Source organism: Elephas maximus, chromosome 21 (genome assembly GCF_024166365.1).
Source record: "Elephas maximus indicus isolate mEleMax1 chromosome 21, mEleMax1 primary haplotype, whole genome shotgun sequence".
Lineage (NCBI taxonomy): Eukaryota > Metazoa > Chordata > Mammalia > Proboscidea > Elephantidae > Elephas > Elephas maximus.
In genome coordinates, this window is record NC_064839.1 from 71,138,269 (window position 1) to 71,426,626 (window position 288,358).

At 37.3% G+C, this 288,358-nt stretch overlaps 1 protein-coding gene across 2 annotated transcripts; it reads right to left on the reverse strand.

The window, feature by feature from the left end:
* Positions 1–3,136: 3,136 nt before the first annotated feature.
* Positions 3,137–236,866, reverse strand: GLRA3 (glycine receptor alpha 3). Of its 2 annotated transcripts, XM_049864199.1 has the most exons (10): positions 236,781–236,866; positions 175,357–175,484; positions 166,670–166,737; positions 128,237–128,460; positions 115,084–115,166; positions 74,047–74,184; positions 46,131–46,345; positions 28,195–28,338; positions 25,661–25,705; positions 3,137–3,415 (listed from the first exon to the last, which is right to left on the reverse strand). In XM_049864199.1, the coding sequence occupies exons 1-10, from the start codon at positions 236,849–236,851 to the stop codon at positions 3,137–3,139; spliced, it is 1,395 nt and encodes a 464-aa protein (XP_049720156.1). In that variant the 5' UTR covers positions 236,852–236,866. The 2 variants fall into 2 exon arrangements, with proteins under 2 accessions (XP_049720156.1, XP_049720157.1); XM_049864200.1 differs by lacking the exon at positions 25,661–25,705 and having other exon boundaries at positions 236,781–236,851.
* Between the last annotated feature and the right edge of the window lie 51,492 nt (positions 236,867–288,358).

Below are 288,358 nucleotides of genomic sequence, written 5' to 3' on the forward strand. Positions count from 1 at the left end.
TACAGGTGCTGGGAGCTGGATGGGCTCTTCCAGGTGACTGTCACAGGGAAACATCTGGAAAGACTGGGGAAATTTTAAAGATCCTTGGTTTTCTTGATTTTAGAGTAATTCTGTAATCTATTTTAAGTAGTAAAGGAAGCTCTAGGTTGTCATTATAGTTGAAATCTATCTCAAATGGTCAGGAAGGAAAGACAGGCCCATACATGTTAAAGTAAAAGATTTCCTAGAAATTTGTATGCCATAGAACTATGTATTTCAATGGTTGAGACATAAACTGCATGTACAAAAATCACATACTCTCTAAGGAGGCTATTTCAAAATTCTTCAGAATATTCATATTAGAATTTCCATTTACCCGTATGGTAAAAAGTAGATCACATAAATGCATACATTTTTATTTTCTCTCCAGAATAGTTTTTTGGTTGGTTTAATTCTAAAAATTCTGAGTTGACACAGGGCTTACTGAGGCAAATAATAGCTCTGGAAGCTAATTACAATGTAGTTTTCCAGTTTATAAGTGTTCCCTAGGGAAGACATAAACATTTTGATTCGGCCATATTTGCTTTGCCGCTGTTGTTAATTGAGTGAAGGCTGTCAGAATATTTTACTGTAGTAAGACAATAATAAATATAATTATAGGTATAATGTGAGCACAGATTTATGCCTAAGCAAAGTAGAATACATTTGCGTCAGAGGGATTTCTATCATACCAACACCCCTGCTTGAAGTTCTGTCATGGCTACTGCTTTTACATTCCAAGTTGCTGGTTTAAAAATGGAGACTTTTTTTTCATATTCTCAAATATGAAAACAAGTGATGTTTGTGAATTGCTTTGGGGAGTTAATATGTACGCACATTTGTGCTCATTATATTTCTATTTGTTTCTGGCAGAATTCACTTAAGGAATGATGGAAAACTTTTGAAATAAGATGTCTAAAGTACAGAAAAAAATGTATCCAAGTATTTCAGAGACATATTGAGACAATATAGTTTATCATTACTTCCAAGCCTCTAGCTCATCCTCAGAGAACACAAACAACATGACTTTCTATAATCTTTAGTACAAGAATATGTTTCCATGATTTGGTTCATACACACCAAAGAAAAAAGCATACATGTTGGTCTGCAAAAGCACTTAGGTTTTGGTAAATACTGTTTGGTGCACAATACTCAAAATAAGTCCACAGAAACAACTGCTTTTTGCTGTGGTATTTACATATAACACCAAATACGATGGTATTTTTACTTATAGTACTCAGTTTTAAATGACAGTAAAACCTGCAAAAGCTAGAACCTATGTAAGGTGGAAACCTGTCAGAGAAGGAAAATGCAAATATTTTCCACTAATAGCGATAGGAAAGTGGTAAGACTGCATCCTGTCGAAGGCAGAAAACTTGCAAGACACAGCAAAACAAGGCAGTCCCTTCAAGTTCCAGCTCTCACAGGTTTCACTGTACTTACAACTGCTGGGAATTTGGTCTTTTAGCAGCAAAATTGTTGAACATACAAATCTTTTAAAAGTTATTTTTAAAAACTACAATCACACAGTGTAATAACATTGAGGTTTTAGTTTGAAATGGCAGTTTTGGCTTTTAGTTTGGGAGTGGTTGAAGGTCGAAAAATAATACCATCTGCTTCAAGAACTGGCTTATTTCTCCTTCTTAAATTTGAGTTGATTTTTTTTTAGTGTTTAAACTTTTCTCTGTGAATAATTTGGACAACTGAATATTTGAAAGTCATCTGAAACACATTTTAGAGTTTTCTTAGGTACAAGATTGATAGTAAAAATAATACACAAAATAGCGAGACTGAACAAGAATCTGGCAATTTAACCAAGAACCCGATCATGAAACCAGTTGATGCCCCCATTGTACTTGGAATAATCCCATGGGATCATTGATAAATTTGAAGTAAAAAATTCATTTAAAACTATTCACAGCTAGTGAATGGCTTATGTATGGAAATCATTATTTCACATACATGAAAACAATCAATCCTACTATATAGAAATGACTTATATAATTAAGAATTAAAATGCTTTCTTATATTTGCAGCGAGAAGTTTGAACCCATATAACTTTCAGGGGGAAAAGGTTCTTGCTAAAAAATCTTTCAGGAATCCATTGTTTTGTTTTCATTGAATTCATTTTCATCAAAATGTAAATTCCTTTGAACTTTAAAGTCTCATTTTTAACTAAAATACAAAGTCTTACCTCACTTTGTTTCAATTATATTAAAAGATTAAAACATAATCATGTACAGACCATTGAGAAGCTAGCTATTAACAACTTAGCAAAAATAAAGATGGTGACTTGAATTTTTCAGTGTTTGTCGATAATTTAAGGTACATAGTTATAACATTTATTTAAAAGCAATTATGTCACTTTCAATATTTCTTCCATCCTTCACTGAGATACAAAATTTAAGAAAAGTGGATTTTGTATACCACATGATCTCTTAAGCCATTTGTTTTAAATTTCCACAGAGGGACTATCTTTAGTATATTAAACGAAGTTTCACTTTTTTTTTTTTAACCTTCTTATTGAAATGTCTTATTATTATATAAGTTGGTTCTGTGGTGATTGTATGTACAGTGCCCCAGTAATAGAGTGACTTTTTCACTGAACTGATTCTTTTCCTATTTTATAACTACAGTATAAGAAAATATTTTTAAGGTTCAAGCTATTGATTTTTATTATCTTCAACATGTTTTCCCTTTCCCTTAATAATGTTTAGTGTGCAAATTCAGCTTTTATAAGATTTAATATCATTGAATTAAGAATCAAGGAATTTCAAAGTAGTTTTCACATCTACTGTTATGTGATGCTGTATAACATACAAACACAATGGCAGTAAAGCTATCGCTTATATCATTTACTGTGAATCAACAAAGAAAACACTATATTAATATGAAATAGAATCCTCATAATATATATTTCGTATCCATTAAAAGAATCTTAATTTGCTTCATTGCTTTGCATAGCAAATCAAAATACAACTCTTCTTTATGCTGTTTCAACACAGTGGTCATCATTTGTACATCACACACGCACACACACATGCACACACACACAACAATGGCAAAGAAGCTTTCTTCTGAATTGATCATTTCAGCTTGCTTGCATGCCTTCAGGGACTTAATCTTGTTGTTGATGAATATCCTCGTGCCTAAGAATTTTGTAGATAACCCAGTAGAAAATATTGAAAATCAAAAAGGCTAATGGAAAGCAGGCTCGGGAGATAGTGTCAATCTTCTTGGCCCGGTCGACAAAGACCTTTCTCATTTCATCTGGGCTTTTCGGCATTACCTGGACGGGATGGTTGGGGCCCTTTGGGGTCAAACCATCTTTTGCTTGCAGACATGGCCCCATTCCATAGGCTGTGAAGCTGAATCGGCTTTCCCTTACCTCATCATCCTGTCACAAGAAAAACATAAGAACACGCCTTAGAATTGGGATGGAATAGGTCTAACAGGCATTTCAGAATCGCAAACGTAAACTTTATTGTGATAAATTCCTATGTTAAAATAATGAAAAGATAATTGAAGCGTGTAAAGATAAATTGTGACTTTTCCCACTGAAGTTTTATTTACATCCTGCTGTACCATATAGATGTGCCCATTAATAAATACGAAACTCTCAAATTACATACTTTATGGGAAAACTAAAAATTCTGGTATTGTCTACATAATGCTAGAATATCTAAGTAAAAAGAACAAGAAAAGTATACATTCGGATACTGGGTCATATATACTCATATACTTATTTGTTTTTTTATATTATGAGTCTAAATGAATAAACATGTGAGTTCAAAGGGAGAAAATACCGGCATTATTGACTGAATTTTTATTTCTCATGGAGGAAAAGTTTTTAATGGTTGTTTACTGTAATTTTAAGTTACTTCCTTGGCAGCTGCAGTCTGGCTCAGCAAAATTGCCTGGTTTTTTAATTCTCATTTTATACTACTTCTCTGTTTTACGCTAACCCTTCTACAAGATCTATAAGATATTCACATAGTCTAGATTATATAGAGGTGCATTGGTTTGGTTGAAATTATGAATGAAATTTATAAGAAGTTTATTTCATGTTTTAAAATAAATTTTAATGTCTTTAAAAATTACAATTACATGCTTCTAAAAAGTATTGTTACTTTTAAATGTTGCAAATTGAGAAGAATTTTCCACGTATGTAAAAGAAAAGCAAATCAACATTTTAAGGTAAAATTATTACTAAACATGATAAATGAGATGTGCTCATGATAGAAAAATATGGCACTTAATAATGTATAATGAAATTTATTAATGAATAATTTAATGCATTTATTTAGAATAACAGTAGATGGCTACGTATGAATTAAATAGTTTCTTGTTACTAAAATTGAAAGTTTAAAAGATAACAGTTCTAACATTTGTAAAGTTATATTTCTCTTTCTGATAGCAATTTTTGATAGTAACATAAAAATTAATTGGTTCAAACTCTTGAAAAATTATTTGGGGACTATGAACATAATTACACAATGAAAAGTATATTACAAAATATGAAAGTAAAAAAGAGAAGTTATAATGGATGCTAAAAATGAGAAGATTGCCAAAGTCGATGCAGTAATACACAAAATAATTTTTCAGGAACTATGAAAGGAAGGTCATTCCAGCTGAATAACCAAAACATATAATTATTAGGAAATTGCTCAACTGTAAATGTATAAACAATTGAATAATGAGAATGCAATTATGAAATAAAAGCTGATGATCCAAATTACATGTGATTACTTTCAAGAATTGGAAATTGATTTCCCTGTACTCTTTAATAAGCATTTTCATTTACTCTGGTGATTTTTTTGGTTTCCATGGAAATTTTAAGACTAAATTATGCTTTGCTTTGATATTTTCTATAAATATAGTTTGAAAAAAGTGGATAAACTAGGGATTATACAGTTCACATGTAAGAGCTGAAATAGCACCCTTACAATTTAGTAAATCATCGTGGTGTTTGGATTCCAGAAGAAAACGTAGGTCACCCAGGTAAGTCAATCAGCTGAATATTGAAGCATAAAATAGCATGTTAAATTACATCAACACATGTGTTTAAAAATATCCATCTCAAAATAGGATAACATATACAGTTCTCAAAGCATGTTTATAATTTTGATGTTGATGTACTATTCAACCAATTGGGAAATTAATTATTAAGATGCTAAGATTTCATGATATTAGTTAATGCATTTAGTAAAGCAGGATACATTGACTAATTTTTTAATTATCTCTTCTGGAGAACGTATTGTTTTCAGAATCCAGCCATTCATCTTAAAACAGAGACGATCCATTTAATTAACGTATTTAGTGAACAACGATATTCACCTTAACTGTGTGTTTCCACACAACTAACTGCGAATAAAGGTTTAACATCGGGCATGGGCTGTTGCAAGAGTGCTGAGAAGGACCTCGGATTCCTACAGGATCATTTCCTTGGAAACAGTGTAATTAAGCTAGATAGGGAGGGTGGGTCCTCATTTACTGCACCTGCCTCGGGGTAGCTCTGCGCTGGCATGAAGACATTGACCCTACCTGACTTGACGGTACACAGATTTGGTGGGAAATAAAGGCTGTGGCTTCTCCGGGTCAAGGCGATCATAGCACCTTGACTTTTGTCCTTGGCAGCTATATGCCACGAGGACAAAAGAAACAATGTTCTTGAATAGCTACCCTGCATTTTGATGAGACAAAGATGCTGTACTTGTTGTATCTCCTGCCTCATATCCTCCTATAGAGCTAAGCAAATATAATATTAGGTCAAAGCTTGTTTCTGCCTGGCGAGTCTGCTTGCCAATTTGAAAAAATCTCGGTGGTGGTAACAGGAGCTGACTTGGCTTTCAGATCTGTTCAACATGACCAAAAATTGTAGGAGGGAGCTCTGATGAGAGTGATGCCTGGGTGCCTGTGATCCAGCTGGGGTTTGAAGTTGCTCTGCAGCAAATAACTGGGGGGTCAGTCTTACCACTGGGATCTGGATAACACAGATTTGTCCCCTGATGAATTGGCAAATGAGTGCTCAGTGAGATAAACTGAGGAGACACAGGGTGATAAACTGAGGGGTAAGTGGCTCAAGATACAATTAATTCCTTGTTTTCTGTTAATGAATTATCCTTGTGAAATTGAAACCACTTAGGGAAAAGAAAAACCAGAGCATGTAGAGCAAGCAGCTCTCTGGCTTGTGCTCAAGGTGAAAACAGATCCATTGTGTAAAACAAAACAGAAGCTTAGTTGGACTTGGAAGGACCTTGCACTTAATCTTGATGTCAACTCTGCAATCCCAGGCAAATTACACTGGAAACTAGCAACTATATAGTGCATCCCTGTCCTATAGAAATAGAATACGAATTGTAAAGGAGAGCCATATGTATAATTTAAATTCTACATTAGCTGTGTTTTAACAAGTTAAAATAGACAGTAAAATTAATAATGTATTTTATTTAATCCAATAGGTTAAAAATATTATTGCAAAATTTATTTGGTGTAAAATTTATTAATGACATATGTTACATTTTTTTTATTTTATACCAAGTCCTTGAACTCTGGTGTTATTTTACATTTACAACACATCTCCATCTAGACTATTCACATTTCTAGTGCTCAACAGTCATATGTGTCTGGTAGCTATCATATTGGACAAAGAAATTCTACTATAAAACATCTGGGTCACTTCACTGAGAAGCGCTGGCAAATGTCTGGACACTCTATATTTTTCTATATTTTTAGGTTAATTGACTGAAGAACTAACAACATGTTTTCAGGTGCTGCAGCACGAAATAGAATGTTTGGTATGAATGCTAACCTGAACTTACTGCAGTGTTGCCATTCAGGAATTACTGGCTCTTTTGAAGCGGGTGAAGGCTGGGGAGTGAATATGTGCTAAGAAGGTAAATTGCCTGGTCTTCTCATTGTTGTGAAATAGAACACCATTTTAGAAGAAGTAGTTATATTAAATGCAGTAGCAAACCAGGGTTGGTCATATGATAATCATAGATAAGCCTCCCTAAATGATATTATCTTACCTGAACTGTAATAGACACTGTGTGATTAGAACTATCCCTCAGCCATGGGTTCCCATGTAAGCCTCCTTTTGGAGGCAGGAGGGTATACAAGATTTACAGACACATGTATTCTTCCCTCTGCCATGCTGAGTTTCACTGATGGAAAGAAAATCTGGACTCTTTGGAGGAAAGATGATGGTTAGAGGTTAATCTAGTGGCTTTCTTTAGGTAGCTGTTAAAACATGGAATGAACAGGGTGAAAATTGACAGGATTGCTATGAAAGATTTACATTTTGCCAGGTGGGATGAGTGAAATCTGTTCAAGTTCCAGCAGTTGCTTCCCCCAAAGAACCCTATTAGTTCTGCTCCTTTCATCTCAGAAATTAAATTCAACGGAAACAAAAGCTGCTGACAAGAGTTGCTGAATTTACAGACCAATATCTCTCATGAATGCAGATGCAAAAATTCTCAACAAAATTCTAGGCAATAGAATTCAGTATCACATCAAAAAATAATACATCACAACCAAGTGAGATTCATACCAGATATGCAAGGGTGGTTCAACATTAGAAAATCAATCAATACAAACCACCATATAAGCAAAAGAAAAAAAATCACATGATCATCTCAATCAATGCAGAGAATGCACTAGACAGAGTCCAACACCCATTCTTGATAAAAACTCTCAATAAAATGGGTATAGAGGGGAAATTCCTCAACATAATAAAGGGTATCTATACAAAACCTTGGAAACCCTGGTGACGTAGTGGTTAAGTACTACAGCTGCTAACCAAGAGGTCGGCAGTTCAAACTGGCCAGGCACTCCTTGGAAACTCTATGGGGCAGTTCTGCTCTGTCCTATAGGGTCGCTATGAGTCAGAATCGACTTGACAGCAGCGGGTTTTTTTTTTTTTTTTTTGGTACACAAAACCAACAGCCAACATCATTCTTAATGGAGAGAGGCTGAAAACATTCCCCTTGAGAACAGGAAGAAGACAAGGATGCCCTTTATCACCATTCCTATTTAACATTGTGCTGGAAGTCCTAGCTACAGCAATAAGACAAGAAAAGGAAACGAAAGGCATCCAAATTGGTAATGAAGAAGTAACACTGTCCCTATTTGCAGGTGATATGATACTACATGTAGAAAACCCAAAAGACTCCACGAGGAAGCTACTGGAACTAATAGAAAGATTCAGCAGAATTGCAGGATACAAGATAAACATACAAAAAATCAGTTGGATTTCTATACACCAATAAAGAGAATGAGGAAAAGGAAATCAGGAAAACAATACCATTTATAATGCCCCCCCCAATAAAATACTTAGGAATAAATCAAACCAGCAATGTACAAGACCTATACAAAGAAAACTACAAAACTCTACCACAAAAAACCAAAAGAGATCTTCATAAATGGACAAACATGCCATGCTCATGGATAGATAGACTCAACGTTGTTAAAATGTCAGTTCTACCCAAAGCGATCTGCAAATACAATGCAATCCCTATCCAAACACCAACAACATTCTTTAAAAAGATGGAAAAACTAATCATTAACTTTATATGGAGTAACTAAAGTACTATTGAAGAAGAAGAATAAAGTAGGAGGACTCACACTACCTGACCTCAGAACCTACTATACAGTTACCGTAGTCAAAACAGCCTGGTACTAGCAGAATGACAGATCCATTGACTGATGAAACAGTATTGATAACCCAGAAGTAAATCCATCCACCTATGGTCACCTGATCTTCAACAAGGCCCCAAAGTCCATCAAATGGGGAAAAGGCAGTCTTTTTAGCAAATGGTTCTGCCAAAACTGGATGTCCATCTACAAAAACATGAAACAGGACCCATACCTCACACCATACATAAAAACTAATTCAAAATGGATCAAAGACTTAAATATAAAACCAAAAGCTATAAAGATCATGGAAGAAAAAAATACGATCAATGTTAGAGGCCCTAGAACATGGCATTAACAGGATACAAACCATAACTAACAACACACAAACTCAAGATAAGCTGAATAACTGGGATCTTCCAAAAATTAAACACTTACTGTCATCAAAAGACTTCACCGAAAGAGTAAAAAGAGAACTTACGGACTGTGAAAAAATTTATGGCTCTGGCAAATCAGACGAAGGTCTAATCTCTAAAATCTACAGGAAAATCCAGCACCTCTACAACAAAATGACAATAACCCAATTAAAAAGTGGGTGAAGCAAATGAACAGACAGTTCACGAAAGACACTCAAGCAGCTAACAGACACATGAGGAAATGCGATCACTGGCCATTAGAGAAATGCAAGTCAAAACCACAGTGAGTTACCATCTCACCCTGACATTCCTGGCATGAATAAAAAAAGCAGAAAATAAAAAATGTTGGAGAGGCTGCTGGAAGATTGAAACTCTTGTATACCTCTGGTAGGAATGCAAAAATGGTACAACTATTTTGGGAAATGATATGATGCTTCCTTAGAAAGCTAGAATTAGAAATATTATGTGGTCAAGCAATCCCACTCCTAGGAATATATCCTAGAGAAATAAGAGCCATCACAGGAATAGACATATACACACCCATGCTCTTTGAAGCATTGATCACAATAGCAAAAAGATGGAAACAACCTAGATGACTGGATAAACAAACTATGGTACATACACACAATGGAGTACTATGCAATAATAAAGAACAGTGATGAATCTGTGAAGCATCTCACAACATGGATGTATCTGGAAGACATTGTGCTGAGTGAAAAAAGTCAATAACAAAAGGGTAAATACTGTATGAGACCACTACTATAAAAACTCATGAAAATGTTTACATACAAAAAGAAACAATCCTTGATGGTTACAAGGGAGTGGAGGGACAGGGATGAAAAAACACTAAATAGACAGTAGTCAAGTGGTAACTTTAGTGAAGGGTAAGACAGTAGTATGTAATACTAGGAAAGCCAGCAAAACTTGTCCAAGGTGAGGTCATGAAAGCTCCATAAACATACCCAAACTCCCTGAGGGGGCAAATTACTGGGCTTGAGGGCTGTGGGGACCATGGTCTCGAAGAATATCTAGCTCAATTGGCGTAACATAGTTTATAAAGAAAATGTTCTACATTTTACTTTGGTGAGTACCTTCTGGGGTCTTAAAAGCTTGTAAGCAGCCATCTAAGACACTCCACTAGTTTCATCCCTTCGAGAGCAAGGGAGAATGAAGAAAACCAAAGACACAGAAAGATTAGTCCAAAGGACTAATGGGCCACAACTACCATGGCCTTCACCAGACTGAGTCTAGCACAGTTAGATGGTGCCCAGCTACCACCACTGACCTTTCTGATAAGGATCACAATAGAGGGTGTAGACAGAGCTAGAGAAAAATGTAGAACAAAGTTCTAACCCACAGGAAAAGACCAGACTTACTTGGCCTGACAGAGACTGGAGAAACCCCAAGAGCATGGCCACTGGACACTCTTAGCTCAGTAATGCAGTCACTCCTGAGGTTCACCCTTCAGCCAAAGATTAGACAGGCCATAAAACAAAATGAGATTAAAGGGCACACCAAGCCAGGGGCAAGGACTAGAAGGAAGGAGGGGACTGGAAAGCTGGTAATAAGGAACCCAAGGTTGAAAAGGGAGAGTGTAACCAATATCAGAAAACAATATATATAAAAAATGAGAAGCTAGCTTGTTCTGTAAACCTTCATCTAAAGTATGATAATAATAATAAAAAACAAATTCTAAAAAAAAAAAAAAGAGTTGCTGTATTTGTTCCATCAGTTAAGTCAGTTACAGCCAAAGATGGTTCCACTGAAAGCCAGGAACTCCTTGCCCAGTTCTGAGTGGGGTTCCAAGCCTATGCTATGGCTAAAATGGAATGGTTCGGGGGGTGGTGAACACAGCTTTTTGGGACTGCCATATACTTACTGGAGAATGAAGAAGACAATATTAAGGCAACATTAAGAGCAAAAGAGAAGCTGGGTGGAGGAAAGAAGAAAGAGAGTAAAGGTCAGAGTAAAACTCTCCATAGAGAAATGAGAGAGTAAGAGACATTCAGAAGGTGGTATCACCTTTGGCTAACTGTATAGTTGGAAAGAATGTGATGTTTAAATGGAGGGCCTTGCCATTTGTGGCTTGAGCCTAATCTTGGGCAAGTCTTTCCTTGACAGGGTTTTAATTGGATGTACCAAAATTGGAGCCCTTCGATTACCTTGGTTTCCTCCATAGTAAATATTAATCAATACGGAATACCAGGAAGATAATGCTAACTCTCAGCTTTGATTAAGAGAATGGTGGAAAAGAGATGGTAGTCTCCATTAATTCTCTCTAGATAAAACCAGATGGGTCCTGCATGCTGGCTGTTGACTACTGTGGGTTCAATAAAGAAGTTCTATAGCAGTCTCCATGGTGAAAACTATTCAGAGCTTCAGAAGGCCAGAGGAAACTAGGGGATAGCCTTGCTTAATGCTTTCTTTTTATTCACAACCTAAGAACAATCAAACACAATACGCCTTCATGTGGGGTGTACTCAATTATAAACTTATTGTTCTTCTCTAAGAGATCTGCATGGTTTAAAATCAAGAAAGATGTGTGTGTCAGGGTTGTATCTTTTCACCATACCTATTCAATCTGTATGCTGAGCAAATAATCCTAGAAGCTGGGCTGTATGAAGAGGACCTCTGCATCAGGATTGGAGAAAGACTCATTAACAATCTGCATTATGCAGATGACACAACCTTGCTTGATGAAAGTGAAGAGGACTTGAAGCACTTACTGTTGAAGATCAAAGACTATAGCCTTCAGTATGGATTACACCTCAACATAAAGAAAACGAAAATCTTCACAACTGGACCAATACTCAGCTTCATGATAATTGGGGAAAAGATTGAAGTTGTCAAGGATTTTATTTGACTTGGATCCACAATCAACACCCATGGAAGCAGCAGTCAAGAAATCAAAAGATGCATTGCATTGGGCAAATCTGCTACAAATGACCCCTTTAATGTGTTGAAAACCAAAGATGTCACCTTGAAGACTAAGGTGCTCCTGACCTAAGCCATGGTATTTTCAGTGGCATCATATGCATGCAAAATCTGGACAATGAATAAGGAAGACTAAAGAAGAATAGATACCTTTGAATTGTGATATTGGCAAAGAATACTGAATATAGCATGGACTGCCAAAAGAACAAATAAATCTGTCTTGGAAGTACAACCAGAATGTTCCTTAGAAGCAAGGATGGTGAGACTGTGTCTTATGTACTTTGGACATGTTACCAGGAAGGATCAGTCCCTGGAGAAGTACATCATGCTTGGTAAAGTACAGGGTCAGTGGAAAAGGGAAAGACCTTCAACAAGATGGATTGACACAGTGGCTGCAACGATGAGTTCAAATACAACTACGATTGTGAAGATGGTACAGGACTGGACAGTGTTTCATTCTGTGGTACATAGAGTAGCTATCAGTCGGAACTGACTTGACAGCACCTAACAACAACAACAACAGGAGAACCTGAATTCTTCAGCATATTGTTACAACCTGGTAAGAAAAGATTTAGTCTACATCACGGTCAACAGTAAGTTGATCAATGATGAATGATATTTCCCTGTCAACGAAGAAAGTCAGGGAGGGTTTGAAAATCGCAGTGGCTCAAGTGACTAGGCGAAAGTGGCTGATTAATCCAACTAAGATCCAGAGTACTGCATGAACAGTCCAAGTATCTGGACTGGGGCCACTGGAGATAATTCACAAGCAAGAACAAATTGCTGTCAGCTCTGGACCCTGCTCTGAGAAAAACAGCTCATAAGTATACTTGAAATCTGGCAGGTACATTGGATGTCCCGTTGGCCCCAATGTGTGAAGTGACACAAAGACAGGCAATTCGAAAGAGAAGCAAAGATGAACTATAAGAGAAAGGAGGCACATGATAGCCCAAGCCACCCCTCTGTGGACTTAAACTTCATCAACGATTGTGGCAATAAGTGTCTACTACTAAACACTCATAGATCGGAGTTTCTGGATAAAGCTTAATAGCGTCACCCTAAGTGGCCACTAGGACTCTGGACTAGAAAATTTCCTGATGCCATAAGCAGGTATAACCTATTTAAATGAGAGCTACTGGCATTCTCTTGAGCTCTAGTAGAAACGGCCCCCACAACTGATGGAATGTGAAGGGAATCAGACCATATTTATGCCTGAGATATCTGTCATGTTATGAGTGATGCAAAAAGGCACTCCAATCACGAGTAGTAGTACAACCAAGTTCCCTGGCAAAAAGAAAATGGTATATTCAAAAACAAACTAAAGGAAGTAACTCTGGGAGTATGTCGGATCCATGAGACGGTGGTCTCTCTGACTCTGACTCAATGATAGAATCTCTTGTTGACCTATTCAGAGTTGTCTAAATCTTGTGATTCTCTTTCCACTGAGGCAAAACAAGCCATCTGGTTTACCAATGGAAAGTCCCATATGGACGGAAAAAAGCCCAGCCATTCTTGGCACTTTTCGCCCAGTGGAATGAATAACCCTAATTGAAAAAAGTTATGGTAAGTCGTCAGAATGGGCTAACTTGAGAACAGTGTACTCGGGCAATACCAGAACAACTTGGCTCTTACCGTCAGACCAATATCTTAATATTCAAAGCCTCTTGGGTCCAGGCCAGTGGCCTTGCCTCATGATTAGGCCAATGGATCCTGATAAGTGGGCAGTTAAGAATATTGTATGTGGGGATGAAATTCCTTACGGAAATTTCAGGGAAGATTAGATTGGGTCATGTAATCCTCACCAAATTGTTGGCTCAGAAAGAGACTAGAGTGCCAAAGCAGATGCCTTAAAGGCAGCCGCTGTGGTGGCCAGCCCATGAAACAATGGGCAGAATTGTGATATATTCTGTAGTCACCCAACGAAGCCAATGGTATGACGAGAGTTTATCCTCAATATCAACAAGAGAACAACTGCCCGAAAATTGCCTTCAGGATGAATCCCCAGAGTACAAAGGTTGACACATAGCTTGCAATTAGAATACTTAGGGTCTTTGTCCATGGCTCCTGGAAAATTCAAGTGGGATATTGGCAGAAAATTGGGCTTTGTTTAATAAAAAAGCCACAATAACAAAAGTCACAGGTGAAAATACTACCACAGCCTTGGAACAAGGCATTTTTTTACATCAGTTTGGGCCCCTGGAATATATCTCATTGGACAAATGGAAACATTTTAACATGACCAATGTACAAAATGACCCAAGGGCACAACATAGTAAGGACACATCATATCCCATTCACCTACAGAGCAGTGGTTTAAATAGATGTTGGAACGGGCAATTAAAACATGTATTATTAGAGACGGGAGATGCCAAGGGCATGGAGGGCTGGGTAGTTCACTGGCTGAGTATGTAGACCACCTGGATATGAGTGATAGTAAGGGGGCTACCTTTAGAAAGGTTTATGCTTCTGGAGGTTGAAATGTGAGGGCTGGGGAGCAACATGGTGACACATACCTTTGTCTTTCCCACATAACAAGATTCTTCTTCTATTTCTTTAAATTTACAAGCCATCATCCCTGTGCAGGCAAGGGGGCAGGAAGTTTTGTGTACTTGAGAGTAGCTGCTACGCCTCCTACTTAGATGAAGATACTACATCTGCTGTCGCTCCTACCTTTTATACTTGTAGAAAGCTAAGTAAATGGTATATAACATTAAAGCTTTTTTCTGTTTTGTAGGTCTGATTGTCTCCTCAAACCTGTAACCTGTGCTGTATTGGCCAAAGCTCCTTTTCATTTGGATATTTCTTTAATAGAAAATGACACATTTGAACAGTTTAAGCTTAATCATCTTCATATAGTACTGGTCCATCATAAGAAGAGGCAGCAACTTGTAAGATTACCGTCAATCCATGTGTATGCAGTAATGATAGTCTCAGCAAGGGCAATGTTTCTCAAAGGCTGGTTCATGTAACCCTTGTCCCAGAATTACTGACAAGGACCGATGAAATGCAGTTTCCTACCTCTCATCACAGAGATTCTGACTGAGCATTTTCGTGGACCCAGGAATCTGCATTTCCAACACGCTCTCTAGGTGATGATAATGAACAATGACGCTTTAGAACCAAAGGTTTCCAAGAGCCTCACTGCAGCCATTCTGACCAGCTTGAATTTATAGTCATGTAACAGTATTTGAAGTCATACAGTACTTTCCAATTTACATTTTAAATACTAGTTTATGAAAAAAATACTCTATAATGACTTTTGTATTAGTATTGAACTCTTATTACTTAATAATTCCTGTTTCTAAGTCTCATTCCCATAACTATATGCAAGGCTATCTGGGATATAAACCTTTACCCATTTTTAAATCGACACAGAATCTAACCAAGTCTCAGGAACTAGACCTTGAATAATTATAAATTGTTATATTATAGCAACTTTTAATAGTATTTAGTTCTGTTGTATATAGGGTCGCTATGAGTTTTTTTATGAGTCGGAGCCAACTCAACGGCACCTAACAACAACAATTTTAAGTTATATAATTTCATTTAGTGCAATACCACTTTCAAAAGCAATGTTTCACTTACAAATATATTGCCAATGGCTTTCCTGTTAATTTTGAAGCTGAAGAAACAGAAATTTTTAGTTTCAGTAAAAGCATCTCTCTCATCAAAATGTCTTCTTCAAATGATTATTTGCTGGCCACGGTAATAGAAAAGAAGGAGTTAAAGAGCACAGTTATGTTCTAAAAAAGTGAAAATAAATTGGGTATTTACATTATAAAAATATCTGTGTGTTATAGAATAGAGTTTTCAAATATTTTATATAGTCACGAACATAAAAGTGGTCCAAATTTAAAATATGACCTTGGCTGAACTCAAAATTAAAATTCAAAACTGCAAAAGTTTTATTATATATAACAAATTACATGGTGTCTGGACAGCCTTAATGGAGCTACTTAACTCTGAATCTTGGTTTCTTATTCCATGGAAAGAAGATCATAACACCTGTCTGGCAGGGTTTTTTTCTTTTAGGATGAGAGGAAAAAAATTATAAAACTCCTGACAAAGTATTCAAACCGTTGCTATTGCATTATTAGTATTTTGATTGTAATCATTATGTTATTACAGAAATTGCCTAAAGTATAATATGAAAGAGAAACATTAATAACATGACTCATTTTACTATCAGATATTTTAAACCCTGAGTCCCCCAAATAGCACTCAAGTACTACGTAAAATAGGCCTACCCAGTTGCCTATCTCTCTGGTGGTTTTAGCCTTCTGCTTTTTTTCACTAAAAGGTTAATGAATAGCACAAAACTAAAATGATCACTACAACCTTCAAGGCCTCACTGTCTTAGCGTGGCAATAGTGGGATTTTGCTATATTGACTGCTGGGAATCCTTGCAAATCTAAGTTTTATAGCCAAGGAACCCTAAGTATTTTAAATATGTTCCATGAAACACCATATATTTTTAAGCGTATCTGTGCTCAGCCATGCTCATCTATCTCATGGCTCCTTCCGAAATAAGATTTCAATTTTGTGAGGAGGCAACAGCCAGACTGCTGACCAGGGCTACATCTGCACTCCAGGCAGCCAGGGACAAGGGAGAGCAAGGACCCTAGATCTCAGGGTCAGTGATTTTTTTTTTTTTAATTTTAGATGATTGGCTTCTTGGGATTTTTTTTGAAAGATGAAATGAAATAATTTTAGACATGACTTAAGATTTTCTAGCAGCTTATCAGGAATATCGCTGTTGTCGTTGACAGGTGCCATGGAGTCAATTCCGACTCACAGTGACCCTATAACAACAAAAGGAAACTGCCCAGCCCTGCACCATCCTCACAGTCATTGCTGTGTTTGAGCCCGTTGTTGCGGCCACTGTGTCAATCCATCTCACTGAGGGTCTTCTTCTTTTTTACTGACCCTCAACCTTACCAAGTATGATGACCTTCTCCAGGGTCTGGTCCCTCCTGATAACATATCCAAAGTACGTGAGATGAAGTCTTGTCATCCTTGTATTCAAGGGGCACTCTGGCTGAATTTCTTCCAGGGCATCTTGTTCGTTCTTTTGGCAGTCCACGGTATATTCAATATTCTTTGCCAACAACATAATTCTAAGGAATCAATTCTTCTTTGGTCTTTCTTATTCATTGTCCAGCTTTCAAAGGCCCATGAGGTGATTTAATACTATGGCTTGGGTCAGATGCACCTTTAGTCCTCAAAGTGACATCTTTACTTTTTAACACTTTAAAGAGATCTTTTGCAGCAGATTTGGCCAATGCAATACATCTTTTGATTTCTTGACTGCTGCTTCCCTGGACGTTGATTGTGGATCCAAGTAAAATGAAGTCCTTGACAACTTCAATCTTTTCTCCCTTTATCATGATGTTGTTTATTAGGCCAGTTGTGAGGATTTTTGTTTCCTTTATGTTGAGGCATAATCTATACTAAATTTTCGTCAATAAGTTCTTCAAGTCTTTTTCACTTAGAGCAAGCAACATTGTGTCATCTGCATAATACAGGTTGTTAATGAGCCTTCCTCCAATCCTGATTCCTGTTCTTCTTCATATAGTCCAGCTTCTCAGATAATTTGCTCAGCATACAGCTTGAGTAAGTATGGTAAAAGGATATAACTCTGACACACACCCTTCTTGATTTTAAACCACTCAGTATCCCCTTGTTCTGTTCGAGAGACTGCCTCTCGGTCTATGTACAAGTTCCATATATGCAAAATTAAGTGTTCTGAAATTCCTATCTTTCTCAATGTTATCCATAATTTGTTATGATCCACACAGTTGAATGTCTTTGCATAGTCAATAAAACACAGTAAATAACAATGTCTCTATGATATTTGCTTTCAGCCATGATCCATCTGACATCACCAATAATATCCCTCATTCCACATCCTCTTCTGAATCCAGCTTGAGTTTCTGCCAGTTCCTTGTTGATGTACTGCTGCAACTGTTTTTGAATTATTTTCAGCAAAATTTTACTTGCGTGTGATATTAAAGATATTTTCAAACAATTTCTGCATCCTGTTGGATCATCTTTCTTTGGAATGGGCACAAATATAGATCTCTTTCAATCTGTTTGCCAGGTCACTGTCTTCCAAATGTCTTGGTGTAGATGAATGAGAGCTCCCAGCATTTCATCTGTTTGTTGAAACGCCTCCAATGGTATTCTGTCAGTTCTTGGAGACTTATTTTTCTCCAATGCCTTCAGTGCAGCTTGGACTTCTTCCTTGAGTACCATCTGTTCTTGATCATATGCTTGAAATGGTTGAATACCAACCAGTTTTTTTTGTGCAGTGATTTTGTGTATTCCTTCCATCTTCATTTGATGCTTCATTTGCTCATAGAATCCTTGAATATTACAACTCAAGGTTTGAAATTTCAGTTTTTTCTGCTTGAGAAATGCCAAACTTGCTCTTTCTTTTTGGTTTTCTAACTCCAGGTCAGCGCACATTTCATTATAATACTTTGTCTTCTCGAGGCGCCGTTTGACATCTATCTTTCAGCTCTTTTCATCATTTCTTCCTTCTCTTTAGCTATATTACATTCAAGAGCAAGTTTCAGAGTCTCTCCTGATATCCATTTTGGTCTTTTCTTTCTTTCCTGTCTTTTAAATGACCTTTTGCTTTTTTCATATATGATGTCCTTGATGTCATCCCACAACTCGTCTGGTCTTCAGTCAATAGTGTTCAATGTGTTAAATCTATTCTTGAGATAGTCTCTAAATTCAGGTGGGATATACTCAAGTTCATATTTTGGCTCTCGAGGACTCGGTCTAATTTTCTTCAGCTTCACCTTGAACTTGCGTATGAGCAATTGATGGTCTATTCTGCAGTCTGCCCCTCGCCTTGTTCTGACTGATGATATTGAACTTCTTCATCATCTCTTTCCACAGATATGGTCAATTTGATTTCTGTATATTCTATCTGGTGAAGTCTACATGTATAGTTACTGTTTATGTTGTTGAAAACAAGTTTTTACAATAAGTCATTGGTCTTGCAAAATTCTATCATTTGATCTCCAGCATTATTTCTATCACCAAGGCCATATTTTCCAACTATCAATCCTTCTTCTTTGCTTCCATCTTTTGTGTTCCAATCATCAGTAATTACTAATGAATTTTTATGGCATGTTTGATCAATTTCAGATTCAGAAGTAGGTAAAAATCTTCATTTTCTTCATCTTTGGCATTAGTAGTTGGTGGGTACATTTGAATAACAGTAATATTAACTTGTCTTCCTTGTAGGTGTATGTGTATCATCTTATCACTGACAGCCTTGTACTTCAGGATAGATCTTGAAATGTTATTTTTGATGATAAATGTAATATCATTTGCCTTCAATTTGTCACTCCCAGCACAGTGTGCGTGTGTGTGTGTTAGGCGCTGTTGAGTGGGTTCCTATTCATAGCAACCCTACGTACAACAGAATGAAACACTGCCTGGTCCTACACCATCCTCACAATCATTGCTATATTTGAGCCCATTGTTGCAACCATTGTGTCAATCTATCCTGTCCAGGGTCTTCTGCTTTGTCCCTTACCCTCTACCTTATTAAGGTTGATGTCCTTCTCCAGGGATTGGTCCCTCCTGATAACACGTCCAAAGTACGTTAGACAAAGTCTTGCCATCCTCGCTTCTAAGAAACATTCAGACAGTGCTTCCTCTAAGACAGATGTGTTCATTCTCCTGGGTCAGGCGCACCTTAGTCCTCGAAGTGACATAGTTGCTTTTTAACACTTTAAAGAGGTCTTTTGCTGCAGATTTCCCCAATACACTATATAATTTGATTTCTGACTGCAGCTTCCATAGGTGTTGATTGTGGATCCAAATAAATTGAAATCCTTGATAACTTCAATCTTCTCTCCACTTATGATGTTACTTATTGGTCCAGTTGTGAAGATTTTTGTTTTCTTTAGGTTGAAGTGCAATCCACACTGAAGGCTGTAGTCTTTGATCTACATCAGTAAGTGTTTCAAGTTTTCTTCAGTTTCAGAAAGCAAGATTGTGTTATCTGTATATCTCAGGTTGTTAATGAATCTTCCTCCAATCCTGATGCCATGCTCTTCTTCACATAGTACAGTTTCTCAGATTACTTTCTCAGCATGTAGCTTGAATAAGTACGGCGAAAGCGTACAACCCTGACACACACCTTTCTGGATTTTAAACCATTCAGTATCCCTTTGTTCTCAATTGACTGCCTCTTGGTCTATGTACAGGTTCCTCATGAGCACAATTAAGTGTTCTGGAATTTCCATTCTTCACAATATTATCCATAATTTGTTATGATCCACACAGTTGAATGCCTTTGCATAGTCAATAAAACACAAGTAAACATCTTTCTGGTATTCTCTGCTTTCAGCCAAGATCCATCTGACATCAGCAACGATATACCTCATTCTACATCATTTGCTGATGTGGCACGGCTCACAATGGGAAGAAACATCTATTAATAACCAGAACACAAAATGTAGAAAACATGATTCTGAAAATATTGGAAGCTGTCAAAAATGAAATGAAACACTTAAAAATCGATATCCTAGGCATTAGCAGGTTGAAATGGACTGGTATTGGATATTCTGAATTGGACAATCATATGGTCTACTATGACGGGTCCAGAATGCCTTACTCCATCCACATCTTTAAGGTTGACTTTATTTTGAGGAAGCAGCTCTTCTCTAGTAATATTTTGAGTGCTTTCCAACTGAGGGGCTCATCTTCTGGTACTATACCAGACAATGTTCCACTGCTATTCATAAGGTTTCACAGAACGCCTTTTTCAGAAGTAGATCTCCAGGTACTTCTTCCTAGTCTGTCTTAGTCCAGTAGCTGTGTTGAAACCTGTCCACCATGGTGACCCTGCTGGTACTTGAAATATTGGTGGCATAGCTTCCAGCATCACAGCAACACACAAGCTCCCACAGTAAGACAAACTGACTGATGAGTGGTGGTAGGGTACTTTACCACTCAAAATATATGTAATAATGAAAGTTAAGCAGAATCAGATAAAAACAGGCTATAGAACATAGCTGATTAACTAACTAAAATTGGAGAAGTAATTTAACTTACCCACAAGTAAATGCTCCTAATCTGCTTTGAGCAATTTTGAGCACTGAAGAATGTAAAAATCCATTTAGTTACTGTACAATTCTTTCTAAAGGAAGACCTATTTTCACTAAATTTGGAAATGAGAAAAATGTTTCAGTAGCTGAGCATCAATACCATATTGTGGCACATTCTAAGTGTCTTGGCATTTTATTTAGAGAATTATGCTAAAGACTGATTTATGTAAAATGCATATTAGAACAAGAAATATTAGAGTTAGAAAATATAAAGGTAGATATATTTCATCTCTATCGTCAAACATATTAACATACCGTACATGAGATATGAGTTTCCTATCCTCAAAAATGACAAAAAAAAAAAAAATTACTTGGATTGAAGAGTGGTGAAGGCATGAAGATTTCCACTGAGTGGGAATGAAACAATAACCCGAATGTGAAGTGATGACTTCCTGTAAGATATAGCTACATTAAACAAATTATTTTAGTTCTGAAGTTTTTCCACCCCTTTGGGGTGCTCTTTACAGGATCAAGGTATTAAATAGATTATCCCAAAAGTCTGTCTGTTTAAATAATTTTTTTGTAACTTTTAATTGTCAAAAGGGAAAGTGAAAGAGGGAAGAGATTGAATTACTAATAATCCGTGTATATGATTTCAAAGTGTATGGATTAACTTAAAAACTTGCTAATAAATGTAACAATAACATATTCTTTGAGGAAAATCACCACTATTTAGAAAATTGTAAGTTAAGATAAAAAATGTGAGAGAACTGAAAGTTGTTCTGCTAAAATAAACATTAACTTAAAATGAAATATTGTTTCACACAGCTATATACATTTCTATGTAATATATATAACGTTTATAATACAAATTTAAAAACGGAGAGCTAAAAAGAATGCAATTATAGGTTATAATATACTTTATAGTTGCAAGTCAATTGTTAATATACAATTCTTTAAAATCTAGTTCCCAGGAGAACTTTGCACTTATTGTAGACGGCATATGAATTAGGCACACGAAACTTAGATTCAGACACAGTTTGGAGATGATTGAATGGTAAAATGTAAGCTTAAAGGATGACTACTTTAGATGAAAAATTATGAAGATGGAATATAAATATTTTAGAGGAGAGATGAAAATAAATGAGACAATTTATTTTAAATATATCTATTTCTAGCATAATATACAAGATTCCTTCAGTGTCAACTTGTAATTATGGAGTGGCACAAAACAAGGTATTATAAGAAATTATATGTGAAAAAACCAGTATTTCTATATTAGCTATTTTTGAGATGGAAGTAACCATAATTCATGTGAATTTAGATTTAAGTGGAAATTATATTACCTTATTGGATATCATTTCTCTGCACAGATATTTCTGAAGGGAGGTAGGTCCAAGGATTAACTGTGTTTAACACAAACTCTAAATATCTATTTACAGGAAATAATTAAGTTCATACAATTTTGTTTTCCCTGAAAGGACAAAATTTCAGCCCCTGTATATTACAGCCATTCAAATACAATTTTGTTTGAATCTAAATTATAGGAAACTACTTTTCCTCAAGTTAACGTGATAGAAGTTCCCGGGGAACAGTTTATCTATTGAAAAAATATGGCATAAATTAATTTAGAATAGAAGGATGATTACATAATATTGTGTGTGTGCTGCCATATTGTTTTCAACTGTGGAGCTTCATCACTTACACCAAAATATGTATTTATGTGCATTTTGTCCTAAGACTACAGTGTTGACAAAATACACTGGCAGAAAAATCAATTATTTGTTGTCTTTGAAAGTTAGCTTTAGTTATTTTTAAGGTAAGACAAGGTAAGGTAAACCTGTAAATGAAATAATCTTCAATTTGTATATAGATAGTCAATGATATGTTTATCTGAAAAGATAATTATTGTACCTAGCAAATCATAAACTTGTTCATGATTTCTTAAGTCCTTCTTTAACTAATGGTTCTTTCCTACTTTATTTGTGTGTATAAATAAATGATACCCGTTGTCGTGAAGTCGATTCTGAGTCATAGCGACCCTGTACAGCAGCACAGAACTGCCCCATAGGGTTTCTGGAGCTGTAATATTTATGCAAGCAGACTGCCCTATCTTTCTCCCACCAAGCAGCTGTTGGGTTTGAACCGCTGACCTTTCAGTTAGCAGCTGAGCGCTTAACCACTGCACCATCAGGTCTCCTTACAAATAAATGATAAACATGCAATAATAATTAGGAAGACATCGGTACTAGGACATTGGGAGAATGTGTTTTCTTTCAGCAAAAATCAAAGCAACGCCAAAGAAGCTACATGAAATGCATTAAAGCAGTCCCATTTCATCCCTATCCCTCAGCAAATAACGTGTAGAGAAATATTTTGGTATGTCTTTTTTTTTTTTTATATATACATAGGACTTCAGTAATATCATAAATGGGCAGACCAACTTCTAACCAAAGTACTTTTATGGCATGCATACACCCCCACATAGACAGCACTGGGGATAAGCATCCAAACGGCGCAGCAGATAATCAGCACACAGCAGGCTGTGACAGTGTGGGGTGGGGAAATCTGGATACAAGGGCGAACTTGTATTCTTTCACAATAGGCAATTTACTGGTACCTTAATAAAGGACCTAAACAGAGGAGAAACGCATAAAGAGTGCATACAATCCCTCAGCTGATGGTGAACCAAGTTAAAAATTCCCTGGGAGTAATGCTTAGGTAACATAAGGTGCCCGTTTTGATAAACTTTCTATAATGAGGCAGTTTTATTTACTTTGCCTATGCTGTCAGATCAGAGCACTGAGGAAAATTCATGTAAACCAGTACTCACAGTAATAAAGGGCATAGAACTGAACTTTAGACTCGTTTTGATTTAAAGATTTAGATTGCTCAGACTGTTTCTAAGCAGAAATCTATAGTTTTTTTTTTTTTTTTTTAAATAACAAATCCAATCCGCCTAAGGGGTTGTTAGGTTAAGAGAATAATTTCCAAACAGTGAAAATAACCAATTCAAAAATTTGCTTAATTCTTAGAATATTATAAAAATAAGTGGGATGTGTATATTATTTTCTAATGAATATATTTGCATTATCATGTTATTTCCTTTTTTAAAAACAAGTGTTTATTGATCACCTATGAGGTGAATAAGCCTGATTTTTCATTAGAGCTTTTCTGGCATTGTGTTCTAAAGCAATTTTTAATTGAAGACATAGCTTTCATTTTAAGGCTCCTATAAATATTGCCTTTCAGTTGTAAACACTTTGCCACTGAGGACAGGGTAGCACTGCCCCATAGGGTTTCCAAGGTGGTAACCTTTGCAGAAGCAGACTGCCACGACTCTCTCCCTGAAAGCAGCTGAGCCACGGATCTATGGACTTGCCCCTGGGTGCTTTAACCGCTGTGCCATCAGGGCTCCTTTGTTTAGTTAGAGAAGAGTTAATTATTTTGCTCCTCCAAAGAGACAGTCTGTCTGCCTGTCTATCTTTCTTTCTACCTACCTACCTATCTATCCACCTATCTAGCTATTTATCTATCTTGCAAACACTATATCTGATTATGCAAATTCCATGCAATTTAAAAATTCACAATTAAGATAACGAAGTTTAAAAAATGGATCATGCACAATCATTTTTTCAGGATTGAAAACCAAAGGAAAAGTGGCTATGCTGGGAAACATGCAATTTTAGTAGCAAAGAAAATAGCTGAGTGATTGTGTATTATAATATAAAAAAGCATAATAAGTACCTTCAAATAATACTGGGTCTAGATATCAGCTCTGAAATTAAGATACTGCAATACCTATCTAACATTATGTCTCTTGCAGTGATTCTTAACCAGAAATGTACAGTAAAATCATCTACGGAGTTATATTTAAACCTACTTTACCAAAGAAATTTCAGCTTAGTAGATTGCATTATTTGTGTATGACTCCCTAGGCTAAATTCTTGGCTTTGGCACAGTTCTATTTAATCACTGAGTGATATATTATGGGTCCACAAGCCTAGCCGCCTACGGACCGGTATTCTCGCCCTAGATTACCTTTCTAAACATTTAGCTATTATATGTGAACACGTGTCTTTGTGATCTCTTTTTATTCGACAGTTTCAAAGGATGTTACTACCAAAACGAAAATCACTCCTCTGTTATGAAGAATCTCACAATATTTTAACATCAAGAATGAATTCTAGGGATATATAGACTGCACAAAGCATTTTATTGCCTTAGATCTTATTTTCTGGCAAGTGGGGCTGCTTTTGAGCTAATTTTATCAAAGTTTACTATTATTCTGTCAATAGAGATTATTATAAGATACATATGATATTTCTCTTTAATATGTACTTCAAATCATCTTGACACATGAAAGAGCTCTATTAATAAGCTGAAGGGTCATATTTAAATAGCCTTTCACCCAGTGAGGAAGACAAGTGAAGTTCTTAGAAAAAGAAAGCATCCTTTGCTAAACAGGGACAACGCTCGTTTGGCTTTAAATACAGAAGGGGCTGTGTTTCCCCACCAAACACTGCTGTCTGGTTTGTACTGACAACCACATTCTTCTACTTAGAGTTAAGAAAGTGAATTTACCGTGTCTGAGAAACGGTAAAACTTCTCCAGTGCAAAAGCTTCTGTCTGTGGGAAGGTAAAGTGGACCAAGAGGGATTGAGAAACCAGAGAATCAAGTCATATCTAATCAAAATATATATAGCATTGTAACAGACATATGTATCAATTAATAGATTTTTCACATATGCAAGATATCCACCCACAAACTATGAATTAAACTTTTTAAAAAAGAAAACTTGATTTTTTTCTACACTAAATATTAATCACAATATTTGCTCCCTGAATATTTCAACTACTAATTAAAAAAAATAATAAAATATTACTCTTTTTGCATTTCAACATTTTACCAGACTTCCAATCACTGATAAAATTAATCTTGTCATCTCTTTGTAAGTTAAAGAGGAAAGAATGTAAAATATTTTATCCTAGTATTTTTGCATGTGGCAAAACTGAATAAAGGGCTGCTTTAGTAAAAAAAAAAAAAAAAATTTTTTTTTTTTTTTTTTTAGCAAGGCTAATTTTTTAGAAAGGAAGAACAAGAACTGAGGGTATGTGCTTATAGTCTATGACTTTATCCATTAGATGCTGTGACTGTTAGGTGTGTTGTGGGTATAGAATGTGTTTGATCTCCCAGACTTCCTCCATTTAGACACCACATCAGAACCTTCATTTCTACCATTTGTAACACAAGGTTCATACATTCTAAATTGTATAGGCAGTAGGAGGAAGGTAGAGAAATGAAAAATAAAAAAGTCAAAAAGCAAACCAAAATGATGGGGAACTTGAGTATTACTTTATTTCTCAGTAATACTGTCGGAGGGGAAAATCATCTTTATCAGCCACTAATGGGAAATAAAGACAAGAAGTTCGCTCCTGTGACAGAGCACCTTGTCCTGATGTTTCAGGCCATGCCAGGCACCATGAGAGACAGGTGGAGCCAGTAGGTGGTAGACAGGGAGAAAGAGGAGGAATGAGAGAGAAAGGGAGAGTGAAGAAGAATAAGAAAAGTGTAAGTAGGCTGCGGGATGGGGGTGCAGGGAAGGGGATAAAAAAAGGTTAATCTCCCCATCACAATCACTTTGCAATGAACAAATTACACACTTTCATTTTCATGAAAATTTAACCAAATGTAAGCTCTAGCTTTGCTTTCTGTCCAGTGTATTTACCCAGCAATCTCTCAATCCTCCTGTTCCTTCCCTTCTGTAAAGAATTCAGTATTTATTGGAGCAGTGCTGATTTTTTTTTTTTTTTTTTGCAGGGGGGCTAATTAGACACAATTCAATAAGTTCTTCCTTTAGAATACATTTAATACTGAATATACCCAAGCACCAAGAGATTGTGGCTTAGTGCTTCCAAAAAAAAAAAAAAAAATTAATTAATATATAAGTTGCAGTCAATAATTCAGAAATCATTATGAATCCTTAAAAAGTTTAAAAATTAAACCCTTTAAAACTTCCTTTGAAATGCACACTGTATACATTAGACTATTACTTCTAACGTTTGAGTTATGTTTTGACTTAAATATTTAAGGATCCTGGATCTTGGCCACAATTTCTCCCGTTATATATGACTTTGACATTTCTCTACAGCTTCAAGAGTCCATTTGCTTTTACAATGGTGGTTGGTACATTCATGTTAGAAGTAAACTCAGAAATTTGCTGGTCAACAGAAACTCCCGCTTGCAGAAAAGAAAAGGAAGTTGGTCAAAATGGCTTGCGTGTAACATGAGACGCCATTATAGGTCTTAATACAGAAGAGCAACCCCATTCTGGACATCCAAATTCAATTAGGAGATTACTTCCACAAGCTCCTATGGTCTCTGAATGATGTTCTAAATAAATGTGCTTTTGGGTACAGCTTTTATTTTTTATCAGATGATAGCAAGGCAAGAAAGTGTTTCAGAAGAAATGTCTTAAGAATATAAAAAAAGTATGCATAAAAAAGAGACCACATGGTTTTACACGATAAAAAAAAATTTTTTTTTTATCATCACAGTGTTAATAAATATTATTTGATGTAAACAAAGGAATTAGTTCAAGAAAAGGAGAAATTTAAAAACTATATTTGATGACTTACATCAAGTAAAACCCTTAGAGACATTCTTACATGGCAAGCAAGAAATGATAAACAAACCAAACCCAGTGCCGTTGAGTCCATTCTGACTCATATAGCCTCATAGCGACCCTATAGGATAGAGTAGAACTGCCCCATAGAGTTTCCAAGGAGCACCTGGTGGATTTGAACTGCCAACGCTTTGGTTAGCAGCCGTAGCACTTAACCACTACACCACCAGGGTTTCCCAAGAAATGATATACTTTGTTAATTGAAACAAAAAACAGTGGTATTCCAGGTAGTACATACGGTATATGGAGGTGTCACCATTTTCTCCCTGAAGCTATTTTTGGCATATTTGTTTCAAATTTGAGAAGAACAAAGCAATATTATATTTAGGTCCTAGTCTCTATTTTCTCTCTGTACCTCTCTATTAAATAGAACAAATTCATTTTCCAGTGAAAAATGGTATCCTAACAACCCCAATACATTTTGTTGCTGACCTTATTCTTTCTCTTTCGTTGGAATCTCAGAAGTTCTTTGTGTTGTCTTGATACAAAGTTCACAGCTGCATACTCTAGAAGGGCTGAAAACACAAAAAGGAGGCATACTGCCATCCATATGTCAATGGCTTTGACATATGAAACCTAGGCAGGAGAGAAAGAGAGAGTAAGCAAAATGACTTCTGTTGTTACTTCCACTGAGAAAAAAAGGGAATATATGTCAATTCTGAATCATATTTACATTCCAGTCTGAAAAAATAAAGGGGATGATACCCATTTTTTACTAGTAAGAATTCTTCAGAAATTAATTTTGCAATGTTCATACTCTACTTACACTTTAAAAATTGTGTATACTTTATTAGGTTTTTTTTAATGAGGTGCTAGCATGAAAGTATAATAAAAGAAAAAGTAAGATAATATGTAATTTCACCTTCAAGGTAGTATAATACTTGAAAAGTACGAAGCAGTGTTGAAATATAGATAATGATGTTGACCTTATAGTACCATATTTTCATCATTTAAAAACTTTTACTTTGAAATAATTTTAACCTTACAGAGGAGCTCAAAGAGTAGTACAAAGAACTCAGTTCCTCATTTAACATGTGACCACATTTATTGCTATATATATATGTATATATTATTTCCCTGAACTATAGTTATCTTAAGGATCAAAACTTTACACTTTTTTTTTTCTGTTTATATCGTCTGTTTTTTTTGTTTGTTTGTTTTATTTTCATTTTTCCCTCTTTCTCTTCACTTTAATGTGTAGTGAAGTTATTTCTATGAAATGTCTGCCTGTGGGAATTTTGATCAATTTTAGGTTGTGCTTTTAAAGGGGAAGCAGGGGTAAGGTATGGTGGAAAAAAATGGTGGAGGGAGCAGTAAATAAAGTGAGAGAAAACCTTCCTCCCACCTTTCCCAGCTGACCTTCAAGTCTCTGGCTAGACTTTGCCCAAGACTGGTTCAGAATTCTTCCTGTTTGATTTTATGGCGCCTGTGCTTATTTTAGGAAACCCTGGTGGTATAGTGGTTAAGTGCTTTGTCTGCTAACCAAGAGGTCAGCAGTTCAAATCCAGCAGGTGCTCCTTGGAAACTCTATGGGGCAGTTCTACTTTGTGCTATAGAGTTGCTGTGAGTCGGAATCGACTCAAAGGCAGGGGGTTTTGGTTTTGGGTGCTTATTTCAACACGTTATATTGTAATTGCTTATGTCTTTGTCTCTCTTTCTGTTAGACTTGAAACTCTGAGGGAAGATGGCATGTCTGTCTTGCTTACCACCACAATAGTGTTCTCCGTATATGTACATTTTTGTTATTGTTGCTGTTGTTGAGTGCACGGACAGATGAAAGAAGGTCTAAAAGGTTAAAATACAGGGGGAATCATAGATGGTTCACTTAGGGATTCACTTTCTTGAGTTATGTTCCGTTAATACTTCAGTTTGATTTATTTTATTTGAAAAAGAAGGTATTTCCTGACACGTCCAGTGGTGTCAACTTAAATACGAATTATTCCAACAAAGGAGCCCTCTGTAATTTCTCTTATATCTTAAATGTGACTTCTGCCGATCAGAATGACCTCTAGTGTTGTGCTAATTGTCAACCTATTTGGAAAGCACAGATTTTAATCTCATAAAATCTGCCAGAAGTTTGACTGCCCTCAAATATACACAGTCCTGGAAGACATAACACAGCTTTCAAAGGAACTGTTTGAAGCTGCATCATTCCTGAAAGAAAATGACTCATAAAGTATGTGTGTATTCTTTAACAACCTGAATCTATCACAACGTGAAACAAAGAGATTAAATCAAAGCTATAATTTGTGAATTAATCCAATGGATGTTTTCAGTCACAATAGACAATAGACATATGCAAGACTCATTTATGCCTGACAGGGTTTGGCTAATCGTGAATAATACATTAACTTTAAAGACCTACTTCACTCATCCTCTCCTACCACGCTTTCACCAATTTTAACTCCTTTCTCCTCCACCCTAACTGCACCAAGTACAGAAAACCCAGGACATGGGAAGTTGGGAGCTCTAGGGCTAGTGACTTTAAAACAAAACAGTACTTTTTACTCCAATACACTCGCAATCTTTGTCTCCTCCCTCTGTGATTCAGAATTATTGCCTTCTTCATACTCCCTACTTGCCTGCAGTAAATGGCACTCGTTTCAGTCTTGCTCATCCCTATGACCGTGTCATCTTTCATTTCCAAGTTTTTGTTTGCTTTCCATTAAGTCAAAGTCCCAAATCTGTTTGCGGTATATAAAGCCCTTCATGACTAAGGTCCAGCTTACCTCTCTAACAACATGCATTTATTTACCATTTTTTTTAGTCAACATTTACTTAACACCAATGATATGCCAAGTTCCGTTCTCAGTGTTGTAGGTACAGAGAGGAGTAAGGCACACAGCTCTCCAATAGACCTTTTATTTCAGTTGGGGAGACCATACAATAAAAAATAAATACATAAATAAATATTTTAAGAGAAATGCAATAAAGAAAATAAGAAAATGGATAGAGAGTGAGTAAGCACATGGGGCTATGTTAGACGTGGTAGTCAGTGAAGGATGTGATAATTGCCATCTCATGCCACTTTCTTACTTGCTTATTTAGCTCCAGCTACACTTTCCTTCTTTTAGGTCTTGAAACCCGAAAGCCCTTGATGAGCTCCACTGCCTCAGCCATTTTATACTCGCTGTCACATCTGTCTGAAACACTCCTCCTTTTGGTACCTGTTGTTTATCCTCCAGGTCTCAGCTTAAAAGCCAAATGCCAAGACCTGTATAGCCCTTCTCCCTCCCTCACCCCTGATTTCTTATATAATCCTTTTGTCAAAACACTCATTACAATTGAAATTGCATTTATTTGTGAGCCATTCCAATAAGGTGACTGTTGGATAGCAACACTTGAATATCCCACCTTCAGTTAATTCCTCTATCCTACAATGTCTAAGTGCTTTCCATTTTCAACACTTGGTTAGAGAGATGCAAAAATGAGTATATCCTTGAGGATTTCAAAGTGAAGTACTTATATTGATATGTTAGCAGAGAATTATGTTTTGATTGAAAACACAATTAATTTTATTATTGATCTTCTCCCACTACACTGAAATTACCCATTTATGTCTCTTTCTCTTTTTATGCTATCATTAAAAAAAAAAAAAAAAAAAAATTTTTTTTTTTTTTAATCCTATGAGCCAAGACAAGGGTCAGGTCTTCCTCATTTTTGTATTTCTAGGACCTAGCATACCGCTTGTTATACTAAAGGCCTTTGGTTAACATTGAACCATTCTGATTAACTTGTTATTGTTGACCATTCACTGTTGGAGAAATAACTGTAACAACTAACATGCTGGGCATCGTTCTTAGTGGTGTCCATCTATTAACACTTTTAATCCTCGCAATCACCAAGGCAGCACTCCAGTTTTAAAGATGAGGAAACTGAGGCACAGTGAGTTTAAGTCAATTGCTTAAGTTACATAACTACCGAGAGGCAAAGTTAGGATTTGAATACAACTAATCTCACTCAGATCCTATAAATTTAACTACCATTCTATATAATCCAGTTACTAGGCTTCTTTTACTTAAACTACCAACACCAATTGACAGGGGTCACCAGGTGGCATAAAGATTAACACAATCAGCTGCTAACCCAAGGGCTGGGGGTTCAAATCTACCCAGACACAGCTCAGCAGAAAAGCATAACGCTCTCCTTCCAAAACTTCAGTCACTGAAAGCCCTGTAGAGCACAGTTCTGCTCTGACACACATGGCGTCACCACGGCTTGGAATTGACTTGATGGCAACTGGTTTTGGGTACCAGTTAACAACTGTGAACACTCTAAGTAGGAATAACTTTACATATCCTAAAATTCTAGCCTCTATAATTTTTATTTGAGAGTAAAGAGTGACGTCAATACACAAAGTAGATGCTGTAATGTCCTCCATACATGCTTCTGAAACATGGTAATCCTAGCAGACGATGTAGAAAAGGACACATGATCACTGTATGTATTTGTCGGAGACAAACTAGTCACTTAGGAGAGCAAACTAGAACTGGAGTTAAGATCAGAGAAACATTTTATTCTTTGAAACACAATTGCAGTCCTCTCAACAGCATTCTTACATTAAATATAGCAATTATTTTTGGGTACCAGGAGACCACTACCCACCTGCCATGTGATAATCTAGGAAGATATCAGCTTGGTAAATTATTGAGTGCCAGAGCTAGGTTTCTGCAAGGCCTTGTCTTTTTCATTCTAAAGAATAAATTTTATAATTTAGGGAAAAGGATAAAAAGGGTGATACATGATCTATAGATCTGTTAAATCATGTTTTTTTCCCCCCAGAAAACTGATACATTCTTTCTACTTTACAACATTATCATTAAAAATAGAGAAGTCCTGCCTCTTTTGTCCCAAAGAAGAACAGATATAATTGGATTTTGTCACTATCAATCATCCTGGTAAGAAAGATAGAATTCAGTTCCTTTGCCCCTGGAAGGCAGTTACATTCAGGCAGCTTGTGTAAGCATAAGTTTCCTGCATCTAACCCTCTTTTTTTTTTTTTTTTTAACCCTCTAATGGAGCCCTGGTGGCATAATGGTTAAGAGCTTGGCTACTAACCAAAAGGTCGGCAGTTCAAATCCACCAGCAGCTCCTTGGAAACCCTATGGGGAATTCTCTGTTGTATAGGGTCACTATGAGTCGAAACCAACTCTACGGTGCCTAGTAACAACAAAAACCCTCTAATAAGGAGCCCTGGTGGTGCAAGAATAAGAGGTCGCCTGCTAACTGAAAGGTTGGCTGTTCAAACCCACCAACAGGCTCCACAGGAGAAAGACCTGATGATCTTCTCCCATAAAGATTGTATCCTAGAAACCCCTATGGGACAGTTCTACTCTGTCACATGGGTCACTATGAGTTAGAGTCAACTCAGTGGTATCCAACAACATCCTTCCAGCCATGGCGGGATGGGCATGGGGAGGAGTCGAACTCGGATCTGGTGCTAGTAACAAACAAACAACCCCCAAATCTCACGGGCTTGAAAAGACAAAGGTTTGTTTTTCGCTTACAGTTCATGTCTACTTGGGTCAAATGGGCACCCTGAAGTTGTGCTGTCATTGTCATTCTCCCTTATGATCAGAGGCTGATGGAGCAGCCACTCTCTGGAACATTGCCAGTGACCACGGTAAGACAGAGGTCCTCAGGCTGTGGAAAATTTCACTGCCTCAAGCAGCTTGCTTGGCATGCGCTGTAGCTTTACATTAAAATCCTGGTTCCTTTGCTTGATGTGCCCCATACTTTTACGTTAAAATCCTGGTTCCCCTCCCCTTAACTGCTGTCCAAAACTAAAGGAAATCAGCAGAAACTGGCTTAGGTGTCATGTTTATATTCAGAATAATCTTTTAGCTCATTAAATACCTCATACATAGTAACTTCACCTCCTCTGTGTGGAGTTTAACTGCCATTTTCTGAACATGTGCTGCATGAAGCTATATGTAAGCCCCATCGTGCCTTCATAGTATGATTAGGAGTGTTGTTGATGTAACTTGTATGAACTTCCTATTTGTAAATCCCTTAAAAGTATAACCTTCTCCCTTGCCCTCACTGAGCAGTCTTGGAGGCAGCAGCCCTGACTGTTTCCTTTCCTTACACAATGAAATAAAGTTGTCTTTCCTCTCTCCCACTTTGGCCTCTCATTTATTGGCTGAGATGAGCCACACTGAGCAGGACCTAGGTTTTCTAGCTGGCAACAAAAGCAGAGAAAAACAAGGGCACTGGTGGGTCTCAGGTTGGTAGTAAATGCTCCAAGCTGGGAGTGGCACAGGTTAAAATTCTTTAGCCAGTACTACTCACAGTCTACCCCAACTACAAGAGAACTAGGAGGTAAGCCCTATTATGTGCCTGGACGAAGAGAGGAAGGCAGCATGTGTGCAAAGAGCACTATGACCACCTCAGAAGGTGTGGGGTGAGTAGGTTTTTACTATTTGTACTTCTGAAACAAAAACAAGAATTCCTACAAGCACAGGATCAAAAACAAGTAGGGATTATGAACTGACTATTGTTTAATGATATCTTGACTAGAAAATAAAATAGCTTTGTTAAAGAGCAAAATTCACTGCTTCGTATGAAAAAGCTCTTAATTAATTGTTGTTGTTATCAGTGTCAAACAATAGGCTCCAACTCCTGGCAACCCCATAAACAATAGAATGAAAATTTTGCCAGTCCTGATCCATCTTCATCATAGTTGGTATGCTTGAATCCATGGTCATGGCCATTGTGTATTTTGAGTGCCTTCCAATGTACGGGGGCTCATTTTCCAGCACTATATAGGACAATATTCTGTTGTGATCCACAGGGTTTTTACTGGCTAATTTTCTGAAGTAGATCATTAGGCATTTCTTCCTAGGTTGTCTTAGTCTGGAATCTCTGCTGAAACTTGTCCCCTATGGCTGACCCTGCTGGTATTTGAAATACTGGTGGAATAGCTTCCAGAATCATAACATGCAAGCCAACACAGTATCACAAACTGACAGACTAGTGGTGGCTCAATTAATTGGGCTGTGACAAGGGGAAAAAAAAAAAACCTCCCATAAACTTCAGCTAAAAATTTCCTAAAACCATGGCATCAGGACAAAATTTAGTAAGATCAATTGTAAGATAGTACAGAAAACAAAGAATAGAATTCGGGTAGCTCGGGAAGCACTAACATAATCTAGGCTAGATCATAGATTATCTAGATGCAGAGGCTAAAGACAGGTAGGCTCCCAGCCAAATTTGGGCATGGCACTGAGTTTCTTTGGACCATACAGAGGCTCAAAAAAGAAAAAAAAAAAAAGAGTATGTTTCTAAGCATGGGATGCACCTCGCTGGTAACCATCGCTCTCACTTCTTTCTATTAGATATTTTGGGGTACTTTATTCATTTGTCTGTGCCTTTGACCCTTGAAGTCATTTGAATTTGTGCTCTCGGATATAGAGGAAGAGAAGAGCTGCAGATATCTCAAACAACCCTTCATAGATAACTTTAAGGTAGCTCGTGATAAAATTATTGAGCAGCAACAATTTTAGATTATAGCCCTTGACAAATACTTTTCATGAAGTATACTACAAATGAAATATGGCACCATATTCTGTAGTTGAGAGGCCTGCCAAGATACCTTACTCCATACGGAGGGGGTTAGAAGATGGCTCCAGGATCAGCACTCTCCTATCCTGCAGCTCATGGATAACAATGTATTAGTAGAATAAATATTTGTTAGATGTATCCACACTAGATTATAACCTAGATCACTATTTAATCAACAGCTTCTAAAAATAGAAATTTATGATACATGTACAACCCAAACCAGAAAACCAAACCCATTGCTGTTGAGTTGATTCCAACTCATAGCAATCCTACAAGACAGAGAAGAATTGCTCCCCAAGATTTCCAAAGCTGTAAATCTTTATGGAAGCAGACTGCCACATCTTTCTCACTAGAAGCTAGCTGGTGGGTTGACCTCAGACCTTTAGACTAGCAACTGAGCATTCTAACCACTGTGCAACCAGGGCTTCTTCTGCATGTACAAACAGTATAGCTTAAATTTAAGAATAAGAAATTAAATTAACCAAAATCTGGAGTTGGAATGACAAAATCTCATCTAACTCATTTATCATATAGGCACTGTACCAGGTAAATTTCCAGAGACTACTTGATAGCGAATATTTTGTCAATACCTTTTTCTGTTATAGAGCCCTGGTGGTGCAGTGGTTAAGAGCTATGGCTGCTACCCAAAAGGTTGGCAGTTCAAATCCACCAGCTGCTCCTTCGAAATCCCATGACGAGTTCTACTTTGTCCTATAGGGTTGTTATGAGTTGGAATAGACTGATGGCAATGTGCTTTGTTTTGTTTTTTTTTCTCTTATAACTCAATTTGCTTTTTGTTTGAAAAGGAAACATGATAAAACATTACAGTGTGTTGATTTTAATTAGCTGGAATAGCCTTTGAATAGGATGGTTTACTCACTCTTTAATGACGATCAATCCTGAGGAATTCCCCAGTTATTCAGAATTGTCATGTAAACTGTGATGAGTAATTATGGTTGTGGAATGGCCAGGTAACTCAAACAGAGATAAGTGCTTTTCCTGGGAGATATGCTGAAAAATTTCCTGCTTGTATTATGCCTTTTTTTGCCTCTGAGGATTTTATTTCATATAGCATTGACTATTAATTTACCCTTTCATTTTAGAAATCCAAATTATGATACACTTAATCTTAAATTTTTCCCTAGTACAAAAACCTGCATAAGAAAGTTTACATTTTGTAATGTTCATAGAAAATATGGAGTCCTGGTGGTGCAATGGTAAAGCACTCACTGCTAAACAAAAGATAGGTGATTCGAACCCACCTAGCGGCTCCTCGGGAGAGAGACCTGGAGATCTGCTCTCATAAGGATTACAGTCAAGAGACCCTATGGGGCAGCTCTACTTTGTCACAAGGGGTGCTAGAAAGAGAAAGGAATTGGGACAAAGGAAAAGAATGAAGAATTTTAAAAACAGGTTTTGAGATAGAATGAAGCTAATATTGAAAAGGCAAAAGGAATTGTCTTGAGGACTGTTTTCTGGGAGCAGTAGGCAGCGAGTCATATAGCACAGGCTACGGTAAGCTTTGACAGTCGTCATCCTGCGGGGTGACTCGCAACAGCAGGGTCCAAAAGATGTCGTATTCATACCGCCTTTGAAACTCATGTCCTTCTGCAGATGATCAATGCCTCTAACACAGCATCTTCTACCTAAAGATTTTCAATTTAAGAGATGAACTTGACCAATCCCTCCAGTCATTGGACAAGGAAAGTAGAAAAAACCAAGGGATTTTGAAAGCTCTGACAGTTAGTTATCCCTGACTCCCACTTCAGTTATTGGGGTATTCGTATTGTCTCTTCTACAGGACGTAACTCTTTTTCTCACGTTTAGGTCTTAGATGAATCTGTAAATAAATCTAGATGTCATTGGAAATGCTTCCTGTCTTAGGTTCATGTTATTCCTAGGGGGCATTTCTCAATCTATAATCCTATTTGACTTAGTTAAAATTAAATTATATTTGTGGTCTCTCTCCTCCACCTTTTTGTATTGAAAGTTTTGTATTTCTATAACATCATCCTTATTGCAATCGTAGACTTTCTTATTCCCTCTTTCTCAGGGGTCTATGGCCCTCACTTATAACTTCGAGCTGGGGTTGTGAAGACGGGTAAAGCCTGCCGGTGTTTCAACACTGGTCATGGGGCCACTTATTTCTTACACTGGCCAAGTGGCAAATTTCAGATCCATTTGGTCCTTTCGGAGGAGTTTGTAGTATGATTAGGGGATATACCTGGTAAAAGAAGTTTAAGACGTTATTTATGTTAGTCTCAAATTGCATACACATCTTTTATTTGTTTTTAAATTCAGTTTGATGCCAAGCCATTGTATTATGCCATTTAGAGACCGCTAAAGTTGATATTTAATTGTATACATTTCCCTGATTGTCCATCACATTTAGAAATTTATGCAGAAGCTCTGTCTCCATGTCAACTGCAGAGGGAATGTTTGGTAATAGTTAATTTTTCAGATTAATACGATCTAGTGAACCTGGTAAATGTAGGCTCTAAAATAAAATGTAGAACAGAGATAGTCATCAAAATTTCCATTCTTTTATTATAGGACCCACTTACATTTATGAATTATCTGTCTCCCAAACAGTAGTAAAATTTGATGATTTTCGTATGTGTTACACCTTGTGATTTGAACAAAAAGGGGATGAAGAAATGATTATTTCATTTTTTTTCTGCCTTTTTTCTTTTACATTTTCTTTTCTTTTTCTCTCTTGTATTTAACTTATGGAGTCAGATTGTTACTATGATTCATGGAAATTTTAAAAAATAAATTTACTACACTGTTCACATTAAATATTGTACTGCAATGTCCCATGAAGTTAATTTTATGTATTACAATTTTTGTGACAATACATTAAATATGAATCCACTTGCATCACACTTAGGCTGAATTTGATCAAAAGAAATTTTAGTTAACTGTATTTTGAATAGGAGGAAGGCAGTAGTAGTTCAGTGGTAGAATTCTTGCCTTCCATGTGGGAGACCTCGTTTCAGTTCCTCGCCAATGTACCTCAAGCACAGCCACCAACCATCTGTCAGTGGAAGCTTGCGTGTGTTGATGTGATGCTGAACTTCAGTGAAGCTTCCAGATTAGGATAGTCTAGGAAGGAAGGCCTCGTGATCTACTTCTAAAAAATCAGCCAGTGAAAACCCTGTGGATCACAATGATCTGATCCCATTGTGCGTGGGCAATGCCATGAGTTGGGGGCAGCTTGACAGCAGCTAACAATAACAACATTTTGAATAAATATTAGAACATTGCTTTTAAATGATGAGGACTAACATATTACTAACATTAGTAGTGATCTATCTTGTCATCGGATCCTATATTAGTAAGAAAGCCTGATTACCAAGTTTACATACCACTGATATTTACAACTTACTGCAAATGGAGGAATGAGGTCATTTATTTGCCAAAGAGATAAGAACACAATGAATACAATTCCTTCATTTTTCTTCCCTTGCTGTCTTTTCACTCTAATCTTACACATAAGTCCTGTATGCCACCAAGATAATGGAATCAAAATATCATATAATATTCCAATTTATATTTTCTAACTACTGCAATGATTTCTGTAGTTGATGTCTTCATAATGAATAAAAATATGAAAACTGTATTATATTTCCTATGAATCAATGCTTTCTTTATACTGTAAGGCAGAGGTCTGTGATCTCTTCATTCTTTTTCACTAATTTGGTGATCCTCAGGGGGGGAAATATAGTTCAGCACAAGAAGAGAAGGATTCAATTAGTTTTTACACTCTCTTCAGAGAGATTAAAAAAAGATGATATTCCCTCTAATTTTTCAAGTTAAGTCTAAGTGTTACATGAATATTGTAAAAAGTTCACATTTTCCTAAATATCTGCATGGTATTCCTTCAATGCACACACATCGGGTTCTGAGTCAGGCTCTGAGGACAGATGTATATAAAGGATATTTTGTCCCTTCAAGAAGCTACTCCTGGTGGGTTTCACGGATATACTCAACAGGAAAAAGTTGAAAGGAATTGAGGTCAAAGGTTCTAAGTGATTATGAAGGATATATAGCTTTTGGCACAGAATTTGCAAAAGTTATGGGTTTCTGAACTATTTTTGAAATTTCAAGTGCTTTTTATTTTTAGTATCTCTGTTCTGAAAGGAATATAACCATAATGACTAGGGACAAGGTGGGAGACATCCACATAGAAACTCCAAGAATTCCTCCCTCTTTCCTCTTTCTGTCTCTCCTTCCCCTTTCCTGGAAACCCTGGTGGTGTAGTGGGTAAGTGCTATGGCTACTAACCAGAAGGTCGGCAGTTTGAATTCACCAGGCGCTCCTTGGAAACCCTATGGGGCAACTCTACTTTGTCCTATAGGGTCGTTATGAGTTGGAATTGACTCAATGGCAATGGCTTTGGGTTTTTTTGGTTTTTCTGCTTTCTCACTATGTTTTTTTGAGTATTCACTACGGTGCCAGACTCTGGTTTGAGCCAGGAGAGGAAAGTTTAACAAAGCATTGTTCCTGAGTAAATAAAGGTATATGTTTACAATCCTTTTTTTCCCCCTCCCTCGCTCTCCAAGGCTTTGGGTGCAGCACACTCCCCACCCCACTGACTTTGGGTTTGGCCCTGGCTGGAGCCTAGGGATGACTTATGAAAGCATACAGAAGTTCCTGTGTGCCAATTCTGGGCAAAAGCATTGCACATTTCTGCTTGCCTTCTTGCTTTCTTGCACTCCTCCATGGAAAGAACATACTACAGTATACCTGTGGTTCCAGAATGAGGAGACGTGGGGAGCAGACCTGACCCTACTCCATGGCCTACATCCGAGCCTGCCCTTACTCAGCCAATCCCAGACACACCCAGAGGAGGCACAGCTGATTCACAGGCCTTTGAGCAAGAATAAATGTTATTGTAAGCCCCTGAGATTTGGGGATCCTTATTACACAGAATAATTGCAACAAAACTGAACTAAAGCTGTCCCTAGCACCAAGACTTTCATAATGTATTGTGCTAAGAGCTAGGATTTAGATGACCGTGGAATTTAGTGATTCTCCACCCCCCACTAAGTTTGCGGACAAGCATGTGAATGTGCGTGTGTGCATCTGACTGCTTATCATGGTATGCTCAAAGGTCTCTGCAATAATAGGTTTGAAGTTCATTTTTAAAAGAATGAACTAGTATATGCATGATAATACTTGCGTACTTGAGCTGATGATACAACACAGAAGACATGCGCTAAAGCTAGTCCTTAACTGGTACCTAAAAAGCAGGAGGAGAAAAGGGGTGGGAGTAGGTCTCCAACAGGAATTAATTGCTCTCCGAGAGTAGAAAAGAAAGGCTAAACATGTACAAAATATTCCTGAATAGCCGAGTTGTCCAGGGTTTTCTAATCTGGGTTCTTTCTGAAATGCTAGCTTTCAAATTAAAATCATATTTTGTCTCTTCTACTGATTTTCTCTATTCGTACCCCTACCCACACTTAATAAAAAAATACATATTCCTAGTGCTGAGATATTAAGTAGGTATTAGCATACATCAAATTTATACTAAAAAATTGTTGAATGATTGTTACTATTCTCTATTTTACCCCTGATTAAAAACTAGTCCTCCCGGGATAATTGCTTTTTCACATCTAAAAAACACAAATAGTTAGGATCTCAGAGAGTTTGGGAGAAGTGGTTCTGGCTGATAATTAACCAAACTTCCCTGCCTATTTCATGTGTGGGCTCAAGATGTCTATGGGGGAGGAAGGGAGAGAGGAGAGGAGACTTAGGGTACTCAGGTGTATTGCTGACAGGAAGAGGAGGGACAACCACAAATACACCTACTTTTGCCCTCTTTTTGGACTTTCTTCCATTTGAAAAATCATCTCTGGTCTGCTTCCCTGTCCATCCACAAGTTTAATCCTGAATTCTGAGGCCCAAGTATCTCTCATCAGAACTTTGAGAGTTAAGATGTTCGAAGAGAACTCTGGATATCGATCGCCCCCCACCTTCACCACCAGTAACTATAATCACCACCTGCCCAGCTACTCATTGGAATGCCACGCCTAACTCTATTCTTTCCCTTGTTCCCCAGTGTCCAATCCACAGGTAAATCAGGTCTGCTTTATTTCCAAACACATTTTCTCAAAAACATCTACCTCCTAAGTCCATCTGCTTCACTCCATCTCTGTTGCTCCCAATCTAGCCAGACTGTTATCTAATACCTCACTTGGTGGACTCTTTGTTCTACTTCTGCCCCTTCTATCTGGTCTTCACATAAAAATCAGTGTAATCACTTCCCATATTAAAATTCTCCAGTGGTCTACACTGCTCTCAAAACAAGCTTAAAATTCTTACCAAGGTCTATAAAGCTTTTTTATGATATGGCCCCACGATCACTCTGTCCAAAGCAGTGGGGTTAGGAGGTGCGTCTTAAGCTGTACAACCTCGAGTAATTGATAGCGATGGTGTACATATGTCACCTTCTTCTGGCCTCCTGATGCAGGCACTGCAGAAATATCAAATAGCTCCTAGTTACAAGAAATAAATTACAGGAGTCTTACTGCTTGGAGCTATTACATGCTTGACTTACCATGGCATGATAGAGGCCAATGTAACAGGAAATATTTGAGAGGAGCCTCAGCTCTGTATTCTCAAGGCGCCGTCTAAAGTATATTCTTTGAGCTTTCCTTCTCTGTGTTTGACCTGACTGATTTCTAAGCTGTCTCTTATCCTCCAGGAAACGTGTTGGCACAGAGTGTGGACAAAACACCAAGCGGCTATCATAAATTAATGACCAGTTGTCTTTTTCTTCCTGTATCTACCAATCCTCAGTTATTTTGCTACATTTCATTTTGCTTCTCTACTTCCTAGAATTTGTCAGATGTTTAGGTAGGCAGACTTTCAGGGATCTGAATTTTTTTTTTTTTTAAATGGGTTTGAAAACAGCAGATCTTGAAGTCTCTGGTTTTAGATTTTCGTTCTTAAATATAATTATGAACCATCACCTTCTGCCTTTCTAGCCCCCAAAATCCTAGAATCAGAATTGCATTTTCAGGCTATTTTCTACTCTTTGAAGGGGTTCCATTCTGTAGTTTAATTCTTGTTCTCCTGGATCTTCAGAGTCTGTCTTCCTAAATTCTAACATACGTAACTAAATGTGCTCAACCACCCATTCCTTAACTGTCCCGAAGTCTAAGATCATGCAGTCACCTTCTCTTAAGGTATCACTTTTCCAACCAATTCCTTATTGTTGGCCAGAATTAAATCTCTTGTCACACTTCCAGAAGTCACTATCTCTATGATGTGAGAGATGGGAAGGCTTTGTATAAATGTATGTGTGTCAATGAACTCATGGTTGAAAATGTATTTCTTCCCTAAGAGCTCAGTGAAATTAATGACATTTTTAATCTCTACTATTTCTAGAGAAAAAGTATGAAGCCATCCCATATCTCTCTTTCCTTTTTTTAAACTTTTGTTTCCACTCTGTCTTTTTAATTGCTTTTTTATTCCTGCTACCCCCATTTCTTTGTGTTGGTGAAGAATATTGAGTATACCATGGACTTCCAGAAGAACGAACAAATCTGTCCTGGAAGAAGTACAACCAGAATGCTCCTTATAAGCAAAGATGGCGAAACTTCTTCTCACATACTTTAGACATGTTATCAGGAAGGAACAGACCCTGGAGAAGGACATGATGTTTGGTAAAGTAGAGGGTCAATGAAAAAGAGGAAAACCCTCAAGGAGATGGATTGACACAGTGGCTGCAACAATGGGCTGAAGCATAGCAATGATTGTGGGGATGGTGCAGGATCAGGCAGAGTTTCCTTCTGCTGTATATAGGGTCGCTATAAGTCAGAGCCAACACGAAGGCACCCAACAACAACACCACCATTTCAACCTCCGTGTTCTCCCAATTCTGCTTTACTGTGTGTTTCTAAGCGCCTTTCTGCTATGCGTCACAGAGACCACATATGAAGAACTACTTATTCTATTAAAAAAGCAAAAAACTGGTCTGTTACTGTTTTTTTGCTATGTAGATTTTTAATTTCCTGATGCATTGCAATACAGATTCTCTACTTCCTCATATCTCCCCCACCGAAATGAGTGGAAGGAATAGGGTGGTATGCTTTTATTAATTTTCATTTTCCTTGTTAAATCTTCTTTGCAATTTTTATTATGTAAAAATCATATAATGCACTCACCTCTCCACCACTATCGTGATTATACATCATTCTCATGAACCAGTTACCGGTTTTTCCACACAATTTTAGAACCAGCTCATACACTCTCTCTGCTCTCCTACTTTTCCTGACATTCATGCAAGGGAATAACCAGGCTCCTTAAGACATAACTTATCTACCTTTATATCTGTCATCTTAAACTACACAGAGTCGGTGTAATAAATCCATTTTAGGGCAAATGTAACAGGTATTGTGCAGAACAAATACTGAAGGAGGCCAATTCAAAAGTTTAGGAATTTGGCAATTTGCTTGATAACAACTCTGGGACAGCAATGAATAGAGACACGGATGATGAAATTGTGTCTTTGAAGAAGCACAGAATGAGAGAATGTGGAGTTTCTGAAATTACTTAAAAAAAAAAAGAAAAAAGGCCGACATGATTTATGGAAGTGCCCTTTCAAACGTGAAATATGGAACAAAGTAAGACTCAAATGTCAGAATACAACTAGAAATACCAATACATCAGGATGATGCATGGGAAGGATCTAGAAAGGAATATGGTAAGGGATCAGGATTCACCGGTTCCTCCGTTAAGAGAGATAAGAACTACAGTACTTTCACTTGCAATTTGTTTTATATGCTTAAGTAAGCGAACTATTTATATTCGATAGCATGGGTTTATTAATTCTCAACTAATCCATTTTGTTGCCATTTTAAAATACCAAAATAAAAAATTCTTTTTTTTTTTTTTTAGGTTAATATACAAAGACATTTCCAAATTGTTTTCTATCATCTATTGACATATATTATTCTTGAAATCAGAAATGTGTGTGTCAGTAAAATATTACGTAGTATTAAAATATTTATCTGAATCAGTTAGATTTTATAAATGTAATGGGGATTCTGATCTCAAAGTTAGCAGGTGGCGGTACTTGTAGACAGTGGTTAAATAAAGCTTATTTCTCCACATGTTACAAGGGCAGAGAGGCAGGGATTTGTTGGCTGGTTTTCTCATCAGTTTAGATAAAGAGAGAGAGAGAAATAAAGCAGGATCTGAGCTAGTTAATGTAACTTCCTTAAAGAGAGCATTTTGCTCTTTTCTATCCAGTTGACAGCTTACAGAACAAATAAGCTTTCATTTATATTTAACTCATGAAGGAGACCAGTGAGTAGACTGGTGATTTCATTTACAAATGAACTGTGGAATTTCAACTATTACTTAGAGCACTTGAGAGAGTTAGACATGATAAGTAAACATTGAGACTTATTAGTTGAAAAATTATGAGCAGATTTATAATTTTCACATGGACAATACTGTATAAAATACTAGTTGATGTTGACCATTTTGATAATACCATTAAATGTCAAAAAACATAGATACAGCTTATTTTGAAAGGCAACCATTAAATTTTAGAGAGGGAGGGTGAGCACTGGCAGTTATCAATTCTTCGTATATTGCGTATCATTTTTTAATGATTAAGCGTCCTGCTGTTAACCTTTGTTTATTTAAACATTTTAATCTACATAAATTAAATGTAAATTTAACCTACAAATTCCACATAGAAAGCAATTCACTGTAAGGGCTAAGGGGTGGGTGGGCACGAGAGTAGATTTATTTATTTTTTTTAAGTAAAAAAAAAAAAGTAGATAGCATTAAATGTATCAACAAAATAAATAAAATTTTATTACATTGAAGAACATAATTGCAATGAAAACTATAAAACTTGTTGGCAGCTAGGCAAGATTACTAAATTTAGAGAGTAGAAACTCCTTTTAGAAAGTCATTTGCAGAAGAAAATAATTTTTTATTCCTATGTTGCTCATTGGGTAAAAACAGCTTCCTATGTTTTATTGTAGCATATCTCGCGAAAAATTTGGGTTTTTACAAACCTCAAGGAGAGAATGGTATTATTTTATAATTCTGGCAGCTCAGCATGAACTAAAATCCTGGAATTACGTAAGTTCTCCTATCTATTGACCTCTGGCTACTTAAAAGCAGAGAAAAGCACAAATACCAAAATTATAAATACCATATTTATCCCTGTAGACACTGCTGTAGACACTCTCATACAATACTTGTGGGAGGTCATTGCTATAATTTCTTTAAGGAGGAAAATTTGGCAATGCATGCTAATGCATACAGCCATCAATGCAGCAATCCCTATTCTAAGAATCTACACTAAGGAAATAATACAAAACATGTGCAGTGATATACATATAGATAGATGTTCATAATATAGATATTCATAGTAGTGCCATTTCTAGTAGTAAGTAAAGGATGACAGTTTATACAATGGAATACTGTGTAGCCATTTAAAATGACCTTTTTTTTTATGTTCAACTTACATATATGTTTGATATATTTTTTAAATGTTTAAATATGGGTACAAAAAAATCCTACAGTGTATAAAATATTATGGAAGTTTAAAGAATAAGTGGTCATAACACAAAATGTGAATAGCAAATATCACTGGTTTGTAGAATTTTTTCTTCATCTATTACTATATTTTACAAATTTTCTGCCTTGATTATATATTACTTAAAAAATAAGTAATTAATAAGTGCTGTTAAAAAGGATCTGGCAAAAGCTGAGAATGGTCTCCATGTAAGTATATATGCGAATGTATGTGTACGTCCATTTAGCTCACTTACCTTTGGTAGGGAGGCTCGGGACCCTGAACTCTGTGTGGTCATAGTCAGTACGGTGGTTATTCCCAAAGCCACCCTGGCTGGAGCTGCATCCATATTAATCCAGAAAGACACCCAGGACAGAATAACAATCAGGAGACTGGGAATATACATCTGGATCAGATAGTATCCCATCTGTCGTTCAAGATGGAATCGTACTTCTATGCATGTGAACTTTCCTAAATGGTAGGAAAATAAATGCAGGGATTGTTAAAAACAGGTGTTTGTTATGACATCAAATATTCCAATTTCGTTTCCACAATAATTCTGTCCTAAATTTTTCCATTACAATAAAGAGACCTTAAATCACATATTCCAAGTGGTTCCTGGAAAATTTTTTTTTTTTTTTTTTTTTTAATGCTAGTATCTAGAAGCAATGTATTATGCATGTACTTTTCAGGAATAGTATATAATCTCATTTATTTCACATTTGAATAGCACTTCCTACTTGTAAAAGTACTGAAAGAGCCCATTATATCACTTGATTGTAACAATTGCCTCTGAGGTAGAAGGAAGAAATTTACATATACACCTTCTTCACTCATTGCCCATTCCTGGTACTTTTAAATGTTTATTTAGATCCACGTGCAATTTGTTCCAGAGGATTGACTTTACATTTATTTTAAAGTAAGTTCTAGGAGATAAATCAAATTCAAGATGAATAGTTCTTTAAATTATAATTGAAACCAATAGGAAAATGTGTGTTATTTTCCATTAATGATTTTGAACATAAATTAAAAACACTTTAAAAAAAGTGAGAAACTTTTGTTCTAGATATGTATGTCTCTGTGAATGTATTATGGTAAGTAATTAATACAGGAGTAAAATATGTTTCAGATAAACACTATGTTTCTACTTCTACTTATTCCCTGCTTTCATTCCCTGTTACCGTGTTATTTCTCCTTAGAGTTAACGTTCTTCTGAACCATCTGATTCTAGGTTTTATCCTTTCCTTACTCCAACTATTTTAAAAAGGATGAGGACGGTGTGTTAGCATCCTTTAAGTGACATTCTCTGATTGATCCAACAATGAAAAAAAAACGACAGAGAATTCTTTCAGAAAAATTGCTAGCATGTTTTACTAGATAGGGGTCAGTGCAAAGCTTCTATTAATGTGACTTGGACCGCATGTTACTGTGATGCAAGGACACAACCATTGCATGAAGGGATGAACGCAAGATTGCAGGGCTTAAAGGTCTCAACAGTTTCGTGAGCTCTGAGAAAGTCAAATTCCAATCTTAAATGTCTAGTAATCAGAAACAAATGTTCAAGCTATACGTGATTCCTGTATCGATTTGTCAAATACATACAGAATGCCTAAGGATTCCTAAAGTATATGAAAATACTTTAGATTATTAAAGCTGTCTTAAAATACAATGTTTTCTAACTTTTTATTAAAAAACAAAATAAATTGAGGCAAGAATAACCAAAATATTTTATATCACTGTTCAATAGCCCACGAAAATAGCAAACAGATATTATCTGTAACAATTATTGATCACATGGAAACTTTGTATAAATCCTCTAAGGTTCATATGATTCTCAAGGGGGAAAAAAAAACCTCTCATTGTGCTTTAATCCTTTAAAAAGTGTTTTATAGGTATCACTGCAATGGGGAAAATTATAGATACATACATAAATACATACATACATATATATGTATAACGGACACACACATTATTTATATATAAATATTATTAACATAATTTTATACTGTCCCCAATTTCATACAGCAAATCAAACCAAGGAACACAGATAAAATCAATAGTAGGAGGATAATAACTGCATGAATAATAAGGTGAAATAAAAAAAAAAAACAGAGAGAGAGAAAAACCAGTTCAATCATTTGCCAGTACATTATACTTGGAGACAAAATGTGGTAATTTTAAGGAAATAAAATGATTTCTTATAGTGAAGTAAATGTGACATTATGAAATTGCATGACAAATATTCTTACATGATATCTTAGGCTGGGTTACCTAGAGAAGCAAAACCAGTGAAGCATATAGGGAGAGAGAGAGAGAGGAAGGATCAGTAGTTGGAAAATATGGTCTTGGTGATAGAAAGGACCCTGGAGATTGCATGATAGAATTTTCCAAGATCAACGACTTATTCATTGAAAATACCTTGTTTCAAAAATACAAATGGAATCTGTACACATGGAATTTACCAGATGGAATACACAAGAATCAAATCGGCTACATCTGTGGAAAAAGAAGATGGAGAAGCTCAATGTCATCAGTCAGAACAAGGCTGGGGGCCGAGTGCTGAACAGACATCTATTGCTCATAGGAAGTTCAAGTTGAAGCTGAAGAAAACCAAATGAGCCCACGATAGCCAAAGTGTGACCTTGAATTTAGACACAATCTCAAGAATAGATACGACGCATTGAAAACTGATGACCAAGGATCAGACAGAGTTGTGGGATGACATCAAGCATATCATGCATTAGGAAAACAAAAGAAAACCATAACCAAGTCAGTGCCATCGAGTTGAATCCAACTCATAGGGACCCTATAGGGCAGAGTAGAACTGCCCCATAGAGTTTCCAAGGAGCACCTGCTGGATTTGAACTGCCAACCCTTTGGTTAGCAGCCATAGCACTTAACCACTACACCACCAGGGTTTGTTCATATATGTACAAATACCTAGAAATAGGTAACCACTACACCACCAGGGTTTGTTCATAAATGTACAAATACCTAGAGATAGAAACCAAAAAGGAAGAGCATGCTTGACATTTCTCAAGCTGAAAGAACTGAAGAAAAAATTCAAGCCTTGAGTTGCAATATTGAAGGATTCTATGGCACGTGTCTGTCAGTTTGTTGTACTGTGGGGGTTTGTGTGTTGCTGTGATGCTAGAAGCTATGCCACTGGTATTCAGACACCAGCAGGGTCACCCATGAAGGACAGGTTTCAGCTGAGCTTCCAGACTAAGACAATCTAGGAAGAAGGACCTGGCAGTCTACTTCTGAAAGCATTAGCCAGTGAAAACCTTATGAATAGCAGCAGAACATTGTCTGATATAGTGCTGGAAGGTGAGCCTCCCAGGTTGGAAGGCACTCAAAAGATGACTGGGGAAGAGCTGCCTCCTCAAAGTAGAGTTGACCTTAATGATGTGGATGGATTAAAGCTTCTGGGACCTTCATTTGCTGATGTGGCATGACTCAAAATGAGAAAAACAGCTGCAAACCTCCATTAAGGATCGGAACCTAGAATGTATGAAGTATGAATCTAGGAAAATTGGAAATCGTCAAAAATGAAATGGAACACATAAATATCGATATCCTAGGCGTTAGTGAGCTGAAATGGACTGGTATTGGCCATTTCGAATCGGACAATCATATAGTCTACTATGCTGGGAATGACAACTTGAAGAGCAATGGTGTTGCATTCATCGTCAAAAAGAACATTTCAAAATCTATCCTGAAGTACAACACTGTCAGTGATAGGATAAGATCCATATGCTTACAAGGAAGACCAGTTAATATGACTATTATTCAAATTTATGCACCAATCACTAGGGCCAAAGATGAAGAAATAGAAGATTTTTATCAGCTGCTACAGATCAAACATGCAATCAAGATGCATTGATAATTACTGGTGATTGGAATGCGAAAGTTGGAAACAAAGAAGAAAGATCAGTAGTTGGAAAATACGGCCTTGGTGACAGAAACAATGGTGGAGATAGAATGATAGAATTTTGCAAGACCAACGACTTCCTCATTGCAAACACATTTTTTCACCAACATAAATGGCAACTATACACATGGACCTCACCAGATGGAACACACAGAAATCAAATTGACTACATCTGTGGAAAGAGATGATGGAAAAGCTCAATATCATCAGTCAGAACAAGGCCAGGGGCCGACTGGAAAAGACCATCAATTGCTCATAAGCAAGTTCAAGCTGAAACTGAAGAAAATTAGAGCAAATGCACGAGAGCCAAAATATGACCTTGAGTATATCCCACCTGAATTTAGAGACCATCTGAAGAATAGACTTGACGCTTTGAACACTAGTGACCAGACAAGCTGTGGAATGATATCAATGATATCATCCATGAAGAAAGCAAGAGGTCACTGAGAAGACAGGAAAGAAAGAAAAGACCAAGATGGATGTCAGAGGAGACTCTGAAACTTGCTCTTGAGCGTCGAGCAGCTAAAGCAAAAGGAAGAATTGATGAAGTAAAAGAACTGAACAGAAGATTTTACAGGGCCTCTTGAGAAGACAAAGTAAAGTATTATAATGACATGTGCAAACAGCTGGAGATGGAAAACCAAAATGGAAGAACAAACTCGGCATTTCTCAAGCTGAAAGAACTGAAGAAAAAATTCAAGCATCGAGTTGCAACAGTGAAGGATTCTATGGGGAAAATATTAAACAATGCAGGGAGCATCAAAAAAGATGGAAGGAATACACAGAGTCATTATACCAAAAAGAATTAATCGATATTCAACCATTTCAAGAGGTGTCATATGATCAGGAACCAATGGTACTGAAGGAAGAAGTCCAAGCTGCTCTGAAGGCATTGGCGAAAACAAGGCTTCAGGAATTGATGGAATATCAATTGAGATGTTTCAACAAACAGATGCAGTGCTGGAAGTGCTCACTCGTCTATGCCCAGAAATATGGAAGACAGGTTCCTGGCCAACTGACTGGAAGAGATCCATATTTATGCCTATTCCCAGGAAAGGTGATCCGACCGAATGTGGAAATTATAGAACAATATCGTTAATATCACACGCAAGCAAAATTTTGCTGAAGATCATTCAAAAATGGCTGCAGCAGTATATCGACAGGGAACTGCCAGAAATTCACGCTAGTTTCAGAAGAGGACGTGGAACCAGAGATAGCATTGCTGATGTCAGATGGATCCTGGCTGAAAGCAGAGAATACCAGAAGGATGTTTACCTGTGTTTTATTGATTATGCAAAGGCATTCGACTATGTGGATCATAACAAACTATGGATAACACTGGGAAGAATGGGAATTCCAGAACACTTAATTGTGCCCATGAGGAACCTTTATATAGATCAAGAGGCAGTTGTTCGGACAGAACAAGGGGATACTGATTGGTTTAAAGTCGGGAAAGCTGTGCATCAGGGTTGTATTCTTTCACCATACCTATTTCATCTGTATGCTGAACAAATAATCCGAGAAGCTGGACTATATGAAGAAGAACGGGGCATCAGAATTGGAGGAAGACTCATTAACAACCCACGTTATGCAAATGACACAACCTTGCTTGCTGAAAGTGAAGAAGACTTGAAGCACTTACTAATGAAGATCATGGACCACAGCCTTCAGTATGGATTACACCTCGACATAAAACAAAAATCCTCACAACTGGACCAATGAGCAATATCATGATAAATGGAGATAAGATAGAAGTTGTCAAGGATTTTGTTTTACTTGGATCCACAATCAACAGCCATGGAAGCAGCAGACAAGAAATCAAAAGATGCATTGCATTGGGCAAATCTGCTGCAAAGGACCTCTTCAAAGTGTTGAAGAGCAAAGATGTCACCTTGAAGACTAAGGTGCGCCTGACTCAAGCCATCGTATTTTCAATCACATCATATGCATGTGAAAGCTGGACAATGAATAAGGAAGATCGAAGAAGAGTTGATGCCTTTGAATTGTGGTGTTGGCGAAGAATATTGAATATAGCATGGACTGCCAAAAGAACAAACAAATCTGTCTTGGAAGAAGTGTGGCTAGAAGCCACACTTAGAGGCAAGGATGGCGAGACTGTGTCTTACATACTTTGGACATGTTTTCAGGAGGGATGAGTCCCTGGAGAAGGACATCATGCTTGGCAGAGTACAGGGTCAGTGGAAAAGAGGAAGACCCTCAACAAGCTGGATTGACAGAGTGGCTGCAACAAGGAGCTCAAGTATAACAACAATTGTAAGGATGGCGCAGGACCGGGCACTGTTTCGTTCTGTTGTGCATAGGGTCGCTATGAGTCAGAGCTGACTCGACGGCACCTAACAACAACAATATGGGCAAAATATTGAACGACACAGGAAACATCAAAAGAAGATGGAAGGAATACACAGAGTCACTGTACCAAAAACAATTGGTTGAAGTTCAACCATTTCAGAAGGTAGCATATGATCAGGAACTGAAAGTACTGAAGAGAGTTTAAGCTGCACTGAAGGCATTGGTAAAAGTCAAGGATCCAGGAATTGACGGAATATCAATTGAGATGTTTCAACAAATGGATGCAGTGCTGGAGATGCTCGCTCATCTATGCCAAGAAATTTGGAAGAGAGCTTCCTGGCCAACTGGCTGGAAGAGATCCGTATTTGTACCCATTCCAAAAAAAAGTGATCCAAAACAGTGTGGAAATTATTGAACAATATCATTAATACCACACACAAGTAAAATTTTGATGACGATAATTCAAAAATGTTTGCGGCAATACATCAACAGGGAACTACCAGAAATTCAAACCTGATTCAGAAGAGGACATGGAATGAGGGATATCACTGGTGATGTCAGATGGATCTTGACTGAAAGCAGAGACTACCATAAAGATATTCCATGTATTTTGTTAACTATGCAAAGGCATTCAACTGTGTGGATCATAAGAAATAACTGATAACATTGTAAAGAATAAGAATTCCGGAACTCTTAATTGTGCTCATGAGGTACGTGTACATAGATGAAGAGGCAGTCATTTGAACAGAGGAAGGAGATACTGTGTAGTTTAAACTCAGAAAAGGCTTGCATCCTTTCACCATACTTATTCAATTTGTATGTTGAACAAATTATCTGGACTATATAAAGAAGAATATACCTCCAGGATTGGAGGTAGGCTCATTAACAACCTGCGATATGCAGATGACACAACCCTGTTTGCTGAAATCTAGGAGGACTTGAAGCACTTACTTATGAAGATCAAAGACCACTGGCTTCAGTATGGATTACACCTCAACATAAAGAAAACAAAAATCCTCACAATTAACCAATAAGCAACATCATGATAAGCAGAGAAATATTGAAGTTGTCAAGGATCCATTTTACTTGGATCCACAATCAATGCCCACGGAACCAGCAATCAAGAAATCAAATGATGTATTGCAATGGGCCAATCTGCTCAAAGACCTCTTTGAAGTGTTAAAAAGTAAAGATGTCACCTTGAGGACCAGGTGCACCTGATCCAAGCCATGGTATTTTCAATCACCTCATATGCATGCTGAACAATAAATAGGAAGACAGAAAAACTGGTGCCTTTGAATTATGGTGTTGCAAAGAATACTGAACCACCAGAAGGACAAACAAATCTGTCTTGGAAGAAGCACAGCCAGAATATCCCTTAGAAGTGAAGATGGCGAGACTTCATCTCATGTACTTTGAACATGTTATCAGGAGGTACCAGTCCCTGGAAAATGACAGCATGCTTGGTAAAGTAGAAGGTCAGCAAAAGAGAAGAAAATACTCAACGAAAGATGAATTGATATAGTGGTTGCAACAATGGGCTCAAGCATAGCAACGATTGTGAGAATGGAGCAGGATTGGACAGTGTTTCATTCTATTGTAGATATGGTCACTAGGAGTTGGAACTGACTTAATGGCACCTAACAAGAACAACAGATAGAATCATCTCAAGGAAATGGCTCGTTCAGTTATAGAGGTTGGCCAGTGCCAAGACCATAGGTCAGGTGTCAGGCTTGAGGCTTCTCCTGACTTATATAGCTGCAGGGGCTGATAAACCCAAGATTGGCTGGACAGATGATGGGCTGCTGGGTAACAGTGTTTGGAGGCTGAGGAATCAAAGAATGATAGGTAATGGGGAGGGCTTCTGGTTTACATGCTGCCGAAGACAAGCAGACAATATGGTATGCCACTGGCTCAAGTCCCAAGAACCAAAGGTCAGATGACAATTTTCCAGATGCAAGGTCTAGAGTGAAAAATAGCCATCGAATTTTGCCAGAAAATCCATATATATTGGTTGAAGGCCACACCCCTGAGGAAACTCTGCTTATAACTGATTGGCTGATCACATCAGATTACATCATGGAGGTGATTATATTATAACACAAAATGGAGGGTAACTATATCATTATACAACGTCAAAACACTGAGAATCATGGCCCAGACAAGTTGATACACAATCTTAACCTTCGCAGTCCACCCCTTGTCGACTTGTCGCAATCTTGAAATAAAATTACAAAGTCATACTTCTGCCTAATATGATGCAACTAACACACATAAAACAAAACACACTAGCCCCATTTACATCTTATATTTCATAAGTGAAAATAACAAAAATATTTGATGCACACATACTAGGAAGGAATACTCATAACAATTACAGTCCTCACTCACTTCTGCAACAGATCACGTGGTCATAACTGATATTTAGAATTACCTTCTTCCACCACTCATTCTGTATTTCAGCAGGTTGTAGTTCTTTTCTTGGTTGGGTAACTCAAACCTTTATTCCTGAGGGACTGCAACATTAGTAGTCTTGTTGGAATTGGGTCGCTATGGTTTCCCACTGAATTTAATCACGAGACATGGTAGTACTAACAGATTTCCTAAGGGATCTCCTGTATTCCAGACATAATCTTCTTCACCTCCATTATGTAATACCAATGTGATTTCTCCTTAGTAATCAGGATCAGTCACATCACCCTGTATGACTTCTTTATTTGCCTGTTGATCCAGAGACATAAAACGCTCAAAGTGACCAGGTGGCATTCTTAACTACCAGTTCAGTGGAATCAGTGTTGTGTCTCCAGGCAGGAGCAATTATCCCTTTGGATCTAAGACCTCTAGACCCACATAGCATAGGATCGTGGGGACAGGAAGAAAAATTTCATGAGTGGGTCTCTAGGAGTGGTGCCACTCCTGTTTCCACCACTTGATTTCTGGGCCCCTTGAATCCTGGCTATAGGAGAAACAGCACTATATGTTGGATGCTGGTTTAGATCATATATAGCCTCTTGGTGAATATTGCCTCCACCCTGCAAGTTAATGCCACCTAGCTGTAATTGTGTCTTTAGAAGGCAATTCCATCATTCTATCAAGCCAGCTGCTTCAGAATGATGGGGACTATGATAAGACCCGTAAATTACTTGAACATGGGTCCATTGCTGCACTTCGTTTGCCTTGAAGTGAGCCCCTTGATCTGAGGTGATGCTGTGTGGGATACCATGATGCAGCATAAGGCATTCTGTAAGTCCACGGATGGTAGTTTTCTCAGAAGCATTGCATGCAGGGAAGGCAAATCCATATCCACAGCAAGTATCTATCCCAGTAAGAACAAAATGCTGCTCTTTCCATGGTGGAAAGAGGTCCAATATAATTAATCTGTCACCAGGTTGCTGGCTGATTACCTCGAGAAATGATGCCATATTGGGCACTCAATGTTGGTCTCTGCTGGTGTTAGATTGGGCATTCCGCAATGTCTGTAGTCAAGTCATCTTTGGTGAGTGGAACTCCATTTTGCTGAACCCACGCACAACCTCTATCCCTGCCACCATAGCCACTTTGTTCCTGAGCCCCTTGGGCAATAACAGAAGTGGCTGGGGATAGAGGATGACTGGTTTGCACAGAACACATTTTCTCATCCACTTGATTGCTAAAATCCTCCTCTGCTGAGGTTATCCTTTGGTGAGCATTCACATGAGACACAAATATCTTCACTTCTTTGATCCATTCCGAGAGGTCTATCCACATACCTCTTCCTCATATCTCCTTGTCTCCAATTTTTCAATCAAGTTCCTTTGAAACCACAATCAAGAAAAAGGCATTGGCCAAATCAATAGCTGCGTGCCAGGTACCAGGAAATGTATTAATTTTCTCAAGCAATGAAACCACATCTGGAACAGCTGCTGCATCTGGAGTCTCCACCTGGTTAAGTTTGTGATAATCCACTGTCGTTCTTCAAGATCCATCTCTTTTTCGCACAGGCTAAATAGGCAGTTGAATGGGGATGTAGTAAAAACAACCTCCCTTGCATCCTTCAAGTCCTTGATGGTGGCAGTAATCTCTGAAATTCCTCCAGGAATGCAGTATTGTTTTGGTTTACTATTTTCCTAGGTTGGAACAGTTCTAATGGCTTCCACTTGTCTCTTCCTACCAAAATAGCCCTTAGTCAACTTCTCATGGATCCAATACAGCACCTGCCAGTTCATTTATGTATTCTGGAACTGGGAAAATGACTGCAGGGTGGTTTTGGGGACCCACTGGTCCTACTGTGAAATGAATCAGAGCTAAGGCTCTATTAATAACCTGATTTCCATACGCCCCCACTCTGACTGGTGGGCCACAGTGATGTTTTGAGTCCCCTGGAATTAGTGTCAGTTCAGAGCCAGTATTCAGTAATTCCCCAAAAGTCTGATTATTTCCTCTTCCCCAATGAGCAGTCTTCCTTATAAAAGACCATACATCTCTTAGGAGAAGACTGGAAGAAAGATCAAAGATACAAATTTTTTGCAGTGTAGTGGGGCCATACTCAATGAACCCAGCTTCCCCTTCTTTCAGTGGGGAAGAAAGATCAAAGATACAAAATTTTTGCAGTGTAGTGGGGTCCATACTCAATGAACCCAGCTTCCCCTTCTTTCAGTGGGGAAGAAAGATCAAAGATACAAATTTTTTGCAGTGTAATGGGGTCCATACTCAATGAACCCAGCTTCCCCTTCATTCAGTGGGTTGTGGGTCTGTAAACTGGCTCAATCTTGGAATTGATTGAGAAGCTGTGACTCTCTGTTCAGGCAATTCCAGTTAAACTGCAGTTCACATGGCCTAGAATTCTTCTGCTTATACAGATCAAGTAAATATTTACTGGATTTCCTATCTATTTCACCTCTAGGGACATCATGACTAAGTAGCCAACACTATAAATCCATATGAATCAGACTACTCTGATTACTGCTTTGACTCTGCTGTCCATTAGGGTGACCACATGGATCTTGTCTTTGTCAACTGAGTGTCACCACTTGACCCCTACTACCATGGGGTCCAATCAGCCCATTGCAGTTAGGTGTCTTAATTCAGTTAAGAGGGTTCCCATTGTCAAATCTTATTTACATAAAATAGCAATCACAGCAGCCTTCAAGGATGTTGGGGCTCCCTTCACAAATTTGTTCCTCACTGTTGTAGTAAAAGGTGTGCCCTCTGTGTACTCCATGTGTAGGTCTGTGGGTATAACGTAATAAACCCACTCTAACATGCCAATTTCCCTAAGCCTTTGAATGCCTTCTTCTACAATATACAAAGACAGGTCTGGTACTTCAGCTGCACTTAGTATAAGGGCACCGCATAATCCAAACCTTAGCGAAACAACCAAATAAACTATTAGATCCTTTTCTAACACCTTGAGCTGAAACATTGAATGAAGGATTTGTGCTTAGTGGGTACATATCAATAAACTCAGACTAATCCGACTTTATGTTCTTTGCACCATTATCCCACACCTTTAATAGCCATTCCTACACATATTTCCCAGGTTTCTATTTGTACATATTAGATAAGTCAAGCAGTTCTTTTACAGTGTAGTGTGCCTTCTCCTGGGTCACAGTTCGTACTTTTGGGGCTCGCTGGGATTTAAATCTAGCTATATGTTCAAAAGCAAAATAAGTGGTGAGGACGTGTTCTGACAACATTTAGCAATGCTTTTTAAAACATCTGCCTCAGGGGATATTCCAGGCAATGGCTCAGACTCCTCTCCGGGTGATGACTGAGACTCTGCCTCAGGCACTATCTCAGACAAAGGCTTTTCAGACACAGCTGGGTTAATCTCATCAGATGCGGGTGGAGGGGACAATGATTTTACTGGAAAAGGTGGCTTAACAGACAAAGATATAGTAATCTCTTCAGATGGGAGTGAGAAGGCTGGTTCCGTTGGCAGGAGTGATTCAACAGAATTTGGGAGCTTAGTGTCCCAAGCTTCCTGATTATCTGCCCATATGTCTCCATCCCAAGTTCAGGATCCCATTTCTTCTCAATCAATGCCCTCACTTTAACTTCAGACACCATTCAAGACTGGGAATTCAACTGGCATTGTAATTCAGCCATTCTTATGATAAGAGTCTGGGTTTCATTTTCAGCAATATCAGCTCTGTTACTACAAGAAATAAGGTTTTCTTTCAGGGTACAAGTGGCAACTTTGAGGTCATTTATGTGGTGCTTAAGCTGTGACTCTTAAGCCCTGAGCTCACCTCTTTCTTTCAGCTCTCTGTCCAGTGAAAGTAAGACCAACCAAGCAGGTTTCTTATACTTCTCATTGTGATGAAATTGTAGAAAAGTATCAGAGTTGTGATCATCCAGAGCATCAATACCTGATCTATGGGTGGCAATAGCTTGCGTATTTCTATTGTCACCTCATGCCATGGATTAGTAGTGTCTTCTTTTCTATTGGAAGCAGAGTTATCAACATCTTTAAGACTAATTAGACTTGAGAACCAATTTAGAAATCAATGCTTACAATTTTGTTTCTTTAGAACCGCTCTTGGTACCAAATGTCTTAGGCTGGGTTCTCTAGAGAAGCAAAACCAGCGAAGTGTATGTGTGTGTGTGTGTGTGTGTGTGTGTGTGTATATATATATATAAAGAGAGAGAGTTTTATCTCAAGGAAATGGCTTACATGGTTGTAGATACTGGCAAGTCCCAAGGCTGTGTCAGGCATCAGTCTGGAGGCTTCTCCTGACTCACTCATTTGCAGAGGCTGATGAATACAAAATCAGCAGGTAAGACAGCAGGCTGCTGGCTCAAGTCCCAAGACCTCGAGGTCTGATGATGATAAGCCAGATGCAGAATCCAGAGTGAGGAAAAGCCAGCCAGCTTTGCCAGAACGTCCATATATATTGGATGCAAGTCACATGGAAACTCCTCTTACAACTGATTGGCTGATCACATCAGATCACATCATGAAGGTGATTATATTACACCCTTACCTAACTGCCAAATTACTTCGTTACATAACTATCAAATTGCTTCATTACATAAGTGCCAAATTACATCATTACATAACTGCCAAACCACTGAGAATCAAGGTCCGGCCAAATTGACACACAACCTTAACCATCACACTGGCAATGCTAGTAAAACAACAATGAGAAGCTTCTTTTCACCTTTTTATTTTATCATTTATTTTACAATTTTTGAGCTTGTTTATCTTGGGTTGTCTGTGATTTGTAATTAAAAGTATTCCAATTGAGACTGTATCAAGCAAAAAAGACAGAAGAATCTGATTACTAAAATCAGGAAGCAAAGAGTGGACATCATTACTGACCTTATAGAAAAAAAAAGGGGGGTTATAAAGGAATACTAGGAATAACTAAGTTAGATAATATTGATGAAGTGGACAAATATGGCGAATGACACATATTACCGAAAATGATTAAAGAAGAGATAGAAAACTTGAATAGACCTATAGCAAGTAAGGAAACCCTGGTGGCATAGTAGTTAAGAGTTAGGGCTGCTAACGAAAAGGTCAGCAGTTCAAGTCCACCAGGTGCTCCTCGGAAACTCTATGGGGCAGTTCTACTCTCTCTTATAGGGTCATTATGAGTTGGAATCGACTCAATGGCAATGGATTTGGTTAATTTTTAATAACAAGCAAAGCAAAGTAATTAGTAATTTAAAAACCTCCCACAAAAAAAAAGCATAGGACCATGCAGCTTCACTGGAGAATTCTACTAAAAACTTAAGGAAGAACACTTTCAGAAAATAGAAGAAACACTTCAACTCATTGTATGAGACCAGTATTACCCTGATACCAAAAACAGTATGACCCTGTTACCAAAAAAAGAAACATGCCAACATCTCTTATGAATATAGATGCAAAAACCTCAGCAAAATACTAGCAAGTTGAATCTAGCAACTATGAAAATAATTATTCACCATAACCAATTTGAATTTTTTTCAGAAATGCAAGACTAATTTAACAACCAAAATTAGTTACATGATCATCTCAATAGACACAAAGCATTTGTTAATATTTAACACCCTTTCATGATGAAAACACTTGACAAACTACAAATAGAAGGGAATATCCTCACCCCTTTAAATGACATCTACAAAAAACCTATAGCTAATGTCATACTACACAGAGAAAGAATGTTTTCCCAGTAAGATCTGGAATAAGACAAAAATGTCTGTTCTTGTCATTTCTATTCAACAAGTACTAGAGGCATCTACCCAGGGCAATTAGGCAACAAAAGGAAATGAAATATATTCAGATTAGAAAGGAAGAAGTAAGACTTTCTAGAAACACATGACATGATCTCATTCATAGAAAATCCAAAAAGTCCAGTATAAAACTGCTTGAACTAATAAACAAGTTCAGGAAGGTTCAGTAAGCTACAGGATTTGATATCATGTACCAATTGTGTTTCTATACACTAACTATGAACAATCTAAAAAATTAAGTTGAGTAAAGGATTCCATTTATAATAGAAATGATTAGACTAAAATACTTTGGAAAAAATTTAACAGAAGAAGTGCACGGCTTCTATATTAACACCTACAAAATACAGCTGACCAAAATTTTAAAAAGATCTAAACTAATAGAAAGTTATCACATTTTCATTGGTCTGAAGACTTCATATTGTTAAGATTCCAATACAGCCTAAATTGATATACAGATTCAATGCAAACTCTATTAAAATTCCAACTGCCTTTTTGGCAGAAATTGAAAAGCTGATCCTAAAATTCATAGGAAAATGCAAGGGACCTTAAATAGCCAAAATAATCTTACAGAAAAAAAACAGATTTAGTAAACTCATATTTCTTTTTTTTTTTTAAATAATTTTTATTGAGCTTTAAGTGAACGTTTACAAATCAAGTCAGTCTGTCACATATAAGCTTATATACACCTTACTCCACTTACTCTCCCCTTAATGAGTCAGCCTTTCCAGTCTCTACTTTCGTGACAATTTTGCCAGTTTCTAACCCTCTCTACCCTTCCATCTCCCCTCCAGACAGGAGATGCCAACACAGTCTCAAGTGTCCACCTGATACAAGTAGCTCACTCTTCATCAGCATCTCTCTCCTATCCATTGTCCAGTCCCTTCCATGTCTGATGAGTTGTCTTCAGGAATGGTTCCTGTCCTGGGCCAACAGAAGGTTTGGGGACCATGACCGCTGGGATTCCTCTAGTCTCAGTCAGACCATTAAGTCTTGTCTTTTTATGAGAATTTGGGATCTGCATCCCACTGATCTCCTGCTCCCTCAGGGGTTCTCTGTTGTGCTCCCTGCCAGGGCAGTCATCGGTTGTGGTCGGACATCGTCTAGTTCTTCTGGTCTCAGCATGATGTAAGTCTCTGGTTCCTGTGGCCCTTTCTGTCTCTTGGGCTCTTAGTTATCGTGTGACCTTGGTGTTCTTCATTCTCCTTTGCTCCTGGTGGGTTGAGACGAATTGATGCATCTTAGATGGCCGCTTGTTAGCATTTAAGACCCCAGACGCCACATTTCAAAGTGGGATGCAGAATGTTTTCATAATAGAATTATTTTGCCAATTGACTTAGAAGTCCCCTTAAGCTATAGTCCCCAAACCCCACCCTTGCTCTGCTGACTTTTGAAGCATTCGGTTTATCCGGGAAACTTCGCTTTTGGTCCAGTCCAGTTGAGCTGACCTTCCGTGTATTGAGTATTGTCCTTCCCTTCACCTAAAGTAGTTCTTATCTACTAACTAATCGGTAAAAAACCCTCTCCCACCCTCCCTCCCCCCCTCCCCCCCTCGTAACCATAAAAGTATGTGTTCTTCTCAGTTTATACTATTGCTCAAGATCTTTTAATAGTGGTCTTATACAATATTTGTCCTTTTGCCTCTGACTAATTTCGCTCAGGATAATGCCTTCCAGGTTCCTCCATGTTATGAAATGTTTCACGGATTCATCTCTGTTCTTTATCGATGTGTAGTATTCCATTGTGTGAATATACCACAATTTATTTAACCATTCATCCGTTGATGGACACCTTGGTTGCTTCCAGCTTTTTGCTATTGTAAACAGAGCTGCAATAAACATGGGTGTGCATATATCTGTTTGTGTGAAGGCTCTTATTTGTCTAGGATATATTCCAAGGAGTGGGATTTCTGGGTTGTATGGTAGTTCTATTTATAACTTTTTAAGAAAACATCAGATAGATTTCCAAAGTGGTTGTACCATTTTACATGCCCACCAGCAGTATATAAGAGTTCCAATCTCTCCTCAGTCTCTCCAACATTTATTATTTTGTGTTTTTTGGATTAATGCCAGCCTTGTTGCAGTGAGATGGAATCTCATCGTAGTTTTAATTTGCATTTCTCTAATGGCTAATGATCGAGAGCATTTTCTCATGTATCTGTTGGCTGCCTGAATATCTTCTTTAGTGAAGTGTGTGTTCATATCCTTTGCCCACTTCTTGATTGGGTTGTTTGTCTTTTTGTGGTTGAGTTTTAACAGAATCATATAGATTTTAGAGATCAGGCGCTGGTTGGAGATGTCATAGCTGAAAATTCTTTCCCAGTCCGTAGGTAGTCTTTTTACTCTTTTGGTGAAGTCTTTAGAGGAGCATAGGTGTTTGATTTTTAGAAGCTCCCAGTTATCTGGTTTCTCTTCGTCATTTTTGGTAATGTTTTGTATTCTGTTTATGCCTTGTGTTAGGGCTCCTAAGGTTGTCTCTATTTTTTCTTCCATGATCTTTATCGTTTTAGTCTTTATGTTTAGGTCTTTGATCCACTTGGAGTTAGTTTTTGTGCATGGTGTGAGGTATGGGTCCTGTTTTATTTTTTTGCAACTGGATATCCAATTATGCCAGCACCATTTGTTAAAAAGACTATCTTTTCCCCATTTAACTGACTCTGGGCCTTTGTCAAATATCAGCTGCTCATATGTGGATGGATTTATATCTGGGTTCTCAATTCTGTTCCATTGGTCTATGTGCCTGTTGTTGTACCAGTACCAGGCTGTTTTGACTACTGTGGCTGTATAATAGGTTCTAAAATCAGGTAGAGTGAGGCCTCCCACTTTCTTCTTCTTTTTCAGTAATGCTTTACTTATCCTAGGCTTGTTTCCCTTCCATATGAAGTTGGTGATTTGTTTCTCCATCACATTAAAAAATGTCATTGAAATTTGGATCGGAAGTGCATTGTATGTATAGATGGCTTTTGGTAGAATAGACATTTTTACTATGTTAAGTCTTCCTATCCATGAGCAAGGTATGTTTTTCCACTTAAGTAGGTCCTGTTTAGTTTCTTATAGTAGTACTTTATAGTTTTCTTTATATAGGTCTTTTACATCTTTGGTAAGATTTCTTCCAAAGTATTTTATCTTCTTGGGGGCTACTGTGAATGGTATTGATTTGGTTATTTCCTCTTCAATGTTCTTTTTGTTGATGTAGAGGAATCCAAGTGATTTTTGTATGTTTATCTTATAACCTGAGACTCTGCCAAACTCTTCTATTAGTTTCAGTAGTTTTCTGGAGGATTCCTTAGGGTTTTCTGTGCATAAGATCATGTCATCTGCAAATAGAGATAATTTTACTTCCTCCTTGCCAATCTGGATGCCCTTTATTTCGTTTTCTAGCCTAATTGCTCTGGCTAGGACCTCTAGCACAATGTTGAATAAGAGTGGTGATAAAGGGCATCCTTTTCTGGTTCCCGTTCTCAAGGGAAATGCTTTCAGGCTCTCTCCATTTAGAGTGATATTGGCTATTGGCTTTGTATAAATGCCCTTTATTATGTTGAGGAATTTTCCTTCAATTCCTATTTTGCTGAGAGTTTTTATCATAAGTGGGTGTTGGACTTTGTCAAATGCCTTTTCTGCATCAATTGATAAGGTCATGTGGTTTTTGTCTTTTGCTTTATTTATATGGTAGATTACATTAATGGTTTTTCTAACATTAAATCAGCCTTGCATATCTGGTATAAATCCCACTTGGTCGTGGTGGATTATTTTTTTGATATGTTGTTGAATTCTATTGGCTAGAATTTTGTTGAGGATTTTTGCATCTATGTTCATGAGGGATATAGGTCTGTAATTTTCTTTTTTTGTGATGTCTTTACCTGGTTTTGGTATCAGGGAGATGGTGGCTTCATAGAATGAGTTAGGTAGTATTCCATCATTTTCTATGCTTTGAAATACCTTTAGTAGTAGTGGTTTAACTCTTCTCTGAAAGTTTGGTAGAACTCTGCAGTGAAGCCATCCGGGCCCGGGCTTTTTTTGTTGTGAGTTTTTTGATTACCGTTTCAATCTCTTTTTTTGTTATGGGTCTATTTAGTTGTTCTACTTCTGATTGTGTTAGTTTAGGTAAGTAGTGTTTTTCTAGGAATTCATCCATTTCTTCTAGGTTTGCAAATTTGTTAGAGTACAATTTTTCGTAATAATCTGGTATGATTCTTTTAATTTCAGTTGGGTCTGTTGTGATGTGGCCCATCTCGTTTCTTATTTGGGTTATTTGTTTCCTTTCCAGTATTTCTTTAGTCAGTCTGGCCAATGGTTTATCAATTTTGTTAATTTTTTCAAAGATCCAGCTTTTGGCTTTGTTAATTCTTTCAATTGTTTTTCTGTTCTGTAATGCATTTAGTTCAGCTCTAATTTTTATTATTTGTTTTCTTCTGGTGCCTGATGGATTCTTTTGTTGCTCACTTTCTATTTGTTCAAGTTGTAGGGACAGTTCTCTGATTTTTGCTCTTTCTTCTTTTTGTATGTGTGCATTTATCTATATATATTGGCCTCTGAGTGCTGCTTTTGCTGTGTTCCAGAGGTTTTGATAAGAAGTATTTTCATTCTCATTGCATTCTATGAATTTCTTTATTCCCTTCTTAATGTCTTCTATAACCCAGTCTTTTTAGAGCAAGGTATTGTTCAGTTTCCAAGTGTTTGATTTCTTTTCCCTAATTTTTCTGTTACTGATTTCCATTTTTATGGCCTTGTGGTCTGAGAAGATGCTTTGTAATATTTCGATGTTTTGGATTCTGCAAAGGTTTGTTTTATGACCTAATATGTGGTCTATTCTAGAGAATGTTCTGTGTGCGCTAGAAAAAAAAGTATACTTTGCAGCAGTTGGGTGGAGAGTTCTGTATAAGTCAATGAAGTCAAGTTGGTTGATTGTTGTAATTAGGTCTTCCGTGTCTCTGTTGAGCTTCTTACTGGATGTCCTGTCCTTCTCCGAAAGTGGTGTGTTGAAGTCTCCTACTATAATTGTGGAGGTGTCTATCTCACTTTTCAGTTCTGTTAAAATTTGATTTATGTATCTTGCAGCCCTGTCATTGGGTGCATAAATATTTAATATGGTTATATCTTCCTGGTCAATTGTCCCTTTTATCATTATGTAGTGTCCTTCTTTATCCTTTGTGATGGATTTAACTTTAAAGTCTATTTTGTCAGAAATTAATATTGCTACTCCTGCTCTTTTTTGCTTATTGTTTGCTTGATATACTTTTTTCCATCCTTTGAGTTTTAGTTTGTTTGTGTCTCTAAGTCTAAGGTGTGTCTCTTGTAGGCAGCATATAGATGGATCGTGTTTCTTTATCCAGTCTGAGACTCTCTGTCTCTTTACTGGTGCGTTTAGTCCATTTACATTCAGCGTAATTATAGATAAGTATGTGTTTAGTGCTGTCATTTTGATGCCTTTTTATGTGTGTTGTTGACAATTTCATTTTTCCACTTATTTTTTGTGTTGAGACGTTTTTGTTTGTAACTTGTGTGTTCCTCATTTTCATAGTATTTGACTTTATGTTTGCTGAGTCATTACGTTTTTCTTGGTTTTTATTTTGAGTTATGGAGTTGTTATACCTCTTTGTGGTTACCTTAATATTTACCCCTATTTTTCTAAGTAGAAACCTAACTGTAATTGTCCTATATCGCCTTGTATCCCTCTCCATATGGCAGTTCTATGCCACCTGTATTTAGTCCCTCTTTTTATTATTGTGATCTTTTACATATTGACTTCAATGATTCCCTGTTTTGAACTTTTTTTTTTTAAATTAATCTTAATTTGTGTTTGTGATTTCCCTATTTGAGTTGATATCAGGATGTTCTGTTCTGTGACCTCGTGTTGTGCTGGTATCTGATATTATTGGTTTTCTGACCAAACAATTTCCTTTAGTATTTCTTGTAGCTTTGGTTTGGTTTTTGCAAATTCTCTAAACTTGTGTTTGTCTGTAAATATCTTAATTTCGCCTTCATATTTCAGAGAGAGTTTTGCTGGATATATGATCCTTGGCTGGCAGTTTTTCTCCTTCAGTGCTCTGTATATGTCATCCCATTGCTTTCTTGCCTACATGGTTTCTGCTGAGTAGTCTGAACTTATTCTTATTGATTCTCCATTGTAGGAGACCTTTCTTTTATCCCTGGCTGCTTTTAAAATTTTCTCTTTATCTTTGGTTTTGGCAAGTTTGATGATAATATGTCTTGGTGATTTTCTTTTTGGATCAATCTTAAATGGGTTTCTATGAGCATCTTGGATAGATATCCTTTCGTCTTTCATGATGTCAGGGAAGTTTTCTGCCAACAGATCTTCAACTATTTTCTCTGTGTTTTCTGTTGTCCCTCCCTGTTCTGGGACTCCAATCACACGCAAGTTATTCTTCTTGATAGAGTCCCACATGATTCTTAGGGTTTCTTCATTTTTTTGAATTCTTTTATCTGATTTTTTTCCAGCTATATTGGTGTCAATTCCCTGGTCCTCCAGATCTCCCAGTCTGCATTCTAATTGCTCGAGTCTAATCCTCTGACTTCCTATTGAGTTGTCTAATTCTGTAATTTTACTGTTAATCTTTTGGATTTCTGAATGCTGTCTCTCTATGTTCTTGCAACTTATTAATTTTTCTACTATGTTCTTGAATAATCTTTTTGAGTTCTTCAACTGCTTTATCAGTGTGTTCCTTGGGAAGGGAAGGGGAGGGTTCAGATAAATAGGAGAGAGTAGCACCCCGGAATACAGACAAAGTTACTTATCTTTGTTGGGATGACTGTTTTATCTGAGATTCCCGAGGGGCGCGTCGTTGACTGTGAGCTGGCTGTGTAGAGATTGTCCCTGAGGGTCAGGCCCGCATCCCCTGCTTGCGTTGTCTCAGAAACTGCGGTCAGTTCCTCCGCTCCCAGTCCAAAGCCCAGCGTCAAGGTTCCCCAGCTGGGATGCTGCACTCCCAGCTCCAAAACCAGTCACTGCCTCCCGGTGACTTCTCCTCCTGTCAGCCGCATTGCTGCGCTGCCTGCGTGCCCTGGCTGGGCTTCCGCTGAGGTCAGTTCAAGGGGTTAGGGCTGCGCCTCGTGATTGTGCCCTCTCAGAATGCCGTGCTCAGCTCCCCTGTGCCCAGTCCAAAGCCTGGCGCTAAGGTTTCCTGACTGGGACACTGGCTCCAGGCTCCGAAAACAGTCGCTGCTTCCCCGTGGTTGTTTGTTCTCTGTCTCTGTCACTCAGGTCAACTCTTTAAATCTGTGTTTGTTGGTCAGGGTTCGTAGATTGTCATGTATGTGATCGATTCACTTGTTTTTCCCAGTCTTTGTTGCAAGAGGGATCCGAGGTGCTGTCTACCTAGTCAGCCATCTTGGCCCCGCCTCCCCAGACTCACATTTCTGATTTCAAAAATTTCTACAAAGTTGCAGTAATCTCGAGTTTGTGGAAATGTCATAAAGCTAGACACAGATCAATAGAACAAAATCGAGAGTCCAGAAATGATCATCCATGGTCAATTGATTTTTGGCAAAGGACTAAGACAATTCTATAGGAAAAGAATGGTCTTTACAACAAATGACACAGGGAGAACTAGACATTCACATGCAAAATAAAATATGGACGCCTACCTCACAGTACACACAGAATTTAACTCAAAATAAATCCTAGATAGAAATGTAAAAGCTAAAATCATAAACTCCTAGAAGAAAATGTAAACACGAAACTTCATAACCTAGGATTAAGTGGTGATTTCAGTACATCAAAAGCACAAGTGATTAAGAAAATGATAAATTTGACTTCATCAAAATTAAAAGCTTTTGTGCTTTAAATGACACCATCAGAAAAATAAGAAGTCAACTCACAGACTAGGAGAAAGTATTTGGAAATCAATAAGAAGACAAATACTCTGATTAGGAAATGGGGAAAGGATTTAATACACATTTTGCCAAAGAAGATATACAAAGGGCTGATACTCCTTTATGCCAATTGCTGTCAAATAGATTCTCACCCCTAGCAACACTGTAGGACAGAGCAGAGGTGTCTTATATGGTTTCCAAGGCTGTAAATCTTTATGGTAGCAGATTGCCACATCTTTCTTCTGTGGAGCAGCTGGTGAGATTGAAATGCTGACCTTTTAGTTAGCAGCCAACACTTTAACCACTGTGCCACCAGGGCTACCCTTATGAATGGCCAATAACACATGAAAAGATGCTCATCATTAATCATTAGAGAAATGCAAATTAAAACCGCAATGAATTATCACTTCACACACACTAAAACCCATTGCCATTGGGTTGATTCAGACTCACGGTGACCTCATGTGTGTACAGAGTAGAACTGCTCTGTAAGGTTTTCTCGGCTGTAATCTTTATGTGAATAGATTGCGAGGCCTTTCTTTCATGATGCCACTGGGTGGGTTCAAACTAACAATCTTTAGGTTAATAGTGGAGCACAAACAATTTATGCCATCCAGTGACCACACTAGAATGGCTAATATTAAAAAAGACAGAAAATAGTGTTGGCAAAAAAGGGGAGAAACTGGAACACCTACACATTGCTTATGGAGCTCTGGTGATGCGGTGGTTAAGAATTTAGCTGCTAACCAAAAGGCTGGCAGTTTGAATCCACCAGCTGCTTATTGGAAACCCTATGGGGGAGTTCTGTCTTATAGGATCATTATGAGTTGGAATCGACTCCATGGCAATGGCTTTGTTTTATTTTGTTTTATAAATCACTTATGGGAATATAAAATAGTACAGCCTTCTTGGAAAACAGTTTAGCGGTTCTTCAAAATATTAAACATAGAGTTGCCATATGCCCTAGAGCACCATTTCTAGATATATGCACAAGAGATATGAAATATATGTCCACACTAAAACCTTTAAGTGAATCTTCATAGCAGCATTATTCATAATGGCCAAAAGTTGGAAGCACAGACCAAAAGTTCATCAACTAATGAATAAATAAACAAAATGTGGTATATCTGTGCAATAGAATACTATTTTGAAATAAAAAGAAATGCAGTATTGATATATGCAACAATACAGGTGGAAATGGAACACATAAAGATTGATATCCTAGTTATTAGTGAGCTGAAATGGGTTGGTATTGGTTATTTTGACTCCAATAATCATATGGTCATCTATGCCAGGAATAACAACTTGAAGAGGAATGGCATTGCATTTATTGTCAAAAAGAATATTTCAAGTCTACCTTGAAGTACAATGCTGTCAGTGATAGAATAATACCTATACATCTATAAGGAAGACCAGTTAATACTCCTATTATTCAATTTTCCTCATCAACCACTAAGGCCAAAGATGAAGAAATTGAAGATTTTTACCAACTTCTGCAGTCTGAAATTGATTGAACATGCAATCAGGATGCACTGATAATTACTGGGGATTGGAATGTGAAAGTTGGAACCAAAGAAGAAGGATCAGTTGTTGGAAAAAAATGGCCTTGGTGATAGAAATGATGCCAGAGATCACATGGTTGAATTTTGCAAGACCAAGACTTCATGGCAAATACCTTTTTTTACCAACATAAATGGTGACTATACACATGGACCTGGCCATATGGAATACACAGGAATCAAATGGACTACATTTGTGGAAAAAGACGATGGAAAAGCTCAACATCATCAGTCAAAATGAGGCCACGAGCTGACTGCAGATCAGACCATCAATTGCTCATATGCAAGTTCAAGCCAAAACTGAAGAAAATTAGAACATGTCCATGAGAGCCAAAGTTCAACCTTGAGTATATCCCACCTGAATTTAGAGACTATCTCAAGAACGGACTTGACACATTGAACACTAATGATCAAAGACCAGACCAGTTGTGCAAGGACATCATAGTTGAAGAAAGCAAGAGGTCATTAAAAAGGCAGGGAAGAAAAGACCAACATGGAAGTCAGAAGAGACTCTGAAACTTGCTCTTTAAAGTACAGTAGCTAAAGCAAAAGGAAGAAATGATGAAGTAAAAGAGCTGAACAGAAGATTTCAAAGTGTTGCTCAAGAAGAAAAAGTGAAGTATTATGATAACATGTGCAAAGACCTCGAGATAGAAAACCAAAAGGGAAGAACACACTCAGCATTTCTCAAGCCGAAAGAACTGAAGAAAAAATTCAAGGCTTGAGTTGCAATACTGAAGGATTCTTTGGGGAAAATATTAAATGATGCAGAAAACATCAAAAGAAGATGGAAGAAATGCACAGAGTCACTATACCAAAAAGCATTGGTGGATGTTTAACCATTTGAGGAGGTAACATATGATCAGGAACTGCTGGTACTGAAGGAAGAAGTCCAAGCTGCTCGGAAGGCACTGGTGAAAACAAGGCCAGGAATTGACGGAATACCAATTGAGATGTTTCAACCAATGGATGCAGCCCTGGAAGTGCTTACTCATCTATGCTAAGAAAATGTGAAGACAGCTACCTGGCCAACTCACTGGAAGAGATCCATATTTATGCCTATTTCTAAGAAAGGTGATTCAACTGATTTCGGAAATTTATCGAACAATATTATTAATATCACTTGGAAGCAAAATTTTGCTGAAGATCATTCAAAAGAGGCTGCAGCAGCGTATGGACAGAGAACTGGCAGAAATTCAAGCTGGATTTAGAAGAGGACGTGGAACTGAGGATGTCATTGCTGATGTCAGATGGATCCTGGCTGAAAGTAGAGAATACGAGAAAGACGTTTACCTGTGTCTTATTGACTGTGCTAAGGCAGGCGACTATGTGGATCATAGCAAATTATGGACAACATTATGGAGAATGGGAATTCCAGGACGCTTAATTGTGCTCATAAGGAATCTGTACATGGATCAAGAGACAGTCGTTTGAACAGAATAAGGGGATAATGCATGGTTTAAAGTCAGGAAAAGTGTGTGTCATGGTTGTATCCTTTCACCATACTTATTCAATCTGTATGCTGGGCAAATAATCCCAGAAGCTGGACTATATGAAGAAGAATGGGGCATCAAGATTGGAGGAAGACTCATTAATGACCTGTGTTATGCAGGTGAAACAATCTTGCTTGCTGAAAGTGAGGAGGACTTGAAGCACTTACTGAAGAAGATCAAAGACCACAGCCTTCAGTATGGATTACACCTTAACGAAAAGAAAACAAAAATCCTCACAATTAGACCAATAAGCAACATCATTATAAACGGAAAAAAGATTGTAGTTGTCAAAGACTTCATTTTACTTGAATCCACAATCAACACCCATAGAAGCAACAGTCAAAAAATCAAAAGACGCATTGTATTGGGCAAGAGAACTCTTTAAAGTGTTGAAAAGCAAAGATGTCACCTTGAGGACTAAGGTGTACCTGACCCAAGTCATGGTGTTTTCGATTGCCTCATATGCATTTGAAAGCTGGACAATGAGTAATGGAGACCGGAGAAGAATTGACACTTTTAAATTGTGGTGTTGGAATGCTGAATATACCATGGACTGCCAAAAGAACAAACAAATCTGTCCCGGAAGAAGTACAACTAGAATGCTTCTTGGAAGCAAGGATTGCGAGACTGCATCTCACATACTTCTGACATGTTGTCAGGAGGTATCTGTCCCTGGAGAAGGACATCATGCCTGGTGAAGTAGAGGGTCAGTGATAAAGAGGAAGACCCTCAATGAGATGGACTGACGCAGTAGCTGCAACGATGCACTCAAGCATAGCAACAATCATGAGGGTGATGCAGGACTGGGCGGTGTTTCGTTCTGCTGTGTGTAGGTCCCGTGAGTCAGAACAGACTTGGCGGCACCTAGGAACAATATAGATGAACTTCGAAAACATACTAAGTGAAAGAAAACAGTCAGAAGAGTCCATATATGAATCTAGATGAAATATCCAGACACTATAAGTCTGTAGAGACACAAAGTGGTTTAGTGGTTGCCTAGGGCCGAAGGGTTATGATGGATGGGAAACACTTGTTAAGGACAGTCCCTTGGCTAAGTGGCATTGAAGTGGAGACCTGGAGGATGTGAGAATATTAGGCTTGGGATAATTTGGGGAAAGAGCTTCCTTAAGTGCAGAAGGAAGAGCAAATGCAAAGGCCCTGAGGCTGGAATGATTTTGGTGTGTGAGAAAGTCATTGTGGCAGGAGGTGCCAGAGCAAGGGGGAACGAAGTAGAAGAAGGTTTGGAGAGATAGAAAAGGGACAGATCACAGGTCCTTGTGATTCCTGTAGTACTTAATTAAGGTAACTTGGGGGTAACAAAAACAAAACTAAGTAAAACTTTCATACCTGGGAAATTCATTTGTGTGTGAACGCATTTTTAACCTAAGTGTTTTATATCTTAGAGTAGGAAAGGGTTATTTGCGAGTGATGTACTTATGTGGCCTTGAGTTTTACTCATTCAATTTGCAGACATTATATAGCCTTACTATGTGATTCCTAAACCTATTATTGGAAAATAATTAGCAGAAGAATCCCTCTATGTTACAGGAGTTTGAGGTCTGGGCAAGTTAATTGCATACCTGATTGAAGACAATATTTTTTAGTGTTTTTTTTATGCTGTATAATACTTTGCGGCAGGTTACTGTGCTATAATTTCTTAGACTGTAAATTTGTTTTGCTTTTGTGGTATCATCTGAGAAAACATCTATTCAATTCTTAGGTTATGGTAGGCATTTACAAATGTAAGTTGTTTTCTTCTAACCTGTGACAACTTGGTAGATAACTCTTAGCTATATGCAAGCTTGCTTTTGAGGGATGACCTTGAAACCTCCCTATCTTAAAAATTCCCCCCTGGATGGTGCTTACAACATCAGCTCTCTAACCCTGGAGGCTTTTTAGCCTATCTCCTTTCTATTCCAATTGCCTCTAGGTAGCTGAGCAAAACACTACTATTGACCTGCCTGCCCTTTATCTTTGTATTGAGATGTTAACCTTGAACTGCCTACTAAATTAGATATCAGCCTCACTTCTGAGTTAAGGAAAAGGCAATGACTTTGTACGGAGCTATTGTGAATTGATTAAGGGGATAAGAGAGGCTAGGGACCTTGTATGGTGACAGGTCAGATCACCGTTTTGGAAAATGCTGAGCCCAAGAAGAATCATAGTTATCGTACTGAAAGGATAAGAGCAGCAGCTGATGCTAGTGGGAAACCGTGCACTCACCACATTGGTGGGTGGTTTAATGAAATTCATAGGAACAGCTCATGCAGTTAGAATAGGTGTTAGGGAAATAATAACCTACGTCGGCTGAGAGCAGTAACAGATCTCATGAATGTACAAATATCACACATTGCTGTTGATAACGCTATCTGATATCTGTCCTCATAGGCAGAAGTTTCCTATGCTGGTAGTAGCAGGCCCTTAAAGATAACTCGAAATTCTTGAAAATGTGGCCAAAAGGCAAGTTTAGGCAAGTGACACTTTAAAAAAAGTACATTTTTTCTTTCATTTTGCTAACAAACACAATGTTTACTCCCCAAGGAGTGTTTAAAAATTACATTTTATTGCTCGTGTAGTTATTTTTAAACATCATTACTATGTAACTATGGGCTTTTTACAAAAAAATGACTCACACATTTCTTTGGTCCCTTACAAGCCAACTATGTAACAATATACAATGAGCCGAAGCATTCGCGAGCTTCAAATACATCGTTTTCTTCTCTACGATTATGGAAAACACTGAACTACAATCAGTTAAAAGAATTCACCCAACCTGTGATGAAGAAACATCTGAAGATTTTAAAACCATGATTCATAATTGTAACGAGGAATACTCAATTCCTACCTGTATTGTAATGTTTAGTGCAGTATCGTAAATCTTTCTCTTCTTTCAACAGAAATTGAGGCAAAGTAAGTCCTTCTGCCACTTGTACAGGTGCCTCATCTTGCCATTCAAAAATGAGATCATTCATTGTGTACCCAACTAGGCAAAACATAATGAAAGTATTAAGAACTTAAAAAGGACATTCAAAGAAGTAAAATTTTAAAAAGACAGTTATACAGTTCACACAGGGTGGGAAGAACGGTCTTAACTCTATTAACTGATCTGGGTATCATCCATTTCCATTTTACAAAAGTCTATTGAAGTGTACCCATGTGAAACGCTCACCACATAGTGTAAGGAAATGAAATAGGCAACTAAAAAGCATGGCATGGCATGGCATGTAGAAACTTTAAAGGGCTTTCACAGACATTCTTTTCTGGGGATGGGTAGATGCTGGCTTAATTCAGCCCTTTCAGTTTTGGTTCTACTCCATTAGCTTTTCCCTCACCTTTTCTCAAAAATTTCAAGACTCTTAAAACCAAAATTGCCACTGATTACAAAATGACCTAAACTCTAGCACCTGGAAAGTACCTGAGCTGATATTTTCTTGATTTGACCATTAACTCTGAGTTTACAGAATCTAACTTTTTTTGGGTTGTGTGAATTTTTTTCTTTTTTTTTAATTGTACTTTAGATGAAGGAAACCCTAGTGGTGTAGTGGTTAAGAGCTACGGTTGTTAACCAAAAGTTTGGCGGTTCAAATCCACCTGGCGCTCCTTGGAAACCCTATGGGGCAGTTCCTCTCTGTCCTATAGGGTCGCTATGAGTCAGAATCAGCTTGACTTGCCATGGATTTTTGTTTTGTTTTGTTTTAGATGAAGATTTATAGAACAAACTAGTTTCTCATTAAACAGTTAGTACACATATTGTTTTATGACATTGGTTAACAATACTATGACACGTCAACACTCTCCCTTCTCTTGGGTTCCCTATTACCAGGCTGTCTAATCTTTGGCTGAAGGGTGAACCTCAGGAGAGACTTCATTACCAAGCTGAAAGGGTGTCTGGGGGCCATATTCTGAGGGTTTCTCTAGTCTCTGTCAGACCAGCAAGTCTGGTCTTTTTCTGTGAGTTAGAATTTTGTTCTACATTTTTCTCCAGCTCTGTCTGGGACCCTCTATTGTGATCCCTGTCAGAGCAGTCAGTGGTGGTAGCCGGGCACCATCTAGTTGTACTGGACTCAGTCTGGTGGAGGCCGTGGTCGTTGCAGTCCATTAGGCCTTTGGACTAACCTTTCCCTTGTGCCTTTAGTTTTCCTTATTCTCCCTTGCTTATGGAATCCATTTTTATGTTCAAAGACCCAAACCAGACAGAACAATATTTAAAAATGACATGTTTGCAACTCAGAGAAAATCAGAGTACAAAGAAAATCCACCCAGAATAATTACAGAGGATGAAACATTTGCACATGCTTTTGGTGAATTCAGGAGAGGATTAACTAATGCCTCTTGTAATAAAGTCAGCAGCTTTTCATAGAGTAGAAGTTCTTATTTCTGTAGAGAAGGTATCTAAGAGAAGCAAAATTTTATCCTTTTCTTTCCTTTGAGTGAGAAACTCTTGAAATGTAAGCTTGAAGGCTGCAGAGGGAGTGAAATATGAATGGCACCTGACCAACGAGTTATTTGCTGCAAAACGTTTAGAGGTAGAAAGCGAGAGGAAGCATGGGCTGTCCTCTGAATTAAGTTAAGCAGCCAGATAAAGGGCACAGAAGCTCTAAGTCCGTGAGGAAGCAAACAAGGGGTTTTGACCTAAGTAGATTCTCCTGGAAACAAGCTTTGGGGTGGCAGGACCTGGGCATGATTTAAAACATGGGGTGGAACAGGTTTGGCTGAGCAGGTATTGGCACGGAAGGGGTTACCACTAGCCTCTCCCCCCAGTGCCTGGGAAGAACCTTGCAGAGAGAGAAGAACCTGATTTAGATGAGGTAGCACCTGGTGCCAGTGGCCCAAACACACCCACCTTGGCCACACCTAGCAGCATAGACTTCAGTGGCAATGGCCACGGTACTATCAAGAAAAACACTGATTACAGGATCTCTTGGGACTGCCCGGGATTCTCCCGCGAAAGTTGTCATCAGCAGTACCATTAGAGTGATGATGGCTCATTATGGAGGGAACACTATATTGTAGAGGTTGTAAAGTCTTGCAAATGGAAGGAGGCACATCTGAAATTTCTTTTTTCAGAACAGATATGGGAACCTGCAGGACTGTCCTCAAGACTTCTGGACTTAGCACCAGAAGAACTGTGCTTGAGTTGCCTACATAGGAATACATTTCACAGAACTCTGCCGTTAATAATAATTTTACTACTAATAATAGAAAGGAAACCCTGGTGGCATAGCGGTTAAGAGCTATGGGTGCTAACCAAGAGGTCAGCGGTTTGAATGCACCAGGCACTCCTTGGAAACCATATGGGGCAGTTCTACTCTGTCGTATAGGGTGGCTATGAGTTGGAATTGACTCAACAGCAACAGGTTTTTAATGATAGAAGATTTTCATTTTTAATCATAAATTCTGTAATATACTCATTATAAATACCATTTTACCTAGAGAGAAAAAAAGATGAACATTTCTCAAGAATGTTTAAAGATGGTAAAATAGGCACCAGTTCTTATTGGTGCTGTCTGTGGAAGACAGGGACCTTTTTCTTCCATATCTGAAATCACTGAAGACAAAATATGTGAGATTTTTGTCCCAATATAGACAGATAAATGGAGAAGTGAACTGAAACTTCATTTTGTTTTTACATTCGAAATTTTCCTCAGGATCTTCTATTAAAAGAAACTGCAAATCAAAACCCATTGCTGTTGAGTTGACCCTGAATCATAACGACCCCTAGGACAGAGCAGAACTACCCTATAGGGTTCCCAAGGCTGTAATCTTTAAGGAAGCTGACTGCCACATCTTTCACCCACTGAGCGTTTGGTGGATTCGAACTACGGGCCTTTCACTTAGCAGTCAAATGCTTAACCACTGTACCACCAGGGCTGCTTCTGAAATTCCATCAAGGACCAGTTTTAGTTTCTGTCTAATGCAGTTTATAGACTACATATTTAGCTTATTCTTGTGTTAAATAATTATCCACACCAAGTTATTTCAATACGGACATTTCATAATCACACTATGCTTCTGCATTATGGCCTGTAAAATACTTGTTAAAAACCAGAAGGAAAATAGTGAGATGTCTACATTTATACAGCAATGCCTTTATTCTGAGTAATTTACTGAGTGCTGAGGAGAATAACTAAATGGTAATAGGGCCTCTATAGCCACCTTCAAGCATAACTTAAAATAAAAATCAATATCCTTCTACACAGTTCAAAGTGTTTTAACCTCCTTACACTTTCAGTTGGCAGGCTTTATATAAGTCTGAACATGTTAAGGATAATAGACTGGCTGATGAGATCAAGGCTGTAAGATGAATTGCCTTCTGCAATAATAAGCTTTACAATGGAAAATAACTTTATTCAGGGGTCAAAGACATTAACCTTAATTCTGCCAATTGTCTCACATTGTAGCTGCAGTGAAGCGTAGAAATGAATGGCTTACTTGCTTATTCAACAACTGTATGTCAGGCACCCTGCTTGGCTTCCCGGAATGTGAGGTGTTAGCACCAGATAGTCAGTGCCAGGGGACATGTACAAAGTGCATTTGAAGGAGGAATCTATGATATCCTGTTAAGCCTCATTTGTGTTAGATCTTGGAAACAGTTCAGGGCCTTGCACATAGAGAAAGTGAGAGAAGGCGAGGCACTTCAGGCAAAAGAAATAGCCCGATTATTGGAAATCAATTGCAAAGTCCCAAGGTTTATAAAGTTGTTGTTGTTAAGGTGTTGTCACGTTGGTTCTAAGTCATAGTGACCTCATGCACAGCAGAACCAGGTCTTCAAACTGGTAGTGGTTCGGTACTTGCAACTTAAATGAGGGCAGCATATGTGTTGCATAACAATCAAATCTGTTGCCCCTCAGATTTTGACTCAAGGTGGAAAGGAACAGTGCTGCCCTGCTCAAAGATGCTGCCTGGCCTTGCCACATTGAATGTGTGTTCCTCTCCACAGTCCTGCCAATAATCCAACCCCTCTCATGTATCCTGGCAGTTTCAGGAGCCTGATGTGGGATATTGGATTATTGGCAGGGCTGTGGAGAGTGACACACATTCAAAGCAGCACAGTTGGCTGCCATCTTAGAGTGGGGTACCATTATTTCCTACTCAGCTCAAAATCCAACAGGTAACAGATTTGGTTGCTATGGAGTGCATACACTGCCCTAGTTTACTTCTGCAATTACTGAACCTTTATGAACTGATTCAAAACCTTGAACAGGACAAAACATTGTCCAGTTCTGCACCATCCTCACAATCATTGCTATGTTTGAGCCCATTGTTTTTAGTCACTGTGTCAATCCATCTCATTGAGGGTCTTTCTCTTTTTTGCTGACCCCTGCTTTACCAAACATGATGTCCTTCTCTAGGGACTGATTCCTCTTGATAACATGTTCAAAGTACATGAGACAAGTGTCACCATTTTTGCTTCCAAGGAGCATTCTGGCTGTACTTCTTCTAAGACAGATTTGTTCATTATTCTGGCAATCAATGGTAAATTCAATATTCTTTGCCAACACCTTAATTCAAATGCATCAATTCTTCTTCTGTCCTCCTTATTCATTGTCCAGCTCGCATGCATACGAGGTGATTGAAAATATTATGGCCTGGGTCGGGGCACCTTAGTCCTCAAGGTGTCATCTTTGCTTTTTAACATTTGAAAGAGGTCTTTTACAGCAAATTTACCCAATGCAATATGACATTTGATTTCTTGACTGTGGCTCCCATGGGTGACATTGTGAATACAAGTAAAATGGATCCTTGGCAACTTCAATCTTTTCTCCATTTATCACGATGTTGCTTATTGATCCAGTTGTGAGGATTTTTGTTTTCTTTATGTTAAGGTGCAATCCATACCGAAGGCTGTGGTCTTTGATCTTTTTCGGTAAGAGCTTTAAGTCCTCTTTGCTTTCAGCAAGAGAGGTTGAATCATTTGCATATCAGGGGTTGTTAATGAGTCTTTCTCTGATTGGAATGCCAAATTGTCTTAGGCTAAGTTCTCTAGAGGAGCAAAACCAGTGAAGGGTGTATCTACAAATACAAAAAGAAAGATTTATTTCAAGGAAAAGGCTCACACAGTTGTGGATGCTGGCAAGTTCCAAATCCATGGGTCAGGCATCAGGCTGGAGGCTTCTCCTGACTCATGTGGTTGCAAGGGATGACGAACCCAAATCAGTAGGTTAGGCAGCAGTCTGCTGGCTCACAGGGTTGTGAGAGTTGGTAAATTCAAAGATCTGCAGTTCAGGCAGAAGGCTGCTGGCTCAGATCCCATGAGCCAGAGGTCTGAGGGTGATGAGTAGGATTCAGGATCCCAAGAGAGCTTTCCCAGAATATCCACATTTATTGGATGCAGGCCACACCCCAAGGAAACTGATTGGCTTTCAACAGATTGGCTAGTCACATTAAATCACAAAATGGAGGATGATTATAGAATATCTGCCAAATCACTGAGAATCATGGCCTAGCCAAATTGACACATAACCTTGACCATCACATGCATTCTTCTTCATATGGTCCAGCTCTCAGTTTATTTGGTTTGTAACAAAACAAACAAACAAAAAACCAAAACTAAATCTATTGCCGTCGAGTCGCTTCCAACTCATAGCAACCCTATAGGACAAAGTAGAACTGCCTCATAGAGTTTCCAAGGAGCGGCTGGTGAATTAGAACTGCCGACCTTTTGGTTAGCAGCTGTAGCTTGCTGTAGGTCTTAACCACTATGCCACCAGTAACACGAACAGCAAATAGCTTCATTAGTCTAGGGCTTGTTTGAGTAAAGGAGAATAGGGTATTAAAAGATAAATTAATGTAAAATTGTGTAAAGTGTAAATTCCAGGTTGAAAGCTTGATTTTTCTCCTCCCTGTGGGCAATGAAGAACAACTGAAATTTTTTAGGCAAGACAGTGATGTGATGGAAGTTGTGTTTTAGAAATATTACTCTAGCAAGACCCTGAAGGGGATACACAGTCAAAAGTGTTTTTCAAAATAATAATGACTGTTGTTTGTAGCTGTCGACTAGTAGGCCCCACCTCATGGTAACCTATGCGTTGCAGAGTAGAATTGCTCCATGGGGTTTCCTTGGCTATAATCTTTACAAAAGAAGATCGCCAGGACTTTTCTTCCATGGAGCAGCTGGGTGGGTTCAAACCACCAACTTTCGGGTTAGAAGCAGACTGCAAATGGCTTAGGGAACCAAGGAGCCTTAATAGTGACACCAGTTGCCTTTTTCCACTGTGTTGACATTTGCCCTGAAGGTGAAAAAACAATGGTGGGTACAGTAAAACTTCCGGTGCTCTGGCAGGAATCAAGGTGGGGCCACCAAACTGTGCCGGCAGTTATTGTGAAAACACTGCCACCTTCATTTAAGAAAATAAACAATGAAGCAGGAACAATTATAACTGTTAAATTATTTGATGAAGTGGTAACAATTAATACTTTTATTTAATAAACATCTTAAATATTTTTGTGTCAAAATGGGAATTGCATATAAGACTTCTGCTGCATAGTATAATACATTGGTTCTTTCAAGGAAAAGCTCTGGGGTGGTTGAGTTGTGGGCTGAAATACCTTTTTTTTTTGTGTGAAAAACCATTTTTACTTGGAAAAAATGATGAAAAGACCCTGGTTATTATGTTTGCATAGTTGGTGGACCATTTTTGCAAAAATAAAAGAAGTGAACCTATCATGTCAGGGGGAACAACTGACAGTATTTGTTATCAATTATAGATTTTGAGATTTCCAGTGAGTATTAGAAATTTTGAATAATTATTTTCACCACCATGTTTAACAGTTTCCCAATACTTAATAATTTTTTTTTTTTTTTGATGAACTCAATGGTTATAGTAACAAAAGTGATCTTTTGATACTGTAAAATGAAATGTGTCAACATTTGGAAGATTAAATAACCCATGGAATTAATTTTCCAAATGACCAAAGCATAGTGTTAAGAAAAATCCTTCATAGATAAAAGATTCATTCAAAGTGTAATACAGACAAATGGACTTTAATGTAAAATCCTATGAACAGTTCCTTGATATGGTTTCAAATTTCACTCTTTCATGAATGATTTTTTGCCTTTAAATTTTTGTTGGTATAATGTTTTGTCATTAATGAAATGCATGCTTAATTACTAAGTGTGTCTGAATTTTTGGTAGATAATACAGATTTTGGTACATATTATGTGGGGCAAATATGTCCCTCTGGACTCTGGGGGTGGGATTGGTGGTATGCATATGTTCCTCTGGGGGTAGAGTTAGTGGTATGTCAGATATATTGCAACTTGTACTGGTGCCTGAAAATGAGGTACTCTCAGGAACATGGAATCATCAGGGCAAACGCAACTTCCAAATAACTGACCAGAAAAAAAAAAGTCTATTCTGACTCACATCAACCCTATAGGACAGAGTAGAGTTGTCCTGTGGGGTTTCCAAGGAGCAGCTGGTGGATTCGAATTGCTGACCTTTTGGTTAGTAGCCAAGATCTTAAACTCTGCATCACCACGGCTCTGCAAATAACACGCAGGAACCTGGAAATATACTTACAAGGCTTATCTAGCTGTACAAAGACAGAAATTTTGCACAATCACGCCTCAGGGTTGCACCACATCTTACAATACCTTGTAAAAACAGTAATTTGAGACACACCCATTTCTTCTGTTTTAAACAGTTATGCAGGTCCCCACCTGTGGCAGCATGCATTATCAGTGGGACAATAAGTTTCCCAATAAACCCGAGAGGTGGGAAATGTAGACAGATGTCGTATGTCTCACTGGTCATGGAAGGATTTTATAAGAAACTCTCACCTTTGTAAACTAACCATTTATTTGCCTTCTTGAGAAGGCAAAAATAACAAAACAGAACAAAAACTACCTCTCATTTGCAAAAGTTCATAAGGCTTATAAGTCAGAAGTAATATTTCAGTAAGTCATTTTTACCAAAACTGGCAACTAATTAGATATGTATTCTAGGCAAAACGAGAAATTAAAGAAATTTCAAACTTCCAATTTAATCCACTGAGAGATAGCTATGTCACTGTCTCTGCTTATATCTCATTTCAAAGTAGTCTTTGCTGACCATCTTACATGTTTCTTTTTTCTATTGTACTTATCTTTACCTTACATTGTATATATTCATCAGGTTTTTTTTTAATTTTCTACAGTGTCACCCACCCCAAATTTAAATTTTAGAACATCAGATTTTTTTCTATTTTATTCACTGGTATATTTTCCAGTACCTATAATAGTGTGTGACATATAACAGGTTCTTGATGATTTGTGAAATGAATGAATGAACAGAAATATAGAAGGGGGAAGGAGGAAGACGTGTGTGTGTGAGTGGTGAGTTTATTTTGGGGCACACGGGGTAAGATAGTAGTAGGAAGTGCAGGTGTTGCTGCTAACAAGCCTCAGCCATGCTGAAAATATTTAAAATCATTGACATATATGTTGAAAGTAAGGCCACAATTGGAGATACAGATTTAAGAGTGACTTCTCTATAAATTATTACTAAAATTATAGAACATCTGAATGTATTCAAAGTAATAATATATAAAGGGAGAATGACGCTATAGGAAGAATCTTACAGATTGCCTTGGAAAGAGCATGGCCGAAGTGAAGACAGAAAGGTAATAAAACAAATAAGAAACCTAAGGAGACCTATTTCAGCTAAGTACAAGGAAGAAAAGCCTAGTAGTTAGGACTATCTGCCAGTGTAATGGATAAGGTAGTAAATTTCCCTCAAGCAGAGGCTGGGAAATCATGTGTCAGGAATGTCTTAAGGAACATCCCATCACTGGCTTAGTTAAAATAGATGAACTCCAAAGCCCTTTCTAGCACTTCGGTTTTATGATATCATCAATACATCCTTAAAATTCTTTCTGAAGTATTAAAGTGCATCATAAAATAAAGCATTAGAAACAGTTGGTACTCTTCCAGCAATGGGAGGACACCCTCATAGCCAAGGATAAAGCTGAGAGTGAGATCCAAGGGCATGTGCACATTTAATATTGTGCTAATTGCTGGTAGCCCTGTAAAGGCAGGTAAATCAAATGGGCTGTAGCAGTGGGAATATCTGAGTGGATGGGAAATAAAATGTAGCTGTAACCTGGAGGGGCACAGAAAAGGCCTCTGGAGCCTGAACTTCTTGATGAACACCTCTAGGCTAACCTACAGTGGACAATGCCCACAAGGCAGCCGACAGCCCTTGTCTGGTAAAAGGCACTGGTTCCCCTAAGGAGAAGCAGCTACAGCCTGAGAGCCTTTTGTTCAAGACCCTCCATTCCTCAGACTGTTGCATAACTCCGCGAGGGAGAGAGTCCTGAAGAGTTTATCATATTGGACTTTTCCCTGGGCTTGGTGAGTGGGGGCTGCAGATGAATTCATTAAGAATTTTAAAAAATATGTACAATTCATTGAGTGCAAGGACCTGAGGAAAATGCACTACTGCTACATATTTAAACAATAAATCATAATTTGAAGCAGAAAAAATTTTAAAAAATGTGTTAAATAAACACGCAATAACTATGTTGAGGAGTTTGTAATATTCAAAGAAAAGAATTGCAATTTTTCCTCAGGTTCTTTGCAAGCTTGCTGGAAGAAAGCATGCAAGTGTCCAGTATTTCATATCCCATTTCTCCTTCATGTTAAAAAAAAAAAAAACTAGATTAAAAAAAAAAAAAACTTATCTTGAGAAACTCAAGTTTATTTTTTTACTTTAAGTAAACACAAGAAATTGAGGAGGTTACAGTTATCAGGGGGAGTCCCTGGGTCGTACACATGATGAGTGCGCTCAGCTGTTAACAGAAGCATTAGCAGCCCCGAAGAAAGGCCGGGTTATCTACTTCTGAAAAACCAGCCACTGAAAACCCTGTGTAGCGCAGTTCTCCTCGGACACACCTGGGGTTGTCAGGAGTCAGAATCACCTCGACAGCACCTGGTTTTACAGATATTAGGAGACCTAGAGTAATAAACCAAACCAAACCAAACCAAACCAAACCAAACCAAACCAAACCCGTTGCTGTGGAGTCGATTCTGACTCCTAGCGACCTTATAGGACAGAGTAGGACTACCCCATAGGGTTTCCGAGGAGCGGCTGGTGGATTCAAACTGCCAACTTTTTGGTTAGCAGCCGTAGCTCTTAACCACTATACCACCAGGGGGGGAAAACTTATTACTAAAATTTTGACCTGGAAATAATTTAATAAATCATTACTTAATGTCTATATTATATGAAGAACCACGTGAGGTGCTGGAACTGCAAAATGAGCTGGCTCCTGTCCTCAAGGTGTTGACAGTACAATGGAAGCTGACAATTAAACAGACAAACTACCAGATTGTGAGGAGCCTTAGAGAGGAGTAAGCAGAGCGCGCTTTGGGATTTTAGGGGAGGGGGCCTAGACTAGGCTGGAGGATGGGGCAGAAGGATAAATCAGAGAAGTCTTCCAAAGGACATGACCGTAGAATGAGTAACAGGCACCCAGGTGCAGCAGGGTTAAAACAAATACATACTACTTTCAGATCTGAAAAACAAAGTAGTATTTGTTTTCAACTATTTATAACTGTTCTCATCTTAATATGAACCTCCATTCTGACTGACTGGATTGTATTTGAGGAAGAATAACTTATGTTTATTAATTAAAGATAATTCAATGTCTTTCAGGGAGCTTAGCTTCTTATGGGAAAATGTCCAGCCTTAGAATTTCTCTTCTTCCCTTCTGATAACCAAGAAATCTCTTTGTCATGGTAAGGGTTAACCGTATGTCTTGGTTAGTCAAGGCAGTCCTGGATTACTCTTTTTTCCGTCATGTCTTCTCTGGCTAGCATTTGTTCTACACTTTTAAATTAGATACTATTATATTTTTTGCATTAAAATATGCTATTATTGGTTTGGGGTGGATTATTGGTTTGGCAGAGCTTCAATTTTACTTCTAGATTTTCCCATGGTCTTGAAAAATAGTGTATGAGACTATTTTAATATCAGGCTAAATCTGTAAACCAGCCAACATCAACAATTACCAGATCCTTTCAGTCACAGCAAACCAACATCCCCCTTTCAAGGATAGCTCCCTCCTGACCTGGGTAGTGGCAGGAGAGATGTTCAGTTTTACTCTCCCTGCTGTCCACTTGGTGTAAAACCTGTGAGCTCTGTGATACGTCAGCCAAATTGTCCAAGTGTCATGGAGAATTATAAGCTGAGAAATACTCCTATGGCCATACAGAAATTAATCTGAATGGTTTTATTTTTTTAAATATTTATTGTGCTTTAAGGGAAAGTTTACAAATCAAGTCAGGCTCTCACAAAAAACTTATATACACCTTGCTACGTACTCCCAATTGCTCTCTCCCTAATGAGGCAGTCCGCTCCGTCCCTCCACTCTCTCTTTCCGTGTCCATTTTCACCAGCTTCTAACCCCTTCTACCTTCTCATCTCCCTTCCGGGGTGGAGATGCCAACATAGTCTCAAGAGTCAAACTGATCCAAGAAGCTCACTCCTCACCAGCATCCCTCTCCAACTCATTGTCCAGTCCAATCCCTCTCTGAAGAGTTGTCTTTGGGAATGGTTCCTGTTCTGGGCCAACAGAACCATCAGCCATGACCACCAGGGTCCTGCTAGTCTCAGTCAGACTATTAAAACTAGTCTTTTTATGGGAATTTGGGGCCTGCATCCCACTGCTCTCCTGCTCCCTCAGGGGTGCTCTGTTGCGTTCTCTGTCAGGGCAGTCATCAGTTGTAGCTGGGCACCATCTAGTTCTTCTGGTCTCAGGCTGATGTAGTCTCTGGTTTACGTGGCCCTTTCTGTCTCGGGCTCGTAATTACCTTGTGTACTTGGTGTGCTTCATTCTCCTTTGATCCAGGTGGGTTGGAACCAATTGATGCAACTTAAATGGCCGCTTGCTAGCATTTAAGACCCCAGACACCTCTCTCTGAGGTGGGATGCAGAACGTTTTCTTAAAAGATTTTATTATGCCAACTGACTTAGATGTCCCCTGAAACCATGGTCCCAAAACCCCCACCCCTGCTATGCTGGCTTTCGAAGCATTCAGTTTATACCAGGAACTTCTTTACTTTTTGCTTAGCCCAGTTGTGCTGACCTCATTTGTATTGTGTGTTGTCTTTCTCGTCACCTAAAGTAGTTCTTACCTACTATCTAATTAGTGAATACCCCCTTTCCACCTTCCCTCCCTCCCCCCTTTCATAACCATCAAATAATATGTTCTTCTCTGTTTAAAGTGTTTCTTGAGTTCTTGTAAAAGTGGTCTTATACAATATTTGTCCCTTTGCAGCTGACTAATTTCACTCAGCAAAATGCCTTCCAGATTCCTCCATGTTATGAAATGTTTCACAGATTCGTCTTTCTTCTTTATCCATGCATAGTATTCCATTGTGTGAATATACCATAATTTATTTATCCATTCATCCGTTGATGGGCACCTTGGTTCCCTCCATCTTTTTGCTATTGTAAACAGTGCTGCAATGAACACAGGTGTGCATATATCTGTTTGTGTAAGGGCTCTTATTTCTCTACGATATATTGCAAGGAGTGGGCTTGCTGGATCGTAAGGTAGTTCTATTCTGAGTTTTTTAAGGAAGCACCAAATCAATTTCTAAAGTGATTGCACCATTTTGCCTTCCCCCCAGCAGTGTATAAGTGTTCCAGTCTCTCTAACATTTATTACTTTGTGTTTTTTGGATTAATGCCAGCCTTAGTGGAGTGAGATAGATTCTTACTGTAGTTTCGATCTGCATTTCTCTAATGGCTAATGATCCTGAACATTTCCTCATGTATCTGTTAGCTACCTGAATGCCTTCTTTAGTGAAGTGTCTGTTCATATCTTTTGCCCATTTTTTAATTGGGTTATTTGTTTTTTGCAGTTGAGCTTTTGCAGTATCATGTAGATTTTCGAGATCAGACGCTAATGAGCAATGTCATAGCTAAAAACTTTCCCAGTCTGCAGGTTATCTTTTTACACTTTTGGTAAAGCCTTTGGATGAGCATAGACGTTTGATCTTTAGGAGCTCCCAGTTATCTGGTTTTTCTTCTGCATTGTTAGTAATGTTTTCTATACTGTTTATGCCATGTATTAGGGCTCCTAACATTGTCCCTATTTTCTTCCATGATCTTTATCATTTTAGATTTTATATTTAGGTCTTTGATCCATTTTGAGCTCATTTTTGTTCATGGAGTGAGGTATGGGTCTTGTTTCATTTTTTTGCAGATGGATACCCAGTTACACCAGCACCATGTGTTAAAAAGACTGTCTTTTCCCCATATAACTGTTTTGGGGCCTTTGTCAAATATCAAGTGCTCATATGTGCATGGATTTATGTCTGGATTCTCAATTGTGTTCCATTGGTCTATGTGTCTGTTGTTGTGCCAGTACCAGGCTGTTTTGACTCCTGTGGCAGTATAATAGGTTCTAAAATCAGGAAGAATAAGGCCTCCCACTTAGTTCTCCTTTTTCAGTAATGCTTTACTTTTCTGGGGCCTCTTCCCCTTCCATATGAAGTTGGTGATTTGTTTCTCCGTCTGGTTAAAGAATGTTGTTGGAATTAGGATCGGAATTCCATTAAATCTATAGATCGCTTTTGGTAGAATAGGCATTTTTATAATGTTAAGTCTTCCTATCCATGAGCAAGGTATATTGTTCCACTTATGTAAGTCTCTTTTGGTTTCTTGCAGAAGTGTATTTTAGTTTTCTTTGTATAAGTCTTTTACATCTCTGGTGAAATTTATTCCTAAGTATTTTATCTTCTTCGGGGCTACTGTAAATGGCATTGATTTGGTGATTTCCTCTTCGATGTTCTTTTTGCTGGTGTAGAGGAATCCAACTGATTTCTGTATGTTTATCTTGTATACCAATACTCTGCTGAACTCTTCTATTAGTACCAGTAGTTTTCTTGAGGATTCCTTAGGGTTTTCTGTGTATAATATCGTGTCTTCTGCAAATAGAGATACTTTTACTTCTTCCTTGGCAATATAAAAAATATATATATAGATGCCCTTTATTTCTTTATCTAGCCTAATTGTTCTGGCTAGGACCTCTAGCACAATGTTGAATAAGAGCTGTGATAAAGGGCATCCTTGTGTGGTTCCCGATCTCAGGAAGAAGGCTTTCAGACTCTCTACATTTCAGATGGTGATGGCTGTTAGCTTAAATGCCTTTTATTATGTTGAGGAATTTTCCTTCTATTCCTATTTTGCTGAGAGTTTTTATTGTGAATGGGTGTTGAACTTTCTCAAATGCCTTTTCTGCATCAATTGATAAAATCATGTGATTCTTGTCTTTTGTTTTATTTATGTGATGGATTACATTGTTTTTCTAATGTTGAACCATCCTTGCATACCTGGTATGAATCCCACTTGGTCATGATGAATTATTTTTTTGATATTTTGTTGAATTCTATTGGCTAGAATTTTGTTGAGGATTTTTGCATCTAAGTTCATGACGGATAAACCAAAAAAAAAAAAAAAAAACCAAACCCAGGGCCGTTGAGTCCTTCTGACTCATAGCAACCCTATATCATGAGGGATATAGGTCTGTAATTTTCTTTTTTTGTGGTGTCTTTACCTGATTTTAGTATCAGGGATATGCTGGCTTCACAGAATGAGTTTGGTAGTATTCCTTCCGTTTCTATACTCTGAAATACCTTTAGCAGTAGTGGTGTTAACTCTTCTCTGAAAGTTTGGTAGAACTCTACTCTGAAGCTATCCAGGCCAGGGCTTTTTTTTCTTGGGATTTTTTTGATTACCTTTTCTATCTCTTTTGTTATGGGTCTATTTAGTTTTTCTGCCTCTGATTGTGTTAGTTTAGATAGGTAGTGTGTTTCTAGGAAATCATCCATTTCTTTTAGGTTTTCAAATTTATTAAGTATGATTTTTCATAGTAATCTGATATGATTCTTTTACTTTCAGTTGGGTCTGTTATAATATCACCCATCTCATTTCTTATTCAGGTTATTTGCTTCCTCTCCTGTTTTTCTTTCATTGGTTTCACCAATGGTTTATCAATTTTTTGATTTTTTCAAAGAACCAGCTTTTGGTCTTGTTAATTCTTTCAATTGTTTTTCTGTTTTCTATTTCATTTAGTTCTGCTCTAATTTTTATTATTTGTTTTCTTCTGGTACCTTAGGGTTTCTTTTGTTGCTCTCTTTCTGTTTGTTCAAGTTGTAGGGATAATTCTCTTTCTTCTTTTTGTATGTGTGCATTTATTGATATAAATTGATCTCTGACCACTGCTTTTGCTGCGTCCCAAAGGTTCTGATAGGAAGTGTTTTCATTCTCATTGGATTCTCTGAATTTCTTTATTCCATCCTTAATGTGTTCTATAATCCAGTCTTTTTTGAGCAGGGTATTGTTCAGTTTCCAAGTGTTTCATTTCTTTTCCCTGCTTTTTCTGTTGTCGATTTCCACTTCTATAGCCTTATGGTCAGAGAAGATGCTTTGTGATATTTCAATGTTTTGGATTCTGCTAAGGCTTCCTTTGTGACCTAATATGTGGTCTTTTCTAGAGAATGTTCCATGTGTACTAGAAAAGAAAGTATACTTGGTTGCTGTTGGATGGAGTGTTCTGTATTTGTCTGTGAGGTCAATTTGGTTGACTGTGGCATATAGATCTTCCATGTCCTTATTGGGCTTCTTTCTGGATGTCCTTTCCTTCACCAAAAGTGGTGTGTTGAAGTCTCCTACTATTATTGTGGAGCTGTCTATCTCACTTTTCAGTGCTGATAGGGTTTGTTCTATGTATCTTGCAGCCCTGTAATTGGGTGCATAAATACTTAGTATGGTTATATATTCTTGGTATATTGTCTCTTTAATCATTATATTCTGTCCTTCCTTATCCTTTATAATGGATTTATCTTTCAAGTCTATTTTGTCAGAAATTAATATTGCCACTCCTGACCTTTTTTGATTGTTGTCTGCTTGATATATTTTTCTCCATCCTTTGAGTTTTAGTTTGTGTCTCTAAATCTAAGGTGTGTCTCTTGTAGGCAGCGTATAGAGAGATCGCGTTTTTTAATCCATTCTGCCAGTCTCTGTCTCTGTATTGTTGCATTTAGTCTGTTTATATTCGGCATAATCATGGGTAGGTATGAATTTAGTGTTATCATTTTGATGTCTTTTTTTGTGTGTTGTTGACAGTTTCTTTTTCCCACTTTACTTTATGTGCTGGGTTCATGATCTTTATATATTGTCCTTTCCTCATACTCATTGTTGTGATTTTGTTTCTGCTGAGTCTCTATTTTTTTCTTGTATTTTATTTTGATGTGTAGGATAGGTTGTCTCTTTCACAGTTACCTTATTATTTACCACTATTTTTCTAAATTTAAACCTATCTTTTATTTCTTTGTATCACTGTACCTTCATCTCCATGTGGAAGATCTATGACTACATTTCTTAGTCCCTTTTCATTGTTTTAATGTTGTCTTCTTTTACATAATAACATTGCTCTTACCCTGTTTTGAGTGTTTTTTTTTTTTTTTTTAATCTTGCTTTATTTTTTTGATTTCTCTGTCTGGATTGACTTCTGACTGCTCTGCCCAGTCTTCTAGTCTTGGGTTTGATACCTGATATTATTGATTTTTTAACTAAGAAACTCCCTTTAGTATTTCCTGTAGTTTTAGTTTGGTTTTTACATATTCCCTAAAGTTTGGTTTATCTGGAAATGTCCTAATTTCACCTTCACATTTAAGAGACAGTTTTGCTGGGTATATGATTCTTGGCTGGCAATTTTTTTCCTTCAATTTTTTAAATAGGTCATCCCATTGTCTTCTTGCCTGCATGGTTTCTGCCATGTAGTCCGAGTTTGTTCTTATTGGTTCTCCTTTGTACATGACTTTTTGTTTATCCCTAGCTGCTCTTAAAATTCTCTTTATCATTGGTTTTGGCAAGTTTGATTATGATATGTCTCGCTGACTTTCTTTTAACATCTGCCTTATGTGGAGTTTAATGAGCATCTTGAATAGATATCATCTCATCTTTCATGATATCGGAGAAGTTTTCTGCCAACAAATCTTCAACAATTCTCTGTATTTTCTGTTATCCCTCCTTGTTCTGGTACTCCAATCACTCATAGGTTATTTCTCTTGATAGAATCCCACACGAAACTTAAGGTTTCTTTATTTTTTTTTAATTCTTTAATCTGATTTTTCTTGAAATATATTCATGCCAAGTGATTTATCTTCAAGTTCAGAAATTCTGGCTTCTATTTGCTCAGTTCTGCTCCTCTGACTTTCTATTGAGTTGTCTACTTTTGTAATTTTATTGTTAATCTTCTGAATTTCTGATTGCTGTCTGTCTAGGGATTTTTCCAGCTTTTTCAATTTTTCATTATGTTCCTGAATATTCTTTCTAATTTCTTCAATTGCTTTATCTGTGTGTTCCTTGGCTTTTTCTGCATATTGCCTCATTTCCTTCCTGATGTCTTGAAGGTTTCTGTATATTATACTTTTTTATTCTGCCTCTGGTGATTCCAGGAAAGCGCTTTTATCTACAAGATCCTTTGATTCTTTGTTTTGAGAGCTTGTTGAGGTGATCATGGTCTGTTTCTTTATATGACTTGATATTGACTGTTGTCTCCGAGCCATCTATAAGTTATTGTATTAGTTTATGTTTGCTTACTGTGTCATAGCTGCTTGCTTTGTTTTGTTTTGGTATACCCCTATGGGTTGCTTGAGTGAGCTAGCTTGATTATTTTCACCTTTGGAGCTCTGACATCCAGTCCCCAGATGGCTAGAGCTGTTATCAGGTATATCAGTCTAGGAGTCCATTCAGTTTTCTTGTATGAATTCAGCTCAGGTGTCCAGGTAGCTGATCATAAAGGCTCTGTCCTACAGTCTTAGAGGGGTGTGGGTGAATGGTGTAGGTACCAGTATCTGGTTGCAGCAGGGGTTCACACTCTGAACAAGGCAGGGGTTGAGAACTGACTCCCAAGTGTCTCTGACGCAAGTATGTCCCTGTTCCCTATAGCATGCAGGTGGGTGGGTTCTGCAGAAGGACCATGTGCACCTAATGTTTTTGGTTGTAAGGCCTGGGAGGTACAGTTATCTTTGGATCCCTGTCGTGGGTGGCTGGGTGACCTGAGTGGATCTACCAGTCCTTAGGCCCCTGATGTGGGTAGGTGAGGACCCTGTTCAATAGGCAAAGCAATGTCAAACATCAAACACCCACCTTTCCACTGCACAGCTGAAATGTTTGAGTCTGCGAACCAGGACCGGTTCTCGAAATAGGCCCACACAGGTCCATGCAGAGGGGAAAGATGCTCAAAGTCCACAGACCATTTATGCCTGGACAGGAGCCACTTCTGTCCTGAGCTCCCCTGGTTAGTGGAGCTGGCAAATTATCTTTTCCCCCAGTTGCAAATTTTTTCCTTCTCCAAGGCTGGGAGGATGGCTGTAGGCAGTCAGCAGTGCCTATCTCAGGCCCAGAGAATGCAGCCACTGAAGCTGGCTTGGGGGTGGGGGGGGCGGGTTAAAATATAAACAAGTACTTAGCTTTGCCGAGAGGACCGTTTTCTGGTTCCAGAGGTGTGAGTAGGCTGTGTGTCTGGCTACTTCTCCCTGAGGAAACTATGGCCGAATGCTAGTACCAGCCCACCGCCGCTGCTCTGGGAATGGTGCCTGAGGGCTCCCCACAATTCAGGTCGGGTAACTACTCTCTGCTTCTGAACCATCTCTTCCTCCCCCTGCCCCACTGTTCATTTTCTAAGGTTGCCTTTGATGCTCAGGGCTCCTAGCTTGTTATAAATATACTCATTTCACTTGTTTTTTTGGGTCTTTGTTGTAAAGAGAGCTCATCGGAAGCATCTGTCTATTCCGCCATCTTGGCTCCACCTCCAACAACCAATCTGAATGCTTTTAAATCTGCAACTGTTTATTAATTTTATTTAATGACAACACCTTCATATTTTCCAATAAACCCTTCTAGTAGCAATGGGCTAAAAGAAAGGTCAATATTTAACAAAAAATGAAGCAACATATTTCCATTCCACAACAAGGCTGATGACGCATTTGAAACTTGCACAAAACATTCATCAATGTTTCCTGTACGCCAAGAGGGCCACAGGGATATTGCTGTCCACATAAAACCCACAAGACAAAAATCAACTGAAAAGAATTAGCATCTATTTCAAAACTAAAGTCCTTTTAAGAAGTCTATCATTTTTTTTATCAAAAAATGATCATTTAACATATGCAGTTGCAGGGAAAATATGTGCATATCACTCTAGGAGAAAAAGAGTTTTCATTTAGATCAGATTTTTTTTTTGGATATAAACCTTGCTGCCCTCAAATTGATTCAGACTCATAGTGACCCTCTAGGCCAGAGTAGAACTGCCTCCTCGGGTTTCCAAGGAGCGGCTGGTGAATTCAAACTGCCCACCTTTGGGCTAGCAGCTGAGATCATAACCACTGCACCACCAGGGCTCCATTTGGATATATCTTTTTTTTTTTTTTCAATTCCAAGGTTTCTTAGAAGAGTGGGTAAATGGAAATTAGCAAACGCTGAAATTATATCAGGCTTGTTTCAGTGTCATGTTCCACTTCAAGGAGAAAATTGGTTAAGTTAATCCTAAAATAGTTTAATTTTCAAATCTAATTCTGTAAATATGGTAAAGCTTTTGGAATAACATTTTAGTAAAGATGAACTATCTGCTGTAATTTTAAATTTTGTCTTAAATTTGTTTAGAAACTTCAACATTGAAAATAAACCTCACTTGTTTATGACACATCTGAATATAAATTTTGGTGTAACTCATTATTGTGATAAAAAACAATGTCCTTACTAAATTTAAAAAAGTTGTGAAGCTTCAATATTTTTAGAATTAGTTGTGATGCATATATAATTTATTTTACATGCATAAAATCTGTTAAACTCTATGAATTGAAGAGAAGCTGTAGTTGCCAGATTTTGTGGCTTTTTAAGTATGTATACAGTTAGAGTTAGAGTAACTAAACAACAATTTTGTGTGTGTGTGTGACAAAGCTTATGTTGGATTAAAAGTAGTAATCTCATCACGGCAAAATATGCTTTATTTTCTGCTTGTAATCAGTTAAATTTTCAATACGTTTGAAACTTTCTTCAAAGTTTTTTGTAAATCAGCTTACATGTTCTTCAATTACACTGAACTTCTGATAAATGGGTTCACTAAATTTTAGTTGCTTTTGTTCAAAATCATCTGGGACTATTTAATCATATTATTTTATGAAGGAAGTGCTAAAATTTTAGTTTTTTAGGTTTTTTAGCAAATAGTAATTATGAAAACAGTTCTAAACAGGTATTCACCCATTGCTGTCGAGTCAATTCCAGCTCACAGCAAACCTATAAACAGGAACACATTGAAATTAGTCCCTATAATAGAATGAAGAAACAATGACGGTTCAAAAGATCACAATATTTATTTGCTTATTTATTTTGAAATTTGATAAGTGTGCTTTGGAATATCTCAGCTTAAGAGAAAATTGTGTTGATGGAGTGTTTGTTTTTAATTGGATAAAATATTTTGTATTAAAATCAAATGGAATTTATAAGGCATATTTTACACCAGTTAAATTGGGCAAAGATTTCAAAGGATTCACAAATAGAGGCAGCTGCAGCCCTTGTTGTAAATGGCTAAGAGATTGGCTGTTAACAAAAAGGTTGGCAGTTCGAATCTACCAGCTACTCCTTGGAAACTCTACGGGCAGCTGGAGCCCTGCTGGTGGAGTGGCTAAGAGATTGGCTGTTAACCAAAAGGTCAGCATTTCGAATCCGCCAGCCACTCCCTGCAACTCTATGCTATAGGGTTGTATTTTAAAAGTAAACATTTTTTAATCACTTTAGCAACACATGAGTCAAAATCGACTCAGCAGCAACCAGTTCATTTGACTGAGTTTTGTTCGATAAACATATTTGTTGATAAAATTCACTCTGAATCGAGACAAAAAGACAATAGCTGTGAAGATATGGGGGCTGAAATAGTTACCTGTTAACGTACGAAAAAATAAAATCATCCTCTGAAATCACCAAGAATCTTAGCAACTACATAGAATAATACAGTCTGCAGAGTATAGACTATGGGATAATAACACAGAAAATATTCTAGTCATTAAAATAGTGTGGTCTACAGAGCAAAGTCATTGAAGGTGTCAACAATTCCAAATTTAGAAACAAAAATTACAGCTTAAAAGATGATTTCAGGGAGTTTTATATCTATGAAAAAATATAAGACTATTGATATAAACCCTTTTTTTCTACAAAGTTTCCCTTGATGTATTATTAGAGTATGTGGTTATGAATTAAAAGTGATTATTTTATTTTACATAACCAATTAAAAAAGCTTTATTCTGTTTTGCGTTTATGCACTTGAATATTTCTTTAGAAAGGATTGCTTTAAAAATATAGATTAGAGCTATTTTTATACATCTACTAAAAAAACTCTGTTAATAAATAAATATTTCAAATAATAGTAATTAAAATATCTGCAGTACCTTCCTTTTTCTTTCAAAAATGTCATCATTTTGACAATAAATTATATGGTCACCCTGATTATAAAAAGCACCTTAAATGCCCTCGTAAAAATGAGGAGATATGAGTGAAAGCCACTCAAATGCATGCTGTTTGGCTCGTTTGTGCTGTGGGATATTTGCCTTGGGTCTAAGGGCAGTAGTGAGATCTGAGGCTGGTAAAATTCTCTATCAGTTGCCTCAGCCTCTTCGGGCTTTGATGTTTTCGTTTGTGCCAGTGAAGGCATGTCAGTAATAAAGCAGACCCTCCTCTGAATTCCAGCCATGCTCCCTAACTAGCCCACTTAAGTAGCCTTCAGCCTTTGCTCTGAGATCTTTTTGTCCTCCTCAACTGGTAGGATATGGAAGCTCTTTTATTGTCAGCCCCTTGGTGGGTCAGCTGGAAGTTGGGATTGATGCTCATGCCAGTATATGGGAACCTCTAGGCCTCTTCCAAGTCATATAACAGCCATGAAAAACAGTGTTGGTTTAGCCTATTATCTGTCTCTATATCTTTCTGTTTTCCTTTTTTCTTCCTTCCCTCCCTTCCTCCCTTCCTCTCTCATCTATCTAATCTATTACATATCATCTATCTACCTATCTAAACGTACTGCATTAATATATTTTTGTTCTTTTATGACTGCCTCGCTGACTGGGAGGAGCCCTGGTGTCCAAGCGCTGAACACGCTCAGCTGCTAACTAAAAGGGCAGCGGTCTGAACCCACCAGCTGCTCTGTGGGAGAAAGATGTGGCAGTCTGTTTCCATAAGATTACAGTTTTGGGAACCCTATGGCACAGTTCTACTCTGTCCTATAGGGTTGATATGAGTCAGAATTGACATGATGGCAATGAGTTTATGTTGGCTGGGGCCATCCTGCAAGGTGGTCCTCTCTCAGAACTCCTGAAGGGAAACGAGGCCCAAGTCACCTCCATTTTCCAAAACTTTCTAACTTCTCTGAAGTCCTCCCACTTCATTAAATCCCAAAGAGGTGGGTATAGTGGGTCCCAGGGCACTCAGACAGACTCTTTTCCCTCCTCTGCTTCCTCTAAACCTCTCAAATTAGAAGAACAGTTATTTCCTAATATTGTCGCTGGGAATTCTCTCATATAATCTATTTGCTGTCTTTTCTACCCTGTGACTTTCTCTGCTTTAGGCTGTTCCAGCTTTTCTCATTTCTGAGGCACAAGGTAAAATGTTTTTCAATATAATGTCTATTAGAAAACATATTTTAAATATTATTATACCATTTAAGATTAATATAAATAAAATTAAATTCTCAATATCGGTAAAAATTATAATATGTATAGGAATGACTTATAAAAAACATAAAAATTAAGTAATTAAACATTATTTTAAGACAGAAAAGAAGATTAGGTAAACAGCCATGTTATGATCTTGGATTAAAAAAACCAAACCAATTGCCATTGAATCGATTCTGACTCATGGTGACTCCATGTGTCAAAGCAGAACTGTGCTCCATAGGGTTTTCAGTGGCTGTGATCTTTCTGAAGTAGATTGCCAGGCCCTTCTTCCAAGGTGCCTCTGAGTGAATTAGAACCTCCAATCTTACGGTTAGCAGCTGAACACTTAACAGTTGTAGCTATCCAGGGACTTCTGACCTTAGATATGGTTGTTAGTTGCTGGTGAGTTGATTCTGACTCAGGTGGACCCCATGTGTGCAGAATAGAACTGTTCCACAGGGTTTTCAAGGCTGTGGCCTTTAGGAAGCAGATCTATCTTCCAAGGCACCTCTGGGTGAGTTCGAACCGCCAACCTTTTGGCTAGTACTCGAGCACTTAACTGTTTGTGGCATCCAGGGGCTCCTGATCTTGGATAGGAGGACTCATTACTGTGAACTGTCAATCTTTCAGAATGGATTTATAATTTCAATGCATTTGAAATGATAAGTTTTATGTGCTTTCCAAATGGAAATTAATCTGAATTTTAAAAGTGTGTATATAGCAAAGACAGCTTTGAAAAATTAAAAACAAAAAAAAGAAGTGGTCCTGCCCAACAGAGGACAAAGTATACAAATAAAAACAAATTTAATTATATATATATATATATATATAAAATCTCTACTATGAAAGTAAGTCAAAATGTCAAGTAACATATATGAACGACGATATAAATAAAAATATAATCCAATATAGTAATGTACAAAGGTAAAGAGGCAATTTACAGAAGAAACAGTACTGATTAGTACATATGATGATTAATTCTGTGTGTTAACTTGGCTAGGCTATGGTGCCAAGTTGTTTGGTCCAACACTAGTCTTGCAGTTGCTGCGAAGGTATTTTATATATGTGATTAATATCTACTATCAGTTGACTGTAGGTAAAGGAGATTACTCTCAATAATGTGGGTGGGCTTCACCCAGTCGGCTGAAGGATTTAAGAGCAAACAGTGAGGTTTCACAGAGAGAAGGAATTCTGCCTGTACAGCAGAAATAAGAAGCCCTGGTGGCGCACTGATTAAGCGTTTGGCTGCTAACCAAAAGGTTGACAGTTCAAATCCACCAGCCTCTCCTTGGAAACTCTATGAGGCAGTTATGAGGGTGTTATGAGTTGGAATTCATTTGACAGCAAGGGGTTTGGTTTTTCCTGGTAGCACAATGGGAGCCCTGGTGGTTCAGTGGTTAAGAGCTCGGCTCCTAACCAAAGGTTTGCGGTTTGAATCCAGCCTCTCCACGGAAACCCTATAGTGCACTTCCACTACGTCCTATAGGGTCACTTTGAGTCAGAAAGCACTCGAAGGCAATGAATTTGGTTTGGCTTTTTGTTGGCGGTGCAGTGGTTAAGTGTTCACTTGCAAACGGAGAGGTCGAAGGTTCAAACCTCCAGGAGCTCTGAAGGAGAAAGATGCGGCAGTCTGCTTCTATGAAGATTACAGACTCAGACACCCTACGGAACAGCTCGTCTATGACCTATATTGTTGCTATGAGTTGTAATTGACTTGACGGCAAACGGTTTGATTTATTTTAGTTTAACTATGGAATTTGGACTTGTCAGCCCCCACAATGACATGAGCCAACCAATTTCCTTAAAATCTCTCTCTCTTTCTGGAAAACCATGATTAAAACAGTAAGTATGTATGAAAAAAATTTAAACTCAGGGAGAAAAAAAGACAATGATATATACTTCCACATCCATGAGAATAGAAGAAAAGCTTGATGTAAAGGAAAACGGCAATGTTAATATAAGTTTGATACAAAATTATTTTTATTTCCTGTATTTTATATTTTATTATATTATATTTTATTAATATATTAATATAATTAATTATATGTCATAACATATAATTAATTATGTATTAATATAACCATATATTAATGTATAATTAATATATTAGTATTATATTTTATATTATATTTATATTATAACTTTATATTTATGATCATACTTATAGTGTATGTGTACACACATACATAAACATATATATAAAAAACCCTTTGCCGTTGAGTCGATTCCTGCTCATAGTGACTCTACAGGAAGGAGTAGAACTGGCCCATAGAGTTTCTAAGGAGTACCTGGTGAATAAACGTATATGTATGTGTGTGTGTGTAGATATATATAAACATAGATGTATATGTATATTTGTGAGAGATTGGGACTTCTTGGTTTGACCCATTTTGTACATGCTTATGTTCTTAATCGGCAGCTGGAGTTTAAAAACAAAAGACAGAAAAACACTCACCCCTGGAGCATACAGGCTATTGCCAAGAGAAACATTACTCAAGTAAATTTCATCGACCTGACAAGGAACAACCGCTTTGTCAAAATGTATTTAACTAAAACATTTTTGTTTGTAACTTGTGCATTTAATTTGAATACCATAAAACTCTTACCATGTGTTGTTACATGTGGTTTTGTTTAAATTATGAGCCTTAAATATTTTTAGTAATTAAATCAAATCTTTTTCAAGATGACTCTTTTTTCTGAAAATCTCTGGTATAACTAAATTATAACAATTATCCCACACTTACTTTGGTTAAATTTTTTGGGGGGGACCTGAGCACCTTCGTATTTACCATGAGTTTAATCCTTTTCCCTTCTTTTTTTTAAGGTAAAGTTGGAGATAGCATTTGGGGCTCCTAAATGGTGTTCTCAAGTAACGATCACACCAATAACTGTTCACATTTTTAAAAAATTCACAAAATGACCACACAATGAACATATAACGTTATAAAGTTTTTGTGAGAAAACTGAACTAAAATAAGAAAAGGCCTTAACCCTAAATCCAACTTAAATGAGGAAAAGGGATTATCATTGGATAGATTTCTGCCCCAGGAAATGTTATAAGAGGCTCAACCTGCCTGCCTGCCTCTTTGCACAGGTGTGGGAGAACATTCTGTACCTGCCTACTAAAAGGCTGAAGGTTCAGATCTTCCCAAATCTATGAAATAATCTATTCATTCCACAGGCCCAGAACTAAAAAAAACAGATGCTGGGAGCTAAAATTAACTTGGCATTGTCTAAAACTCGTGTGGAGCCCTTGTGGTGCAGTAGTTAAGAGCTCAGCTTGCTAACCAAAAGGTCAGCAGTTTGAATCCACCAGCCACTCGATGGAAACCTTATGGGGCAGCTCTACTCTGTTCTATAGGGCTGCTATGGGTTGGAGTAAACTGGGTGCCAATAGGTTTGGGTTTTTTTGAAAAGTTGTGTAACAAGGCTTTGAGTGGAACAGAGGAAGGCACTGTAATACTCTTTTGGCTGGTTTTTGTCGCCTAATATTTTAGTCACATTACATATTTACAAGGACAAAAAACTAGGTTAATCCAGAGAGAGGAGCCTTACATGGTATTAGCAAGAACCTAAGCCCCACTTCAGATTCATATTTCTAGGCACATTTGGAGAATGTCATTGTAGAATAGCAAAAATATTAATGTAATCTAATAGTTTAAGTAAAGAAAATATAGTGGCACTATCTGTGACTTGGGGAAAAAATCACTATCCTAGAAATCTTACTGATGGTGTATTTGTATCATATTAATACATAAAGGACATATTATAGAAAACCCTCATATTTGCAGAATCACACTTTATGATTATCATGTTTAATCAACAGCTCTTTAGCAGGGCCAGAGATGGGAAATGGCCTGAATCCTCCTCACGCTTGCAACATACCAACTATCTGGCAGGATATTTTAAAGATTTGCACCTGAATTTTCTTATCCTTTCTTTTCTCAGAACTCAGAAAAATCAGTACATTGTTAGAAACTAGCGACTACAGGTGGGGTGGGCTGTGAAGTTTCAGGTCACTTGGAACTTCTGAGACCCAGGATACTTGTCTAGGTCTTCTCTAAATATCTCCCATACCCAAATCCATTGCTGTCAAGTCTATTCCGACTCATAGCGACCCTATAGAGCAGAGTAGAACTACCTCACAGAGTTTCCAAGGAGGGCCTCAGAGACGTCGAAATCTGGAATCTGGAAAAGATATTTATCACAAAAGCAATAGAGTCCATAGGTAGGAATCTGTGAACATGCCTGGCCCAGTGGAAAAGGTATAACCTTGGTAGCTACTGCCATTGCCATCACTACTCATGGTTCTTAGGTTTTGACCTCAGTACTGTATTAAAACTCTTCTAAACCCCCCACACCAATTCATTCATGTAAACTTCTTGATGACATTCTTGTGTGCCTTTTAAAAAATAGATTATAGTATACAAACTTTCATTACGTATTTTTTCTTTTTTGTAAATATTCATTTTCTTGTTTTCCTCTTGATCCTCACTACAGACAGTTCATGATATTGTTTTTGTTTACTTGTTAGGTTTTTGTTTTTCCTCTTGATCATTCTTACTGATACTCCTTGGTTTCTCGATGCTATATTCTTCATTTTTCATGTCAGATTTATGATTTTGTGTATTTAAAGAGTTTATAAAATTCTAGCATTGAGGGAACTTTTGCTGCTATCTAATGTAGCCCAGTTAGTTATCTTACAGAAGAGAAAAGTGAGCCTGTAAAAAGTTGATGGATTTATGTAATTTATGTAGCTTCTTAATGGAAGATTAAAAGTAAGCACCCATTTTCCTGAATTCCTCCTCTTATATAAAAAATATACGGAGCTGTAAATGAATTGCATAGCTTAAAAGATTATTGAGAATGGACACTGGGGCTATCTCTGGGAGGATTATTGAGAATGGGCACTGGGACTATCTCTGGGAGAGGTGTTATCCTACTTATGAAAGTGCATGGAAAGGCCATTTGGTTTAGGTGGAAAATATGAGGGTTTAGGGAACTGGGTTAATTTCGGGCCTTAATTAAAGAAGAAAGAAAATGGGGCTGCTTTGAGCAGTAAAGAATAGGAAATGGCAGCATCACAGAGAAAGGATTGTAATGCTTTAAATGACAGGTGATTTGGGGTGCTCAGTAAAAGGACCACTGAAAGTCAGGAGGAGGGATTGAATGAAGGAAGCTTTTGGTGGTATCATGGCAGGAGACGAAATTAGTGCCTGGGGAAATATGATGCCCATAAGCCTCAAGGAGTCCTCCCAGGTACTGGTAGTGAAGATGGAAGCTGTTTCCAGCAGGAGATTTGATGTTCTTTTTAATGAGTCCTTGGGATAAGCATGATTATTTAACCCATATTTAAGCCGTATTAGCTTCGCTATAAATAACACGCATGTAATGGTGAGGGGGCAATAGAAAGTAAACAAAGGAAAAAAAAAACTATTTCATGGAAATGTGATAATGTAATAGAGCAGGAAACAATTCGGGAGTAGAGAGCTACTTGAGAAAAAATGGTCAGGAATATCTTCCTGGAATGATGCAAAGGGTCAATCTGTGTGTAGATCTGCAGGAAACACATTTTAGGTAGAAGGAACTAGGCTTCGTGGTTACAATGTCATTGTAAGAGACATACCATTCGATAGCAACCATCTTTCTTAAGCTTCTTTGAAAAAATGCAGTAAAATGCAATGAAGTAAAGGAGATAAATTACAGGTTAAATATAAATACCAAGAACAATGCTCAATGCATTGAGAACATACATACAATTTCATCCATATTAGGGCACAGAAAGACTTGTCAGATTATATTGCTGATGCTGTATAAAATCTGAGATAGATGAGAAAGTTCTTGAAAAGCTGTTAAGAGACTGAAGCTGAGAATATATTCAAGTTTACACTAAGGGATACTAAAAAAACCTGTTGCCATTGAGTTGATTTCAACTCATAGAGACCGTATAGGACAGAGTAGAACTGCCCTATAGGGTTCCTAAGGAGTGCCTGATGGATTTGAACTGCCAATCTTTTTGGTTAGCAGCCATAACTCTTAACCACTGAGCCACCAGAGCTCTGAGAGTTGCTAGAGGTAGTTTTGTTTTCAGCAAGATATTCAACAAATTCTAATGCCCTTGCGGAACAATGGTTGATTAACTTGGCTGCTAACTGAAAGAATAGTAATTTTAACTCACCAACCACTCCACGAGGGATTTTATCCCATAAAGATTACAGCCTAGAAAACCCTATGGGGTAATTCCACTCTGTCCTATAAGGGTGCTATGAGTTGGAATTGATCTGATGACACACAGCAACAACAACATTATCTTTGTGAATAAGACTATTTCAAAATGAATATTGATGATAATACGTTTAAGTGATTTATAACTGATTGAAAGAGCAATTGTTGACTTTTTTCAGTAATACTTTATCAAGAAGAATAACTTTTGTGCATTGTTGAAGAATTTTCTTGGGCCTGCCTTTTGGGGAGAACCTAATAGCATAATTCAATTTTCTGGATGATGAACTAGGAGGGAGAAGGACTATGATGGAAGAATTATGGGTTAAACCTAACGAGATGACATTTAACTGAGACAAAGGTAAAATATTAAGTATTAATTAATGGGAATTTGTTCAGTTTACTTCTTAGCTGTGTGACCTTGGGAAAGTCACTTAATTTTTCTAAATCCAATTTAGAAAATTTAAAATGTGGTTAGGATTACATCCCCCATGCACCTGAGATTGTCATACTGTGTTGGTTTGGGAGTTGCTCTGATGTTGAAAGCTATGCCATCAGGTATTTCAAATGCCAGCAGGGTTACCCATGGTGGACAGGTTTCAGCTGAGCTTCCAGACTAAGACAGACTAGGAAGAAGGACCTGGCAGTCTACTCCTGAAAAAACTGGGCAGTAAAAATCTTATGAATAACAGCGAAACATTGTCTGATATAGTGCTGGAAGATGAACCCCTCAGCTCAGAAGGCACTCAAACTACAACTGGGGAAGAGCTGCCTCCTCAAAGTAAAGTTGATCTTAATGAAATGGAAGGAATAAAACTTTAGGGACCATCGTTTGCTGATGTGGAACAACTCAAAATGAAAACTGTTGCAAACATCCATTAATAATCACAACCTGGAATGGATGAATTATGAATCTAGGAAAATTGGAAGTCATCAAAAATGAAATGGATCGCATAAAGATCAATATCCTAGGAATTATTAAGCTGAAATGAGTTGATGTCGGTCATTTTGAATCAGGCAATCATGTGGTCTACTATGCTGGGAATGACAAATTGAAGAGGAATGGTGACACATTTATCATCAAAAAGAACATTTGAAGATCTATGCGGAAGTACAACTCTGACAGTGACAAGATAATATTCACACACCTACAAGGAAGACCAGTTAATACAACTATTGTAGAAGTTTATGTACCAACCACTAATGCCAAAGATGAGAAAACTGATGATTTTTCTAACTTCTGCAGTCTAAAGTTGATCAAACATGCAATCAAGATGCATTGATAATTTCTGGTGATTGGAATGTGAAAGTTGGAAACAAAGAAGAAGGATTGGTAGTTGGAAAATATGGTCTTGGTGATAAGAACAATTCCAGAGATTACATGATAGAGTTTTGCAAGACCAATGACTTGTTCATTGCAAATACCTTTCTTAACAACATAAACAGTGACCATACATGTGGACCTCACCAGCTGGAAAACAGGAATCAAATTGACTACATTTATGGAAAAAGAGATGATGGAGAAGCTCGATATCATCAGTCAGAACAAGGCCAGGGGCCAACCGTGGAACAGACAGTAATTTGCTCATATGCAAGTACGCGTTGAACCGAAAGAAAATTAGAGCAAGTCCATGCAAGCCAAAATACAACCTTGAGTATATTCCACCTGAATTTAGAGACTATCTCAAGAATAAATTTGACACATTGAACACTAATGACCACATACCAGACAGAGTAGTGGGAAGATATCAAAGACATCATACATGAAGAAAGCAAAAAGTCTTTTAAAAGACAGGAAAGAAAAGACCAAAATGGATGTCAGAAGAGACTCTGAAACTTGCTCTTGAAAGTCCAATAGCTAAAGCAAATATAAGAAATGATGAAGTAAAAGAGCTGAACAGGATTTCAAAGGGATACTTAAGAAGCCAAAGTAAAGTATTATAATGAAGTGTACAAAGACCTGAGTTAGAAAACCAAAAGGGAAGAAGACACTTGGCATTCCTCAAGCTGAAAGGACTAAAGAAAAAATTCAAGCCTCGAGTCGCGCTATCAAAGGGTTCTACGGCAAAAATATTGAACAACACAGGAAGCATCAGAAATGAAGGAAGGAACACACAGAGTCACTGTACCAAAAAGAATTGATTGATGTTCATTCATTTCAGGAGGTAGCATATGACCAAGGACTGATGGTGCTGAAGGAAGAAGTCCAAGCTACACTGAAAGGAATGACGAAAAACTAGGCTTCAGGAATTGACGGAGTACAATTGAGACGTTTCTACAAACGGATGCAGCTCTGGAGGTGCTCACTTGTTTATGTCAAGAAATTTGGAAGACAGTTTACTAGCCAACTGACTGGAAGAGATCCATATTTGTCCTCATTCCAAAGAAAGATGATCCAACCCAATGCAGGAATTATCGAACAGTATTTTTATCATTAATATCACACCCAAGTAAAATTTGGTGAAGATTATTCAAAAGCGGTTGCAGCAGTATATCAACAGGAAACTACCAAAAATTCAAGGTGAATCCAGATGAGGACAAGAGATATCATTACTGATGTCAGGTGTATCTTGGATGAAAGCAGAGAATACTAGAAAGAAGCTTACCTGTGTTTTGTTGACTATGCAAATTCATTCAACTGTGTGAATCAGAGCAAATTATGAATAACATTGAGAAGAATGGAATTCCTGAAGACTTAATTGTGCTCATGCAGAACATGTACATAGACCTTTGAACAGAACAAGGGGGTACTGTGTGGTTTAAACTGAGGAAAGGAGCATCGTAGGGTTGTATCCTCTGACTATATCTATTAAATCTGTATGCTCGGAAAATAATCCGAGAAGCTGGACTATATGAACAAGGATGCAGCGTCAGGATTGGAGGAAGACTCGTTAACAACCTGCGTTATGCAGATGACACAACCTTGCTTGCTGAAAGTGAAGAGGACTTGTAGCACTTACTGATGAAGATTGAAGACCACAGCCTTCAATATGGATTGCACCTCAATATAAAGAAAACAAAAAATCCTCACAACTGGACCAGTAAGAAACATCACAATAAATGGGCAAAATATTGAAATTGTCAATGATTTCATTTTACTTGGATCCACAATCAATGCCCATGGAATCAGCCGTCAAGAAATCAAATGACATATTGCAACAGGCAAATCTGCTGCAAAAGACTTCTTTAAAGTGTTCAAAAGCAAAGATATCACTTTGAGGACTAAAAGAAGACCAAAGAAGAATGAATTTTGGTGTTGGGGAAGAATATTGAATATATCATGGACTGCCAGAAGAATGAACAAGCCTGTGTTAGAAGAAGGGCAGCCAGAATGTTCCTTAGAAGCAATGATGGCGAGACTTCATCTTACGTACTTTTGACATGTTATCAGGAGGGACAACTCCCTGGAGAAGGATATCATGCTTGGTAAAGTAGAAGGTCATTGAAAAGGAGGAATACCCTCAACCAGATGGACTGGCACAATGGCTGCAACAATGGGCTCAGACATAGCAATGATTGAGAGAATGCTGCAGGGTGGGGCAGTGTTCCATTTTGTTGTACAATTGGAACTGACCCAACCACAACTTATAGCAACAGCAAGATGAAATCAGATATAAATCTATTGTGACATCATCTTTTTGTTAGATTTTCACTACATATTTATATTACATTTTCATGTGTTAAAAAAAATTTGATAATCAGCAAAGTCACAATCTACAAAGATTTGGATGGATCGAGAGGGGAGATCCATTGGTGTTAATCATGAGAGACTATTAAATGGTTAAGTGGGGGGTGATTTTTAAACTAATTCATTAATGAACATTTTTGTCTTGGGAGGACTTGTGCTTTCTAATCTACAAAGGCTTAAATAGCAGATACTCAGAAAACAGGAAATAATTGCATTTATGACTGGTCAAGCAAAAGACAGAGCACTGTTTTAAATGACGTCTGCAGTGCTAAATTATAAAAGAATTTGAATAACAGTAGAGATTTTTAGGAAATAATTGTGAAAAGTCATCGCCTTTTTCTATTTTCTGCCTGAGCTAGTCTCAGCATAAATCCTAGAATAACCAGTTTAAGTAATATCAGAAATGGTTTTGAAATGAATCTGAAAAATTAAATACTGAAAATACCTCATCTATGTTTAGAAATTTCTGTCCAAAATCTCCATTAAAACATATTTTAAAAGTTTGTTACATTTTCATCAGTACATTTTTTTTTTCAGGTTGACTCTTACAAATTAATTTTTCTTCAATTTTAAGAATGTAGGCTTTTTGTGGAAAACAGCCTTTTCTTTACTGAATAATCTCTTTATCATCTCTTTTTGAACTTAAATAATCAAAATGTCTTTAACTTTTACACATTGGTAACTTTTCACCTTTTGTTATCCACATTCCTCTTCAGATATAAAAAATAAAAAAATTAGAGTGTGTATATGGTGATACCTTATGTACCTGATGTCTACGTATCTGATGTTTTAATTAACGACAAAGCTTTATTATTATGACTCTAAATATTAACCAGTATTATTCCATGATTTAGGGGAAAAAAGAAAAAAAAAAACTATTTTTTCCACTGCTGGAAAAATTGCCCACTTAGAAATTTTCTTTATGACGTAAATAAAAGGCTGAAAATTAAACCTTTCATTTTTCCACTTATTCTATTCTTTTTTGGAGTGTAAGGTTCTTAAGGGCATAATCTAAATTATAAAGCAATTGTGTTTCTTTTCCTCACAGATGAGCTATTTACAAGGTAAACAAAATGCATCTATATGTAAAACTGTGATATCAATGTAGATTCGACTTTCCAAAAGAGAGCTTTATGTTTTGATTTATACAAGCAGTTTAAAAAAACAAGCAAACAAAACAAACAAAATAAAAAAGGAACGTGGAGTGGATCCTGGAGTTCAGTAAGGGAATAGAGCCTAATCCAGAGAAGGCAAGCTAGCGGCTACTTGAGTGTACAGGTAGTCCCCGACTTATCACGGGGTTCTGTTTCAATGACTCCAGCATAGGCCAGTTCTGACATAAGTCCAATACCTCATTTTTTAATTTTTAGTTTTCATTGTGATTGCTTTTTATTATCAGTATCTTTGTAAATCCAATCTTTATTTGTCTTTGGTGGTTGGAAACACTACATACAAACTTACCGACATATTTTAACACGTACATAAAAATACACAAGTCATAATCAAAAATGGTAGTTGTAAGTGCAGTTCATTGTAACTCAGACCGTAAGTCAGGGACCTCCTGTTTAGCTCATCTTCGTTAGAAACTCTACTCAATTTCATATATTAGTGCAATAACTGCACAAGAAAATTGGAAATCAAATTACTTCATACTAAATAAATTAAATAAAGCATTTATGAAAAGAAGAGCTTTACTGTAGAATCATCTCTGTGCACATGCAATTTATTTTTTATTACTACTTTATTAGGAATATACTCGAAGGCAGTGGGTTTGGTTTTTTGGTCTATGGATAAAAATTCTGGAGAGGCAAGTTGTCATTGTAACTGGCCTGTGTTTTCTGGCTGAACTAGAGAGTAAAAAATATATATTTAAAAGAAAGATAAATAAATGAAACCAACACTTTTTATTCACACTCAAAGACATGCATCACCGTATTTATCCCAGAATTCTCTTGTGAGATTTATTGAAGGATATTCTAGACCAAAGATATACATGGGATGTTGAACTTCTGGCTTATGTAGCAGGCAATACTCTGTGGAGAGATGAGGAATAACTATGCTATGGGGTAAGCCTTTATATTTGATAAGGGAAACATGTGAACTTGGAACATGTAAATGGAGCTATTTGTTTTAACATTCCTTTGGCTTCAATGGAATCCTTGGTGATGGGATATGGCTTTCAAAGTCAATGTAAGGGTAAAGTTTGAATTTTACTGCGGTTATTTCATTTGACTTGAAGTGTCAGCAGAATAGACCACTATGGTGAACACCATTTTTGTTACAACTAACACATTTTGATTTATCCTTAATGTCAATTTTTGATTTCTTGAAGTTCAAGCGCTCTAGGAATTTGCTACTGTTCTTTTTTTAGATGCTGTCATGTCAGCACCAACTCAGGGCAACCTTACGTACAGTGGAATGAATCTACACCCCTGGGATTAATAAAACTATGTTAATGACATTTATTTTTTTTTTAAAAAAAAAAAACCTCTAGGAAACATTTTTAAAATGTCACAAAGAGTTTTTCATTGTCTGTCTCTGTTTTACTTCTTCCTCTGTCCTCAGTTTTTCTTAAATTGTGTGATGCTCTTTTTCCCTTGCTCTTTCTTGTTCCTCATTTTCCATATTCATGTTCTTTAGAGAGCTCATTTATATTCATGACTGTATACAAGATTTCTAAACGTATTTCTCCATATCTCCATACCAAATACCCACTGCCATTGAGTCAATTTCTACTCATAGCGACCCTATAGGACAGAACAGAACTGCCCCATAGAGTTTCCAAGGAGCCACTAGTGGATTCAAACTGCCGACCTCTTGGTTAGCAGCTGTAACACTTAACCACTAGCCACCAGGGTTTCCCGTATCTCCATAATCACTCCTAATTCAAGCTCTAATCCAAAACTTCAAATAATCCAAAATAAATTCCTAATTGAATATATATTTTCACATGAAATGCAGCATGCTCAAGCAGAAATCTATCTCTACTTTTTCTGTTAATCTCCTACATTTTTTTTTCTAATTCATAATGTAGAACATTCAATTCTCCTGATTGAGAGAAACGTTGGTAGAATCGTCTTTATGCTTAATTCTTCCCATTAGTTAGCAAATCTCTTGAAGACTTCAAAAAGTTTTCAGAATATTTCTTTTGTTTTTCTCATTATTGCCTCAGCTCTTCGAACTTCTCATAAATTTAGGATTAAATTAGGTATCTACATGGATTTCTTTTCCACAGACTTCTTTCTCTTCAAATAAAACTTTGGCTTTTATTCCATAGTCACCGGAGCAGATTCTGCAGTCCTTTCTAATGGCAGGTCACTAGATATGACTTAAGAAGGCAGAGTTTCATTGAAAATTCTTTTATTGTTTCTAATCTGGTATATTTACCACTATTTCCTTCCCTTCATTCTGTACTTTTTATATGTAATCTAATTTTATTTTTCTTAAACAGTTTCATCAGAGTGTGAATAGGTTATAAAATTTGTCAAAATTCAGGCAGTGATCTATTTTTTTCTACAATTTATTTAATTAAAATCATTATCATGGATTTCTCTAAGATATATTTGTCTGATATAAATTTTCCATTTTTCTTCCAAATTTTTTTGCATACTATTTTTAAGAAGTGTTTATTTGAGAATATGTTGTTACGTCTTGAAATTTGTGGACCTCAATTTTGAGGATTTCTTTATCTTGCTATGTGCATTTAATCTATTTGCATTTGTTTTAATTGTTTTGATATTGAGAGCTATTTTTTGCTCTCTTGTTATGCTTTATATATGTTGTTGTTAGGTACCATTGAGTCAGTTCCAACTCACAGCAACACTATGCACAACAAAATAAAACACTGCCCAGCCCTGCGCCATCCTCACAATCGTCCTGCTTGAGCCCATTGTTAGAGCCACTGTGCCAAACCATCTGTTGAGGGCCTTTCTCTTTTTCACTGACCCTCTGCTTTACAAAGCATGATGTCCTTCTTCAGAGACCGGTGCGGGGGCGGGGAACAAGGAGAAAAAAAAAAGAAATAGAAATAAAGTATAGTACATGTATATATATGCTTTATATATGTACATATATGTGTATATACGAGTATATATATATATAATACTTTATTTTTATTTCTTTTATTTTTCTCCTTTCCCATATTTTATTAGGTGAATTGAAATTTTTAGTTCTGGCTTTTAAGTTATTCACTCTATTTTTATGTTTTGGTTGTTATCCTTAACTAATGAAGACTCATACTTGTGTTGGTTTTTCTCATTAATTTCTAATGAAAAAATTCTCTTCCCTTTGGATTCTCCCTGCATATCTCCTCTCTAGAACTTTTTTTCTCCTCGCTAATAATTTATATAATAATTTATGTCACCCAAGATTTTAAATCCAAGTCATGAGTATATATTTTTGGGTTGTGTGGGGCCCTTGCTACTTAAACAAAATACTTTATTCTAAGTTATTTATTTACCCTCAATACAGCTCTTCCCTTATTCACTTGCTTCTTCATGCTAACTTAGTTTGCTGTTTATATATGCTTATCACCTTTATTTGAATTATTATATTCAACAAATGACTCCTCCACTAGTCCCTGAAGTCCTTGAAAGAGAGACTTTTGTGCAGTATTTATTGCTGTATCACCCAGCATAGTACACGGAATATATCAGATATTTGATAAAAACCCACTGCCGTCGAGTCGATTCCGACCCATAGCAGCCCTGTAGGACAGAGTAGAACTGCCCCACAGAGCTTCCAAGGAGCGGCTGGTGGATTTGAACTGCCGCCCCCTTGGTTAGCAGCGGTAGCACTTAACCACTATGCCACCAGGGTTTCCAGATATTGGATAGATTTTCTAAATTGATGAATAAAGGAATTTATATTTCCCAGGTGACTTAGAGGGGTCCTCACCATCGACATACATATAATGAATGTTTGTTAACTTTCAGTAAGTTTATGTGATCATCACAGGCCGTTGAGACTTTTGCTTTTAAATCATGTTTCTTTCCCCCTTGTTCTCCGTATCTCTCACCCCCGTTTGTCTTGTTTTCTCCCTCTGCAGTCACGATTCATTCAGCAGTGGACAATGGACTTTTTATAGCTCCTGAGTATTTTTAGAAACTACTCTCTTGTTCATTTTTACTCAAACTCATTAATTTGTCCCTTTAAGCCATTATGTAAAAAATTATGCAAAATAATTTGATTAACAAGAATTTTACTTTAGTAGCTTCTACTTTGACTGACAGGATTTTCTTAATGCCTGCTGATGGTGTTTAGTAAACATTGTCTATATTGTGGGCTTAAATAATCTCTAATAAGAGAGTAAAAAAAAAGAGAGTAGGGGATGTTTAATGTTTCTGAAATAATAAAGGGCCAGTTGAGTTAATCCCATTATTCCTGAAAGAGGAATTAGGGGCAGAGGCAAGAGGCTCTGTTTTCCCACTTTGGGTTTTATATTGATTTGGAAATGTTCTTGGAAAGGCAAAAATATGCAAAATCTTGTTATGTCAGCCCTGTGTCCTGCAAAATAACCCCAGCGAGCTTCCCTTATTCCATAAAAGAAGTCCAGTGACTCAGCTATCCCTCAGGCATGTAATTCTTCTCATCTTTCTTTAATAACTAACATTCACATAATAACAGATTTCTTTCACTACTCCCACTTTCTCATCACCCACTTTATGTATTTATTTTTTTTAACTCTTTGGAATCTAACTTTGACCCTCGTCATTTTAATCAAACTTTTCTTTGATTGTCATAATAGCAATGACTGTTTTTTAATGATAGTTTTTAAAACATTTTTTTCAGCATTTGCTCCTATTAAACACTCTCCTTGAATGCCTCTTCTCTTTTGAGAATGAATAATACTGCTTTTAATTTGCCCTCTATGACAACCCGTGGTCTGGAATTTCTTCGAGAAACCCCAAATACAGGCATTTCTTAAGGGCGTGTCCTTGTTTTTCTTCTCCTTATTTTGACTTTCAATTAATGCACTTGATTCTTTGAACCATTCTGTATGTGTCTCTTAAAGTGTATCTCTATTTCTAACATCTTCTTTTGGCTTTAGACATTAGTGTACAAGAAGTCTGAAACACATTAAATTGGATTTACCAACATGCGTTTCATCAGGTACTTCTTGTCCTATGTTCTCTTTTTCTGATAAAGCTCCTGGTATGATCCCCTTTATCTAAGCTCTTCAGCCCTGATTCATTGGTGCCCACAGCTTTCACATCCAATTTGTATCAACCTCTATTGTTTGTATATTTCATATCATTCCCTTTTGTCCCTACTTTCTGTTCTTTTTGCTGGAATATTACGAAATCTTCTCAAATAATCTTGGTTCATTTGGCTGAAATACTCTTTTGAGGCAAGTCAGTATTAGTTGCTGTTGAACTTGCTCCAGCTCATGGCCATCGCACCTAGCACAGAATGAAACATTGCCCCTCCTGCACAAGTTTTGTGGTTGTTGGTATGTCTGAGTCCATTGTCGTGGCCATTGTGTAGTCCCTTCCAACCCAGGGGGTTCTTCTTCCAACACTATATCAGACAATCCTCTGCTGTGACCCATAAGCCCTTCGCGGACTAATCTGCATAAATAGATAGCCAGTCCCTTCTTCCTACTCTGTCTTAGTGTGGAAACTCTGCTGAAATACCGGTAGCATAGCTTCCAGCATCATAGCTACAGACAAGCCACCACGGTACAGAAACTGACTGATTGGTGGTGGTCTGTAGTATTAACCAAGTCATTATCTTGCTCCTAAATCTTGAACAGCTCCTTACTGACTATTGAATAATGTCCAACATCCAGTGCTTATTAACTAGGGTACCAGTCTTATCTTAGGCTGTTTGCACATAATTTTTTTCTCTATTTCCTACCATCTACCTAGTTGCAACAAAGATACAGAATAAGGCTGTCCTCAAAATGCCTTTCTTTATGTAAAAAAGAAAGCAAGAGCTTTCTTTATGTACAGTTCAGAAATCTGCGCTGCCATGAATCTTCCGTTGCCCCTCCTATTTAATATTGCTAAGTACCCCCATAACTAAAACGATATTATTTTCCCCTCATTTATTTTAGTTCTTTATTTATATGTATGCTTAACATTTAAGAACTACTTACAAAACTAACGCATTAAATTTAACAAGAAAGGGTTATTATCGAAGTTGTGTTTCTAAACCACCGCAGAGAAACCAAGTATAGGGAATGGTGGCACTCCCCCCACGAAGCAGGCACGCCATCTAGTGGCAACTCCATCATACTGCATATCTTGCCTCAGACCCGGAAGCGACCAACCAAAAACCAAACTCCTCCCCTTTGCTCTCCAATGGATTCCGACGCAGAGCCACCCTATACCCTCAAATTTTCCTCAAGGAACACTTCGAAACAGGCTTTTCCCCCCTGGTACAATAGATACAGGGCTATAAGAAAAAAATAGTGTATAATTCTGACTTTTATGGTTGGAAAAGAGAAAAAAGGGAAACTGAAGATTCTAAAGGTTTCATTTGTGTTAATATTAACAATAATGTACCTGGGTGCACTTTGGAAGAATAAATCTAAAGGATGCCTGCAAGCTTGCATAAGTTTCTGATAAAATGTGGGAAATTTTTTTCTCTTGAGTTAATGTACATAACATACCCAGCAGAGCACACTCTGAATAAATAGTAGTTACACTTCCCGTATGTCTTATTCTAACCACAAACCATGTTTCCACGTATAAAAACAGTCATTTTAGGTGATTTGACCATTGCGTTCCAATTTATGGAGGCGATTATGACAAACCAACTCTCTGGCTCCAAAGTGTATTTTTTTAAGGGGCTGTAGGAAGGTATGGCAGATCATACCCTTTGGAGCCAGAGAGTTGGTTTGTCATAATCGCCTCCATAAATTGGAACGCAATGGTCAAATCACCTAAAATGACTGTTTTTATACGTGGAAACATGGTTTGTGGTTAGAATAAGACATACTGAAGTGTTTTAGTCTATAGCAGCTACTCAATAAAGTTTGTTTTCAATGATTATTATCCTTTATACTTTTGATGGTTTGTATGGAGACATATCCCTGTTTTCAAACTTAAAAATTGTTATTTCTATACCTTTTATTTGTTTTTTTATGATAGTAGAGAGTACATGTTTTGATAGATATCATTCCTTTCAATACCTGGTGAAACACATGCCTGTTTGGTGAAAATCTAACCAAAACAATTAGAAAATAAATTATCCATATAAGCCATTAAAAGTTTGTTTAAACTATATTTTTCAAAGTATTCAGAGAAAGTTAAGTTGTTCATACTTACAGCTTTCCAATTGCATTATACATGTCTGAACATCCATTGGAAAATTTTTGAGATCCATTGGACAGGACAGCGTTAATGTCAATCTGAAAGAATTCAAAATAATTCTTTTTAAAGAAAATTCGTGACAAATATTAATAATCTGTTGTTAAGTTAGGAGTCCCTGGATGGTGCCAACACTTAACCTGCTCGACTGTTAACCAAAAGCTTGGAGATTTGAATCTGTTCAGAGGCACTGAAGAAGAAAGGTCTAGCAGCACACTTATGAAAAATCAGCCAAAAAAAAACCAAACAAATCCAGTGCTGTCGAGTCGATTCCAACTCATAGCGACCCTGTAGGACAGAGTAGAACTGCCCCGTAGAGTTTCCAAGGAGCACCTGGTGGATTCGAACTGCTGATCCTTTGGTTAGCAGCTGCAGCACTTAACCACAGCCATTGAAAACCCTGTGGAGGGGTTCATCATGAGTCAGAACGGACTTAACGGCAACTGGTGATCGCTGTGAATTTTTCAAAGTACAATTGAGAAACAATATTTCTTGGTAACTTTTAACATCTATTCATATAAAAATCTCCAGTCTGGGTACATTATTTATCATAAAACAGGCTGCACCCTTATGCATAAATCTTTCTTTTCTTTTTTCTTTTTGAAGAGGGGATACATACAGCTGTCGTATCAACAACCAAGTATACACATTTATTGATTTATTGAAGGCTGTAGGCATCTAAAAGAGGTCTACACTTTCAGAAGACACCCCCAAAAGAGAAATTTGAGATTGGATTCTATAAAATTGATACCAAATGCAAAAATGCACGTTTTCCCCCAAAATCACATGGATGGTGGCTAAAAGGGATGACTGTATCAGAGGAACTTGAGTTCTGAGCTTGGAAAAGCAGGATGCAGAAAAGCAACCTTGAGTGACAAATTTCAGCCATTGTCGTAACAACACTGAAGAAATCGCTAGTGAATAATAATGTCCTAAATCCGGAACACTTGTGTGTTCTAATTATTACAGTGAGGATTTCTGTTTTGGACTTGGGTATTTCATCAGATCTCAGGGGAGTCAAGAACTATCTTTCTAGACTATCACCAAGCAAACTTTCGATTTGGTCTTACACAAAGTGGGATAACCTGTATGGTAGATACTAATATTCACCCATTGGAAAAGCTTTGTAAAAATTCCTTCCAGAAAGTATTAATACAATGGCATTCCAGTTTATGCATCACTTGTGTATTTGTTGTTGTTGGAAAAGTATACTATCCCTAATCTCTTCAGGGATTATCAAAAACATGAAATTCTTGAGACCTGAGAAGGAGAGACTGGGACTCAAAGAAACCCAGGCTTATTCAAAGTCTTTTGTGAGAACTTTCCAGCCAGCCTCTTTTATTGGAAGAATTCCTGTTGAAATTAAGAATAGGGGTCTGTAACTAGATCCCTGATGACAAGCTTCCTAGGTGGATAAATTAACCTAAGCTTTGTGATTGCAGACAAATTACTTTACCTCACTACAGTCTTCTCATTTCTAAAATGAAGAAAATAATAGTACCTAACCCCAGAGAGTCATTGAGAGCAATACATGAGTTAATACATGTAAAGAATTTAGACAAGTGTTTGGCATATAATAAACACTAAAATATTAGTCCTTAATCATTATTAATATATTCTATACCCCCACCCATATGAACTTCCCTATTACCGCCCCCGTCGCCACTCTCAGTTTTATGGAGTTGGTAAAATTAACATAATTTCGGAGATGTAGACACATGAAGCTGTTGAATTTTTAGAGAAGACTTTCAGGAGGATCATTTGGAAGTCTTTTCAAGTCAGAGTTCATAACACCCTAAAATAATTCATAGAGTTCACTCTTCAAAAGTCTTTTTTTTTTTTTTTTCATGGCTCAGACAGGTTAAAACCTGCAAGTACTTTCCTGGAAATTTACACAGTTCTCTCTTAAGCAGGCCGTTGTAAAAGTAGGTGGACACGATGTTCTCGGCTTCGTCAGAGGGTTTATTAGCGCAGTGAACACACCAGTACATTTTGAACTTACACACATTCATTTTCCAAACATCCATCACTCTCCGGCCAGCCAGTTGCAAATGCTGGCTTGGAGAATTAACGCTGTAACCTTTTGGATAGAAGTAAATAGCATTCTGAGAATCTTTTCCAGCCACTCACCATGTTTGTAATGTCAAATTCACATCCTGGCTATTTTTCTGGCATAAAATGAGAGACATTACATAATTTAAAAAAAAAAAAAAAGTGCTTGAAAGGAATTATTTGGCAAAGAAAAACACTGTTTGTAGAACTTCTGTCATAAATCATATCCTGGAAAATCTACTTACTGACTTTTCTTTCTTTTTTCGTTAAGGAACAAAACAAAGACTTCTTTAATAGAGTAGTGATGAAAAATATGTGCCAACTTGGGGGGTGTTATGCTGAATTTCCTTATCAAAACATTACATATAAATTAAAGATATGTCTAGAGAACATCAAAAGAAACCTAAATCAAGTGACAACTAATCACCATCTACTGTTCTGAAAATGAATGTCTACTTGTGTAAGAAAGGACGCTAAGTCCTCTTCCTGAGACAAGACACACAAACAGGCTACGGCATTTTTTATTTGCCCCATAAGAAGTCTTGGTTTGGTGAAGTAGTAATGTTTGAAAAGCTGCCTATCATATTTGACCTCCTTAAACTTAGCATATTATCCATTTTTTGAGCAAACATTGCCTAGAACATGGTGCCTATCCCAATCCCTAATTGAAGAACTTAAAAAAAAGTCTGACTATATTTTAGTGTCTTTATGAAAATCAAAAGTATTTATATTATTTCCTAATATTTCTAAACTTAGTATCATAAAGACAATTGCCACTTGGTTTATTGTGCTAGATACTATTCTAAATTATACATATATATGTTTAAATATGTATCATATATGTTTAAATACACAGTTAAATAATTATACTTATGTAATTTATTTCTAAAAACATTGTAAGATAGGTAACCCTGGGGATCAAAATTCAGTGTATCAGTAGAACTTCTGTAATAGTTGGAATCTACTCAAACGCAATAACAACTATTTTGAGAGTTGAGGTAACTTTGCTGCCCTGAACAAAGAGAACATTTGCTTATAGCTTGCTATAAAAGCAGTGGAATTCCCAAGCTCAGTGTTCCACAGCTGTGACATAAACAGGCTTTGTGTGTTATATTCACCTGAGACCAACGTATTATGCTGAGGGGGCTTGAGGGCAAGGAAGAGCTTTGTCAAATACACTGACACTCCTGCTTGTTTTTGGTGAATAATCAGATCCTTTGTCTCTGACCCAGGAGTCTTGTGCCTTCTGTCAGCACCCATAAAACAGTAACAAGCCATTTATTAGCTTAAAAGTAGAGTAAAATCAAATCCCAAACCTGGTGATCCCAAGTCATGTATATTGCTCTGAAGCCCTCACTTGAAAAATCCTTTATTTAAAAAGTATCAATATAATCCACCCACAGGATTTAAAGGTTCAAATAGTTCTATAAAGCATATAAAAAACAATTGTACCTTTGCCCTCCCTATCCCTAACCCCAGAGGCAGCCTTTCTATAGCTATTTTTCTGTCATTTACATTCATGTATCTAAATTGATGTTATTTTTTTTCCTTCAATTTTGATGGCTTATTAATTTCCTACAAGGGATTTATTTCCCCTTATACCACTCCTCCATGTACATTTAACTCTCCACCAATCTACCAAGTTTAGTTATATAAAAATCTATGGCAAACAATCTTCAGTATTAACATGTTATGAATACGTAAGTATTGGTCATGGTTAAACGTAGCAGCTTGCTATCATTACAGCTCTTGTATAGCATTTTCTTTTTCCTGGGGTTAATAATTGTCTCATTTTAACAACCACTTCAGTATCTGTTTCCCTATTTTTACTTAACAGTTAACAAATTCTCCATCACACATGTATTCTGTTTCTTGCTTGGTGGGAGCAGTTTAGGTCTGGCTTCCAGCATTTTAGGGAGGTCAAGAGTATCATTATTCACTATGCAAACCTCTTGGAGTCCTCATTTTCTCGGTGTGATGTCTAATGACAGACCCATTTGCACAAGGAACCCTGACTTCTGAAGCTCTTAGCACTACCTCTGTGAGGGTTCCTGCCCTCCTCCTGCTTTCTGCCCAATACTGAACGGGAGGTGAGGAAATCAGCATCTGAGGGTTCACGGTGGCTCCTACAAGCATTAAATCAATTCTTCTTCTTTTAGCTCTTTTCTAGGCTGCCAGTTCTGAAGTCCCAGCTACCTCAAATTTCTAAATGTTAAGGAAATTAATCATTTACTTTCTTGTTGGGTTCCCTCAGTCAGGCTTAGGTTCCAGCTATCTCAGCCTGCTAAGTCAGTTTTCACCCATGCTTTCATTTTCAAGCTTCCTAAGACATGTCGTCATTACTCATGCGTTAGTTTTAGCTTCCTATATTAATGCCATTTTTATCCCTATAATCACTTTATTTCTTATTTTATGGGGTTTGAGGAGGAAGTACAGGTAAATACATAAGTTCAGTGGGTTACATTTGCCAGGACAGTCTGCTTTTAACAGGCCAAAAAAACAGATCTTTCCAGAACCATCACAGATGCTCCATTTGTAAATTGAAAGAGATTTTCTTCTAACACAAATTTTGTTCACAAAGACACTGTTTGATTCAAAGATTTCAAAGTCCTGCGAAATGTCCAAAAACAACTCACAGAAAATGAATCTGTTCTTTGATCATGTCAGCCAGGATACAGCAAACAAAAATTAGGAGCAGAGTACACTGAGAAACAGCACCTGTTTCATCAGACTTTGTACTGAAAGAAAACAGATGCATTTCTGAATTATTCCATATTTTTAATCAAAGTAATACAAGAATTGGGAGCATTTCTTAATTGATGACGCCATTTATAAGAGATGTAACTTCAGTTTTATTCCTCCCCTTCAAGACAGAAAACACCTGAGCATTTCCAAAGGCCATAGTAACAAGGTCTCAAGAATCTTATGTAAATTATTTAGCTTTTTCATGTACTAATTAACTTTTAGGATTCTCTATTATGATGCATTAGAATTGAAACTAGTCAGTGTTTCAGTATAGTTGTTATCTTCAACTTATGCAATCTTTTAATTAAGTAGTGTACCTTGGGGTAGTAGGGAGGGGGGTAGAGAGTTTACTGCTTATTAAGAAACAGAGTTTCTGTTTATTCTGATGGAAAATTTGTATAGATTCAGGGTAATGGTTGCACAGTCGATTAATGTCATTGATGTCAGTAAGTTGGACACTTGTAAAAAAGATGAATTGGTAAAAGTGTGATAGATATTAAAAAAAAAAGCTGCCAAGGCTGCTTATGTACAACTAAACACTTCACTGAATTTGGTTTCTCCATTTAGAGGTTTAAAGTCATGGTTTCGTGGGATATCCCAGTTAATTGACCTGCTGCTACTCAAAACCTGTCTGAATTGACATGGCAATTTATAGTACAACTAAAATAACAAAACGCCTTTCATAAAGGAAATTTTCAAATTAGCAGGAAAGAAATTGAAAAAAAAAAATTTGCACCTGTCATTGATTCCAATACCTAATATGAATCTACAACACAGATGTGTCAAGTATCATGACCTCAGGTTAAAGCCCCTGCTACCTAAGTATGTGTATTTAATTCATACATAAGGCCTCACACCCATTCTGAAGTAGTCAAACTATACAAACATATATGGTGAAAGTTAGTTTCCATTTATTTCTGTCCAGATTCTACTACTTATTCCATAGTTAATTACTCTGAAAGTATTGTGCATCCTTTTAAACTTATTGTACAGATTTACATATATGTGTACTTTTACAAACACAATTATGTTTGCATATATAGTCATACACACATGCTGTGAATAGGATGTTATGTGATTAGGACATTGTACACACACCTCATTATATATTTAGCCAAGCTGTATGGGATACCTTATGTTTCACTTCTAAATCAATACTTCTTCGCTCTTGCTGCTGCCACTAGCACCAGTTTTGCTGAATTTGGGAGCCATGAAATACTTCATGGAAGTATTTTTGAAAGAAAATTAAACAGAGCTAGAACGCTAGAAAATTCAAGAGATTCGAGATACACAAGATTGGATGCTGCTACCTATGAGTGGAAGCTGTTATTCGATAAACTTTTTATTTGCAAATAAGGAAGGTTTCACTGCCACAGAGACAATCCCAACTCATAGTGACGCCATAGGGTTTCCAAGACTGTAAATCTCTGTGGAAGCAGACTGCCACATCTTTCTCTCGTGGGGTGGCTGGTGGTTTTGAACTGCCAACCTTTCAGTTAGCAGCTACTTGCTTTATTCACTGCACCACCAGGGCTCCTTAACCAAACCTGTTGCCATCCAGTCATTTTGTGATTGACTTATGTCACTCAGCATAATGTCTTCTAGTCCCATCCATACGGTAGCATGTATCAAGACTTCATTTCTCCTACAGGCTGAGTAGTATTCTATTGTATGTATGTAGGACATTTAGTTTATCCATTTATCTGTTGATGGGCATTTTGGTTGTTTCCACCTTTTGGCGATTGTGAATAGTGCTGCAACAAACATTGGCGTATAAGTCGCTTTTTAAGTGTCTGCTTTCAAGTCTTTTCGGTATATACCTAGGAGTAGAACTGCTGGGTCATATGTTAGCTCTATTTTTAGTTTTTTGAGGAGTTTAATTTGTATATGATGTGAAGTTACCAACTTAAGAAAAAGAAAAAGAATAGCCAATTTTTCTAACACAGTTAATTGAATGTTGAATATGTTCCCTTAGTTTCTATTATCTCATTTATTGCATACTATCAATTTTTTATATTGATATAAATGCATGGGTATATACCTGAAATCTCAGTCTTAAACAAATTATGCACCATGACCATAAGAATACCCAATTAAGCTATATTAAAATTACTTATAGAAAGTATATATTTATACTTTTTTAAATTAAACATTTTACTTTAAAATATTTGCATATTTACATGTAGTTGTAAGAGAGAATACAGAGAGATCTTGCATACTATTTGCTCAGTTTCATTCAATTGTGGCATCTTTCAAAACTGTAGTTCAATATTACAAGAATACTGATATTGACATAATCAAGATACAGAATATTTCCCCCACCAAAAGGAAACTTGTGGCCCTGTGATAGCCATACCCACCTAACTTCCAATCACTTTCCCTATTTAACCTTAGGAAACCACTAACCTGTCCTCCATTTCTATAATTTTGTCATTTCCAGAAGATTATATAAATAGAATCATGTAGTATGAAGCCACTGGCTTTTTCAGTCAATATAATTTTCTAGAGATTCGTCTAGGTTAATGAGTTTATCAATAGTTCCTTTTTATTGTTGAGGACAGTACCATAGTATGGATGCATCACAGGTTATTTTACCTTTCACCTGTTGAAAGACATCTGAGAATTTTCATTTTTTTGGCTATTACCAATGAAGCCTCTATAGAGAGTCATATACAGTTTTTTTGTGTGAACACAAATCTTCGTTTCTCTAATATAAATTCCCGCTGTGCAATTACTGCACTTTCCTAATGGCTAATGCTGTTGAACATTTTTCAAGTGCTTTTCAGTCATCTACCCTGTAGGGTTTCCAAGGAGCCGCTAGTGGATTTGAACTGCCAGCCTTTTGGTTAGCAGCGTAACTCACTGTAGCTGTTAACCGCTGAGCCACCAGGGCTCCGTTGAGTAGAATCAACTCGATGGCAGCGGGTTTGGTTTGGTTTTGGTTTTTATCAGTAGTCTGTATATCTTCTTCAGGGAAATGTCTCATGTCTTTTGCCCATTTTCTACTTGGCATTTCTGTTATTTTACTACTGAGTTTTGAGAACTCTTTATAATCTAGACACTTGTCCTTTGTTGAGTATGTGGTTTGAAAATATTTTCTCCCACTCTGTAGCCTGTATTTTCATCTTGTTAACAGGGTCTTTTGTTAAGTAAAGTTTTTAATTTTGATGAAGTCCAGTTTATCAATTTCCTCTTCTATGGATCATTCTTTAGTTGTCAACTTCAAGAACTAACTCATTACATAGCCACAGATTCCAAAGGTTTTCTACATTTTATTCTAAAAGTTTTATATTTTTACATGTTTTACATTAATGTAATATCTCTGATTAGTTCTGAGTTGATTTTTGGAAAGGTGTAAGATTTAGGTTAAAAAAAAAAAAAGTGACCGGTGGCTGTCCACTTTCTCTAGAACCATTTGTTAAAAGACCGCTTTCCCTTCATTGAACTACTTTTGCACATTTATCAAATATCATTTGGGCATATTTGTGTATGTTTCTGCATATTTGATCTAAGTGTCTGTGCCTCCCCAATACCATGCATGCTTGATTACTGTAGCTATACAACAAGTCTTGAAATAGGTAAGAATGTTTTTCTCAGCATTTTATTATTCTTTTTCAAATTTCTTTGCACTATTGAAGTTCCTTGGATTTCCATTTCCATTTTACAATAATCTTGTCTTTAGCTACAAAATATCTTGCTGGAATTTTGATAGAAATTGTGTTAAATGTGTATATCAATTTGTGGAGAATTGAGACCTTTACTATGTTGAGTCTTCAGTCTATGGATATGCTGTGTTTCTTCATTTATTTAGAGTTTCTTTCATTTGTTTCATTAGTGTTACGTAGTTTTAGTATGAAAGTCCTGTACAGGTTTAGTTAGATTTCCATCTTTGTTTTTTGAGCAACCATAAATGGCTACATGCTCATTGCTAATATATATATAGTATTTGATGTTTATCTCGGACCTTGCAACATTGATGAACTCACTTATTGGTGTTAAGACTATTTTCTTTTTTTGTAGTTTTTTGGATTCTCTATATATACATTGCTGTCACCCAGATAGGGACAATTTTCTTTCTTTCTGATTTTTGTATCTTTTGTTTCCTTTTTGCCTTGTTGCACTAGACAGAACACTCAGCACTGTGATGAATACAAAAGGAGAGAACAGACATCCTGCCTTGCTCCCGATCTTAGAGGGAAAGTGTTCATTTTAATGTTAGCTGTATAAGCATGGAGCCCTGGTGGAAGAGTGGTCAGAACTGAGCTGCTAACCAAAAGGTCAGCAGTTTGAATCCGCCAGCCGCTCCTTGGAAACCCTATGGGGCAGTTCTACTCTGTCCTATAGGGTGGCTATGACAGCAAGATTTTTGTTTTGTATTAGCTGTAATATTTTTTGTAGTTATTCTTTTTACGTTGAGGAAGTTTCTCTCTATTCCTTTTTCCTGAGAATTAAAATGGGTATTAAATTTCTTCAAATGACTTTCTGTGTCAATGAGATAATCATGTGATTTTTGTTTGTTTGTTTTTTAGTATGTTAGAATAGTAGGTCACACTGGTTAATTTTTTGGATACCAAACCACCTTTGTACTCATTGGAATAAGTCCCTATTGGTCATGATATTTAACTTTTAAAAAAATATATTGCTGAACTTTATTTTCTAAAATTTTGTTAAAGATTTTTGTTCTTAATTTCATGAGATATATTGCTGTGTAGATTTCTTTTTTCATACTGTCTTTTTTCTGGTTTTGATATCAGTATAATACTGGCTTCATAAAATGCATTGTGAAGTGTTCTCTTCTAATGTCTGGAAAAGATTGTATAGAATTGATATTAATTCTTCTTTAACAACTGGCAGATTGCTCCCATGAAGCCATCTGGGACTGGAGATTTCTTTCTTTTGTGAATGTTTTAAAATTATGGATTCAATATTCTTACTAGTTATAGGTAGCCTGGGGGGGGCATGAAAATGGTTAATGCACTCGGCTGCTAACCAAAAGGTTGGCAGCTTGAATCCATCCAGAGGCACCTTGAAAGAAAGGGACCTACTTCTGAAAAATCAGCCATTAAAAACCCTATGGAACACAGTTCTGGTCTGACACACATGAGGTCTCCACAAGGCAGCTGGTTAGTTAAAAAAAAAAAAAAAATTTGCTGTTTAGTCAATTCTGACTCATAGCGGCCATATAGGATAGAGTAGGACTGTCCCCATAGGATTTCCAAGCCTGTCAATCTTTATGTAAGCAGACTGTCACATCTTTCTACCTCGGAGCGGCTGCTGGGTTCTGACGGTTGACCTCTTGGTTAGAAGCTGAGGGCTTAACCACTGTGCCACCAGGGCTCCTCGAGGAGTTATAAGGCTACTCGAATTATCTGTTTTACGTTGGGTGGTATTCCCTCATATTCCTTTTGATGTCTTTAAGGCATACAGTGATTATGAAGCTGCCTGTTTCATTTCTGATGTTGGTGATTTTTGTTTTCTCCATTTTTTTCTTTGGAAGTCTTGCTAGAATTGCATCCATTTTATTACCATTTTCAAGGGATCAGCTCTTTGCTTCACTGATTTTCTCTACTTTTGTGAATACAGTTTTGTTGGCTTCTGTTTGTATCATTATTATTTTCTTTTTTTCTGCCTTTTTTTTTTTTGGTTTATTTTTATTTTTATTTTTTTTCTAGGTTCTTAGAGGGATCTTAGATTTTGATTTGGGACTTCTTCTCTATTCCAGTGTGTGCATCTACTGCTATAACTTCCCACCCTGGCCCCACCACAGCTCCTTTGGCTATGCCTTACAAATTTGTATTTTTTAATTTTATTTTTATTCAGTTTACTGTATCCCCTCCCCCACCCCAGATTTCCTCTTTGACCCATGGATTATTTAGAACAGTGTGGTTTAGTTTCCAAGTGACCGGAGATTTTTCTGTTATCTCTCATTAGTAAATTCTAGTTTGATTCCCTTGTGGCTGGAGAACACATTCTGTAGGACTTAAACTCATTTCCGTATTTCGAAGTTCATTTATGGCTCAGGATATGGCCTATCTTGGTGTATATTCTGTGGGCACTTAAGCAGAGTGTACATTCTGCTGTGATTGGGTGGAATGTTACAGAAATGTCCATTAGATCCTGTTGGTTGATGGTGTTACTGGGTTCTTCTGTACCTCGATGATTTTTCTGTTTGGTTATTCCATCAATTGTTGAGAGAGTTGCGTTGAAGTCTCAAGCTGTAGTTTTAGGTTTGTCTATTTCTCCTTTCGATTCTATAGGTTTTTGCTTTACATACTTTGCAGTTCTTTTGTTTGGTGGACATATGTTGGGACCATGCTATATGTTCTTAGTGACTTAATCACTCAAGATTAACAGATGTGTTAGTTTTTTTCAGAAATCTGATGAAAATGAAATTCACTGCAGAGTAATACCATCTTGTTACTCTTGGAAGTAATAAATTTATTGAAAGAAAATTTGTTCATGTGAAATAGAAAAAATGTGAAAGCAGACACAATATTTTGAGATGAAAGGATTACTATTATTTATAAAACCGCTTTGCAAAAAAAAAAGGGTTTCCAATATCGGTAAGCAAGTAAGAGTAAACATTTTTATCTCATTCCTTCTACCTAAGTCTATTACCTGACAAAAGTAGAAACTATCCCCGATTTTTGGCACGCAAACTCAATATCGAATATTTCCTTTCTTTATGAGAAACCAAATGAACAAAAAAGGAAGTAACAAGAGAGATAAAGTATAAGGAATTCATTTTAAGCCTGAAGACTTAATATTAAGTCCATCATGATATGTTTTAAAACACATGACTGATGATATAAATATTTAAAACATTGGCCTGTTTTAAGCAGAGCATGGAACCCTGGTGGTATAATGGTTCAGAGCTTGGCTGCTAACAAAAGATAACAAACCAAAGCCAAACCAGTGCCATCGATTTGATTCCGACTTATAGCGACCCTATAGGACAGAGTAGAACTGCCCCACAGAGTTTCCAAGGAGCGCCTGGTGCAATCGAACTGCCAACCCTTTGGTTAGCAGCCGTAGCACTTAGCCACTACGCCACCACGGTTTCCAAAAACCCGTTGCCATCAATTCGATTCCGATTCATAGTGACCCTATAGGACAGAGTAGAACTGCCCCACAGGGTTTCCAAGGAGTTCCTGGTGGATTCGAACTGCTGACCCCTTGGTTACCAGCCATAGCACTTAACCACTACGCCACCAGGGTTTTATAGAGAGTTCAAATCCACCTTTTGCTCCTTGGAAACTATGAGGCAATTCTACTCTGTCCTATAGGGTTGCAATGAGTTAGAATTGACTTGACGGCAATTTTTTTTTTTTTTTTAAACAAAGCATATTCTCCTTGCCTTAAGAAAAATGATGTGAATTCTTACCTGATGTCCTGTTTTTCACAACTGAATTAGGAAAATCCTTATGATAGCTTTAAGATAATCATTCCATGTTAGAAGGTTTTTCAGATGTAACACAAATCATCGAAGTATGTAACTCTAAGGACCTACTTACTGAATTTGCACTTTTTTGATATTTCATGAACAGCCCAAGCTGAATTAGTTTCTGAGCTCAAAGGGCCAGAAATTAGTGATTATGTTTTGGTATTAATTATCGTTATGTTCTAGTATTCATTTTTAAATGCTGCACTGTCTTCTGAGAAATATAAAGTGAATAACTGAAATATAAATCAGATCTTTGCCAGGAATCAGGATAAAGCTTTTGATTGTTATCATTTTTTTTTATATATTACTGTGATTTATTTCTTCTGCTCTCTTTTTTTCAAAGTTTATCAATAAATTACTAGTTGTACCATGTTACAAAGGATGGAAATTGGACAGATAAGGTGAAAAATGGCTGCAGACCCAAAAGAAATATAAAACATAAATATACGTGAAAAATAATTTATGTAAAATGAAAATCACATAGATAAATATAAGCATTACTTCACTTATAAATATTTAAATGAGGTACGCATACATAAAAACATAATCACAATGTATGATTCAGCTGCCTTTCAATTTTACTTTAAGCCTCCTAACAACCTGGTTAATGACCTGGGTCTCTTGTTAAAAGAGCGTATATCCAGGAATTACTATGCAGTTCCTGAATCTGGGACTTTGGTCTGTGTTATTAACAAGAGTACACAATTATTCCTTGATCAGACATATTTGGGGAACGGTATATTAAAGGAACTTAAGTGGAACAATGATAGTACTTGCTTACAAATTTCAAAACTTTCACCAAAATAAATAAATAAAGTAACCCTAAACACACCATTTCACTGAAATCAGGAATTTAAGTCTATGACTCACCTTATTGAATAAAGAACATTTCCATTTTTGAAAATTCTTAGCAATTTGTTGTCTGTTGTAACTTCATGAAAGTTGGCGCCCTTTTCGTTGGCAAAGAACAGATCAGGTTTCCAAATGGAATCCAACATGGAAGGGTCTAGGTCTAAAGAATCATCAGGGTATTCACTATATGCAAGGCGAGGATCGTTCCATTTCTGACGAAGGAAGATATTTACTCTGTAATCCTATGATAAAAGAAAGAAAGAAACACCTGCTTTATAACATTTAGGATCTCATAAGTTATCCTTCGGGCTTTTCTGAATTATGAGGAAATTTGCTGACATTGTGGTGAATTCTCCATATTCCACAATCATCACTCACTTCCACCTACAAGAGCCACTGTAGCTCTAAGACACTGCCCATGTCTTCAGTAATCTATATAGTTCAAAAAAAAAAAAAAGTGCCTATATTTTACTGTTCCATTCAAATTTTACTCTCTTGGTTTCCCAGAATAAAATATTGGATTGCTGTTAGGCACATATAATAAAATATTTTCACCTTTGAGTTTATTTTCTAGTATCATTTCTTTTAGTAGATCGGCAGTAGCATCCAGGGATGCATTTAGTGAAATTTTCTTGTAATCTTTCTGTGCCATAAAAACGACATATATATTTCTTCACAATGAAAACCCATTTTCTTATAGCTAATATAGCATGTGAGTTCTATGAAATAGATGATTTGGGAAAAATAAAGGGCGATTTTAGAATAACAAAGAACATTATTGCCAACCATCCATAAAGAAAGTTTGGCTAGTGGTATTTCCCAGTTAAGTATTTCTTATTCAATTTTAAAAACAAAGGAGCCAATGATTTCAACCAAACTTTTGTTCACAATTTTTGGATTAATGATACAATGACAAAGATTGATAACCAGGTGCATGTACGTTTGTGTGTACAGAGTATATGAATATAAGCACTATATATGACTTTATACATATACTTTTCCCCTTAGATTTTTGAAATCAACAAATAAAATACTTAGAGTTCATTATAAGCAGGAGTAAAGTTAAAAAAATTTTAAGAAAGAATTATTTCCATGAAAAATAGTCAAGGCTGGAGATATTCAGAGAAACTGAACACCTATATTTATTGACTTTTTTATTCTTTCACTACCAACTTACAAGTTGTCAGAATATGGTAAACAAGCAATCACGAAGAATGATTTTCTAATAGCAGGCCAGGTGTACTGCTTATCTCACAGGTAGGTCAAATTTATAGTTTGTAAAGAATGTTACAAATCTATATAGACCCTTTGGCCAATATTTCTGCAGTGAGACCACTGTCTTCTAGCTGTAACTGAAGTTATATATCAGGTAATATATTTTTTTCTGCTTGCTAGGTACCCCATGGAAACCCTGGTGGCACAGTGGTTAAGTGCCACAGCTACTAACCAATAAAAGGTCGGCAGTTCGAATCCACCAGGCGCTCCTTGTAAACTCTGTGGGGCAGTTCTACTCTGTCCTATAGGGCTGCTATGAGTCAGAATCGACACGACGGCAAGAGGTTTGTTTTTTTGTTTTTCTTTTTTTGGTTTTTAGGTGCCCCATGTATCTCCAAAAGTGACAATGGAGTCGCAGAGTTCACCTCAGCTTTTTTATCATAAAGCTAAGGATAATGTGGAAATCTCACCAGCCACAAAGGTCTGCAGAAATTTTAAGCAGGAATGTGGAACAAGCTTCTACCAGCCATGGACAGGTCATCCTCTCTTAGCCTAGAGTTCAGAGGACCATGAAGCACACCATGAACTCATGGTGGTTGGGTCCAATTTCCTTTGCCCTTCTGCTCTGCGTGCCTCAGCCCTAACTACCACTAAAGGAATTTCAGAAACTACCACGAAAGGAATTGCACTGGACAAACGTCAACCTCCCTTGGCCTTATCTGCAGGCATAGGCTGAAGCAAGACAAGTTACAACAATACCAGCCAGGAAAGTTAACTGATTGATGATTTCCATTCAAAGTAATTATATATATATGTATAATATGTATGTGTATGTATGTGTACATATATATATATCCATCCATACATATGTGCTGCTCAGTTCTGTGGCATCCCCACGATCTGTGGCAGATCAGATAGGATTTTCACCGGCTGATTTTGTGAAGTAGCTCTCCAGGCCTTTCTTCCTAGTCCATCTTAACCTGGAAGTGCCACTGGAACCCATTCAGTATCATATCAACGCACAAGCCTGCACTGACAGATGGGTGGTGGGTGCACATGAAGTACATTGGCTGGGAGTTGAACCCGGGTCTCCTGCATGGCAGGAGAGAATTTTACCACCAAACAACCACTCCACTCTCAAGCTTATTATTTCATTAATTAGAGATAATTCATTATATCATGAATTCTATGTATTAGCTTTTCTAGTTTCAGCATTGACATACTTTTACATTTTTTATCTTTATCACATATATAAATATACACACAGACATACACACGTTTGTGTGTGTGTGTGTAAAACCCTCATCTATCATAGTAAATATTTGCTCATACTGACATGGCACCTTTTGTCAGATGCTGTAAGGCACATTATGGATTATTCCTACTACTCTTATAGCAAATTTATAAGGTAGGTGCTGTGATTTGCCTAGTTTTACAGATGTGGCACCTGGGGCAAAGTTAAGTTTTGTAGCTTCAACAAGATTACAGCTTTCAAGTAGCAGAGCTCTAATTCAGAACCCGAGGTTCTGGCTTCAGACCTTCAGCCTCCAGGATATACTGCCAAATCAGAGGCACAAATTAAACTCTCCGCGTCATCATACCACCACCACTATCCATTAACCAGTGATTGGTCCCTCCAGAAGATAAGTCCAAAGTAAGCAAGACAAAGTCTTGCCGTCCTTGCTTTTAAGGAACATTACGGCTGTACTTTCTCCAAGATAAATTTGTTCATTCCTCTGGCAATCCATAGTATCTTCAATATTTAATATTCTTCGCCAACACCACAATTCAAATGTGTCAATTCTTCTTCAGTCTTCCTTTTTCATTGTCTAGCTTTCATATGCATATGAGGTGTTTTAAAAGGTCTTGGCTTGGATCAGGTGCATGTTAGTGCACCTTATTAATTAGAGAGATGTTTTTGTTTTTAACACTTTAAAGAGGTCATTTGCAGCAGATTTTCCCAATGCAATATGTCCCTCTATTTCCTGATTTCTGTTTCCATGGGCATTGTCTGTCCAAGAAAAATGAAATCCTTGACAACTTCAGTTTCTTGGCCCTTTATCATGACGTTGTTTATTGGTCCAGTGGTAAGGATTTTTGTTTTCTTTATGTTCAGGTGTATAAGCCATATTGAAGGCAGTAGTCTTTTACCTTCAGCAGTAAGTGTTTCAAATGATCCCACTTTTGCAAGCAAGGTTGTGTCATCTGCATATCTCAGGTTGTTAATGAGCCTTCCTCCAGTCTCGATGCCTCATTCTTCTACATATAGTTCATCTTCTCAAATTATTTCCTCAGCATATAGATTGAATAAGGTAGGTGAAAGAATATAACCCTGCTGTACAAATTTTCCTATTTTAAGCCACCCTGTATGTATCCCGTTGTTCTGTTTAAGAACTACCGTTTGATCCATGTACAGGCTCTGCATGAGCACAATAAAGTGTTCTGGAATTCTCATTCTTTGCAATGTTATCCATAATTTATTATGATCCACGCAGCCAAATGCCTTTGCATGGTTGATAAAACACAGGTAAACGTCTTTCTGGTATTCTCTCCTTTCAGCCAAAATCTGTCTGACATCAGCAATGATATCCCTCATTTCACATCCTCTTCTGAACCTGGCTTGAACTTCAGGCAGTTCCCTGTTGATGTAATATTGCAGCCATTTTTTAATTTTCATCAGCAAAATTTTGCTAACATGTGATGTTAATGATATTTTGATAATTTATGTATTCTGTTTGATCACCTTTCCTTAATACGGAAAAAATTTTATTGTATGTATTTTACAGAAATAAAATTACAAAAAATGAATCAATGTTTATACTTTCAAATTTTCTTAAATTCATTCAAAACATGTTCTTGAGCACATACTGTCAGCCTGAATTTAGTTTAGTGCTGGTGATATGAAATCGAAAGACAATCCCCTCAGTAAAATTGCTCGTTGTATTGTGGAGGATATATTACAGACACATGACCATCTTTCCATGTTATAACAGTTATGTTGGAAGCGTACGCCACATTCTCTGGAAACACAGGAAGGAGTAGCTAAGAAAGATCAAAGATGAAAGGTCAGGAAGACTCCCTGAGGAATGCATAACAGATCTTGGTCTTCAAAATGAAAATATATTAGCCAGACAAACATTGGGGACATATCATAATTTATGCTGTAAATATTTTGACACAAAATCCGCTAATCATTGTGTCTTTGTATGATTAGTACCTAAATTTTTCTATATTTTAGTGATTAGTTCATTATGTATTTTATTTTTATTTATTGAATACCTTCTGTGTAACAGGAAAGGTGCTGAGGGTTATAAAGTCCAGGTTATAGCAAAGGACAACGCGTCGTGCCTGCCTCCTAGGCGCTAATAGTCTAGGTGAGAAAAGAGGTGTGTAAATAGAACACTCAGGAATAAAAGCAGGGAGCATGGAAAGACTATACATAAAAATATGAATTTTACTGATTTTTAACCATTACCCCCCCTTTTTTTAAATAAAGGCTATGTAAAAAGAGGTCATCCAAAAGAAAATAAGGATGATGTGATATAAAAAATGATTATGACCAAACTATAAAGGATCTCATACCAATGAATAAACAACTAAGTAGAGAAATGATCAAAGGAATGAAGAGGTATTTCTTAGGACAGGGGTCACAAATGGCTAATAAATTATCTAAAAAAAAAAATTCAACTTCATTACTGAATAAAGAAATGCAAATTAAGACATTAATAAGATACTAATTTATGAGCACTGCTGTGTCAAAAATAAGAAGTTTGGTGATGTCAGAATTTGGCTTGAATATAGAGCAAAGCAATCTCTTATATCCTGCTGTTGAAAGGAGAAACAGATGCAATTAAAAAAAAATTGACATCGCATTGTAAATTTGTGTAAGTACTCAAGATACAAAATATTTATTTCTAAACATAGACCTTAGAGAAATTCTTACACATATGCACCACAAGACATATGCAAGGATATTTCTAGCAGAACTGTTAGCTATAGCAATAACAACACCAACAACAAAACTGGAACCAATTCAAATATCCATCAGCAAGAAAATAGATAGTTATAATATGTTAACAAAATTGAATGCTACTATTTGCACCAATATGAATGAATCTTAGAATTGCAAAATTAAGTGAAAAAAGCAAGTCCAGAAGTTATGTTATGACACCTTTTTGGTAAAATTCAAAAACAATATGTATCTGTGTGTCTATATATGTACATTATCTATCTGTTAGGGATTATATATATATACATATGTATAATGAGTATAAAACAGTCAGAGCAAACAAGGGGATTACAAACACAAAATTCATGACAGTTTTTACCTAGGGAAATGGGAGATTTTAAGAGAATGGGAGAAATTGGAGTGGATTATAAAGATTTTAGTATTGTTATTTTCTAATTCTGAAGATAGATGATGGTTTTGGAGTGTTTATGTTATCTTCTTATTTGATGTTAATTTATACTTCATCACTGACAAATATTCTTTATGTATGTATTTACCAATATACTGGCTCCAGGAATTGACAGAATATCAATTGAGATATTTCAACAAACGGATGCGGCACTGGAAGTGCTCACTCGCCTATGCCAAGAAATACAGAAGAGAGCTCCCTGGTCAACTGACTGGAAGAGATCCATATTTATGCCTATTCCCAAGAAAGGAGATCTAACTGAACTGCCAGAAATTCAGGCCAGCTTCTGAAGAGGATGTGGGACCAGGGATATCATTGTTGATGTCAGATGGATTCTGGCTGAAAGCAGAGACTACTAGTTTCACTGACTATGCAAAGGCATTCGACTGTGTGGATCTTAACAAATTATGGATAACATTGTGAAGAATGGGAATTCCAGAACACATGATTGTGCTCATAAGGAATCTTTACATAGACCAAGAGGCAGTTGTTCAGACAGAACAAGGGGATACTGAGTGGTTTAAAGTCAGGAAAGGTGTGTGTCAGGGTTGTATCCCTTCAACATACCTCTATGCTGAGCAAATAATCCAAGAAGCTGGACTGTATGAAGAAGAACAGGGCATCAGTGTTGCAGGAAGACTCATTAACAACCTGCGTTATGCACGTGACACAACTTTGCTTGCTGAAAGTGAAGAGGACTTGAAGCACTTACTAATGAAGACCAAGGAGTACAGCCTTCAGTATGGATTACACCTCAAAGTAAAGAAAACAAAAATCCTCACAACTGGACCAATAAGCAACATCATGATAAATGGAGAAAAGATTGAAGTTGTCAAGGATTTTATTTTACTTGGATCCACAATCAACACCCATGGAAGCGGCAGTCAAGAAATCAAAAGACACATTGCATTAGGCAAATCTGCTGCAAAAGACCTCTTTAAAGTGTTGAAAAGCAAAGATGTCACTTTGAAGACTAAGGTGTGCCTGACACAAGCCATGGTATTTTCAATCTCATCATACGCATGTGAAAACTGGACAAGGAATAAGGAAGACAGAAGAAGAATTGACACCTTTGAATTGTAATGCTGGCAAAAAATATTGAACATGCCATTGACTGCCAAAAGAATGAGCAAATCCGTCTTGGAAGAAGTACAACAGAATGCTCCTTAGAAGCAAGGATGGCGAGACCGCATCTTACATACTTTGGACATGTTGTCAGGAGGGATCAGTCCCTGGAGAAAGACATCATGCTTGGCAAATTGCAGGGTCAGCAGAAGAGAGGAAGACCCTCCATGAGGTGGATTGACACAGTGCCTGCAGCAATGGACTCAAGTATAACAACCATTGTAAGGGTGGTGCAGGACGAGGCAGTGTTTCGCTCTGTTGTGCATAGGGCCACTATGAGTCAGAACCAACTCGATGGCACCTAACAACAACAACATACCTAAATATTAATACCAAATATGAAATGAATAATGTTTACTGAAAATACCCTATACATTGTAGTGTTTTGCCATGCATATACCTTTTGTAAGGTATTTTATAATTTTCAACATATGTTATCATTAGCAGATCCTATATGATGCTGTGGTAGGTAAAATAATAGCCCCCAAGGATATCACATTCTAATCCCCAGAACTGTGAATATATTATCTTTCACGGCAAAGAGTCCTTACAGATGTGATTAAGTTGAGTATCTTGAGCTGAAGTTACCCAGGTTGGTCCAATGTAATCACAAAGGTCCTTTTAAATGCAGGAAGGGGGCAGAAGAGTCAGTGTTAGGGTTTTGTGATGTGAGGAAGACTTGGTCAGCCATTGCTGGCTGTGAGGATGGAGGATGAGCCAAGGGATGTGGGCAGACCCTGGAGTCTGGAAAAGGCAGTGGAATGGATTCTCCCCTAAAAGCCTCCAGAAGGAATGCAGCTTTGCTGAAAATTTCATTTTAGCCAATGAGACCTATTTTGAGCTTCTTACCTCCAGAATGATAATAAATCTGTGTTGTATTAAGTCACTAAATCTGTTGTTAGAGCAGTACTGCCAACTAATACATATTTTTAAAATTTATTCGCATACATTATCATTTTACATTTTTGAAGAAGGTTCTAGAACAATAGATTTTTTGCCGGTCACTGGAGAAGGCAGAACATTCAAGGCAAAATCACCGGATGGATACCAAATGTGAACGTCTCCGAACCCTTCCGCTTGCTGCTGTAGGGTCGTTCCGACTCAAGGCAGCCCCGTGTACGTCAGAATAGAGTCTTCAAAGTGTGCACTGGGACCTATTAGAAGTAGATTTCCAGGTCTGTCTTCCAAGGTGCCTCTGGGTGTGTTTGCACCTCCAACTTTTCAGCCAGAAGTCCAAGGCTTAACCATTAGTGCCACTCTGGGAATCCCTTTCTGCTTTCTGCTTTCTGCTTAGGGAGTCATAATTAGAGATGCTGGTAAATTTCAAAGTGATCAGAAGGTAATTTACTTTTCTCAAAGAAAGAAGGACAAAGTCTAAACTCCCTTACAGTTGTCTCACTGGTTTAATTTTATAACATTTTCTAATCCTGAAGTCCCACACAACACAGGTGTCCATGTATCACCAAGCACAGAACACTAATGCTCAGTGGTGGAATAACTGCCCCTAACGTCATCTCCATAACATCCCATGTTGCCTGCACCATCTGCTCTATGAACCAACCCTGCCATAAGGAGGGTGGCCATCTGGGGCCACTGTTTTAGTAATAATGGCCCTTTGGGAAAGTGTCTTCCAATTTTCAGTTACTAAACCAACAGGGAAGAAAGCCATTTTATAAGAACTGTTGAGAGACTCAGAAAGGCTATTTCAAATCTCTCCCTGAAGTCTCCATTATCCACATGTTTAATTATTCTCCTAGAAAAGGACAGAACTATTTTAAAATTTAAAAAAATGTTTTAAAAAATTTTGTATACCAATTCTGAAAACACAAAATTAAAAATTCCCAAGGATTAAAGTAGACTTTAAAAAATATGTAGAAAATGATCTCATAAACAAAATCCATCCTATTTTTCAGAAATTGAATTATTATTAGTAGTATTTTGCTATAATAGTAGTATTTGAAGGACATATTAGTTGTTACAGTTCATGTGAATTGTTACAATTCATGAGATTTATCAAGACTGATTAGAACATAACGTGTGTTAAATCAATACGACAACATTGTGCAGGTCTTGTTCGGTAACTTCTACTTAAATATAAGATTGAAATACTAGCAAAAAAAGCCATATATTCTAACCAAACACTATCCAATGCTTACACTCCAATGTAAGAGTTCCTGGAGTGATAAAATCAGTCCTCGGGCAATTTCTCCCTTAAGCTGAAAGGTTTATTTCCACTAATACAGCTCATTCAGCTTGCGCAGTATGACTTTAGGGGTGAGCACCTGTACAGAGGCAGTATTTCCAGTAGGTGCATAAATAGTGATTTATATTGCTCTTTGGTTGTACGGTAATGAGCTCTCCTCTGCCTCAATGTACTTCATAGCAGTGCTCCACAAGACCTCATTTATGCAGCCATTCTCTTCTGTCTTCCCTGCTCACTTCTAGCAAAAACCAAAACCAAACCCCTCGCCATTCAGTAGGTTTCGACTCATAGCAACCCTATAGGACAGACTAGAACTGTCCCATAGGGTTCCCGAGCAGTGGGTGGTGGAGTCAGCCTACCTCCCTCCAACTATTTTTTTCTGTAAACAGTATACTAATTGTGACCCTTCTCACAATTTGGGATAGACAACCAGGTAGATGCTATCTCTCCTTCACTGCAAGTTGAGCCAGCAAACACGTAAACCCGTTAAGAGTTGCTGTTGAATGACTTTGACTCACGGCTTCCCCATGTCTGACAGAGTAAAATTGTGCTCCATATGGTTTTCAATCACTGAATTTTTGGACCTAGATCACCAGGCCTTTCTTCTGAGGCATCTTTTGGTGGACTCGAACTTCCAACCTTTTGATTAGCATTCAAACTTGTTAACCATTTGCACCACCCAGGAACTCCCCAGCAAACAGGCAGATAGGAAAAAAAGGTACACTTCCTTCTGCCTTGTTTTTCTGCCCACTTGTCAGTTCTAAACCTTTATTCATTCGCTTTTGTACTACACTGAGTAGAAGAAGAAGTTTAGATGCTCCTCCTGGCTTAGGCAAATAGTTCCTAATTAAACAGTTAATACACATATTGTTTAGTGACATTGGTAGCCGACACTGCAATGTGTCAACACTCTGCCCTTCTCCACCCCAGGTTCCCTGTTTCCATTCATCCAGTTTTTGTGTCCCTTCCTGGCTTCTTGTCTTTGCTTTTGGGTTGGCATGCCCGTTAGTCTTGTATACACGATTTAACTGTGAAGCAGGTCCCTCATGTCATGAAATGGAAAAACTAGAATTAACTTTATATGGAAAGTAAAGAGCCCCGGGATAAGTAAAGCATTAGTAAAGAAAAGGAACAAAGTAGGAGCCTCGTACTACCTGATCTCAGAACCTATTACATGGCTATTGTAATCAAAACAGCCTTGTACTGGTACTGGTACAATGACTTTTTTTTTTTTTGTCTTCCATTAAGCAATTGTTGTATCACCACTGGAATATACGACTTGGATCACAAGAAACTGAATCTTTAAGGAAATTAGGTATGAAATAGACTTTAGAACACCCTGTTGTCAATCAACACTACGGATGCTCTTCAGTCAAGCAAGCATTTCATGCTTAGAGAATGAGTAATAGCGTCATAAAACAATACTTTTTTGAAGATTTTGAAGCTAGTGTGTTTCCTTGAATGTCTGGTGTAAACAGTATTATATTTTATTAGGTGTCTGTGTATGTATGTGTGTTTTAATTCCTTAAATGTGGTACAACACATATAACAAAATTTACCATTAGTGACACTTTGTACATGCACAATGTTGTGAGAAAATTTTCACTATTTCCAGAACACCCAAAAAGAAAGCCCTATTCTCCCCTTCTCCAGCCTCTTGTTGTTGTTAGGTGCCATTGAGTAGATCCTGACTCATAGCAACCCTAAGTACAACACAACAGAACACTGCCCGGTCCTGTGCCATCCTCACACCATTGCTGTGTTTGAACCCGTTGTTGTAGCCACTGTATCAATCCATCTCATTGAGGGTCTTTCCCTTTTTCACTGATCCTTTACTTTACCAAGCATAATGTCCAGAGACTGGTCCCACCTGATAATATGTCCTAAGTACATGAGACAAAGTCTCTCCATCCTTGCTTCTAAGGTGCATTGGGGCTGTACTTTCTCCAAGACATATTTGTTTGTTTTTCTGGTAGTCCATGGTACATTCAGTATTCTTTGCCAATACCATAAGTCAAAAGCATCAGTTCTTTGATCTTCCTTATTCATTATCCAGCTTTCGCATGCATGTGAGGAGTTAGAAAATAACGTGGCTTCGGTCAGACCCACATTAGTCATCAAAGTGACATCTTTGATTTTTAATCATTTAAAGAGGTTTTTTTTTTTTTTTTGCAGCAGATTTGCCCACTGTAATATGTCATTTGATTTTCTGAATCCTGCTTTGGAAACTCTGGTGGCATAGTGGTTAAGAGCTATGGCTTCTAACCAAAGTGTTGGCAGTTTAAATCCGTCAGGTGCTTCTTGGAAACTCTATGGGGCAGTTCTACTGTGTCCTATACGGTTGCTATGACTCGGAATCCACTCGATGGCAATGGGTTTGGTTTTTTGGCTTTGCTTCCATACTCGTTGATTGTGGATCCAAGTAAAACAAAATCCTTGACAACTTCAATCTTCATTTATCATGATGTTGCTTATTGCCCCAGTTATGAGAATTCGTGTTTACTTTATGTTGTTATCCATATTGAAGGCTGTAGTCTCCGATCTTCATTAGTAAGTACTTTAAGTCCTCTTCACTTTCAGCAAGCAAGGTTGTGTCATCTGCATAACACAGGTTGTTGATGCCCCGTTCTTCATACAGTCCAGCTTTTTGGATTATTTGCTCAGCATACAGATTGAGTAAGTGTGGTCAAGGGATACAACCCTGACACACGCCTTTCCTGGCTTTAAACCATTCGGTACCCCCTTGTTCTGTCAGAACAACTGCGTCTTGATCTGTGTACACGTTCCTCATGAGCACAATTAAGTGTTCTGGAATCCCCATTCCTCCCAATACTATCTATAACTTGTTATAATACACACACTCTTTTGCCTTTGGCTAGCTGATAAAATACAGGTAAACGTCTTTTTCAACTGAGATATTTCAACAAGTTTCAGAGCCTCTTCTGACTTCCATTTTGGTCTTTTCTTTCTTTCCTATCTTTTTAATGACCTTTAGCTTTCTTCGTTTATGATATTCTTGATTTCGTCTTACAACTCATCTGATATTCGATCTTTAGTGTTCAAATACAGGTAAACGTCTTTTTCAACTGAGATATTTCAACAAGTTTCAGAGCCTCTTCTGACTTCCATTTTGGTCTTTTCTTTCTTTCCTATCTTTTTAATGACCTTTAGCTTTCTTCGTTTATGATATTCTTGATTTCGTCTTACAACTCATCTGATATTCGATCTTTAGTGTTCAATGAGTCAAATCTATTCCTGAGATGGTCTCCAAATTGAGTTGGCATATACTAAAGCTTATATTTTTGTTCTCCTGGACTAGTTTTAATTTTCTTCAGCTTTAACTTAAACTTGCATATCAGTAATTGCTGGTCTTTTCTGCACTTAGCCTTGGCCTTGTTCTGATGGATGATATTGAGCTTTTCCATTGTCTCTTTCTTCAGATGTAGTTAGTTTGATTCCTGTGTATTCCATCTGGTGAGATCCACATGTATAGTTGTCATTTTAGTTGTTGAAAAAATGTATTTCCAATGAATAGGTAACAGTTTCTCTTGTAAAATTCTATCATGCAATCTCCGGTGTCCTTTTTATCAGCAAGACCATATTTTTCAGCTACGGGTTGTTTGTCTTTATTTCCAGTTTTCACATTCCAATCACTGGTAATCATCAATGCATATAAAATTACATGTCTGATCAATTTTAGACTGCAGAAGTTGCTAAAAGTCTTCAGTTTCTTCATCTTTGGCGGTAGTGGCTGGTGCATGAATTTGGATAATAGTCGTATTAACTGATCTTCCTTTTGGGTGTATGGATGTTGTTCTGTCATTGGCAGCGTTGTTCTTCAGGATAGATCTTGACATGTTCTTTTCGACAATGAATGCGACACTGTTCCTCTTCAATATTATGTCATTCCCGTCATTGTAGACCGTATGATTGCCTGATTCAAAATGGTCAATACCAGTCCATTTTAGCTAACACCCAGGATATTTATCTTCCAGTGTTCCATTTCATTTTTGGCAACTTCTAATTTTCCTAGATTCGTACTTTGTACATTCCATGTTCTGATTACAACTGGATGTTTGCAGCTATTTCTTCTCATTTTGAGTCATAGCACATTAGAAAATGAAGGTCCCAAAAGCTTTACTCCATCCACATGATTAAGGCCCACTCTTTAAGAAGGCAGCACTTCCACAGTTGTATTTTGAGTGCCTCATCTTCCGGCCCTATATCAGACAATGTTATGCTGCTATTCATAAGTTTCACCGGCCAGTTTTTTTAGAAGTGGATCACCACGTCCTTCTTCCTAGTCTGTCTTAGTTTGGAAGCTTCACTGAAACCTGTCCTCTTTGAATAACACTGCAGGTATTTGAAATACCAACTGCATAGCTTTCAGCATCAAACAACACGCAAGCAATCACAGTAGGAGAAACTGACAGACGAGTGGTGACTCCATCCCCTGGCATCCACTGATCCGCTTTCTGTCTCTGGACTTACCAACTCTGGAAATTTCATATAAGTAGAATCACACAATACACGACCTTTTGTGCCTGGCTTCTTTCACTTGGTATTTATTTACACACTCAATTTTCCTAGTTTGGAAAGATTTTCAAGGTTCAGACTCAACAGTTATCTTTTTTTTTTTCCTTGTTGTAAACATATCTATCTCACAACTTTTGCCAATTCAATGTTTTACAGGTGTACAACTTATTGACAGAAGTTACAATAATCAATTGTGCAACCCCGCCCCTAATCAAAGTGGTATTTCCTTCACTGCTAACCTTTCCCCCACCCCCTGTTTCTCCTCCCTCCCACCACTGGTAACCACTAATAAAGTTTTTCTGTATACATTGATCTTTTTATATATGTGAGGTCATACAATATTTGTCCTTTTGTGATTGACTTATTTCATTCAGCATGATGTCTTCCAGCTTCACCCACATTGTAGCATGTATCAAGACTTCATTTCTCCTATTAGCTGTGTAGTATTCTATTGTATGTATGTCTCTTAGTCATCTAGTGCTGCTATAACAGAAATGCCAGAAGTGGATGACTTTAACAAAGAGAAATTTATTTTCTCACGGTCTGGTAGGCTAGAAGTACAAATTCAGGGCATCAGCTCCAGGGGAAGGCTTTCCTCTCTGTGGGCTCTGGAGGAAGGTCCTTTTCATCAGTCTTCCCCTGAACTAGGAGCTTCTCTGTACAGGAATCCCAGGTCCAAAGGATATGCTCTGCTCCCAGCACTGCTTTTTTAGTGGTATGAGGTCCCCCATGCTCTGCTTGCTTCCCTTTCATCTCTTGTAAGATAAAACATAGTGCAGGCCACACCCCAGGGAAACTCCCTTTACACTGGCTCGGGGATGTGACCTAAGCAAGGGTGTTACTTCCCACCCTAACCCTCTTTAACCACAGGCAGAGATTATGATTTATAACACATAAAAAAATCACAAAATGGAGGACAACTGCGCAATACTGGGAATCATGGCCTAACCAAGTTGACATATAGGTTTGGGGGACACAATTCAATCTGTGACAGTATGTATCACATTTTGTTTACCCATTCATCTGTTGATGGGAATTTTGGTTGTTTTCATATTTTGGTTATTGCAAATAGTATTACAACAAACATAGGTATACAAGTGTCTGAGTCTCTGCTTTCTAGCCTTTTGGGTATATACCTAGGAGTGGAATTGTTGAAAAAGGTATTTTTAATTGAAGAGTGATTATTCTTTTCTTTCAAGCATAAAAATAGATACTTTAAATTTGCAATGTAAAAAAAAATTAAAATTTATTAATTAAAATTTATCTTGCATGTTGCTTTTCAAGGACATGTTCTTTTATAGGTCTAGCAGCTTTATTTAACATTAAATATACTTTTCATGATTGTGATTCCTGACACTGTCAGAGTATACCTATTGACTTCCTTGTAATCAGGTCTTATTTTAATATTATACATAATTTAGGAGTAATGTTATAGGATTAACAAAGGAAGAAGGAATTATTTGGAATCTACATAATTCAAACATCAGCAAAGTAAACACATTCTCTGGCAGCAATCTCTGCCTCAAGTGTTTTAATTAAAGATATCTAGATTTTTAATTATATACCTACTTTTTTAAATATAACTTATTATTGTTCACAGTTTTCTTCACAATTTTAATAACTAACACTTAGCAGCTTGGTGTTTGGAGAAAAGATATTGTTTAGTAAAGAAGAACAAAGGAATATATGTTATTAGCAGAGGATTTTTGTTTTGTTTGTTGTTATATTTGTCCTCAGTAGGAAAACTGATTATATATATAAATTACTCCAATAATTCTTTTTAGTATTTTCAAAATTTTCTCCACACTGAGGCACGCTATTACGTTTTAAAACTTAATTTATATTTTAATATAGAAATCCACCAGCCGCTCCTTGGAAACCCTACTGAAGCAGTTCTACTACGTCCTATGGTATCGCTGTGAATCGGAATTGACTTGAAGGCAAGGCCTTTCTTTCTTTTTTCTTTTTGATATGTCTCTGGGGAATAATCTTTAATTCATTGGGGCTTATATCATGTATCATCAACTATCAAATTCTAGAGGCAGAAAATTTAAAAAGAAAAGTCTCACTATGGAAAATCTTTGTGAGTAAATTATTGCCTGTCCAAGACAAAATTAAATTATACTTGGAAAGCTGTTTTTCTTCTGAGCAATCTAGATAATTCTTGATTTAGCTGTTTATTGATTTGGAAACTGGTCAAGAAGCTGTGTGAAAGAAATTAGTTGCACGGAAAACCGTAGAGGAATTAACTTTTTTTGGAAACTGTTATTGAATATTGCAGCCTCATTTGGGATAATTACTGAGAGTAACAGATGAAACTTTTGCTTCTTCAGCATCAAAGCAAATAACCACTTTAAAAATTTACAATTTACTCACAGCACAATTAATCTAAATAATACATATGCCATCCATCGAATCAGAATTAAAATAAAATGCAATTGATTATTATATATTTTAATTCTTGAGTAGACAATATTTTAACATTTCTATATTTACAGATATTAGTAATTATGCATACATATTTAAAAGTATTCAGGTATATAGTATCTTCTAGATCAAAGACCAAAGATAAATAGCCATACCTAGGTGTATTTTTCACTTTTCACTCAAACATTTAGTAACCTCTGGGTGTGATCTTTTGAGTATATAAACTTGAGGACATGAGTATTTTATTGAATGCAAATCTTATAGAAGGTTTAACACAATGTGTGAGCTGAAATTTTAGAAATACTTAAATATGGCTATTTCATTTCTGCATTATACTTTGTCCTGACCCATTTCTGAATCTATTGAGATATTCTTCTTCTCATGAAATTAGTTTGCTATTTATACTTGAATATTTTCAGGACAGGAAAACACATTAACTGATAAGAACAGATGGAGTAAATGAAATGTCTTTGCCAATGCCATATTATAGGACAAGGCCACAAAACAGATATCTCTAATTTTCATTTGGGCCTTGAGGACATTAAGTAATTCAGGATGATATACAATACACGGCTTACTACAAGTTATCTTATCTCAAAGGCAAAGTCTCTTTTATGCCAGTATATCATTTTCTCCCATCCGCCGGTAGAATACCAGTGACCAGTGCTGATGCCATGTGAAAAGGAAAAATTGCCTAGCAGAGCCCTGCCCAAATCTATCATCCACAAAATCATGAAATATAATAAAACGGTAGTTTTTATAAGCCACTAAGTTTTGGGGCAGTTGGCTACTCAGAAATAATAACTGGAATGAAATTTGGTAAACTGAAAGTGGGTGCCACTGTAAGAAAAAGAAACAAAAAAACCCTTAAAGCATGTGGCATTGGGTTTGGAACCAGACAGTGGGTATAAGCTTGAAGGAATTTGAAGAGGCTGTCGTGAAGGCTAAAAGGATCAGTAGGAAGTTGTTATTAGAGGATGGGAAAAAATGCACCTTTGTTTTACAGTGGCAGAACATTTGTCAACTCAGTAATGTGGAAAATAAAAAATGTAGCTAATGACCTGCTAGAGGTTGAAAATTGAAAAGTCCCACTTTGTAAAAACTGTTGCATTTGGCTAAAGAGATTTCCAGGAAAAATATTGAAAATACCATTTTATTTATGTATTTTTTATGGACTTAAGGTAAATATCTTCTCAAGGGTGTGACTTCACGAATTTTTTCAACTTGGTTAAAAGGCATCTAAGAATCATAATGTCATTGACTACAGAAACTTGAAATTCAGCCAATGTAGAGAAGGCCTGTCTTGAAGAGATTTGTGAGTGCAGACTGAACCTCTAAAAAGTTCATAGGAAGTCATAAAAATGTTAAGAGAATTAGACCAGTAGAAGCACCATTAATTTCTATTAAAAATGAAAATGGGCGGATAACAATTCAAAGGACTCACAAATTTCCCAATTTTTTGCGGGCAGAAGGTGGTATGAAAAAGCTACTTGCAGCAAACCAGCAGATTTTTTACACAAAAGCTTTTGTAATGGGTACATAGTAAAAACTCTTTGTGGTTTTAATTTGTGTTTTGCTAATGGGCGTCTAGGTTGAGCAGTTTTTTGTGTGCTTGCTTGTTTGTCTGAATCTTTTGCCCAAAACAAAGTTTTATTTAGTTATCTACTTGTTCATGTATTTTACTATTAAGTTTTGAGATTTCTTTATATACATATACATTTAAAAATTTTGTTATTTTAGTTCTTCCCTTTAATCTAAAATTATCCCTATTTGGAGGATTATGTGATTAAAATAAACTGAGATATAGTAGCAAGGCCATCATATCATATAGGGTCACTATGAGATGGAATCTACTTGACAGCAATGAGTTATATACCCAAATACCCATAGACTCAAGTGGAATTCATAGGTACATCTGGCCTCTACCCTAAATATAAAATTAGTGAAGATAATTGTATTCAGAGGTCAAATATTAAATCAATTATCTGTTACTGCACAGCAAGCCACCCAAAACTTAAAGGCATAAAATAACAACAATTTTATTTTCTTACAATTCTGTGGATCAGCAAAATGGGCTAGGATCAGTTGGGAGATTCTTCTGTTGGCCTTGCCTGGAGTCACTGATGCAACTGTAGCCATTTGGCCGCTTGATTGTTGCTGAATGGCCCAAGATCCTTCACTTACATCTCTGGTAGTTAGTTGTTGGCTGTTTGCTTGGGCACCTTGCTTGGGCTCAATGGTTTTTCATTGTCTGACAGGCTTGGAAAGGCTTTCATGGCAGTCTCAGCATTCTAATACAGTCAAAACAGAAGCTGCAAAGTCACTTGCAGCTTAGACTCTGCAAATTGTACAGCATTACTTTTGCCATTTTCTGCTGGGAAAAACAACTAACAAAACTAATCCAAGCTCAAAGAGAAGAGAAATAAAATAGATTTCATTTTCTGATGAGAAGAACAGGAAAACCACATTTCAAAGATGGGAGAAGCCATGGCAGCCATCTTTGCAAATAATCTACCACAGAGCATTAGAACGTTGGATGGAAAATAATCATGTCCAAAAGACCACAAGAGGCCAGGAGTTGATACCTCAGTAAAGCTGGCTTGTCTTTTTCTTCAATTCACCTAGAATATCACGGCTTAAGTCACAGCTTTTGTTAGTGGTAAAAAAATTTTTTTTAAGATATTATTACAGAGAATTCATGAATTTGTAGGACAACTTATAAAATAGTAGTTTGACCACTTTTCTTTCTTCTGACAAGCTTAGACTAATTTTTTATGAGGGGAAAGACTAGGTAAAATATTTTAGAAATGAAGAGGCTCTTCCTTTTCCCATGCATGCCCTAAAAAGCACAAATAGCTTATTCTTAAGAACTATATAGGAAAAACTCTGGAGAGTGCTGTATATCAAGGGCATCCTCTATTTTTAATTCAGGAAAGTATTGCTTTGAAATAGCTGGAGTGATATCTTCTTATAGAGCCATAAACCTGCACTGGGTCAGAGATTATTCTTTCATTTCTGAGTTTGGTTCAGCTTTAAATCCGAATAAATAAAATTTTTCTTTTTTCAGACATACAGCATGATGGGCATTGCTAGATATTCCTGTTTTTCATCAGAAAAAAAAATCTAACTCAATACTTGTATATATAAAAGAGAGAAGTAGGAAGAAAATAGTATTTGAAAATTTCAAGAAATGTTCTTCCTTAGGAAGCTGACAAACCAAAATTGAATCAGTGTTTCGACATTTGTGTGCATATTGACCGGAGGGATACCTGTCACCTGGGGATAGAGAATGTGTTGTTCAATGTTTTTAATATAAGCTATTTTGAGAAATACAATTTGAAGAGTAAGAGCATTAAAGCTTGCTTTGGCTATTGAATTGTTCAGAACAAATTAAATTTTATAACATATTCTACAATAGCTGTAGTCCTAAGAATTGTCAAGGGCACACAATTTAGCTCTAATAAGTATTAAGAAGTAGAAGCACCAGAAAGGGTAGAGGATTATAAAAATATATTGCATTTAGAATCAAATATCCAATAGATTTTTATACTGCAAGATTCTGCTGAAAGCATAAAAATTAAAGAAGAAAAAGCCTTCCTCTTTTGTTTCAAACTTTTGCTTTTTTCCTTTCTGTCTCAAGAGTAAAAGGGAGGTAAGATGGAATTCATTACTGTGATATAATTCATTTGCAAGTTGTAAAATCTTCATGATCACAGAAGAAAAATGATAACTCTTAAAGGCTGTCCCTTGGTGTTTGAACGGTGTTTGATCACCTTTCCCAGAAGGACATCAGAAAAATGTCATGGGTACAGCATCTGACCTCCTCTTAACTTCGTAGGAGGGGAAGAAGAATCAAGATCAACACATCAAGGTTAACTCCTACGAGGCACAGGTCACACATGCGTCTTCTTTCTACCATCTTTACCAAATCTGACACCAACTGTCCCTCCCATAGCACTCTCTATTTCTCTGCCGGGTTTGAGAATTCATTGCAAGAGCCACACAGAACTCAGAGACCATATTCACAGTTATGGGGTTTATTAGGGAAGTAAAAGGTTACAGGTTCTGTTTCAGGGATACTTAAGATACAGTTCTTTGAACAGGACGGCATCTTCTCAGCTGTGCCTGCAGGTAGTTCTCTCTCTGGCCATCAGCCCCTTGGCCTGGCCTCTGCCCTGCTTGGGTAAATGTTACTAAGCTCTTTTAGCTCTGCTGATAAGTGCTCAGAAGCACCCCCACTCTACCAGCAAGCCTCCACCCAAAGGCACCTAACTTTCTTGCTCTGTGACCTGGGAAGTCCACTGTGCTGTCTCCTGTCAGTCTCCTGCCACCATTTCCCTGCCACCTCTTCCCTTCATTTTCAGTATTACAGCACTCTCTCTCTCCTTGTCTCTCTCTCAGTCTCCTGGACCCAGGAGTTTTCAGTGCACAGATCCTGGGTCCAAAGGACACACTACACTTCTGGCTCTTCTTTCTTGGTGGTGGTGAAATCCTCCCCTCTTTGCCTCTGGAATGGTTCATTTTAAGACTAGTCGGATGGCAAAACTGATCATTCCCCTTGTTAGAGTTCCACATACCTTATTTGCATGACCCCGTCTTCACACAGGTGCCATGCATTTTATTTACCTGCTATTCAATCCCCTTGGTGGGCCACGATTACCTTATCTGTGTATTCCAAGCCAATCACTTGGATGAGGGTTACAAGATCATGATAAGAAAGGCCATACAAAAGTGATTGATTGTACCACAGACATAAACTACTATAAGAGAATCACCATGAATAGGTCTTTCCTTTCCTTAAGACACTCTGATCCTTATGAGACTCAATCTACTGCTGAATGAGCAGAGCTAATAGGAGAGGTGGTTACTACAGAAGAGAGATGCCTGATTATTGAAGGCCCATTCTGTTGGCTCTTTTGTCTTACTTTACCCTTCCCATTTCTATAACGGCAAAAAAAAAAAAACCCTAATAAATTATATGAAACTATATAATTTTTTTATATATAGATATATACCATTGCCATTGAATCGATTCTGACTTATAGCAACCCTGTAGGACAGAGTAGAACTGCCCCATAAGGTTTCCAAGGAATGCCTGGTGGATTCAAACTGTTAACCTTTTGGTTAGCAGCCATAGCTCTTAACCACTACACCACCAGGGTTTCCATATATGTATATATGGAATGAAAGTATTTCTTAGGAAAATTTAGAAATAAGGTATTTTCTCCATTGTAATCAATGATAATTTCATCTTGCTTGGATCCACAATTAACATTCATGGAAGCGGCAGTCAAGAAATCCAATGACACATTGCATTGAGCAAATCTGATGCAAAAGGCCTCTTTAAAGTGTTAAAAAGCAAAAATGTCACTTTGAGGAGTAAGATACACCCAACCCTGGTATTTTCAATCGCCTTATATGTATGCACAAGCTAGACAATGAATAAGGAAGACTGAAGGAGAATTGATGCCTTTGAATTATGGTGTTGGTGAAGAATATTGAATATACAACAGACTGCCAGAAGAACAAATGAATCTGTCTTGAAAGAAGTACAGCCAGAATGCTCTTTAGAAGGGAGGATGGACAGTCTTTGTCTCAGGCACTTTGGACATGTTATCAGGATGAACTAGTTCCCAGAGAAGGACATCACACTTGGTAAAGCAGACCCAAAACCAAACCTGATGCCTTCAAGTTGATTTCGACTCACAATGACCATATAGGACAGAGTAGGACTACCACACAGTGTTTCCAAGGAGTGGCTGTGGATTCAAACTGCCAACCTTTTGGTCAGCAGCCAAGCTCTTAAGCACTATGAGGAAGACCCTCAAGGATGTGGATTGACCCAGTGGCTGCAAAAATGGCCTCAAACACAGCAAGAGTTGTGAGGATGGTGCAGGACTGGGCAGTGCTTTGTTCTGCTGTAGAGTCAGAATTGACTTGATGGCATCTAATAACAATTTTAAATTTATAGAAAACTTTCAGAAACAATACACAGAGTTCCTGCAAACCCTTAACCCAGCTTCTCCAAAGTTAATATTTTACATAAACATAATATAATTTTTAAGACAAGAAAATTAATGTTGCTATAATATTAATTATTTATTTTATTTCACCAGTTTTTCCTCTGATGTCCTTTTTTTTCAGGTCCAGGATACGGTCTATGAGCCCATTTTGCATTTAGCTTTCACCGTAGTCTTTCCCACCTATGACAGTCCCTCAGTCTTTGTCTTTTATGACCTTGATACTTTTGAAGAAAAATGGCTAGTTGTTTTATAGAATGCACCTTAATTTGGGTTTGCCCTGGGGGCATAGTAGTTAAGAGCTAAGGCTACCAACCAAAAGGTGAGTAGTTCAAATTCACCAGGCGCTCCTTGGAAACCCTATGGGGCAGTTCTCTGTCCTGTAGGGTTGCTATGTGTCAGAATTAACTAGACGGTAACGGGTTTTTGTTTTTGATTTCTGATATTTTCTTAAGCTAGGTTGATGTTTATTTTTGACAAGAATAACACAGAAATGATGCTGTGTACCCTTCTTATTGCATCACGTTGGTGGCACAGGTTTACACACCCCATTATTGATGAAGTGATGCTAGGTCACTTGGTTAAGGTGGCATCTGCCTTGTTCCTTCATGGTAACGCCATTTGCAATGAGTTTAAGCATCTTATAAAGAGATACTTAGAGGTTGTGCAGATACCCTGCCTCTTATCATACTTTTGCCTTATCATACTGAGCATCCATCAGTTATTACAACAATTATTACTACAGTGTTTACGTAATGGTGATTTTATATCTCTTTCCTTCCTACTACATTTATTAATTGTTTCTATTAGAAGGAGGAGCTGTATTTTCTCCCAGTTTGTTTATTGATCTACTTTTTTATATTACTGTGGCTTACAGATCTTTGTTTTATTCTGTAGGTTTTAATTCAATGTTGTTTTTATTTATTTTTTGCTCAAATTGCTCTATATTTGGCCAATGTGAGCTCCTTCAAGCTGGCTCCTACATCCTTTGGACATCTGCCATTATTTCTTTAGTATCATTTTTTAGCATTTCTTACTAACCGCAAGATATTCCAAGCTCATCTTGTATTTTCCTTGCCTTGGCCCTCAGTTTGGTTAGATATTTATCTAAGGAGTCTAGAACAGCATGTAGAAATTTATTAACTATAAATCTATTAATTAAAATGCCATATCAGTGTGCAGTTAGTTTTGTCTTTAATATTACAGCATACAACCAAAATACTGGACATTGAGTGCACTCATGGGTTCTGCTGTCATTGCTTCTAGATTCTGTCATCAGTCAGAGCTAAGAAACATACGTATGTATACTAAAACACTTATACACATATGTTTATTTCTGTATATACCCATGTGCATACTTATTAAAACCATGAGCTCATATTGATACCTCCAATTATAATCCAAACCCACAGGTTCTTTCTAGCCTTCCCCCTTTCCTTATTTATAGCTTCTTTCTCTCACAATGAGAAACCCGTTTCTCATTATCCTCAACATATTTACTTGCAAATCCCCGTATACATCTGAAATATTTTCAGAATTAGTAAGCCATAACTATTTGAGAAACAAATTTATTAAGTAGAATACAGCATCAGTGTACAATTCATTTTGTCTTTAACCTTACAGTTTACTACCAAAATTGTGTTTTCCAAAATTATTTAGGTTTGGAACCCTGGTGGCATAATGGTTAAGAGCTTGGCTGCTAACCAAAAGATGGGCAGTTCAAATTCACCAGCTGCTCCTTGGAAACCCTATGGGGCAGTTCTACTCTGTCCTGTAGGGTCACTGTGAGTCCGAATCAACTTGATGGCAATGAGCTTGGGTTTTTTTTCTTTTCTTTTCTTTTCTTTCCTGTCTCTTCACTTGTAGTATTCACTTGTAATGCAGTGAGGTTTATGTGTTACTCTTCGCATTATATTTTGGACTCCCCCAACGTCCTGCATCCGGGTTGATTTTAATTATTTATTTTTAGCGAAGTGAAACATTGCATGGTTTTATAAGTCAGCACTATACAAAAGAATTCTTATAGATGTCTAGGGCATTTTAAAACTTTTTTGTCATTTCTGAAATTGGAATGGTACATACAATAAATGTTTATATTTAACCAATTTTTTTTCTTTAATTTTAAATGGAAAGAATTTTGCTAAAGCATATCTTAAAAAGGACATGTTGGGACGACACATGAACTTAAAGGAAGATGAAATTTGAAGCTTGAAGATGTTAGGGTTATATTCTAAATTTATTTTCACAAAATTATAATCAAACTGCATATTTGATTACTGTTCCATTATTGGTCTATAAATGTTTTGGCTTTTGTCTTTGTGATTTTTTTTCCCTTGAAGAGGTATTATACCTCTTTGATCACCTGAACTCAGGAGTGGCCTGAAGGGTGAGTATGAGGGAATTAGACAGTGGTAGAAGGAAGAACAAATGCAAAAAAACAGAAACAAGATAAAATATGTTGTATGTAAAAAGTTAAAAGTCCACAGGTATGTCTGGAATACAGATTGGGTTAGGAGATAGGGTGAGGAGAGAGATGAGTCTGAAGACGTAAGATGAGGCAGACTATCTAGGCTATGGTAAACCATTCTTAACGAATTTGAGTTTTGCTTTCAGATGAAATAATTGGGAGGCAATGAAAGAGTAGAAAAATGACAGGCTCTCATTTGAATTTTAGAAAAATCCCTATAGTTTAAAACGATAGAAGTTAGATGGGAAGCCAAGCTGGAACTGAATTGGAATCTGTGGATCCAATGTTACTGTCATGGAAGAGAGAGGTGATCTTCAGAGTGGTGAAAAATTGACAGATTTGGGAAATATTTGGGAAGTGTGATTGTTGGTACCCTGTGATTGGTTAGATATTGGTTATGCTAGAGGAAGGAATGGTTCCTCAGATTTTTGGCTCATCCTATGACATAGCTGAAAAAGCAGATTTGGATATAGTAAGTTTTAGGATTTTGTGCAATATTAAGGATGATATTCAGTTCAGATAACTTAGAAACAAATTTATCAATTAGAGGACAGTGTTGGTGCGCACTTAGTTTCATCTTTAACATTATAACATACAATTAAAATACTGTCTTCCAAAGTTACCTAGATGTGTTGCTTCCCCATCCCTTTAATTTGGGAAAATCTGGGGTACAGATATTGATCTAAAAATTTCCATTATACAAGTAGAATGCCATTAAAACCAAGAGAAAGGATACACTTGTATAGAGGAGACCACATGGTAGCAGATAATTTAAAGAGATCAAGAAAATTAAGGGCTAAGTAGTTCATGGAGTTATTTAAAACACTGGAAATAGCAGTTTTAGTGAAATAATGAGTGGGAAGTCAGAAGAGAGTAGGTTGAGAAAAGATTTTTAGGTAAGAAATGGCAGAATGGTGTCATGTACAATCCTTTAATGTGATTTGGCTGTGAAAAGAAGGAGACAAATACGCAAATAGCTAGAAGAGGACATGGTGTCAAGGAAAAACTTGCAATTATGGGAGAAAAATCAGCAAATTGAAATGCTGAGGTAAGAGGGAGAGTTGATAGCATATTGCATGTGGTCCTGGAGTAAAAAAGAGAAGCTCAAAATTTTGCCTGGAAAAAAAATAGGAATTAATTTTACAGAAAAGGACAAAAATATGTCTCATAATAACAAGATACAAAGTGTGGATACAGGTTCGTTCTTAGGTTTGGTGGCAGGTGATCAAGGGAGTTCTCTCATGTGATGGTTTCTACTTTCTCTGTGAAGATAGAAGTAATGTCACCTGTTGAGCATCAGAGGACAAGTTTGGAGATTTGAGGGCCGTCATGGTCTGTGTGGGAGACTGGCACTCAACCTACACTTGACCTTTCCTACTGCAGAGACTAGGAAGATAGAACCACATTAAAGCCAGGGATCTTGATGTGTTGTACGGGTCACCAATCAGTCGTGTTTCTGTGAGATTGTGACAAAACCTCAACCTGCCTGTTCTGAGTTTTTGCTTGCAGATGGTTTCATGGTAGCACTGTATTTTTCTGCAACAGTGTCAATGTAGTTTGCCTTTCCTGTAACTAGCTTCATGCTTGTTGAAGAAATGCATATAGCATGTTTAGTACTCAATGCATATCCAGAAGGTGCATGGTAGCTCAGTTTCTGTGGTTGCTTCCTGATTCCTAGATTTCAGCAGAGAGTGTGTTCCTGGAGCCAACTGTTCCAGTAGAAGTCTACTGATTTCTACCTTCCTGAATCAGGCAGGGGTAGCAGCTTTGATGATATGCCAGATGTGTGGTATAATTCTCCTCTTCAAGTTTTCCAGTAATTTTGTACATATCTGATACCCAGTAGTTAATGTCTTTCTGTGAAGTAACTGGCATGGTTTCTAAGATCAGACGCTAAACACCAACCACAACAATGTTTGCCACCAGAGATCGTGGCAGAACTGGGGAAGTTCGATTGTTCAAATGGTCTGTTTGTGTTTGAAGGTCATGCATAGCTAAATCCGTTAGAGGAGAGGAACAAATAGTGTAATGGAAACTGATGGTAACATTGACTGAAATTTTTACCCACACTCACCTGAAAAGAAATGCTTCGTTGTATATATATATGAAGGTCGTCACAAAGTGTAATACCATGGGCATGATGTAGTCAAGGACTTAGAGTTGGGTTGCCTGCTTCCAACTATAGTGGGGACTTTAAAGGAAAAAAGAAAACCTTATTCAGAAATTAAATTCTTATATTAAGGCATGGTCAGAGAACCAGGTTTTATCCATGACTTTCCTGAAGGAGTATTTTATCTCCTATAGCTTCATGCGTGAGGATTGTATGGCTGAAAAGTAGATGCACAGAATGAGTATTGGTGAGTTGTTAGACTAGATGTACATTATATTTTCTCTCTTGCAGGGTGATGTATGTGGATGTTAACATCTTGATTAGGAAACAATGAAAATTCAAATATTTGAATGGTAAAAATTGGGAGGATTCAGGGAACTCCTGATATTCCCAGCAGGAAAACTACACTGCAGCTGCGTTAGCAGAAACAGTTCATTCTCCCCAGTTTGATGAGAGGTATGCTAGTTCCCTAGGGCTGCCATAAAAAATTACAAAAAACTGGGTATCTCAAAACAAAAGAAATGTATTCTCTCACAGTTCTGGAGTCCAGAATTTGAAAATCAGGGTGGCAGCATGATTGGTTCCATCTGGAGTCTCTGTGGGAGAAATGCTCCCATGCTCTCTCTCAGCTTCTAGAGGCTCCCAGAAGCACTTGGTGTTCCTTGGCTTGCAGCTTCCTCACTCTAATCTTTGCCTTCATCTTTACATGGCTTCTTCTCTGTATGTGCATCTCTCTGTATCCTCTTTTTTTTCTTACAAGGACACCAGTCATTGGATTAGAGCCTACAGTAATCCCATATGACTTCATCTTAACTAATTACACCTGCAAAACCCTGTTTACAAATAGGTAAGATGCTGAGGTTACAGTTAACATAGATTTTGGGGGGGAAACTACTCAACCCAAGTGGCATACCTATTCTCCTTATGACTCATCCCTGCCAATCACTATTGTTTCCAGACTAATAAAAAAAAAAAAAAAAAAAAACAATAATAACTAGGGTTATATCTCTGTATGTTCCCAGGAAGCCAGTTACAATCCATCCCAGGAAGAATTGCATGATTTCCTTATGTTATATGTTTACAAATATTTATATGTGGAATAGTTTCTGAGTTCTCTAGACTAGGAAATGCAAAATGTAATTTTAGATTTGGTTAAATTAATTAATAAGGGCGCATTTACAGAGATTCTATATTCAGTGTGTTTGCTCAGATAGCTGGGAGTCGTTCCAACAGTTTTTTTTTTTTTTTTTTTTAACTTGGTTAATTGAAAGTTAGAGTCAGGAGAGGCCTGTGTTGAATAAAGCTGATATTGTATAAATTTCCCATCTATTTTGGAAGAAGATATCCAAAGGTTTAGAAAACAAAAGACAGAGCAATAGATTTAGCATGCATGACCAATTCAGTCACTCCCCTGCCCAACTATAGACTCTGAGAGAGCCCGTTTAGCAAGACATTGAAAACCAGCACTGTATTGCCTGTCCTCTGTAAAATGGGGATGCAGGGGGAGATATTCCACTGAAATGAGTTCTCCAATTTCAATAGTGATGGCATTTCCCAGGGTGACAGAGATTGTTTAACATTACTTAGCCCCAGAGGCAAAATAGACATGGTTAGCGTAACTGAAGCTGAATTGGGGGTATTAAGAATACGTGAACCATAGTGATCTTTGATGGTTGATGGTCGACTATGGGATCAATATGCTTAAAATAAAAGAGAAGCTCATTAAAGAAGTTCCTACCTGTTCTGAATAATCAAAATAACTCTAGTGCTGAAAAATAAAGGATTTTCTTGAGTTACCAAGGGATTCACAAAACTTTACTTAATTGTAAGACTTGAGTGAGTTCACAAATTCAATTCTCTTGGAGAAAGACCCTTAATACATCACAAAGACATACTGTGGATCTTTTTACAGGGACCTGTAGCAATTTACTACGACTATGCTGAAGAAAGAGAACAACTAAGACCTTTCTGAGAACATTGAACCATGGTTCTGAGTTAATTCTAGTCCTTGGGTATGCAGACTGCTACTGTTGTTGACTGATCAGAGGGGCAGGTTATGGAACAGTCAGGTGATAATGAAATTTTGACAATAATTTGTCTCACGGCAAAATTGACCCTGTTGTTGTTTTCTCAATTCCTGAGTGTATGGCTAGAATATGAATGGTCATCAACTGCGGAATCCTTACAGTGAGTAGGAATAATGAGGCCCATAAGGAATTCTCTGCAGCCCTGTTCTTGCCAATATCAGTAATGAAGAGCAGTAGCAGATTCCTGGGCGAGCCAAAGAACTTATCTTAGGGGCTCCTTTTGAAGACTTGTATATAGGTATGGTAGTAATTACTTTCACATCTCCATTTAACTCTCATTTTTGGCTTAGGCAGAAGAGAGGTCTTTGTATTAGAATTAACCAGTACACACCCTGGCACCTAGTTTGTAGCTAATATGTCATATATATATATATATGGCATCTGGCAGAGATGCCTTCATTGTCTTATCTCAGGAATAGATCTAACTCTGTAGCCTAGTGCCATAATCAAGTCGTTGAGAACATGGATCATCTAGGATCCCATATGACATCCTGCTGGTCTACTGTACTGATGATATCTTGCTGTAGATAGGTGAGTAGGAAATAGTAGGTGCTTTTCTAAGATGCCATTGAATAGGTGATAACCCCCAGAAACTTCAGTGAAGTTTTTTCGGTACCTAGGAATTGGAGACATGTCTGCTTATCTCTTTAAAAGAGAAGGACAAGCTATTTCATTAAGAAAAAGAAACAGTGCTGGCTAAGCCTCTTTGAATTATGACAGCAACATATACAATATTTGAGTATGTTGCCTTGACCCATTTATCAAGTAACTCAAGGTTGCTGGTTTTGAGTTATGCTCAACCTGAGCTACCAACAGTTTTATGAGTACCTATTTCTTGTACATAATACAACTAGAGTGTGTTGCTTTCTATGCAAGTAAATACTGAAATATAGGACAAAGAGAGAGAGAGAGATTTGAAGTTAATACCAGAGGTAGGAATATTTGGATTTGTTCAAACTTTACAGCAGAGTTCATGTTTTGACCAAGTCCTGAGTATTTAAATGGAGCCAGGTGATTGACGTTAAATGGAATATGTGGTTAGTGAAGGTCAGGAGGCCCGGGGGTTAAGGTGACGGCTGCTGCAGCCACTTAGTGTGATGCTAGATGTGGTGACAGAGAAGGTGAGTGTGAACCAGCTGCATGAGCTTTGGATGGAACACGTGTGGTGCAACAATGGTTCCATGAATTAAATAAAAGCATGGATCATCATTATTTTCAAGCAGAAAACGAGTTAGAACTCTTATCCTGTGTCAGATATGGAAAATAAATCTGAAACAAATTTGAATGTATTTACAATTAGTATAGGTGTGTGTGTAGGGGAACACACATAATATTCGAATAGTAAAAGCTAAAAAAGAAGAAACACATACAATGATAAAAGAGAGAAGATAGTTTGGCCTTCATTCCATGTGTATTAATAGCTTTGCAAATAGCTAGGTGCATATAAATATGTAATTCTCCTCTCAGAATACCCGTGTCTTAGGTCCCATTTTCTTTAGCTGTTCCATATGCTGTGAACCAATGGAGATAGAAATATTAGCCTTGAGCAGATGTATTCAAGAATACCACTTTCCCAAATATGTTTCTTAGAGTACACACCCTCAATGAGGATAATATTTCCCCCAAGGAGGTAAAAATTGGTTCTTGGAGGGCAAAAAAAAAAAAAAAAAAAAGAATTCTTAATCTTTTTTTATGTATAAAATGAAGATATACACAGACTATGTAAACATATATACTGTGCATCTGGGATATTAAAATTTTAAGGAGAGGGCAACCGGGAGGGGGGAAAAAGATGTCTAAAAAGGCACCTTAGTGAGGTACAATGAAAATAAGCTTGAGAAAGACTGTCTTAGAGGAAAAGGAAGACAAAAAGAGCTATAGAGCATATTCATTTCTTTTCATGTCTACTGTCAGATTTTGATTAATCATATTTGACCTCATAGTGCTTGGATGAAGAACAGCAATGATCTTCACAGCTAGTCACAATATGATAAAGAGTAAAATATGCTTAGAATTTATAGCCTTTTTAGTAGGTGTTTTGTGAAATGTGTATACAACAAACATATAATATAGGGTATATTAGGACGATTAATTGTCATTGAAGGACTGAGTGAGCAGAAACTCTAAAAGGACAAAATGAGGATAAGAAATTACTCTAGAAAAAGGAGAAATAGCAAAAGAACACTAAAAACAGACAAAATGGTTTGCACCAAAGAAAGGGGCTAGTTTTCATTTCATTAGCTCAGAGAGGGCTCTGGCTGATGACTTACTAACTCTGGTGGAAAGTGAAATGCCAGTCCAGAGGATTCCTGGAAGACCGGAAGTAAAGTGATTCCACCGCAACTGGCTAGTGCCGTTAAGAAGATGGAGGCAACTTCAGTTGCGAGATGGAGAGATGAGAGTTCAGTGAGGGAAAACCCAACCAGTTGCCACTGAGTCGATCCCAACTCATGGTGACACCATGTGTGTCAGAGTAGAACTGTGCTCCATAGGGTTTTCAATGGCTGATTTTTTGGAGGTTGATCACCAGGCCTTCTTCCCAGGTGACTTTGGGTGGACTAGAACCACCAATCTTTCAGTTAACAGCCAAGAGCTTTAACCATTTTCAATATCCAAGGACTTAATTAGGCAAAAGTTAAGAGGAATTCTTCACTAATTTCAAAAATGTGTGGAGCTCCAGAAGGGCTGGAAGACATCCGAGAAGCAAGCACTCCAAAATGTCTTCCATACCCGAAGAGGAAAAATGATACTTCATCAACTTTAATTGATAAGGCGAATGGGTTTTGCAGATGAAGGCTGCCTAGGACTTATCTGAGAATAATTACTGTTTATCTAATTAATGTTGATATATGTTATAAACTAGTTTTGGTTAATTAAACTTCTTAATATAACTTTGTGACAGGATTATTTGTCTTATGTTTAGCTAGTCTCTGGAATGTTGGCAATGTTCCAAGAAACTAATTATTAAGGAGAATTTTTAAAAGATGTTGCTGATAAGGGTAATATGTATGTGGTAATAAAACTGTTTTTTCATGTTCTCCATAGAACAAATGGTTTATATTATTAAGCCTTCTTGAGGAGATTCAGAGAATAATACATTTTCTTATATTTTATATTTACATTTTAAAAACGAAACCTGCAAGCACTAAACTCCTTTTGGATATGTATCTATGTCCTTGTTGGGTAGGAATTTTCTATTTTCTAGTGACTCCCTAAGCACCAAAGACTGCTTAACTCCTGCCTGCTTCTGTTCTATTTGACAGGGTGCTTGTGGCACAGCCCCATGTCTCTGTCACTCTGTTTGTCTGAGTCTCTCTGAAGCACGGTTAGCTTGCTGTTTTGTAGGTAGGCTGGTAGGCTTCTTACAGCAATAGAAACGTGTCACTGCACTCGTCTAGAGAGTGTTGGTGTTCACTTGAATTCATTCATCTGCCAGAAATTCAGCATAACAGCTGAAGAAGAGCTATTTGCAATTTAAATAGATTGCCAAGTACTTAATATTAACAGACATGCTAAATCCATCACTAAGTAACAAGTTATGACTAGTGCCAATCATCTTAGAGAACACAATTCCCAATCTTACTGCCCATTTTATCTTTAAAGGATCACATGTCATTTTGGAGTGCATTCTTTCAGAAAACCAAATTCTCTTAGCAAAAAGTGCATGATATGAATGCCATGATGATGAACACCACTGCTATAAACCATTCACAAGAAAAAAATCATTTCTGTGCCACATTAAGTGGCCTACAAAAAAGTGCTTAGTTGATCTAAGTACAGTGAATTCTATATAATATCCTTCTCTGAGAGGTCCAGTTGTAGGTAACAGTGACCAGCTAGCCCTTACAAATTAACTTTAAACCTAGCAGAAAAGAGGACTATATGAAGTGACACCTACTATGCCCCAAGGAGTCCTGGTGGCACAGTGATGAAAGATTACAGCCTTGGAAACCCAATGGAGTAGTTCTATTCTGTCCTGTAGGGTTCCTACGAGTCAGAATCGACTTGACTGCAAGTTTCTTTTTTTTGTTGTAAATTATCTATGCCACTACATTCAATCCTGTAATCTTCCTCGATTTTTTCCATCCTAAATATTTCAAGTTCCTAAACAGAACACAATTAACCTTTCAAACTACTTATCCAGAGTAAAAAGAAAGTCTACAAAAGACTGCTCCAATAAAGGAGAGAAGTTGCAAAAGTGTGTGCCTGACAACTCCCTTTTCCTTGCACAATTATATTCCTTGTGCTTCTTGAGCTATAGGGTCGCAATAAGCCGGAATTGACTTGAAGGCAATGGGTGTGTGTGTGTGTGTGTGTGTGTGTGTGTGTGGTATTCCTCAGAAGAACATCTACCTTTGTGAACAGGATCTACAGACAGTCCTTTTTTGAGACACAAGTGCTTGCCAGGATAATCTTGTGGGCTATTACACCAGGCAGAGATTTATTCATATTCTTGATGGGGTCACCAGGGTGTGTAACATTCATGCATATCTATCCTTCCGAAACCGTCCCCATAAATAAGCCCTGCTTTTTTTCTGACTCACCTATATAAACGATCGTTCAGGGCGTAGGTATGCTGTCATTCACTGGCTACTCATGCTTGTAATTAAAGATCTTTCAGACCAAAGCCAATGCTATATTTGGTTTGGCTTTATTTATTTCTCAAAGTAAGGAAAATAAGATAGCGAGGACAAGATACTAACAGGCATAATCTTAATGTTAAAATGATAGCCAGATGCTTTCAGACCATTCTAAAAAGAAGTGGAAAAGTATCTATCTAATTATATTCCACTTTAACCTTATTAAATCTGTATGTATGAGGTATTATTATAACAATCAGAAAAAAAGTACACGCATCTTAATAAGAGTTTAACTCTTTGGCAATAACTACAAAAGACAAATGACTCATTTTGTGGAATTCATTTTCAAATTATATACATTTCCTTCCAATTGTCAAAAAAAAGTTACTGTGAAGCCTGATAGATTCCTGAAATAATTGCACCTTAATGCTTTCAATTTTTGAAAATTATTCTTGGATCATCTTAAGCACTGTATAACAGGAGCTGTGATATAACAAAACTCTCTGCAGCCAATCTTAGCGTATTTCATGAATTTATCTTTCTATAAACACAGCTTATGAAAGCAAATGTTTTTTAAAAAAATTATATGGGTAGATTTGAATAACATAAGTAGGTAGATACTAAGTGTCAGTGAAGATGTAGAACAATGGGTAATCTCATAAAATTGCTAGTAAGTATTTAAAACAGAAGGCCTCTTTAGAGAACAATTTAGTATTGTTAGAATCAGGTAATTTCAAACTTAGGCCTGCAACCTTGGGCCAAATGATCCCACTTCTGGCTATATACCAAGGATAGTATTTTGCATATGTGTATTAGAATATAATATGCAACAATTTCTAATGCAGAATTTTTAGTCTGAGCAAAAATATTAGGAGAAACCTAAATGTCCAGCAGAAGCAGAATGAATAAATAAATACATTATGGAATGCCTATTAACATGAAAATGATTACGTGTTCAAGCATGAATAATCTCAGAAACATAAATTTAAGCCAAAAATCAAGTTACGTGCAGATAATAAGTACAGCAGTTTTGTTTATGTTTTCACACATATAATATCTTAATGTCATATATAAAATTTCCTGTAAGAAGATAGGGAAAACAGTGGTTTGGGCAGGAGTACAGAGTCTTCTTGAATCTATTTATAATGTTTAATTTCTTGAAATGGTGATAGATGCATGATTGTTACTTAAATAATTATAATATACTTTTGTATGCCTGGAACTATATATGTATACACACACACGCACACACACACACACACACACACAAAGAACGTGTTTGTGTTTGAAGTATCAGTTAAGAGTATGTAAATTGACAATATCAATTTTTTTTGCCATGTTAGTTTAGCTTTCTCTGGAGAATCTAATGATCCAATGATTCGAAGTAATACCTATATGTATGTGCTTATTGTTGCAACTAATTCAAACACAAATTCATGTAAAAAATTTCAAAACTCTACAGTTTGACAATTCTGTGAGATCAGAATAGACCCTGAGATATTCAATTTCCCTCTTCACCTTCATTCATCTACATATGCATACACCTGGAAAACTATTATACAAAAACACTTTGTCTTTTATTTTGTTCATTTTTATTTTGTAAAAATGGATCATCCTATGGGCACTGGTGAAAAGTAATGACTCAGTGGGTAAATATTGACTTAAGGCACATAGCAGAACAATTCTCTAACTCTCTGACATATGTGTAAGAAGATGGAGAGCCATCTGTTTTCCAAAGATAAGAGGCTAAACCAATACATCCATTCTGAAATACTGCCATACATACACACCCAAACTACTACATACATATATATGGGCTTAAAAAAAAAAAAATAAAAAAAGAAGCCTAGCTTAAAAAAAGCTCTCGTGCTGGCATCAAAGCCTTATCCACAACACATAATAAGTTTGCAGAAGTATGTCCCACACTTTCCAACCACAAATTTTTTCTCCATTGACTTCTAACATATGAAATGTAAACTATGGAAAGACTATCAAAAGACATAAGCCATAGTATGCCCCTCCCAACTTTCCTTTCTTTTTAACATTTTTAGGGATTCATGGGACATAGAGTTGCCCACTCAGTTTTTTTGGTTCTCACATTTCTTGGGACTCTACCTTTTTGAGGGGGATTTGTGAAATGGTGAAAGGCGAAGAAACATTCGTTGAAGCAAAATACCTGGGGTAGAATGCTTATATGTGAGGTAGCGCATCCAGGAAGTGATCGGGCAAAACTTTTGTCTCTTTTGGGTTTTGTGCAGCTAGATAAGCCTTGGAAGCATATCTGTGGCTTCCTGTGTGATAGGACACACTGATGGGTTTTGTATGTGTGTGTGTCATATTTGGAAAAACAGAGGTGTCCAATGTACCCCAGTGCAAGGCACCAAACAATGTACCCTGCCACCCAGGTCTGGTGGGACATACAGGTGCCCACCAGTCATGGTGCCCAAGAATACCCCCATGTTTTGTGGTAACCATGTATTCTCACATAATATTTCTAAAACCAAACAAAAAACCTCTTGCTGTTGAGTCCATTTCAACTCATAGCAACCCTATGGGTTTTCCAAATTTGGCACATTGTTGTTGTTAGGTCTCCTTGAGTCAGTTCTGACTCATAGTGACCCTAAATGCAACAGAATGAAACACTGCCCAGTCCTGCGCCATCCTCACAATCCTCTTTATGCTTGAGTACATTGTTGTAGCCACTGTGTCAACCCATCTCATTGAGGGTCTTCCTCTTTTTTGATTACCGTACTTTACCAAGTGTGATGTCCTTCTCCAGGAACTTGTCCCTTCTGATAACATGCCCAAAGTATGTGAAATGCAGTCTCACCTTCCTTGCCTCTAAGGAGCATTCTGATTGTACTTCTTCTGAGATAGATGTGTTCATTCTTTTGGCAGTCCATGGTATATTCAACATTCTTCACCAACACCATGATTCAAAGGTGTCCACCTTTCACATACATAAGAGGCAAATGAAAACATCTGGCTTGGGTCAGGTGCACCTTAGTCTTGAAGGTGACATCTTTGCTTTCCGACACTTTAAAGAAGTCTGGAAAACCTGGTGGTGTAGTGGTTAAGTGCTACAGATGCTAACCAAGAGGTTGGCAGTTTGAATCCCCAGGCGCTCCTTGGAAATCCGATGGGGCAGTTCTACTCTATCCTACAGGGTCGTTATGAGTCAGAATTGACTCAACAGCAGTGGGTTTGGTTTTGGTTTTGTTTGTAGCAGATTTGCCCAATGCAATGTGTTTTTTGATGTCTCAACTACTGTTTCCATGGGTGTTGATTGTGGATCCAAGTAAAATGAAATCCTTGACAGCTTCAATCTTTTCTCCATTTATCATGATGTTGCTTATTGGTCCTGTTCTGAGGATTTTTGTTTTCTTTATGTTGAAGTTGATCCATACTGAAGGCTGAGGTCTTTGATCTTCATCAGTAAGTGTTCAAGTCCTCTTCTCTTTCAGCAAGCAAGGTGGTGTCATCTGCATACAAGTTATTAATGAGTCTTCCTCCAACCTTTTGATGTCATTCCACAACTCATCTGGTCTTTGGTCACTACTGTTCAATGTGTCAAATCTATTCTTCAGATGATCTCTAAATTCAGGTGGGATATACCCAAGGTCATATTTTGGCTCCCATGGACTTGCTCTGATTTTCTTTAGTTTCAGCTTGAACTTGCATATGAGCAATTGATGGTCTGTTCCACAGTCGGCCCCTGGCCTTGTTCTGACTGTTGACATTGAACTTTTCCATCGTCTCTTTCCACAGAGGTAGTCAATTTGATTTCTGTGTGTTCCATCTGGTGAGGTCCATGTGTATAGTTGCCGTTTATGTTGGTGAAAGAAGGTATTTGCAATGAGGAAATCGGTGGCCTTGCAAAATTATATCATTCGATCTCCAGCACTGCTTCTATCACCAAGGCTATATTTTCCAACTACCGATCCTTCTTCTTTGTTTACAACTTTTGCATTCCAATCACCAATAATTGTTAATGCATCTTCATTGCATGTTGGATCAATTTCAGACTGCAGCAGCTGATAAAAATCTTCTATTTCTTCATCTTTGGCCCTAGTGGTTGGTGCGTAGATTTGAATAATAGTCTTATTAACTGGTCTTCCTTGTAGGCGTATGGATATTATCCTATCACTGACAGTGTTGTACTTCAGAATAGATCTTGAAACGTTCTTTTTGACGATGAATGCAACACCATTCCTCTTCAAGTTGTCATTCCCAACATAGTAGACTATATGATTGTCCAATTCAAAATGGCCAATACCAGTATCTCTGCATTTTATTTTAGCTAATGTGCACAATAAAACTACAGGGCAAGGGAAAGAGCAATGTGATCTTTAGGAAAATAATATAAAATTCAAAAGGAAATGAATTTACTCTGTAACAACAGTTTTCTTTATTATTCTTTTACTTTGGTTACATAAAGTGTTCCCAATTACAGTGTTTAATGAAGGTATATACTGCCATTAATAAAATATTTATTTATGATGTTTAAACAATTACTGCATTCTTTTGGAATAAATAAATAAATCAGAATACTTAAAATAATGTAAATAAATTGGTAAATATACAGAACAGTTAAACATGAAATTATTTACTGCTAAACTTATGTCTGGTTATTAAAGAGCATTGAAAAGAAGTCATTAATTTGGTAAAATTGTAAGTTTAATTTGAGCTTTAATATTAGATTGCTGAATTGGGAAGAACCAATCTTGTTTTAACAACATTTTCAGTAGCCCCCCTTATCCACAGGGGATATGCTCCAAGACCCCCATGAATACCTGAAACCAAACCTTATATATACTATGTTTTGTCCTATACATATATACCAATAATAAAGTTGAACTTAAAAATTAGGCTCAGTAAGAGATTAATAACAATTACTAATAATAAAATAGAACAATTATAACTGTATAATGTAATAAAAGTTCTGTGAATAACAGAGGGGGACTGCAGGAGATTTCATCACGCTACCTACTCATTTAACATTTTTGGACTGAAGTTGACCCATAAATGAAACCTCAGAAAGGGAAAGCTCCAATAAGGGAGGACTACTGTATTCTCTAATATGCCATATTTAAAGGAAAATTACTAACAGCAGTTGATTACAATTTAACTATATCACCAATTTCATGTTTTAAAATCTCATTATATTTTACTCTTAAATCACATCATATTAACAGAGAAGTTGCCATTAATGTGATTTCAAAAGACTCCAGTGTGAAAGTTGTTACAAAGTAAGCATGCCTACCATGGTCGTCTCTGCGATAGAGCCAAAGCTGTTTATGAATATGTTGCATGTAACATTAACTGGAGGGCCTGAAAAAGAGATTAGAACATAAGGGCTGTTTAGATACTTGTCTAAGATGTTTTCAAATAATTGCAAACTCTCATTATATTCACGTATTAGCTGCTGATTTAAAAGTGAAAAAAAAGAACATTTCTATATATGTGTATACACAGATGATAAATATCTAAGCAATCATTTCATTGAGTGACAACAATTTGGATTGTGGATCCTAAGGTTCATGGTCTCCTTAGGACACTGATGCTGACCATTATGGGTAGACATTTAAGCTGTCTTGGCCTCAGTTTCCTTGATCTAGATATCTCTAATGGCTCTGTAAATGCCATTTTAGCAAGTCCAACATCTAAGCCCCTTCAAGGACAGTTTCTATTGACTTTTATTCCCCCTTTCATGGGCTATACTCTTTCTTTTTTTGCACGCCTTTAGCTGGATACTTTGAGTACTTGAAAACTGGAACTCTAGATAATATAGCAACTCTGAATATCATATCCCCCCTTTGCAATCCACAGTTTGTTTGCTCTAGTTGGTTATTTCATTGTTGTTTGTTTAGTGACTTACCCAGCCTAACACTGTAAAATCTGTATTCCCTGTAATGTGAAGCCACTAAAGTCTCTATCCAGTTAGCTTAGTGGTCAACTAATGATTGGTTAGAGATCTCTTTAAATTCTTTGAACCAATAAATCTTCTGCCCTTTGCCAAGTGGTTTTTGTGTGTGTGTTGGGCCACACCTTCAATACTCAGGCAGTTTATAACTCTGCCTTAGTCTTAACTTCCTGCTTATCTTGGGCTTGAAGATGAGAGATTCAGACCCTTCTCAGATTCATTCCTGGGCATGTAGAAAGCCCTAAACATGTACGTGGACTTCTAGATCCACAAGAATGTATCAGAGATTTTCAAAACAGCCTATGGACATCTCATTCCTCAGTTTTTCTTTTTAAATTTTTGGTCATGCTTTTGTTTGCCTCAACTGATATCACAGGCTTAGGTAGCTGCAATATTAAACAATTGTAGCTTATTATTTTCAACAAATGCCACAAGGATAGGCTTTTCTCACAGAGTTAAGTCAAATAACCATAGCCCTCTTTGAGAGGGGCTTTTCCAGGGAGTTACTAGATGGGCCAAAGAATGAAAATGCTTGGGATGGGATTTTTTGAAGAGTTCTAATACAATATGGCCCCTCTGGTTGCTGCCAACTGGTGTTTTTCACAGCTTCCATGCTTTCAAGCCTTCTAGTTTTTGAAGCTACTGTGTAGTTGGTGAATGGGGCATTGAAACAGGCTATACTGAGATTTAGCAGATTTCTTGAATGAGAGCTCTTCATATTTTTGTAAGCTTTTCATTGATTTTTGGAGTTCTGGCAAAGTTAATTTTGACATGTTTTTGTTGCTGTTATGAAGGAGTGAATTTACAAACATTCTCATTCTGCCATTCTGGAAGCCCCCATAAATGATTTAGCACTCATCATAAAACCAAGATTTTATTCTAAGAGACCCATTTATTCACTCTCTTGCCAAATATCTAAAACCTGTGCACACCAAATTGAAGAAGAAACATGAGGAATGTCTTCTAGTGGTCAAGAAGAGCAGGAATCAGCAAATTATTAAGCACGTCTTGTTGCCAGGCATTGTGTTAGCTGATTCATAAAAAAGATATTATTTATTCATAGCAACCCTGAAGATGAGTATTTTCAACCACTCCACAGACTAGAGAATTAAGGCCCAGAAAGGATATATAATGTGCTAGTAAGTAACCCAGTGAGAATTTGAACCACAGGTCTGATTCTGTCATTTTTTTTCTCAACCATATGATGCTATTTCCCAATCTTCTTCATGACATTCAAAGATTTTGCTATCTTACTACAAACTTTGTTATTAGTGTTAGAGCTACATTAAAACAAAACAACAGCATTGCAATATTTTCTGGTAGAGGTTAAAATACTCCATCTGTGTTAAACTCTACCCTAGTCAGATAAAGCTACATGCAAGAACTGATGATGTTTAAGCCTAATGAATTTTTTAATTTTATTTTTCACTTATACATAATTTAGAAGTAAATTGATTTTTACATGGTTTGCTACCAAAAAAAGAGCACCCCCTTTACCTCTTAGCCCCATTTCCCCCTCTAGAGATAACCACTTCAACTCATTCAATTTGTTCTTTTGGTATTTAATTTCTTTAAATATTTTGTTTATATTGCTACTTCTAGATGTTCTACTCTCAGGCACATGTTCTGACTGCCCACAACAGAAAATGAGGATTAGCCTTCTTTCACACACCATCCCACCCACCCCTACTGATACAACCCTTTTTTGTCCTCCCATCACCCTATTATAGTTCAGTTGTCATTTTTGTTAGGTCATTATTCGGTTTTTATATTATTATGACGATGTAAGTATTACTCCTGGCTAAGCCATATATTATGATTAATTTTCACCTTACACAGAAAATTGTCCTGAGATAGATAATTGCTTTATATATTTTACATGGATTTCTCTATATGTATCTTTAATTTAGTCCTGAGTTCTGGAATGTCTAAATTATGATTCAGTATGTTCAAATGCATCAGGTGTTCAACTAATTATACCTTCTTTTAGACTTACTCCAAACTAGAGCTTTTTAAAAATATATATTAGAAAGTGTTCAATGATATTTATTGAAGAACTTTTCATATTTTCAGAATATTGTGGTAAAACATATGTGACAAAATTTGTCATTTTAACCATTTTTAAGTGTGTGATTCATTGGCATTAATTATATTCACAGTATTGTGCAATCGTCACCATCATCTATTTCTAAAGTGTCTTTCATCATCCCAAACAGAAAATCTATACCCATTCAACACTAACTACCCATTTCCCCTCCCTCCAACTCCTGGAAGCAATTACTCTACCTTCTGTCTCTGTGGATTGCCTCATGTAAGTGGAATCATGCAATATTTGTCCTTTTTGACTGGCTTCTTTCATTCAGCACAATGATTGTTTTCAAGGTTCATCCACGTTGTAGCATGTGTTAGAATTGCATTCCTTTTTATGGCTGAATAATATTCCATTGTTTATTCATTCACTTAGGTTGTTTCTACTTTTGGGCTATTGTACACCAATAGTCATTGCAGAATTATTCACAATAGCCAAAAAGTGGAAACCATCCAGATATATAAATGCAGAATTATTAGGCCAAAATATGAATTAAAAAAAAATACTGAACAGATGTTACAAAATTTTTTAAGAAATTATGTATTTATTAATATTCTCACTAATGCTGTATAATAGGACTGTCTCACCAGACATTTCTGGAAAACTTCTATAGTGTTTTTTTTTTTTTAGAAGCATTTTATTAGTTGGGAAATTTTAAAATGGCATTGAGACTTAATATCCATTTACTTGAACACTGATGGAAAATTTTCATCTTTATTATTTTTACTTATTCTCTAAATTGCTCAGTTATTTTGCTGGATTAAGTACAGAGCATAAAATGAATAAAATATTTAAAAATAACCATAGGTCTATGAATTCTAAGCTGCACATTGAAATTATCCAGGTATTGTTAAAAAATATTGATAACTGATTCTCACCTTCTTATTTTGTTGCTATGATTTGGAAGCAAGGCATCAGCATTTTTAAAGGATCCATAGATGGTTTGTGCAGAAATGTTTGGAAACTCCTGACCTAAGGTTTTTGAGACTAGGAAGCATCCTTGTTCACTTGGCCATAAGGCTAAAAATGAATTGTGATTTTCTTAGAGATGAAGAAATGGAGAGAGAGGAGAGAGTGGCTGGGAGCACCGAAAATGCAAGGTCATTAACTTCAAGTTGCCTATTATAAATCTGGTGAACAGGGCTATTAAAACTGGGAGCTGAAAAGAACTCAAAGTTTATTAAGCACCAAAATGCCTGGAACACAAAATTCGAACATACAGAGAAATAAAACTATTTTAAATATGCCAGGTGGACATGTGAGAATAAAGAAACCTCAGGTAAGTCCTGAATCCTGAAAGTGCTATACTTACATGATTAAAAAAAAAAAAAAATGTAGCCATCAAGTCAATTCTGACTCATAGCACCCTATACGACAGAGAAGAACTGCTATAGGGTTTCCAAGGAGCAGCTGGTGGAATTGAACTGCCGACCTTTTGGCTACCAGCTGAACTCTTAGCCACTGCACCACCAGGGCTACACTTATATGATTAAATGATTACCAGCTGACAATTTTTATCTTCATTCGTTATTTCTAAATATTTACACATTTCTAGAATTTGTAAGATGATAGAAGTGTTTTGTATGCTACTGTGTAAGAAAGAACTCTATGGGGCAGTTTTGCTCTGTCCTGTGGGGTCGCTATGACTTGGAATCAACTCTATGGCTGTGGATTTGGTTTGGGTTTATGTAAGAAAGGAGAAAGCAGGGATATCTTACTCCATGGTTTTTTAATCTCTATTATAAGGGGAATACGAAGTCACAATTATCTCTCTGAATATAATTTGTTTAACTTAATGTCTGAAGTGATGGCTTCTAAAAATATACACAGGCTGACTGGCACCCTGGAAAAGCTAAAACCCATCATTCTTATTTTCTGGGTTCTTTTTTCTTTCTTTTTTTTTAAACACTGTTTGTATAACACTAAAACTCTACTGTTTTCTTTCACTGGCAGCAGCAATATGGATCTGAGGGATGTTATTTGTTTTGAGGTAAATTCTGCTTATTTCTATTTATTCCCACACTTTGGAAAGGGGGAAAGACAAGAGATTTAGTATTGAGTTGATTCATCTTCAAATAAAGTAGTGATGGAGATACATCCATGTGTGGGAACATGGACCAGGATGAAGCTGCCACTAGAGAATTGCAGGTGTCTAGTGATTGTGATCTCCTTCGCTGAAGCTGGAAAAAATATAGCAATGGGAAGATGGTTGTTTTTATATTTGAATTTAGCAGAGACAGGGTCTTTATAATTTGGACTTTAACTTCTCCCTGGGCATTGAATAAAGGGCACATAATTTTCAATGATATTTTTGTCCTAATTCTTTAATTTAAATTTAATTTTAAATTGAAGAACTCGGCATAAGCATAACACCCATATTTTTATACAAAAATCCTCACACCTGGACCAATGAGCAACATTATGATAAATGGAAAAAAGATTGATGTTATCAAGGATTACATATTACTTATATCCACAATCAGTGCCCATGGAAGCAGCAGTCAGGAAATCAAACGACAAATCTGCTGCAAAAGGCTTCTTTAAAGTGTTAGAAAGCAAAGATGTTACTTTGAGAACTTAGGTGGGCCTGACCCAAGCCATGATATTTTCAATCACCTCATATGCACGTGAAACCTGGGCAATGAGTAAGGAAGACCAAAAAAGAATTGATGTCTTTGACTTATGATGTTGGCGAAGAATATTGAATATACCATGGACTGCCAGGAGAACGAACAAGTCTGTCTTGGAAAAAATACAGCCACAGTGTTCCTTGGAGGTGAGGATGGCAAGACTTCATCTCACATATTTTGGACATGTTATCAGGTGGGTTCAGTCCCTGGAGAAGGACATCATGCCTGATAAAGTAGAGGATCAGCAAAAAAGAGGAAGACCCTCAATGAGATGGATTGACACAGTGGCTGCAACAATGGGCTCAAGCATAGCAAGGATTGCGACGATGGTGCAGGACCGGACAGTGTTCTGTTCTGTTGTACATAGGGTTGCTATGAGTTAGAACCAACTTGATAGCACCTAATGATAACAACAAAGATCCATGTAATTATGGACAATGCTCTTGAGAACTAGAATAGAGGTAAAAGTTCAGCATAGGCATCAGGCCCTGATGTTAATAATGTCTTCTCTGATGCTTTTTAGTGCCCCTTAGGATAATGACCCCAGGAAGGTTCTGAAAGGACCAGAGTATCAAGGGAGAGAGCTGTTTTGTAAAGTTGGCAGAAGGACTGATATTTTTCTTTTTCTCCTCAAATCATGGCAGTGACATCCCCAGTTAACCAGAAGCTAGAGTAATAAGGTCAATGGATTCAATAAGAAAAATAACACATTGAGGAACGCTCACAGGTTTCCACAGAGGAGAGATGGTCATAGGAGAGGTAACTAATTTAGGCTTTTACTAATAGTTTGATTATGATGCCTCATAATATGTGAAACAGGCTCCAACCCCTCCCTCTTCAACCTGCCTCTGAAAAGATTTAGAAAAACTCTTCCTTGAAGCAGAATATTTCAATATCTAAAATTTATGTGGGAGTAAAAGATCTCACAGTGCTCTCAGGTCTAAACTATATTCTCTGATCCATATGTTACCAGATACTCTCCATGTCTAGATATTAAAAAAAAAAAAAAAATTAGAGCACATAAAAGTTCTATCTGGTACCCATTTGACCATTTATTTGTGTATACATTCTCTTCTTTATCAGAAAAAAGGGTAAATGATCGGATTGATGCAACAAACACTTGGGAGTTATTACTGATTCTTAGTCATGGGAGAGAAGTGAACCAACATAACAATATGAATAGCTGAAAAGAGAGGCAAAAGCTTGGAGATAGGGAAAACAGGCATTTATTGTAATAAACCAAGTGGAAGGTAGAATAGGTCTAACTGACAATAGTGACAGTGGGGGTGGATTACAAAGAATTAAGTGGTTATAGCACCATAATGCTTGGAAAGTATTGTATTCTACGCTTCAGGTTTCCATGTCAGATTAGGGCAGCAATCTTGGTATACACTTTCTATCTTAGTCATCAGTGTAAAAAAAAAAGAGAATGAAGTTTAGAGAAGAATGTAATTCTTCCACGGCCATTACAAAGAACACCTGTTTAGCAGTCCTTGGCCAATCTGCTACTTCTCTGTGCCAAAGCAAAAGCTGTTTCATCTACCTAAAACACTACTATGTTTAGCAACAGAGCAAATAATGGCTATAACATCCATATGGCAAATTGTTCTTTTTAAATTGTTCATTATATTAGCCATCGTTGGCCTAAAAAGCAAGTTACAGTAGTTGCAGATGTTTTCCACAGCATCTTTTCTTTCAGATTTTCCTTAAAGAAATAGAAGATGGCTTTTAAGTTCAGAAATGAAGGGAAAAATATCATAGTATAATGCACTGCCTTGGCAATGATAGTAGCCTTACTCTTACTGGGGAAAATCATTCATCAGGCACATTAAGCTAAACAAACAAATAAACAACGACCTAAGTATTCATTAGAATGGCTTTAATGGAATTTTCGATGTGATATTGCATTAAAATCTCAATTTTATAGGCATAGAATGCAATTCAAATATTAAATCTCAAAGTATTTCAATCTAGATATTTGTCTTTATTTTAGATGAAATTTATACACACACAAGTGTATGTGCATGTGTATAGTCATGTCATGAGGAACGATGCTATTTGATTTTTTAATAAAAGCATATTTGATGACTTTAAATATGGATTTTAAATTATTTGTTAGATATTTTTAAAAGGTTTGTAAATTATGACCAAAAAATAGGATCTTGTTTATTCTTCCCTCTTCCTCTCCCCGTTGCATTCTTTCCTAAAAATGCAATGGGGATAAGTGTGGTGAATGTGGTAAACCAGAGCAGGATGAGGGGGACATCTGTGGAGAAGGGCTATATAGACCCGGATATTGGAGTCCGAGTGAGTGAGGAGAGAGTTCCCACAGTGAAGCAGTGGCGTCTGCTGTCAGAACCAGAAAATGGTGAGGAGCGGGTCACATGGGGTCACTTTGACATGGGGAGTCAGAATCCAAGTGGGATGACAGGGTGTTCGTGCATAGGGACACCCCGGCATGTGATGGCAGAAGCCGAGCAGGGTAAGGATGACATCCTTGGAAAGGGGTGACCTGGCATGAGGAATCAGAGTCTGAACAGGGTATTTCCACAGGTGAATGAACCTTAGCGGGCTCCCAGAGCCCAATCAGGATGAGGAGAGCATCTGTGCAAGACCGGGAGTGGCAGCGAGTTCATGTTAACGGAGGATGAACAATTCAGAAGAGGAGGGTGCCAATGGTTGCACAACATGAGGAATGTCATCAGTGTCACTGAATTGAACATATAGAAATTATTGAATTGGTGTATGTCCTGTGTGGATATTTTCAATGAAGATTGATAAAACACTCTAGTGAAATAATGTTTATCTTCTTATAGACATACTTTCATTTTCTCTTCAACCTGTTAAACTTGGTTATAGCTTTCAATGGCACACAAAAGCCTCTAGTTCAAGATGGGAAGTTGAGAATAATTTTGCTTCACTCTCTCTTAAGACACATTAACATGACATTACAGAATAAAAATGATAATCAATTTAATCACACCAAAGAGACTGGGAGGAAAATCATATTTACTTTAATGGCAGAGACTTTTAAGGTGTGGACCACATGGAGAAGGGAGCCAATGGCCCAAGAATGACTGAGAGAGACATAGAGCTGGTTACGCTGGCATCATTTTGTGTTATTTCTCCGAATCAATTCTCTTTTAAAATATCTGGTCTCTTTCTGTGTCATCTGTGTCCAGCTTTTATCTCTTTGTCCTTTCCTTCTATATTTTTGAAGAATTGTCCATATTTGTCCTCTAAATAATGAATTTGATATTACTCTCTCTACAAGCTGAGTTTGTCTGGGTACTAAGCAGAACAATTACCTTTAAAATTGGGTCTGATTCTTGCATCATATCCTGATGTCTTCCCCATTAATTTATCAAGAAAGTCAGAAGGTGACATTGGAGCACTTCGAGATCTTGCACTATCTGTTTCCTTTGTAGCAACCAAACTACAAATGAGAAAAAATATATAGAAATTAAAAAAAAAATCTAGCAATCATTACCTGTGAATATAAAACAGAAACACTAAGCGAATATGCCATCAAAAACAAAGTTTTAAATACCATACAGTAAATATTAATATAAGACAGGTGTTTATAGATTTACAGACAGTATTTATAAAGTTTCATATGTATTCAGCCTAATTGCCATAGGTGAAATTATTTTGAATTAAACCTAGAAACAAAAGCTATTTCCAAATTATATCGTTAGCTTATTGTTTACCCCAGGCTTTCAAAATCTGTATGTACCTAAATTTGATTTCTGATTGCAATTTTAACTAAAATATCCTTAGTGTTTCAAGTGTAAGAAAATACGAAAGTTCAGCTATAAAATACAACTCATACAGCTTTTACTGAGGGAAAAACAGCACCTTTCAAGTTTTGCAAATTGTTCTCATAATAATAAAGCATCATAATAAAATGACGGAAAGGTCCAATACATTATACAATAACATTATGTTATAATCTTAAACAGCAATTCTCAAATAATACTAATGTTCAAATATTCTCATATAGCAATGTTCTTTTCTCAAATAAGAGTGCTTCTTTTATTAGTTAAATTCATTCTGCTTTCACTGATACGTCATCATTCATCTACAGCATAATCTGTTCAAACCTGGAATTTTTAGGTCAAGATTGAGATATAATTATAAATGTAATCTGTGCACCTTGGTATTATATGATGAGAATCTGTGTCCATGAAAGATAAAGAGCTAGTTTTCTCCTTGAAACATTTCTTATTTTCCTACAGCTGCTCATCCTAGAAGCCCATAAGTGTGACTGCACCCCTCTCTAGCTCTTTATTTAGATAGGATGGTGTCACAGATGGCCTGTGCCTGCCTGCCTGCCAGGATCAAATGATTTTTTCATCCAGAGAACTCTGCTCAAGGAAGCGAAGCAGATTTCCCCAGCACACATGGTGTTTGCAACTGACATGCTCAAGCAGAAGTTACCTTCTTGGAGACTGTCAATCATCATATCCTCCTGGCTCTGCCACTGAACTCAGAGCTTGCCAAGACCTGAGACTTTTTTTGGTCACCCTTGATCACAGCAGAGTCAAGTTATTAAATTCCCCATGTTTCCTCCTGCCAGAATTTTTAGTGGAGGAGTGAGAATGTGCCTTAAAACCATCACCATTAAGTTGTCTACCACACTTATGTGGTATGAAAGCTAAACTCTGAAATCCAGTCTCAGTGATTACACGAGAATGGTATTTCTGAATGCTCAGCATGGCAGCCAACAGCACCCACTAGCCATGGCCTTGCTCTAGAGATTTTGACTAGTCATGGACACTTATCCACACAATGACCTTCACTCCGTCACTCCTGCGTCCTCCCTAAACGGAAGCTTCTTCTCTGTTTGATCTGTTTGTTCCTGAAGGACAAAAGAGTCTTTTGTGACACTTTCTTTTTGATTATTACTGCTCGACTACATTCCCTTCCAGTATGGCCTGTGGAAACTGGAAAATGTATTCTAAAACAAAAAGAAAAAATAATGCCAGTACCTCCTTAATGGTTCTTCAGAACTTTTCCTCTACCAGCAGATATTAAATGACTTTTCCCGTCCTCTTAAAATTAAGCTACATTTGTTCTGGCTCCATGATCCAAGAACATAGGGCCTACAGGCATTGTTGAGTTCTCATAAGTACACATTACTGCTTCTAATCCATTTCCTTTTTTTCTTTGCAAAACTCCTCCTTTAAGTCATCACAAAATTAACTTCTACATTTTTCTACCGAAAAATACCAATTTGCCTAGATAAGAACCAATAACACTCTTCAATCTCCTTTCTGTTTTGTTTTGTTTTAGTAATAGATGACTGTGTATACTGAACTAGTAACACCACACATTACACCCTGGATTCCATCCATGACATAATCAAGGATATCACTTCTGTATTATCAATTTTTTTCTCTCTACTTGATGACATCCATAAGTAAGCAGGCATATTAAAAACTTCATCCACTTCTAATAAAATCATCCTATCTGCTACCATACTGACAACTGGATCAATAAGCAACATCACGATAAATGGAGAAAACATTGAAGTTGTCAAGGATTTCATTTTACTTGTGTGTCAAGAAATCAACTCACTGCAGCGGGCTAATCTGCTGCAAAAGACTTCTTTAAAGTGTTAAAAGCAAAGATGTCACTCTAAGGACTAAGGTGCACCTGACCTAAGCCATGGCAGTTTGAATCCACCAGGTGCTCCTTGGAAATCTTATAGGGCAGTTCTATTCTGTCCTATAGGGTCGCTATGAGTCAGAATCAACTTGACGGCAACAGGTTTGGTGGTTTTTTTATATGCATGCAAAAGCTGGACAATGAATAAAGAAGCCCATAAAAGAATTGGTGTTTTTAAATTATGATGTTGGCAAAGAATACTAAATATACCATGAACTGCCAAAAGAAAGAACAAACCTGTCCTGAAAGAACTACAGCCAGAATGCTCCTTAGAAGCAAGGATGACTAGACTTCGTCTCACATACGTTGGACATGTTATCAGGAGGGACCAGTCCCTGGAGAAGGACATCATGCATGGTAAAGCAGAGGGTCAGTGAAGAAGAGGAAGACCTTCAATGAGATGGATTGACATGGTGGCTGCAACAATGGGCTCAAGCATAACAACAATTATGAGGATGGCACAAAACTGGGCAGTGTTTCGTTCTCCTGTACTTAGAGTCACTATGACCTAGAACCTAACAACAACAGCTATTGTCTCCCTTTCTAGTCAATTACTTTGAAATAATAGTCCACATTTGCTCTCCTCAATTCTTCTCCTCTCATTCTTAATATATTCCTTCCATTCCACTGAATCTGCTCTTGTAAACATCACCAACAACATTCGCATTGCCATAGTCTCTTAGTAGTCTTCATCTGATTTATATTTCAGCAGCATTTGACACAGTTGGTGGTTCCCTTCATAAACTTCATGTGGTCTCCTCTATGTAGGTCTCTTGGTTCACTCATTTAAATCTCTTTGCCAGTTCCTTTTCACTTTCTGGATCTTAAAAGCAGGAATACCCCAAACACATAGAAAAAGTTCCTCTCTTCTCTACCTACACTCATTTTTCTATGCAATTTCTATCTACACCATCTCTATATGCTAATGATTTCTCAATAATTTCTCTGTGCTTGGGTTTCTGATTTATATTCAACTGCCAACTCAACCTCTCATCTTGATGACTAATGTCTGCCTTAAAATTCTAATGCCCTAACCCTAATTCTCCAAGTACTGATTGTTCTCAACATTTTAAAAGTTCCTTTTAAACAGTTCAGTGAGAAAAATTTAAGATTATTGTTGTTTTAGTAAGACAAATTAATTCTTGATCTTTAAAGAAGTTTTTCTTTAAAGAGGAAAAAGAAATGGGAGGTAGATGTAATGAGTAGTGGGATCAAGAGAATTTATTGTTATTAATATTTCTAAACCTTATTTTGTTTTGATATATTCCAAAGCCATAATAAGCTATTACAATAACCATGTTTTCCTGAAATTTGATCTGACAGAGTTGCTTTTGAAAGTCCATTTGAAATATGCTCTTATTTTTTAAAAAAGCATTTGATTCCAAATATTTTATGCAAAAGTTATTATACTGATTCACCAGGGATAAGAATATGTGTAAAAATCCATTTTATAGAAGACAAGAATTCTATGAGTAGAATCATATTCATGTATTTATTTAACAACAATTATCGATACTTACCAAGGAGCCTGGCATTATTCTTGGAAGTTTTAAAAAGAAGGGGATAACATATACATATATATATAAATATATACACTCCATGTTTAACATTTTTGATGACCAACACTCTTGAAATAGTTTCTACTAAGAACATAAATATTCATGGATTATATGATTATATAATTATCCCTAGTGATGCAGTGGTAAAGAGCTCAGCTACAAACCAAACGTCGGCAAGTCAAATTCATCAGCTGTACCTTGGAAACCCCACAGGCAGTTCTACACTGTCCTATACTGCCGCTGTGAATTAGAGTTGACTCCATGGCAACACGGTTTTTTTTTTTTATGATTAGTATCTAAAATAAGCTGAAAGGAGGAAAACATCTATTATCACTACTATAAACTAGTATGGAAGATGTATCATCAGTAAATTATCATTGGTAAATAATCTCATACCAGATAATCTAATAAAAATTATCTCTTTCTCTAAAATACATTATGTATAATAGTCAAGGCCCGAATTATTCTATTCTTTAATACTGAAATATGTTTCATTATAAGTTAAAATTATGAGATTGCTTTTATATTAATTAATATATTTAATACATAGTAAACATTATATTGTTAATACTGTATGATATATTTAAGAAATTACAGTTCTTTGGAGATGGCATGTAAAAATTAATAAGCACTACTTTAATTTGATTAATCAGAAATTCACATTGGCTGGGATAAAGGGAGCATAAGTAAAAGATGATTAAGTTATTAAAAACAATACATAAGCTTTTTGAAAGTTTTTATAAACCATGAATAGTTCAGTAACTATAAAATTAGAGTGCATTTATTCTGTAAATGTATCCTCTCATGTCAAAATGTACCTAAATCTCTGTTGATATTAAATTCAATGTAGAAACAATGAATTTCGAGCTCTCATATGATTTGTTAGGTGTAAAGCATTGCATTAAGACCAGTAAAGTATACAGAACATAAATTTGAATCCTTAAGGTGTGTTCACATTTGTGTAGACTAATCTGGTCCCTTCTATAGTCTACAATCTTTGGAAAGTATCAGTGAATGGGAACAGAGAAATGAGATTAGAGTGAAGAGAATAATAGGTTCGTTCCCTTCTTCCTATTGCTTCCATTGAAAGCAAAATCTTCATGTTTATAATAGGCATTCAAATCATACTCTGCAGAAATATGCCTATTAAAAAATAACAAATTTCTGAACAAAGAAATATTTCCAATTTTCTTTAGTCCTTATGTCTCCTTCAATTATACAGATCCATTCAATCCAATTGCTTATGACAGCTGATTTTATTTTTACAGATTTACAATTTTGATTCAAAAGGAATTATTGTCAGCTCCATCACATTGAGTCATTGGGTAAAAAACATTTTTACATAGTCTATCCTTTTCTGAAAGGGGTGAGGGCTATGGATATGTGGATATCCCGTCATCTATAACTCTTGCTCTGGTATATTTCTCCTAGAACTTTCTTCTTGTTACAACAATATCTGAACCTTGAACCCTGTGAGCATAAGCAGACAGTACTCACAACAGAGGAGCCCCGGTGGTGCCAAGATTAAGCACTTGGCTACTGGCCAAAAGTTTGGCAATTTGAACCCACAAGTGGCTCTGCCAGAGAAAAGATATGGCAATCAAGAGTTAATTACAGCCTTTAAAACTCAATGGGGTAGCTCTACTCTATCACATGGGGTCACTATGAACTGGAATTGACTTGATAGCACCTAACAACAATAACAACCATTCAGAGAAGAGTAGCCATTTAGAAATCTCCCAGTAATAAGTATATTTATTTATGATGCCCCGTTCCAGTCTTGAATTTTACTCTAGTTTTTAAATAGTGAACATCATGTGTACATAAATATTCAAAAACTTTTTTTAAGTAGTTAAAACTCTGGGGGTGGGAAGAGCCAATGGGAAGAAATCTAAGATTAATTTAGAATGAGTTTTGGATATGAAATTTTATTATCGAGGTTTATTTATTTTGGTCTAAACCTCCTAGTTTCAACAAAACTGTCATATTTATAACAAGTTAGTAAGGTTGTTATCAAACTACCCATCACCAGTAGATTCGAAAGATTTGGATTTTTTAGAATAGTTTTTTTGTTTATGAATCTCCTCAAAATCATTTATTGTTAATTAGCTTGACTTCCAAACTGATTTTTTTTCTCTATGGTGTAGTTTTTTTTTTTTTTTGAAAAGTGTGTGAGGGCTTATACACATTTCCATCAATTAATATTATTTTCACTTAACTATTTTACATATTCTTATTTTTATAAATACATACTAATTAGAAAATTCAGGAAGACTTAAATTAAAAAAAAAACTGGCAGAAACCACTTCAGCACTGAAACCAAGCATCAAAATGTATCAAAAATATGTAATAAGGACTGGAGGCAACATGGTGCCATAGACAGATGCGCCAGGCCAAAACTCTGTAGCAAAGACCTCCAAAACCTAAGCAAAAACAGACATAAACATCAATCCTGGAACCCTAAGCATCAGACGAAGGGATAAAGAACTAGATCAAACACTGAATGGAAAAAGAAATTGACAAAAAAACAGAGAACAAGGAGAGATATTGACTGGAGGTCCCCAGCCAACTAACACTGCACAGCATCGCCATCTTGGAACTCAGCTAGCAACAACCCCGGACAGGGAGTATGGGAAAGTAACTTCACAGAGCTCTCAACAGGAGACAGAGCACCTGACAGCCAGAGAAACACGCTTTCCCACCCCTCACCCTTCTACCTTGTATGCCACCTCCACCCCTTCCTGATGGGCCATGTAGCATTGCTTGGCAAGAGAGCCACCAGCCCACTGCCACCCCAGGTCCACCCTCCCCCACCCTTGGGCCCCCACAGTGCCATTTTTCCACTTTTTTCCTTTTCTTTCTCTCTCCCACCTAGCCCTGTATATCACCTCACCCCCTTCCCAATGGGCCATGCCACACTACCTTGGCTAGAAAGCCGTCAGCCCATTACTGCCCTGTCTCCATCCTACCCCCATCTGCAGGCTCCCACCATGCCATCTTTTTTTTTTTTTCTTTCCCTTTCTCCCTCGCACCTAACCCCATACGCCACATTCCTGCATACATGCTGGACTATACAACACCAACACAACTGAGAAACACTGGCCCACCGTCATGCAAGGGCCACCCACTACTACCCACTGACTCCTGCCACACCATTTTTTAATTTTTTATTTATTTCTCTTTTTTTCCTTTTCATCCTCTTGTTTCTCTCTCTCATCTAGTCCCATATGCCATTTCTACCCCCTTCTCACTGGGTCATGGTGTGCAGACTCAAATAGAGAGCCACTGGCCTACTGCTGCCCCAGGTCCACCCGACTCCCACCTGCTGGCTCCCACCCATCTGCCATCTTTTTTCTTTATTTCCTTTCTTTTATTACCACCTCCTACCTAGCCCCACAAGGCATGCTCCCCTGCCCTCCCACAATATGTGGGTTTGCCCCACCTGCATTCACTGGTCCTCACTGTGCTGCCATTTTTTTTCTTTTTCCTTTCTTACTTTTCTTTCTGCCTCCCACTTAGTCATATAGGCCATTTTCACCCTTTCCTGTCAGCCCCCACCACAGCAGATAGAGTGCAGCTAGTGAACCAGCCTGCCACTGCCCCCAATCCACCATGCCAGCATTTATTTTATTTTATTTACTTTTTCTTTCTTTCTTCCCTTTCTACCTCCTGCCTAGTCCCATAAGTCACCTCTGCCCCCTTCCCACCAGCCCCAAGGCCCATCCTGAAGCTACTCGCTGGCTACTTTTTTTTTTTTTCTTTCTCTCTCTTTTTTTTTCTCTTTCTCCCCCAACCTAGACCCATACACCACCCCCCTTCACCCCGGCCCCTGCTGTGACACTGTGACTAGATTGCCCCTGGCACTTAGGCCTGTTGCTGCACTGAGGCCACACCACAATTACCCTTCCACCAAATGACCAACTACTGAACAATGGGAAGTGAGACCATACCACTTCCTATTTGACACCTCTGCTTATCTGGGAGGGGCTGTGAACTCTCTCACACTACTGGACCAACATCAGAAGGCAGATACCACCCAATCTGCCCCCAGGAACCTCATCAAACCAGCATAGAGCAAAGCAGGCTCACCCTGCCTGCTGCTGCAGTGCTCACTCAGACAAGGTGATGAGAGCTATAGTCCCACAGATTAGCAAGCAGCAAAGCACCCTTGGCCCGATCACCCTGACATATCAAAACAAAACAAAAAAAGAAGGACAAAACAAACAAATATACAATCAATAAATAAAGAAAATAATACTTAATGTCTCAGAGACAGCAGACAATACCAAAATAAAAGAAATCAGGACAAGATGACTCCAGCAAGAAACCAAAGCAAAGAGTCAGATGACCTTCCAGTAGAAGAAAAGGCAGTGAAAATACCTGATATAAAATACAAAAGACTAATTTTTAGGGATCGCCAAAAGATTAGGGAAGGATCAAGGAAACACAGATAAGCCCAAAGGGGGAAAAAAATAGGCAAAATCTTGGAAAACAAAGTAATAGAAGAATTCCGGAAAATAATACAAGAACAAAATGTCAAAATAACTGAACAATTCGAAATCATACAAAAACAGCAACTAGAAATCCAAATGATAAAAACAAAGTTTCAAAAATGAACAACTCAATAGAAGGTGTTAGGAGCAAATTTGAAAAAATGGAAGACAGAATCAGTGGGATTTGAAGACACATATATGGACACTACCTTGTTCCAGGAAAAGTCAAAGAATAATAAAAAAAAACAAAAAAAAAAAAACAAAGAAAATCTAAGAATTAAGTGGGACACAATCAAGAGCAAAAATTTGCATGTGACCAGAGCTCCAGAACATGGGGAGAAAATGGAAAACACAGAGAAGATTGTTGAAGATTTGCTGGCAGAAAACTTCCTAAATATGAAAAATGAAAAGGTGAACACCTAAGAAGCTTAACTAAATCCCTATAATATAGGCCCCAGAAGAAGTCACCAAGACATATCATAATCACATCTGCCAAAATCAAAGACAAAGAAAAAACCCCAAAAGCAGCTCAAGAAAAATGAAAAATCACTTACAAAGGAGAAACAATAAGTCTAAACTCTGAATACTCAGAAGAAACTACGGAGACAAGAAGGCAATGGCACGACATTTAAAATTTTGAAAGAGAAAAAAACCTGCCAACCAAGAATAATACATCCTGAAAAATTCTCTCTCAAATACAATGGCAAAATTAGGATATTTCCAGATAAACAAAAATTAAAGGAATTCATAAAAACCAAAACAAACTTACAAGAAATATTAAAAGGAGTCCTATGGTTAGAGAACCAACAACATAGAACAACAACCATAGTCTAGGACACAGGACAGCATCAGCCGTATACAAATTTAGGTAAAGAACTCTCAATAATATAACAAAGGTAAAAGACTTGGCACAGGGAAACAGAGATGTCAATTTGTAAATGATGACAATACCAAAACAATAAAAGGGGGAATAAATGGTGTAGGTGCAGAACTTTCAAAGGAAAAGTAAGTCAATATAATAACAAGTAATGAAATACTGGCTTAAACTTAGAAAGGTGAGGGTAAATAAGTAAACACAAAGGCAGTTAAAAAAAAAAAAAAAACCCTGCTCATCAAAATAAAAAAGTAGAAAAATATAAAAACTTAATAAACACAAAATCTCTAGTAATGGAAGAAAAGAAAATCCACAAACAAAAGGAACTCAGCACAGGAAAGTAAGAGGAACAAAGGGAATGTCAACAACCCAAAAAAAGGCACAACAATATGTCAGCAATAAACTCATGCCTATAAATAATAACACTAAATGTAAATGGCTTAAATGCACTAGTAAAGAAACAGAGAGTGGCAGAATGGATTTAAAAAAATGACTTGTAAACATGCTGCCTACAAGAGACATAGTTTAGACAAAAGGACATAAATATATTGAAAATCAAAGGATGGAAAAAATATATGAAGCAAACAGTAACCAAAAAAGAGCAGTAGTGGCAATACTAATCTCAGATAAAATAGACTTTAAGGCAAATTCAACCATAAAAGACAAGAAAGGACATTATATAATGATTACGGGGACATCAAGAAGATACAGCCTTAATAAATATCTATACATCCAATGACAGAGATCCAAAATACATAAAACAAACTGTAACAGCATTGAAAAGATAAACAGTTCCAAAATAATAGTAGGAGACTTCAACACGCCATTCTTGGCAAAGGACAGAATATCCAGAAAGAAAATCAATAAAGATACAGAAGATATAATGGCAACAATCAACCAACTTGACCTCATAGATTTATATAGAACCCTCCACCCAACAGCCAAAAACTGTACATTCTTTTCCAACACACATGGAGCATTCTAGAGAACACACCACATTTTAGGCCAATAAGCAACCCTCAGTAAAATCCAAAAGATGGAAATAATACAAAGCATTCTCTCTATCACAATACCGTAAAAGTAGATATCAATAACAGGAAAGCAAGGAAAAAAATCAAATACACAGAAACAGAATAACACCTTGCTTAAAAACAATTAGGTAATAGAAGAAATCAAAGGAAAAATTTAAAAAAAAAAATCCTAGAATCAAACGATAATGAAAACACATAGCAAAGGCAGTGCTCAGAGGTGAATTTGTAGCAATAAATGTACACATCAAACAAGAACGATAAGCCAAAAGCAAAAAATTAGCCCTACGACTAGAACAAACAGCAAGAGAGCATCAATAAAGGCTCACAGGCACCAGAAGAAAGGGCATAATAAGATTAGAGCATAAATAAATGCAATAGACAACAGAAAAACAACAGAAAGAATCAACAAGATCAAAAGTTGGTTCTTTGAAAAGATCAACAAAATCAACAAACAAACGGCTAAACTGACAAAAGAAAAAACTGGAGAGGAACAAAATAACCCACATAAGAAATGAGACTGGGGACATTACAACAGACTCAACAGAAATGAAAAGAATCATAACAGAATACTATGAAAACCTGTACTCCAATAAGTTTGAGAGCCTAGAGGAAATGTGCAAATTTCTAGAAACATACCTAAACTAGCACAAGCTCAGGTAGAAAATCTGAACAGATCCATAACAAGAGAAGAGATTGAAGAGGTAATTAAAAAAAAATAAAACTGCCAAAGAAAAAAGTCCTGGCTGGGTCAGCTTCATGGAAGAATTCTACCAACATTCTGAAAAAAACTCATACCAGTACTACTCAAACTATTTCAAAGCATAGAAAAGGAAGTAATACACCCAAATTCATTCGATGAAGCCAGCATAACCCTGATAACAAAGCCAGGCAAAGATGCAAAAAAAGAAGAAAATTACTCACCATATCTCTCATACCATAGATGCAAGAATTCTCAACAAAATTCTAACCAATAGAATTCAACATATCAAAAAAATTATACACCCCAATCAAGCTGGATTCATATCAGGTATGGAAGAATGGTTCAACATTAGAAAACCCAAAACATAAATAAAAGAATCACACTATCATCTCAACCAATGTAAAAAGATATTTGACAAATCCCAACACCCATTCCTCATAAAAATTCTCAATAAAATAGGAGTAGAAGCAAAGTTCCTCAATATAACAATGGGCATCTATGCAAAGCCTACAGCCAACATCATTCTCAGTTGGAGGCTGAAAGCATTCTCTAAGAGAATGGGAACAAGGGTGCCCTTTATCACCACTCCTATTTAATATTGTACTGGAATTCCTAGCTAAAGCAATAAGGCAAGAAAACAAATGAAGAGGATTCAAATTGGAAAGAAAGAAGAAAAACTAGCCCTATTTGCAGATCACATGACTCTATATATACAGAACTCCAAAGATATCACAAGAAAACTACTGGAACTAATAGAAAATTCAGCATAGTAGCAGGATACAGGATCAACATACAGAAGATGGTTGGATTCCTATACACCAACAATAAGAACTTTGAAAAGGAAATCAGGAAACATTTATAAGATTCCCTAAGAAGATAAAATACTTAGGAATGAATCTAACCAGGGATGTAAAGGACCTACAAAGAAAACTACAAAACACTACTGCAAGAAACAAAAAGAGACCTACATATATGGAAAAACATACCATGCTCGTGGATAGGAACACTCAGCATTGGGAAAATGTCAATTCTTCCCAACGCAATCTGTAGATACAATGCATTCTCGATCCAAATACCAACAGCATTCTCTAATGAGATGGAAAAACTAATCACCACCTTTATATGGAAATGAAAGAGGCCCTGGATAAGAAAAGCATCATTGAATAAAAGGAACAAAGTAGGAGGCCTCACACTACCTAATCTCAGAACCTACTATCCAAACACAGTAGTCAAAACAGCCTGGTATTGGTATAACAAAGACACACAGACCAAAGGAACAGAATCAAGAACCCAGATGTTAATCCATCCACCTATGGCCAGCTGATCTTTGACAAAGGACTAAAGTCCATTAAGTGGGGAAAAAAACTTTTTTTTTTTTTTTTAACAAATAGTGCTGGCAAAATGAAATGGCCTTCTGTTAAAAAAAAAAATGAAACAGGGCCCATACCTCACATTATACACAAAAACTAACTCAAAATCGACAAAAACCTAAATATAAATCCTAAAACAATAAAGATCATGGAAGAAAAACTAGAGACAATGTCTGGGGCCCAATTACATGGCATAAATAGAATATAAACCATAACTTACAATGCACAAACACCAGAAAAAAACAAAAACCAAACCCACCGCCGTCAAGTCGATTCCAACTCATAGCGACCCTAAGGACAGAGCCCCATAGACTTTCCAAGGAGCACCTGGTGAATTTGAACTGCCGACCTCTTGGTTAGCAGCCGTAGTACTTAACCACTACGCCACCAGGGTTTCCCAAACACCAGAAGATAAGCTATATAACTGGGAACTCCTAAAAATTAAACACTTATGCTCTTCAAAAGACTTTACCAAAAGACTAAAAAGAGAACCCACAGAGTGGGAAATAATTTTTGGTTATGACATATCTGACAAGGGTCTAATCTTTGAAATCTATAGAATAATTCAATACCTCAATAACAAAAAGACAAAAAATCCAGTTAAAAATTGGGCAAAGGATATGAACAGACACTTCACCAAAGAAGACATTCCTGCAGCAAACAGACATATGTTGTTTCGTGCCCCGGAGTCAGTTGTGGCTCAAAGAAGCACTATGTCCAACAGAATGAAACACTGGCCGATCCAGCACCATCCTCATGACTGTTGTTATGTTTAGCCTATTGTTACAGCCACTATGTCAATCCACCTCATTGAGGGTCTTCCTCTTTTTTGCTGATCCTCTACTTTACCAACCATGTATGCCTTTCCTCAGGGACTGATTTCCCCTGGTAACATGTCCAAAGCGTGTGAGACGTGGTCTTACCATTCTTGCCTCTAACGAGCATTCTGGCTGCACTTCTTCCAAGACAGATTTGTTTGTTTTTCTGGTATATTCAATATTCTAAGCCAACACCATAATTCAAAGGTGTTCATTCTTTGTCAGTCTTCTTTATTCATTGTCCAGCCTTCACATGCATATGAGGCAATAGAAAATACCATGGCTTGGATCAGGCACACCTTAGTTCTCAAAGTGACATATTTGCTTTACCCGTTAGAGAAATACAAATCAAAACTACAATGAGATACTATCTGTTATGGATTGAATTGTGTTCCCCAAAATATGTGTCAACTCTGCTAGGCTGTGTATCTCATATTGTGTGATTGTCCACCATTTTGTCATCTGATATGATTTTCCCATGTGTTGTAAATTCTACTTCTATTATGTTAATGAGGAAGGATTAGAGGCAGTTATGGTAATGAGGCAGGACTAAATCTACAAGATTAGGTTGTGTCTTAAGCCAATCTTTTTTGAGCTATAAAAGAGAGAAGTGAGCAGAGAGTCATGGGGATCTCATATTACCAAGAAGTAGCACCAGGAGCACAGCATGTTTTTTAGATCTAGGGTCCCTGCACTTCAGAAGCTCCTAGACCAAGGGGATATTGATAACAAGGACCTTCCCCCAGAGCCGACAGAGAGAGAAAGTTGTCCCCTGGGGCTGGGACCCTGAATTAGGACTTCCAGCCTCCTAGACTCTGAGAGAATAAATCTCTGTTTGTTAAAGCTATCAACTTGTGGTATTTCTGTTATAGCAACACTAGATAAGTAAGACAACTTCTTACTCAGACATTACTGGCACTAATCAAAAAATACATGAAAATAACAAACATTGGAGATGTTGCTATGAGACTGGAACTCTTATGCAGTGCTGGATAGAATGTAAAATGGCACAACCACTATGGAAAATGATATGGGACCTCTTTAAAAAGCTACAATCAGAAATACTTCAAGATCCAGCAATCTCACTCTTAGGACTATATCCTAGAGAAATAAGAGCCGTCATATGAATAAACATATGCACACCTATGTTCATTGCAACATTATTTACAATAGCAAAAAGATGAAAACAACCTAAGTACCCATCAACAGATGGTAGATAAACAAATTACAGTATATACACATAATAAAATACTATGCAACGATAAAGAATATGATGAATCCATGAAACATCTCACAACATGGATGAACCTGGAGGGCTTTATGCTGAGTGAAATAAGTCAGTCCCAAAAGGACAAATACTGTATGAGAGCATTATTATAAAAATTCAAAAAAAGGTTTACGTGCAGAGAAAAAGAAAAAAAAAAAACTTTAACAGTTACAAGGGAAGGGAGCAGTATAAAATCGAAATCACTGACTTAACAGCAGAAAAATGCTAACTTTGGTGAAGGGAAAGACAACACACAACATAGGGAAAGTCAGCAGAACTTGACCAAGGCAAGGTCATAAAAGCTTCTTAGACACATCCAAACACCTTGAGGGACAGAGTTACTGGGCCTGAAAACTGAGGACCCTGTTTTCAGGGGACATCTTGATCAGCTGGCATAACATAGTTCATAAAGAAATATTCTACTTCCTACTTTGGTGAGCACCATCTGGAGTTTTAAAAGCTTGTAAGCATCCATCTAACATACATATTAGTCCCATCATGTTCAGAGCAAAGGAGAGTGAAGAAAACCAAAGACACAAGAAAAATATTAGTCCAAAGAACTAACAGACCACATCAACCACAGCCTCCACCATCCTGAGCCCAGAAGAACTAGGCAGTGCCTGGCTACCACCACTGACAGCTCTGACAGGGATCTCATTACAGGGTCCCAGACAGAGCAGGAGAAAATGTGGGACAAAATTCAAATTCACAAAAAAGGCCAGGCTTACTGTTCTGACAGAGACTGAAGGAACCCCTGAGATTATGTTCCTCCAACACCCTGCTAACTCAGAACTGAAGCCACTTCGAAAGCCCACCTTTCAGCCAAAGATTAGACAGTTCTATAAAACAAACAATAACACATGTGAGGAATGTTTCTTAGCTCAGTCAAGTACACAAGACCAAATGGGCAGCACCAGCTCAAAAGCAAAGACGAGAAGGCAGGCAGAGACAGGAAAACTAGATGAATGGACACTGAGAACAAAAGGTTGAAAGGGAAAGGGGGAGAGTGCTGGCACATGGCAGGGATTACAACCGATGTCATAAAATAATTTGTATATAAATATTTGAATGAGAGCTAATTTGGGTTGTAAACTTTCACCTAAAACACAATAAAATTAAAAAAAAAAAAAACAGGCCTTAAGTTGGCATTATCTTGGCTTGTGTGTTCTTTAGCCATCAATTTCTACCCAATGAGGGGCAGCACAGATTTTTCTTTCCAAAGGATGAAAACAAAACTAATATTTCCAATATCCTACCTCATGTAATATGTCATTACGTATATGGGATTATAGGTTTAAGACTTCCCTCCCAGGCTTCTGGGTTCAGAGTGGGTCTGAAGACCCCCTGTATCCTATTTTAGGTATTTTAAGAGGTTGGGCAGAGTGTTTTGGGGTTGAATCACTTTCTGGAAAAGGCATGCAGAGTGCTTTGGTCATTCTCTCATAGCTCTGCCTATCCTGAGTTTGCCCTCCTTTTACCTAGACCCCTGACAGTTCCAGAGCTCAGAGATGAGGACATGAAAGACAGCTTAAGAAAGACAATGTGTCAGAACAACTCAGGAGAGGGGACTGTTCTATTTAATGGGAATTATGAAGTTAAAATCAAACTAGAAGAAGCCTATGACAGATTAAAGATGGCTGGGAATTCTTTGACACTCTTCTCTTTAAGAAGTGGGCTTTATTTCCCTTCCTCTTGAAGCTGGATTGGCTTTGATGAATAAAGTATGAAAGAAATGACACTTGGCTACCTCTGCCCTTACATCTAAGAGAACTGGCAGTTTCCAACTTAGTCTCTGAGAGCTCTGAGCCACCATTTTAGAAGTCTGACTAACATGCTGCAGAGACCATATGGAGAAGCCCTGAGTCTACATGGTGAAGGAGAGGGGCCAGCTCTCACACCCTCTTTTCAGCCACTCCCACCAAACTATCAGGGGTGTGAGCAAGCCATCGCAGACCCACCAACTGAATACCACCAAGTGGATGTTGTGTGGAGCAGGAGAATCACTCATTTAAGCCCTGCCTGAATTCCTAACCAACAAAATTGTGAGATATAATAAAATCGATGTTATTAAAAAAAAAAATAAACAAGTGGATAAAATATATTTCACTTTTGGAGGACAGAATTAACCATTCAATATAGATGTTTTTAAGATAAATTTTAATGTAGCTGTCAACAACTTTTTGCTAAGTGCAACATAAAATTATGAGAGAAAATAACAAAAGTTGTAACTGGAAAACAATATGGGTTTGACACAAGTCTTGGTACATCAGCCACAAACTCCATGCATCTACTTTCATCAGTTGATTTGCAGACAGGAAAGAGAGATCTACAGGGAACATATCAGTGTCCAAGCTCCAGAAGCAGAGAAGGCTTGGGGTGTTTCTCAGTTATCTAGTGCTGCTGTAACAGGAAGTACCACAAGTAGATGGCTTTAACAAACAGAGATTTATTCTCTAATGGTCTAAGAGGCTAGAAGTCCAAATTCGGGGTGCCAGCTTCAGGAGAAGAGTTCCTCTCTCTGTTGGCTCTGAAGTAAGGTCTTTGTGATCAATCTTCCCCTGGTCGAGGAGCTTCCCAGGTACAGGGATCCCGGGTCCAAAGAACTTGTTCTGCTCCCAGCAGCATTCTTATTGGCTTGATTCTCTCTTTTATATCTCAAAAGAGATTAAGACACAACCTAATCTTGTAGATCAGGTCCTGTTTCATTAACATAACTGCCTCTAATTCTGCCTCATTAGCATCATAGAGGTAGGATTTACAATACATTGGAAAGTCATATCAGATGACAAAATGGGGGGGCAATTACACAATACTGTGAATAATGGCCTAGCCAAGTTGACACACATGTTTGGGAGACAAAATTCAAGCCATAACAGGGTGTGATGGGAAAAGGCAGTTTACTATGCATTCCACATCTCCATGGACCAGTTCTGCAGAGTTACAGATCCTCGTGCAAAAAAAAAAAAAAAGGAATTGTTACTATTTGGGATTTTCTTAGTAAAAAAAAAAAAAAAAAATTTTTGTTTTTTTTTAGTAACACAAGCAATTGAAATTTCTAGCCCTATTTGAAAAATAAGACAGAGAATGGAAGACATGTGTATGCTTCCCATTTCTTTGTGGCTTACATTTAGGAAAAACTGACGAGATATAGGGCCATGGGGGAATATAGGAAGTTTTGAGTATTTCTGACTAAAGCATACTTCTTTAGAAAAGGAATCTTTGTTTGCAATGAAGATACTAGCAGTGATGTAAGGTCTTCAGTTGGTTAATTGGCATGCATTATTTAAAAAGGGGTCCAGAGTGGAAGAATGTAAAAACACTGTGCTACAGCAGCTCTGGAGATTCAAAGAAACAACTAAAAATTGAGGGAGTGATGAGATTTAATTATTTCCCATGTGGTCAATGTGCTAGTAAAATATGAATTATTTTAAAGTGATTTCATTTCTACCTGTAGTTTGGTGAGAGCTGGTGTCTTAGTTATCTAGTGTTGCTATAACAGAACAGAAATATCACAAGTGTATGGCTTTAACAAACAGAAATTTATTCTCTCAAGGTTTAGGATGCTAGAAGTCTGAATTTTGGATGCCAGCTTCAGGGGAAGGTATTCTATCTCTCTTCGTTCAGGGGGAATGTCCTTGTCATCAGTCTTCTGATCTAGAAGTTTCTCAGCACAGGGACCCTGGGTCCAATGACGGGCTCCCCTCCTGGTACTTCATTCTTGCTGGCATGAGATCCCCTTGTCTCTCTGCTGGCTTCTCTCTTTTATATCTCAAAAGAGATTGTCTCAAGATACGTTCTCATCTCGTAGATTGAGTCTTGCCTCATTACCTCTAACCCTGTCTCATTAACATCATAGAGGCTAGGATTTACCACACATGGGGGAATCACATCAAATGACAAAATGGTGGACAATCACACAAAACTGCGAATCATGGCCCTGCCAAGTTGACATACATTTTGGGGAACACAATTCAATCCATAACTTTCCATGCTTTCCCTCCTCTCCCCCCACAATTCATATCTTCGCCACATGTAAAACACATTCACCCCATCATATCATTGCCAAAGTCTTAAACCAACTCCAAGTCCAAATTCCAAAAATCCATCTTCATCTGTGAAATCTAGAATACAAGTTATCTGGTTCCACAGTACTTTGGTAGAATGGGCACAAGGTAGACATTTCCATTACAGATGGGAGAAATTGGAGGAAAAGAAGGGATAACAGGCACCTAGCAAGTCAGCAGAACAGATTACATTAGCTCTCAAGGCTTGGAAATAATCCTCTGTTTTCTGAGACCATTTAGGGCAATGACTCTGCCCCCTAGACTCTGGGTGTCAGCCACACTCTCTGGATTCTGGGTGGATGCCCCTTAGCCGTGGGCTTCAGCTTAGAATTCCAGGCCCACTGGAATGGCAACTTTACTCCCTCAGCTTGGATGGCCCCATTTTCCTAGTCCATCTAGTGGTGACCCTACCCCCTTGGACAGAGCAGGCCCTGTTCTTCTGCCCCTTGGGTATGGCAGCCCTGCCTCCTTAGGTTTGGGCAATGCATACAGCCCCCTTCTGCTGGCACTTGTGAATGGCAGCCCCACACTCCAGAACCAAGTTGGTGAAGATCTGACTCTGAAATCTAGGAGGCTGTGACCCAACCCTTTGAAACCCCAGAGTCCATGGCTCCACACTTTGAGAACCCAGAGGTTGTGGCCCAACATTTTGAGACTAAGGGAGCTCTGCTTCCTGTGTGTCTCGTCTCTTCAGTTTCCGCTCCCTAGTTCCTTGGCCTCTTGGCCCCTCAGGTCTTGCTGCCCACATCTGCCCTGCTGGGGCAAGTGTTCCAAAGCTCCTTAACTCTACTGATAAGTGCCTAGAGGCACCTTATTCTGCCAGTAAACCTTGACCATAAGGTACTAAGCTCTTGTGCTCCGTGGATCAGCAAGGCTACCTCCACTCTGCCAGGAGGTCTCCTGCGCAAAGGCATTCAGATCTCTTGCTCCACGGGTAGGCTCTAGTGCTGCCTCTTGCCAGTCTCCTGGTTCTGCTGCTGCTGTTTCTCTGCTGCTGCTTTTTGCCGTTACATCTGTGCCGTCTCTGACGTTACAGCTCTCCTTATTTCCTTCTGGGTTCTCACCAGAATTGTCTTTGATGTCTCTCATGGATTGAATTATGTTCCCCCAAATACGTGTGTATCAATTTGGCTGGGCCATGATTTTCAGTATTGTGTGAATTTCCTATATGTTGTAAATCCTGCCTCTATGATGTTAATGAGGAACGATGGGTGGCAGTTGTGTTAGTGAGGCTGGACTCAATTTAGAAGATTGGATTGTGTTTTGAGGCAATCAGTTTTGAGATATAAGAGAAAAGTGAGCAGGGACATAAGGGGGCCTCATACCACCAAGAAAACAGTGCTGGGAGCAAAGTGCATCCTTTGGACCTGGGGTCCCTGCATGGAGAAGCTCTTAGTTCAGGGGAATATTGATGAGAAGGCTGACAGAGAACACCTTATCCTAGAGCCTACGCCCTGAATTTGGACTTTTAGCCTACTTTATTGTGAGGAAATAAACTTCTCTTTGTTAAAGCCATCCTCTTGTGGTATTTCTGTTAGAGCAGCACTAGATGACTAAGACAATGTTCATAATTCCACCAACAGTCTCTTCAAGGCAATCTAGGTTTTTACTATCAGGCAGTTGAAAACTGTTGCAATCTCTACCCATTCATAGTTTCAAAAACACTTCCACATAGTAGGTATCTTTTAGAGCAGCACCCCACTCTCAGTACCAAATTCTGGCTTAGTTATCTAGTGCTGCTATAACAGAAATACCAGAAGCAGCTGAATTAAAAAAAAAAATTATTCTCTCACAATTTAGGAGTCTAGCAGTCCAAATTCAGGGTGCCAACTCCCGGGGAAGGCTTTCTAGCTCTGCTGGTTCAGGGAGAAGGTCCTTGTCATCAATCTTCCCCTGGTCTAGGAGCTTCTCAGCACAGGGACCCTGGGTCCAAAGGACATGGTCCCCTCCTGGTTCCTCATTCTCGGTGGCATGAGGTCCCCATGTCTCTCTACTTTCTTCTCTCTTTTATATCTCAAAAGAGATTGACTCATGATACAGCTTCATCTTGTAGATTGAGTCCTGCCTTATTAACATAATTACCTCTAATCCTGTCTCATGAATATCATAGACGTAGGATTTACAACACATAAGAAAATCACATCAGATGATAAAATGGTGAACAATCACATTAACACTGGACATCACAGCTAGCCAAGTGGACATATATTTTTGGTGGACACAATTCAGTCTATAACAGCTGAGGAACTTTAGTTTACCTAACAATAGAAACAACAGCTACTTCCTGCTCTCTCGGGCACAGGATTTATAGACATTGTATCATTTAATTCTCAAAATAACCTTGCTAATCAGATATTACTGATAAGGAAACTAAGGTATTGCCAAGTTTGAAATTCTTTTTTGGTCACTCAGACAATAAATGTATAAGCCAATATTTTAAATCAAACCAAACCTTGCACTGAAAACAGTTAGATATTAGATCCAAGGTTAAAAAAAAAAAAAATCTCTGCATCAGAGAGCTAGCACAGCAGTGAGAAATCACACGGCTAAGACCTAAGAAAAAAGAAACTCATAAAAATGAGCCCAGTATTTGTAACTGGATTTCCGCCCAAGTGGCATTGAATCTCAGGAGCAGTAGCTAAGTGCTTAACAACCTTAGAGAAAGTTTGACAGATTGGGACAAAAATTGCATTTCAGAGCTTATAAAAGCACGGAACCCTGATGAATTGGTTTGAGATTCCAGGGAGTTACAACCTTGAAGTCAGAATAAACTAGAAATACAGAAGCTTGGGCAAAAAAGTAAACAGTTTGGAATCATCTCAATTTCTGAAATTGGAATAAAGTAATTCACAATTGTCAGCTCCCTAGCTCTCTGATAAAAACAAACATAAATCCTTTCTGAAGAGAGAATAATATATCATTCAAAGCCTGAAATCCACCACTCATCTGTCAGCTTGTTGTACTGTAGTGGCTTGTATGTTGCTGTGATGCTGGAAGCTATGCCATTGGTATTTCAAATACCAGCAGGGTCAAACTGGTGAACAGGTTTCAGCAAAGCTTCCAGACTGTGAAAGACTAGCTAAAACGCCTGGTGACCTACTTCTGAAAATTAGCCAATGGAAACCTAATAGATCACAACAGAACATTGTCTGGCTTGCTTACTTTAAGAACATCATCAGGAAGGATCAATCCCTGAAGGAAGACATCACATTTTTTTTTAATAATTTTTATTGAGGTTTAAGTGAATGTTTACAAATCAAGTCAGTCTGTCACATACAAGCTTATATACACCTTACTCCATACTACCACTTACTCTCCTCCTAATGAGTCAGGCTTTCCAGTCTCTCCTTTCCTGACAATTTTGCCAGTTTCTAACCCTTTCTACCCTCCCATCTCCCCTCCAGACAGGAGATGCCAACACAGTCTCAAGTGTCCACCTGATACAAGTAGCTCACTCTTCATCAGCATCTCTCCCCTACCCATTGTCCAGTCCCTTCCATGTCTGCTGAGTTGTCTTCGGGAATGGTTCCTGTCCTGGGCCAACAGAAGGTTTGGGGACCATGACCACCGGGATTCCTCTAGTCTCAGTCAGACCATTAAGTATTGTCTTTTTATGAGAATTTGGGATCTGCATCCAACTGATCTCCTGCTTCCTCAGGGGTTCTCTGTTGTGCTCCCTGTCAGGGCAGTCATCGGTTGTGGCCGGGCACCGTCTAGTTCTTCTGGTCTCAGGATGATGTAAGTCTCTGGTTCCTGTGGCCCTTTCTGTCTCTTGGGCTCATAATTACCTTGTGACCTTGGTGTTCTTCATTCTCCTTTGATCCAGGGGGGTTGAGACCAATTGATGCATCTTAGATGGCCGCTTGTTAGCATTTAAGACCCCAGACGCCACATTTCAAAGTGGGATACAGAATGTTTTCATAATAGAATTATTTTGCCAATTGACTTAGAAGTCCCCTTAAGCCATAGTCCCCAAACCCCCGCCCTTGCTTTGCTGACCTTTGAAGCATTCAGTTTATCCCAGAAACTTCTTTGCTTTTGGTCCAGTCCAGTTGAGCTGACCTGCCGTGTATTGAGTATTGTCCTTCCCTTTACCTAAAGTAGTTCTTACCTACTAACTAATCAGTAAATAACCCTCTCCCACCCTCCCTCCCTCCCCCCTTGTAACCACAAAAGTATGTGTTCTTCTCAGTTTGTACTATTTCTCAAGATCTTATAATAGTGGTCTTATACAATATTTGTCCTTTTGCCTCTGACTAATTTCGCTCAGCATAATGCCTTCCAGGTTCCTCCATGTTACGAAATGTTTCACAGATTTGTCACTGTTCTTTATCGATGCGTAGTATTCCATTGTGTGAATATACCACAATTTATTTAACCATTCATCCATTAGATGGACACCTTGGTTGCTTCCAGCTTTTTGCTATTGTAAACAGAGCTGCAATAAACATGCGTATGCATATATCTGTTTGTGTGAAGGCTCTTATTTCTTTAGGGTATATTCGAGGAGTGGGATTTCTGGGTTGTATGGTAGTTCTATTTTAACTTTTTAAGAAAACGCCAGATAGATTTCCAAAGTGGTTGTACCATTTTACATTCCCACCAGCAGTGTATAAGAGTTCCAATCTCTCCGCAGCCTCTCCAACATTTATTCTTTTGTGTTTTTTGGATTAATGCCAGCCTTGTTGGAGTGAGATGGAATCTCATCGTAGTTTTAATTTGCATTTCTCTAATGGCTAATGATGGAGAGCATTTTCTCATGTATCTGTTAGCTGCCTGAATATCTTCTTTAGTGAAGTGTGTGTTCATATCCTTTGCCCACTTCTTGATTGGGTTGTTTGTCTTTTTGTGGTTGAGTTTTGACAGAATCATATAGATTTTAGAGATCAGGTGCTGGTCGGAGATGTCATAGCTGAAAATTCTTTCCCAGTCTGTAGGTGGTCTTTTTACTCTTTTGGTGAAGCCTTAGATGAGCATAGGTGTTTAATTTTTAGGAGCTCCCAGTTACCTGGTTTCTCTTCATCATTTTTGGTAATGTTTTGTATTCTGTTTATGCCTTGTATTAGGGCAGACATTACATTTGATGAAGTAGAAGGCCATGAGGGTGTCGGAGAATCTGGGTGAGATGGATTGGCACAATAACCATAATGGTGGACTAGGACATGCCACCAGTGAGGAGGACAGAGGACCAGGAAATGTTTCATTCTGTTTTACATAAGGTCGCCATGAGTTGGAGTCAACCCGACGGTGTCTGTCTGTCTGTCTGTCTATCTCTCTTGAAATGGTGTCTATCTACCTGTCTGTCTGTCTATCTACCTGTCTATCTATCTATCCATCTAACTTCCCTATCATACTGGTTCTGATTCTCTGGTTGTATCCTGATGAATACACTTACCATTTCAAGGGCAAACTTTAGGAGTTTTCAAGTAAAATTTTTATAAAATTTAACTAAACATTTTTCGATGGATTTATTTGATACTTATTTAATACTTATTCCACCATTTGTCTGTCAGTTTCTCTTACTCTTGTGGCTTGGATGTTGCTGTGATGCTGGAAGCTGTACCGTTGGTATTTCAAATACCAGCAGGGCCACCCACATTGGACAGGTTTCAGTGGATCTTCAAGACTAAGATAAACTAGGAAGAAGAACCTAATCCTTCTTATTTGGAAATAAAGAAGAAAAATTTGTAATTGGAAAACATGGTCTTGGTAATAGAAATGACGCTGGAGATTGCATTATAGAATTTTGCAAAACCAATGATTTATTCATTGCAAATACCTTTTCCTAACAACATAAACAGTGACCATACACATAAGTGGACCTAGATGGTTGGAATGCACAGGAATCAAATCAACTATATCTATGGAAAGAGATGATGGAAAAGCTCAATATTATCAGCCAGTATGAGGCCAGGGGTTAACTGCAGAACACACCATCAGTTGCTCATATGCAAGTACAAGTTGAAGCTGAAGAAAATTCAACCCTGAGTATATCCCACCTGAATTTACAGACAATTTCAAGAATAGATTTGATGCATTGAACACTAATGACTGAAGACCAGATGATTTGTAGGATATTTAGGACATCATGAAAAAGGAAAGAAAGAAAATACCAAATTGGATGTCAGAAGAGACTCTGAAACTTGATCTTGAATGTGGAGTGTCTAAAGTGAATGTAAAGAATTATGAAGTAAATGAGCTGAACAGAAGATTTCAAAGGGTGGCTTGAGAAGGTAAAGCATTATAATGAAATATGCAAAGACCTGGAGTCAGAAAACCCAAAGGAAAGAACACACTTGGCATTTCTCAAGCTGAAAAAATTCAAGCCTTTAGTTGCAGTTGAAGAATTCTATGGGGAAAATACTAAACGACTCAAGAATCATCAAGAGAAGATGGAAGGAATACACAAAGTCACTATACCAAAAAGAATTGGTTGACGTTCAACCATTTCAAGAGGTAGCATATGATCAAGAACCGATGGTATTGAAGGAAGAACTCCAAGATGCACTGAAGGCACTGGCAAAAAATAAGGCTGTAGGAATTGACAGAATAGCAATTCAGATGTTTCAGCAAGCAGATTCAATGTTGGAACCCCTCACTAACCTTTTCCAAGAAATTTGGAAGACAGCTACCCGGCCAAGTGAATGGAAGATATCTATATTCGTGCTCACTCCAAAGAAAGGTGATCCAATAGAATGCAAAAATTATTGAACAATATCATTAACATCACACACAAGTAAAATTTTGCTGAAGATAATTCAAAAACGGTTGCAGCAGTACATCAACAGGAAACTACCAGAAATTCAAGTCAGATTCAGAAGAGCACTTGGAATGAGGAATATCAATGTTGATGTCAGATGGAGCTTGACTGAGAGTAGAGAGTACCGAAAAATGTTTACCTGTATTTTATTGACTAGGCAAAAGCATTCAACTGTGTGGATCGTAACAAAAAATGGATAACATTGAGAAGAATGGGAATTCCAGAAGACTTAATTGTGCTTATGAGGAACCTGTACATAGACCAAAAGACAGTTATTTCACAGAATGAAGGGACAATGTGTGGTTTAAAATCAGGAAAGATGTGTGTCGGGGTTGTATCCTTTCACCATACTTATTCAATTTGTATGCTGAGCAAATAATCTGAGAAGCTGGACTATATGAAGAAGGTGGCATCAGGATTGGAGGAAGACTCATTAACAACCTGTGATACGGAGATGACATAACCTTGCTTGCTGAAAGCAAAGAAGGCTTGAAACATTCACTGATTAAATCAAAGACTATACAGCCTTCAGTATGGATTACACCTTGGCATAAAGAAAACAAAAATCCTCACAACTGGACCAATAAGCAACATCATGATAAATGGAGAAAAGATTGAAGTTGTCAAGGATTTCATTTTACTTGGATCCACAATCAACACCCATGGAAGCAGCAGTCAAGAAATCAAATGACATATTACAGTGGGCAAATCTGCTGCTAGAGACCTCTTTACTGTGTTAAAAAGTGAAGATGTCACTTCAAACACTAAGGTAACCCTGACCCAAGGTATGGTATTTGCAATTGGTTCATATGCATGCTGAAGTTGGACAATGAATAAGGAAGACCAAAGAATTGATGCCTTAAAATTATGGTTTTGGCAAAGAATATTGACTATACCACAGGCTACCAGAAGAATGAACACGTCTGTCTTGGGAAAAGTATAGCCAGAATGCCCCTTTGAAGCCAGAAGGTGAGACTTAGTCTAATGTACTTTGGACATATTATTAGGAGGAACCAGTCCCTTGAGAGAGACATCATGTTTCATAAAGGGCCAAGGGAAAAAAAAAGGGAGACCCTCAATGAGAGGTATTGACATAGTGGCTGGAAACAATGAGCTCAAAGATAGCAAGATCACGAAGATGTTGCAGGACCTGGCAGTGTTTCGCTCTGTTGTACATAGGGTTGCTATTAGTCGGAACTGACTTGATGGCACCTAACAACAACATAATGCTTATTAAATTTCTCTTAATATAAAATGAAGTATATTTACATTTCAGTCTATAATTATAAAATACCCACTGCTGTGGAATTGGTTCCCACTGACCTTGTAGGACAGAACAGAAATGCCTCCTTAAGTTCCAAGGCTGTAAATTTTTAGGAATGCAGAATGTTGTATCTTTCTCCCACGGAGAGGCTGGGGCATTTGAACCACTAATCTTTAGGCTAGCATCTGAGTGCTTTAATCACTGTGCCACCATGGCTCCTAATTATAAAGTAGTACATTAAATTTGTGGAATAAAGTTAAAATATCTCAAAGTGATTTCACAAATTTCATAAATGTATATAGATAATACCTTATAGATGGTTAATTTTAACTGATTATTTTGAGATAATTATTTAATTCACGTGATCAATAGACACAGACCAATGAAGTGCACTGGGAAATAATTCAGGAAATGTATGTTTTGCTGATTTGTACAGTGGCTATTCTCTCTCACTTTCAATTTATACTCTCTGCTCTCAAATGGGCTCTTAATGCTTCCTTTCAATCATAATACGTCTCCTGATTTCATATTTTCCTAATTTTCTAGATCACTGTTTTGATTTTATTCTACTCAAATCTTCAACATTTTCTCTCCCATTCTCAATCTCTTAGAGAACAGAAGAAATCAAGCCAACTTAAACAATCTCCCACTGCCACATCTTCCCTTCTACCAGTCTTGTAGTTGTTAGGTGAGATCAAGTGGGTTGTGACTCATAGCGAACCTATGTACAACAGAATGAAGCATTGCCTGGCCCTACACCATCCTCACAATCCTTGCTGTTTTTGCCCATTGTTGCAGCAAGTATGTCTATTTAGCTTAGAAGTCATATAATTTACCTTCACTCCTATTACTATGGATGGGCTGTGTTAGTCACTAGCATAGGACACCTTCCAAATATGTGCTAGATTCCATCTGCTCTCACTTACTCACAATCTAATCTAGGTCCTCTTCCTTCCATAAACAATATTGTCTTACGGAATTGTTCCCATCAGCCTATAAAGCATGCTGTTATTTCTCTTATCAAAACAAAAAATAAACTTTCTTGACCCAATTACTCATTTCAACTACATCCCCAGTTCTTTCTTCTCTTTAAAGTAAAACTCTTTGAAACAGTTAATCTATACTGTGTCCTTTCCTTGTGTTTGAGCCCACACCAACCACTCTTACAATTCCATCAATTAAATGCTTTTGTCATGATTCTAATAATCTCCACATTGGTAGACACAGTGGTTCTTACTACTCATCTTATAAGAGCAGGAAAGAAAAAAAAAGTTAATCACTTTTTTGCAACCATTTCTTCACTTGGAATTTTAACCAACTTTCTCTTATTTTTTCACCTATTGCATTTCCTCCTTCTTTGAATCTTCATTGCTTCTTCCTCCTATTTACTTTGAACTCTAACCATGATAATGCTTCTGCTCAATTTCTGTAAATACAACTTAACACACCTATTCCCTTGGTGATTTCATAGCTATAAATATGACATAAACCCACTGCTGTGGAGTCGGTTCTGACTCATAGTGACCCTACAGGACAGAGTAGAACTGCCCCATAGAGTTTCTGAGGAGCACCTGGCAAATTCGAACTGCTGACCTTTTGGTTAGCAGCCATAGCACTTAACCACTACGCCACCAAGGTTTCCAAATATGACATAGAATACATTAAAGACTCTAATTTTATATCTTCAGATGTGAATTCTCCTTGAACTACAGACTATTAGGCCCAACTGCTATTGACTTCTTCACTTGAATATTTGAAACTTGTCCAAATCGAAATCCTGCTATTCACACACAAACTTGGTTCTTCCATGTTCTTTTCCATCTTGGTTAATGGCAATGCCATCATTCCTGTTCTCAGGATAAAAACCTTTGATAACTCTTGACCCCTCCTTTTATTTCACATATCATATCCATCAATAAATCCAGTTGGCCTTACCTTAGAACTGCATCCAGAACCCAGCCACACTTACCATGTTGCCTCCAACCAGTCTCATTCAACCTATTTCTAGCTATTACCTTGGAATACTCATTTATCCTTTATTCATCTGGTCAACTCTGACCTATGCTTATGATCTATCAAGAATCGTATCCTCAGGAAGTCTTAATTATTCTTCCTGACATGGTAGAATTCTCCTAAAATATTACTGGCATTTCTGTACTTGTTGCAATTGAAATTGTCATTATTTTTTATGATTAATCAATGTGTATCACATTTTATTATGCCGGTTTTACTATGTAAACACAGATCATAATGGTCCACTTGTTTTAACAGCCCTAGAAGCAATGAGAGTATCTAGCAAATAATAAACACAGAATAAATATTTGTGAAATGAATTAGCTAAATATAATGATGAGGATGCCAAGCATTAGAACCTGACTCTCCAGTTCTACCAGTAATCACGGTAGGGTATATGTTAATACTAGAGAAGATACAATCGTCCTCTCCTTCTGTCCCTATACCCAAGTTAGGAGCGATGCTAATGGATCATCAGAGAAGGTCGTAGAACAAGTATTTAGAAATAGGGGAAAATCAAGAACTCTGAAAGAGGCACTTAAAATTTTATATCTGAAAATTGCTATTTAACATGGGACTTGACGTGAGTTGTAAATTGAAATGTAGTAGATACAGTGGGTGCCTATATTTTTTGGTTTGTTTGTTTGTTTGTTTGAATCTAGATCTGAACTTGCAGGACTCATGTAAATTCATGCTCATTAGAGGTGGCTATGCTGAGTACTAGCTAGTGATATGTACTATATGCTGAGGTTTCTCACTGTAATCTCTGTATATATTTTTTGCGTTATCTAAAAAAATTTTTATTATAAAATTATTCATTTTTGCTAAACAGTTTCATGAATGATATTCTTGATTATTATAGCTTCATGAAAACTGTCTAGTCTCACAGGTAATAGTTTACTTCTTTATAGTTTTGGCGTCACTTATTTCAACTGAAAGAACTAAACAGCCATAACACAGCTAATTAGCACACTCATTTACAACTGCTTAATGACATTTATTCTAAAGAAAGCTAATAGAGTATTTCAAAATACATTGAAAATTACCTAGAGTGGATTTGATAGTTCCTATTTTGTGCCGAGTGCACAAGATAATCAAATGGAAGGCATCGTGGTACAATGGTTGAGGCTCCAGATGGACAGCCAGGAGCTGAAGTTTTGTTCCAGTTCTGTCATTGGCTAGTTATCTGGCCTTGGGCAAGTCAGCTATTCTTTTCCCAGCATAAAAACAGAGGCTTGTAGTGGCATATGTTTTTCAAAGACAAGTTTTGTCAAACAAATGACAAAATATACACATACATCTTGAAAAATGCCAAATTCTTATGCCAAAATATGGCTTTTGAATTTGATACTGTTACTCTCTTGGTCAGGGATATTTTAATTGGAATAAAGAGAAGCCTGCTTAAGCTAACATGTAAAAGGGGTTGAGAGCTTCCCTGAATCGCTATAGTAGTATCTCATGAAACCCAAGTGTAGAAAATACAGACAAGCCTCAGGAGGACTGAGCACCCTAAAAGCGAAAATCTGATTGACCCATGGAGTTTATGGATTCAACTCCTGGTTGAAACAGCTCTCTCAAGTTAAGTTCAAAGTTGCCTTTTAAATGTGTAGTTACAGGACCCTTAACTGACAGACTTGTTTACTATGCTCCCTTAAATAACTTCTGTTCACAATGTTTATTTCATGCTTCGACTACAGAAATGAATACTTAAAGCACTTTAAGGTTTATATTTTCTTCTATAGTCTGACTCCAGTTTTGATATTCTAGCAAGATTTTAAATAATTCAGGAGCAGGTTATCAGTTTGTGTAAAACTCAATGAAACTTTCTGAAGGGCGAGGAGAAACAATTGTTTATAAATTCAGACAGATGAATCTATTCTGACTCATGACGACCCCATGTGTTATAAAGAAGAACTGTTTCATAAGGTTTTCTTGGTTGTAATATTTACGGGAGCAGATTGCTAGGTGCATAATTTCCTGAAATAATGGCACTGGCTTTCCATCCATATGGGAAAAATTAAGAAATTCATGGTATAGTTAAGCTAACACCTGTAAGCAGAAAATAAAGAATCATGTAATTTAGCAATCATTTCTTTAATCTTATGAAAAGATGCAAAATTACTTATTTCTTCAAGGTCACCATAAGTCAGTACTCAGTTACCCCTTAATTTAATCTAAGCCTGCTAATAGGATAGGGCCACTAGGTCAAAAAAACTGACAAATCTGTTAATCCTTGCCTGTTAAAACAAAAAGGGAGAACTCTATGCAGTGTGGACACAGCTTTTTCTCTATCACAGAGGTGCAAATGAAAAACAGGTTTACTTTATGAAGTTAGATTTTTTTTTTCTATTTATGTATACTCATTACAAAAGGGAGGGGTTAAATTAAAACCACAGACACAAAAGCTCTCTCTCTCCCTCCACTGCTCCCTGCTTTTTACTTTGTTCTCTCTTTTTCCAGGGGATGCATTCTTGACCTATATAGGAGAGTACAAACTCTCTATTTTCAATCACTTTTATTTTTTGAAATACACACAAAATTTACTTTTATATAATTTGTCATTTTCTTTTTGACAGTCAGTTAATTCCAAAAGTTTAAATTTGTTAGTTGTCTCATGTGATAAAAGATCATTCAAAATACATTTTGAATTATCTGCCAAAATTGATGTTTAGCACTTTAGGTATAAAACATTTAAAACCTGACATTCTAGAATATCAGGTGCAAAGTGAATTTGGAATTGTCATTACATAATACTTACTAGAATCACACAAAATGATTAGATGTTTTAATATGAGAGCTGTTCTTATGCAAGTGACATATTAACACTAAAAAATAAACATAGACAATCTTTATAAAACTATCACAATGATTTAGACATGAATTTTAAAATGAAGGGATAAGCTAGATATACAAAACCGCAATGAATTCAAATTAACAAACTGTAAATTTGTTAAGAAAAATAGGTAACCTAAGGGAAAGCACTTTAAAATATTTTAAAATGATAGTATATTATAAGGTCTATAGCACATTTTCAACAAAAAGTTTAATCTTTTATAAATAAAATCAACTTGCACTTACCCATATGGAGTCCCTGGGTAGACCAAATGGTTAACAGGCCCAGCTGCTAATCAGAAACTTGGAGGTTTGACTGTACCCAGAGGCACCTCAAAAGGAAGGCCTGGTCCAAAAAATTAGCTGCTGAAAACCCTGTGGACTACAGTTCTACTCTGACACACATGGGGTTACCATGAGTTGGAGTCAACTGGATGGCAATTTTTTTCTTCTTTGCCCATATGCATTTATATGGACCAATATCCACATATTATAATCATATTGATGACTGAATATTAAACTACAATCACTAATTTAAATAATTTTTTAGTGTTTATTAGAAAAATTGTATTGGTAACTATCAATGAATAACGTGTTTGAATTTCCATGGTCTTTAAGTTAGTTGGAAGGACCTAGTATTATCGATATTCTTGTTAATATCTGCCAATAATATCCTCCACAATGGATATAAACATAGAATTATAATCATACTTATATTTCATCTGTATTCCTACTACTCTTTTACTAAAAAAAAATTCCTAGTATATATTGTGAATACATTTTTGTGCAGATCCTGTGCTTATTCAAAGGAGAGTATTAGTGATCACCCACATTCATAAGCACTGTACAAACACATTAAACATAGGGTATGGAATCCAATATTACCAATGAATTTTCTACAGGTGTTGGAAAGAGGTTCAAAGACTATTCCTCTGAAATACTACAGTTCGCAATGGGCTATATGATCATATAGACATTGTTGCATTAGCGAATGTTCTTGTTAATTTCCTCATGATTAGCAACTTAGAAGCAGTATGTTAGATTTTTTTCAAAAGAACTGAGAGGAAGGAAAACATTAGATCTGAATCCCACACTACTGTTTGCCCAGAGTATGACTACTCTTAGAGGAACACCAGGTAGGAACGCTGGTGCTTCCAGTTTTCAGGCCAAAAAACTTGACATTGTCTTTGATCCTTCTCTTTTTTCAATACCCTGAATCTAATTTGTCAGCACATTTTATTGCCTTAACTTTAAAATATGATCAGAACCTAATCCCTTTTACCATCTCTTACTACCTTTGTGATCTAAGACACTATTGCTTTTGCCTGGATTTTCGCAAAGGCAATAGCTTTCTCTGATCATCTTCTCTCCCCTTTCATTCCTCCAAGTCTATTATCAACAGAACATTTAGAGTAACCTTTTAAAACGATTATCATATTGTATACTCCTCTGCCAAAACTTCAGTGGCTTTCTTCCTCACTCTGAGTAAAAGCCAGAATCCTTACAACTATATGAAAAATACAGTTAGGTCCCTCTCCACTCAACTCTGACATTCTCCTCTGCTACTTTATCCGACATTCTCTTTCTCTAGCCCCCTTGGCTTTCTTATTCTTCCTAGACATGCCAGGCATGTTGATACCTCAGGGCCATGGTATTTGCTACTCTTTCTGACAAAATAGTCTTCCCTAGATAGCCAAGTGTATTGTTCCCTCACCTCCTTAAAGTTTTTGCTCAAATATCGCCTTCTGAGAAAGGCCTAATTGAATCACCTAGCTAAACATTTACTCCCCTCACATCTTCTGTCTTCTCCTTTTGCTTTACTTTGCATCATAGAACTTAGTACTATTTAAATTTCTATGTATTTTACTTATTTACTTTGCTGTTTTCTTCTACTACGAGATAACTTCAAAAGAGCAAGAATTTTTGTTTGTTCGCTGCTCTACTCCCAAAACATAAATTATTGATTGGCAAATAGGAGACTTAGGTAAATATTTTTGGAATAAGTGAAAAAATAAATCTTGAAATATGTCACTACTTGTATAAATTATATATACATATTTTATACATACACAAAATCAAGCAAATTCTGAAATGGAACTCAGCAAACTTGCAATAAATCACATAATTTATCATTATCATTATTTTCCTAGGAAAGAGGTGTTTTTCCAATGATACTATCTATCAGAGTTAGTGATTCTTCAACTCTTTACACTTTAGTGTGGCTCCAGAGAGCCATGAAAGCACCCTTGATTTGATTTCGAATAATAGTATCTCTTTAGGAAGCAAAGCACATAGAGTCATTGTCTGGATTCTACTTCTTATTTCCTCTCAGAGGAAAGATGTCTTCCTTAAGAGGATCAGGTGACAACTGTGGCGAAGATTTCCCCTGAAGTTTATCACTCGTGTTCTTATTCCACTTAAACAGTTTTGATAAATCATGTTTTTATAGGAGAAATTAAACTTTGTTAATTAGGCATTTACTGTCATCAGGTTTAGAATTATAAACTCTAGTCTGTACCTTTACAAACATACGTCACTACAGTAATAACTGCATGCTTAAGCTTTCCAGCAAAATATGTTTAAATCCCCCAAACAAGAACAAAATCAATTTTTAAAAACCTAGGAATGAATCAAACAATTTAAAATTATTATTTAAGAGAAAAGTGTGCAGATAGCCAAGATAAAATGAAGAAGAATATTTGTTCCTCAAGAATATATACATGTGTATATACAGACATACATATATGCATACATTCATCTATGTGCATGTATATACATATATATTGACACACACACTCTTGGGGAAAAATATATACACACACACATAAATATAATAAAGAACACAGAAAAACACACATATTCTGGTATTCCTTTAGTTGCATGTATGTGTGGTAAAAACAGTTACTAGAAACCCTGGATACAATACAGGAAAATACAATACAGAGCGTATACATTATGGTAGAAAAAAACAGTTAAATAGCATATAAATAATCTAGATAACTAGAGGTTGTTCTAAGTGCCTAGAAGAAAATAACCAGGATGACGAAACAGAAAATAAATGAGATGGGCCATATTGGATGGGATGGCCAGTAAAGACTTTCTAAGGAATGGAAATGTGAGCAGACTGTGAAGCAGAGGGAAGAATGTTCCAGTCAGAGGGAACAGCTAATTCAAACTAATGGTGCTGTAACAATCAGCAATCCTTTCCAAAAATAACGTAGATGTCATATTATTATTACACTATATTATTAGAGGTCTGCTGCAAAAGACCTCTTTAATGTGTTAAAAAGCAAAGATGTCACTTTGAGAACTAATGTGCGCCTGACCCAAGTCCTGGTATTTTTTCATGCCTCATATACATTCAAAAGCTGGAAGAGGAATAAGGAAGTCCAAAGAAGAATTGATTCCTTTGAATTATGGTGTTGGCAAAGAATACTGAACATACCATGGACTGCCAGAAGAACGAACAAATGTGTCTTGGATGGAGTACAGCCAGAATGCTCCTTAAAAGCAAGGATGGTGAAACTTTGTTTAACATGTTTTGGACATGTTATCAGGAGGGATCAGTCCCTGGAGAAGGAATCATGCTTGGTAAAGTAGAGGGCCAGAGAAAAAGAGGAAATCTTTCAACAAGATGGATCAACACAGTGGCTGCAACAATAGGCTGAAATATAGCAACAATTGTGAGGATGGTGCAGGACCAGGCAGTGTTCTGTTCTGTTGTACACACGGTCACTATGAGTGAGAAGTAACTCAATAACACCTAACAACAATAACAATCTCCAGTAATAACATAAATGTCGTCTCTTATTTCGCACCATGCATATAAATAAATTCCAGATGAACTCTTTTTAAATGTAAGTATGTAAATAAATAAAATATTTAAAAATAGTTCAAGAATGCATATGAGTGTTTATCTCCTCTTCCTTGCAATGTCTATTAAAATAATACTAAATGAATAAAGAGGTAAAAATTTACAACTCAGAGACAACAGGAAGGAGATAACAGAAGAGCAGAGATTCCCACAAGTTCCTGGAAGGTAAAAAGAGAGGAAATGAAAGACAGATGAGAGAGAGAGAGAGAGGCTGATTCTCCAAAATGGATAAAGACATGTTTTCAAAGTGAATGAACCCATTGAGTTCAAAGGAAGTTGAACTAAAAGAGAGCTATGTCTAGATCTATTATTGTAAAATTGCCAAACGTTAAGGATGAAGAGAAGATCCTAAATATTTTGAAAGAAAGTAAAGCACATACAAATGAATGAGACCAGACTGGCTCTAGACTTTTAAATTAGCATCCGTGGAAACGACAAGACAAGGTAAAGCCTTCAAAGTTCTAGGTGAAAATTATTTTCATCTGGTAGTTTCAATCTAGTATTCCAGCCAATCTATGAATCAAGTGAGAAGTAAATAAGCTGCTACAGATGCTAGGACTTATACAGTTTATCTGAATGGATCCTCTCTCAGGAAAATCACGGCTGCAAAATAAGAAAATAAACTAAGAAATAGAATCTTACAAGGAGCTGATTCAACTCAGAAAAGCGGCAATGCATTTCCTCAGATGAGATCTTAAGGATTAGAAAAATTAAAAAATATGTTTAATACTCATTGTAGAAGAGATCTCCATATATAAGCACAATGATAAGCCTTAAAGAAAAGACTGATTTATTAGTGCTCATATTTATTCATTTTCTTCAGTGTTTCTTGAAAAGGTACAATATGCCAAGAACTGTTATGGGGCTCTGGATTCAGCACCGAACCATCTTTGATCTCACAGAGCTTACATTCCAGCAGAATGGAACATGATAACTAAGAAATATAAGAAATTAATAAATTATATGCTATGTGGAAAGAAAGAAAAACTTAAAGCAAAGCAAGGGACAGTCAGGAATGCTAGGTTGTAGGGGAGTTGATAAATTTTTAAATAGAGTGGTTAGGGTAAGCCTCATTGAGAAAGTGATATTTTATTAAAACCTTGAAGGACAGAAGGAAACTGGCCATATGAGTACCTGAGAAAAGATTACGCCAGGGACAGGAAACATTCGGTGCAAAAGTTTTGACAAGAAGATGCCTGATGCATTCATGGTACAGAAAGGAGCCTATGGGGCAAGAGAGAAAACCAAACCCACTGCTGTCCGACTAATAGCAACCATATAGGACGCAGTAGAACTTCTCAGTAAGGTTTCCAAGGAGCAGCTGGTGGGTTTGAATCAACAACCTTTTGGTTAGCAGCCAAGCTCTTAACCACTAATATACTGTTTTGAGATTAATTCTAGAGGCCTTCTGGAGCTCGTTTTCATATGTTTGTCCATTCAAAGTTCAGTTCAAGAGCATTTTGTTTCTGATACTCCAAATATATTTCAACCAAATCAATTTATCAAAACTTACTGAATATGATCTCAGGACCACTTTTTTTTGTGTGATAATTTCAAAGCGATCACATAAAGCTAACGGGGAAAATTTGATCCAGAACTGTGCTTCCTTTCTGAATCTTGTTATATCGCTAGGCTTTTAAGAGCTACACAAAGCTTGTTTTAAAAGACTTTCTATAAATTTCATTTTAATCCAATTAATGTGCACTGTTGAAATTTCAGAAAAATAAAATAAAAATATTAAAAAAAAAAATTTTAATCTCAAGGCCTGAGAAGAGCAATACTAACAGACACAATCTTTTTACTTGAAATTTTAACTGTTACAAATGTTTAAAAGGGGACCATATGGAGTAGTGTTGCTTTATTTTGGATTATCTATTTTCAATCTTAAACTGATTATGATTGCTTCAGTGCCTACTAACGAAATAAATTTTTATAAATTCCCAAATCAATAAGATTCAGAACATAAAAGCATGATACTTTAGAGCACCGATCTCAAGGATCTCCAAACCTAGAAAGACACGTGTGTTGAATATTAGAGTCATGTTATGTTTGTTTTCATAAATAGCATTGACCCATTCATATTTATTATATTACTAGGTGCCATTGAATCCATTCCAACTCAGAGCAACGCTGTGTACAACAGAACGAAGCACTGCCTGGTCCTATATAATCCTCATAATCATTGTTATGCTTGAGCCCATTGTTGCAGCCACTGTATCAAGCCATCTTGTTGAGGGTCTTCCTCATTTTTGCTGACGCCCTGCTTTATCAAGCTTGATGTTCTTCTCCAGGGACGTATCCCTCCTGATAACATATCCAAACCATGTGAGACGTTGTCTTGGCATCCTCCCTTCTGAGAAGCATTCTGGCTGTACTTCTTCCAAGACAAATTTGTTCATTCTTTTGACAGCACATGTTATATTCAATACTCTTTGCAAACACCATAATTCAAAGGTGTCAATTCTTCTTCGTTATTCCTTATTCACTGTCTGGCTTTCGCATGCATATGAGGTGATCGAAAACACCATAGCTTGGGTCAGGTACACCTTAGTCTTTAAGTGACATCTTTACATTTTAACACATTTTAAGAGGTCTTTGCAGCAGATTTGCCCAATGCAATGCATCATTTAATTTCTTAACTGCTGCTTCCATGGGCATTGATTTGGGATCTAAGTAAAATGAAATCCTTGACAATTTCAATTTTTTCTCTGTTTTATTATGATGTTGCTTATTCATCCAGTCATGAGAATTTTTTTCTTTATGTTGAGATGCAATGCATACTGATGGTTGTAGTCTTTGATCTTCATCAGTAAGTGCTCCAAGTCCTCCTCACTTTCAGCAAGCAAGGTTGTGTCATCTGCATAACACAGGTTGTTAACGAGTGTTCCTCCAATCCTGACGCCCTGTTCTTCTTCATATTGTCCAGCTTCTTGGATTATTTGCTCAGCATACAGATTGAAAAAGTATGGTGAGAGGATACAACCCTGATGTACACTTTCATGACTTTAACCCACACAGTATCCCCTTGCTGTGTTCAAATGACTGCCTCTTGATTATGTACATGTTCCTCATGAGCACAATGAACAGTTCTGATATTCCCATTCTTTGCAATGATATCCAAAATTTGATGATCCAGTCTAATGCTTTTGCATAGTCAGTAAAATGCAGGTAAATATCTTTCTGGTATTCTCTGCTTTCAGTCATGATCCACCTGACATCAGCAATGATATCCCTTGTTCCATGTCCTCTTCTGAATGAAGCTTAATTTCTGGCAGTTTCCTGTCGATGTACTGCTGCAACTGCTGTTGAATGATCTTTAGCAAAATTTTACTTGCATGTGATATTTTTAATGATTTTTTACTTTCTTCATGTATGCTGTTCTTGATGTCATTTCACAGCTCATCTTGTATTTGGTCATTAGCATCAACACATCAAATCTATTCTTGAGATGGTCTCTAAATTCAGGTGGTATATACTCAAGGTTGTACTTTGGCTCTCGTCCACTTGTGCTAATTTTCTTCAGCTTCAGCACGAACTTGCAGATGAGAAACTGATAGTCTGTTTCACAGTCTGCCCCTGGCCTTGTTCTGACTGATGTTATTGAGCTTTCCATTGCCTCTATCCACAGATGTAGTCAATTTGATTCCTGTGTATTCCATCTGGTGAGGTCCACCTGTATAGTCGTCGTTTATATTTTTGAAAAAAGTATTTGCAATGAAGTCGTTGGAAAATCCTATCACGTGATCTCCAGCATCATTCTGTCATCAAGGCCACGTTTTCCAACTACTGATCCTTCTTCTTTGTTTCCAGCTTTTGCATTCCAATCACCAGTAATTACCAATGCATCCTGATTGCATTTCGATCAATTTCAGACTGCAGAAGTTGGTAAAAATCTTCAGTTTCTTCATCTTTGGCCTTAGTGGTTGGTGCATAAATTTGAGTAATAGCTGTATTAGCTGGTCATTCTTGTAGGCTTGTGGATATTATCCTGTCACTGGCAGTGTTGTACTTTGGGATAAATCTTGAAATGTTCTTTTTGATGATGAATGCAATGCCATTCCTCATCAAGTTGTAGTTCCCAGCATAGTACACCATACGACTGTCTGATTCAAGTTGCCCAATACCTGTCCATTTCAGCTCATTAATGCCTAGGAAGGAGCCCTGGTGGTGCAGTGGTTAAGAGCTATGGTTGCTAACCAAAGGTTGGCAGTTGGAATCTACAAGCTGCTCCTTGAAAACCCTATGGGGCAGTTCTACTCTGTCCGATAGGGTCACTATGAGTTGCAACCCACTGGCTGGCACTTAACAACAACAATAATGCCTGGGGTATTGATGTTCATGTATTCCATTTCATTTTTGATGATTTCTGGTTTTCCAAGATTCATACTTCATATATTTCATGTTCCAATTATTAATGATGTTTGCAGCTGTTACTCTCATTTTGAGTTGTGCCACATCAGCAAATGAAGGCCCTTAAAGCTTGACTCTATCCATGTCATTAAGGTCGACTCTACTTTGAGAAGGCAGCTCTTCCGCGGTTGTCTTTTGAGTGCCTTCCAAACTGAGGGGCTCATCTTCTGGCACTATATATATCAGACAATGTTCTGCTGCTATTCACAAGGTTTTCACTGGCTCATTCATTTTAGAATTAGATAACCAGGTCCTTCTTCCTAGTCCGTCTTAGTCTGGAAGCTAAGCTGAAACCTGTACACCATGGATGACCCTGCTGGTATTTGAAATACTGGTGGCATGGCTTCCAGCATCAGAGCAACGTGGACACCCCACAGTATGACCGACTGACAAAATGTGGGTGATTGATTTGTATTAAGGTAGATATTTCCCTTTGCCTGACTACAAATCTTTATTTTAATGTTTCCTTCATTGGGACATCTTCTGTCTTAAACATATTCAAAACTGATTATACTTTTTTCTTCTTGTGGGTCAGGAAGCCTCATGTCTGCCTGACTACTACATTCTTTAAGAAGAGAGACGTGGCAGAGAAAAAAGGAGAGAATCAAATAATAAAGCAGAAGGGTGCTTATAATTGGAAATGATAAGGAAAATATACCAATGATTAGATGTTCTTCTATTTCTTTCTAGTGAAAATTATACTGTACATTGAAGTCTTTATTGGATTATGAACCAAAAAACCAAACCTACTGCCACTGAGTCAATTCTGACTCATAGCAACCCTATACACTTATAAAAACCTATACACTTATAAAAAAAAAGGGAGAATAGTCAGCAAGACACAATCACTGATGTTAACACTATAATTAAAGCTAACATTGAAGGAAGGTTACTCACTCATTTCCCCCCCACCTTTTGCCCCACCCCACCCTCCCCTGTTTCTTCTTCTTCCTTTCTGCCTTCCTTCTATCTATAAGCCTACACTATGTTGGATAAAACCTTTACAGTTGCCCAGGAAACAAAAAGATTTAAAAGTCCTCTAGAGTATAGAATTTATTTCCAGTAACAGTAAGAGCACACATTTTCCTTTAATCAGGCAGAATAAAATCCTTAGAGACAAAGCTTTATAGGAAAAGGCTAGCAATTTTCAAGACACAAAAACGGAAAAACTAAAAAAAGGCTCAGAAATGTTAGTGTAAAACATATGCCAACATTTCCAACCTTGGCCCTCATGTACAGAACTATAAAAATAAAGACTGAAATAGCATGAAATTGGGTATCATTATTATATTTTTCAATTATAATATTAACAAAAAAATCTTACTGTGATTCTAATTGAATGAGTCACTCTCAATCTCTTATACAATGATTTTTTTTTTTTTCTTTTTTGGAATAGCCTGAGTGTTACTTAGACTAACCTCTGCTTAGACTAATGCGTCTATAAACCAAGGAACCCACGAAATGCCTGTGGCTACCAGAAGCTGCTCTTTTGGAAAAATAATCATTTGATTTGAATTAGGTGATACGGGTCCTATCCCTGGCTTTGCCAACAAAATTAGTGTAGCATTCATAAAGATCTTGTTGCTGGGTACATTCTCCTCCTCTGCAGAGTAATGGGGTGACCTGATATGATGAGGTGAACTGAATCCTTCCTCTAAGAGCTCTACCAGCTCAGTCCTGCCATATTTTCATCAGTAAAGTAGATTCAGGTCTATTCTGTGTTGCTTTGTAATTGGTTGAATCAGCTTAAACTAGTCAGCTTTATCGTTCCTCTTTATCTCAGCTCATGACCTAGCCTTCTACTGTGAAGATATAATTGAGCATTCAACTGATGAATTATGAAATCACAACTCCCATATTACAGCCCAATAAATTCTGCATCTCTTCTAACCTCATTGTATTCATTCAGTCCCAGAGAAAGTCAGTTTTCTGGCTCAAAAACTACCTTTCAACTATTGCCTTAAAACTCTTTTTTTTTTTTTTTTTAAATCTTATCAATGGCTTTTTCCCAAATCTTCTGTACCTTTTTGTCTCTCTTTCTATGAATTTCCTAATCCATTGACTTATTTCTTCCAGGCTATAATCATGCTCAAATTTCTTTCCATTTTGAAACAAAACTTGACAAAGAGCTGCCTATTTTATATGTGTCTACTTCTATGTCCCTTCTTAATAGCCTCTTGTGAAAAATAACCTTTATTTTATTATTTATCATTTTCTTTTCACTTCTCAACATTATGCTAACATATTTGTACATATGTTTTGCACCAAAAATACACTTGAAAAGGCTATTAAAAGTATTCCATATTTCTGTTTGTCTTTATGGCACTTTATATTATTGATGATTCTTTGATTTCCAAACTTCTCTCTTTTGTTAGGCTCTGCGACTTACTCTTCCTTAGTACTCCTTCCTCCGTTACCACACTCCTTTTTTTTCCAATAACTCTCCTCTGCCTATCCCTTAGAAATTGATGTTCTTAAGGTAGTGATCTCCAAACTTGAATGTGCTTATGAATCACCCGGGAAGCTTGGTACAATGCAGATTATGGTTCACTAGGTCTGTGGGGGAGTTTACATGTCTAATAAGCTCCCAGGTGATGATTATTCTGCATCAAGACCCCAGGCAGGTGTTTTGGATTGAATTGTGTTCCCCCCACCCGGGCCAGGAAAATACATTGAAGCCCTTAAACCTTAACACCTGTGAAAATGACAGTATATGTAAACAGGGTCCTTGAAGATGTTATCAGTTAACATGAGGTGGAACTGCAGCAGACTGGGTCCTAATCCAATATATGTGCTGTCCTTACAAAAAAAGGAGAACAGACACAACACAGACAGATAGACAGATGGGAAGATGCCTTGTGAATGAACATGCATCTATAAGCCAAGGAACCCATGAAATGCCTGTGGCTACCAGAAGTTAAAAGAGAAAAGAAAGGGTCTTCTCCTAGAGTGGGTAGAGAGAATAGCCCTGCTGACACCCTGAATTCAGACTCCTAGCCTCCAGAAGTGTGAGATAATAAATTTCTGTTGTCTAAAGCCATCCCCTCCATGGTACTTTGTTATGGCAGCCCTTGGAACTAATTTTCCACACAGCTTGGCCCAGTGGGTTATAGGTGTGCTGAATGATCCCCATATCAGCCTGCAGAGGGAACCCACAGGCCAGTAATCCCTGTGGGCCACCTGGCTTATTTGTTTACCCCAATGGGATGAAAACATACATGTGTGCCCAAATATGAAAAATGTTGGAAAGCTCTCCACGAGAATTATAACCTTACATTCCCATGTCTTGTACCCCCAACTCTATGCTGAGATTTCCCATTACCTGAATGTCTCATAGGCATAACATTCACAATATATATATTTGGAATTATACCCATGAACTTTTCCTACAAGATTGTCCCTCTTCCTTTATATACTATTTTAGTTCATGGCACCATCACTCACTCAGTTAACAGAGGTATAAATAAGAGAGTTACTTAGACTAATCTCTCTTTATTTCTAATATATATTTAGAGGACAGGTGTACTTTTCATTCCTCACACATATTTCTTTCTCTGTACTTTTGGACTATATTATTGCATTGACCATGTGCTACTGTCTCTGACTCCAGTTTTGCCTCTCTCTCTGCTCAAAATACTTTCGTATCAATTCTCCATATTGCTTCTTTAGTGACATTTTTGAAACACAATCTGATCATGCTTCTTTCCTATCTATATTAGTTCCTTTTTGCTTCAGTTAAATATTGTGTTCCTTGTGGCAGAATGAAAAACAGGATCTGAAGCCACTGGACATCCCTTTAAAAATACTTCCAAGGAGGTGGGGCCAAGACGGTGGAGTAGTCAAACGCTTCCAGTGGTCCCCCTGACAATAAAGACCCAGAAAAACAAGTGAATCAATTATATATGACAATCTAGGAGCACTGAACATCAAAGGCAAAGTTGAGGAATCAGGCTGAGTGGCAGGGGAAGGGAGAGATGGTTCAGAAGCAGCAAGGAGTTGCCAGACCTGACCTGGTGGGAATAGGCACCCTGCAGGCCAGACTGGCTTATGAATGCAGTGAGGCAAGCAGTGGCTATCAGGATGAGTTTTCCACATTGGGAGAGACCGAATGGCAGAGAGTCTGCTCAACCCTCCAGAACCAGCGAGAAGTGGCCCTCAATTGGCAAAAATTAAGTACATGTGTCTAATGTACTGTGCGGGTAAAAAGATACCCCATTTGGGAAGAACTGTCCCTGCTCCCCCTGCGCTCTGCACCAGGTCCTAGGTCAACTTCAGCAATTGCTGATTGCTACTCCCCCTGGGCTGGAAGTAGGGCCCATCATGTGCCCTGAACCATTCTCTCCACCTGGGAGAGGGAAAAACCTAACAAACAGGAAAAAATAACCTGCCAGCTCCCCTAAACTAGGAACTCTGTGTGGATACAGCTCCTTTGCCTAGGCACAGGCATAAGGGGTCCGCAGACTTTGAGTGGTTTTCACCTCTGCATAGATCTGTGTGGCCCCATTTAAACAGCGTAGGCCATCATATCACAGTACAACAGGGTATATACCTGAAGCCTAACTTCACTGTATTGGTTATATGGTGGAGCGGCGGGTTTGTGACTTTTGACACCATTAAGCAAGGTCCTCACTCACATCTGGGGCCTGAGGACTGGTGGCTCCACCCATCCCACCTAGCCACTGGCAACAGGGGTCCAAGAATATGTGGTGCCTCCCAGTCCTTACAGCCAACAGCAATGGGTGCCCATAGTCTGGCTGCAAAGCCCACCCACTTACACAGTCTAGGGAACAGGGACATGCTTTCCTCCTGGATACTGAGGGGCAGCCATCAGACCCTGCATTCTCAGCATGTGGTCTCCTACTGCAGCCAGATACCTCTGCCTACTCCAACCACCCCTGCCCATCTAGGACTGTAGGTAAAAGTCTACACCACACACCTGGTGATGGACTATCTGGAAACCTGAATTGAATCCATACAAGAAAAGTAAATGGACTCCTGGGCTAAAATAGCTAATAACAAATCTAACCACTTGGTGACAGGACATTAGAGCTTCGAAGGGGCCAGTAAGCAAACTAGCTCACACAAACAGCCTATGTGGACATATCAAAACAAAGCAAAACAAGAAACTAAAATACAGTAAGCAAACATAAAATAAATAAATATAATAATTTATTGATGGCTCAGGAACAACAGTCACTATCAAAGCACACAAAGAGGCAGACCGTGATGGCTCCAGAAAGCTCCCAAAACAAAGAATCAAGAAATCTTCCAGAGGAAGGTAACGTCCTAGAATTAGCAGAGGTAGAATACAAAAGATTAACATAGAGATCTCTTCAAGAGATCAGGAAGGAGATCAGGCAAAATGCAGAATAAGCCGAGGAACACAGAGACAAAGCAATAGTGGAACTTAAGATTATAGAAGGTCAGGATGACAAATTTACCAGGAGGCAAGAATCCATAGAGACACAGCAAGGAGAAATCCAGAAGATTAACAATAAAATTTCAGAATTAGACAATTCAATAGAAAATCATAGAAGAATTGAGGCAACGGAAGTCAGGCTTATTGAGACTGAAGATAAAGCAATTGACTCCAACTTATTTGAGGAAAAATCAGATTTAAAAATTTTAAAAATGAAGAAACACTAAGAATTATGTGGGACTCTATCAAGAGAAATAACCTAAAAGTGATTGGAGTACCAGAACGGGGGGATAATAGAAAATGCAGAGAGAATTGTTGAAACTTTGTTGGCAGAAAACTTCCCTGATATTGGGAAAGATGAGAAGGTAGCTATCCAAGATGCTCATCGAATCCCACACAAGGTAGATTCCCAAAAAAAGTCGCCAAGACGTATTATAATCAATCTTGCAAAAACCAAAGAGAGAATTTTAAAAGTGGATAGGGATAAATGAAAAGTCATCTACAAAGGAGTCAATAACGCTAAGCTCGGACTAATCAGCAGAAACCATGCAGGCAAGAAGGCAAAGGGATGACATATATAAAGCCTTGAAGGAAAAAAATTGCCAGCCAAGAATTATATATCCAGCAAAAGTGTCTCTTAAATATGATGGCAAACTTAGGGCTTTTCCAGATAAACAGAAGTTTAGGGAATTTGCAAAAACCAAACCAAAATTATGAGAAATACTAAAGGGAGTCCTTTAGTTAGAAAATCAATAATATCAGATAACAACCAAAGACTAGAACACAGGACAGAGCAACCAGATATAAACCCAGATAGGGAAGTCACAAAATAAATAAATAAAATGCTGAAAATAGGGAAGCAGAGACATCAATACATAAAAGATGACAACATTAAAACAAAAAAGAGCAACTAAAAAAAGTAGTCATAGATCTTTCAAAAGGGGAGGAAGTCAAGGCAGTATAAAGAAATAAAAGATTGCTTTAAACTTAGAAAAATAGGGGTAAATATTAAGGCAACCACAAAGGAAACTAACAATCCTATACATCAAAATAAAAAAAAAAAACAAGAAAAACATAAAGACTCAGCAAATACAAAATCAGCAACAATGAAAAAGATAAAAAGATAATACATAAAGAAAAATGACTCAGCACAGAAAATTAAGTGGAACAGTCACACACGCACACACAAAAACCACATCCAAATGACAGCACTAAACTCATACCTATCAGCAATTATGCTGAATGTAAATGAGCTAAATGCACCAAAAAAGAGAAAGAAGGTGGTAGAATGGATTAAAAACATAAGCCATCCATAGGCTGCCTACAAGAGACACACATTAGACTTAAAGACACAAACAAACTAAAACTCAAAGGATGGAAAAAAATATCTCAAGCAAACAAGAATCAAAAAAGAGCAGAAGTGGCAATATTACTCTCTGACAAAACAGACTTTAAAGTAAAACCCACCAGAAAGGATAAGAAAAGATACCATATAATGATTAAAAGAGAACATAAGTGTAATAAATATTTATACACCCAATGACAGGGCACCAAAATACAAAAAACAAACTCTAACAGAATTGAAAAGTGAGAGAGACGGCTCCACAATAATAGTAGGAGACTTCAACAAACCACTTTTGGTGATAGACAGGACAACCATAAAGAACTTCAATAGAGACAATTAAGATCTAAATGCCACAATCAACCAATCTGATCTCATAGACATATACAGAACACTCCACCCAGCAGCAGCCAAGTATACTTTCTTTTCCAACACACATGGAACATTCCCCAGAACAGACCACATATTAAGTGATAAAGCAAGCTTTAACAGAATCCAAAGCATCTTTCTCACCATAAAAGTAGAAATCAGTAACAGAAAAAACAAGAAAAAAAATCAAACACGTGGAAACTGAACAACACCTTGCTCAAAAACTACTGGGCTATAGAGGATATCAGGACAGAATAGAGAAATTCACAGAATAAAACGAGAATGAAAACACATCCTACCAGAACTTTTGGGCACAGCAAAAGCAGTACTTGGAGGTCAACTTATTGCAATAAATGCACTTATCCAAAAAGAAGAAAGGGCCAAAATCAAAATATTAACCCTGTAACTCAAACAAATAGAGAGCAGAAAAGAAGCCCTCAGACATGAGAAGAAAGGAAAAAATAAAAATTAGAGTAGAATTAAATGAAACGGAGAAAAGAAAAAAAATTGAGTTAACAAGACCAAAAGTTGGTTCTTTGAAAACATCAGCAAAATCGATAAACCACTGGCCAAACTGACAAAAGAAAAACAGGAAAGGAAGCAAATTACCCAAATAAGAAATGAAATCAGAAATATCACAACAGATCCAACTGAAATTAACATAATAACAGAATACTCTGAAAAATTGTACTGTAACAAATTTGAAAACCTAGAGGAAAAGAACAAATTTCTAGAAACACACTACCTACCTAAACTAATGCAAACAGAGGTAGAACAACTAAATAAACCTATAACAAGAAATTGAAAATGTAATTAAAAAACTTCCAACACAAAAAAGCCTGGGCCCTGACAGTTTCACTGGAGAATTTTACCAAACTTTTAGAGAAGAGTCAACACTACTACTACTAAAGGTATTTCAGAGCATAGAAAAGGATGGAATACTTCCAAACTCATTCTATGAACCCAGCATAACTCTGATACCAAAACCAGGTAAAGACTCCACAAAAAAAGAAAATTACATACCAATATCCCTCAAAAACATAGATCCAAAAACCCTCAACAAAATTCTAGCCAATAGAATTCAACAACATATCAGAAAAATAATTCCCCATGACCAAGTGGGATTCATATCAGGTATGCAGGGATGGTTCAACGTTAGAAAAACAATCAATGTAATCCATCATACAAAAAAAAAAAAAAGACAACTACAGGATCTTATCAACTAATACAGAAAAGACATTTGACGAAGTACAACACCCATTCATGATAAAAACTCTTAGAAAAATACCAATAGAAAGGAAATTCCAAAACATAATAGAGGGCATTTATACAAAGCCAACGGCCAACATCATCCTAAATGAAGACAGTCTGAAAACATTTCCCTTGACAATGGGAACCATATAAGGATAGCCTTTATCGCCACTCTTATTCAACATTGTGCATAACCAGAGCAATTAGGCTAGAAAAAGAAATAACCCACTGCCATCAAGTTGATTCCAACTCATAGTGGCCCTATAGGACAGAGTAGAACTGCCCCTAGACCTTCCAAGGAGCGCCTGGTGGATTCAAAGTGCTGATCTTCTGGTTAACGACTGTAGCACTTAGCCACTGTGCCACCAGGGTTTCATCCAAATTGGTAAGGAAGAATTAAAAATATCTCCATCTGCAGATGACATGATCTTATACACCGATAACCAGAAAGAATCCACAAGAAGACTACTGGAACTAATAGAAGATTTCAGTGAAGTATCAGGGTACAAGATAAACATAAAAAATCCCTCTACACCAACAAAGGGAAATTTGATGAGGAAGTCACCAAAATCAATACCATTTACAATAGCCCCCAAGAAGATAAAATACTTCTTGGGGGCTAGAATAAATCTAACCAGAGACGTAAAATACCTGTACAATGAAAACTGTAAGACCCTACTACAAGAAACCAAAAGAGACCTACCTAAGGCGAAAAATATACCTTGCTCATGGGCAGGAAAACTCAACATTGTGAAAATGTCTATTACACCAAAAGCAATCTACAGATGCAATGCAATCCTGATCCAAATTCCAATGGCATTTTTTAACGAGATGAAGAAACAAATCACCAACTTCTTATGGAAAGGAAAGAGGCCCCAGAGAAGTAAAGCATTATTGACGAAGAAGAACAAAGTGGGATTTTAGATTTTAGAACCTATTATACTGCCAAGTAGTCAGAACAGCCTGGTACTGGTACAAAAACAGGTAGATAGACTAATGAAGTAGGACTGAGAATCTAGACGTAAATTCATCCATCTGTAAGTAGCTGGTATTTGATAAAGGTCCACGGTCCTTTAATTGGGGAAGAGGCAGTCTGTTTAACAAACAGGGCTGGTACAACTGGATATGCAAAAAAAAAAAAAAAAGACCCATGCCTCACACCAAACTAACTCAAAATGGATCAAAGACCTAAATATAAAATCTAAAATGATAAAGATCATGGAAGAAAAAATAGGGACAATGCTAGGAGCCCTAATACGTGGCATAAACAGAAAACAAAACATTACTAACATTGCACAAACACCAGAAGAGAAACTAGTCAACTAGGAGCTCCTAAACATCAAACACTTATGCTCAACAAAAGACTTCATCAAAAGATTAAAAAGACGACCTACAGACTGGGAAAAATTTTTTGGCTACAACAAATTCGATCAGCATCTAATCTCTAAAATCTACAAGATACTGCAAAACCTCAACAGCAAAAAGACAAACAACTCAATTAAAAAATGGGCAAAGGATATGGACAGGCATTTCACCAAAGAAAACATTCAGGCGGCTAACAGACACATGAGGAAATGCTCATGATCGTTAGCCATTAGAGAAATGCAAGTTAAAACTACAATGAGATACCATTTCACAACAACAAGGCTAGCATTAATCTAAAAACACAAAATAATAAATGTTGGAGAGGTTGTGGAGAGACTGGAACACTTATACATTGCTGGTGGGAATGTAAAATGGTATCACCGCTTTGGAAATCAATTTGGTGCCTCCTTAAAAAGCTAGAAATAGAAATACCATATGATCCGGCAATCCCACTCCTTGGAATATACCCTAGAGAAATAAGAGCCATCACAGGAACAGATACATGCACCCCTATGTTCATTGCAGTACTATTCACAATAGCAAAAAAGATGGAAACAACCTACGTACCCATCAACAAATGAATGGATAAACAAATTATGGTATAGTCACACAGTGGAATACTATGCAATGGTAAAGAACAAGGATGAATCCACGAAACATGTCATAACATGGATGAATCTGGAAGGCATTATGCTGAGTGAAATTAATCAGTCACAAAAAAGGACAAATATTGTATGAGACCACTATTATAAGAACTCAAGAAAAGGTTTACACACAGAAGAAAACATTCTTTGATGGTTATGAGGGTGGGGAGGGAGGGAGGGGGTACTCACTAACTAGATAGTAGCCAAGGATTATCTTAGGTGAAGGGAAGGACAACACACAATACAGGTGAAGTCAGCACAACTGGACTAAACCAAAAGCTAAGAAGTTTCCTGAATATAACCAAACACTTCAAGGGACAGAGTAGCAGGGGTGGGGGTCTCAGGACCATGGCTTCAGGAGACTTCTAGGTCAAATGGCATAACAAAGTTTATTAAGAAAATGTTCTGCATCCCACTTTGGTGAGTGGTGTCTGGGTTCTTAAAAGATAGGAGGTGGCCATTTAAGATGCATCAATTTGTCCCAATCTACTTTACCTGGAGCAAAGGAGAATGAAGAACACCAAAGACACAAGGAAAATACTAGCTTAAGAGACAGAAAGGGCCACATAAACCAGAGACTGCATCAGCCTGAGACCAGAAGAACTAGATGGTGCCCAGCTACCACCAATGACTGCCCTGACAGGGAACACCACAGGGAGTCCCTGAGGGAGCAGGAGAAAAGTGGAGCACAGAACTCAAATTCTAGTAAAAGGACCAGACTTGATGGTCTGACTGAGACTGACTGGACACCGGAAGACTTGACCACCAGACTCTCTGTTAGCCCAGAACTGAAGCCATTCTCGAGGCCAACTCCTCAGACAAAGATTGGACTGGACCATAAGACAGAAAATGATACTAGTGAAGAGGGTGCTTCTTAGCTCAAGAAGATATCTGGAGGCAAGATGAGAAGGCAAAAAAGGGACAGGAGCTGGTTGAATGATACGGGAAATCCTGGGTGGAAGTGAGGAGTGTGCTGTCATACAGGGAGAGCAACTAGGGTCACATAACAATGTGTGTATAAATTTTTGTATAAGAAGTTGACTTGAACTGTGAACTTTCACTTAAGGCACACACACAAAAAAACTTCCAAGAAGTTAAACCTGCCGTGTCTACTTACATATATTGACCAGAGCTTGGCTACATGGATATACAGAGCTGCTAGGAAAACTGGGATATGGTTAACTACATGGAGCTGCCTTCTAAGGGAGATCTACGTCTTCTTTCAGATTAGAATACAGCTAGAATGGCTGCAATCAAAGCACCTATCTTGGACTTCAAGGGAGAAACACCATATTAAAGAGAAGGATGATAGAAGAATTGGAAACTCCCATTTCAGCCTTTGTCCACTTCCCTAGATTTTCTTGTTTGAGAGGAAGATAAAACCATCTTTATTAAATCAATGTAATTTCATATTTCTGTCACTCACAAATGAACCTAATATGAACTAAAACAGCCATAAAGGGCTAGTCTAGTCATTACTTGATTATTTTTCTGCCACTCAATATCTCTCTCATCTACCATTATAATGTATATTAAAAAAAATAATAATGTATATTAGAAACAAAAAAAGAGATTTTGAAATAAAGGCTACTGATATTAACAAATGAAGAGAGATAAATTATAGCTATAATGCTAAGTATACATTTTCTGTTGAAGAGGAATTATCATATTTATGACTGCCAGTTAAAGAAACTTTACTCTGTAGATGGATGCAGGTCTACACATCACATCTTTGAAGCAGCATATTGAATACAATTACTCAGTCTATAGAAATGTCACTCATCCCTTCGAAGACAGAACTGAGACCTGACCCCTAGTCTTCTTTCTCCAGGTTCCTTTGTATTTACATGTGCACACAAAAAATGCATATGGAAAGAAGATAAAATGTAATAAAAGTTAATTTAAGAAAATGTCTAAACTAAATCAAGTATTTCTTATAGAGGCATAAATCTTTTTTTTTTTTTTACTACTATGTTTTTGAGCTTGAGCTTGCATTTTCTCCAGGAATTTGAATGTATTTTTTAATATCAATAAGCTTTTACAATACGGTATTTGCAATAACTGACTTATACGATAGCTATACATGCACACACCAAAAGAAAAGAAAAAAGAACAACCCACTGCTGTTGAGTTGATTCTGACTCATGGTGACTCCACGTGTTATAGTGTAGGATTGCTACATAGGGTATTCTTGAATTGCTACGTAGGGTATTCTTGGTTGTAATCTTTACAGAAGCAGATTGCCAGGCCTTCATTTCATGGTGCTGCTGGATGGGTGCGAACAGCCAACCTTTAGGTTAGTAGTTGAGCACAAACCATTTGTATCACCTAGAGACCTAGGCACACACAGAGAATGATAAATACCTTGACCTTCTAAAGTTCAGCAAAATTTGAAGTTCACATGTTATGATTTAGGGGCAAATATTTAGACTGCACATGAAACTTAGTTCTTTGCTATAGTTTCAGAAGGCACCAACCAAGGTCTGCATCAAAGTCAATGACTTGATGATTCATTTCCCCCCCTCCGCCCCATTTAAGATTTGTAGGGAAAAAAAAAGACACTCTAAATTTCAGGGATTTGAAGGGACTAAAAAAAAAAAAAAAAAAAAGAGTTCATAATCTTTTGAAGTGTTTCAAAGTCTTTACAAAGAAACAGCATAAAGCAGAAAGGAGATTTCTAATAGGTCTAGCCATACAATCCTCCCTTGACTGTATTCTTCTCAATAAATAAAACTGAAGGCAAGTTAGGGACACAGCAGATTCATTTACTCTCACTAGGCAGTGAGATGTCCTATACAAAGATGGGTCCCTTAGTGTTTTAATAGACTAAGAATGGTAATTTTCTTCTTATAAGAGAATTATTTAAGCACTGGTAGAAAAAATTGTTTAACACATACTGGAATTTTTTTTTTTTTAATAAGAAGGTCACTTACAGAGATAGGTTTTAAGTTCTTGGGGACAAGATTTTATTATATACTTCCTTCTTTATTCTTTGTCAGTAATAAAGTTTTTAGCTTGTAAAACTATGAAAATTCATAAATCTGTTTTTCTGATGTTTGTTTCACTTCATCTACTGATAAAAAAGTTTTAAGTCTCAGACTTTTAATACACAAAACAAACATATTTTAAGTAATGAAAATTAACAAACATATATGTATATTGATATCAACAGAACAAGTGAACACAAAATAGTTTATCGGCATGCAGTCTTCTTTTGCAATCAAGTGATAACTATAAAACACCACATTGTATTTGAGAAACTTGTTATTTAACACACGTTTGCCAATGTTTCCTAACACCCTAAAATAGTCATATAATCTTCCTAAGGAATTTAGTCCTTAAACAACAGAAAGCATAGATTTTTTTTGACAAGAAAAAAAGAAAGCATAAGCCTTGCATGGTAGGAATGTTAGTAAGAAGTCAGCCATATCCTCCATCTCACAGGGAAACTGGTCTGTTGCCTCTTCTAACAATACTTTTCCTACCTGAAATGTTCTTTCCCCTTTTCTGCTCATTCTAATAACATCAGTTGCTCAAGGTCCATTTGTATTCTCCTCCCCTTTATGATCACCACCTTTCCATCAGTTTGGCTTGAGTGTTGGTATAAGGCTGGAAGCTATGCCACCAATTTTCCCACTGGTAGAAACTTTCCACTTCATATGGAAAAAGAAAGAGGCTCTAGATAAGAAAAGCATTACTGAGGAAAAAGAACAAAGTAGGAGGACTCATACTACCTAATCTCAGAGCCTACTACACAGCCACTGTAATCAAAACAGGCTGGTACAGGTACAATGACAGACACATAGATCCATGGAACAGAATTGAAAATACAGATGTTAGTCCATCCACCTAAGGTCAGCTGATCCTTAGCAAAGGACCAAAATCCATTAAATAGGAAAAAGACAGTCTTTTTAACAAATGGTGCTGAAGAAACTGGATGTCCTTCTGTAGAAAAAATGAAAGGACCCATACCTCACACCATACACAAAAACTAACGCAAAATGGACAAAGACCTATGTACAAAACCTAAAAGGATAAAAGTCATGGAAGAAAAAATAGGGACAACACTAACCCAGTAACCCAGTGCCGTCGAGTCAAATCCGACTCATAGCGCTCCTATAGACAACACTAGAGGCCCTAATAATACATTGCATAAATAGAATACAAACCATAACTAACAATGGACAAACGCCAGAATATGAACTATATAACTTGGGGCCCCTAAAAATTAAACAGTTATGCTCATCAAAAGACTTCACCAAAAGAATAAAAGAATTACAGACTGGGAAAATGTCTTTGGCTATTATGTATCTGACTAGGGACTGATCTCTAAAATCTACAGAATATTTCAAAACCTCAATAACAAAAAGAAAAATAACCCAATTAAGCAATGGGCAAAGGATATGAACAGACATTTCACCAAAGAAGATATTCAGGTGGCTAACAGACACATGAGGAAATGCTCATGATCATTATCCATTAGAGAAATGCAAATCAGAACTACAATGATATACAATCTCTCCCCAACATTACTGGCACTAATCAAAAAATCAGAAAATAACAAAAGTTGGAGAGGTTGCAGGGAGATTGGAACTCTTATACAGTGCTGGTGGGAATCCAAAATGGTACTGACCGAGATTGGAGAAATCCTGAAAATATAGCCCCCAGAAACTCTTTTAAGTCAGTACTGAAGTCACTCCTGAGGTTTACCCTTCAGCCAAAGACTAGACAGGCCCATAAAGAAACAATACATGTAGCTCAGTCACGTATAGGAGACTAACTGGGCACACCAACCTAAGGGCAAGGATGAGAAAGCACGATGGGACAGGAAAGCTGGACGAATGGAAATGGGGAACCCAAGGTTGAGAAGGGGAGAGTGTTGATATGTCACGGGGCTGGCAACCAATGTCACAAAACAATAAGTGTATTACTCGTTAAATGAGAAACTAATTTGCTTTGTAAACCCTCATCTAAAGCACAATTTTTTAAAAAAAAACAACCTAATTTGCACTGTAGACTGTCACCTAAAACACACACAAACGTACGGAGCACGGTTCTACTCTGAAACAGACGAGGTCACTATGAGTCAGAATCAACTCGATGACAACTTTTTTTGTTTGTTTTTTGGTGTTATATAAGAAAAATAAAGCCTTCTGTGCTTAAAAAAAAAATAGACATCATTCACACACTGTCCATGAGTGGGAAAAAGACCATCATAAGTGGTAAGCATAAAAACAAACAAACAAAACACAGAGGCAAATATTTGTGGTGGCACGTATAGGAAAAAACAAGTTCACTTTGGCCAAGAGAGAACAGGAATGAGAATTCAGTTTTTATTAATTAAAATTGTTTGATACATTTTTGCCTTCTTAGATAAAGAGGTCCTTATTGCTAGAAATTTTAAAGTTTAGGACAGGAACACTTATTAGAGATGTTTTCAGAGAATCTCAAATTAGGTAGGACACTGGATAGACCAGTCACCTCCAACGTAAGTCCAGTCGTCCTCTGTCAACACTGGTTGTATAACAATGTCACAGACATCTCAGGTTTTGGCAATAATTCCTCATTGGTTAGGGCAAACATTTGTGTACATTTATATGGCATTCTTCATCACTTACTTTGGATAATCTTCCACTTATTACATGATTTACAGAGATTGTTAACACCTTGGAATTTTTTGCTATTCCTAATTGCACCACTGATGTTTCTACTTCTGTGCTTTGAATTGCTTCAGGGTTATGGGTAATAATATCTCCTAAAATCATCTCTAGTATGGAGACTCTGAAAGAATTTCAGAAACCTACTAAGATGAAGCTGCTTTTTATCACTCTTTCCTCTTCTGATAGTATCTCTCTATTTCAGTTGGGTTCCTTAAAATATCCTTGCCATGTCGTCAGAACAGCTACTGCTCTGTAGCTAAACAGCTGCTTTCATTCACACACTTTCTTTTTGCTGCTCCACCGTTGATCCTGCCTTGGAATTCCTCTTCCACTTCAGAGCCACTCCTCTAGAGGCAACTCATTTGTTACTCTTCCAGACCACTTCCTCAAGCAGGATGAAGCCAGAGGCTATACCATTCTCCAAATGAAAAACAAATATGCTTCCCCACAGACATTTGCCTACATATTAAGTTATTTTCAATAAATAATTTTAGCATAATTGTAAAGATATTAATTGATAATGGAAAAGAGTAGGAGGCAGGTTTGGTAGGACAATCAAGGCAGATCCACTATGAATATTTCATCATAATTCAAGGAAAACTGAGAGATCTATCTTCTCTAAAACTATCCCTTAAAAAGCTCCAGAGAAAATTTAAGCATGTGAAATGTATTATTCATGATTACAGGGTAATTTATCTAGTTAGTTGAAAATAGAATAACAGAAGGTTCTATAGTAAATTGATAGGTAGGAGTATGCTATAAAGAAGAGCAGGTCCTTGGGGTCATAGCATAAGACTGTGATAAATCTGTGGGTTCCTCATTTGGTTATGATCAGTCTCAAGCCCACAGTTCAACCACAGGCTCTCTGATCACCTCTGTGTGCCCTGATTTAAGGGCTCTTCCCTTCTTAAAAAAAAGTTTTTTTTTTCCCTTCTTATCATGAATGTATTTTCCATTATTTCTTCTTTGCACACAGTATGACCGCCATTAGCCTTTGGACTGTTAAATCTACAGTTGAGGCAATCTCTTCATACCCTGCTGATGCCTGGATACCCAGCTATACTGTTAGCATCCCAAACTCAAAACACTCCAAACCAAATTCAACATCCTATTTTCTCCCAATGAATGATATCCTCTACATGATTCCACTATTTCTTTTAAATAGATTGTGGTTTGGTTAGCCCAGTAATCCAGTTTAGAAATAAGCAAAAATGATAAAAAAGTCAAACATGGTCCAAATGATAAAACAACAAAATTAACATTTTCTTCTCATAGTTTGATCATTGATATTTGTTTCTTTACATAGTTCTCACTTAAATTAATTGCAATTTTGAGGTAAACTCTCCCTCTAAAGGAAAGGGATTTATGGAGATATTTTCAGCCAAGTTACAAGACCTTTTCCATAGTGAGGACTGCCCAATTATAGTTAAAGTATTTGCTTCCAACTTTAATTCATATTCTATTCTGAAAGGATGATGCCACAACTCCCCATATTTCTGCAGATTTATTATTGTAGCCACCTTGATTGTAGTTTCTAGTAAAATATAATTTTAAACCATAAACTGTAATTCTTCAACTGAATTTGATAATCACCGTTCTTTAAGCAACTATAAACTCATGACATTCCTTTCTTGTAGAACACTCTTTCTATCTCATTGCGTATTTAAAAACATCTTACAAGCCTCACTATAAGTACCAAGACTTCTTGATAGCATCCCTACCCCTATAGTCCCTAAAACATTGCTGCTTATGCTTTCCTTTTGTCACTTGGTCTTTTGATTGATTTGCTTTAGAACATAGTTGTGTGGTTGAGGGAGAGAAAAATTATATAGAAAAAGAAATATTTCACTAGCTACTCTCTGAATCTGCAGAGCAAGCTGTTTAAAACATTGAGTAGAGAGTTGGGCCATGATCCATCTACACCAGGGAAGATTTATAACTACTCATAGGCATAAGAGGAAGGATCATATGCTATGTATGGCATACATTTTTTTATGTAGAATACTGCTGATGTATCTGCATATAAGAAATCATGCCAGTAAAAGTTGTTTCCTTTAAATACGTTTTTCTTCAATAGCTGACATAAAATAAAGCCTACATTAAAAAATTTCTCCCTCATCCTCAGAAAATGTACCAAAAGCAAAAATAAAAATTCTATGCTAAAGGTTTTTTTCTTAGAATTTGAAGTAAACCAAGAAAATATTTTATTTATGAGTATCATAAAGTCTGAAATTTACACATTCAGTTTTGACACAATATAACATAATTTATTCATATAGCATGTCTGTGTTGGTATCAAACTACAGAAATGAAAAGTAAAATTGTATGTTACGGAAAGAATCATCTTAAATGAACTAATTTTGGCAGTTCCCCTTCTTTTGAAATTTGTTCTTCCAACTCTAAATCACTTATCTACATTTCAAAGAAAGCTGAACATCAATGCCTTTTTTTTTTTTTATTTTATTGATATGAGAATTAGAACCTAATGACAATAGAAGAAGTTTTTCATAAAACAGCAATTTCTGAGCAACGTGTGAAACTTTTAAAAACTTTACCCTTTGGCGTTTTGGATTTCTTATGTCTATGTCTATAACTTTCTCACTGGTGTGTATTTAAAGAATGATCCTCTTTGAAAACACCCCTTTTAAAATTACATCTCTTATACTGACATGTTCTTACAATGAATGCTATTATAGAATACATTATAATAGTAAATATTTTGTTCTGCTTTTTTGCCTTAATAGAGCTCATTTATTAAAAAGTAGAAATTATTCCAGATGAAAGAAATAAAATATCATCCTGCAGGCTTGCAATGCTAGGCTAAAATCATGCTAGAAAAATTTATAATAACATTGCACTGGTCAAAGTTTGTACCAGTAAGCACCAGGAATGGTCATACATTGTTGATGGAAGTGTAAATAGATACTACTTTGGAAAACTGATAGTATCTACTAAAGCTAAACACACCCATACCCACCATATGATCCAACATTCCTGTCCCAGGGAAAGCCTTGGACTCAACCCACGCAGGTCCCCAAAATGCATGTGTATGTGTGTGTGAGTATACATACATACATTTTTTTAATTTCAAGGATGTTCATAGCATCACTAGCCCAAACCTGAAAAATACCCAAATATTCATCAATATGAGAATAGACAAATTGCAATGTATTTATATAGTGGACCATACATCAATGAGAATTAAACAATATAGACAAATTGCATAAATGAAATATTTATTAAAAGAAAGCAGACTCGAATGAATATTTATATAAAGTTTAAAAGCAGGAAAGCAAACTTATTGTCATATAAGTCAGGATAGTGATTAACTTTGGGTGAAGTAGTGCCTAAAAAAGGCCATAGTGGTTGGCTGGGGTGGAATGAGAGCTTCTGTGACACTGGCACCTCTATTTCTTGATCTCTTTATTTGGGGGTGCTCCCTTTGTTAAAGTTTATCCAGATGAAAACCTATTTTGCACCTATATGCACTTTTTTGTGTATATATTCCAATTAATTTAAACCTACAGGGAAAAAGGTTTGTTCAAGAAAATTATTTTGTTACAAATATCTATGTTTTCTATTTGTTGTTCTTGTGTCTAACTTGCCCTAGAAAGATGATTTGTAAAATTAAAAATATATATTTGGACAGTAATACTAAATTTTTTCTATATTTTTTTTCCTTTACATGTTTCCTTTTTGTTCAATACATCATGCATAGACTTAGTGGAGAAATAATAATTTCCTTAAAGCCATTAATTTTACAGAACATTTCCAGTAGAGGGAGCTTCTCTTTCTTTACTATAGGAAATCCTCTTTCGAGGGACATCACTGAAAGTGAAAATATTTAATTTTTCACAAATAAAGTGCTTCATAGAGTAATGAACTCCTCTCATCTAAAATTTATCTAAGATAAAGCAAAATTTGATTGTATTTATGAAAGAAGAAAAAAACTTGATGAAGGAATACAGGTATTGTGTAAACTTTTATTTCAGGTATGTCTTTTTCAAGAGATTATATTTTTGTATTATTCACAAAAGATATTTCCAATGAAAATTATTTGTTGTTAATCAAAATAAATTTTTATAATCACAACTGTCAGTTTAAAATACAGCTTTTGAGAATGTCAAGAAAATGTGACTAAAATCACAGAATCTGGTGATGAAGATGATATATCTAAATATATATTACACACAAATGTTATGGTGAATTTCCATAATAAAAATTTCACTCCATTGGCTAAACCATTTGTATTACTGACATTAAACTTCCCAAATCTAAGTATCTATCAAAACTATTCTGATTTCCTTAAAAAGCAAAAGACTTTTTTATCTTCCTGTTTATTTTATCTATGTTTGTATATCAGTGTCTAAAATATTAAGAAATAAATTAAGGTACAACGGTCGATTTTTATTATATCATGTATTTGGTACTCCTTTTCATGATATTTCCACCAAAAATGTAAAAACTCTGTAAGCTGTGTTTTGATCACATATGAAATTCATGAAAATGTAAAGTTACAAGAAATTTATTAAATCAAATTAAAACATATTGTCTATGAAAATACTCTTACAACAGTTTAACCCCTTGTTTCAGAAAAGAATCAGTAATTCACAACTGACTCCCGTTACATACAAGTAAAAAAAATATATAACTTCCTGTAAGGTGGTTTTTTTATGGGATACACTGGTCTTTTTGAGGTAGGCCAAATGAAAAATTGACGTAGCAACACAGAAAATAAATTTTCATATTTCATATGAAAATCAGTGTATGCATAACTTAGTTAACTCTGATTATTTTACTTCAATATTATTGAAAATCTTGTGAGTCATAAAAATGGAATTCCTGTAATTATATGGTAATCGTAAAGTTTTTATTAGTAGTTTCAAAACCTATAGGAACAGTACCTTGCTTTTATACATTGTTTGATTAAAAACAGGGGTTCAATTCCCTGATATTTTGCCAAGTTTCTACTTCTCTTTTAATTAATTACAAAGAAAAAAAAAACAGCCTACCAAATATGACTGAACTATTATAAGAAAATGACTTATAATAGAAGAATTTTCTTGTTCAATAGGGTTATATTACCTTCTTCCAAAAAGATTAGCCTTGAAATAGAACATATCTAGTAATTTATGCATGCTTTTGTCTTCATGTATTATTTGAGCTAGGCTCATTAGAAAATAGTACTTGCAAGATCTTTATTTTTATTCATTTAGTTCAACCTCTGGATATATCAACAATGTTCAGAATTTTTCTGATCTGTAAACCCTTATGTTCTATATTTCTGCCTTTTAAAAAGTTGACAATGTTCCATTCCCAGTTATGAAATATTTCACAAGTTTCACAAGACAGCAACACCCAGAAATCATAATCCACTTAAAAAAGCAAAACTCTCAAAGCGATTTAGGAAGGAACATTTAGGCTTCAGAAAGATTTTACTTTTCTAGGGTAAACTCAGCTGCTAAGAACGTTAGATGCTAGTTTCCAAAATACACTAATCAGAGAAAATAGAGCAAAGTTGCCTGTTTTTAGAGGTGCAAATAGACAGAAAATAATAGTTTTTAAGGGATACTTTCAACAGTCCGAATTCAGAATCGCAAAAAGCGGTTTCATCAATAACAAGTGGTTGTGACCTGGTACGGGATTAATGGGATCTCCAACTATTAAATACGAGGGGACTCACCTGAGTAACAGGGCTGCTTCCCAGAAGTAAAATCCAGAAACTAATGTCCGAAAGTGTCTCACGTGGGCCATGATACGGAGAGGTATTCACGATCCTGAAATTAGTCGTATCCAAGGCATGGAAAACCAGAAAAAAAAGCAATGGAAATGTGCAATCTAACCCCTCGTTTTGTTAGCGGAGCAAACGATTTCAAGCTTCAGCACCTTAGACAGCTCCCCGCAGTCCGCGGAGACCCTCTCGCTCAAACATTTGCAATTCCTGTGAGACCCCCTTCCTTGAGCACTGAGCAGAGGGGGATTCGCAGGGTTACAAATGTGCAGGTGATTTATACAGTGACACCAGAATAGGGGTGAGACGAGGTGTCTGCAGTGTCTAGGCTCTGGACAACAGTTCACTAAGCTCTAGTAGCAAAGGAAGAATGTTGGTCCTTTCTTGAGAGACCCACGGCTGAAGGCGCTGCAGCAGCAGCGGGAGCAAGGATGCCTCTCCACCTGCTCCAGCGCTGCCCGCTGGAATCCCGTTCTCACCTTTGGCGAAAATCCGAGACAGCTAGAGCGGCAAAGGGAAGCGGGGACCGAGTCAGGCGACACGGTGTTGCCCGCCAATCACGACCGCACAGCGGGACAGAGTGACATGCCTCTCGGGAAAGTGGGCGGAGCCTAGCTCTTCCCTCTTAAAAAAAAAAAGGCATTGAGGAATTCGTGTGGAGCCTAAAAGCCAACCACAGGGAGTTGGGGGAGGGAAGCCTCAGGACTGAGAACTGGGAGAGTCAGGGGCTTTGTGAATTGGGTGACAGAACCGCAGGAGGACCATCCAGCGTTCCCTCCTGGGAAATGGTACAATTTAGTAACAAAGAGCCTTTTCGGATGTGACTGTGTCTCTTTGACCTTTCACCAAATTACAAGAGTTAACAGTAAACCCAGACCCTTGGGATGGTCTAGGGAAGATAGGAGTATGGGGTGCATGGGCACCAGCAGAGCTGGACAATCAGCTGCTTCTATAACCCTCACAGAAGCCTGGCGTGCTTCTGGCCAGGAAGAATTGTTGACTGGAGTAAACTGAGCTTCCTTCAGTAATAAAGATTAAAAAAAACATCAAGGTTGGGAAATATAAAGTGAGCTACTAGAGACAGAACACTGCTTACCATTTTTCCTACCAATGGTTTCCACATCTTTAAGTGAGAAAAAGAACTAGGTCATATGCCACATCTCTTCGCTCTCTTTCAATAATCATTTACATAGGGACTTGGATTGGAAGACTGGGAAATGGTGTGCGTGTGTGCCTGTGTGTGTGTGTGTGCACGTGAGTGTGCATGTGGGTGATATGTATGCTTATTCATGTATCACAAAATAATGTTTTTTTCTAATTAAAATTTATGCTATTAGATCTTAAGGCTTTTCTTTATTATCAAACAGGATCAACATTTTTACTTCTTGAACCTTAGTTTTTCTCCAAACTGCCTCACTTATTTATTCTGAAAGCCTTGACTTTCTCAATGACTAAGCTTCATGCCTGGAATGTATTCTTACTCTTTATCAAAACGTTTTCTTCTTAATTAAATTCAAACAGCATTTGACAGATTAGTTAGTCCTAAATTCTCTATTTAACTGGAAGAGTGTGAGTCATCACCTTCCAATCCTCTCAGATCAGCACACAGTGAAAAAATCTTGTTTTTCTCAACTCTTAGGAAGATAAGCTTGTTTAGATTCAGTGAAAATAAAGGCTTTTTGAATTTATTTCCCTGTTTTTAATTATATCCATTTCTTTTCATATCTTGGTTTTCTGATATAAATCATACAATTCTAGAAGTCTCATATGAAATACCATTTATTATGCTGACAAATAATTGTACCTTGAGAAGTTTAATATACTCTTAACTCCATTTTTTAAATTAATCTTTTGCAATCTCACTAAGACAAACTATTTCTTTATTTATTTGTTGTTCTTTAGGTGAAATTTTACAGCTCAAGTTAATTTCTCATTAAAAAACTTATACACATATTGTTTTGTGACATTGGCTGTAATCCCCCAATATGAAAGCATGCTCTCCCTTTCCATCCCAGATTCCCAGTGTTCATTCCTCCAGTTCTTGTCCCTCCCTACCTTCTTGCCTTGCCCATTTGGTCTCATATATTTGATTGAACTAAGAAGTATGTTCCTCAGTGTGTGCGTGTGTGTTCTTATAGGCCTGTCTTATCTTTGTCTGAAAAGTGGGCTTCAGGAAAGGTTTCAGTTCTGGGTTAGCAGAGTGTCTGAGGGCTGTAGTTTCAGGGGCTCCTCAAGCCTCTGTCAGATCAGTAAGTCTGGCCTTTTTCCATGAATCTGAATTCTGTTCTACATTTTTCTAGGGCTCTGTCCAGCGCTGTCTGTTGTGATCCTTGTCAGAGTGTTCTGTGGTGGTAGCCAGGCACCATCTAGTTCTTCTGGTCTCAGGCTGGTGGAGTCTCTGGTTCATGTGGTTCTTTAGTCTTTTGGGCTAATATTTTCCTTTTGTCTTTGGTTTTCTTCATTCTCCTTTGCTCCAAATCAAATAGGACCAATAGATACATCTTAGATGTCCACTCACAAGCGTTTAAGACACCAGAGGCTACTCTCCAAATTGGGATGTGGAACATTTTCTTTATGAACTATGTTATGCCAGTTGACCTAGACGACCCCTGAGACTATGATCCCTGGGCCTGAGCCCCAGCTATTCCATCCATGAAAGTGTTTGGATGTGTCTAGGAAACTACTGTGCTTTTGCTATGGTCCAGACATGCTGACTTCCCTTTTATTTTGTGTTGTCTTTCCCTTCACCAAAGTTGACAGTTGTCTACTATCTAGTTAGTGATTTCTCCTCCCCTTTATTCCCCATTCTCATAACCATCAAAGAATGTTTTTTTTTTTTCTGTGTGTAAATCTTTTCTTGAATTCTTATAATAGTGGTCTGATACAATATTTAAGACAAACTCTTTTTAGATGACAATCCTTTGTAGCAGTAAAAATTGTTTTAGAAAGGACACATATTAAAAAACAAAACAAAAAACAACTTACTATGCTTCAAGGAAACCTGGATTCCTCGAACTGCTTATTTGGTTAAAAAAAAAAAAATTTTTTTTATTTGGTTAGCTTTGAATAAAGCATAAAATTTTTAAAATACCTTTATTTAAAGTATTTTTTAAAATACATTTATTGAGGGAATCAAATTAGATCATCTCTGAGACTCATTCTCTGGCCCAAAGGAGACAACCAATAGATGTTTCCTTAACTGAGTAAATTACTGGATAACACTTAAAACTATGTGTTTACATTGATCTGGATAAATATGTTATATGACAGCTTAAAAGAGGATGATTTCAACTGCTTTATCTCCTCATTAACAGGAAAGTGTAGGAATATTATATTTTATAGAACTAAATAAATATCTAGGCCAACAGTTTCTTAGATACAAAGGCTGTATAAGTGAATGGATGCAATCCTCATCCTTGTTAACAATGTTCTTATTCTCAAAGAGTAACATAGTACCAAAACACACATAGACTCGTTTCAATAAATCTTCCAATATTTTCATCTACACTTTCATAGATATTCTGCATTACTGTTCTGTTTTTCAACTTCATTAGGTAGTAATTTACATGTTGAACAGATTTAGTAGCTCAAGTTAATAGACACAGTATAGGGTTTAAGCTATGGGGCTACAAACTTCAACGCTGTTTTTAAATCACGAACATTCAATAAGTATGTTCAAATCAATTAAGATTGAATCAAAGTTTCAGTTGAATTTTCAAGTCCTACTATAGTCCTTTGGAAACCTGGTGGCACAGTGGTTAAGAGCTATGGCCGTTAACCAAAAGTTCAGCAGTTTGAATCCACCAGCAGCTCCTTGGAAACCCTATGGAGCAGTTCTACTCTGTCCTATAGGGCTGCTATTGTTGGAATCCTGAGCTGATTCAGACTCATAGCAACAAAGTAGGACAGAGTACAAGTACCCCATTGAGTTCCAAGGCTGCAGAAGCAGATTGTCACATCTTTCTGGTGGGTTCACAGCAGGGTGCTTAACTACTGAGCCACCAGGGATCCTTTTCTGCTCATAGAATCCTTATCATGTGTCAAGCTGAAAAAGACCAAAACCAAACTCATGGCCGTCAAGTTGGTTCCAACTCATAGCAACCCTATAGGACAGAGTAGAACTGCCGCATAGAGTTTCCAAGGAGCGGCTGGTGGATTCAAATTGCTGACATTTTGCTTAGCAGTCAAGCTCTTTAATCACTGTGCCACCAGGGCTCCCAAGCTGAAAGAACAGAATAAACTCGAGTTTCATATTAAAGAATTTTTGCCCATAGAATACCTTTTTTCAACAACACAAGCAGTGGCTATACACATAGATCTCACCAGATGGAATACACAGGAATCAAATCAAACACACCTGTGTGGGAAGAGACCATTGTAAATCTCAGCATCACTAGTTAGGGCAAGGCCAGTGGCCAACTGCAAAACAGACCATCATTTTCTCACATGCAAATTTAAGTTGAAGCTGAAGAAAATTAAAAGAAGTCCAGAAGAGCCAAAGTACTACCTTGAATACATTCTGCCTGAATTTAGAGATCATCCAATAATCTAGAACATATCGTATTTTAAACACAGTGCTAAGATGGTTTACTATTTAGTAAAAGACCAATTTACTTTTATGAGGTCAATTTAATTTCCGGTTAGTGTTTGTTTACTGTGATTTAATTAGATTCAATAGCATTGAGTCATTCCAATCCATTTCATTAAAAGCTGATATATACACCAAAATGCCATTTAAAAAATGTACAAAAGATAATGTAACTTTCAGAGTAACTGGAGTATTCATATATGCTAATTAATGCTTTGCAAAAGAGGGAAACCCTTAATGAGATGGATGACACAGTAGCTGCAACAATGGGCTCAAACATAGTAACAATTGTGAAGCGGGTGCAGGACCAGGCAATGTTTTGTTCTGTTATACATAAGGTCACCATGCATCAGAGCAGACTTCACGGCACCTAAAACAATATGGGAAGTTAAAGAAAAAATTAATTTAGAAATGAATCAGAAAGTTGTTTCTTCAATACAAAATCGAGTAAAGGAGAATTAACCCTATGTAGTTTTTTGGTTAGTGTTAGGTATTATTACAAGCATATGAGCCTGGTAAAACTTATCATTTGTGTATGGATCTACCTACTGACAAGACCAGAATAATTAAGACATGTTAACTAACCAGGTGTGTGACTCTTCCTTGAAGAGTTGTAGAAACAGCCAATAATTTATCTCTATAAAAAAAAAAAAATTTTTTTTTTTTTTTATTTCTGGGTCCAGGCTACAAAATTTCTCACAAGGATATCAGCAAGAGTCTCCTAAGTGTTTCTCCTGCTTGCTGTCTGAATCTCTTATAATTAAACCTTCATTATGAATACTGAAGGTCCTTTTTTAAATAAGTAAATCAGATAATGGCATTTTTATTCCTAAAACCTATCAATGCCTTTCCATTGTAATAGTTAATGATTTGCATCCCTCTTCATGGGTGATAAAGCTTTGAATGATTTTCCAACAACAACATTCTCAATGTCAATTGTTACAAGTCTCCCTGTTCTCTACTATATTCCAGTCACAGAAGCTGTTTCCTACCTCAGGGTTCCTCTGCTTCAAACACTGTTCTTGGGCTTCCTATTTCTAGTCTCTTCTCATCCTTCAACTCACAGCATATATATCACTTTATTTTAATATATCTCCCAAAAGCTCTCTTTTTATCTTTATATCAGAATTTGTTTTCTTCATATATTTTATTATAACATTATGTTTCTTACCTTTATTTGAATGCTCCGTGAAAGCAGGGATCATATGTATTTCTATGCCTAGCACAGTGTCTGGCACATAGTTAGTGGTCAGTAAATAGTTGTTGAATGAATGAATGAATGTTCTTTGCTGTTGTCAGGTACCTTCAAGTCAGTTCCAACTCACAGCAATACTATATACAACAGAACAAAATACTGCCCAGTCCCGTGCCATCCTTTAGTCCACTCTTTTCTAGATGCCATGCTTACTCATCTCTTTTATCAAATTTTTCTTCATAAAATATTTAAGATCTCTAGATTCTTAAATAATTCCAGGCCGTATATACCCGCTACCCATTGCCTTCAAGTCCGACTCATAGAGACCTTATAGAACAGAGTAGAGCTCCCCCATAGGGTTTCCAAAGAGCAGTGTATGGATTTGAACTGAGGACCTTTTTGTTAGCAGCCGAACGCTTAACCTCTGGCACCACAAGAGCTCCATAGCCCAAATATACACCCTGAGGATCTAAAACTCATGCAAGAGTTTATACATGTGCCTTCCACCCACTCTGAGAAAGCCCTGTTTATGAACAGAATTAATGTTATCCATTATATTATGTTTTTACTATTTTAACTCTCAGGCTGTCATGGTTTTCTCCATTTTCTGGCAAAAATTTGCCATAATTACCTAAATGGTTTCAAATAGTGAGGTATTTGAAGCCCTTTAACTAAGGACTATTTTTTCTTCTCTGAATGTTTGGTACCACGCAAATACAGTTTGGAAGAATACTTTCAAATTATTTCCTCAAAGAGTTCATTCATCAATAATATAGAGTTTATACACATATATGTACACAGCATCTTGAGTAATGCTAGGGATACACATATAAATGAGAAACGAATCTTGTCCTAGAAGAGTGTAAGATGAACAGAAATATTCACAGTATTACATAGGATCTGATATTCAAGGACGTGAAGAGATATACTATGGGAATTCAAGAGCACTACTTCAAAATGGAAAGCATGAGAAATTACAAAGTGTTCAGAGAGAAGGTATATTTAACAGGGGTTTGAAAGCAGAACATTGTTATAATTTGGATATGTGGAAATTATAGGAAAAAGTTTATAGAAAGAGGGTAAAGAATCTGCAAAGCATAGAAGCAAAATAAAATGGGCTGAAGACAGTTTGAATGATGGTATTTTATTGCCAACTACTGTACTGAGTACTTTACATACATTTATTTTAGTTAATCCCCCCCACCCCCGAGTCTGCTAATTTGTCACACTGTTGGAGCTTGCATGTTGCTGTGATGCTGGAAGCTATCCCACCAGTATTCAAATACCAGCATAGCCACCAGTGGATGGCAGGTTAAAGCTGAGATTCCAGACTAAGACAGACTAGGAAGAAGGACCTGGCAGTCTACTTCTGAAAAGAAACAGTCATCGAATGCCTTATGAATAGCAGCAAAACACTGTCTGATAAAGTGCCAGAAGATGAGCCCCTCAGGTTGAAAAACACTCAAAAGAAGAATGAGGAAGAGCTGCCTCTGCAAAGTAAAGTTGACCTTAGTAACGTGGCTGGAGTCAAGGTGTTGGGAACCTTCATTTGCTGATGTGGAATGACTCAAAATGAGATGAAACAGCAGCAAACATCCATTAATAATCGGAATGTAGACTGTAGGAACTGTGAATCTAGGAAAATTGGAAATCATCAAAGGTGAAATGGAACTCATAAACATCAATATCCTGGGCATTAGTGAGCTGAAATGGACTGGTATTGGCCATTGTGAATCAGATGATCACATGGTCTTCTATGCTGGGGATGACAAATTGAAAAGGAATGGTGTTGCATTAATTGTCAAAAAGAACATTTCTAGATTTGTTTTGAAGTACATCTCTGTCAGTGACAGGATAATATTCATATGCCTACAAGGAAGACCAGTTGATATGACTGTTATTCAAATTTAAGCACTAATGTCAAAGATGAAGAAATTGAAGTTTGCTTGTTTGTTTTTACCAACTTCTGCAGTCTGAAATTGATCAAACATGTAATCAAGATACATTCATAATTTATGGCAACTGGAAAGTAAAAGCCGAAAACAAAGGACAAGGATTAGTAGTTAGAAAATACGGCCCTGACCAGACTTACTGGCCTGACAGAGACTGAAGAAACCCTGAGAGTTTAACCCCCAGCTCAAGCTCAGTAATGAAGTCACTCCTGGAGCTCACCCTTCAGTCAAGGATTAGACAGGCCTATAAAACAAAATGGGATTAAAGGGGCACGCCAACCCAGGGGCAAGGTCTAGACGGCAGGAGGGGACAAGAAAGCTGGTAATATGGAATCCAAGGTTGAGAAGGGAGAGCGTTGACATTGGCTGGTAACCAATGTCACAAAGCAATATATGTACTAATTGTTTAATGAGAAGCTAGTTTGTCCTGTAAACCTTCATCTAAAGTACAATAATTAAAAAAAAAATTAAAGATTTCTGCTCTTCAAAAGACACTATTAAGAGAATGAAAATAAAAGCCACATACTAGAAGAAAATATTGCAAATCATATAAGCACTAAAGAACTTGTATTCAGAATGTATGTCAAAAACCAATAAAAAAAAATCAACACCCAATTAAAAAAAAAAAAAAGATTTGAACAATTGCTTCACCAAAGAAGATATATAAAAGGAAAGTAAACACATGAAAAGGAGAATCTGGAGGATGATGGATATGTTCGTTATCTTGATTATGATGGTTTCATTTGTCATTAAAAAAAATAAAAAAAGAAAGAAAATATGACTTGGTGATAGCAATGAAGCCAGAGTTCGCATGATAAAATTTTGCAAGACCAACAACTTCATTTCAAATACCTTTTTTCAGCAACATAAACAGTATCTATATTTATACACATGGGCCTTGCCAGATGAAATACACAGAAATCAAATTGACTACATCCGTGGAAATAAACAATGGAAAAGTTCAATATCATCAGTCAGAACAAGGCCAGGAGTTGACTGTGGAACAGACCATCGATTGCTCATATGCAAGTTGAAGTTGAAGTTGAAGAAAATTAGAACAGGTCCATGAAAGCCAAAGTATGACCTTGAATATAGCTCACCTGAATTTAGAAAAAATCTCAAGAATAGGTTTGAGGCATTGAACACTAATGACCAAAGACCAGACGTGTTGTGGAGGGACATCATACATGAAGAAAGCAAGAGGTCGTTAAAAAGACAGGAAAGAAAAAGAAGACCAAAATGGATGTCAGAAGAGATTCTGAGAGTTATTCTTAAACTCAAAGGGTGGCTCCAGAAGACAAAGAAAAGTATTACAATGATGTGCAAAAATCTGGAGTTAGAAATCCCCAAGGAAAGAACATGCTGGGCATTTCTCCAGCTGAAAAAACTGAAGAAAAAATTCAAGCCTCATCTTGGAAAGTGAAGGATTCTAGGGGAAAAATATTAAATGACACAGGAAGCATCAAAAGAAGATGGAAGGAGGCCAAGATGGCGGACTAGGTGGACGCTACCGCGGATCCCTCTTGCAACAAAGACTCGGAAAAACAAGGGAATCGATCACATACATAACAATCTACGAACTCTGAACAACAAGCACAGACTTAGAGACGGAAAACGAACAAATACGGGCAGACAGCGACTGTTTTCAGAACTAGGAGCCAGCGCACCAGGCAGGTGACCTTCAGAGCTCGATCTGGGGCAGAGCCCAGGGGGGCAGACGGCACAGAAAGGGGGCCCACCCCTTCCCCCCCGAACCCATCCCGGGAGGAAGCCTAGCAGGTTGGCGCGGGCGGCGTAGGGGCGCAGCCGGAGGGAGAAGCACCCGGGAGGCAGTGACTGATCTGGGAGGGGGGAGAACAGCGTCCCAGCTGGGGTGCCGTCCCGCCGGGAGTTAGGCGAGAAGCCGACGGGGCGCGAGCGGGGGGGGGGTCAACTATATTTCCCTAAAGTGACCCCAGGGCGGGGCCCACACGTTCGTGCGGGAGGACGCACACCCAGTCCGCGCGTGTGGCATGGCACACCAGAGGGAGAAATCCCCGGAAGTGTCTGGTCTCAAAACAGGGAAAGCAGCATCCCAGACGGGGAGCCACTCCGCTGGGATCTGGGCACGCGCGCGCGCGTGGGCGGGGCATGAGCGCGGGGTCCATTTTTATTACCCTGAATTGACCCAGGGGGCGGGACCACCTGGTCGTGCGAGTGACGCCCTCCCAGTTTGCGCGAGAGGTGTGGCACACCGGAAGGAGAAGTCCCCGGGAGGAACTGATTGGTCCCGAAGCGCAGAAAGTAGCGTCCCAGACGGGGTGCCGTCCTGCCGGGGCTTGGGCGCGTGCACGAGCGGGGCGTGAGCGCGGAGTCCATTTTTATTGCCCTGAATTGACCCAGGGGGCGGGCCCACCTGGCCGTGCAGGTGACGCCAAACCAGTTCGCTCGAGAGGTGTGGCGCTCCGGAAGGAGAAGTCCCGGGGAGGAAGTGACTGGTTCCCGAACAGGGAAAGCAGCGTCTCAACCCGGAAGTCATCCCGCTGGGATTTGGGCGCGCGCACAGGCGGGGCGTGACCGCGGGACCTAATTATAATCTCCTGAATAGACCCTGGGGGCGGGCCCACCCGTTCATGCGGGAAACGCCCACCCAGTGCCCACGAGCGGTGCCGCGCACCGGAGGAAGTCCCCAGGAGGAAGTGACTGGTTTCCGAGCAAGGAAAGCAGTGTCCTAGCCAGGGACCCGTCCAGCCCAGATTTTGGCGAACGGGGGCGGAGCGTGAACGTGGTGTTCAGCTCTATATTCTGTGGTGCTACACTCCTAGCTCTCAGATCCCTCCCCCACCCTCCCCAGGCGACCCCATTAACATCCGAATACCCGGAGCCAGAGAGAGAATTCAGATAGGGATCTGACTGCATTTTTTTTTAGCTGACTACTTGGAAAATCTAGTTTCCCAGTGATGGCTCGGAGACAGCAGTCCATATCAAACCACATAAAGAAACAGACCATGACAGCTTCTCCAACCCCCCAAACAAAAGAATCAAAATCTTTCCCAAATGAAGATACAATCCTGGAATTATCAGATACAGAATATAAAAAACTAATTTACAGAATGCTTAAAGATATCACAAATGAAATTCGGATAAATGCAGAAAAAGCCAAGGAACACACTGATAAAACTGTTGAAGAACTCAAAAAGATTATTCAAGAACATAGTGGAAAAATTAACAAGTTGCAAGAATCCATAGAGAGACAGCATGTAGAAATCCAAAAGATTAACAATAAAATTACAGAATTTGACAACGCAATAGAAAGTCAGAGGAGCAGACTCGAGCAATTAGAATGTAGACTGGGACTTCTGGAGGACCAGGGAAACAACACCAACATAGCTGAAAAAAAATCAGATAAAAGAATTAAAAAAAATGAAGAAACCCTAAGAATCATGTGGGACTCTATCAAGAAGGATAACTTGCGAGTAATTGGAGTCCCAGAACAGGGAGGGGGGACAGAAAACACAGAGAAAATAGTTGAAGAACTCCTGACACAAAACTTCCCTGACATCATGAAAGAAGAAAGGATATCTATCCAAGATGCTCATCGAACCCCATTTAAGATTGATCCAAAAAGAAAAACACCAAGACATATCATCATCAAACTTGCCAAAACCAAAGACAAACAGAAAATTTTAAAAGCAGCCAGGGAGAAAAGAAAGGTTTCCTTCAAGGGAGAATCAATAAGAATAAGTTCAGACTACTCAGCAGAAACCATGCAGGCAAGAAGGGAATGGGACGACATATACAGAGCACTAAACGAGAAAAACTGCCAACCAAGGATCATATATCCAGCAAAACTCTCTCTGAAATATGAAGGAGAAATTAAGATATTTACAGATAAACACAAGTTTAGAGAATTTGCAAAAACTAAACCAAGACTGCAAGAAATGCTAAAGGAGATTGTTTGGCCGGATGACCAATAATATCAGGTACCAGCACAATACAAGGTCACAAAACAGAACGTCCTGATATCAACGCAACTCAAACAGGGAAAGCACAAAAACAAACAAATTAAGACTAATTCTAAAAAATAAATAAATAAACAAAATAATACACACAACAGGAAATCATGGAAATCAATAGATAAACGATCAAAATAATCAAAAAGAGGGACTAAATATAGGAGGCATTGAACTGCCAGATGGAGAGTGATACAAGGCGAAATAGAAGGATACAAGTTAGGTTTTTACTTAGAAAAATAGGGGTAAATAATAAGGTAACCACAAAAAGGAATATCAATTCCATAACTCAAGAAAAAAGCCAAGAAAAACGTAACGACTCAATAAACACAAAGTTAAACATTATGAAAATGAGGATCTCACAAGCTACTAAGAAAAACGTCTCAGCACAAAAAAGCATGTGGAAAAATGAAATGGCCAACAACACACATGAAAAGGCATCAAAATGACAGCACTAAAAACTTACTTATCTATAATTACGCTGAATGTAAATGGACTAAATGCACCAATAAAGAGACAGAGAGTCACGGACTGGATAAAAAAACACGATCCATCTATATGCTGCCTACAAGAGACACACCTTAGACTTAGAGACACAAACAAACTAAAACTCAAAGGATGGAAAAAAATATATCAAGCAAACAATAAGCAAAAAAGAAGAGGAGTAGCAATATTAATTTCTGACAAAATAGACTTTAGACTTAAATCCGCCACAAAAGATAAAGAAGGACACTATATAATGATAAAAGGGACAATTGATCAGGAAGACATAACCATATTAAATATTTACGCACCTAATGACAGGGCTGCAAGATACATAAATCAAATTTTAACAGAATTGAAAAGTGAGATAGACACCTCCACATATATAGTAGGAGACTTCAACACACCACTTTCGGAGAAGGACAGGACATCCAGTAAGAAGCTCAATAGAGACACGGAAGACCTACTTACAACAATCAACCAACTTGACCTCATTGACTTATACAGAACTCTCCACCCAACTGCTACAAAATATACTTTTTTTTCTAGCGCACATGGAACATTCTCTAGAATAGACCACATATTAGGGCATAAAACAAATCTTTGCAGAATCCAAAACATCGAAATATTACAAAGCATCTTCTCAGACCACAAGGCAATGAAGCTAGAAATCAATAACAGAAAAACTAGGGAAAAGAAATCAAATACTTGGAAAATGAACAATACCCTCCTGAAAAAAGACTGGGTTATAGAAGACATCAAGGAGGGAATAAGGAAATTCTTAGAAAGCAATGAGAATGAAAATACTTCCTATCAAAACCTCTGGGACACAGCAAAAGCAGTGCTCAGAGGCCAATTTATATCGATAAATGCACACATACAAAAAGAAGAAAGAGCCAAAATCAGAGAACTGTCCCGACAACTTGAGCAAATAGAAAGTGAGCAACAAAAGAATCCATCAGGCACCCGAAGAAAACAAATAATAAAAATTAGAGCTGAACTAAATGAATTAGAGAACAGAAAAACAATTGAAAGAATTAACAAAGCCAAAAGCTAGTTCTTTGAAAAAATTAACAAAATTGATAAACCATTGGCTAGACTGACTAAAGAAAAACAGGAAAGGAAACAAATAACCCAAATAAGAAACGAGAAGGACCACATCACAACAGAACCAAATGAAATCAAAAGAATCATATCAGATTACTACATAAAATTGTACTCTAACAAATTTGAAAACCTAGAAGAAATGGATAAATTCTTGGAACAATACTACTTACCTAAACTAACACATTCAGAAGTAGAACAACTAAATAGACCCATAACAAAAAAAGAGATTGAAACGGTAATCAAAAAACTCCCAACAAAAAAAGTCCTGGCCCAGATGGCTTCCCTGCAGAGTTCTAGCAAACCTTCAGAGAAGACTTAACACCATTACTATTGAAGGTATTTCAAAGTATAGAAAAAGACGGAATACTACCCAACTCATTCTATGAAGCTACCATCTCCCTGATACCAAAACCAGGTAAAGACATTACAAAAAAAGAAAATTTTAGACCTATATCCCTCATGAACATAGATGCAAAAATCCTTAATAAAATTCTAGCCAATAGAATCCAACAACACATCAAAAAAATAATTCACCCTGATCAAGTGGGATTTATACCAGGTATGCAAGGCTGGTTTAATATCAGAAAAACCATTAATGTAATCCATCACATAAATAAAACAAAAGACAAAAACCACATGATCTTATCAATTGATGCAGAAAAGACATTTGACAAAGTCCAACACCCATTTATGATAAAAACTCTCACCAAAATAGGAATTGAAGGAAAATTCCTCAACATAATAAAGGGCATATATGCAAAGCCAACGGCCAATATCACTCTAAATGGAGAGAACCTGAAAGCATTTCCCTTGAGAACGGGAACCAGACAAGGATGCCCTTTATCACCGCTCTTATTCAACATCGTACTTGAAGTCCTAGCCAGGGCAATTAGGCTAGACAAAGAAATAAAGGGTATCCAGATTGGTAAGGAGGAAGTAAAGCTATCACTATTTGCAGATGACATGATCGTATACATGGAAAACCCTAAGAAATCCTCCAGAAAACTACTGAAACTAATAGAAGAGTTTGGCAGAGTCTCAGGTTATAAAATAAACATACAAAAATCACTTGGATTCCTCTACATCAACAAAAAGAACACCGAAGAGGAAATCACCAAATCAATACCATTCACAGTAGCCCCCAAGAAGATAAAATACTTAGGAATAAATCTTACCAAGGATGTAAAAGACCTATACAAAGAAAACTATAAAACTCTGCTACAAGAAATTCAAAAGGACACACTTAAATGGAAAAACATACCCTGCTCATGGATAGGAAGACTTAACATGGTAAAAATGTCTATTCTACCAAAAGCCATTTATACATACAACGCACTTCCAATCCAAATACCAATGTCATACTTTAAGGGAATAGAGAAACAAATCACTAATTTCATATGGAAAGGAAAGAACCCCCGGATAAGCAAAACATTACTGAAAAAGAAGAAGAAAGTGGGAGGACTCACCCTACCTGATTTCAGAACCTATTATATAGCTACAGTAGTCAAAACAGCCTGGTACTGGTACAACAACAGGCACATAGACCAATGGAACAGAATTGAGAATCCAGATATAAATCCATCCATGTATGAGCAGCTGATATTTGACAAAGGACCAGTGTCAGTCAATTGGGGAAATAATAGTCTTTTTAACAAATGGTGCTGGCATACCTGGATATCCATTTGCAAAAGAATGAAACAGGACCCATACCTCACACCATGCACAAAAACTAACTCCAAGTGGATCAAAGACTTAAACATAAAGACTAAAACGATAAAAATCATGGAAGAAAAAATAGGATCTACCCTAGGAGCCCTAATACAGGGCATAAACAGAATACAAAACATTACCAAAAATGATGAAGAGAAACCAGATAACTGGGAGCTCCTAAAAATCAAACACCTATGCTCATCTAAAGACTTCTCCAGAAGAGTAAAAAGACCACCTACAGACTGGGAAAGAATATTCAGCTATGACATCTCAGACCAGCGCCTGATCTCTAAAATCTACATGATTCTGTCAAAACTCAACCACAAAAAGACAAACAACCCAATCAAGAAGTGGGCAAAGGATATGAACACACATTTCACTAAGGAAGATATTCAGGCAGCCAACAGATACATGAGAAAATGCTCTCGATCATTAGTCATTAGAGAAATGCAAATTAAAACTACGATGAGATTCCATCTGACACCAACTAGACTGGCATTAATTCAAAAAACACAAAATAATAAATGTTGGAGAGGCTGCGGAGAGACTGGAACTCTCATACACTGCTGGTGGGATTGTAAAATGGTACAACCACTTTGGAAATCCATCTGGCGTTATCTTAAACAGTTAGAAATAGAACTACCATACAACCCAGAAATCCCACTCCTCGGAATATACCCTAAAGATACAAGACCCTTCACACAAACAGATATATGCACACCCATGTTTATTGCAGCTCTGTTTACAATAGCAAAAAGCTGGAAGCAACCAAGATGTCCGTCAACAGATGAATGGGTAAATAAATTGTGGTATATTCACACAATGGAATACTACGCATCGATAAAGAACAGTGACGAATCTCTGAAACATTTCATAACATGGAGGAATCTGGAAGGCCTTATGCTGAGCGAAATGAGTCAGTTGCAAAAGGACAAATATTGTATAAGACCACTATTATAAGATCTTGAGAAATAGAAAAAACGGAAAAGAACACATACTTTTGTGGTTACAAAGGGGGGAGGGAGGGAGGGAGGGAGGGAGAGGGCTTTTTATTGATCAATCTGTAGATGGGAACTGCTTTGGGTGAAGGGAAAGACAACACTCAAAACAAGGAAGGTCAGCCTAATTGGACAGGATTAAAAGTAAAGAGGTTTCCGAGATAAAATGAAAGCTTCAAAGGATAGCGAAGCAGGGGCTGGGGTCTGGGGAACTTGGTTTGAGAGGACTTCTAAATCAATGGGCAAAACAATTCTATTATGAAAACACTCTGCATCCCACTTTGAATTGTGGCACCTGGGGTCCTAAATGCCAACAAGCAGCCATCTAAAATACATTAATTGGTTTCAACCCACCTGGAGCAAAGGCAAAGGAAGATCACCAAGGTCACACGACAACTAAGAACCCAAGAGACAGAAAGGGCCACTTGAACTAGAGACCTACAATATCCTGAGACCAGAAGAACTAGTTGGTGCCCGGCCACAATCGATGTCTGCCCTGTCAGGGAACACAACAGACAACTCCTGAGGGAGCAGGAGACCAATGGGATGCAGACCCCAAATTCTCATTAAAAGACCACACCTAATGGTATGATTGCGACTAGAGGAATCCCAGAGACAATGCTCCCCAGAACTTCTGATGGCACAGGACAGGAACCATCCCCGAAGACAAATCATCAGGCATGAAAAGGACTGGTCAGTGAGGGGGAGAGAGATACTGATGAAGAGTGAGCTAATTAAATCAGGTGGACACTGGAGAGTGTGTTGGCAACTCTTGACTGGAGGGGGGATGGGAAGATAGAGAGAGAGGGAAGAAGGTAAAATTGGCACGAAACGAGAGACTGTAAGGGCTGACTCAATAGGGGGAGAGCAAGTGGGAGAAGGGAGTAAGGTGTATGTAAACCTACATGTGACAGACTGATTGGAATGGTAAATGTTCACTTGAAGCTTAATAAAAATTTAAAAAAAAAAAAAAAAAAAGAAGATGGAAGGAATACACAGAGTCACAATACCAAAAAGAATTGGTCCATGTTCCACCATTTCAGGAGCTAGTATATGATAAGGAACAGATGGTACTGAAGGAAGAGGTCAAAACTGCACTGAAGGCATTGATAAAAAACAAGGCTCCAGGAATATCAATTGAGCTGTTTCAACAAACGGATGCAGCGCTGGAAGTGCTCATTCATATATGCCAAAAAATTTGGAAGACATTTAGCTGGGCAACATACTGGAAGAGATCCATATTTATGCCTATTCCAGAGAAGGGTGATCCAGCTGAATGCAGAGATTATCAAACAATATCATTAATATCACAGGCAAGTAAAGTTTTGCTGAAGATCATTAAAAAGAGGCTGCAGCAGTGTGTCAACAGGGAATTTTCTGCCAGGAATTCAAACTGGATTCAGAAGAGGATGTGGAGATAGGGATATCATTGCTGATATCAGATAGATCCTGGCTGAAAGCAGAAATACCAGAAAGATGTTTCCCTGTGTTTTATTGACTATGCAAAGGCATTGGACTGTGTGGATCATAATGAATTATGGATAACATTGCAAAGAATGGGAATAATAGACACTTAATTGTTTTTTTTAAAGGAACCTGTACATAGATCAAGAGGCAGTGGCTTAAACAGAACAAGTAGATACTGCACGGTTAAGTCAGAAAAGTGTACATCAGTGTTGCATTCTTTCACCATACTTATTCAGTTTGTACGTTGAGCGATGAATCTGAGAAGCTGGACTATGTGAAGAAGAATGGGACATCAGGTTGAAGACAGTCTCCAAACAACCTGCATTACGCAGATGATGCAACCTTGCTTGCTGAAAGGGAAGAGGACTTGAAACACTAACTGACAAAGATCAAAGACCACAGCCTTCGCTATGGATTACACCTCAACACAAACAAGACAAAAATCCTCACAACCTAGGCCAATAAGCAACGTCATTACAAACAGAGAAAATATTGGAGTTTTCGAAGATTTCATTTTACTTGGGTCCACAGTCAACACCCATGGAAGCAGCAGTCAAGAGATCAAACCACGCATTGCATTGGGCAAACATGCTGTAAAAGACCTGTTTAAAGTGTTAAAAAGCAAAGATATCACCCTGAAGACTAAGGTGCACCTGACTCAAGCTGTGGTGTTTTCGATCGCCTCATTTGCATGAGAAAGCTGGACAATGAATAAGGAAGGCCAAATAAGAATTCATGCCTTTGAATTATAGTGTTAGTGAAGAACCGTTAATATAACATGAACTGCCAAAAGAATGAACAAATCTGTCTTGGAAGAAGTACAGCCTTAAAGCCCCTTAGAAACAGGAATGGTGAGACTTTGTCTCATAACTGGACTTGTTAACAGGAGGAATCAGTCCCTGGAGAAGGACATCATGCTTGGTAAAGCAGACGGTCAGTGAAAAAAGGGAAGACCCTCAACAAGATGGATTGACACCGTAGCAACAACAATGGACTCAAGCACAAAAATGACTGTGAGGATGGCACAGGACCGGGCAATGTTTTGTTCTGATGAACAGAGGGTCACTGTGAGTCGGAACCTACTTGACAGCGTCTAACAAGAACAACAAGATTTTAGTTTATACATTCAAAATCCTGAGGAATATACCATTTTATCCCCATTCTAATGATTATGAGACTAAAATCCAAAGATATTGAGGGCCTTTTCCAGTATCATAACTATTTTTATTACACGGCAAAATGGCATTCAATTTTATTTAACTTCTAACAACTTATAGTATTAGGATAAAAAGGAAGGGGCAACTGATAGAAAATAGTGAGAAAGAAGTTTAAGGCTTATCGTAAAGAACCTTAGATACCGGGCAAATAAGGTACAAAGTTAAAAAAAAATGCTAAATGTTCTGGATGTTTGCAACAGGTAAACATGGTTGTAATATGAGACAGTATCTTCATATGCTCATTAATGCACTAACTCCCAGAAAAAAAATATTATACTTACAGTTCTGGGGGGATTTTCCCATTTTGAGCATTTTCCCATTATAGGCCTCTTACTTAATGAGTTTAAAAGTCCTTAAATAAAGCCCAAACCACCAAAGGCTTAACTTGTATTTTTTCTGTTTTGTTTTTTCCCTGGTGTCCTTTTCTTGTTTTTCCCCCTCATGTGAACTCAGCAAGGAAAAATATAATATACTGTCCCAACCAGTATTTCAGAAAGAAAAGGTCAGAGTTTTTGTTCATAAAGTCTGCAGCATCTTTACGCTTCAACCATAACTAGTTTCAGGCCCATCAGAAGAAGCAAGCTTCAGGTCCAAGGGAAGGAAATGGAGGATAGTACCTGGAGTTGAGAAAGAGAGTGTGTTCTCCGTTCAAGCAGGTGTGATCCCACTGATCACAAAGACCGCATGTGAACTTTGGAAAGTTCAGTACAATGCACTCTTGGTTTTAGGGTACAAAAAAGTTTTCAATGATAAATATGTGAGATGAAAGAAATTATTATTGTATGTGTTTTTCTCTAAGCATTAAGTTATACAAAAAAAAATGATTTATGTTCCAAAATTCTTAATTCATGGACCCACTGGCCTGAGGAGCTCTGTCCTCTCTTGCCTATGCCTCTTTTCTATACAAACCTAAAGACCCAAAAAAAGCTTTAGGACCTGGTTATTGAGAAATAACCAAATGAGCATCTCAAATGAATATCACCTGTTTCAAGTAAATTTTACATGACTTTATTCATCCAGAAAATTTGAGAAAAGAATAAAAAATTATTGTCATGTTACCTAGTGCCACTTTTATCCCTAAATAGTTTCTGGCCTTGTGGGGGTACTAAACAATTGTTTGCTAAATAGATGACTGAATGGATAAATTCTTACATATTTCCTCAGAAGTGTATGCAAATCATGAGCATGATACTTTTTCTCAGTGTGATATACATGTCATCATAATGGAACTGACTATGGCAGTCAACTGCAGGTCGGTGTATATAGTAATATCTTATTTTTAAAATGAGTAAAAAAGAATTCCAAACAAATATGAGATATTTTCTTCTCTAACTTAATTTACAAATGATGAATACTGTCATATCCTCTTTTATGTTATAATCACCCCAATGTAATAATTGCTTCCTGCCTGTAACTAGGATTAATCTTAGCATTTACATGAGGGGATTTCTACCGAAGTTGGTGTTCATATTTTTCTCTGTCCTCAGGTATTACCTGGAAAGATTACAAATTAAATAGCAAAATATGTGGTTTAGTATATTCCTATATTAGTCAAAGGGGATAACTAAGTTCATTTTAAAAATAGATTATAGGTATGGAAATGTTATATTTCCTAATGGCCATTTGTTCTTTAGAGTAGGACCTTTCCATACCACTAAATCACTCTACTCATTCCTACAGAAGAACTAACCAATTCTAATGGGATAAAGTGTTTCTAAGTGTATTTGTCCTTGTAAATATTTCTTTAAGTCAATTTTGGGACTTTATCTTGATAATTATAAAGACAATACTAGAATTGAAGAAAGATTCATGAATTTCATCATTAAATTTCTGGGTTAGAAAATAAAAAGAAATGTTCAGTAATTCCTTAGCATTACCACACTTAATATACTTATATTTATTTATCTCTAAAATAATATTATTTGCTTCATTAACACAGAGATTAGGACAGAAAGGTCAGTCCTAAGATGTGGACTATTACTGAAATTCAGTGACCGAGCAATAGTTAACTGCTTGTGATTTGAAATCTAAATATTGCAATTCTGTCACATTATAGGAATACACTTTAATGATACATATATTTATTCCTATGTATTTTGTCAGAAGCACATTGTCATGGATTGAATTGTGTCCCCCAAATATATCTGTCAACTTGGCTAGATCATGGTTCCCTTGTATGATTGTCTACCATTTCATCTTCTGATGTGATTTCCCTATTTGTTGTAAATCCTATCACTATGATGTAACAAGATGGACTAGCGGCAGTTATATTGATGAGGTTTACAAGATTAGGTAGTGTCTTAAGCCAATCTCTTTTGAAATATAAAAGAGAGAAGTGAGCAGAGAGACATGGGACTCTTCTACGGCCAAGAAGGCAGTCCCAGGAGCAGAGCATATCCTTTGGACCTGAGGATCGTGTGCTGAGATGCTCCCAGGCCAAGGGAAGACCTATGACAAGGACCTTCCTCTAGAGCCGACTGAGAAAGAAAGCCTTCCCCTGGAGCTGACGCCCTGAATTCAGACTTCTAGCCTATTGGACTGTGAGAGACTACATTTCTCTTTGTTAAAACCACCCACTTGTGGTATTTCTGTTATAGCAGCACTAGATGACTAAGACACACATTGAAAAGAAACATTAAGAACTTTCCAATTATAACATATTAACTGGATAAAAATTCACCTGCATATTGAATCATCATAATGTGTAATGATATGCTATACAATTAAAATACTTTTACAGAAACAATTGAGCCCATGAATTTATAAAACCAATAAATATTCTATGATTTATTATATTTTGTATAATAAAAACATAACTGCACAGAAATTATCTAATTTTCTCCCACGTATCTTTAAGATCTTAACAGTTTCTTCTTCTAGTATTTGTGACAGAGCAAATGTCCTAAAAAATGGCCATTACAAAATACTTAAAATGGTGGAAAAAGTTGTTTAAGAAATCTAAATGCTTAGCTTAGCTTTCACAGAAATAGAAAAAATTCTCAGGGGCCCAAAGCAATGAAAATCTTGAACTCAACAAGGCAAATGAGAACTGCAGCTAAAAGGCAGTCAGTAATAACTTGCTGATCCCTGTCAGACTAGAGCAGCGGTTTCAATCAGATACTGATAGAATTTGAGGCATGGAGTAGAGCTCAAGCAAAGACCTAAAAAAGTACGACTTTTAAAGCCAGGCATCTGAAGAATTAATAACCCAAGTGAAGAAAAACCAGTAAGCAAGCTATGCGCCATCTTACTTTAAGCAAGGTATGCACAGGCTTGCTTATGTTTACTTATCTGATGCCCCATTCTTCTTCATATACTCCAGCTTCTCCGATTATTTTCTCAGCATACAGATTGAAAAGAATACAACCCTGATACATACCTTTCCTAACCTTAAACCCCACAGTATCCTCTTGTTCTGTTTGAACAACTGTCTTTTGGTCTATGTACAGGTTCCATAATTAAGTGTTCTGGAATTCCCATTCTTTGCAATGTTATCCATAATTTGTTATGATCCACACAGTTAATGCCTTTGCATAGTCAACAAAACACAGGTAAACATCTTTCTGGTATTCTCTGCTTTCAGCCAAGATCCATCTGACATCAGCAATGGTATCCTTCATTCCATGGCCTCTTCTGGGTCTGGCTTGAATTTCTGGCAGCTCCTTGATGTGCTGCTACAACTGTTTTTGAATTAACTTCAGCAAAATTTTACTTGCGTACGATATTATTTGATAATTTCCACATTTGGTTGGATCATCTTTCTTTGGAATGGGGGTAAATATGAATCTCTTTCAATCAATTGGCCAGGTAGCTGTCTTCCAAATTTCTTGGCATAGATAAGTGAGTACTTTCATTGTTGCATCTGTTTTTTGAAACATCTCAGTTGGTATTCCATCGATTCCTGAAGGCTCGTCTTTCTCCAATGCCTTCAGAGCTGCTTGGGCTTCTTCCTTCAGTACAATCGATTCGTGATTATGTGTTACCTCCTGAAATGGTTGAAAGTTGACCAATTCTTTTTGGTTCAGCTGTGACTCTGTGTACTCCCTTCCATCTCCTTTTGATGCCACTTGCATTATTCAATATTTTGCCCATAGAAAACTTCGATATTGCAACTTGATGCTTGAATTTTTTCTCTAGTTCTTTAGGCTTTAAAAATGCTAAACATGTTCTTCTCCTTTCGTTTTCTAACTCTGGATCTTTGCACATTGTATGAATTATAATGCTTTACTTTGTTTTCTCGAGTTGCACTTTGAAATCTCATGTTCAGATGTTTTGCTTCATCATTTCTTCCTTTCCCTTTTGCTACTCTATGTTCAACAGCAAGTTTCAGAGTCTCTTCTGACATCCTTTTTGATCTTTTCTTTCTTTCTTGTCTTTTTTAATGACTTTTTGCTTTCTTCATGTATGATGTCCTTGATGTTACCCCACAGCTCATTCTGTCATCAGTTATTAGTGTTCAATATGTCCAATCTATTTATGAGATAGTCTCTAAATTCAGGTGGGGTATACTCAAGGTCGAGCTTTGGCACTTGTGAACTTGTTTTATCTAATTGTCTTCAGCTTTGACTTGAACATGCAAATGAGCAATTGATGGTCTGTTCTGCAGTTGGCCCCAGCATTGTTCTGACTGACAATATTTCTGTCCACAAATGTAGTTGACTTGATTCCTCTGTATTCTATCTGGTGAGGTCCACATGTATAGTCTATAGTCACCATTTGTGTCATTGAAAAAAGGTATTTGCAATGATTAAGTCATTGGTCTTGCAAAATTCTATCATGTGCTCTCATGCTTCATTTCTATCACAAAGACCATATTTTCCAACTACTGATCCTTCTTCTTTGTTTCCAACTTTTGGATTTCAATCACCAGTATTTATTAATGCATCATGATTGCACAATTGATCAGTTTCACATTGCAGAAGTTGGTAAAGTTATTCAATTTCTTCATCTTTGGCTTTAGTGGTTTGTGCATAAATCTGAATAATAATCATGTTAACTACTCTTCCTTGTAGGCCTATAGTTTTTGTCCTATCATTGAAAATATTGTACTCCAAGGATAGATCTTGAAATGTTCTTTTTGATGATGAATATGACACCATACATCTTCAATTTGTCATTCCCAGTATAGTAGATCATATGATTGTCTGTACAGCCATTACTAGTCCATTTCAGCTCACTAAAGGCTAGGATATCGATCTTTATGTGTTCCATTTTATTTTTGATGACTTCCAATTTTTCTAGACTCATACTTAGCATAATTCATGTTCCAATTATTAATGGATACTTGCAGCTCTTTCATTTCATTTTGAACTGTGCTACATCAGCAATGGAAGATCATGAAAGCTTTACTCCATCCATGTCATTAAGGTCAACACTTCTTTGAGAAGGCAGCTCTTTCCCAGACATATTTTGAGCGCCTTCCAACCTGAGGGGCTTGTCTTCCGGCACTATATTAGACTATGTTCCACTGCAATTCAAAAGGTTTTTACTGGCTTATTTATTTATTTTTTTAGAAATAGATCTCCATGTCCTTCTTCTTAGTCTATCTTAGTCTGGAAGCTTCACTGAAACCTATCCATAATGGTTGGCCCTGCTGGTATTTGAAGTATTGGAGGCATAACTTCCAGTATCACAGCAACTATCCAGCCACCACAGTGTGATAAACTGACAGATGAATGGTGGAAAAGCTCTTCTTAGGTATATCATTCTACCCAATTCAAATGTTCCTATGGGGATTATTTGATATAAATATCAATGGTGGTATAAGAAATCCATTTTTGTAGATATAAACAACTATCTGGCCCATAGTGAGTAAAGAGAAAAAAAGATGAGGATTTGGGAATTAAAAGAGAACCATCACTTCAAGTTAAAAAAAATCACACTTTGTTGCAACAAAAAACAAACACAATTAGGTCTAACCAAAGTACTAATGACTTCTCAAACCTGTGGTCTTAAAAATCAGTGAATACCTGAATACTAAAGAAAAAGAAAAATAGATTAAAAAAACAAGTAAGATTAAAAATCCAAATTCCCATCCATACACCACGTGGAAGAGAAAAAAGTGTCTGCCACCCAACAGATATCTCTAAATGAATGAACCATAAAATTGAAACTCAGATTCCACACTGATCTCTCCAATGAAGACAAATGATTATCCATGTGAAAATCAAACTCAGGACTAACAATAAACTTGATAAAGAGATAGATTTAGCAACAAGAACCAAAACACTTAATCAACACAGTAAGTATGAGGAATTAAGGAGAGCCAATGAAGGGCTCAAGCTCAAGTGATTTTGGACTGCCAAGGTACATGTCCTTGTAGGACATTTTTGCTATAAGTATCTCATCAAAACTTCCAGTCTTTTATCAAAGAATAACTCAAAGAATAGTAGAAGAGTCCAATCAAGTGTTAAAAAAATTTTTGGTGGAGAAAATCTTAGGGAGATTCTTGGCCAATCATCAAAGGAGGCAATGCTCTTCCTTGCTGAAACCAAAATTAACTGAGAGGTTTTTTGTTTTGTTTGTTTGTGTTTTTTTTTTTTTTTTAAAGGCAGCTAAGGAAAGGTTATAAATTCCAGAGATAGCTATCAATCAAGAGCAGTTTTCAACAAAGCCCTTTTCATAATCATATAATCCACATTAATTCCCTCAGAGATGTTAGAGAGTTCCCTTTCTTGAAATGTTTCATGCATTTGAATAGAACTGAAGACTCCTGTTTCATGATAGGTAACCAAAGGAAGTTTCTCCACAGCAAAACTTACTGGATACAATCTTTTCAGGTGATTATAACAATTTGTTCCAAATTAGTGGCTGAAAACTGAAAACCATTTTATTATTTATCACAAAGATATACAGATAGGATTTTGCTGGGCATTTTTTTTTTCTCCTTGCGATGTCAACCAAAGTTCACTAGGTAGCATTCAGCAGGTAGTTGGGCTTTTCAGGAAGGTATGAGGCACTTTCACTCATGTGACTGGTGCCTTGGCAGAGATGCCTGGAAGGCTGGGCTGAGCAGGGTCTGTGTGCTGCGAGCTTGGATATGCCCTCTACTTCACAGAGTTCTCCTTTCTCTAGAGTGTTCTGAGTGCAGGTACCCCAGGAGGCCCAAGCTTCTTTTGACTTAGCTTCAGAGTGCCTGTATGTCCATTTTCCACATTCTATTTGTCAAGCAAAGACTAAGGTCAGCCAAATTCAAGCAGGGATGAGGTGCAACGAATGGCAAAAAGGGTAGGAAGAGACTCCATCTCACATGGGAGAGCTGCATGTGAATACAAGGAAGAAAGGAATTGATGGCAGCTATCACGGACACGAGCTACTTCAGTCCATACCCTAGCTCCAACAATTCATCTACAGTGATGAACATTTTTGAAAGACAATTTGTTATACAGAAAAACCAGAAGGAGAATGAAGGAAACAGAATAATATAATAAATAATTGTATGGATACGTGTTACTATTTAAACATAAAAATATGAAAGCTGGTGTTTATTGGAAATTGTTATTTTGCATTATTTAATTTTCTATTACATAGATGCTATTATCCAGACAAAAAATAGAACTAGTTAACAGTGGCATATTGTAATTAATATTTGACTAATTAAGTAATATGAGTGAGAAAATATAATATTTTTTATGATATTTCTTTATATCTTCAATTCAGCAATTCATGTGTTGTTTTTGAAATTATTTTTTTGAATAATTAAATCATATACTATTTATTGGCTATCCTTAAGATAAGTAAGTGCAAGACTATTTAAAAGAATAAAATAATTGCCATAGGACAAATAGAACAGATAGTATATGTTTTAATAATAATAAAAAAAAGAGTGGCATGACTCTTTCTGTCCTATGACACATTAGAATAATTTTGCTTTTCTGTTTCCTTAACCAATAGTACTTCTGTAATGAAAATAGCACTCAATCAACCTGAAAGAACATAGGAAAATAAATAAATAAATAAATAAATAATGAACAAAGAACATATGGGAAAAATAGAAAACATTAAACAAGATAGCAAGTGGTTTAAATGGTCCAATTAAAAGGCAGAGATAATAAGAATGATAAAAAAGCAAGATCCAACCATATGCTGTCTACAAGAAACCCACTTTAATAAAAAAAAATCCAAATAAGCTAAAAATAAAAAGATGATATACTGAGCAAATGTTAATGAAAAGAAAACTAGAGTGACTATATTAATATCAAAAACATAACTATAACTAGAAAATGTTACCAGCAATAAAAAGGGACACTCATAATAAAAAAAGGGTTAATTTACAAGGAAGCTATAACAACCCTAAATATGCATGAACATAATAGAAGAGCTTCAAAATACCCAAAGCAAAAACAAAAAAAACTGAAAGGAAAACTAGACAAATTCCCAGTTTTAACTACAGATATCATAATCTGAAAGTACAAGAAGACAGAAAAACAGTAGGGGTATAGAAAACTTGAAAAAAGCCTATCAAACAACTTGTCAAAAAGTAGTGCCTGGGGTCTTAAAAAGCCTCCACTGGTCTCACCCCTTCAGAAGCAAGGGGTAATGAAGAAAACTAAAGATACAAGGAAAAAACCAGTCCAAAGGACTAAAGGACCACAACTACCAAGGCCTCCATCAGACTGAGTCCAGTACAACTAGATGGTGCCCAGCTACCACCACTGACTACTCTGACAGGGTTCACAATAGAGAGTCCCAGACAGAGCTGGAGAATATGTAGAACAAAATTCTAACTCACAAAAAAGACCAGACTTGAGGGGCGGAGCCAAGATGGCGGACTAGGCAGATGCTACCTCGGATCCCTCTTACAACAAAGACACGGAAAAACAAGTGAATCAATCACATACATAACAATCTACGAACCCTGAACAACAAACACAGATTTAGAGACGGAGAACGAACTAATATGGGGAAGCAGCGATTGTTTCCAGAGCCTGGAGCCAGCATACCAGTCAGGTACGGCACAAGCACAGAGAGCTGCTCCACCCCCCTGAACTTACCCCGGGAGGGGGACCAGCCGGTTCCACGGGCGGCGTGGGAAGCAGCCTGTAGGAGAAGTCCCCGGGAGGCAGCGACTGGTATTGGAGCGTGGAGAACAGCATCCCAGCCGGGACACTCGGTCACGGCACAAGCACGGGGAGCTGCTCCACCCATCTGAACTAACCCCGGGAGGAGGCCCAACTGGCTCTCGGGTGCGGCACGGCCACGCGGTTGGAGGGACGAGAAGTCCCCGGGAGGCAGCCACTGATTTCGGAGTCGAGAGTGCACCGTCCCAGTAGGGGAGCCTTGACGCTGGGCGTGGGGCTGGAAGCAGAGGATCTGACCGTGACTCCAGCGGGCCAGACCCCCCGGGGGCAATCTCCACACAGCCAGGACACATAGGTGACACGCCCCGCAGGAATCTCATATATAATAGTCATTCCAAGCAAGACAAGCAACTCTGGCTATATTCTGAGGTGCTACCCTTCTATCTCTCTGTTCCCTCCCCCACCCTCCCCAGGCGGCTTCATTAACATCTGAATAGCCTGAGCCAGAGGGAGAACTCTGATAGGGATCTGACTGCATTATTTTTAGCGGATTTTCTGGAAAAACTAGTTTCCCAGTGATGGCTCGGAGACAACAATCCATATCAAACCACTTAAAGAAGCAGACCATGACAGCTTCTCCAACCCCCCAAACAAAAGAATCAAAATCTTTCCCAAATGAAGATACAATCTTGGAATTATCAGATACAGAATATAAAAAACTAATTTACAGAATGCTTAATGATATCACAAATGAAATTAGGATAACTGCAGAAAAAGCCAAGGAACACACTGATAAAACTGTTGAAGAACTCAAAAAGATTATTCAAGAACATACTGGAAAAATTAATAAGTTGCAAGAATCCATAGAGAGACAACATGTAGAAATCCAAAAGATTAACAATAAAATAACAGAATTAGACAATGCACTAGGAAGTCAGAGGAGCAGACTCGAGCAATTAGAATGCAGACTGGGACATCTGGAGGACCAGGGAATCAACACCAACATAGCTGAAAAAAAATTAGATAAAAGAATTTAAAAAAATGAAGAAACCCTAAGAATTATGTGGGACTCTATCAAGAAGGATAACCTGCGGGTGATTGGAGTCCCAGAACAGGGAGGGGGGACAGAAAACACAGAGAAAATAGTTGAAGAACTCCTGACACAAAACTTCCCTGACATCATGAAAGAAGAAAGGATATCTATCCAAGATGCTCATCGAACCCCATTTAAGATTGATCCAAAGAGAAAAATACCAAGACATATTATCATCAAACTCACCAAAACCAAAGATAAACAGAAAATTTTAAAAGCAGCCAGGGAGAAAAGAAAGGTTTCCTTCAAGGGAGAATCAATAAGAATATGTTCTGACTACTCAGCAGAAACCATGCAGGCAAGAAGGGAATGGGACGACATATACAGAACACTGAAGGAGAAAAACTGCCAGCCAAGGATCATATATCCAGCAAAACTCTCTCTGAAATATGAAGGCGAAATTAAGATATTTACAGACAAACACAAGTTTAGAGAATTTGCAAAAACCAAACCAAAGCTACAAGAAATACTAAAGGATGTTGTTTGGTCAGAGAACCAATAATATCAGATATCAGCACAACACAAGGTCACAAAACAGAACGTCCTGATATCAACTCAAATAGGGAAATCACAAAAACAAACAAACTAAGGTTAATTAAAAAAAAAATACACATAACAGGGAATCATGGAAGTCAATAGGTAAAAGATCACAATAATCAAAAAGAGGGACTAAATACAGGAGGCATTGAACTGCCATATGGAGAGGGATACAAGGCGATATAGAACAATACAAGTTAGGTTTTTACTTAGAAAAATAGGGGTAAATAATAAGGTAACCACAAAAAGGTATAACAACTCTATAACTCAAGATAAAAACCAAGAAAAACGTAACGACTCCACTAACATAAAGTCAAGCACTATGAAAATGAGGATCTCACAATTTACTAAGAAAAACACCTCAGCACAAAAAAGTATGTGGAAAAATGAAATTGTCAACAACACACATAAAAAGGCATCAAAATGACAGCACTAAAAACTTATTTATCTCTAATTACCCTGAATGTAAATGGACTAAATGCACCAATAAAGAGACAGAGAGTCACAGACTGGATAAAGAAACACGATCCAGCTATATGCTGCCTACAAGAGACACACCTTAGACTTAGAGACACAAACAAACTAAAACTCAAAGGATGGAAAAAAGTATATCAAGCAAACAATAAGCAAAAAAGGAGTAGCAATATTAATTTCTGACAAAATAGACTTTAGACTTAAATCCACCACAAAGGATAAAGAAGGACACTATATAATGATAAAAGGGACAATTGATCAGGAAGACATAACCATATTAAATATTTATGCACCCAATGACAGGGCTGCAAGATACATAAAACAAATTTTAACAGAATTGAAAAGCGAGATAGATACCTCCACAATTATAGTAGGAGACTTCAACACACCACTTTCGGAGAAGGACAGGACATCCAGTAAGAAGCTCAACAGAGACACGGAAGATCTAATTACAACAATCAACCAACTTGACCTCATTGACTTATACAGAACTCTCCACCCAACTGCTACAAAATATACTTTTTTTTCTAGCGCACATGGAACATTCTCTAGAATAGACCACATATTAGGGCATAAAACAAACCTTTGCAGAGTCCAAAACATCGAAATATTACAAAGCATCTTCTCAGACCACAAGGCAATAAAACTAGAGATCAATAACAGAAAAACTAGGGAAAAGAAATCAAATACTTGGAAAATGAACAATACCCTCCTGAAAAAAGACTGGGTTATAGAAGACATCAAGGAGGGAATAAGGAAATTCATAGAAAGCAACGAGAATGAAAATACTTCCTATCAAAACCTCTGGGACACAGCAAAAGCAGTGCTCAGAGGCCAATTTATATCAATAAATGCACACATACAAAAAGAAGAAAGAGCCAAAATCAGAGAACTGTCCCTACAACTTGAACAAATAGAAACTGAGCAACAAAAGAATCCATCAGGCACCAGAAGAAAACAAATAATAAAAATTAGAGCTGAACTAAATGAACTAGAGAACAGAAAAACAATTGAAAGAATTAACAAAGCCAAAAGCTGGTTCTTTGAAAAAATTAACAAAATTGGTAAACCATTGGCTAGACTGACTAAAGAAATACAGGAAAGGAAACAAATAACCCGAATAAGAAATGAGAAGGACCACATCACAACAGAACCAAATGAAATTAAAAGAATCATTTCAGATTATTATGAAAAATTGTACTCTAACAAATTTGCAAACCTAGAAGAAATGGATGAATTCCTGGAAAAACACTACCTACCTAAACTGACACATTCAGAAGTAGAACAACTAAATAGACCCATAACAAAAAAAGAGATTGAAACGGTAATCAAAAAACTCCCAACAAAAAAAAGCCCTGGCCCGGATGGCTTCACTGCAGAGTTCTACCAAACTTTCAGAGAAGAGTTAACACCACTACTACTAAAGGTATTCCAAAGCATACAAAATGACAGAATACTACCCAACTCATTCTATGAAGCCACCATCTCCCTGATACCAAAACCAGGTAAAGACATTACAAAAAAAGAAAATTTTAGACCTATATCCCTCATGAACATTGATGCAAAAATCCTCAACAAAATTCTAGCCAATAGAATCCAACAACACATCAAAAAAATAATTCACCCTGATCAAGTGGGATTTATACCAGGTATGCAAGGCTAGTTTAATATCAGAAAAACCATTAATGTAATCCATCACATAACTAAAACAAAAGACAAAAACCACATGATCTTATCAATTGATGCAGAAAAGACATTTGACAAAGTCCAACACCCATTCATGATAAAAACTCTTACCAAAATAGGAATTGAAGGAAAATTCCTCAACATAATAAAGGGCATCTATGCAAAGCCAACAGCCAATATCACTCTAAATGGAGAGAACCTGAAAGCATTTCCCTTGAGAACGGGAACCAGACAAGGATGCCCTTTATCACCGCTCTTATTCAACATCGTGTTGGACGTCCTAGCCAGGGCAATTAGGCTAGACAAAGAAATAAAAGGTATCCGGATTGGCAAGGAAGAAGTAAAGTTATCACTATTTGCAGATGACATGATTATATACACAGAAAACCCTAAGGAATCCTCCAGAAAACTACTGAAACTAATAGAAGAGTTTGGCAGAGTCTCAGGTTATAAAATAAACATACAAAAATCACTTGGATTCCTCTACATCAACAAGAAGAACACCGAAGAGGAAATAACCAAATCAATACCATTCACAGTAGCCCCCAAGAAGATAAGATACTTAGGAATAAATCTTACCAAGGATGTAAAAGACCTATACAAAGAAAACTACAAAGCTCTACTACAAGAAATTCAAAAGGACATAATTAAGTGGAAAAACATACCCTGCTCATGGATAGGAAGACTTAACATAGTAAAAATGTCTATTCTACCAAAAGCCATCTATACATTTAACGCACTTCCGATCCAAATTCCAATGTCATATTTTAAGGGGATAGAGAAACAAATCACCAATTTCATATGGAAGGGAAAGAAGCCCTGGATAAGCAAAGCACTACTGAAAAAGAAGAAGAAAGTGGGAGGCCTCACCTTACCTGACTTCAGAACCTATTATACAGCCACAGTAGTCAAAACAGCCTGGTATTGGTACAACAACAGACACATAGACCAATGGAACAGAATTGAGAACCCAGACATAGATCCATCCACGTATGAGCAGCTGATATTTGACAAAGGACCAGTGTCAATTAACTGGGGAAAAGATAGCCTTTTTAACAAATGGTGCTGGCATAACTGGATATCCATTTGCGAAAAAATGAAACAGGACCCATACCTCACACCATGCACAAAAACTAACTCCAAGTGGATCAAAGACCTAAACATAAAGACTAAAACGATAAAGATCATGGAAGAAAAAATAGGGACAACCCTAGGAGCCCTAATACAAGGTATAAACAGAATACAAAACATTATCAAAAATGATGAAGAGAAACCCGATAACTGGGAGCTCCTAAAAATCAAACACCTATGCTCATCTAGAGACTTCTCCAAAAGAGTAAAAAGACCACCTACAGACTGGGAAAGAATTTTCAGCTATGACATCTCCGACCAGCGCCTGATCTCTAAAATCTACGTGATTCTGTCAAAACTCAACCACAAAAAGACAAACAACCCAATCAAGAAGTGGGCAAAGGATATGAACACACATTTCACTAAAGAAGATATTCAGGCAGCCAACAGATACATGAGAAAATGCTCTCGATCATTAGCCATTAGAGAAATGCAAATTAAAACTACGATGAGATTCCATCTCACAACAGCAAGGCTGGCATTAATCCAAAAAACACAAAATAATAAATGTTGGAGAGGCTGCGGAGAGATTGGAACTCTCATACACTGCCGGTGGGAATGTAAAATGGTACAACCACTTTGGAAATCTAACTGGCGTTATCTTAAACAGTTAGAAATAGAACTACCATACAACCCAGAAACCCCACTCCTCGGAATATACCCTAGAGATACAAGAGCCTTCATACAAACAGATATATGCACACCCATGTTTATTGCAGCTCTGTTTACAATAGCAAAAAGCTGGAAGCAACCAAGGTGTCCATCAACGGATGAATGGGTAAATAAATTGTGGTATATTCACACAATGGAATACTACGCATCGATAAAGAACAGTGACGAATCTCTGAAACATTTTATAACATGGAGGAACCTGGAAGGCATTATGCTGATCGAAATGAGTCAGAGGCAAAAGGACAAATATTGTATAAGACCACTATTATAAGATCTTGAGAAATAGTAAACCTGAGAAGAACACATACTTTTGTGGTTACGAGGTGGAGAGGGAGGGAGGGTGGGAGAGGGTTTTCTATTGATTAATCAGTAGATAAGAACTGCTTTAGGTGAAGGGAAAGACAACGCTCAATACATGGAAGGTCAGCTTAATTGGACTGGACCAAAAGCAAAGAAGTTTCCGGGATAAAATGAATGCTTCAAAGGTCGGGGAGCAAGTGCGGGGGTCTGGGGAACATGGTTTGCGGGGACTTCTAAGTCAATTGGCAAAATAATTCTATTATGAAATCATTTTGCATCCCACTTTGAAATGTGGCATCTGGGGTCTTAAATGCTAACAAGCGGCCATCTAAGATGCAGCAATTGGTCTCAACCCACCTGGAGCAAAGGAAAAGGAAGAACACCAAGGCCACACGACAACTAAGAGCCCAAGAAACAGAAAGGGTCACATGAACCGGAGACCTACATCATCCTGAGACCAGAAGAACTAGTTGGTGCCCGGCCACAATCGATGACTGCCCTCACAGGGATCACAGCAGAGGACCCCTGAGGGAGCAGGAGATCAGTGGGATACAGACCCCAAATTCTCATAAAAAGACCAAACTTAATGGTCTGACTGAGACTGGAGGAATCCTGGCAGCCATGCTCCCCAGACCTTCAGTTGACACAGGACAGGAACCATCCCCGAAGACAACTCATCAGAAATGAAAGGGACTGGTCAGCGGGGGGGAGAGAGACGCTGATGAAGAGTGAGCTAATTATATCAGGTGGACACTTGAGATTGTGTTGGCAACTCTTGTCTGGAGGGGGGATGGGAGGATAGAGAGAGAGGGAAGCAGGCAAAATTGTCAAGAAAGGAGAGACTGAAAGGGCTGACTCAAGAGGGGGAGAGCAAGTGGGAGTAGGGAGTGAGATGTATGTAAACTTATATGTGACAGACTGATTGGATTTGTAAACGTTCACTTGAAGCTTAATAAAAGTTATTAAAAAAAAAAAAAAAAAAGACCAGACTTACTGGCCTGACAGAGATTGGAGAAACCCTGAAAGCCTGGTCCCCAGACACCCTATCAGCTCAGTAATAAAATCACTCCTGAGGTTCACCCTTCAGCCAAGGATTAGACAGGTCCATAAAACAAAATGGGACTAAAGGGGCATACCAGCCCAGGGGCAAGGACTAGAAGGCAGGAGAGAACAGGAAAGCTGGTAATAGGGAGAGAGTTGACATGTGGTGGGGTTGTTAACCAATGTCATAAAACAATATGTGTACTGTTTAATGAAAAACTAGTTTGTTCTGTAAACTGTCATCTAAAGTACAATAAACAAAAATTCAAAAAAAGAAAATTTCAAAAATATGTTGAACTGAATTAAAATGAAAACAGTGTATCAAATTTTTTGGGATACAACCTAGAGAGAAATTTATAGCACTGAGTACTTGTATTAGAAAAGAAGAAATGTCTCATATCAAAAGTTGAAGCTTCCAGCAGAAGAAACTAGAAAAAGAACAAACTAAACCCCAGCTAATAAAAAAATAAGACAATTGAATAAATCGAAAAAATAAAATTCAGAAAGCAACAGAGAAAAATAAATAAAATCAAAGCTGGTTCTTTTGAAAATATCAACAAAATTGGTAAACTACTAGCCACTAGGAAAAAAAAGATAACATTAAATTTTAATTTTGTCATTTTATCAATATTTCTCTTCAAATCTTGTGATTTTTAAGGAAATTCACTTATGCTACAGGGTCATAAACATGTTTTATTATTGATATGATATATGTATATCTTATCTATATAAATGTGTCACATTACCCTTTTCTCCTTAAGTGAATACTGTTTATATTATTTATATATCTCTAAAAATTTTAATTTTATCCAAATGTATCAAATTTATTGGCACAAAGTATTTAATAGCATTTTCTTAAATTTTTCAAATTATGGTATTGCTCTCAGAAAAAAAATAGACTGAATACTTGATGACAAATAATATTAGAATAAAAGAGACCTTAAAGTAATGTGAAAAAAGCCTCCCAAATATATAAAAATCCCTATTTCATTTCTTATTTCATGTCCTTGTATATATAAATTAAAAATAGTTTGAATGATGAAAGGAAATTTATAGACTATTAATAGAAATTTGTAGGCATATAGAAGCTATGAAGAAACAATTCAAAAGATTTATTGTTAGTTATGGTTCATTAAAATATCTACCACTCGATAATTAGATTCATATTATTTTTGACCCTCATAATTACATTTATAGCAGCCAATACATCAGCATACCCTGTCAAAAACCTGGAAAAAAAGCGTACCCTAAATTACTCCAATTTCTCTACCATTCTCTAGGATCACCTTGGTGGAAGCCATCGATATCGCTTCACAAAATACAATTGCCTCATGCATGAACTTCCTGTTTCAGGTCTTAAAACTCAAGCCAGGGTAATGCTAAGTGTCAGAAGGTTCATATAATCTCTTGCTTAAAACCTTCTAATGTCTTCTAATCATACTTGACATAAAATCAAAACTGCCTATTCTAGCTTTAAAAATAGTCCCCACCTATATCCTCATTCTCCTTAAAATTCCCTCTCCCTATATCCCAATTGGAAACCATGGTGGCCTAGTGGTTAAGTGCTACAGCTGCTAACCAAAAGGTCAGCAGTTTGAATCCACCATCCGCTCCTTGGAAACCCTATGGGGCAGTTCTACTCTGTCCTACAGGGTCACTATGAGTCGGAATCAGCTCAATGTCAACTGGTTTTTTATATCCCAATACAAAGTTTTTGGTATCTTCATTTGCTGATGTGGCACTACTCAAAATGAGAAGAAACAGCTGCAAATATACATTAATTATCAGAACTTGGAATATATAAAGTATGAATCTAGGAAAACTGAAAGTTGTCAGAAATGAAACACTTAAAGATAGATATCACAGGCATTAGTGAGCTGAAATGGACTGGTTTTGGCCATTTTGAATCCGACAATCGTATGGTCTACTATGGTGGGAGTGACAAATTGAAGAGAAAGAACGTCACGTTCATTTTCAAAACATTTCAAGATCTATCCTGAAGTATAATGCTGTCACTGAGAGGATAGTATCCATACGCCTAAAGGAAAGGTCAGTTAATACAACTATTATTCAAATATACGAAAAAACCACTAATGCCAAAGATTTTTCAACCACTAATTGAAGATTTTTGCTAACTTCTGCAGTCTGTAATTGATCAAACATGCAATCAAGATGCATTGATAATTACTGGTAATTGGAATGTGAAAGTCGGAAGCAAAAAAAAAAGGTTCAGTAGTTGCAAAATATGGCCTTGGTGACAGAAACGATGCCAGAGATAGCATGATAGAATTTTGCAAGACGAACAACCCATTCATTGAAAATAACTTTTTTCAACAACATAAATAGTGAGTACGCATATGAAACTCACCAGGTAGAACACACAAGAATCAAATCAACTACATCTGTGGAGAGAGATGATGGAGAACCTCAATACCATCAGTCAAAACAAGGGCAGGGGCTGACTGCAGAACAGACTATCAATTCTCCTATGCAAGTTCAAGCTGAAGATGAAGAAAATTAAAACAAGTCCACAAGAGCCAAGTATGATGTTGAGTATATCCCACTTGAATTTAGAGACCATTTCAGTAATAGATTTGACACATTAACACTAAGGACTTTAGACCAGATGAGTTGTGGAATTACATCAAGGACATCATACAAGAAGAAAGCAAAGGTTATTAAAAAGACAGGAATGAAAGAAAAGACGAAAATGGATGTCAGAAGAGACTTTGAAACTTGTCCTTGGATGTATAGTAGCTAAAGCCCATGGAAGAAATAATGAAGTAAAAGAGCTGAACAGAAGGTTTCCAAGGTCAGCTGGAAGATACAAAGTAAAATATTATAATAAAATGTGCAAAGATCTGGAGTTAGAAAACTGAAAGGGAAGAATACATTTGGCATTTCTCAAACTAAAAGAACTGAATGAAAAATTCAAGCTTTGAGTTGCAATATTGAAGGATTCTATGGGCAAAATATTGAATGCTGCAGGAAGCATCAAAAGAAAATGGAAGAAATATAGAGTCATTGTACCAAAAAGAATTGGTCAACATTCAACCATTTCAGGAGGTAGCCTATGATCAAGAATCAATGGTATTGAAGAAAGAAGTCCAATTTCACTGAAGGCATTGTCAAAAAACGAGGCTTCAGGAAATGATGGAACACCAATAGAGGTGTTTCAACGATGTTATGCCAAGAGATTTGAAAGACAGGTGATTGGAAGAGATTCATATTGTGCCCATTCCAAAGAAAGGTGATCCAGCAGGATGCAGAAATTATTGAATAATGCCATTAATATCACACACAAGTAAAATTTTGCTGAAGATAATTCAAAAATGGCTACATCAGTATAGCAACAGGGAACTGTCAGAAATTGAAGCCAGATTCAGAAGAGGACATGGAATGAGGAATATCACTGCTGATATCAGATGGATCTTGCCTGGAAGCAGGAAATACCAGAAAGATGTTTACCTGTGTTTTATTGACTATGCAAAGGTATTGAACGTGTGGATCATAACAAATTATGGATAACATTGCAAAGAATGGGAATTCCAGAACACTTGACTGTGCTCATGTGAAACCTGTACATTGACAAGGAAGCAGTTTTCAAACAGAACAAGGGGATACTGCGTGGTTTAAAATTATTAAATGTGTGCATCCTTTCACCATGTTTACTCAATCTGTATTCTGAGGAAATAATCTGAGGTGGGGTGTATGAAGAAAAAGGCAGCATCAGGACTGGAGGAAGGCTCATTAGCAAGGGTCGTTATGCAGATGACACAAACTTGCTTGCTGAAAGTGAAGAGGACTTGAACCTCTTACTGATGAAGATCAAAGACTACAGACTTCAGTATGGGTTACGCCTCATCATAAAGAAAATGAAAACACTCACAACTGGACCAATAAACAACATCACAATAAATGGAGAAAAGATTGAAGTTGTCAAGGATTTCGTTTTACTTGGACCCACAATTAACATCCATGGAAGCAGCAGTCAAGAAATCAAAACACATTGTATTGGGCAAATCTGCTGCTGCAAAAAAAACTTCTTTTGTTAAAGAGCAAAGCTATCACTTTGAGAACTAAGGTGTACCTGACCTGAGCTATGGTATTTTCCATTTCCTCAAATGCAAGGGAAAGCTGGACAATGAATAAGGAATACTGAAGAAGAATTCATGCATTTGAATTGTGGTTTGGTGAAGAATGTTTAATATACCATGTACTGCCATAAGAATGAGAAAATCTGTCTTGGAAGAAGTACAGCCAGAATGATCCTTAGAAGTGATTATGGCAAGACTTCATCTCATCTACTTTGGGCATGTTATCAGGAGGGACCAGTCCCTGGAGAAGGACATCATGCTTGGTAAAGTAGAGGATCAGTGAAAAAGAGGAAGACCCTCAACAAGATGGATTGACACAGTGGCTGCAACAACGGAGTGAAGCATAGCAATGATTGTGAGGATGGTGCAGTACTGGGCAGTGTTTCGTTCTTTTTACATAGGGTCACTGTGAATTGGAATTGACTAGATGACACCTAAAAACAACAATAATATTCCAGTAAAAGATTTAAAAAAAAAAAAAAAAAGCCAAACCTATTGCCATCAAGTCAATTCTGACTCATATCAACCATATAGGACAGAGTAGAACTTCCCCATAGTGTTTCCAAGGAGTGGCTGGAGGATTTGAACCCTCAACCTTTTGGTTAGTAGCTCAGCTCTTAACCACTGCACCAATACCCCAATTGCCATCAAGTCATTTCCAACTCATAGCCATCCTATAGGACAGAAAAGAGCTGCTCTATAGGGTTTCCAAGGAGTGGCTGGTGGATTCTAACTGCTGACCTTTTGGTTAGCAGCCATAGCTCTTAACCACTGTGTCAGCAGGGCTCCAAAATTACATTGTATTTATCTCAAAATGTTAATTTTATAAATATGTTAGTAAAAATACGTATTCACTATATTAATATTTTAGTCAATAAATACTAAATTTGTATAAGATTTTATGCAGTTTTGATCTTATGGAGAGGTCCTAAGTGCCTGTATTGCCTCTGAATGCTTAGTGGCTCAAGGACCTAGGAGATCTACTGACTAGGTAGCAATAAAGCAAATATGAACCCACTGATCTACCAATGCAAATGTTCCATAATGTATTCTCACATTTCAGCAGTTGCAGTGGGAAGAATCATACAAATACTCTGATCTACAAAACAGAGTTTATAAGCTGAGGGCAGTTCGTATATACTTGTGTTGCCACTTGCTTCTGGGTACCAATGTTTAGTGAATCCATCTTCTCTGCCTAGGACTAGTCCTGCTGTCATCCATGTTTTGCTTCCAGAAGTCCCATCTTGTTTTCAGCCCACTTAATGCAACAGTCACGGTGATGAGAGTGTTTCACAGTTGTTTCCAAGACATGCACAGATATATTGTCACTTTCACTGGCTTTAAGAGATTGTTATAACTTGTTGGACTACAGGGGCCTGTTTCTTACTCATAAAAACATGAAGTCCACACAAGTGAGCCAATTAAACATGAACATTTCCTTCCTGTGTCATGTATTTATAAAACATATCCGTTTCCTCAAAATTAAACATAGAATGTGTATTTGTATAAATATTTAATAATTAGTTCTTAGGAGACAGTGTAAAGTTACGTTGTTGAAGGCATATGAGGAAAACCAGACGCAGTCTATGTGCCAGCTCAGAACTTCCTTGGTCCTATCTGTATCCCAGTACTTAAGCAGCTACGAGTGCTCTACTGGTAAGGAAACCTGGGTTTTTAATCCTGAGGAATGTGAAGCCCTGGTTATCTAGTCCTTTCGGGTTCCTGTTTACTGCATTTCCAATTTAAAGTAATCATTGGGCACAGAAGCACCAAAAGACAACTCATTGAATCTTCTGGGTTCTGCCCCCACCTCCCCCCCTCGGCAAAAAACTTCTGTGAATTCTAGTGTGTAGCAGAAACCTTAGCTCCTCATATTAGTCAAGACTTCTTACGCTGACCACTGAAGTGACTCCTTCCTTTGTCTGCTGATCTACTGGGATGACGAAAGGCATAGTGGTTGGCTAGATGGCACATGCGGTTTCTAGCTCAATAGAACCCTAACTGTACCCCTGAGAGCTGAGATGCCCCATGCAACCAGGGCGTGTGACCCAGCCAAAGGCCGTAAAATTGGGACGCACAAATTCCAGGAGTTACTGGGAGTGAAGATGAGGAGGCTTAATCCTACTTTTACTCTTTGATTCCTGGACTCATATATTCTTACTGTTTGTGATATAGCACCACATATTGGTCACTGATTCAGGGAATGTCCTGCATCACGAGAACAGTGCCCCAAACCTACAAAGTAATGCCTGCAAGCCAGGGCATTTGCTGAACCTTTAACAGGCTATTCAACCATTCTATCAGGCCAAATACTTCTGCATAAGGTAAGACCAATGAATCTACTGTTTGCAAGCCCATTGTTATATATTTTGTTTTCAATAGGAAGTTTTCTATTTTCTCTTTTTTAATGTAAAATCTTTAAAATTAATTTTGAGTGGCATAATATTTTAGAATATTTCTACTTTACGTCTATGTAATTATCACATACAAAAAAATTCTTAACATACAAATACTATAAAATCATTTCTATTTATGAAAATTAAAAATTGCATTATTTAAAGTGATTTGCTAATTCTTTGACTTTGAATCCTAAAACTAAAGCTTCTTATTCTTTTCTCTAGAATTTTTCTTTTTCTGTCACTAAATTTAATGGAATGCAGACTATGAGGTGTTTTGTTAGAGAGGATTTCACTTGACACCTAATTTTTTTTTTTTAGTCCATAACCCAGAGTCCTGGTGATGCTGTGGTTAAGAGCTCAACTGCTAACCAAAAGGTTGGCAGTTCAAATCCACCAGTCTTTCCTTGGAAACCTTATGGGGCAGTTCTACTTTGTCCTATAGTGTTGCTATTATGTGGAATTGACTCAATGAAAATGGTATATTTATAGTCGTTAAGCCAAGAAGTTGTTTTTTGACTTTATTATTATTTTTAAAAATTATTGTAACGGAAACATTTTATGCTTTATTTTTACTCAAGTGAAAAATTCAAATAAATTATCCAAGGTATGGTTTATAGATAAGAAAATTTTGTAGGAGCTATAATATCTTTGAGTGTCTTTTTTAAAATCCCCATTTGTTTCTAAGCTGGTAGTGTGTCACCACCACCACCACCCACTGCTGTCAAGTCAATTCAGACTCATAGTGACCCTATAGGACAGAGTAGAACTGCCCCATCTGGTTTCCAAGGAGCGCCTGGTGGATTTGAACTGCCGACCTTCTTGGTTAGCAGCCGTAGCTCTTAACCACCACGCCGCCCAGGTTTTCAGTAGCTTGTCAGTAGAATGTAAACGCGAATGCTAGAGCTGCTTGTGATAATGTTCCTTTGGTTCTCACTATCCTACCAGGTCCTTATGCACAAGAGTTCTTTCATAATTTGGCCTATCTACAGAATTTTGTGTTACAATTTGCCTAGCTTTAGAGTATTATCTGAGGAGTCCCAGGGTGGTGCAAACATTAAGCACTCAACTCCTAACCACAAGATTGGTGGTGTGAACCCACCAGAGGAACCATGAAAGAAAGACCTAGCTGTCTACTTGCAATAGGTCACAGCCTTGAAAACCCTACGAAACACAGTTCTACTCTGCAACACAGGGGGTTGCTGTGCGTCAGAATCAAGTCAACAGCAACTGACCAAACTATCTAAAGCTTATTTAGTATATTCAGTATTTAGGGTAGTCAGTAGACCTAAATTCAGCTCCTTATAACTTTTCTCCAAATTCCTGACTACGTGTCTTTTCTAAGTACAATTGTGGTTGGAATCTATGGCTGAGAATAGGAGAACCTAGGCTAGAAGGAGATCTTGGTGAAGAGAACTGGAAAGTATGCTCTTTTTCTCTGGGCGGGAGAAGGGTTTCCACATTTTAAGAAGAACCTTGGCACATAGAGCTGTGTAGACGGAAATTTGACATTGGTGCAAGTTTTCTCTATGAGTATGGCCTTAGAGTGCAGGGAAGAGCTGGGCTAGGTCCTCTGCCCCAGAGTTGGTAGCATGTCTGGACCTATCCTGCCACTCAGCAAGGGACTGGCAGCCTGTCTGCCCCTGTACCACTAGTCCAGTGTTGTAGAAACTAGTCAGACCGCTTCCACTTGTTTACTCCTACCACCAGATCTAAGGGTCAAAAAAGAAAAAAACAAACCATCGCAGGGATTCTAGCAGCCAGAGAAAGGAAGGCCAGTCAGTACAAATAGACCTCATGCCAGCAAAATAGAGTCGTGGGAGGAGACAGAGAGAGCCACGTGCATAAACAAACAACCCTTAAGCAAATTCAAGCTCATCCCAAACACAAATGCTTTCTGGAATGAAAAAATCATCGTTTCCCAACTAAATACATCAGTCTGTAAACTGAAGGATAGTAGTCCCAGACTGTGAGCACATGCAAGATCAAGTAAAAGAAACCTCTCAAAGCATAGAGCAAAAAAAAAAAAAAAAATTGAGGTAGAAGTTATGATGGAAAAAAACCTAGTGATATGGAGAATAAATAAAATAAAAATAAAGAAAATATAAAAATGACAGGAGATTAATAGGTAATAGGTTACCCAATAAGTTAGGTAATAAGTAAAATAAATACATGAAGAAATATCTCAATGAGTCGAGGAAAGAACCAAATAATCCTGTTGAGGAGTCTCACTCAATTTTGGGTAGGCTTGAAGAGAAAATAAGACAAAGTTAGACATACTCCCAGAATCCCTGGGTAGCGCAAATGGTTAAGCATTGGACTACTAGCCGAAATGTTGGTGGTTTGAACCCATCTAGTGGAGCTCAGGAGACAGGCCTGGTGATGTGCTTCTGAAAGGTCACAGCTTTGGAAACTCTATGAAGTCGAGTTCTACTTTATACACATGGGGTAGCCATGAGTTAGAATTACCTCGAGGGCAACTAACAACAATAACGGGCATACTCAGTTGTAATTAGTAAGTCTGAAGGAAAAGAAAAAATACTAAAACCATTCGACAAAGATCTAATGACAAAATATAAACTATAGGACAAATCTAAATAAACTATAAAATATCTGACAAATATTCTAATAAAAAAATTCAATAACCTATTAGAAAAGAGATCCTAGCAATTTCTCAAAGGAAAAAAGTACTCTACAGCCAGGTATGGTTTTTTAGTACAAAGAGAAGTGTCTTTCAATATAAAGAAATCTGCCAACATAATCAATTTTGAATAAATTTAAGAAGAAAAATGTATGATAATTAATGTAGTTTGCCAAGCATTTGAAAAAAAATTCTAAATTTCAAAATAAAACAGGTATTAAAAGAAAAAAAACATTGCCATGCAGTCGATTCCGACTCATAGTGACCCTTGTAAAATATTTGAATACTATAAATATTCTCCAAAAAAAAAAAAGCTTCATAAGATATTATGCAGTAAGCCATTTCATTTGAATTTGGAAATTAAAAAACCCAGTTGCCACGGAGTTGACTCTGACTAACGGCGACCCCATGCGTGTCAGAGTAGAACTATGCTCAGTAGGGCTTTAAATGGCTGATTTTGGGGGAGTAGATCGCCAGGCCTTTTTTTATGGGGCTACGCTGGGTGGACTCAAACCACCAACGTTTCCGTTAGGAGCTGAGTTTGTTAACCCGTTGTACCACCCAGAGACTCCTAATATGTAAATTAAACTGTTATTATTCTGCAGAATTTTGGAGATTTTCGTGAATGTAGTGAGATATGTGAAAGTTATGAAAGTTCATGAACTTTTAAAGAGGATATAAACTACTGAAAATCTCTGAGAAATAGGATATAAGAGAGTTGATGAATATAAAATGAATTTACCTAGGTGTAGGTGGATAGAGGGAAATGGGGAATCACTTATGAAAACAAAGGACAAAAATGCACGGAATGTAACAAATAATACCTCTGGTATTATGATCACATTTACTCATTTTTGTAAAATTAATATGGCACGTATACATGCAAAGAACAAAAGATTTTTGGCATGTTTTTTTAATTAACTTTTATCGAGCTTCAAGTGAATGTTTACAAATCAAGTCAAACTGTCACATATAAGTTTATATACACCTTATTCCGTACTCCCACTTGCTCTCCCCCTAATGAGTCAGCCCTTCCAGTCTTTTGTGACAATTTTGCCAGCTTCCAACTCTCTCTATCCTCCCATCCCCCTTCCAGACAGGAGATGACAACACAGTCTCAAGTGTCCGCCTGATACAAATACCTCACTCTTCATCAGCATCTCTCTCCTACCCACTGTCCAGTCCCTTTCATGTCTGATGAGTTCTCTTCGGGAATGGCTCCTGTCCTGGGCCAACAGAAGGTTTGGGGACCATGACCGCCGGGATTCCTCTAGTCTCAGTCAGACCATTAAGTATGGTCTTTTTGTGAGAATTTGGGGTCTGCATCCCACTGATTTCCTGCTCCCTCAGGGCTCTCTGTTGTGCTCCCTGTCAGGGCAGTCATCGGTTGTGGCTGGGCACCATCTAGTTCTTCTGGTCTCAGGATGATGTAGGTCTCTGGTTCCTGTGGCCCTTTCTGTCTCTTGGGCTCATAGTTATCGTGTGACCTTGGTGTTCTTCATTCTCCTTTCATCCAGGTGGGTTGAGACCAATTGATGCATCTTAGATGGCCGCTTGTTAGCATTTAAGACCCCAGACGCCACATTTCAAAGTGGGATGCAGAATGTTTTCATAATAGAGTTTATTATGCCAATTGACTTAGAAGTCCCCTTAAACCATGGTCCCCAAACCCCCGCCCTTGCTTTGCTGACCTTTGAAGCATTCAGTTTATCCCAGAAACTTCTTTGCTTTTGGTCCAATCCAGCTGAGCTGACCTTCCATGTATTGAGTATTGTCCTTCCCTCCACCTAAAGCAGTTCTTATCTACTAACTAATCAGTAAAAAACCCTCTCCCACCCCCTCCCCCCATCATAACCACAAAAGTATGTGTTCTTCTCATTTTATACCATTTCTCAAGCTCTTATAATAGTGGTCTTATACAATATTGGTCCTTTTGTCTCTAATTTCGCTCAGCATAATGCCTTCCAGGTTCTTCGATGTTATGAAATGTTTCACAGATTCGTCACTGTTCTTTATCGATGTGTAGTATTCCATTGTGTGAATATACCACAATTTATTTAACCATTCATCCGTTCATGGACACCTTGCTTGCTTCCAGCTTTTTGCTATTGTAAACAGAGCTGCAATAAACATGGGTGTGCATATATATGTTCATGTAAACAAAAAAAATGTAGAGGCTCTTATTTCTCTAGGGTATATTCTGAGGAGTAGGATTTCTGGGTTGTATGGTAGTTCTATTTCTAACTGTTTAAGACAACTCCAGATAGATTTCCAAAGTGGTTGTACCATTTTACATTCCCACCAGCAGTGTGTAAGAGTTCCAATCTCTCTGCAGCCTCTCCAACATTTATTATTTGGTGTTTTTTGGATTAATGCCAGCCTTATTGGAGTGAGATGGAATCTCATCGTAGTTTTAATTTGCATTTCTCTAATGGCTAATGATCGAGAGCATTTTCTCATGTATCTGTTAGCTGCCTGAATATCTTCTTCAGTGAAGTGTGTGTTCATATCCTTTGCCCACTTCTTGATTGGATTGTTTGTCTTTTTGTGGTTGAGTTTTGACAGAATCATATAGATTTTAGAGATCAGGCACTGGTCGGAGATGTCATAGCTGACATCTTTTTACTCTTTTGGTCTTTTTACTGGTAAAAAGCTGGTCTTTTTACTGTTTTGGTGAAGTCTTTAGATGAGCATAGGTGTTTGACTTTTAGGAGCTCCCAGTTATCTGGTTTCTCTTCATCATTTCTGGTAATGTTTTACATTCTCTTTATGCCTTGTATTAGGGATCCTAAAGTTGTCCCTATTTTTTCTTCCATGATCTTTATCATTTTAGTCTTTATGTTTAGGTCTTTGATCCACTTGGAGTTAGTTTTTGTGCATGGTGTCCTGTTTCATTTTTTTGCAAATGGGTATCCAGTTATGCCAGCACCATTTGTTAAAAAGACTATCTTTTCCCCAATTAACTGACACTGGGCCTTTGTCAAATATCAGCTGCTCGTATGTGGATGGATTTATATCTGGATTCTCAATTCTGTTCCATTGGTCTATGTGTCTGTTGTTGTACCAGTACCAGGCTGTTTTGACTACTGTGGCTGTATAATAGGTTCTGAAATCAGGTAGAATGAGGCCTCCCACTTTCTTCTTCTTTTTCAGTAATGCTTTGCTTATCCGAGGCTTCTTTCCCTTCCATATGACGTTGGTGATTTGTTTCCCCATCACATTAAAAAATGACATTGGAATTTGGATTGGAAATGCATTGTACGTATAGATGGCTTTTGGTAGAAAAGACATTTTTACTATGTTAAGTCTTCCTATCCATGAGCAAGATATGTTTTTCCACTTAAGTAGGTCCTTTTTAGTTTCTTGTAGTAGTACTTTGTAGTTTTCTTTGTATAGGTCTTTTACATCTTTGGTAAGATTTATTCCTAAGTATTTTATCTTCTTGGTTGCTACTGTGAATGGTATTGATTTGGTTATTTCCTCTTCGATGTTCTTTTTGTTGATGTAGAGGAATCCAAGTGATTTTTATATGTTTATCTTATAACCTGAGACTCTGCCAAACTCTTCTATTAGTTTCAGTAGTTTTCTGGAGGATTCCCTAGGGTTTTCTGTGCATAAGATCATGTCATCTGCAAATAGAGATAATTTTACTTCCTCCTTGCCAATCCAGATGCCCTTTATTTCTTTGTCTAGCCTAATTGCTCTAGCTAGGACCTCTAGCACAGTGTTGAATAAGAGCGGTGATAAAGGGCATCCTTGTCTGGTTCCCGTTCTCAAGGGAAATGCTTTCAGGCTCTCTCCATTTAGAGTGATGTTGGCTGTTGGCTTTGTATAAAAAAAAGCCCTTTATTATGCTGAGGAATTTTCCTTCAATTCCTATTTTGCTGAGAGTTTTTATCATAAATGGGTGTTGGACTTTGTCAAATGCCTTTTCTGCATCAATTGATAAGATCATGTGGTTTTTGTCTTTTGTTTTATTTATATGATGGATTACATTAATGGTTTTTCTAATATTAAACCAGCCTTGCATAAAAAAAATAAATCTCACTTGGTTATGGTGGATTAATTTTTTGATATGTTGTTGAATTCTATTGGCTAGAATTTTGTTGAGGATTTTTGCATCTATGTTCATGAGGGATATAGGTCTGTAATTTTCTTTTTTTGTGATGTCTTTACCTGGTCTTGGTATCAGGGATATGGTGGCTTCATAGAATGAGTTAGGTAGTATTCCGTCATTTTCTATGCTTTGAAATACCTTTGGTAGTAGTGGTGTTAACTCTTCTCTGAAAGTTTGGTAGAACTCTGCAGTAAAGCCATCCGGGCCAGGGCTTTTTTTTTTGTTGGGAGTTTTTGATTACCATTTCAATCTCTTTTTTTGTTATGGGTCTATTTAGTTGTTCTACCTCTGATTGTGTCAGTTTAGGTAGGTAGTGTTTTTCCAGGAATTCATCCATTTCTTCTAAGTTTGCAAATTTGATAGAGTACAATTTTTCATAATAATCCGATATGATTCTTTTAATCCCAGTTGGGTCTGTTGTGATGTGGCCCATCTCGTTTCTTATTTGGGTTATTTGTTTCCTTTCCTGTATTTCTTTAGTCAGTCTGGCCAATGGTTTATCAATTTTGTTAGTTTTTTCGCAGAACCAGCTTTTGGCTTTGTTAATTCTTTCAATTGTTTTTCTGTTCTCTAATTCATTTAGTTGAGCTCTAATTTTTATTATTTGTTTTCTTCTGGTGCCTGATGGATTCTTCTGTTGCTCACTTTCTATTTGTTCAAGTTGTAGGGACAGTTCTCTGATTTTGGCTCTTTCTTCTTTTTGTATGTGTGCATTTACCGATATAAATTGGCCTCTGAGCACTGCTTTTGCTGTGTCCCAGAGGTTTTGATAGGAAGTGTTTTCATTCTCGTTGCATTCTATGAATTTCCTTATTCCCTCCTTAATGTCTTCTATAACCCAGTCTTTTTTCAGGAGGGTACTGTCCAGTATTTTCCCTCATTTTTCTGTTACTGATTTCCACTTTTATGGCCTTGTGGTCTGAGAAGATGCTTTGTCATATTTCGATGTTTTGGATTCTGCAACGGTTTGTTTTATGACCTAATATGTGGTCTATTCTGGAGATGTTCCATGTGCGCTAGAAAAAAAAGTATACTTTGCAGCAGTTGGGTGGAGAGTTCTGTATAAGTCAATGAGGTCAAGTTGATTGATTGTTGTAATTAGGTCTTCCGTGTCTCTATTGAGCTTCTTACTGGATGTCCTGTCCTTCCCCGAAAGTGGTGTGTTGAAGTCTCCTACTATAATTGTGGAGGTGTCTATCTCACTTTTCAGTTCTGTTAAAATTTGTTTTATGTATCTTGCAGCCCTGTCATTGGGTGCATAAATATTTAATATGGTTATATCTTCCTGGTCAATTTTCCCTTTTATCATTATGTAGTGTCCTTCTTCATCCTTTGTGGTGGATTTAACTTTAAAGTCTATTTTGTCAGAAATTAATATTGCTACTCCTGCTCTTTTTTGCCTTTTGTTTGCTTGATATATTTTTTCCATCCTTTGAATTTTAGTTTGTTTGTGTCTCTAAGTCTAAGGTGTGTCTCTTTTAGGCAGCATATAGATGGATCGTGTTTCTTTATCCAGTCTGAGACTCTCTGTCTCTTTATTGGTGCATTTAGTCCATTTACATTCAGTGTAATTATAGATAAGTATGTGTTTAGTGCTGTCATTTTGATGCCTTTTTATGTGTGTTGTTGACAATTTCAATTTTCCACTTACTTTTTTGTGCTGAGACGTTTTTCTTTGTAAATTGTGTGTTCCTCATTTTCATAGTGTTTGACTTTATGTTTGCTGAGTCGTTAACGTTTTTCTTGGTTTTTATTTTGAGTTATGGAGTTGTTATACCTCTTTGTGGTTACCTTAATATTACCCCTATTTTTCTAAGTAAAAACCTGACTTGTATTGTCCTATATTGCCTTGTATCCCTCTCCATATGGCAGTTCTATGTCACCTGTACTTAGTCCCTCTTTTTGATTATTGTTATCTTTTACATATTGACTTCACTGATTCCCTGTTTTGAGCATTTTTTTCTTTTTAAAATTAATCTTAATTTGTGTTTATGATTTCCCTATTTGAGTTGATATCAGGATGTTCTGTTCTGTGACCTTGTGTTGTGCTGGTATCTGATATTATTGGTTTTCTGACCAAACAATTTCCTTTAGTATTTCTTGTAGCTTTGGTTTGTTTTTTTAAATTCTCTAAGCTTGTGTTTATCTGTAAATATCTTAATTTTGCCTTCATATTTCAGAGAGAGTTTTGCTGGATATATGATCCTTGGCTGGCAGTTTTTCTCCTTCAGTGCTCCGTATATGTCATCCCATTCCCTTCTTGCCTGCATGGTTTCTGCTGAGTAGTCTGAACTTATTCTTATTGATTCTACCTTGTAGGAGACCTTTCTTTTCTCCCTGGCTGCTTTTAAAATTTTCTCTTTATATTTGGTTTTGGCAAGTTTGATGATAATATGTCTTGGTGTTTTTCTTTTTGGATCAATCTTATATGGGGTTCTATGAGCATCTTGGATAGACATCCTTTCGTCTTTCATGATGTCAGGGAAGTTTTCTGTCAGCAGATCTTCAACTATTCTCTCTGTGTTTTCTGTCCTCCCTCCCTGTTCTGGGACTCCAATCACACTCAAGTTATCCTTCTTGATAGAGTCCCACATGATTCTTAGGGTTTCTTCATTTTTCTTAATTCTTTTATCTGATTTTTTTTCAGCTATGTTGGTGTTAATTCCCTGGTCCTCCAGAAATCCCAGTCTGCATTCTAATTGCTCGAGTCTGCTCCTCTGACTTCCTATTGCGTTGTCTAATTCTGTAATTTTATTGTTAATCTTTTGGATTTTTGAATGCTGTCTCTCTATGGATTCTTGCAACTTATTAATTTTTCCACTATGTTCTTGAATAATCTTTTTGAGTTCTTCAACTGTTTTATCAGTGTGTTCTTTGGCTTTTTCTGTAGATTGCCTTATTTCATTTCTGAGGTCATCCCTGATGTCTTGAAGCATTCTGGAAATTAGTTTTTTATATTCTGTATCTGATAATTCCAGGATTGTATCTTCATTTGGGAAAGATTTTGATTCTTTTGTTTGGGGGGTTGGAGAAGCTGTCATGGTCTGCTTCTTTATGTGGTTTGATATCGACTGCTGTCTCCAAGCCATCACTGAGATATTGTAGTGATTTATTCTATATTTGCTCACTGAGTCTTATCTTGTTTTGTTTTCTTTCAATATACATGGATGGGCTACTAGATTGTGCTGTCTTGATTGTTGTAGCCCTTGACTTACTTATGACCTATTACCAGCTGGTTTGGGCTGTTACCAGATATATATGCCTGAGTCCATTCACTATTCTTGAGTAGAATCTGATTTTGGGTCATCAGGTGTGTGATGCACCCTATCACCTGTCCACCTTGCGGAGTAGTAGTGATAGTTGTGTGCACCAGATTCTAGTAGCAGCTGGGGTTCACTCTCCAGAGGGGGCAGGATGCTGACAGACTTTCCCCAAGTGTCAGTGAGGTACGTGTGTCTCTATTCCTAAAGCACCTTGGTGGGTGGGCTCTGCAGCTGTACCTTAGGCCCCCAATGCAAGTACCTCTACAGATTGGTAGGTTTCACCCTCCTTAGACCCCTAAGGCAGGAGGCTAGGTGGTCTGAGGGGAGCTTCAGCCCTCAGTTCCCTGTTGTGG

Excerpts from the sequence above, each read along its gene's own strand:
- GLRA3 (XM_049864199.1), bottom strand. The coding sequence starts at position 236,851 with ATGGCCCACGTGAGACACTTTCGGACATTAGTTTCTGGATTTTACTTC. Across the intron at positions 128,461-166,669 it reads CTATCGCAGAGACGACCATG|GATTACAGAGTAAATATCTT; the intron begins GTAGGCATGCTT and ends CTTTTATCATAG. Across the intron at positions 3,416-25,660 it reads TTTACCGTTTCTCAGACACG|GATGATGAGGTAAGGGAAAG; the intron begins GTAAATTCACTT and ends TTCTTGTGACAG.